The 277,831-nt window shown below is 50.2% G+C and overlaps 7 protein-coding genes across 13 annotated transcripts; 1 reads left to right on the forward strand and 6 right to left on the reverse strand.

Moving 5' to 3' along the window:
* The first annotated feature begins 5,020 nt into the window (after nt 1-5,020).
* On the forward strand, nt 5,021-24,213 carry LOC311515920 (uncharacterized protein). Of its 4 annotated transcripts, none has more exons than XM_084619429.1 (3): nt 5,021-5,218; nt 8,288-8,414; nt 11,186-24,213. In XM_084619429.1, the coding sequence occupies exons 1-3, from the start codon at nt 5,126-5,128 to the stop codon at nt 12,979-12,981; spliced, it is 2,016 nt and encodes a 671-aa protein (XP_084475555.1). In that variant the 5' UTR covers nt 5,021-5,125; the 3' UTR covers nt 12,982-24,213. The 4 variants fall into 4 exon arrangements, with proteins under 4 accessions (XP_084475555.1, XP_084475554.1, XP_084475556.1 ...); XM_084619428.1 differs by having other exon boundaries at nt 11,183-24,212; XM_084619430.1 differs by lacking the exon at nt 5,021-5,218 and adding an exon at nt 9,594-9,730 and having other exon boundaries at nt 8,293-8,414; nt 11,183-24,212.
* A 21,595-nt stretch (nt 24,214-45,808) lies between these two features.
* On the reverse strand, nt 45,809-67,084 carry LOC311516812 (uncharacterized protein; the record flags this gene model as incomplete). Its single annotated transcript, XM_084621146.1, has 5 exons — nt 45,809-48,102; nt 48,224-48,334; nt 54,601-54,727; nt 58,150-58,687; nt 67,065-67,084. The coding sequence occupies 5 exons, from the start codon at nt 67,082-67,084 to the stop codon at nt 46,721-46,723; spliced, it is 2,178 nt and encodes a 725-aa protein (XP_084477272.1). The 3' UTR covers nt 45,809-46,720.
* A 306-nt stretch (nt 67,085-67,390) lies between these two features.
* Nucleotides 67,391-75,631, reverse strand: LOC311515924 (uncharacterized protein). 3 transcript variants are annotated; one of them, XM_084619438.1, is made up of 4 exons: nt 75,449-75,631; nt 72,562-72,682; nt 71,739-71,852; nt 67,391-70,949 (listed from the first exon to the last, which is right to left on the reverse strand). In XM_084619438.1, the coding sequence occupies exons 1-4, from the start codon at nt 75,470-75,472 to the stop codon at nt 69,580-69,582; spliced, it is 1,629 nt and encodes a 542-aa protein (XP_084475564.1). In that variant the 5' UTR covers nt 75,473-75,631; the 3' UTR covers nt 67,391-69,579. The 3 variants fall into 3 exon arrangements, with proteins under 3 accessions (XP_084475564.1, XP_084475563.1, XP_084475565.1); XM_084619437.1 differs by having other exon boundaries at nt 67,393-70,952; XM_084619439.1 differs by lacking the exon at nt 75,449-75,631 and adding an exon at nt 72,847-73,108 and having other exon boundaries at nt 67,394-70,952.
* A 20,765-nt stretch (nt 75,632-96,396) lies between these two features.
* LOC311515916 (stonustoxin subunit alpha-like) lies at nt 96,397-123,036 on the reverse strand. Of its 2 annotated transcripts, XM_084619421.1 has the most exons (5): nt 122,898-123,036; nt 117,663-117,794; nt 108,557-110,611; nt 102,769-102,944; nt 96,397-97,557 (listed from the first exon to the last, which is right to left on the reverse strand). In XM_084619421.1, exons 2-5 carry the CDS (start codon nt 117,757-117,759, stop codon nt 97,528-97,530), a joined length of 2,358 nt encoding a protein of 785 aa, XP_084475547.1. In that variant the 5' UTR covers nt 117,760-117,794; nt 122,898-123,036; the 3' UTR covers nt 96,397-97,527. The 2 variants fall into 2 exon arrangements, with proteins under 2 accessions (XP_084475547.1, XP_084475546.1); XM_084619420.1 differs by lacking the exon at nt 96,397-97,557 and having other exon boundaries at nt 102,274-102,944.
* A 13,164-nt stretch (nt 123,037-136,200) lies between these two features.
* LOC311515918 (stonustoxin subunit alpha-like) lies at nt 136,201-155,924 on the reverse strand. Its single transcript, XM_084619425.1, has 4 exons — nt 155,824-155,924; nt 149,823-149,954; nt 139,251-141,305; nt 136,201-137,258 (listed from the first exon to the last, which is right to left on the reverse strand). The coding sequence occupies exons 2-4, from the start codon at nt 149,917-149,919 to the stop codon at nt 136,729-136,731; spliced, it is 2,682 nt and encodes an 893-aa protein (XP_084475551.1). The 5' UTR covers nt 149,920-149,954; nt 155,824-155,924; the 3' UTR covers nt 136,201-136,728.
* A 22,180-nt stretch (nt 155,925-178,104) lies between these two features.
* On the reverse strand, nt 178,105-188,521 carry LOC311516813 (uncharacterized protein; the record flags this gene model as incomplete). Its single annotated transcript, XM_084621147.1, has 2 exons — nt 188,450-188,521; nt 178,105-181,838 (listed from the first exon to the last, which is right to left on the reverse strand). The coding sequence occupies exons 1-2, from the start codon at nt 188,517-188,519 to the stop codon at nt 178,105-178,107; spliced, it is 3,804 nt and encodes a 1,267-aa protein (XP_084477273.1). The 5' UTR covers nt 188,520-188,521.
* Nucleotides 188,522-220,130: 31,609 nt separating this feature from the next.
* LOC311516942 (stonustoxin subunit alpha-like) lies at nt 220,131-270,265 on the reverse strand. Its single transcript, XM_084621386.1, has 4 exons — nt 270,169-270,265; nt 235,715-235,846; nt 222,863-224,917; nt 220,131-220,869 (listed from the first exon to the last, which is right to left on the reverse strand). The coding sequence occupies exons 2-4, from the start codon at nt 235,809-235,811 to the stop codon at nt 220,340-220,342; spliced, it is 2,682 nt and encodes an 893-aa protein (XP_084477512.1). The 5' UTR covers nt 235,812-235,846; nt 270,169-270,265; the 3' UTR covers nt 220,131-220,339.
* Nucleotides 270,266-277,831: the final 7,566 nt, after the last annotated feature.

The following is a 277,831-nucleotide window of genomic DNA, read 5'->3' on the forward strand; positions in this document are numbered from 1 at the left end:
CCGGGATCCCCCTCCCCGCCCCACGGGGTCTCCCCTCCCGGGCCGCCTCCCTGCCCGGCCCCCCCGGGATCTCCCTCCCCGCCCCACGGGGTCTCCCCCTCCCGGGCCCCCCCAGGATCCCCCTCCCCGCCCCACGGGGTCTCCCCCTCCCGGGCCCCCTCCCTGCCCGGCCCCCCCGGTCTCCCCCTCCCGGGCCCCCTCCCTGCCCGGCCCCCCCCGGGATCCCCCTCCCCGCCCCACGGGGTCTCCCCCTCCCGGGCCCCCTCCCTGCCCGGCCCCCCCCCGGGATCCCCCTCCCCGCCCCACGGGGTCTCCCCTCCCGGGCCCCCTCCCTGCCCGGCCCCCCCCCGGGATCCCCCTCCCCGCCCCACGGGGTCTCCCCCTCCCGGGCCCCCTCCCTACCCGGCCCCCCCCCCGGACCCTCCCTCGCCCCACAGAATCTCCCTGCCCGCCGTCCCTGCCCCATGGAATCTCCCCCCCGGGCCTCCTCCCTGCCAGGCCCCCCCTGCCCCCCCCGGGGTCTCCCCCTCTGGCCCCCTCCCTGCCCGTCCCCCCCGGTCCCCCCTCCCCGCCCCACGGGGTCTCCCCTCCTGGGACCCCTCCCTGCCCGTCCTCCCTCCCCGCCCCACAGGGTCTCCCCCTCCCGGGCCCCCTCCCTGCCCGGCCCCCCTGGGATCCCCCTCCCCGCCCCACAGGGTCTCCCCCCCCGGGCCCCCTCCCTGCCTGGCCCCCCCCCGGGATCCCCCTCCTCCCCCGGTCGCCCTCCCTCGCCCCACAGAATCTCCCTGCCTGGCCCCTCCCTGCCCCATGGAATCTCCCCCCGGGCCCCCTCCCTGCCAGGCCCCCCCTTACCCCCCCCGGGGTCTCCCCCTCTGGCCCCATCCCTGCCTGGCCCCCTGCCCTGCAGCCGGAGCACTCAGCAGCGCTGCCCAGGGGGGGCAGAGGCCCAGGGCCCCCTGGTTCCGGCCTGGGCACTGCGGGGGCGATTGCTGCTTGAGCTGCTCGCTCCCCTTTGGTCGTCCTGAGCTTCAGCTCCCCGTAAACCAGTGTAAATGGCGTCCAGCGGAGCTGGTCCTGATTCGCTCCAGATTCCGGCCTGGCTGCCCGGCTGGGTGGTGACAGGCTCCTACCAAGCTAGGGTTGTGCAGCTTTTGGGAAGGGCCCGGGGCTGAACCTCCCAGGCCAGCCCAGCCCCTCCAGGGACAGAGCCTAGCGCCGAAAGGCTCCTCTCTCCGCACTGGGGGAGTGGCAGGGAGATGGCACCGGACTCACCCCAGGGGCGGCCCCTTAAAGCCCCTGGCACCAGGGCAGGAATGAATTCTGGTCACTGCCTTTCAGCTCCCTGAAACGCCGGCAGCTCCTCCCTGCCCTACGTCTGCTCCAGAGGGGTTATGCGTAGCCACGCCGGAGAGCTTGGGGCTCACCCGGCACTGATAATGGAGATTCGGGGATGGGCATCGGTGTGTCAGAAGCTGGGTTCCCAAGGAAACCGGCACTGCCAAACCCCACTCAGAATCCGCCAGAGTCCTTCAAGTCCCAGGCTCAGAAACTGGGGGCCGGCCAGTGACCTGTCCTGTCATGGGCATGCTGTAAAGGAAGGGGAGCTGTTTCCCCAGACAAGCTGCTCCCTCCTGCCTGGCATGCCCCTCTGCAGGGTAGCAGTGCCCTCTCACTGGGCACAGCTTGCCTGTTCTTGGGCACCCCTGGAAGTGCCCATTTATCTGAAACAAGGAACCAGCATGCACAAGCTTTGGGGTCTGGTCCTGCTGGGACCCGGAGAGCCTTCCACAAGCGCGGAAGCGGCTGGCGCTGGTCCCCTCGCAGGACAGACTCCGCAGCCAGCCCTTCGGGTGTTATTAAAGGGCAGGAACCTGGGGGGGGTTTCACCTTCCTCTGCAGCATGGGGCACAGGTCAGTTGCTGGTTTAAACTAGTGTAAATGGTGGATTCTGTCATTTGAAGTCTTTAAATCATGATTTGAGGACGTCAGTAACTGGGCCAGAGGTGAGGGATCTGTTACAGGAGTGGGTGGGCGAAGTTCTGTGGCCTGCGATGTGCAGGAGGTCAGACTAGATGATCATGATGGTCCCTTCTGGCCTTAGAGTCTAGGGGGTGTTTTTCCATGGGAGAGGGATCATGGGAAATCCACCTAGTTGATCCTAGTGGATGATTCCTGCTCAGTGCTCCAGGGGAAAATGACTCCATCTCCGAGACCCCTGCCCGTGCGCCCTGGGTCTGCCTAGACCCCGAACTGGCAGCCAGTTTAAGCCAGGTCCATGGGCGGAGGAAAGCCTGTGGCTAAGGGCCTACGCCCCCTTTGATATCCCTACTTACTGGCATCCAACTAACTGTCACTTGTTCTCTTGAACCGTGGTCTGGGGAGAGATTTTCATAAGCAAGTCGTGATTCAGGGCACCTCAGTGTTTGGGTGCCCAACGGGAGACTCTGTAAAGGGGCCTGGTTTTCATGGGGAGTTGAGCACTCGGCACTTCTGAAAATCTGCACTGTGGTGAATTGGGCATGTTCCTCCAGCATTGGAGACTACCAGCGGTTTGCCCTGTGAGCAGGAAGCCATGCTCTGTATTGACCCTAAGCTGCCCTGGTTAGAGGAATGCCCACCTGGTTCCCTAGTGCTGGTTTGGACACTCTGACCGGCAGCTGATTACATACGATATACTGATCTCCATCTAAAAACACAGGCTTCATAAAAGCAACCACAGGTGTTGTGTCAGCTGGAAGAGGATTGGTTACTCAATGCACGGGTCTTAGAGCCATCCAAGGATAAGATTCCTCTGGTAAAGATGTGACGTGGGGCTGAAAATGCACCAGTGTGTGGAGGGCCGGCACTTGTGGCTGAAGTGGGGCATCAGTGGTGCACAGCCCCAGCAGTGAACTTTGCCTCTGGTGAATTCATTTGATGTTATGCACGGATCTGCCTAGACATGAAAGCTAAATTAAGGTTAAAGACCAAAATAGTCAGGAAACTAATTATATTGGTATTGCTAGGAGCCTATTACCAGATCCCCCAGGCACCAGTGGGTACACTTGAAAGAATATTACTTCCTAGGAAAGTCGCAAGCTGCCTTCCTCTTCCTTCTGAGGTGGTTATTTCCAAGAACAGCAGTGCTGGGAGCAGCTAATTAGTGTGTTAGGAGAAGGCTGGCAGATGGACCCAAGGCTTGCAACACTCCCTGAGGCTTGGAAGACTCGCTGAGCCCAATTTCTGTTGGCTGTGCAAGAGTTATGCAAGGCAAAGTAAGAATTCAGGTTCTCATAGCAACCTCCGCTCACCCACTTGGCATGGATATGTGCAGATTTGGATCGCTGGTTAGTCTGCTGAGTGCTTCCTTCATCTATGCTGCATGTGCACCCTGGGTGAGTGCTCCCCGCTGTGCAGAACTGACATGTTCCTTCTGCAACATGCCGACCAGCTCCTCGGCTGGTGGGGATGGGTATAAACATCACTGATGTCCAAGGGGCTAGTGCTGGCTTGTGCCAGCTGAGGAGCTGGACCTCACTGGGTTTTGGGGGAGCTCCAAACCATAGGTCTTGTCCACATCGGGCCTTTCTGCCCAAGCCGTCCCTCTCTGCCTCTGGTGCTGCTCTGCCAGCAGGAGTGCCAGTGTAGATCAGCCATTGGTGTTTTCACTGCCTTGCTCTCTAGACCTCCAGCTCTGCTCAGATCAGGACACGATGGTTAAAATGCCAGGGCCAGCTGTCGTCCTGTCTACACCAGCACCCCCATTGCTGCTATGGGTGGAGCTGAATCTGGGAGGCGAAGTTGGGAAACTTTTGGAAATAAACTTCAGTTAGACACTGCCCTGGATGGTAGCGATGGGAGTTCGATCCTCCGGCCCAGTGCAGGTTTATCCATCTTCCAGTCTTGGGTGACTCTAAAGCCACATTTTAACGTTATTTTGACCCAACGGTATTATAATGTGGTTTCTTCTTGGCTGTGTGGACAGAAAAAACAGCCCCCCCCCGAAACACCTCCCCCCACTTTAACCATATAAGGGGGCCGTAGTTTAACCCTCCTCCGTATCAAAGATAGAACATGTTTCCTCACATGGTTGTAACGTGTTTTCTTTTTCCCCTCATGACAATCCAGCTGCTATTTCTGTAGCTTAGACAGAGCCCAAGGTTTGTGCCTGATTTCAACACTCCCACTCTTGCCCCATCTTCCTAGTTTAAAGACACTCCTGTAACCTCTGGGTAACCCGCCCAAGCCCGTTTGCCCAGAAACAAGTGCCCAGGCTTCTTAGGGGTAACCAGCCCTCAGTGCCTGGGGGAGCCCGCCTGGCTCAGCTGAAGGCAATAGGAGCTTGGTCACCTCAAGCTTATTCTGTGTCCAGAGGTGTCCCAGTCCCTGGGGGGTGTAGGCCCCCGGGGCTCTTTGAGCTCCCTCGTGCTGGAGTGTTGAGCTTTCCGGTGGCTTTGTGCCTCAGGAGCCGTTTCAGTGAAGGACATTTATTTCTCTGCCCTGCCCACATAGCTGGCTTTAAAAACAAACACAGTCCTACCCGTTTTCATTCACCAGCATGATGATTGAGTTAAACCAAACTCTCAGTGCTTGTTCCGGAGCAGCAGAACCTCAGAGTTACGAACACCAGAGTTACGGACTGGCTGGTCAGCCACACACCGCATTTGGCACTGGAAGTACCTAATCAGGCAGCAGCAGAGACAAAAAAAAAAAAAAAAAAAAGCAAATACAGTACTGTATTAAACGTAAACTACAAAAATAAAACAGCATTTTTTCTCCATAGTGAAATATCAAAGCTGCATTAAGTCAGTGTTCAGTTGTAAACTTTTGAAAGAACAACCCTAATGTTTTGTTCAGCGTTACGAACAGCCTGCATTCCCGAGGGGTTCGTAACTCTGAGATTCTACTGTGCTGAATGGCTCCTAGCATGAGCACCCAGCAGGGGAAACGAAGGTGAATTCTCTCGTGTGTCAGCAAAATAATTGGTAAAGACCAATTGGTTTGTGTCGTTTGTAGGGACTGTTTCAAAGCCTCTGTCAGAAGTCCCTCACTAGAAACTGCCAAGGGCACCGAAGGGAGTCATGGAGCAAGAGAGAAGGTTCTGTTGTGGATCGGTGACTGGCTACGAGATGAGACTAGACAGTCGATGTTCAGCGTGGCCAAAGGGGCACAGAGCATGCCGCAGTCTTCTAACCTAGGGCTGGTTTTTAGTATATTCATTAATTACCTGGAAAATGGGGTGAGTAGCCAGGTGGCAAAAACCACAGCAGACAATCAGGGTTAGTCAAGATTAGAGGAGACTGTGAGGAACTAGCAGGGGTGCCATTTAGGGGGGCAAGGAGATGGCTCTAGCCCCCCGCCCCTTCCGTAGGGGAGGTCTACTCACCCTAGCCCCAGACGGAGCTCTTAACTGCAACAGCTTCAGTGTGATATGTGATGAATTTGGAAGCTGGGAGCAGCAGACTTTGGGGCAGGGAGTTTGTTTACAAATAGGCAGGGTGATTAAGATAACAAAAGGCTTGTCATTAAAGTAAATTAAGGATCCTTAGATGATCCTGAAACCACTGCCAGACAATTCTGTTAAAAGGTAGGAAACAAAGGGTAGAATAAATGGTCAATTTCCAGAATGGAGAGAGGTAAATAGTGGTGTCCCCCAGGAGTCTGTACTGGGCCCAATGCTATTTAACATATTCATAAATGATCTGGGAAAAGGGGTAAACAGTGAGGTGGCAAAATTTGCAGATGATACAAAATTACTAAAGGCAGTTAAGACCCAGGCAGACTGCGAAGAGCTGCAGAAGGATCTCTCAAAACTGGGTGACTGGGCAACAAAATGGCAGATGAAATTCACTGTTGATAAATGCAAAGTAATGCACATTGGAAAACATAATCCCAACTCTACATGCAAAATGATGGGGTCTAAATTAGCTGAACCCGTCAATAAAGCGATCTTGGAGTCATTATGGATAGTTCTCTGCAAACATCTGTTCAATGTGCAGTGGCAATTAAAAAAGCTTCCAAAATATTGGGAATCGTTAGGAAAGGGTTAGATAAGACAGAAAATATCATATTGCCTCTATATAAATCCATGGTACGCCAACATCTTGAATGCTGCATGCAGATTTGGTCACCCCATCTCAAAAAAGATACATTGGAATTGGAAAAGGTACAGAGAAGGGCAGCAGAAATGATTAAGGGTATGAGGAGAGATTAATAAGACTGGGACTTTTCAGCATGGAAAAGAGACAAAGGGGGAATATGATAGAGGTGTGGAGAAAGTAAAGAAGGAAGAAAAGGAGGACTTGTGGCACCTTAGAGACTAACCAATTTATTTGAGCATAAGCTTTTGTGAGTGAGCTGTAGCTCACGAAAGCTTATGCTCAAATAAATTGGTTAGTCTCTAAGGTGCCACAAGACCTCCTTTTCTTTTTGCGAATACAGACTAACTCGGCTGTTACTCTGAAACCTGTCATTAAAGAGGGAAGAGTTATTTACTCCTTCACATAACACAAGAACTAGGGGTCACCCAATGACATTAATAGGCAGCAGATTTAAAACAAACAAACAAAGTGTTTCTTCACAGTCAACACGTGGAACTCTTTGTTGGGGGATGTTGTGAAGGCCAAGACTATAACAGGGTTCCAGTAAGAACTAGATACGTTCCTGGAGGATAGGTCCAGCAATGGCTATTAGCCAGGGTGGGCAGACATCCATGCATGTCCTTTGCCTCTGTTTGCCAGAAGCTGGGAGTGGGCAACAGGCCAACTTGATGATTCCCTGTTCTGTTCATTCCCTCTGGGGCACCTGGCATTGGCCACTGTTGGAAGACAGGATACTGGGCTAGATGGACCTTTGATCTTACCCAGTATGGCCATTCTGATGTTCTTCTATAGAACCCAGATGTATCTGCTCCCTACTGTAACCCATTAGACCCCACTCCCCTCCCAGAGCTGGGATAGAACCCAGGAGTCCTGATGGGCGCGCGCACCCTCTCTCTCTCTCTCTCTCTCTCTCTCTCTCCAGAGTTAGTAAGAATATACATTACAATTTTAAACCAGTGTCCCTTAAGTGATTTGCCACAAGTTGATGTTAGAGTTGAGTGGGTCTAATATTTATTTATTTATTTATTTTTTATAAAGGAATTAGATACAGGGCTCCTGTCAGCTAATTGCTAAATTACCTGCCAAAAAACTAGAGTTTTCAAGTGCCTACATAGCCCCAGGAATCACGGGTTATTCCCCCTTCCCCCCCCACCAAAATCTGAAATGGTGCCCCTGGGAACAAGAGAGACCTAGCCAAGATGGGTGAATGGGCAACACCACAGCAGATGAAATTCACTGCTAACAAATGCAGAGCAAGGCAGTTTGGAAAGATCCATTTGAGCTATTTATTCACGTGTCTGGATTCTAGATCAATTGTCACCACTCAGACAAAGAACTGGGTGTTATTGCGGCAGAGCAATGGAAACCTCCGCTTCACGTACAGCACTGGCCCAGAAAAGTATGTGACGTGTTAGTGTGCCTGAAGATACAGTAAATATCACACTGACATCATGTGTCAGGGGTGTGCCCTGCCCTGAATATTGTGTTCAGTTCTGGTCAGCCTGTCCCATCAGTTCAATAGCACATACAGAGGGAGTTCAGGGACTGGTGCCAAATTAGAGGCCAGGAGGGACTTGTGAGTGAGGTGAGATTGAGACTGTTTAGTTTAGAGAGGAGATGAATGAGAGAGGACAGGATAGAGGTATAAGAACTGACTGGCATAGGGAGGGTAAATTTGCTGCTTCTGTTTATCCTCTTGCCCAGTGCAAGAGCAAGGGAACATTTAGTGACATTGAAAGGCAGCAGAAATTGAAAAACGTAAAATTAGAATGCGGAACTCATTGCCACATGGCAATATTGAGTCCAGGAGCTTTGCAGAATTCAGAAAAACATTAAGCACTCAGGGTTAATGCAAGCATCCAACATTACATTAGACAGGATAATTAAATATAATTGTGGAAACTATAAATTCTGCTTCAGGGCCTGAGCTGATAGCAATCACAAAGACTTTTCCCCTAGAAGCAGGTTATTCGCGTTCTGTGACATGGTTTCTTGTACTTCCGTTGAAGTAACTGGTACTGCTGCTGTTGGAGAGAGGGTACCCCTGCTCAGACCTAGTATGGCAACTCCTAAATTCCTGTGTCAGCAGTGAGTGGATTATTGCTGTGACTCGAAAATGCCCCATCCCTGGACAAGGGTCAGGGCTGTAAGGGGCAGGATGCTGCTGATGCAGAAGATGCTAACCAGGTGACAATTTGTGATTTCAGGCTCCGGTGACATTTGAGGATGTTGCAGTCTATTTCTCGCCGGAGGAGTGGAAGGAGTTAGCGGAATGGCAGAAAGAACTGTACTGGGATGTGATGAAGGAGAATTACGAGCTCGTCACCTCGCTAGGTAAAGAGACACGTTTGTGCTACTGGGGGCCGTGCAACACATGAAAAGCCACGTCACCAGACAGTTGCGTGGGATTCTCCCTGCGTGGAGCATGTGAGAATTGTATCTCTGACAATTCTCAGCTCTTGGGGGAATGAACAGACAGGGAAGCGCCTGCTAGCGAGGTCCTGCAGTCTCATTTTTAAGTAGTGTTCATTTCCTAGACAAAATACTGCGGGCTGCAGTTAAGCTGGTGCGTGCATGGATAACTTTAGGGGGATAAAACGCTGCAGGGTGTTGTAAACCAAACCAAGAGTTCTGAATCCAGGAAACTCAAAGTTAAATCTAAAGCAGCTAAGGTAAGAAACACACAGTGAAGGCTCAGAACACCGCAACTCTGCCCTCCAGTGAGGTCACACAATGGCTGCAGTGTTATGAGTAAAGGCACTTCAGTATTTGTTGTTCCAGAAGAGAAACTGGTTTTAAAAGACACATGAGATGTCGTTTCCCCCTCATGGTGTCACGCCACGTGACATGGTGACGGTCAGAACCAGAATCGCTCCATTTCCCTTCGGAAGAAAAGGTTATCGATATCTGAAAGCGGGTGGCAGAACTGGACGCTGAGGCCAGCTGATAGCAACAGTAACGATCAGGCTGTAACAGGGTAGGCGAGACCAGCCAGCCGGCACACTGACCAGAATGCTTCACTTCCCTGTGAGGATTTGCATCAGAGGGGCGTGGGAGTTTGGAGGGAAGGGTTCTGTGAGGTGGGGGGTGTTCGGGTGCTAAGGGCGAGGGAGTTTCCTGCCTAGGACACTGCGTAAAGGGAAGAGAATGGGAAATGGGAAGAGAGGGAGCTGGCAGACAGGTAATTACAGAGGAGCTGGAGTTAGGGTGCTGAGGGATAGAGGCAAACTTGGGTACGTAGGTGCTGCTTCTCTGAGTCAGTTGCTCCTGCTCACATGAAGACCGAGCTGGGCCATAGGCAGTGGCTGAGTTGGGCAGGACGTTGAATGCAAGGGAAGGAGGTTGGGAATTCCTGCCGGAAGGCAGTGTGGACAGCTGGAGAAGGGTACCAGGGTTCGAGATGGTGAGAGTTGTTGGAGAAGATGATTTCAGCAACGCTCGGGACCGCAGCCAGTTTGATATGGGTCACCACATTCCCTGAACCGCGCTGGCAGGACCCATTTTTCCCCACAGCCCGTGTGAACCTCACGCCCGCTACCCAGATGCCACGAGAGCGGCGCGGAGGGAGAGAGCTGCACGGGCAGCTCCGTGTGTGTAGGAGCCATAACTTCTCCTGGTACAAGGACAAGGGCATTCCATGAAATTGAAAGGTACCTTTGAAGAGCTGCAGTCAGTCCAGGTGTGCCTCCTTGAGGCTGTGGCTGGGAGTTAGCTTTTGCCCCATATGGCCCCCCCCTTGTCTGCTCCCGTTCTCTCTTTGCGACTCAAAGTGCTCCCTCTTCATGACTTGCCCCTGCAGCCTGGTTGCTGCACAATCCCCCAGCCTCCAGGGCGTTAGGAACAATCTTTTCCGATAGGCAGCATATTCTAATGGTCCTCGCCCCTGCCTCTGAAGCCAGTGTGATTAGTCATGGTCCGACAGGAGAGGGGACTGGATAGATGACGGTCTGATCCAGTCTGGTGACTCCTGTGTGCTTTAACATTTCCACGAGCCGGTTTCAGAGCTGGCGGAATTCAGCGGAAGCTGATAGAGCTTTATCCCTCAGCTTGTAACCTGCCTGCTGGGTGCAGGCATGCACAAGGGGAAGTGGAAGTAGAAGTAGCTGGGCAGTGAGGCAGTGTCAGGGAATGGGAGCTGATGTACAGTACAGGATGAGTGACTAGCTGGCAGGAGGATCGGTGATAAAGTTGCACCCACTTAAAGACTTTGGTCTCAGTAGAGGGTAGGTGAATTTTCTCCAGGACAGTACCAGCAGCATGGAAGCCCGGGATTCATTTTAAGGCCATGGGGCTTCCAATAAGTACATAAAGTGATTTCCTAGATAGTGAGCAGCTTTCAAACTGGACCCCAACGTGTTTTCCATCCTCCTCCAGCTGCTTCTATTAGCCCCTCTGTGTGGTCTCCCTGGCTGCCCTTCCAGAGTGTGAGAAACTCTGGGGTGAGGGGAATCAGCAGCTAGCTTTCCTTCTCGGGTCCCCTGCTGAGGGAGCCCAGCTGCAGTGAGGCCGATCCAGCCATGCTGCTGACAGTGGCTAGGCAGATGCTGAGTTAAGACTGTTGCTCATTGTATACCAATGTGCTCGCTTTATTGGTATCCCATCACCTCCCTCCCCATAGCCCCATTTGTTTGTCTCCCCCAGCTGTTGTGTCTTGATACAACCTAGAGCGGGAGCTGTCTGGGGCAGGGATGGTCTGACGTCTCTTCACTGCATGTCTCAGTGCCTGGCAAAATGGGACCCTGGTCCTTGACTGCATCCCTAGGTGCTGCTGCTATACAGACTGTAATGCTCCCAACGGTGATGCAAGAGCGTGAATGTCAACCTCAGTGCAGCCTGTTCAAAACCAGGGCACAAACCCCAGCCAGACTCCAGCTGTGTGTCTCTTAGTCCCCAGCTGAGACGTGGGCCCGAGCAGGGATCCGGCCTGTCCGCATCACACAAATAATACATAACAATAAGTCTGAGATTCCAACTGTGTTTCTCCCAGGGAGGTTTGACAGCCCCTGGGGGTTTGCAATTAATAGAAACTTTTGTTTAAACGAGAAACGTTTCTTTTGCTACCATCACATGGAATAACATCTGGTCTGTTGTTTTCTCTCTAGTAGATGATGAGATTGTGAATGAAAGTATGGAGGAGAAGAATCAGGAGGAAGATGCTGAAAACCTGCTTCCTGTGAAGACCTTTTCAGTGAAGCTTAAAGAGAAAGTTTCCCAAAGTTCAGTGAAGGTGAAAAACTGCCTGAGTCAGAGCAAACTCCAGACAACGCAAAGAAACTCAGTAGGAAACACGCAAGGGCTATCCACAAACAGCACGGCTCAGCAGAAAGCCCAGGTGACGGAGAGACCAGACGCCCTTCAGGAATGCAAACGAAGCTGTGTGGAGAAGACAGATCTCCTAATACGACAGAGGAACCACAAGAGGGAGAGGCCGTTTCCCTGCAGTGAGTGTGGGAAATGCTTCTCTCAGAAAGGGGACCTGAAGATCCACCTGAGAATCCACACAGGGGAGCGGCCATACGCATGCACCGAGTGTGGGAAAAGCTTCACCCAGAGGGGATACCTGAAGATCCACCTGAGACTCCACACAGGGGAGAAGCCCTTTCCATGCACTGAATGCGGAAAAAGGTTCCCGTCAAAGGGGGATCTCAAAATGCACCAGAGGAAGCACACGGGGGAGAGGCCCTTTCTGTGCAGTGAATGTGGGAAGAGCTTCACTCGCAAGGTGGACCTCAAAGTCCACCAGAGGAAACACACGGGAGAGAGGCCCTTTACTTGCACCGAGTGCGGGAAGAGTTTTACTTCCAAGGGCTATCTCAAGATACACCTGGGACAGCACAAGGGGAAGAGGCCGTTCACATGTCTGGAGTGTGGGAAAAGCTTCATTTCCAAGGGCTCCCTCAAGGCGCACCAGAGAATCCACACGGGTGAGACGCCCTTCACATGCACTGAGTGTGCGAAGAGCTTCACCACCAAGGGCTATCTCAAGATACACCAGAGGCTGCACACGGGGGAGACCCCGTATCCCTGTGCCGAGTGTGGGAAACGCTTCACCACCAAGGGCTATCTGAAGATACACCAGAAAATCCACACGGACGGGACCCCCTTCATCTGCAGTGATTGCGGGAAGAGCTTTGCCACCATGCGATATCTCAAGATGCACCAGAGAAGCCACACGGGGGAGACCACATTCACCTGCGCGGAGTGTGGGGAGAGCTTCGCCCAGAAGGGCTATCTCCGCATCCACCAGCGGATGCACACAGGGGAGGGCCTGTTCACCTGCTCTGACTGTGGGAAAAGCTTCACTGCCAAGTACCTGCGGATCCACCAGCGAATGCACACAGGGGAGAGGCCCTTCACTTGCACGGAATGTGGGAAAAGCTTCACTGCGGAGGGGTCTCTGAAAATCCACCTGAAGATCCACAGCAGGGTGCTGCTGAGTATATGCACCGACTGCGGGAAAAGCTTCTCCTCCATGCGCTATCTCAAGGTGCACCAGAAAACCCATTCCCAAGAGCCGGTGATACTACCCAGCGAAAGTGGGGACGGTTTCCCGCAGAAGATGCTTGCCACTGTCCCTCAGAAAGCCCACCGAGAAATGATCTCATTTACCTGCAAGGACTGTGGGAAAAGCTTCTGCCAGAAGTCTAATTTAATAACGCACCAGAAAGCCCACACGCAGGAGAGACAGGTTCTAACACACAGGCCCAGCGCCGGCCCTGCTGCCGCATCACTGACATCAGTGAAGTTGCACCCAGTGAATTTGGCTCAGGAAGTTTTAAGAGCAGGGAAAGATCATCTCGACCCAAATCCCTATCCCCTGGTCATGGATTTAAAGCCCAGCTTCCAGTTTGCTCTGCAGACCTGTCCACTTTCCCCAGGAGTAAATCTAGGTGTCTCTTGAGCTCATGTGGCATCCCGCTCCTGCTGATGACGTATTCCATGTGGTTATTGTTACCTTTTGCATGATGTAGCTCTGCCCAGGTTCCTCCATTTACTCCCAATTCCTAACCCTCCCCTGTTGCACCCTTCCAAGGAAGCTGGATGGTACCCGGTCCTGTAGTGCCCCAGGTGGGGACTCACAAGAGCCTTACATGCTACCACATCCTTTGGTTTTCCTTCTCTTCTATCCATGCAGCATAGCATCTGGTCTGGCTTTTTTGCTGCAGCTTCGCATTGAGTAGGTGGTTTCAATGATTTTATCACAATCAATCCCACTTGCGTGCTGGGTGACTAGGGATACAGAGCATAGATTCCCCTCCATTGCTTGCTCACTCACACACTAATTTAATTGAACTGCATTTCTGATCAGTCAGTGCAGTCACCTACACAATACAGATCCTTTACCACCCAGTGCCCAGATCCGTATGATCTTTTCTGACTCCGTTTAGCATCACATACAAACCCTGAGCTCTGGGGCTGCATTCATCCCACGTATAACTTCACTGGAGATACACCGGGGTGAATTGGGACTTTGCAGAAGCCTCCTTAGGATGGCAGAGGCCATAGAATCGACCCTGAGCCATTCCACTCATCATCCAGTCTGTTGCTCCCTGTTGACTCCTGTTCTGGGAGTGCCGCGTGTTTGAGAAAGTTCACTGAAAACCCAAGTTAACGTAACAGATGAGCAAACCGCAAAAGAGGCCAGGAATCATCGACGTGCTCAGTGCATGAAAAGTTCCCTCCGGAGGAGAAAGGGCAGAACTAGACAGCAAGCCCAGGCTGGAAAGAACAAATGTTGGTTCTGGTGGTGGTGGAAGAGCAGCGTGTGAGAAGATCCACCTTCGAGGCCAAGGGAGACATTGCACATGCAGCCGTCAGATGTATGGGGAGGGAGAAAAGCCAAAGTCACTGAAATGGCAGCATGGAGCCCATGACATTCATGCAATAAGTCCCTCTATATTCTACAGCAGAGAACTTGCAAGGGACCAAAGGCAGGTGGCAAACAGCAGAAGAGCTGCTGGCAAGAGGTCCAGGCTAACTCCCTGGAGAAGGTGGACGAGACTACAAGGATCATCATAATCATAGATGGAAAAGAGCTGCGAGATCATCTAAGTGATTATGTGACTGAGACCTGCCCCAGCCAGCTTCCTTCATTCCTGCATCTGTGTTTTAGGGGGCTCTGCTTCCCCCGGACATTGGGCTGGACGAGTTCCTGAGGGACACTGGGCAACAGCGGCTGAGGAGAAGGCATTCTGCCCCTTTCTCAGGTTTATTCCCACAGCAACCGATATTGTGCCAGGCTCCCCTGGAGTTTTGCAGTTACTAACTCTGGGCCTTATCCTTGTGGGACAGGTCAAACGATAGCATCTTGTAGGGCCCTGTACTGATACAGCCTCTGGGGATGGGGCTGGCTTTCACTCATCCCCACAGCCAGGCCTCTCCTGTGTCAGCTCCGCATGGCGTGTCCTGGGGCCAGAAGCAGCTTCCTTTTCTGTGAGGTGGTGTTCAGAGGGTCGGGTGTTCTGGCTGGTGCTCAGTGTCTCTGACTTGTCACACTTCCCGGTGAATAACTCCCAGAAGTTTTTAACACCAATGGTTGGCGCCTGTCCCGCAGGTTCCAGGGCTTGGAGATCTGGTTCTCCCAGCTCCTTCACTGCTGCACAGGAATTGTTCAGGATGTCCTTGATGTCTCCCAGTTGTCCTGCACGCACCTCGGGAGCTGCCTTTGTTCAGAGCGTCTGTGGATGTTTATGGCTCAAGGCAGCGCAGGTGCTCATGTGATGCTGATGGTGCTGCGGAGCGGGTAGGGCTGGGAGCTGGGGACTCCAGGGTTCTAACGGGCTCGGCTCTGGATTCCCTGTGTGACCTTGAGTCACTGCCCCTCTCTGTGCTCCGGTTTCCCTTCTGTAAAAGGCAAGTAGGGCTGGCTCTCCAGCCACAAAGTGGAGCTAGTTCCTCTTGATCACAGCCCTAAATGCTGAGCGTCGCTCTGAGAGGACGCAGAGATGATCTCGCTGGGGAAAATGAGTCACTCACGGTCCCCTGACCTTCTTGAGGATTCAAGGCATGACATGTACAAGCTCCAGGGACTGGAAGCCAGGACTTTCACCTCTGACACTGGCTCAGTATGTAACCATGGAGATGTCACATTACCCGCTCTATGCCTCAGTTTCCCTGTCTGGAACATGTAGGGTTGTGAGGATTAATGTTGATATTTGGCTTTGAGATGCACTGCTGAACGGCACTAGAGACAGGGCGAGTATTATCCTCACTAAGCAATTTCTGCGGGAGAGGTTTGCTCCACTGCTCTCAGTTCTTATGGGCACTTTCTACATGTGTTTTCCTAATATGCCAGTTACCAAAGGATCTGGGCACTAAAGCCACAAATTAATAAAAAATTAGGACCATCCTGCCTTCCCCTCAATGGAACTAGTCACAGAGCACAAGTGGTAATGCAACAGATGGCAGAATCAGTTCTTTGGAGTGGCTGGGTCTTGCTCTAAAGGAAATACTACGGCCAGTCTATCTTCCTCCTCGGTAGCTTGGGGAGTCGGACGCCCCAGGGGTGCATATGGGAACTGTGAACAGATTCACCTGACACGCTGCCTGGTTCCATACATTTGCACTGAGCTGTGTTGCATAAGAGATAAAGAGGTAGGAATAGCAGGCAGGGGGAGAAAGACACCATGGGTCATATTCTCAGCTGCAGTAAATCAGCATAGTGCTCCTGACTTCAGTGGCTGAATCCAGCCCCATGCTTCTGAACCCAGGAGTCTGCTGGTGCTGCCTAACATGGACATCCTGCTTCCCCTACCATCCCTGGCTTGGGTGTACAATCAAATGATTAAAGACACTGCCACTAATGTATGGTGGAAAGGCCAAGGCCAAATAAAACTATGCTACCCCATGGACTGCCATTAGGTTGTACAGATGTCACTGGCCAAAATTTGGTTGGCTCTGTGCACATAAATACCATTTATAAGGTAGAAAGGGCAATCCTCGACTCAGAAAACAAGTCTGGGAACCTGCTGTGTATTTCCATGCACGTTGGATGAGACTGGGAGCAGGGAGGACGGCATAGGACAAAAAGTGGGGGTTAATGGATTACAGATTGTTGTAATAAGCCCTAACTGAGTCCTCCTCCTCCTCAAAGGAAACCTGCATAACGCTTTCAAAAGACAAGCCTGGGAGCTTAAATCCCTAGACACTAAAGCTCGTGGGCTGAACAGAGACACGGGAGTCCTGGCTTATTACAGCAATCTGTAACCTACTAACCCCCTGCTTTTTGTCCTCTGACCACAGAGGTGCTAACGGGACACTCTACCTTGCATGGTCCCTTGCAGTATGCGCTAACTACTCATGCCAAACAATCCGTCCCACCTGGCCTTTAGCTGTGATGCTCCCAGAACAGTTCCCAGAGCTCTGGGCAGCTCTACACTTAAAACCCTGTCAGCGCAGCTGCGCCACTGTAGTGTGTAAGTGAAGCTGCTCCTGTGCCGATGGGAAAGAGCTCTCCCATTGGCATAGTTAACCCACCTCCCCGAGAGGTGGTAGCTGTGTCGGCAGGAGAAACTCTGCTGACATAGTGCTGTCTACATCGGGGGTGTGTGTGTGTGTGTTAGGTGTGGATTTTTCACACCCCAAGCGACGTGATTATACCGATTCAGGTCTGCAGTGTAGACCAGACCTCTGTGCGGCTTGAAAGCTTGTCTCTCACCAGGAGAAGCTGATCCAATACAAGGTATTACATCCCCACCTACGCTAGAGGGCGAAATTTGGGGGGGAGGGATAGCTCAGTGGTTTGAGCATTGGCCTGTTAAACCCAGGGTTGTGAGTTCAATCCTTGAGGGGGCCATTTGGGATCTGGGGCAAAAATTGGGGATTGGTCCTGCTTTGAGCAGGGGGCTGGACTAGATGACCTCCTGAGGTCCCTTCCAACCCTGATATTCTATGATTCTATGAAATTCATAGAGCACAAGGCCTATGTCCCATGTCAGCCTCTCTGCTGCCCTCTGCCTAGTAGGAGAATTTCACCTCGGGTGAGTGTTAGACCCAAAGGATGGATGATGCCAGGGGCTAGATAAATGTGGTTGAAAGGACTGGACGTAGGCATCAAAGAACAGCCTATGAGTGCTGTGAGGAGCCTCAGACATGCTACACCAATTAACCACCTGGCTATCGGGCAGTTAAGGCACCAGCGGAGAACAGCCAGATGCTATGGGGGCAGGGCAGGGCAGACAAGACAATTCCATCAGTGCAGAGCTGAGAAAGGAAGCTCAAGAGGACTGACATAGAATCATAGTGCTGGGTTTGAGAAATCCTTTGGTTAGGGAAGGAAATTAGTTGAATATTTGCTCCATTTACAAAGAGCCGTTACAGCAAATATAGAAAGTGGACATTAATATACTAATATGGAGAAAAGGCCATAAATTCAGGCAACTGAATGATGGGTTTTGAAGGACACGTTTTCAAGCCTCTTCAGCATAAATCTTAAAAAGAAGACAAGCCCCGGGAAAGCCCCAGGATGTAAGAACTTAAGATCCTACCTGGTTTCTCCATTTAAGTTGTTCTGTGAATCTGAAAGGTAAAGATTTGGTATCTAAATCTTTCCAGAGAGGTTCTGGAGATGCCTCAAGAAATGAGAAGTGGCTCAGAGAAAATGGCAGGACCAGAATCCAGAAGCCCATCTGGGTTACAGTAAATGGAACATGGGTTAAACAAGATGGTAAGAAGCAGCAGAAGAGGGTGAACTGCCAGAAGTCGGAGCAGACTCTGAGCATATGTGTGAGGAAAACGGGAACACTGAGCTCTATAGCTGCGATTCCTGATGCGTCACCTTTCTTTCTAGTCCTGGAGGAAACACAACATAAAGCCATTTGTTGCCTTAACGTAATGGGCTCAACCAGTCCTTGAAACTGAAACTAAAGTGGCCTCTTTGTGAGTTTGCTTGAGGGTGACTTCTGAGGTTCAGAAAGGGGTCATGATGCTTTCCAGTGTCTTCAGTGTTTGATGAGTGATTTCTGGTTTTTCTATTTTACCATTGCAGGGACTCCATGATAAGGGGCCAAACCCAGTCTCATTTACAACCATGTAAATTCCACAGGGAGGGTCAGGCCAATGTCCATTAGAGGCCAATCTAAGGGCTCCCACTGACTTTCACAGCATTGAATCAGGCCTGAACTCCACTGCAGTCAGGGAAGCTGCTCCATAATTCAGTTGCTGTGTGGAAGAGTGGAATCGGGCCCCAGGGTGGAACCTTGCCAAAGGGGATAGGAGAAATGTGTTTCTTTAACCTACTGAGAAGATGAGGTAGGGGCTGTAAACAGAAATGTTTGAATGTAAATACAACGAGGACACATTGCATGGGTTTCTGATTTTAATTATGTTTTTTTTTATCATGCGTTGTATTGTTGGTCTCTCTACAAAGAAACAGGGAGAGAGGCTGGATAAAGCCAGGGCCAAGGCGTGCCTCTGTTGGAATCAGTGGGACAGGGTTTCACTTTTCATTCTGATCCTTGGGATTTGTTTTCCAGGTGTGATCACAGGTTTTCCAAGTATGGGTCTAGTTATTTCGTCTGACCAAGTACGAGTTTGGGCTCCACGGTAGCACTGTGAGAATCAGAGAGAAAGGGGAAAGTCAGATATAGGGTCCTATTATCTTCATTGCTCAGCCCGGAAGGGGATTAGAAGAAGAAACCCCGCAAACAAGCTGATGTGATGGTGTCCACTTTCCATCTGAGCCAGAGGAATCCTTTCCCACGTGGTAGCTTGCTGCAGGGTTTAGAGCTGAATTGGGGAAAAAAGTCCTTTATTTCCACTATGGTTTTCTATAGTGCTAGAACTTTTTGCAAAGCGCATAAAAACTAGTTCTGTGCGGGCTATTAGAGTAGGAGAGTACAAACATGTATGCGTCTGCTGTGCTGTTGATTCTACAAAGCTACTATTCCCAGCGTTACGCAGAGCGTGAAATAGAATTTAACAAAGTTTCAGGTTTCTGGGGTAAAGTAGGCCTGAAATATTGGCACTTAATTGTCTTCCTAAACAAAATAATTCAGCTAGTTTTATAAGGAATGAACATATTCCTTACAAGAGAATTTGTATATTTAATACATTCTTTTTGCTGATTGCTTTGAAGAATGATCTCAGAAGAAAAGGTCTGCAAATCTTAGACTGCTACAATCTGTATGATTTAGATGAACATTTTAAATTTTTTCCTTTTGTCAATCAACGTCACCAATAAAGGCTTGTTTCTTTTAGAGACTATGTAGGTACAGGCTGGTAACTTTGTATAGCGTGCAAAACACTCAAACATTAAGAGAGATTATCCTAACAAAATCTAAAAGGGACACAGTATTATGGGATGTAAAATGGCATGATCTCCAACTGGATAACGCAGCACTGGGTGGCCATGGGAGTATGATGACTACAGCCTTAGACTGTACTACAGTCATATGGCACATTCAAAGACAGACAGACCTCAGGAAGATACAGCCATACTTGATGCTTGGAAGTTCTAGCAAGATATGGGACTGGGGCTGGAGCGGCTGTTGGCTCTGTCTTATATACCGAGTAATATTTCTGAGCCCGCTATGGTGCAGGTACTTTTCGTGTTTTAGGCTTCGTTACTCAGTGTGTACGAATAATGAAACACATGGTAAACATGCAAAAGAAAATAAGGGTTGTCTATATATATAAGGTAATCAGGGCATCCATGTCTCACATGTATTTGGCTATTCTGTATGCATAATTTATGCCTGTTGATTACTTTATTTAATCTTTGGCTCTTTTTTGCTTCTTTGCTCGTTTGTTCTTCTCTATATTTCTAAATAAAGAGGAAAGAAAAAGTTAAGGAGGAAAAGTCAAAATCTCTGTCAGGTGCCAGTGTAACAGATAAAATAGCCGTTCGTGCGGCATTTCACATAGTACCACACACGCCGATTAAAAACGAGCACTGTACAGTATCAGGGAAGCACACGTTAGATGGATTAAGAGCTGGCCAGTTAACAGATCTCAAAAAGTACTTGCCAATGAGGAATCTTTGAATGGGGATGTTTCTAAGGCCGTTCTGCAGGAACTGGTACTAGGGTTGCTGCTATTCAATATTTTCAGCAGTGATCGGGCAGTCAATATAAAATCACCACTCATAACATTTGCAGGTGACACCATGTGGTGGCACGGCAACTGATGATGAGAGGACAGCAATAGAGAATCACTGGGCAAGCTGGGCCCAGTCAAACAAAATGCGTTTTAAGATGGCCAAATATAAAGTGATAGATGTAGGAAAAAGAAATGCTGGCTTGCCCTCCAGACTGGGGGACTGGCTTCTGGGAAGCAGTGACTCTGGAAAGGGTCTAGGGCTGAGAGTGGACAGGTGATTGGCTATGAGCTTCCAGTGTGACGGAGGCAAAAGGGGCTAATGTGATCCTTGGATGTATAAACAGGAGGCGTGAGGAGGTGATTTGGCCTCTGTACACAGCCCTGGTGAGACTGAAACTGGAATCCTGTGGACAGTTCTGGTGTCCGTATTTTTTAAAAGATGTAGAACAATTGGAGAGGGTGCAGGAGACAGCCACAAACCTGATCTGAGTGCTGGAGAAAATGCCTTGCAGGGAGAGACTCCATGAGCTCCATCTATTTAGCTTACCAAAAAGATTGAGAGGTGACTTGATCTCCGTGTCTAAGGACCTTCACAAGGAGAAAATACCAAGTACTGACAGGCTCTTTAATCCAGCAGAGAAGGGCAGAGCAAGAACCAATGCCTGGAAGCTGAAGCCAGACAAATTCAAATTGGAAATAAGGCACAATGTTTTAAATAAGGGTGATTAACCATTGGAACCAACTCCCAAGGCCAGTGGTGGATTCTCCAGCTCTTCATGTTTTCTAGGGTTATCTAGGGTATCAAGACTGGAGGCATTTCTGGAAGTTTGCTTTAGTCAAACACAAGTTACTGGGCTCAATGTAGGGGTAACTGGGTGAAATTTAAGGGCCTGGGATATACAGGTGGTTGGTCTCAATGATTTTATAGTCCTGCCTGGCCTTAACTTGATTAATCTGTAAGTACAGCATCAGTTAATAAAGATTCTAGAGTTTAAACCAAAAGCCGAGATCTAGGATGAGGCAACGCTACACCTGAATGAAGCTTCCCTGAGTCCTTCAAACATTGCGTAGGCTGAGCCTCCCAAAGCTGGTACCTGATGTTTGAAAAGCACAAAGCAAGTGGAGGCAATTCAGGGTGGAAATGGGAAAAAATCCTTTCTCCTGCACTTTGTCTTGGCTATTTAGATTATGAAATCTTTGGGGATGAAACTGGGTTTTACTGGGCCATGTCTGCACTACAAACTGGTTTGTCCAAGTTACATCGGCCTACAGCCACCATTGTCTGCCTACGTGGCTGCTTGCATTGGCTCTGTGTGGACTCCCCAGGGGTCCTTGAGTAAGTGTCAAGTGCAGTGCACCACAGGTAGGTATCCCAGCATGCCACACGCCACCTTCCAGGATAATGGCTTTGGGGGAATGTTCACAGTGTTGTGGGATAGTAATGACTTGCCCAGAGAGCTCTGGGTGCTACAGATCAGGTTTCCAGCATGCAACTTCTCCATCCCATAACGACATCCATAGTCCATAATTTTTGCACCATTTAAAAAAAAATCCCACAAGCCTGTACAGCACTTTTCAGTGCCTGCCACCTCTTAGCGAAGCACAGAGCATGCAAAACTCTGCACTATTCTTATGAACATTGCAGCTCCAGGATGCACAATGCTCCTGTATTTGCAGACGCACAGGAAGGTCCGCAACAGGGGACGTGATGCCATCTTTAAGGACAGTTTCCTGAGTTTCCTGAGGTACTTTGCAAAAAAAACAATTCAGGGTTGCTGGTGGCATGCACAGAGCAGCTGCCCTTGGTGGAATGATGCTTCTGAGCCCTAACTGGAGGGATCACATCGTAATGCAGTTTTGGGATGAGCAGGGGCTGCAGAACTTTCGGATTCAAAAGGCCACGTTCCTGGCCGTGTGTGCCAAGTTCACCCCAGCCCTCCAGCGCAATGACACCAGCATGAGAACTGTACTGACAATGAAAAAGTGAATGGTGATCACACACGGGCAGCTTCCAATGCCGGAATGCTGGTCAGTGGGAAATCATTTTGGAGTTGGCAAATCCACAGTGGGAGCTGTTGTCATGCAAGTGTGCCGGGCCATCAATCATCTTCTGCTATGCAGGACAGTGACCCTCAGCAATGTGCAGGAAATAGTGGATGGATTTGCAGTAATTTGGTTCTTGAAACACGGTGGGGTGATAGATGACACACACGTCCCTATGTTGGCACCATCCCACCTTGCCACAGAGTACAGCAACAGAAAGGGCTAGTTTTCTATGGTTTATGCAAATATTGGTGGATCATCAGGAGACTTCACCAACATCACTGTAGCTGGCCAGGGGAAGTGTATGATGCTTGCATCTTTAAAAACACAGGGCTGTTCCGAAAGCTGCACACAGGGACATTCTCTCCTAGCCAGCAGATCACCATTAGCGATCGTGAAATGCCAGTAATGATTTCTGGAGACCCAGCCTGCCCTGCCTTATGGAGCTGTACACCAGCCACCTTGACAGCACCCAGGGAAGATTCAGCAACTGGCTCAGGAGGTGCATTGAATGTTGAATGTCTCCTTGGTAGAGTGAAGGGACGCTGCTGGAGTTTACTAACTTGATTAGATCTTAGTGAGAAAAACATCCCAATGGTTATAGCTGCCTGTTTTGTCCTGCATAAGATCATAGAATCCTAGAATATCAGGGTTGGAAGGGACCTCAGGAGGTCGACTAGTCCAACCCCCTGCTCAAAGCAGGACCAACGCCCAACTAAATCATCCCAGCCAGGGCTTTGTCAAGCCTGACCTTAAAAACTTCTAAGACAGGAGATTCCACCACCACCCTAGGTAATGAATTCCAGTGCTTCACCACCCTCCAAGTGAAAAAGTTTTTCCTAATATCCAACCTAAACCTCCCCCACTACAACTTGAGACCATTACTCCTCTTTCTGTCATCTGCTACCATTGAGAACAGTCTAGATCCATCCTCTTTGGAACCCCCTTTCAGGTAGTTGAAAGCAGCTATCAAATCCCCCCTCATTCTTCTCTTCTGCAGACTAAACAATCCCAGTTCCCTCAGCCTCTCCTCATAAGTCATGTGTTCCAGTCCCCTCATCATTTTTGTTGCCCTCCGCTGGACGCTTTCCAATTTTTTCACATCCTTCTTGTAGTGTGGGGCCCTGGACACAGCACTCCAGATGAGGCCTCACCAATGTCGAATAGAGGGGAATGATCACATCCCTCGATCTGCTGGCAATGCCCCTACTTATACATCCCAAAATGCCATTGGCCTTCTCAGCAAGATCTGTGAGGTAAAGGGAGAAAAGCTTCTGCCAGGGTTGGGGTGGAGTGGCTGGCCGCTGACTTTGAGTGTTAGGATATAGATATTCAGGCCTGTCTGTAAAGGCCTATACTCTAAGAATTTAGGTGTATTCCTATCACTTGGCTAGTTAGAGGTATAAAAGAAAGAATCAAAATCACTGTCTGCCAGTGTAAGGTCTTTCTCTTACTGTGACAGTCTGAGGCCCTGTTCTTAGGCTAAGGCCTTTGGCTAAGCAGCAGAGGCAGCCATAAGCTGGGAAGTGAACGGTCACATCCTCACATTCCAAACTAGTCACATTGAAATAAGGTGCTATTGGGCTGTTAGGAATTTAATCCTGTCCTTATAGTGCCTATCACCTTGTTAGCCGACAGCCAAGGATGTTTAGTGAGGTGCCAGCTATGCCCGTTTATACCATCCGTGACTTTAACCGCTAGGACGCACTGTCCCTTCGCGGCGGGCAGCCCGGGCTAGGCTGACGGATGCCCCAAGGTCCTAACCACCCGTGACTTTAACTGCTAGAGCTCAGAGCTCCTTCGCAGCGGGCAGTCAATACTGACTGACAGGTGCCCCAATGGCAGCACTAAGAGCCTCTCCACACCCGTGACTTTAACTGCTAGAGCTCAGAGCTCCTTTGCAGCGGGCAGCCAGGATTGACTGACAGGTGCCCCAAGAGTTTGCCCCGTGGAGGCGGCACAACTCAACGCTAGGCTCTTAGTACTCTCACCTAATGGCCAGGCTTTAGAGCCAAAACGGCTGAGGTTCTTTAATTGTGTTGGCTGCTTTACAGTAAACCAGAGAAAACAAGTCAGGCTTATGCATAAATGGTTACCAAAATTTATTAAGCTAGATTCTAATCATGTGGTTACAAAATTGCTAGTGCCTACTTATTTAAATGTAGAGATGTTACACACACAAACAAGTTACAAAACTGAAGCCACAATCCCAAAGAAAACAAAGTATAGAGCTCTATTTCAAAATATGTGTACACTAAAGATAGGAGATCAGGTGTGGGTGCTTCTTACCCTCCTTGCATCTCTCGATTCCAGCGGTGCCAAGCCAGGATCGGTCACTCAATTCCGCGGAAAGACGAATAAGGGACAAGGCGTAGGGACCCTCTTAGCTGCAGAAGCCTTGGGAGGCTGTCACTTATCTGACCAGCAGATAGATAGTGAAAAGCACTCAAAAATCATGGTGCTGTAGGTCCCCTACTTATACCTCTGTACTCCTTTATTCTCTTTCTCCTTTCTTATGCCAAATTGAGGCTGGTCTGTCGGGGTGACGCCAGCTTTCACAAGAGTAGTTTACACTTGCAAAGGAGAGAAACAATAAGTGTCGACTACTGGACATTTCTTTTATCAGGGTAAATATTTTCCCAACTAGGATGTTGGTGTGTGTGCATCACGCTATTTAGTTGGGGCTAAGAGCCATGTCTGTCACAGGGCCTCTGCCTGCTGTGAGCTTAATCCTTGTATCTGTTCCCAGAGGCACATTGTAGCAGCACACCTGTGCTTTCACAGCTTCAAAGGCTGTGCTGGAATATATGTTAAGTGCCCTGTTCCTGCTTCCTCCTGTGTTTCCAGCAATGCTGGTCTGAGGGGGGTGGCGGCTGTCTGGCTACACACCTCCAGAGAAAGGGAAGTGCCTAGAAGCTGTAAAAGGAAATTGAGGTTGATAGTTTTCTGTCTGGTAAGAACTCACTTATCAATAGACACAGCTGGGAAACTCTTATGTCTTTACAGATGTAGTTGTGAAATCCTCACTTCTGTATTGTTTTGTCATTATAGTTCCCACTTTGCTATTGTTTATTGGCATGGTCTCTGTCTGGTTCTGTGATTGCTTCTGTCTGCTGTATAATTAATTTTGCTGGGTGTAAACTAATTAAGGTGGTGGGATATAATTGGTTAGCTAATCCATGTTAGGATTGGTTAGTTAAATGTTAGTAGAATGATTGGTTAAGGTATAGCTAAGAATATTACTATATAAATTAGGGGCAAACAGGAAGTAAGTTGGGATTCGAAAATAAGGAAAAAAGGAACTTGTATTTAAGCTTGCTGGAAGTTCACCCCAATAAACATCGAATTGTTTGCACCTTCGGACTTCGGGTATTGTTGCTCTCTGTTCATGCGAGAAGGACCAGGAAAGTAAGTGGGTGAAGGAATAAGCCCCCTAACATCTTGGTGCCGTGACTCGTAATGCTGCTGTGTGGCCCGTGAGGAAGCCAAACGGTACCTGGCGTCTCACTGTGGATTACAGGGCACTAAATTCTCTGGCCAATTCACCAGCCTCAGTGGTGGCAGCATACCCTGAAATGTTGGCCCGTATTGGACCCCAATTCTGAATTTTCACTGTTTTGGACATAGCTAATGGGTTTTAGTCTCTGCCACTAGCTACCTCATGTCAGTATAAAACTGCATTCACATGGGAGGGCAGACAGTTCTGCTGGACAGTCCTACCCCAGGGATATAGGGACTCCCCTGCAATTTTTCACAGATACATGAGACAGGCTCTGGAGGGGGTGGATTCAGCAAGGTGCATACAATATGTAGACGACCTGTTGCTAATGTCAGGGACAGAGGAAGAAGACAGGGAACTAACCGAGCAGGTCCTGCAAGCTTTGGCAAGAGCAGGATTGAAGGTCAATGAGAAAAAGGCTCAGATGGGACAGACAAGAGTGAACTACTTAGGAGTGGAAGTGTCTCAGATGGGAAAGGAAATCGATAAGGGACGGGTGCAACTGATCCAGTCCCTGCCACTGCCTACGGATGTTAAAAGCTTGCAAAGTTTTCTGGGTCTAACTGGATTTTGCAGGGATTTTGTGGCCAATTATGCAGAAATAGCCCAGCCTCTATTTGACCTAACCCGAGCCTCAACTTGGGAGTGGTCAGAAGAGTGTACTGAGGCAGTGAGAGTGCTAAAGGAAAACCTGGCCAGTGCTGGCCTCCCCAGATGGGGAGAAATTCTTTTATCTGTATCCTTTGGTATCGGACACTACCATTGGTTGTGCATTAACACAGGAGTATGGAGCAAAGGACCGACCTGTGGCCTTTGCCTCTCGACTTTTGAGTGCTGTGGAATTGAAGTATGGGTGGTGTGAAAAGGTGCTGTTGTGCTCCTACTGGGGGGTAGGGAAATTTAAATACCTTACGGGAATGCAGAAAGTCATAGTCCGATCTCATGACCCCCTGTGGCTGTTAAACATGCACACTATCTTACAGGGACAAGTGAGTGGGTAGCGTATTGCTAAATGGTTGCTGGCTCTACAGGCAGAAAACATTAAAGCAGAGGTGTTAAAGGAACCCATAGTCTGGGTAGCTGGATTACATCTGGCTGGCACCCCACACCAATGTGAAGCCAGCCCAGGTAAAACCCAACATCAGGTGTTTCGGGCAGCTAATCCCAATCAGGTAAAGGAGGGGACACTAGTATGGTTTTTGGATGGAAGTTGTAGCTATCAAGGGGGACGGAAAACTGCAGGCTTAGCTGTTGTGGGAATCAGAGGCAATGAGACAGTCAGCACCATTGGTTTCTCACTAGAAGCAAAGTCAGCTCAGGAGGCAGAACTGGCAGCCTTGCTAACAGCTTTAAATGAAGTGGATCCCAAATTTGAGGCAGAATGTTGGGTGGTGGTAGATTCAGATTATGTATTTCGTGGTGCCACATTAATGCTGAGATGGTGGGCAGATAATCATTTCAGGGCGACAGACGGCTCCACAATCAAGCATGCTACCTGGTGGAAGCGAGTGGAGGAGCTGAGTCACTCTTTTACATGGATCAATGTGGTAAAGGTAAAGGCACACAAGAAAACAGGACCCCTAAGCAAAGGGAATAATCTGGCCGATGTAGAGGCCAAGCAGGCTGCAACAGAGGCACCCCCATGGCCCTGGGAGCCAGAAGAGAGTGTGTCTATCACAGTGTTAACAAGAAGCGGGGTGGATACAGATCGGGGAGGGCGAATTCGAGAGTTGCAGGAATCTGACCCAGGACTGGAAGGCATCATGAAACTTGGGGCCAGGCATGTGCCAAAGGTGGAACTAATGGAAGGGATTTGGTGCGTCTTAACAACTGAGGGACCGGTCATGTTGTGCCCTCAGGGAAGTCGGGCAGCTTTCTTAAGCTGGGTGCATGGGAGCTTGGCAGGGGGACACCCCGGGTTTGAGGAGGCCCTGGGAACTTTAAAAAGGTTGTGCTGGTGGCCAGGAATGGCAGCTGATTTAAAATCACATCTGGAACGTTGTTTGGACTGTGCCAGGCACAGCCCACCTCACAAGGTGCTAAGGGGAGAATTAATGAGACAAGCCCCAAGGGGACCATGGGAAAGAATACAAATTGATTACACAGGACCCCTACCACCAGATCACAGGAAAAACCGATTCATGTTGGTGGTAGTGGATGCTTTCAGCCGGTGGGTGGAAGCTTTCCCCACAAAGTATCAAACAGCCCGGGTAACTGCTGCAATACTGGTAAATGAGGTATTCACTCGCTGGGGGGTCCCAAAGGTGATTGACTCAGACCAAGGAGCTGCTTTTCGGTCAGATCTGTTAGGGGAGCTATCGGCCCTCACTGGAATCACACAGTTGTTCCACATTGCTTACCACCCCCAGGCTGCGGGGCAGGGGGAACGCATGAACCGCACCATTAAAAGTGAGCTAAGAAAGGGAGTGGAAGTCGGAGGAAAAAACTGGTCACAGTTACTGCCCTTTGTCTTAATGAGAATAAGGGCCCGAGAATCAAAGGGCACAGGATTTTCTCCATATGAAGCTCTCATGGGAAGGCCTATGGAACAGTGGGAAAATCTACTTACCCCAGTACCTGGGGAAGTCACTACACACGGCTTAACACAAGAATGGATTTTAACTTTAATTGACCATGTAAAACAAGTACAGCAGGCGGTGGCCTGGCGAGACGAGCAAGGAGCAGCAAGAGTCAGAGCGTGGTACGACCTGCCTGGGGAGCGTGATCTACCCAAGGTGGGAGATCTAGTGATGTACAAGATTCCAGGTCAACACCATCCATTCCCAGCTCCTAAATGGAAGGGCCCCTATCTTGTCCTTGACCAATTAGGGCCCAGTCTGCTATTACTGGGTACAGAGAATGGAGGACGGGAGTGGGTTCACTGCACGCAAATAAAAAGGTACAAACAGGGGATTGGGAAAGGGGACATGTAAATTTTGTTATGTGTGTATTACAGGTTAATTCAAAAAGGAGAAAAGGATGAAAATTCCCTGGCCCTGGATGGAACAATTACTAGTGCTAATCACGATTGTCACATTTACAAATTCTATTCAGATCCCACGATGTGAAGTGTCAAAAGGAGGAAACACATGGACGGCTACACATGCAACCTGTGGTAATAAAGCTAATGAAGACTATGAGAATCTCCCCATAGAAAGATGTACCACTAATACTCCAACAGGAATTTGGCAGTGTCGGTATATGGTTTATGGATTAGATGGGGGAATCCCAACCAGGTGGAGAATATCAAATTTATCAGGAAATATTGGATGGTACTCCCTGGGTGCTGCCATGATTAACGATAGTGAAAAACACAGTTACCCAGCTATGTGGTTTGTTACAGAGGGTCCAAAGAATATAACCCTCTGGTCTCCTGGAGCAAATGAACCCTCTTGGGAAAATAGGGCCCCACATTGAGGGTGTGATGTTACCATATGTAACCACAATGGTACTTCCATGGAAGATAATCCCCAAAGGTGTGATTGTTATGTACATATTACATGAGGCGTAAAATCCCCTTTGGGACGCTGGGTGTACGATGAGTTAACCATTTTACAGAATGTAACCCTACAGGTGATATGGATGCCAAGTTGGAAGAATCCAAATTTAAAGTGGCCACAGCCTGGAGCCAAGAATATTCCCCGACGAGCAAATGTCTGGGAGCCATTGTGGGAGCAGGTGCAGCCAGCACTTTTTAACATGTCCTTTCACTCTATTACATGGGTGGTACGCCCCAAGGAATGGTGGGTGGACCAAATCCATCCTAATTGTAGTATGTACATAAAAGGATTGAAACAACAATTCAATGCATGGGTGAGGGGACACACCTGGAATCGTCGTCGGAAAAGGGGATTGTGGGCAGCTGGGAACACTATGCTGGGTACATGGAATCTGGGGGACGAGTGGGTAACCAAACAATTAGTAAGCCAAAATGTGAAATTTCAACAACAAATTAATGAATTAATGGCACAGCAACTATCAGCAGTTGCCACAGGGTGGAGGACAGCAGTAGAGGTAAACTTGCAGTTAACTCATTGGGCAGGGGACCTGGTGACATGGGTAGAAGATGGCTTCAGAAGACTAACATGGGGAGAAGTGTGCATAGGTATTCAAAATGCTCAGTTAATAATGTTAATGGATATTATGAGAGATGCTTGGTCAGAACAATGGCCTTCAGTATTGAATCGGGAAGCTAGCCCATATTTATCCACAATTGCAAAAACATACCCATCTACCTGGAAAATAACATCCCCGACCTGTGGGGACAGTTCTTGTGTAATTGTTACTATGATACCATGGGAAGGAAATGCAAATAAGGTGGTTCCCTTGTCCCCTATGGGAGTAAGTAGGGAAGGGGGAGCACGTTGGGAGCCACTAGGGAATAGGTGGGGGGCATGGAATGGGGTAAATTGGACTGTCATCACATTAAGCAGTTGTATATCCAGAGGAGGAATATGGATGTGCCCCTCTCCTATGACTATGGAGGAGCAGGATCAATGGCCTATTGCAAAGGGGGGGCATTTAGGGGTAATGTATATGGGGTATGGTGTATTCTGTTGGGAATGTATGCAATCCTGCAATATAACACTAGGAGGCAAAATCCTTCCAGTGTATGACAAAATTATGAACTTCTATACTCTGCCACCTGGACTATGGTGCACCAATGGATCATTGGACTCAATCGTTGTAAACAATCGAACCAGCACCTACTACCCGATACCGTACCAAGTAGTTGAATTGGTTTGGACAATACCAAATTTCACTGTGGATATTCAATGGACACACAATATGGACAAAAGTACACAGAGATTACAAGAGCAACTTGCTGCAAGCGACAACAGTTGGACACACTTACAATACACACTACAGGATGGCGCTGACAAAATTTTAGCCTTATCAAAGGAGGAGAAGCAGTGTTTTTGGTGGTGGCCAGGATGTTGGACCATACTGCAGTGGTCAGGACTCTCGGTGTTGCTGTGGAGTATCATAGCAGCTGGTGTATTGTTAACTATATGTGTGTTACATTGCATATGGAAACGATCACGGGGGGCACAACCCCCTAGAGAACAGCCACTAATTATAACTTATAAGTAATGTAGTAAGCCCCCCCAAGTGTACTAGACAACCTGGACCCAACCTTCTCGGGCCCACTACACTGGGAAGTCTGGAACACTAATTGGAATAGGTGTGGTATGCCCGTACGAGAGAAGGTGCAGGGCACTATACCACACAAGGGGCAGTGGGACAGATGGAGCATCGACACCTTCCACCTCGATGCCTGGCCCTATCAGGAAATGTGTCACCATATGTCCTATGCTATTCCAGGGATACCTGGGCAGGAGGATCCCAAAAGAAAAAGAAAAAAAAAAGGGGTGGAGTGTTAGGATATAGATATTCAGGCCTGTCTGTAAAGGCCTATACTCTAAGAATTTAGGTGTATTCCTATCACTTGGCTAGTTAGAGGTATAAAAGAAAGAATCAAAATCACTGTCTGCCAGTGTAAGGGCCTTCTCTTACTGTGACAGTCTGAGGCCCTGTTCTTAGGCTAAGGCCTTTGGCTAAGCGACAGAGGCAGCCATAAGCTGGGAAGTGAACGGTCACCTCCTCACATCCCAAACTAGTCACATTGAAATCAGGTGCTATTGGGCTGTTAGGAATTTAATCCTGTCCTTATAGTGCCTATCACCTCCAGAGAAAGGGAAGTGCCTAGAAGCTGTAAAAGGAAATTGAGGTTGATAGTTTTCTGTCTGGTAAGAACTCACTTATCAATAGACACAGCTGGGAAACTCTTATGTCTTTACAGATGTAGTTGTGAAATCCTCACTTCTGTATTGTTTTGTCATTATAGTTCCCACTTTGCTATTGTTTATTGGCATGGTCTCTGTCTGGTTCTGTGATTGCTTCTGTCTGCTGTATAATTAATTTTGCTGGGTGTAAACTAATTAAGGTGGTGGGATATAATTGGTTAGCTAATCCATGTTAGGATTGGTTAGTTAAATGTTAGTAGAATGATTGGTTAAGGTATAGCTAAGAATATTACTATATAAATTAGGGGCAAACAGGAAGTAAGTTGGGATTCGAAAATAAGGAAAAAAGGAACTTGTATTTAAGCTTGCTGGAAGTTCACCCCAATAAACATCGAATTGTTTGCACCTTCGGACTTCGGGTATTGTTGCTCTCTGTTCATGCGAGAAGGACCAGGGAAGTAAGTGGGTGAAGGAATAAGCCCCCTAACATTGAACAGCCAGAGACAAGGGCCATTACATGAGCCCAAGGTGGAGTTAGGCAGTGGAGGCAGGTTTTGAAAGAGCACTTGAATGGTCAGCCCTGGGAGTGTGTGTTTGTTGGGCCTAGAGCTTTGCGCAGGGTTTGTGGTACATTTATAAATCTGTCTGGGTGTTTTCCTGAAGTATGAATGTTGTGGTGCTTGGTGTGTGTTGACAAGTACAGCTTGCTTTGGCCACCAGTCTGCCATATTTGCTGGGAACTAGAAGACCATTTGATTTGCCAAAAATAGAACTTTTAACAAGTGGGGGGGAACCAGTGCACTGTGCAGAAAGCCAATGGTCACAAAAACCCCACAGGCGACATTAAACAAATGTCACATAGCTTAACGGGGTGAAAATTTGAAAGTGGAAAGGAATGAACTTTTACATCTATTTGAGTACACAAAGGCAGCCCATTGTGGCTACTCATACACTAGCCGTGGTTCTCTCAGGTCAGTGTATGTCAAACTGGTATTCCTTGCTGTCCCCCAGTGTGGCGTGATGTGGAGTGGTTGCCACGTGGTGTGTTGGCAGGTGTAGGGAGCAGCGACCATGGAGTCCTCCAAGGACTGCAAAAGTGGGATTTTTGGACCTGTAGGTCAGCCAGGGTCTGCAGCATTTGAGTTAGCTGCCTGAGATGATCCATTGTCCTGGTGCATTTCCCACTCTGTGTCCTGCTGGGCCTTTCTCTTGGCCACTCCGTCCTTCTCCAGGCTGTTGGTCATATCAGCCCGCCAGTGCAGCTCGAGCTTGCAGGATCTCGCAGAACATGTTCTCCCTGGTTCTTTTCTTTCTCCTCACGAGGGTCAGATGTTCTGTGGGTGTGGCGAGGGCATCCTTTAAAGCTGCCCCACCAGAAGCTGCTGATAGAAACAGCCAGATGGACCTTGGATTTACAGTCGAAAGGGAAAGAAAAGCTTCAGAACTCCCTTCCCTTTTTCCCAGAAACACTCTTAATTAGAAATGCTCCACTTCAGCTCTAGAGCCCCTCGGCCCAGCATGGCTCTTCAGCCCCAGCCCTTGTGAGTACGGCCCATCAGGGCGAGGGGGGAAAGAGTTTCTGTTGCGTGAAGCTATAAGATGTTGGTCCCTATTCGATGGGTACGAGCTCAGGGCAATGTCACTGAGTACTGGCGCGATTTCCCACAGGCAATGGTGATTTTAGCTGATAACTCACCCTTGAGGGTCACAGAGCATAGCTGCTACTGGCCCCCCAAGCCGCCTGGGACCGTATGCTGCTCGTCTGGGTACTGCCGTCATCTCCCCGCCAGCTGGACTCATCGCAGAGTGGCACAGGAAAGTGTTCTACGCAGAGGAAGAAATACAGCAGCCAACCCTGGAAACCTCCGGGACAGGACTGCAGAGCATCTCCATGGACGTGTCATCAGTCTCCCTGAGGAGGATAAACGGGGCAGCCCTGGGCACATACCCAAAGTGTTCCACGTGGGCCCCCCCACCTGACTCAACAGGGGAATGAACGGCAGATGCCAACTCTCCCTCTGTTTGTGGTCACTCTGCCTCTGCCCCTACGAGGAAAACAACGAAACATTGAACGCTTTGTCTTGTGAACTTGGAGCTGGGCCGGGCGTCATCTTTAAATGTAACAGTGTAAAGAAAAGTGCATGCACACACTTACCCAAGTTCCCTTCCCCTCCATCGGGCTCGTCCGCGCTTGCATGGTGGGACAGGCTAAACCAGAGGTCCCCAAAGTGTGGGCCCCCCCCCCTCAGGTGGCACAGAGGAACGCGGTGGGGCCCAGACTAGCCCCCACGGGGGCAGGGAAGAAGCATCACCCAGCCCCTCCTCGCCCCCAGCTCTGCTCCAGTCTGGCCCCCAACTGTGTCCTTGGCTCCTGGCCCTGGGCCTGGCCCCATCCCCAGCCTTGGTACAGCTCTGCTCTCGGCCCCGTGCCAGCTCCAAGCCTCAACCACTGGCCGCAGCTCCATTCCTGGCCTGGGGCTGAGGCTGGGGGCAAGGCCAGGAGCTGAGCCGCACCTGGCTGCCAGCCTGCCTGCCAGCCCCCACCGCAGCCCGGCTGTGGCCCCACTCCCTGCCCCACTCTCACCCCCAGCTGTGTGGCCCTAGCCTCAGCCCCCTTACCCCTGTCCACACCCCTCACCCCTGGAGTCATAGAATCATAGAATATCAGGGTTGGAAGGGACCTCAGGAGGTCATCTAGTCCAACCCCCTGCTCAAAGCAGGACCAATCCCCAATTAAATCATCACCCTAGGTAACTCATTCCAGTGTTTCACCACCCTCCTAGTGAAAAAGTTTTTCCTAATATCCAACCTAAACCTCCCCCACTGCAACTTGAGACCATTACTCCTCGTTCTGTCATCTGCTACCACTGAGAAGAGTCTAGATCCATCCTCTTTGGAACCCCCTTTCAGGTAGTTGAAAGCAGCTATCAAATCCCCCCTCATTCTTCTCTTCCGCAGACTAAACATCCCCAGTTCCCTCAGCCTCTCCTCATAAGTCATGTGTTCCAGTCCCCTCATCATTTTTGTTGTCCTCCGCTGGACTCTTTCCAATTTTTCCGGCTCGGGGGGGCAAGGAGCACAGACAGGGGTAAGGGGGGGGCGTGACCCTCAAAAGTTTGGGGACTGCTGGGCTAAACCGTGGTGGAGTCTCCAACAGATCCAGGCTCATGGCATGGCTGCAGTCGCCTGCCACGTCTCCCCGTCCTCTTCGCTGGTGTTGATGGCATGGGGCCTCTGTCACAGGCTCCTCCAAGCTTCCCACAATGAGCTGGGGGGTGCCGATCAAAGGACGCCCTGCAGTTCACGGCAGAGGTGGCATGTCTGTGGCGCAGCACCGGAACTATTGGTGTGCTCCCTGGCCGTGTGGTGTCCCTGGTGCGGTTCCTGGGCGTGCACACAGCGCTGCAGCTGATCCTGGCTGTACCCCTTTGCTGCAGACCTGCTCGCAGGTGGCCACGTTTCTACGGCCGGTGCATCGCTGCATTTGCACAAGCTCCTCTCCCCACAGGCCCAGGAGTTCCAATGCTTCCTGTCTCCGGCAGGCAGGCGCACGGCTGGTGCCCCTCGGCGTGCAGGGGCCCGGCAGGGTCAGCTGGGCAGAGGCACACGGCGAAGGAGAGCTGCTAGGTGTGTCGCCACGGTGGGCAATCAGGAAAAAGCATTTCAAAAACCCGCAGAGGGTTTTTCAGGGGAGAGGCCTCACGCCTGGTCTCTGTGACCCCCTGGGCCGTGGCATTTAAAACGGTGACCAGAGCAGTCACTGTTGCAGGGAACGGGGCATTCGGGGACAGCTGCTGGAGGAGCATTGGGGCCAACACAAGTTGTGCAGTGTCTGCGTTCACGCTGTGTCAACCTCAGGCGGTTGCCCATGGCTCTAACACAGACACAGGTAACTAACCGCTTTCATGTTCTCTCCACAGGTATCGTTGCGGAGAGTGGACCAGATGATATGTCTGGGGCGAGAAAGCAGAAGGAGACTCCGCTGGTTGGAAGGCATGAGATGCGCTGTCCTGAGGTTGGGGGTTCCACGACCACCACCCCCAAGAGAAGGAGGCGGGTGGTGGTGGTCGGGGACTCTCTCCTCCAGGGGACTGAGTCATCTATCTGCCGCCCTGACCGGGAAAACCGAGAAGTCTGCTGCTTGCCAGGGGCTAAGATTCGTGATGTGACGGAGAGACTGCCGAGACTCATCAAGCCCTCGGATCGCTACCCCTTCCTGCTTCTCCACGAGGGCACCAATGATACTGCCAAGAATGACCTTGAGCGGATCACTGCGGACTATGTGGCTCTAGGAAGAAGAATAAAGGAGTTGGAGGCGCAAGTGGTGTTCTCGTCCATCCTCCCCGTGGAAGGAAAAGGCCTAGGTAGGGAGCGTCGAATCGTGGAAGTCAACGAATGGCTACGCAGATGGTGTCGGAGAGAAGGCTTTGGTTTCTTTGACCATGGGATGGTGTTCCATGAAGGAGGAGTGCTGGGCAGAGACGGGCTCCATCTTACGAAGAGAGGGAAGAGCATCTTTGCCAGCAGGCTGGCTAACCTAGTGAGGAGGGCTTTAAACTAGGTTCACCGGGGGAAGGAGACCAAAGCCCTGAGGTAAGTGGGAAAGCGGCATACCGGGAGGAAGCACAGGCAGGAATGTCTATGAGGGGAGGGCTCCTGCCTCATACTGGCAATGAGGGGCGATCAACAGGTTATCTCAAGTGCTTATATACAAATGCACAAAGCCTTGGAAACAAGCAGGGAGAACTGGAGGTCCTGGTGATGTCAAGGAACTATGACGTGATCGGAATAACAGAGACTTGGTGGGATAACTCATATGACTGGAGTACTGTCATGGATGGTTATAAACTGTTCAGGAAGGACAGGCAGGGCAGAAAAGGTGGGGGAGTAGCACTGTATGTAAGGGAGCAGTATGACTGCTCAGAGCTCCGGTACGAAACTGCAGAAAAACCTGAGTGTCTCTGGATTAAGTTTAGAAGTGTGTGCAACAAGAGTGATGTAGTGGTGGGAGTCTGCTATAGACCACTGGACCAGGGGGATGAGGTGGATGAGGCTTTCTTCCGGCAGCTCACAGAAGCTACTAGATCGCAGGCCCTGGTTCTCATGGGTGACTTTAATTTTCCTGATATCTGCTGGGAGAGCAATACAGCGGTGCATAGACAATCCAGGAAGTTTTTGGAAAGCGTAGGGGACAATTTCCTGGCGCAAGTGCTAGAGGAGCCAACTAGGGGGGGTGCTTTTCTTGACCTGCTGCTCACAAACCGGGTAGAATTAGTGGGGGAAGCAAAAGTGGATGGGAATCTGGGAGGCAGTGACCATGAGTTGGTTGAGTTCAGGATCCTGACGCAGGGAACAAAGGTAAGCAGCAGGATACGGACCCTGGACTTCAGGAAAGCAGACTTCGACTCCCTCAGGGAACGGATGGCCAGGATCCCCTGGGGGACTAACTTGAAGGGGAAAGGAGTCCAGGAGAGCTGGCTGTATTTCAAGGAATCCCTGTTGAGGTTACAGGGACAAACCATCCCGATGAGTCGAAAAAATAGTAAATATGGCAGGCGACCAGCTTGGCTTAATGGTGAAATCCTAGCGGATCTTAAACATAAAAAAGAAGCTTACAAGAAGTGGAAGGTTGGACATATGACCAGGGAAGAGTATAAAAATATTGCTCGGGCACGTAGGAATGTTATCAGGAGGGCCAAATCGCACCTGGAGCTGCAGCTAGCCAGAGATGTCAAGAGTAACAAGAAGGGTTTCTTCAGGTATGTTGGCAACAAGAAGAAAGCCAAGGAATGTGTGGGCCCCTTACTGAAGGAGGGAGGCAACCTAGTGACAGAGGATGTGGAAAAAGCTAATGTACTCAATGCTTTTTTTGCCTCTGTTTTCACTAACAAGGTCAGCTCCCAGACTGCTGCGCTGGGCATCACAAAATGCGGAAGAGATGGCCAGCCCTCTGTGGAGATAGAGGCGGTTAGGGACTATTTAGAAAAGCTGGACGTGCACAAGTCCATGGGGCCGGACGAGTTGCATCCGAGAGTGCTGAAGGAATTGGCGGCTGTGATTGCAGAGCCACTGGCCATTATCTTTGAAAACTCGTGGCGAACCGGGGAAGTCCCGGATGACTGGAAAAAGGCTAATGTAGTGCCAATCTTTAAAAAAGGGAAGAAGGAAGATCCTGGGAACTACAGGCCAGTCAGCCTCACCTCAGTCCCTGGAAAAATCATGGAGCAGGTCCTCAAAGAATCAATCCTGAAGCACTTGCATGAGAGGAAAGTGATCAGGAACAGCCAGCATGGATTCACCAAGGGAAGGTCATGCCTGACTAATCTAATCGCCTTTTATGATGAGATTACTGGTTCTGTGGATGAAGGGAAAGCAGTGGATGTATTGTTTCTTGACTTTAGCAAAGCTTTTGACACGGTCTCCCATAGTATTCTTGTCAGCAAGTTAAGGAAGTATGGGCTGGATGAATGCACTATAAGGTGGGTAGAAAGCTGGCTAAATTGTCGGGCTCAACGGGTAGTGATCAATGGCTCCATGTCTAGTTGGCAGCCGGTGTCAAGTGGAGTGCCCCAAGGGTCGGTCCTGGGGTCGGTTTTATTCAATATCTTCATAAATGATCTGGAGGATGGTGTGGATTGCACTCTCAGCAAATTTGCGGATGATACTAAACTGGGAGGAGTGGTAGATACGCTGGAGGGGAGGGATAGGATACAGAAGGACCTAGACCAATTGGAAGATTGGGCCAAAAGGAATCTGATGAGGTTCAATAAGGATAAGTGCAGGGTCCTGCACTTAGGACGGAAGAACCCAATGCACAGCTACAGACTAGGGACCGAATGGCTAGGCAGCAGTTCTGCAGAAAAGGACCTAGGGGTGACAGTGGACGAGAAGCTGGACATGAGTCAGCAGTGTGCCCTTGTTGCCAAGAAGGCCAATGGCATTTTGGGATGTATAAGTAGGGGCATAGCGAGCAGATCGAGGGACGTGATCGTTCCCCTCTATTCGACATTGGTGAGGCCTCATCTGGAGTACTGTGTCCAGTTTTGGGCCCCACACTTCAAGAAGGATGTGGATAAATTGGAGAGAGTCCAGCGAAGGGCAACAAAAATGATTAGGGGACTGGAACACATGAGTTATGAGGAGAGGCTGAGGGAGCTGGGATTGTTTAGCCTGCAGAAGAGAAGAATGAGGGGGGATTTGATAGCTGCTTTCAACTACCTGAAAGGGGGTTCCAAAGAGGATGGCTCTAGACTGTTCTCAATGGTAGCAGATGACAGAACGAGGAGTAATGGTCTCAAGTTGCAGTGGGGGAGGTTTAGATTGGATATTAGGAAAAACTTTTTCACTAAGAGGGTGGTGAAACACTGGAATGCGTTACCTAGGGAGGTGGTAGAATCTCCTTCCTTGGAGGTTTTTAAGGTCAGGCTTGACAAAGCCCTGGCTGGGATGATTTAACTGGGAATTGGTCCTGCTTTGAGCAGGGGGTTGGACTAGATGACCTTCTGGGGTCCCTTCCAACCCTGATATTCTATGATTCTACGCCATTGGGGGGGGGTTACTGTGTCTGGAACAGGGCACTTACCTCGGCTGGAGCACATGCACAGAGAGGTTGCCACAGGTTGCCGTGCGTCGCCCTAACTTTGTAGTGTCGACCAGAGGGCCTAGGGCTCTGGGGCGCAGCTGCTTCCCCTGTGCACCACAGAGAAGACAGGAGCAGATCAGCGAGGGGCGGGGGAGAAATAGACACACAACTTGTCTGACGGGGGAGCAGAGAAAGGCATCGCAGGACATGGGTATTTTTAACGGCTCCCTTACAGCGAGGCAGTGAAATCGAAAGGAAAGCCGTGCCTTTGTCTAGCAGACCCATAGCAGGTTCTAAGGGCGCGGTCTCCTCTCAGGGCCGTCTGACGCCCAGCACTGTGGCCCCGAGGGCTGCATTAGGACTGTATTTGCACTACTGTCGTGCGCCGGAGCCCTTGTCACGGACCAGGTGCCCCCACCCTGTACAGGTCTGGGCACTGCCTTTGGCAGCCCATCCAGCTAGTGCGTAGGGAGGCGCTGGGGGGCAGCCGGCTGGGCTCGTTGCCCTGGGAGCCGCATGGACAGGTCAGCCTGGGCCCAGCTTGTCTGAGAGCTGCCCCTTCCTGCGATGTCACTGCACGTCTCAAGATTTTCGGTGTTCTTTATTTTTAAAGGCGCGTCTCGGGGGCTCGTGATGGATGGCAGAAATGTATTTTCCCCTCACCCAAAGCATCCGTCTCCCAGTGATGTCAGTGGGGCCGAAGCCAGCCACGTAATTAGTTGTACTCAGGGTGCCACAGGCAGGCAGTGAGGAGATGGGACAGAGAAAGCCAGTGGGGGTATATGCGAGTATGGGGCACAGAAGGGGCAGGAGACAGATGAGGAAGTAGCAGGTGACGGTAGGAGGCAGGATACAGGAGACTGTCCGGGAGCAGGAAGAGGGGATGCAAGAGGTGCAGGAGACAGGGTGGGGTCATGGGCACACAGGATGAGGAGGGAGGCAGGTGAGTGACAGGGTAGGGGATGGCAGCTCCCGCACCCCAGCGGGTAGGCAAGAGTAAGTGACCCCCCCCCGCGGAGGCAGGTGGGCGGCTTGACTCTTTTGTGCGTATGTAGGCTGAGTTTTGATCGTGCAGGAGCCCACAGGCTCTGCGGGCGGGGGGCCTCCAGCAGGACGCGCCACCAATCGCGTTTTTCAGTCTGGTCCCTGCGGGCCAAGTCTGCGGTAGGAAAGGTTTGCCCGGCTGCAGCTGGACCATGCCACGGGCTGTGTGCACAAGGAAGTGTCATTGTCAGGTGTCATTCAGTGCGGTAACCTACTGTCGCGGACTGCTCGGGCCCTGTGTCAGCCTGATCCCACGCGAGCCGGGCCCCACAGCCCCTAGTCAGCGCTGGTAGCTGTGCGACTCACGCCCCCCGCAGGCCCACGCAGGTGGTGCGCCAACCACTGGAGCCACGTGGGCAGTGTCGCGGGGCGGGTGCCCTCCAGAAGGGCTCCCGGAAACAAGGGCGGCTTTGCTCCCAGTCCCCGTGGGGTCGCGTGAGAGCCGGGGGCTGGTCAGAGCACGGGTAAGGAGGTCACTCGTTCACAGTCACAGCGTTCAATAAGTCAGCAGTACCCACCCATACCGGAGCTGGCGATTTCCCACTGTCAGCCATGGGCTCGTTGCCCCATCCCTCCAAATCCCCAGGCCCCCCTCTCCTGGCCCCCCAGCTCACCCCGAGAATGAAACCTTTCTCATGCAGTGGGTCTTCCAGCCAGTCTAGGCCTGGGCTGGGCTGCAGCCCCTGTGAGCAGAGGGGTCCATCAGGCCTCGCCCTACATCAACCGCCCCAGCCCCTGACCCCGCGCATCCCACACAGGCCTGGATCAGCCCCTTCCTTACTCCCGCTGGATTTCAGAGGCTTCGCCTCCCCCTCCCCTCAACCTCAGACCACCCCCCCCTTCCCTGGCCCCTCAGCCCCAGTGCACACCCCCGTCCCCTTCCCTCAGACCCAGAGTGCCCCCCACTGCCCCCCAGCCACAGTGCGCTGCCCCCTCCCCAGCCCCCCTCACCCCCAGAGAGCCACCCCCACCCTCTTCCCTGAGCCTCAGAGCACCCCCCTTTTCCTCAGCCCCAGAGCAACACCCCCTGCACCCTCAGCCCGAGCCCCACCCTGCCCCCTCCTCAGCCCCTCCCCCCCAGAGTGCCACCCCCCACCCCTTCCTTCAGCCCCAGAGTGACACCCCTTCTCCTGTGCCCTCAACCCCAGAGAGCTACCCCCCCATCCCCTTCCCTCAGCCCCAGATCAACACCCCCGCCCCTGCCCCCTCAGCCCCAGAGCGACACCCCCCACCCTCTTCCCTCAGTCTCAGAGCACCCCCCCTTCCCTGGCCCCTCAGCCCCAGTGCACCCCCCCTTTCCTCAGCCCCCAGAGCGACACCCCCCACCCTCTTCCCTCAGTCTCAGAGCACCCCCCCCTTCCCTGGCCCCTCAGCCCCAGTGCACCCCCCCTTTCCTCAGCCCCCAGAGCGACACCCCCCACCCTCTTCCCTCAGTCTCAGAGCACCCCCCCCTTCCCTGGCCCCTCAGCCCCAGTGCACCCCCCCTTTCCTCAGCCCCAGAGCAACACCCCAGCCCCTGCCCCCTCAGCCCCAGAGCGCTGCCTCCTGCAGGTCGCTCCCCTCTAGTTCCACCCACAAAGAGATCTGATTGGCTAAGAGTGCAGGGACCCAGCTGTCCATCAAGCCATCCTCTACCCAGGTTCCAAGCTGCACCCCCAGGGATCAGGGCCCATTGCACCCCCCCATCCACTCCCCACCAATGCACCGCTGGGGGGGGCAGAGACACGTGAACTGGGGGGGGGCTGGGGAAATTAGCTTGCTGCTGACAAAGAGCCCCAATCTCCCTGCAGGCATGTGTGTGAGACCCCCCCCCTTGCGTCCCCCACCAGCAATGCTCACTGCATGACCCTCCCAACCGTGCGCCCCCCCCAACCAGTGCGGATCACCACACAATCCCCCCCACCGCCCCCTCATTGCACCCCCCACTGGCACTGCTCACGGCATGACCCCTCTCTGCCCCCCATTGTTCCCCCAACCAGCGATGCTCCCCGCACGACTCCCTCACCCGCCCCTCGTCCCCCCAGCCGCCCCACTCACTGCACTGCCTGTGTGGCCCCCCTGCCCAGCCCACAATAGCGCTCACGGTGCACCCGACCTTCACCACGTTGCTCTTTTAAACCCAACATGCTCTTTTAAACCCCGGAGCACGGCCTCCTCCCTGAGCCGGATGGTCCCTGGGCCACACAGCTGAACGGGCTCCAGGCCCATCAATGCCTGCCTCTGAGTTGCTTCTGCGAGCGCACTGGGAGGGCGTGAAGGTGGGGTCCCCCACCCTTCTTCCGGCCGAGCTCTCCGGCTAGCTCTGCGTCTCTGCCAGGGCTTGCTGCAGGAGTGAGGTGCACGGCGAGCTGTAATTAATGTTGTTTCTCTTCCCCTTCCAGCCCATTAATGGCCAATTTTTCTTGTTTAACTGGCGCTGACCTGGGCAATTTGAGAGTCGAATAAGGGGCTGATGCTAGTCAGTAAATACAGAGATCCCCCAATTCTGCCTTCACCATGCTAGGTGGGGGACCAAAGCAGCAGCGGCTTCCTCCTCCTCCCCGGAGCATGACCAGGACCGGCCTCAGTTTCCCTCTCCCAGTAAATTAATCAGGCCCTCCAGCTAAACTGAACCCTTTGGTGGGAAAGACAGCCCACCCCACCCACTCTGGCTCACCCCTTGCCATCACGGTCATGCCCCATCCCCCCGACTCATCGCGTACTTCCCCTCTCAGGGTCTTCTAGGTCAAACACCCCAGCCTCTAGCCCCCTTTCCAGGCTCTCCCCAGATACCCCTAGGCCTTTCCACGCTACAAACCAACCCCCAAGGAGAGTTCTCCCCTACTAGTTCACCGAACTGAGCACCAGGGCGCTCCTATATAAACTGCTCCCCTTCCCAGCACCCCTTGCTGCAAGGCCTACAGCTCCCATCAGCCCCGGGAACTGCAAGTCCCAGAATGGCTTGCTTTGGCATTGGCCCCGGAAGCAGGCCAGGCTGGGCCCCGAGGCTGCCATAAAGGGCCAGCATAGAATCATAGAATATCAGGGTTGGAAGGGACCCCAGAAGGTCATCTAGTCCAACCCCCTGCTCAAAGCAGGACCAATTCCCAGTTAAATCATGCCCTGTTGTGCCTCCCGCCAGGCGTCCCCAGCGCTGGGCCAGCAGGGCCACCGCAGGGCCACGGGACCGGCGAGAACACGCACAGCCCCAGAGCTCTCTGTACACAGGCCGTCTTTATTGAACGTTTGCAGCTGCAGCAGGGCGGGACGTCGGCTCTGCGGGGGGATTTCGTCGCAGGAAAGGGACACGGGCCCTCTGCACTAGCCCGCTGTCGCCCAGCCGTTACCCGTCATCCACTGGGAGCACGCAGCAGGCCGAAGCGGCCACATTTGCGACTGGCAAACAGGGATTCCCCTGTTCTGAGCCCGGAGCTGCCGCCGGCCCCTGGGCCTGGCACTGGTACCCCCCTCACCCCGCGAAGGAGACACGCGGTGATGTCCGCGCAGCGGCGTGAAGTCACCACGTGCGAGCTCCACGTGCCACGTACCGCTGAGGCGCCTCCCTGCCAGACGCATTTGGCAGCAAGACTCCCGCCCGCAGAGCCACTGGTTCCATCACCGCCTTGTCTGCCAGCGAGCTGCCCGGGTTACACGCCGCAGGCCACGGCCGCGACCGGGGGGTTACCTGCAGCCTCCAGCACCGGCGAACCACCGGCCAACACGGCACCCAGCAAGGCCCGGGGGAACTTTTTGTGAGCTCGGCGCCAAACATATTTTTGGGGCTTCAGGGATGAGGGGCCGGCCAGAGACAATGGGGCAGGGCATGGCGGGGGCGGTTCCCAGAGCAAGGGGCTGGCCGGGGGCAATGAGGCACTGGGCAGGGGAAGTTGTGTGGGGGGGTGGTCTCTCTCTCTCTCTCTCTCTCTGTGGGGCTGGGCTGGGGGGTCCCAGGAGCTGTGTGTGGGGAGGTGTCATTGGGAGCTCTGTGTATGGCGGGACAGGCTAGGGGTCCCGGGGGGCCAGTCCCTCTCTCTCTGTGGGGCTGGGGGCAGTGGGTCTCTGTGGGGCTGGGTTGTGGGGGGTCCCATAGGGGGCTGGGCCGGTGGAGGCGGGTGGGGAGGTCTCTCTCTCTCTCTCTCTCTCTGCAATGGAAGCAGCTGGGCCTGGTCCTGTATCCCGTCCAGCCTGTGGGTGGGACCCGCCATCGAGACACCAGGGCTGTGGTTATGGGCCCTTCTGAGTGTGTGTGTGTGGGGGGGCCCAGCGCCGTGGCGCCATGGTAAACCTGGTACTGCCTGACCCGTCTCACGATTCACACGCTGGGGAGCGCTCGGGTGTCTCTCAGGGCCGAGCCGAACGTCTGTCAGGAGGCTGTGCCGTTCTGCTCTGGCGCAGACCTCACCCCGGTGACGGGTAATTAATCGCTTCCAGGCAGGGCGAGCATGGAGGATCATCCGACATTGCAGCTAGCGCAGAATGCAGCCCCCCAGCTTGCAACTGGGGCCCAACGCATCAGTGTTCTGGGCCACTCACTGGCTACCAGCTGGCTTCTGGGGGTAATTCAATTCCTGCTCTCTCTTGCCTGGTGTTACGTGGGGCTCGTCCCTCTGGTGTCTGAGCACCATTAACCAGACCGGAATGGCCTGGGATCCTGCTCTCCCATAGGTCCCTCCTGTCCACCGACCTTGCTGCCGCACTTGCAGTTGGCTGGCATGCGTTCTTCCTCCGTCCCCAGGGCTGACCCCTCCACTGGAGACGGGTGGCGAGACAGGTGGCTGGTCTCTCTGCCCCGGGCACGGTTCCACCCCAGCGTCCAAGGGGAAGCGGAGCCTCCCAGAGCTGGTGCAACCCAACTGCAAAGGGCAGGACAGCAAGAGCAGGAAGATGGGCCTCCAGGGGCAGGGTCCAGACACCTGTCAAAGTTCCAAAGTGCCCCACGGTGCCCGAGGGAGCAGGCTGGGGGGGCAGCTTAGCCTCCAGTGAACCTCTCCCCCACAGGGATTTCTCCGGCACGCTGACTTCTAAGCCATAGCTTTACTACAGGGCTGTCAAACTATTAAAAAAAATTAATCATGATTGTCAGATTAAAAAAATAATTACAATTAATCGCAATTTTAATTGCACTATTGAACAATACTAGAATACCATTTATTTAAATATTTTTAGAGGTTTTCTACATTTTCAAATATATTGATTTCAATTATAATACAGACTACAAAGTGTACAGAACTCACTTTATATTATTATTTTTGATTTAAAATAATTGCACTGAAAAAAACAAAAGAAATAGAATTTTTCAGTTCACTGCACACAAGCACTGTAGTGCAGTCTCTTAATTGTGAAATGCAACCTACAAATGTAGAATTGTTTTTTTTACATAACTGCACTCAAAAATAAAACAATGTAAAACTTTAGAGCCTACATGTCCACTCAGTCCTACTTCTTGTTCAGCCAATCGCTCAGACAAACAAGTGTGTTTACATTTGCAGGAGATAATGCTGCCTGCTTCTTATTTACAGCGTCACCTGAAAGTGGGAACAGGCGTTCGCATGGCACTTTTGTAGCCGGCATTGCAAGGTATTTACATGCCAGAATGCTAAAAATTCGTATGCCCCTTCATGCTTTGACCACCATTTCAGAGGACATGCTTCCACAATAGAGTCTGCACGACAGTACTTGTATGAGGTGAATTGAAAAATACCATTTCTTTTGTTTCTTTTTCGCAGTGAGCGCTGTACACTTTGTATTCTGTGTTGTAACTGAAACCAATATATTTGAAAATACAGAAAAACATCCAAAATAGTTATAATAACTTTAAACTGGCATTCTATTATTAACAGTGCGATTAAAACGGCAGTTCATCGCGATTAATTTTTTTAATCAAATTAATTTGTTTTGAGTTAATCGCATGAGTTAACTGTGATTGAGCGACAGCCCTGCTTTAACAGTATCTTTTGACAGTCTATGGATACGTAGCGCGTACAAACCAAAGAGGGATGATTATTCACGACTGGCACCTGGGCATGACTAGGAAGAATGGGATGTAACAGAGAAAGGCAAGCCGTGGACTGAATCTCAGGAGTAATTTCCTGGCAGCGAGATGCATTGGCGGGGGGGTGTCAGCCAAGGGACGGGGTGGGAGCCCCACCGCTTGGAACTGGACTGGACAAGGGGCTGGAGATGTGCTGAAGGGAAACAATCCAATGCTAGCCCCTGGGAGAGGGACCGAATGACCTAACAGGGCTTGTCCATCTCTAGTTCTACCACGCGGTGACACCTCTGTCGGCGCATGTCCTACAACAGAGACTCCCACTTTCCGCAGCCCTCCATGTGTCTCTCACTGGGCAGCTGGCTGCTAATCTGCTGCATAAGTGCTAAATATTTTCCTTCTCGCTCTGCTGGGTCTCAGGCAGGGCAAGCGGAACGCCGGCCACCAGGACGCTCCTTGGCTGCCTGATGCAGGTTCACGCAGCCCTAAGCAAGTCTCCGCAGCCCCCTTTGAGGGCGAAGCGTCTCTCCCGCTGACGAGCGCTGACCGTTTCCAGGAAAACTCAGGGACAGCCTGGCTGTCTTTGGTTTCTGTCTCACACCGGTGCCGTGCTGCAGAGGGCGAGCGCTGGATTAACGACACCCATCGCACAGGACCGGGGATGGGGGCGGGGGGCGTTCAGACTGCGCTCGTGAGGGACGCTTTCCCTGCTCCCAGCAGTCAGATGGTTTCTTCTGGGCGATCCCGCGGGGCCGGCTCCGTGTATAATTGTGCAGAAGGTGGTTTGTCAGGCCCAGGACTTTCTCTGCCTGTTCGGCAGGGGGAACCCCCAGGTGCATGCGGCTGGAAGGTCGCTGTGTGTGCCGAGCAGCCAGCGGGCTGGCCTTGCGGGTGCACGAGGAGCTGTGGTTTCCCCAAGCAGCTCTCCCTGCGCTGAGCTCTCCGGAACGGCCCCGGCTGGGCGTGGTGGCTCGTCTGGTGCATGGCCATGCGCTGCATGTGATTGAAGCTCTTCCCGCACTCGGTGCATATCAGCGGGGCCTGCCCCGTGTGCACCCGCTGGTGGGTGAGCAGCACCTTCCTGAGGCGGAAGCGCTCCCCACACTCGGCACAGGCGAAGGGCCGTTCCCCGGTGTGCAGCCTGACGTGCAGCTTCAGGGTGATCTTGTCCTTGAAGCTCCTCCCGCAGTGGGAGCAGGCGAAGGGGCGCTCCCCGGTGTGGATGCGCTGGTGGCTGACGAGATGGTGCTTCTGTGTGAAGCGCTTGCCGCACTCGGCGCAGGTGAAGGGCTTCTCCCCGGTGTGGGTTCTCCGGTGGATCACCAGGTGGTGCTTGTGGCTGAAAATCTTCCCGCAAGCCTCACAGGAGAACGGCTTCTCCCCGGTGTGCACGATCTGGTGGATGCTCAGCGGCGTCTTGTCCTTGAAGCTCTTCCCGCACTGGGCGCAGGAGAAGGGCCGGTTGCCCGTGTGGCTACGCTGGTGGCTCAGCAGATGGTGCTTCTGGGTGAAGCGCTTGCCGCACTGGGTGCAGGGGAAGGGGCGCTCGCCCGTGTGGGTGCGGCGGTGCGTGATCAGGTGGTGCTTGTGGTTGAAGATCTTCCCACACTCACCGCAGGTGAAGGGCAGCTCCCCGGCGTGGACCCGCTGGTGGGTCAGGAAGACCTTCCTCAGCCGGAAGCTGCTGCCGCACTGGGCGCAGGAGAAGGGGCGCTCCCCGGTGTGGGTGCGCTGGTGGCTGACGAGGTGCTGCTTCTGTGTGAAGCGCTTCCCGCACTCAGCACAGGGAAAGGGCTTCTCGCCCGTATGGATCCGCTGGTGGATTATCAGAGCCGTCTTGTCCTTGAAGCTCTTCTCACAGTCCGGGCATGCATGAGGCCTCTCTAGCACCCTCCCGGTTCGTCTTCCCTGAGGGTCTCCGGCCTGGGTTCTTTGCTTCCGGCGGGACAAGCTTTCTCTCTTGCAGCTCTTTAGTCCCAAGAGCTGGAGACCTTTCTCCCCCATTATTCCGGACACGGTCCCTGGTGGTGCCGGTGCTTCGGGATCTTCCTGACCAAGACATCCCTCTTCCTGCTCCTCCTTTTTAACGGTGCTGCCAACACCTGCTGGAGAGAGGAGAGAGTCCAGACATCACTTCTTCCGCTGGAACAAAGGCAAACTCCTAACACTAAACAAGAGTCATGGGATGGGCTCTGTTCTTAGGGTGTTTCCTTCCTGACTCACCTGAGCAGGGGCTCTGGGGTCTCCTCTCTCTCCAGCCCTGGGGCTCCCCCACACATGGCTCCTCCCCACGCTCCATCTGACAGATGATCTCTGGTTTGGCACCCCGGCACCCTGTGCAGGAGGCAAAAACCACAGGTCAATGAGACGGGCTCAGAAGAACATAAGAACGGTCAGACCAAAGGTCCATCTCACCCAGTCTCCTGTCTTCCCATAGCGGCCAGTGCCAGGTGCCCCAGAGGGAACGAACAGGACAGGGCAGTTATTAAGTGATCCATCCCCTGTCGCCCATTCCCAGCTTCTGGCAGTCAGAGGCTTAGGGACACCCAGAGCAGTGGTCTCCAAACACTTTTGATCGTGCACCCCATCAGTAAAAATTTTTAGCAAGCACCCCCAATATATGTATATTTATTTATGTATAAATTATAGACATGTACTACTGTACTGATATAGTGTGTAAATGATAAAACATACACAAAACACAGAAATTAAAAAATGATGAGATAAAGATGAAATAAACAATATTTTTTAAATATTTTTTTATTTTATTTATTAACGGTATAAAAAAACTTTTTGCTGTCACTAAAACAAGTTTATTATTAATAATAATATTTTTAGTGAGAGCAATGTGATTGAATACGCTTTATTATTTTTGAAAATCTTGGTTTAACACTTTGTGATACAGCGGGCGCTCAGCATGGGGGCGCGGGGTCTGGGAGGGAGTTAGGGGGCGGGAGGGCGCTCAGGGTGGGGCGCGGGGTCTGGGAGGGAGTTAAGGGGCGGGAGGGCGCTCAGGGTGGGGCGCGGGGTCTGGGAGGGAGTTAAGGGGCGGGAGGGCGCTCAGGGTGGGGCGCGGGGTCTGGGAGGGAGTTAGGGTGCAGGAGGGCGCTCAGGGTGGGGCGCGGGGTCTGGGAGGGAGTTAGGGTGCGGGAGGGCGCTCAGGGTGGGGCGTGGGGTCTGGGAGGGGGTTAGGGTGCGGGAGGGCGCTCAGGGTGGGGCGTGGGGTCTGGGAGGGGGTTAGGGTGCGGGAGGGCGCTCAGGGTGGGGCGCGGGGTCTGGGAGGGAGTTAGGGTGCGGGAGGGCGCTCAGGGTGGGGCGCGGGGTCTGGGAGGGAGTTAGGGTGCGGGAGGGCGCTCAGGGTGGGGGCGCGGGGTCTGGGAGGGAGTTAGGGTGCGGGAGGGCGCTCAGGGTGGGGCGCGGGGTCTGGGAGGGAGTTAGGGTGCGGGAGGGCGCTCAAGGTGGGGCGCGGGGTCTGGGAGGGAGTTGGGGTGCGGGAGGGCGCTCAGGGTGGGGTGCGGGGTCTGGGAGGGAGTTGGGGTGCGGGAGGGCGCTCAGGGTGAGGCGCGGGGTCTGGGAGGGAGTTAGGGTGCGGGAGTGTGATGAAATGGGACTGTTCTTAATGTTTCCTCCGAATATTGTGGGGGTGCCTCAGTTTCCCCTAGGCAGTCCTTAAGTATCTAGGTGGTGGGGTAAGGGTGTATGATCATTGCAGAGCCCTAGAGAGCAGGTGTGTGCAGGGGTCTGGACGCAGAGAATGGCCGACACCCTGTTTCCTGGCAACTGATGGCCTGGGCCCTTCCCCCCTGCAAGGTGAGAGCTAAAGGGTTGGAGAACAAAGAAATCAGGTGACCTCCCGGCCTGGGAAAAGGGACAAAGCCCAGAGGAGGGGGGGCTGGAGGGAGTTTTCAGTTTGGGGCTGGCTGGGACATGGAGTGAAGTGCAGACGGGGTTGTCTGGCTCACTGCCCCCCAAAATGGACCCAGCTGAGGGGTCCTGTTCTCTGCACCTGCAAGCTCTGTTTTAGACCATGTTCCTGTCGTCTGATAAACCTTCTGTTTTACTGGCTGGCTGAATCATAGAATCATAGAATATCAGGGTTGGAAGGGACCCCAGAAGGTCATCTAGTCCAACCCCCTGCTCGAAGCAGGACCCATTCCCAGTTAAATCATCCCAGCCAGGGCTTTGTCAAGCCTGACCTTAAAAACCTCTAAGGAAGGAGATTCTACCACCTCCCTAGGTAACGCATTCCAGTGTTTCACCACCCTCTTAGTGAAAAAGTTTTTCCTAATATCCAATCTAAACCTCCCCCACTGCAACTTGAGACCATTACTCCTTGTTCTGCCATCTGCCACCACTGAGAACAGTCTAGATCCATCCTCTTTGGAACCCCCTTTCAGGTAGTTGAAAGCAGCTATCAAATCCTCCCTCATTCTTCTCTTCCGCAGGCTAAACAATCCCAGCTCCCTCAGCCTCTCCTCATAACTCATGTGTTCCAGTCCCCTAATCATTTTTGTTGCCCTTCGCTGGACTCTCTCCAATTTATCCACATCCTTCTTGAAGTGTGGGGCCCAAAACTGGACACAGTACTCCAGATGAGGCCTCAACAATGTCGAATAGAGGGGAACGATCACGTCCCTCGATCTGCTCGCTATGCCCCTACTTATACATCCCAAAATGCCATTGGCCTTCTTGGCAACAAGGGCACACTGCTGACTCATATCCAGCTTCTCGTCCACTGTCACCCCTAGGTCCTTTTCCGCAGAACTGCTGCCTAGCCATTCGGTCCCTAGTCTGTAGCTGTGCATTGGGTTCTTCCGTCCTAAGTGCAGGACCCTGCACTTATCCTTATTGAACCTCATCAGATTTCTTTTGGCCCAATCCTCCAATTTGTCTAGGTCTTTCTGTATCCTATCCCTCCCCTCCAGCGTATCTACCACTCCTCCCAGTTTAGTATCATCCGCAAATTTGCTGAGAGTGCAATCCACACCATCCTCCAGATCATTTATGAAGATATTGAACAAAACCGGCCCCAGGACCGACCCTTGGGGTACTCCACTTGATACCGGCTGCCAACTAGACATGGAGCCATTGATCACTACCCGTTGAGCCCGACAATCTAGCCAGCTTTCTACCCACCTTTTAGTGCATTCATCCAGCCCATACTTCCTTAACTTGCTGACAAGAATACTGTGGGAGACCGTCTCAAAAGCTTTGCTAAAGTCAAGAAACTGAGAGTCATGTCTGTCTGTGAAGTTGGGGAGCAGGACCCTCTGGCTTCCCCAGGACCCCGCCTGGGCGGACTCGCTGTGGGAAGCGCATGGAGAGGCAGAGGATGCTGAATGCTCCGAGGTCAGACCCGGGAAGGTGGAAGCTGGGTGAGCTGTGTGTCCTGCAGACAGGCTGCTCCCAGAAAGGCGACTGCCCCAGAGTCCTGCCTGGCTTCATGGGGAGCAGTTCCAGAGCATCGCCCAGGGACTCCGTGACAGAGAGGGCGCTCAGGGTGGGGGCGCGGGGTCTGGGAGGGAGTTGGGGTGCGGGAGGGCGCTCAGGGTGGGGCGCCGTGTCTGGGAGGGAGTTAGGGTGCGGGAGGGCGCTCGGGGGGGGTGCTGGAGGAGGCTCAGGGCTGGGGCAGGCAGGGGGTGCAGAGCACTTACCTGGGGCAGCTCCTGTTGGTGCAGGGGGTGTGCAGGTGGCTCTGTGCAGTGCAGCACCCCCCCATGGCCACGATTCTGGGAGCTCTCCCCCCCCCCCCCGGCAGGCAGGGCCACCTGGAACGCAGGGGCTTTAGGGGCTTCAGGGCCCTGGGCTAAGGGGGCCCCGGGGCCCTGGCCTGCAGCTCTCAAGCCCCTTTCGAATGCGGCCCTGCAAGCACGGGCCCGAGGACTCGGGAGGAACAGGGGAGCTGCGCAGCCAGCGGCCGGAGAGAAGCGGCGCTTTCCCCTTCAGAGTCCCGCTTCTCTCCGGCTGCTGGCTGCGCGGCTGCCCCTGCTCCCCACGGGCCGGAGGACTCAGGGCCGCCCCCTTTTTCTCTCCCGCTCCGGCGGTTCTCCTCCTGCTGCGCCCCCCAATCAATCGTCTTGCGCACCCCCTTTGGAGACCACTGACCTAGAGCCGGGGGTTGCGTCGCTCACTGTCTTGGCTAACAGCCACTGATGGACCTACCCTCCAGGAACTGATCTAGTTCTTTTTTTAACCCAGTTATACTTTTGGCCTTCACAACATCCCCTGGCAATGAGTTCCACAGGTTGACTGTGTGTTGTGTGAAGAAATACTGCCTTTTGTTTGTATTAAACCTGCTGCCTGTTTATTTCATTTGGTGGCCCCTAGTTCTTGTGTTATGAAAAGGAGTAAATAACACTTCCTTGTTCACTGTCTTCACACCATTCCTGATTTTACAGACCTCTATCATATCCCCCCTCAGTCGTCTCTTTTCCAAGCTGAAAAGTCCCAGTCTTATTAATCTCTCCTCATACGGAAGCCGTTCCATCCCCCTGATCATATAGGGTGAGTGGCTTTCCCCAGCTGCTTCTTAATTCCTGAAACCCTCTCTGGGTCCTGAAAGGCAGCGAGTCCGACAGTGACCTGGATTGTAAATGACACGGGAGGGCCATGCAGTGTTGTGGTAGCCGTGTCGGTCCCAGGATAGTAGAGAGACAAGGTAGGTGAGAATATCTTTTATTGGATCAACTTCTGCTGGTGACAGAGACCAGCGTTTGAGCTACACAGAGCCCTTCCTCGGGACTGGCAAACTTAGTAGGAGTAAGTTTGTCCAATAAAATATTACCTTACCCACCGTGTCTCCCTGGAGGGTGACACACTCCAGCAAAGCTCAGCATGCCAGCAACAGACAGGAGGGTTTTCATGGACTCTGGCTAAGCTGTCTGGGTTTGTTTTGGTGACTCCCCAATGACTGGCCCAGGTGACTACACAGACGGCACCCCTGCCAGCGACAGCCACACACTGATTTTAACCTAAGCTGGTTATTTGTAGTCACGAGGGGGATGTTTCAGAGTCGGGAGAGGCAGGGAACTGGCCAGCATTCCAAGTAGCTTTGAACTTACATTACTGAGGCCTGGTCTACACTAGAGAGCTGGGTTGACATAAGGCAGCTTACGCCCCCTAATTATGGAAGGGTCCACACCAGGGCTTCAATTCTCAGAGATTATCTCCCGGCTCCCCCCACCCTCATTAGGGGCTTCAGCTGCGTAGCAGGGGGTCTCAGGACTTTAGCCCTGCGGAAGAGCCACGGGGGTTTGGGGCTTTAGCCCCTTGGTGGGGGGGCACAAAGGAACTTTAGCCCCATGAGAGGAGGTGCCGGGGCTCGGGGCTTCAGCCCCACGGGGTGTGCTGTGACTTGGGGCTTTAGCCCTGTGGGGGGCAGGGGGCGCAGGGACTTTAGCCCCACGGCAGGTGCCAGGCTCAGGGCTTCAGCCCCATGGGAGGTGCTGGGGCTTCCGTGGGTCTGAAAATGTTTACTGGAGCTCTGCTTTGGTGGGCTCTGGCTGAGTTTAAGCCCCTGGTCTACACTAAAATTTTGCTCCGCGGTGTAACTGTCCCACTACGCCGACTTAATAACTCCACCTCCACGAGTGGCGTAGCGTCACGGTCGATGTAGTCAGGTCAAGTGCAGACACCGTGTTGTCACTGGTTTCAGGAGCCTTCCCATAATGCCCCACGCTGACAGCACAACTGACCCAAGCGCTCCTGGTGCGGACACGCCCCGCTGGCGCAAGGAGCCAAGTGTCGACACAAGCGCGGAGATTACTGCAGCGGCTGTACATCGGTGTGCGTTAGATTGACTTAATTTTATCGTGTAGACGTGGCCTGAGAAATATAAGAACCTCTCTTTATAATCAGTGTCAGAAACATCCCTCGAACGCTGCCCATTTGGGATGCCAAGAGGCACTTGGAGCATGACAATACCGTATCCCTCTCGCCAACGAAACCTGCCCTATCTCTGGGCCTGGCCCCACTCCCGTGCAGGCCTCCTCTCCACGAGGGTGGGGCAGCACTACTGGATTGCTGGCTGATGGAGATCGCACTGAACCCCGCCTCCTTCTTTCCTGCTGCACAATCACAATGTAAAGGGGCTAATGATGCAATGGGGATTTCTCCTAATTACTTTCTTGTACTTTACCCAGGTCTCTCAGGGGAAAAATATTCCCCACCCCTAAAACAACAAGGTGCTGGTACCCCTCACAGGGCAGAGTTAAGGCTGTGTGGGAAGTGTCCCCTGAACTCTGCATTTCCTGGTTTTGTGACGTTTGTGTTTCAATTGTGACACTGATGCTCTTGTAAGGGATACGTAGAGGGACCTCAGCTCCACAGGTCTGAGTTTGGGGGGATTGAATATATGAGTTTTGGGGCCTGAAACTCTCCTCTTTGGGGAGGGTGGGAGGAGCTCCCAATTCTCCTGGGCACCTGCAAATTAATTCCATAAGAACAATGCTCTTTGCATTTCTATTTGCAAAGGGTCTGTGAACTTTCAGGATAACAATCCTTTACCACTCTTGGGAGAGAGGGAATCCTTGAAAGTGCCAGGAACCAGCCTTACACAGACCACCCAGCTCTCGGTAACATGAGGAGAAGTGTCTCTTTACCCAAAGAGGCGATGAGCTTGTAATTCTCCTTCATCACATCTCGGTACAATTCCCGCTGCCATTCTGCTAACTCCGCCCACTCCTCTGGGGAGAAATAGACGGCGACGTCCTCAAATGCCACCGGTACCTGCAAAACAAGTGGCCCCATTCAGTACCTCCCACCACCGGCAGCCCTGACTGCCATCCAGACGGGGGATATTCCATGTGTCTGAGTCACAGCGCTAACCGAGGCTGTTTTACACGTGTGTCTGATCAGAAACAACGTCGGCTACGCACGGATCGACCGGGTTAGAAAACACAGCAGGTCAGAAGCAGGCTCACAAGTGCTGGAACTCCATGAGTTACAGAGGAGGACATTACATCAGCCATGCCACAAAGGGGGCTGATAAGGGTTCACAGCATGCCTTTTAGACATGGCCCATCTCCTCCTCTCTGTGTGCACGGTGCCCGGTGCATTGTGAGCACTGCCCTCTCGGAAATATTAACAATAGCAGCGGCTGCCTCCAAAATGCCCTTCATATATTAATGAATGGCCAGGTTCACCCCACTTGTGTCCTGTTTAACCTGGCTGGTCCAGGCCCCAGCCCAGCAAATAAACTGCCGGAGACCTTCCGGGCTGCTGAGGGCCCCAGACATGGGCTTTAGAGTGGTTCAATCAAGCGAGGGGAAAAGCCCACAAGGAAAGACGACTTCCAGCTCCCAGCAGTGTGGCCGTGGTTTGCATCCACTTTCCACAAGCGTCCATGACAAGGCAAGGCCCAGGGAATTCCACCCAAGGGCCTGCGCACCTCCCTTTCTTGTAACAGGAGGGCCCATTCCAGGTACCCCTGGGGCTGGGTGCTCTACGGAAACACCGCTCCATTAGCATTTCTGCTTAGTGTCAGGGCTTCGTCCACACGGTCCCCATCTCAGAACCGTTTGGTTAAGCTCACTGCCTCCTTGCTCCATATCTGCAGTTGAGCACAGCAAAGGGACCTGGCAGCTTTCAAATAATTCTTTTGATTCTGTGCAAAGGGAATTTGGTTCCATAAATGTTTCTGCATCAAGATCTCTGGCCCTTCCTGATCAGCTGCAGTATTTATTTTTTTAATACTTTGGACTTTTCCCGAAGATCGTCCCTCCAGCCTGGGTCTTTCGGAGCAAACATCCCTCTTTATTCATGATCAGCAGGATGCATTTGATGAAGTGAGCTGTAGCTCACGAAAGCTTATGCTCAAATAAATTTGTTAGTCTCTAAGGTGCCACAAGTCCTCCTTTTCTAGTAACAGGTGGAGCGCTCTTTATCTAGCGATCCCAAAGCACTCCATTTAGCAAGTAGCACGGTCCCTGTTTTGTGGATGGGGAAGCTGAAGCATGGTGGGAACTGACTCACCTGAATAAGGCCCATTAGCCTGGCAATAGCTTCCTCACTCCAGAGTTCACTGTGTCTCCTGGCTGGCTTTATCAGCCCGCAGAATCTCTGTGAGGCCTAGGGTCTGACTCTGCATTGCCCTGCCCCAGTGTAACCGTTTGCAAAGGGAGTGCACAATGGGCGTAAGATGGAACTGCTCCGACCGCGTGGCTTTACACGCCCACTTGGCCCAGGTGTAAATGACCACACAAGAGACAGCGGGACACAGACTCAGAGCCACAGTATCAACCTCATTCTAATTTATATGTGTACAAATCATCCTGCACGGCCACACAAATGAACAGAAATGAGGTTGTGTAGCACCTGGCCTCCTCTGCCAGTCCAGTCTTGGCCACCATGCCGGGCAGATTCTGCAGCCTGGGTTCAGACAAAACTTCCGCTGAAATCCAGGGGAGTTCTCACCAGTAAGGGCTGCAGGAGTGACCCGGCGATGCTGGTTAGGGCTTTGTCTAAGTTAGTTTGAAATGTGCCGAGCCTCAGGGCTTCCAGCACTTCCCTCATGGAGACGATTCTCCTGTTGGTGCATCTCATGGAGGCACACAGCTCCCAGTGGGGACTCTGGGTCTAAATCCCATAGGCAGCTTTGAAAATCTCAACCTAAAGGTCTAATTTCAGAAGTCCCTACCGATGCACTAGGGCTTATCACTGCCCTATGTTTGCGGGGTTCAAGGCAGTTTTCTGTCCACACGATGTGTGCTTCTAGATGAGTCATTGCAAATTAATTTTTCACCTAAGATTTCACACTCTCAACTAAAATGCAACTGGATTTATAACTACTTCATCCCCTATGGCTAGTCATTGGTTTTTAAAAAGCCATTGAGTTTCTTGGGCAGGATTTTTTCATAGATTCATCGTTTGGAAGGCCAGAAGGGACCAGTCTCATCATCTAGCCTGATCTCTTGCACAACATAGGCCAGAGAACTTCTCCCAGTGATTTCTGCATCAAGCCCATATCTTGTGGTTGAGCTAGGGCATATTTACTAGAAAGCCATCCAGTCTTGATTTAAAGACTTCAAGTGATGGCGAATTCATCACGTCCCTTGGTAAATTATTCCATTGGTTAATTGCCACATTGCTCAGAAATTGCATCTTATTTCTAGCCTGAATGTATCGACCGACCTTCAGCGTCCAGCCACTGGCTTTCCTTCTGCCTTTAGATCAAAGAGCCCTTTCTCGTCTGTAGAGAAGCCCCTGCGGCCTGTGAGTCCAGATTGTCTTGGTGCCGTCTGAACACTTCTTCCTGCGTCAGGCCCACACTCTGCACCACGTTTCCCTCCTCCGTCGTCCTTTCCACACACCCGACTTCGTGCATTAAAATCTTTCCTTCAGCCTCTGAATAATTTGCTGTTGCTTCTGTGGGACTCTCGGAGGGGGTCTCCCTGGCGCGGCGCCCAGCGCGACCCCACCCGATCCACGAAGGGGTGCACGGCCCCTTCCTCGGCTCCCAGACCGGAGGCCTCTGCAGATGCAGCTCCAAACAGCACTGGCCTTTCCTGCCAGGGCCCCCCTAGCCGTGGCACGTCCCTGTCCAATTTGCTGCCCAGGGCACCCCTCGGCCTCTGCTGGCGCGGAGGGGTCCCAGGCCGCCCCCTGCCCATGAAAGTTTGGGGTCTCAGGGGGGATCCCCTGCCGTTTCCTAGGCGCAGCCTTGTTAGCTGTATTTCCCCAGGGCCTGGCCTGTCTCTGTCCTCCCCGCAGCCGGCCCGGCGGGTCCGGGAACAGCAGGCTGCGGCTTCCCTGCCCTCTACCCCCTTCCCCGGGGCCGTAATACGAGGCTAAACCGAGGGAGCCCAACGCGGATCCCCCAGCGCCCCCCTGCCCCTCGGTCTCGGCTTCCCCTGGGCTTGCGGGGACACTGCCCCCCGCCCCCGGGGCCCCCACCCACAGCGGGCCGGCCCCGAGAGCCGAGCCCCAGCCGGGTTCAGCCACCCAGCGCCCCCCGGGCCGGGCCGGGCGGGGCACACACGGGCTGCGGTCCCTAAGGTGGCTACAGACCGCGGGCAGGGCTGTTGGCCCGGCCCGGCCCGGCCCGGCTCGGCCCCGGGCTCCCATTGTCACCGCGCTACCGCTGCGCGGCTGGCCCCGGGAGCGCAGCGCCCCGCTCCCTGCGCCCCGAGCCGGGCCAAGCCGGCGCCTACCTGCGCCCGGCCCCCGCGGGGCATCGTCCCCCGGGCTCGGCCGGCAGGCGCGTCGGGACCAAGCTGGGCGAGCGCCGGGCTCCAAGGGCGGCGCGCCCCCGGCTGGGAGCGGTCCGGGCGCAGGATGCGCTGCGCGGGACGCGCGGGGCAGCGGGGCCCGGGGCGCAGCCGGAGCTCGGGCGCGCAGGTCTCCGGCTCTCCCGGGGAGCCGCGCGGGGGGACCCGGGCAACCCCCTGCTGCGGGAGGGAGAAAAAACTACAGCTCCCGGCAGCCCGTAGCGCGGCGCCGCCTCCGCCCGCCTGGCCCCGGAGCTCGCCGGGCTCGGCCCGAGCAGGGCCCGGCACCCAGGCTGGCCGGGCGGCCGGCAGCGAGGGTCGCGCCCCGGGGCCCTCCGCAGCGCAAGCGCCCGCCTGGGGACGGGGCTGCTGCAGCGGGGAAAGGCGCCTCCGGCCCACCTCGTACCCGCCCGCGGCTCCCACACAGCCCCGAGGGGGACCTGCCCCGGGGGAGCGGGGCTTGTGCACGCGTCTCGCTTCTCTGGGAGGGAGCAGGAGGCCCGAGGCGTGTTTCTGCTGGCGGGACACTGCGCAGTCGGGCTGGCCGGCCCTGTGGTCCTGGGCGCGCCGCCGGGCGATGGCACCAAAACACCAAGGAAGCGAACGTGAGGAATGGAAAGAGGAAGGAGTTTTATTCAAACCGGTTAAAAGGCTATGATCTGGTTTTGGTAACAGCTGTTTAACTGAGCCCCTGAAACCCACTGTGGAGAAAAGCTCTTTGGCCCTTTCAGTGAAGAGCTGAGCAAGCTCTCAGGTAAGGGCTAAGGTCCAGTCACGTCTAACTCCACTAAGGAAGACCTCTAGTAAAGCCCAGACAGGAAAGAGTAGGTCATGCGGGTGGGGGAGTGGCACTGTATGTGAAAGAAATCATAGAGTCAAATATAGTAAACATCTTTAAATGAATCAGACTGAATCTGGATGGATAGAAATTCCAAGCTCTAGTAATAAGAATATAGCGGTAGGAATATACTTCCAATCACCTGACCAGGATGGTGTTAGTGACTGTGAAATGCTCAGGGAGATTAGAGAGGCTACAAAAACAGAAAACCCAACAATAATGGGGGATTTCAGCTGTCCCCATATGGACTGGACACATGTCACCTCAGGACGGGATGCAGAGACAAAATTTCTAGACACCATTAACGACAGCTTCTTAGAGCAGCTAGTCTTGGAATCCCCAAGGGGAGAGAGGCAATTCTTGATTTGGTCTTAAGTGGCAAACAGGATCTGGTCCCAGAGATGAATAGAGCTGAACTGCTCAGTAATAGTGACCATAATGTAGTTAAATTTAACATCCTAGTAGGAGGAAAATACCAAAGAAACTCACCACAGTATCATTCAACTTAAAAAAAGGGGAATGACATAAAAACGAGGAGGCTAGTTAAACGGTAATTAAAAGGAACTGTCACAAGAGTGAAATGCCTGCAAGCTGCATGGAAACTTTTTAAAAAAACACCATAATAGAGGCTCAAACTATATCTACACACCCCAAATAAAAAAAAGCAGTAAGAGGACCAAAATAAAAATAAAAAATGACACCATGGTGAAACACCAGAGTAAAAGAGGTGGTTAGAGACAAAAAGGCATTTTTTAAAAACTGGAAGTCAAATCCTAGTGAGGTAAATAAAAAGGAGCATAAACTCTGGCCAGGCAAGTATAATTAGTCAGGCCAAAAAAGAATTTAAAGAACAAGTAGCAAGACACAAAAATTAACAGCAATTTTTAAAAAGTATATCAGAAGCTAGAGGCCTGCAGTGGGGCTACTGGATAATCGAGGTGCTAAAGGAGCACTCAGGGAAGACAAGGCCATTGAGGAGAAGCTAAATGAATTCTTTCCATCTGTCTGCACAGCTGAGGATGTGAGGAGATTCCCACACCTGAGCCATTCTTTGCAGGTGATAAATCTGAGGAACTGTTGCAGATTAAGGTGTCAATAGAAGAGGTTTTGGAACAAATTGATAAATTTAAGCGTAATAAGTCACCAGGACCAGATGATATTCACCCAAGAGTTTCGAAGGAATTCACACTTGAAATTGTAGAACTGCTAACTATGGTATGTAACCTATCACTGAGATGACTGGAGGACAGCTAATGTGACACCAATTTTTAAAAAAGACTCCAGAAGCGATCCTGGCAATTACAGGCCAGTAAGCCTAACTTCAGTACCAGGCACATTGGTTGAAACAACAGTAAGGAACAGAATGATCAGACACATAGAAGAACATGATTTGTTGGGGAAGAACCAACACCGCTTTTGTAAAGGGAAATCATGCCTCACCAATCTATTGGAATTCTTTGAGGGGGTCAACGAACATGGGAACAAGGGTGATCCAGTGGATATAGTGTACGTGGACTTTCAGAAAGCCTTTGACAAGGTCCCTCACAAGAGGTTGTTAGGCAAAGTAAGCTATCATGGGATAAGAGGGAAGGTCCTTTCGTGGATCAGTAACTGAAAAAAAGACAGGAAACAAAGAGTAGGAATAATGGTCAATTTTCACAGTGGAGAGAGGTAAATAGCAGGGCCTCCCAAGGATTTGTACTTGGGTCTGTGCTGTTCAACATATTCATAAATGATCTGGAAAAAAGGGGCAAACAGTGAGGTGTCAAAGTTTGCAGACAATACAAAACTACTCAAGATAGTTAAGTCCCAGGCAGACTGCGAAGAGCTACAAAGGGATCTCATGAAACTGGGTGACTGGGCAACAAAATGGCAGATGAAATTCAATGCTGATAAATGCAAAGTAATGCACATTGGAAAACATAATCCCAACTCTACATATAAAATGATGGGGTCTAAATTAGCTGTTACCACCCAAGAAAGAGACCTTGGAGTCATTGTGGATCGTTCTCTGAAAACAGCCATTCAATGTGCAGTGGCAGTCAAAAAAGTGAACAGAACGTTGGGAACCATTAGGACAGGGATAGCTAATAAGACAGAAAATAGCATATTGCCTCTATATAAATCCATGGTATGGCCACATCTTGAATACTGCGTGTAGTTCTCGTCGCCCCATCTCAAAAAAGAGATATTAGAATTGGAAAAAGTGCAGAGAAGGGCAACAAAAATGATTAAGGGAATGGAACAGCTTCTGTATAAGGAGAGGTTAATAAGACTGGGGCTTTTCAGCTTGGAAAAGAGACGGCTAAGGGGGGATATGATAGAGGACTAGATGACCTCCTGAGGTCCCTTCCAACCCTGATATTCTATGACTATAAAATCATTAATGGAGTGGAGAAAGTGAATAAGGAAGTGTTATTTACTCCTTCTCATAACACAAGAACGAGGGGCCACCCAATGAAATTAATGGGGCAGCAGGTTTAAAACAAACAAAAGGAAATATTTTTTCACACAACGCACAGTCAACCTGTGGAACTCATTGCTAGAGGATGTTGTGAAGGCCAAAACCATAATGGGGTTAAAAAAAGAACTAGATAAGTTCCTGGAGGGTAGGTCCATCAATGGCTATTAGCCAGGATGGGCAGGGATGCAACCCCATGCTCTGGGTGTCCCTAAACCTCTGACTGCCAGAAGCTGGGACTGGACGACAGAGGATGGCTCACTCAATGATTGCCCTGTTCTGTTCATTCCCTTTGAAGCATTAGGCACTGGCCACTGTCAGAAGACAGGTTTCAGAGTAGCAGCCGTGTTAGTCTGTATTTGCAAAAAGAAAAGGAGTACTTGTGGCACCTTAGAGACTAACCAATTTATTTGAGCATAAGCTTTCGTGAGCTGTAGCTCACGAAAGCTTATGCTCAAATAAATTGGTTAGTCTCTAAGGTGCCACAAGTACTCCTTTTCTTTTTGTCAGAAGACAGGACACTGGACTAGATGGACCATTGGTCGGACCCAGTGTGGCCATTCTCATGGTGTGTAGCCATCTGGTGTCTCTTGTCTTACACCTAGATTGTCAGCTCTGTGGGGCAGGGACTGTCTTTATGGTCTGTGTTTGTACAGTGCCTAGCACACTGAGCTCCTGGCCCATGACTAGGGCTGCTAGGTGCTATTCTAACATAAATCGTATTATTCACAGAACAACAACTTTTAGACTGTTCCAGCTTCACCCAGCCCCATTCCACACAGGTGCCTCTTCCACCACTCTCAAATGCAAACACACATCAAAACAACCTTAACGCTGCTCCTCTCGTGACACAAGTTGAAAATCTCAGACAATCTTCTTCATCCATGACAAAGAATTTCAAATCACCAGTGACCATAAACCACCCGAATACTTTACTCTTGGCTGTCCAGGTATCTTGCCACCTGTAAATCCACACAGAAAGACCTACTTCAATCCATGCTACCCACAGATAGAATAGTGAAAGCAACCATGCACCACGGTTTGTTAACACACCACGGGCCCCCAACACACACCGCGGTTGCACGTACAAACCTCTCCCGCACACAATGAACATATAGACATTTCATGAAAGTATGAAAAATTAGTGTGGTTGCCTGAGATTTAGTTGGTGCATAGTACTGCCTCAGTTGCATGCATAATAGTAAGATGATGGTATTATTATATGGTTAGGCATCGTGAGGGCATCAGGGGCGGCCGGATCTCCTCTTCCCTTAGCCAGCCTTGCAGGACTGCACCCACCACACATGCTGCACTGTTGGGCGCTGCAGCACTATAAATGCAGCAGGGTCCTTCTTTGTAGAAGGCTCTGGAGACAGGATGCTGAGATCGTAATGGTCTCGTGGTTAAAGATACAAGACCAGGCTCAGGACATCTGGGTTCTCTTTCTGGCTCTGCCACGCTCTTGCTGGATGACCATGGGAAACTCACATCACCTCTCTGTGTCTCAGTTTCCCGCTTGTAAAACGGAGATAATACTGACCTTTCTCATAGCACTCAGAGGAGAGTGGTGACTTGTGAAGCTCTCGTTGTATTCACTTCTGTCAAGTGCCCCGAGATCCTGGGCTGGAGAAGCAGAGTTATTTCACTTCGAGCTGGAGCTGTGGAGATTGGATCCAGATTCACCTCTGAACTTCCCCAACTGTTGGGAGTCTGTGGCACAACGTGCGTTGGGGGGCCCCTGTAGAACTAGGGCTGAGCGACGTGACTGAATCGTGGAGCCATGTCAGAGTGGACTGAGGGCTAGATCGGGAGAGTGTTAGAACGGTTCTGTCTCCCCCACCAGTCGGGCCAGCGCTGTGTAGCTGGGGCTAGCAGGAGCAGTGGTAAAGGTTGGTTACTGTTAAAGCCAGAAGGGACCATTCAAGCAGCTAGTCCAGTGGTTTTCAACCTTTTTTCATTTGTGGCCCCCTAAAAAATTCCGAATGGAGGTGAGGGCCTCTTTGGAAATCTTAGACACTCTGTAGCCCCCTCAGGCGTCCACGAACCACAGGTTGAAAACCACCAATCTTAGTCTGACCTCATGCATCTCACAGGCCATTAAACACCATCCAGTTACCTCTGTATTGACCCGGTAACTTGTATTTTACTAAATGCAATGCAATAACTTGTATGTTATTCATCAGAGGGTGGCCATGTTAGTCTGGATCTGTAAAAGCGGCAGAGTCCTGTGGCACCTGATAGACTAACAGACGTCACATGCATCTGACGAAGTGGGTATTCACCCACGAAAGCTCATGCTCCAATACGTCTGTTAGTCTATCAGGTGCCACAGGACTCTTTGCCGCTTGTATGTTATTGTCTATCTCCCACAAGGCAGGCCGTCTGGATCTGGAGACATCAGGAACTAGAGAATCCACCACTGCCTTGACCCTTTGTTTCCAGGGTTAAGCCTCTCACTGTTGTAAATTCATGTCTCATTTCTCATTTGAATTTGTCTGGCTTCAGCTTCCAGCCATTAGTTCTTGTGATGATTCTCTCTGCAGGATTAAAGAGCCTGCTAGGTACCTGGTGTTTTCTCCCCAGAAAGGTACTTCCAGGCTGTAACCAAGTCCCTGCTCAGGCTCCCTTTCCATAAAGAGATGGAACTCTTTCAGTCTCTCACATTTTCTTCAGCTGAGTCGTTTTTGTGGCTCTTTTCTGCCCAACACCCTTTTTGAAATGTGGACACCAGCACTGGACACAGTATTCCAGCATCAGTCTCACCAGTGCTGTATACCAGGGTGAAATCCCCCCCCTGCCCCACTCACCACTCCTCCGTTTATACATCCAAGGGTCGCATTAGCCCTGTTTGCCACAGCAACACTCTGGGAGCTCGGGTACAGTCTCTTGTCCACTCTCACCCCTAGACCCTTTTCAGAGTCAGGATCCAGTTCCCCCATCTGTAGGTACGGTCCGCGTTCCTTGTTCCTAAATGTATAAGACCTTGCCTTTGGCTGTTGTAAAATGTGTTTGGTTTGAATGGGCGCACTTAAGCAAGTGATCCAGATTGCACTGTATGACTGCCCTGTTGTCCTCCTGCCAACCTCTGTTATCCACAAATTTTATCAACCGGGATTTTATATTTACTTGCAGATCACTGATGAAAGTGTTGAATAGTGTGGGGCCTCATACTGATCCCTGTGGAACCTCACTAGAAACACCCCCATTTGCTGCTGAATCCCCATTGATGGCTACTTTTTGAGATCTATCAGTTAGCTAGTTCTTAAACCAGTTAACATGTGCTCTGTTGACATTGTATAGTGCTATTTTTTAATAAGAGTGCCATGTGGTACTAAGTCAAATCTCCTACAAAAGTCTAACGTTTACATAGTAATTTGTAATCTCATCAAAGAATTCAATATCTTAGGTGCAAAGAAGAGAAACAAAATGATTAGGGGGATGGAATAGTCTCCATATGAGGACAGATTAATAAAACGGGGACTTTTCAGCTTGGAAAGGAGATGACGGGGGTTGGTGGGGGTATGATAGAAGTCTATAAAATCATGACTGGTGTGGAGAAAGTAGATAAGGAAGTGCTATTTACTCCTTCTCATAGCACAAGAACTAGGGGCCACCCAATGAAATGAACAGGCAGCAGGTTTAACACAAACAAAAGGAAGTATTTCTTCACACAACGCACAGTCAACCTGTGGAACTCCTTGCCAGAGGATGTTGTGAAGGCCAAAAGTATAGCTGTGTTCAAAAAAGAATTAGACAAGTTCATGGAGGATAGGTCCATCAATGGCTATTAGTCAAGATGGGCAGGAATGCCACCCCATGCTCTGGGTGTCACCAAACCTCTGACTGCCAGAAGCACGCACTGGCCACGGTCGGAAGACAGGAGACTGGGCTAGATGGACCTTTGGTGCGACCCAGTGTGGCTGTCCTTATGTACTCCGGTTGTTGGACAAGACCCATGTTCCATAAAACCGTGCTGTCTGGCATTAATTATATTCACATCCATTAATTCTTTAATCAACTCAATCCCTCCTCAGCTTTTCCATTATTTTTCCCAGGCTCAGCAGTGCAAGTAGGGCGGTCCGGTCCGCCGTACCAGCAAGGTATTTACAGCAGATATGGCGTTCCGGAACGAGGAGCAGCAGGACGTGGCAGGGCACTGGGCGGGCAGCTGTGCCACCCCCAGCCCTTCCCCGCAGGGCTCCTCCGTCTGACAGTGGCCGGCTGGAGGACAGGGCAGGGGCATTACAGCCGCCGGCGTTGCTGTCAGGAGTCTGCTGCTTTCCCCGCTGCAGTTCCTGGGCGGGCCCTGACCGCAGCGGGGCAGGGAGAACGTCAGGGCACTGGGTGGCCCCACGCTGCCGGCTCCTCCGGCACGGCTGCTGGGCCACCCCCCAGCCCTGTCCTCTGGCAGGGCCGGCTGCTGTTCAGACGGAAGAGGCCCTGCGGGGAAGGGCTGGGGGCGATACAGCCGCGCCGGAGGAGCTGCGGGCGTGGCCCTGCCCTGTGGCCCCGCCCCGTGGCCCTGCCCCGTGGCCCCACGTTCTGCTCCGTTCACCGCTGTGGTTCCGAAGGCGCAGCGGGAGGAGGACAGAGCCCCGCCCCCAGGTAAGGGGGGTGGATCATGGGGAGGGGACGGGGAGAGCGTGGGGTCCCCAGGCTGGGGGCAGGGCAGAGTCACGTGGGGGGTCACGTGACCCCCATGGCTACCTCCGTACCAGTAAGAAATGGATTCCACTCGCACCGCTGCCCAGGCTTGATCCCAGGCTAAACTGCAGTTACGACAAGAGCAATTTGCTTTATGGAAAAGTAACACTAGGGAAATATTTGATGTCACTGTAGCTGCAATCTAGAAGCTAGAAACAGAACAAATCAGCATCATGCAGCCAGCCAGCTCTTCACCGATTCCCACTGCTCCGCTGGCCCCTGGGACCCATGCAGCCGGCATAGGAGGGGTGCAATAGAAAGCTGCCTGATCGAACAGAGGTGCTCAGCATGTCTGGTTAATCACCTGGCTTTCCTTGGAGTGGTCTGTCTGATGGGGGTCAGAGACCTTTTTCTTTCTGAGGCCCCTGCAATATACTATAAAATCTCCACGGCCCACCTGGGCCACAACTGGTTTTCTCATATAAAAGCTAGGGCCGGCGTTACGGGGTAGCAAGCCGGGCCTTTGCCTGGGGCCCCACGCCACAGGTGCCCCCAGGAAGCTACATTGCTCAGGCTTCAGCTTCCGCCCCGGGTGCTCAGGGGCCTGGGCTTCGGCGTTCTGCCCTGGGCCCCAGCGAGTCTAATGCTGGCCCTGCTTGGAGGCCCCCTGAAATCTGCTCGAGGCCCCATAGGGGGCCCCAGACCCCTGGTTGAGGACCACTGATCTCGTTTATCTGTTCTGCAGAGCTCGGCCTGGGCACCACCTGCACTTTTCAGGACTGGCCTCCATGCCCATTGTACATTGACCTGGACTCCTGCAAAGCAGCCCTTCTCCCCTTTATTACCTCTCACCGGCTCCTGGTGCGGGACAGAGAACGGGATCTGCACTACCGCCAGCCACCTCCTGGCCCCTACCGCGTGCCCTCGGAGAGCATGGCTGGTGAGGTCCCAGCTGACACACTCACTTTAAGTTTATATTATTTTAATTGTTCTTTTGAAGGAAAAAGAAAGCGAAAGCAAAAGCAAGACCACCTACAGCCGTTACCGTGCTACACCGTTACGAACGGCCCACACAACACAGAGCATGCAGAACTGCGGCTAAGGTACATTCACTGAATCCCCACGGCAGCACTCACTGCCTGGCTCCTCACTCAGGCATCCGCTTTCAGAGAACAGAACTGCGTTCCCTGACTCGGCCCCCCGCCAACCTGGCTAAGCCCCTCCCGCCGGCACCCCACTCTGCACCGAGACTTTTTTGTTGACGTCTGTGTTTTTGACGGCTGGCCTTTTGATGGCCAGGCTAGTCTCCAGTGAGAATATGCCACATGACCTATTAAAGGGAAACCGTCAACATAATACATACATAAAACTCTGCTCTTAGTATTAACGCAGAAAAAATGAAACCATCTCCTTTGGCTCCTCATGAATGAGGCTGGTTTTTGTTCATGTTTTGCACTTCAGTCTTCTTGGGAAGTGGAGCTAGACAGCTAGCTTTGCTAGAAGCGTTCCCGTTTGTCGTCCATTTCACTTCCTGCCCTCACAGTGCCGCTGCGGTTTGGATTTCAGCCCTGCAGGGGAGGGATTGAACCCCGAAACCTGTTGTTTCATTTAAACTAAAAAGCAACACGGAAGTGGGTTTATTTGTTGGGTTTTACAAAACCTTCACCGAGGCTACATTTTGTACCTACATCTCCCTGAAGCAACCAGATGATTATCAAACCCACAAGGGCCCAGGCAAGAAGCCACCACAAATACTGAACATCAGAAATACCTGCAGCAGATGGACTGACGTTTCTAGGCCCGTGATACTCAGAACTTAGTGGTTCAGGAGCCAAATTAGCAATCAACTTGACCCAAAAGAGCCCCCGCAGCGTGACCGACAGGGGGAACGCTTGGTTTTATATATAATTATTCTCACAGCAAATAAGTTACTAACTTAGAGCAAGCTGACAACCGAATTGGTTAATAACGTAGTAAAAGTATTCTGATGGATTAATAATTCAATCACACCACGTGTTAATACCGTGGCCTGCAAAGAGCCGCAGGAGACACAGTAAAGAGCCGCTTGTGGCTCGCGAGCTGCAGTCTGAGGATCGCTGGTCGAAGTGATGGGTTCTGTGGGGAAAACCTGCCAATTAACTCTCTTGTAGAGAACAGTGGGGAGGCAGCGACGTCAGCTGTCAGCCCAGCCTCGGGTGGCACCTCCAGAAGTCACAGGGAGGTGGTGGTCACCCTAAGATCTCACCCCCACACCCAACGGGCCCACTCTGACTCCTACTGAAGTCAAATCAGTGGGACTGGATTATCCCTAAAGGGATCCAACTCTTGAAGAGCACAGAGAATCCACTGCTGTATGGTGATAGGAAACTGGCAGGAGAAATAGCTTTAAAGGACAGGAAATGGACACACCAGACACTTGGGTTCAGGGCACAAGAGAGATACGGATGGGTAGGAGCAGTGTGCCAGGTGGAAGGAGAAATGCAGGACTGCCAAGGAATGGCATGCACCTCACAGGGCATCTGCCATTTTTAGAAGCTTTTAATTTATTAATTAGAGAGAAAAACCTCCCCAGCTTTTGTGTGTGTATTAACATGGATTTTATTCAGCATGCTGCAACATTCCATAGGGACTTTAGTGTGACTAGGAATAGCATCTTAGTGCTAATACCTGCTAGTTTACAATGGTCTGTGATTTATATGGGAAGGATAAAATCAAAGCAGACACAGCAGACCATTGCTAATTACGTCACTAAACAAATGAAAAAAAGACAGCTTTGCCACAATTTTCTGCCAAGATCTGATCGAGTGGTGCAGTGAATTCTCATACGACTCAGACTTCCTCACTTTCACAAAGTACACCGCAGAGCACTTCCTAATAGACTATAGCATAAATAAACCTAAATGTCATGCCCGAATAAATGAACCATGTTCATTACAGGGCGGCGTCCTTGCTCTTTGATGATACGCTGAGCGTCTCATTTACAAGATTCATCAATTTTCACAGACACTTGTGCAAAGAAGCACGGTTCTACTGTAATTAGAAAGCTAACGTAGGTAATGGGGCACTTATTTATATTTTGGTTAAGATATTTTAGTGTATTTACTAGGCAGCCAAACAACCAATACATTTAGGAGGCCAATCCAGTTGCTTGTAGAAAATTCGTACTCTGGAGAGGAGACTGACACGTCAGTTGTTTTTAAGCAAGGTCCCACGGCAAGGATGGGCCTGGGGAGTTGAGTTTGTGTGTCATAAATGTCACTTTTGCACACCCAGGTTGGAAGGTAGCTTCTGGTGGCCTCTGAAGACATGCTGTCTCACAGGAGCAGTTCTGCCTAATTTAGTGCTCATGGCACTTCACTCCTGCATCTTGTCAGATCCCAACTCCCAGACAGAGCGTTTGCCATGTTCCACCCGCACAAATGGTTCTCTCTCACGTGTGGCTCCTCTGATGTCGCACAAGGTGTCTGCTCTGCACGAACCTCTTCCCACACTCATTGCACACAAAAGGTCTCTTTCCAGCCGGGGTTCCCTGGTGGGCTCTAAGAGGCGGCTTCTGGCTAACGTTTGCCCTGCACTGTGGGGTGCTGGCGAAGGGCTTTTGCTGGACCACGGGCTGTGGGCTCCGACTGGCGCCTGTCCTGGTGCTCTTCAGCAGCGCCTGCTCAGTGTGGGTTCTCTGGTGCGCCAGCATTATCCGCTCGTCCCGGAACCGTTTCTCGCACTCCGCACACTGATACGGCTTCTCCTCTGCCTGGACCTTCTGGCGGCAGAAACCCACCTCATCCTCCAGGCCTTCCCCCACTTCGCCACGTGGCCTCTTGCCCCTGTGGACCCTCTGGTGGCTTTTCAGGTGCTGCTTCTGGCTGCAGGTCTTCCCGCACTCGTTGCACTTGTAGGGCCGCTCGCCTGTGTGGATCCGCTCATGGATGATGAGGGTTTTCTTGTCCTTGAAGCTCTTCCCGCACTCGGTGCAGGCAAAAGGCCGCTCCCCCGTGTGGATGCGCTGGTGGCTGATCAGATGGTGCTTCTGGCTGAACCTGTGCCCGCACTGAGTGCAGGAGAAGGGCTTCTCCCCGGTGTGGGTGCGCTGGTGGCTCAAGAGATGGTGCTTCTGGCTGAAGTTCTTCCCGCAGTCCGAGCACTGGAACGGCTTCACTCCCCTGTGCACTTTCTGGTGGGACACGAGGATCTGCTTGAGCCGGAAGCTGCTCCCGCACTGCAGGCAGAGGAACGGCCTCTCCGCCGTGTGGGTGCGCTGGTGCTTTCGGAGGTCTCGGCTCTTGTTGAAGCTCTTCCCGCACTGAGCGCACGTGTGCGGCCTCTTGGGTGCCTGAGGGCTTCTCTGGTGCCTGAGGAGCTGCAGCTTCTCAGGAAGGCTCCTCCCTCTCTCGGGGGCAGCATCCTTCTTCCCCACGTGGGTTTTCTGATGTCTCTTCAGGTCCCCCTTGGATGGGAAGCCCTTCCCGCACTCAGGGCATTTAAAGGGCCGCTCCCCTGTGTGACTCCTTTCGTGGATGGTCAGGGCCGTGTTACTCTTGAAGCTTTTGTCGCACTCTGGACACGTCGGGGGAATCTTCTTTAGAGAGGCTTTTGGGGGAGGAGCCCTCGGGGGTTTGTCCTGAGCATTGGCCACACGGCTTCGCAGCTTCTGGTGGGATTTGCTTTGAGCCAGGCTGCTCTTCTTCTTCACACACCGCGGCGGGCTGCTCTCTTCCTCCAACTTTCCCGAGAATGCACTGGGAGGTTCTGGGGTCTCGGTGTCTTCCTCCTGCTCCTCCTTTTTAATCCTGATTCCATCATCTACTGGAAAGAAGACAGGGGGAAGAGTCCAGATGTTATTTCAGGTGCTGAGGATGGAAAAAAACTGCCCATTTAACAAGACCCCCCCCATTCCAGAGGGAATCCCAATGGGTTCCCAGAGAGACTCTGGAAATCCCCTCTCTTCCCACAAATTATAGTGACATTCCCATCATGTCCAAGTTTCTACCGCCCAAGAAATAGCCAGTGGAAGCCGGCTGCATTCACCTAAACGGGTCTGGCTCCCACGACCTGAAAGAGAACCCCCGCGGAGACACAGATTCTGCTGTCAGTTGTACCGGTGCAGCCCAGTGATTTCAACAGAGCTCTTCTGGCCTAAGAAAGCACATTTCGGCCATTCCGGCCAGCCTGCAGTCAAGATCATAAACTGGGGATTCCTGCCAGTCATGTTTCTATTTTATTCAGCCTAGGTTCTGACCCCAGCTTCCCCAGCGCAGAACGTGAGCTCACAGGAACGGGAACTCTGGAGTGGCAGTATAAGCCAGTAACTTTCTCGCACCTGGAGCGGTGGGGGATGGGGAGGGACTCAGGCTATGAGTTAATTAGTCCTGTTGGGAAGTCACAGCTGGCTCCAGCCATGGAGGAATTCTGGCGACACACTAACAGAGTTAGGATGCTCTTCCAACACACACAGGCTTCATCACAGCCCCTCATTGCCTTTAATGAATGTTACTCTCAGTCCAATGCCCTGTTCATTAGGCCACCCTTCGAATGTCCAACTCTTCTCTGTCTAGCTCCCCCATCCTTTGGGATTCTCCTGCTACTACTCACCTGCCCAGAAGCTTTGGGGGGTCCCCCACTCTCTGGGATGTGGAGGGTCTCCAACACATGGCTCTTCTTCTTGCTCAATTTTACATATGATCTCTGGTTTGACAGCAGGCCACCCTGTTCCAGGGACGGAGAACAACAAAGTCTCACATTTACATTAATGTCATTAGAATCTGGAAGAAGGCTCCTCCATCCTCATTGTCAAAGGTACTACCCATCCATCCACTCCAAATTCATGGCGCACAAACATTTCACACTCCTCTGTCCTTCGTGCTACCTCCAGCTATCTGGCCCACTTCTGACTCGTGTCTTCTGTCCTGCTGCCCCTACATACCTCTTCTGCTCCAGCTGTCAGTCTCTGGAGACACTTCTCAATCTTCTTTCTGCAGGAATCTGTCCTATACTGGCCTCCTTACCCGATCCACTGTCCCATGTTTTACCTGGTCCATGTTAGATTGTAACGTCAGGGACTGTGTCTCACTGAATGTCTGTAGAATGCACCATACGCTCATGGAAAGGAGGACTTGTGGCACCTTAGAGACTAACCCGGATGCATTCCTGTAGCTCATGAAAGCTCATGCTCAAATAAATGGGTTAGTCTCTAAGGTGCCCCAAGTCCTCCTTTTCTTTTGCGAGTACAGACTAACACGGCTGCTACTCTGAAACCTGTCATACACTCATGGTGTGCTAGGAATGTTTAATGATAGGGTAGTACATGGGCCAAATTTTCAAGCTTAGAAACCGGAAGTTAGATGCCTAACTCCATATTCAGACACCTAAATAAGAATGGCCCAGCTCCTGAGAGAATGGCGAAAGGGATCCTCACCCAGCGAGGTGACCAGCTCGTAGTTCTCCCTCATCACATCCCGGTACAGCTCCCTCTGCCATTCCGCTAACGCTGCCCACTCCTCTGGGGAGAAATAGACCGCGACGTCCTCGAACGCCACCTGCAACAACAAGCCGCCCAGCTCAACATCTTGGGCTGCACGGATAGCCAGAGCCCACACTGGGGACTGCAGTAGGATCCAGATATGGGCAAACCCCCTTGGTCCTAGGCCACACAGTGTGCTCCCCGCTCCCCACCAGGCCCATCTGCCAGTAATGGCATTACCTGAAAACTGACAGCAAGGAGGTGAGCTCCAAAGGGCTGCTGGGGAAAGGATAAAACAAAACTGCTTGCTGGTTATTTCAATAAATCTCTCTGCTTTGAATCTGCAGTAAGTCCAGCAAGACACAGGGGCAGTAACTAGTTCCTGATGCATGATGGGCCCTTCAGTCTTGGGGGTGGCTGGGGTGGGTTGAGAGACTTAAACACATCCAGTAATCCTGCAAATCAAGGGTTAAGACAAGAACGGTGAGGCCTCATCTGGAGTACTGTGTCCAGTTTTGGGTCCCACACTACAAGAAGGATGTGGAAAAAATGGAAAACGTCCAATGGAGGGCAACAAAAATGATGAGGGGACTGGAACACATGATTTATGAGGAGAGGCTGAGGGAACTGGGATTGTTTAGTCTGCGGAAGAGAAGAATGAGGGGGAATTTGATAGCTGCTTTCAACTACCTGAAAGGGGGTTCCAAAGAGGATGGATCTAGACTGTTCTCAGTGGTAGTGGATGACAGAACGAGGAGTAATGGTCTCAAGTTGCAGTGGGGGAGATTTAGGTTGGATATTAGGAAAAACTTTTTTACTAGGAGGGTGGTGAAACACTGGAATGCGTTACCTAGGGAGGTGATGGACTCTCCTTCCTTAGATATTTTTAAGGTCAGGCTTGACAAAGCCCTGGCTGGGATGATTTAGTTGGGGATTGGTCCTGCTTTGAGCAGGGGGTTGGACTAGATGACCTCCTGAGGTCCCTTCCAACTCTGATATTCTAAGATTCTATGAACGGGGAAAGTGAGAGAAAGGGTCAGACTGCACAGTAATGCCGCTCTAGATTGCTCCTCTGCATTGCGTACATCACCCGGCCAGGGTTCAACCCTCCTGTGTTGGAGGCTATGGGATGATCCAGGTTAAAGGGACAAGGGTGGGGGAAGGGGAATGATCCTGAATCACTGGAGACATGGGCTAACTGAGTGAAAGAGGAGAAACGCAAGGAGAGCTAGAAGCGGGGCGAAGGGATCATGCTGTGGCAAGGAGAGCTACGCACAGCGCTGCAAACCTCGCAGCCCCAGAGAGAGCGATAAGGGGGAGAGGTGCAGGAGCAAGCCCTGGTCACTGTATGGGACAGTATGTTTTAAACATGCCTTTTGTATTAAAAGTCTTGGTTCTTTTCAGGCCAGCATCTCAGTGGTTTTCTGACAGCACAGAGAACAATTCAAGAAGCGGCATGCAAAACCCAACATCAACTAGAACCGGATCGGACTCTCGATCTGGAACCTGAGCTGTCAGACACGCTCTGTGCTGGCCCTGCACTGTCTGGCCCAGGAATCAGCCACACTGCACAAGCAACCCTCGCTGGTAGTACTCATGGGTCCCAGGCCCTCGGTGCCTGAATTTACTGTGTCCTTCAAGGAGAGTGAGTCACATTTTAAAATGACTTCCCAAAAGCAGCCTGTCCTCACCAGGCTGCCGAACTGCCCCCGCCTTTCTCAGCTGTTATTTTTAGAGGCAATTTTAACTTTCGTGACCATAAGGGATTAGCAAGCAGCGCCAGGAATAATGGGGACGGGAGCGATGCAATTTATTCTATGTGGCGTGGCCCGACTGGTATGGCCTCTCCTGGCCAGAAACGTCTGACCATGTCTCCTGGAGGTGGTTTTATAATGAGGGCAAGCATCCGCCAGGTGCCAGCCTGGGACACCTCACTCAGTTCACTTGTGACCAGGTCAGAGACCAGGTTTCAGGAGCGGAAAATCCTGCACCTAAACCATCTTCCCTGTCTCCCAAGCAGCATCGCCGTGAATGCAGGCACCAGGGGAGAGCGGAGACAAGGGATAGGAATAAAGGGTGCTGGGGATGCTGCCGCACGCCCTGGCTGGAAGTGGCTTCCATCATATCCCGGGTTCACAGTTTCGTTCCGTGGCTCTCAGCGCCCCCAATATACACATTGTTCCAGCCCCCCGGCGCACGCTCTGCTGAGCCAGGCTGGCAAGGGCAAAGCAGGAATTACCGTGCCATCCTACAATGCCCTGCTCCCGGCGGGCGGAGCCGCCTTCAGTAGCCCTGTTACCCGGGGGCCTCTGCTAGGGAGCAAAGCGTATTGTTCAAGCCACCCTAAAACACCCAGACTGGAGGAAAGAGAGCCGCCATACACTGGGGCAGAGGAGAGACCCCCCCACCCCGAGCCTATCTGCTACGTAGAGAGCCCCCTTCCCTTGTCAATACGCAGGGAGGTGAGAGAGAAAGACCCCCCCATCCTGGGGCTATATATGGGGAGAGCCCCCAGTGACCCCCACGTCCCGCCGGGCCCCACTGCAGTCATTCTCCTGGCCTGTGTCTAGGCCCTGGCAAAGCAGACACCCCCACCCCGCCCCAGGGCTGTTTGCCCACTGCCCCCCCTGGGTCCCGCAGAGCAGAGACCCCTGGCCAACCTGGGGTCCCTGGGGCCAGCCTTGCTCCGTGGGGCTACAGGTCCTGTCTCTGCCCCGGCGGCGGCAGGGGGCGCTCCCTGTTTACCCCCCACCCCAGCATCCAGCCCAGGGTCCTGCTGTGGGGCTAGCCGTGGGGCCGGTTCCTCCAGCGAGCCGCGCCCCCCGGGGGGCCAGCGTCCTACCTGAGCAGAGCCCGCTGCGGCCATCCCCCTGGCCTCCGGCCCCTTGGCCCCGGGGCTGGCCGGGGGGCGGGACGCAGGGATCGGGGCCAGGCTGGAGCAGGGCGCCCGGCGGCCCGCGGGGCTGCGCTCCCCGCCCGGCGGACTGTAGCGCCCGGCCGGCCGGGCCGAGATGCTCCGCAGCCAGCCCGTCCCCCCGCCTCCCGGGGCATTGTGGGAGATGTAGTCCCGCCTGATTGACAGCTCCGGGCACGGCCGGGCCCTGCGCGGGGGCGCAGCGCAAAAGCCAGGGTGTCCGCGCCGCGCAAAAGCCAGGGTGTCCGCGCCGCGCGGAAGCCGCAGACACGAGCCGGGAGCTCTGTGCCCTGCAACCCAGGCCGGGCCCGCCAGACCCGCCTGGGTCCGTTTGGACGCTCGAGCACAGGCTTCGAAACACCGAGTCCCAAGCCCGGGTTACGATGCCGTGCAGACGTGCCCCCCGGGGGGTATGAGGGCGCGCCGTCTGTGCTGCAAAACACCCCCCGCGGCCGTGAATCTCAGAGCCCAGGTCATAGAATTATAGAATATCAGGGTTGGAAGGGACCCCAGAAGGTCATCTAGTCTAACCCCCTGCTCGAAGCAGGACCAATTCCCAGTTAAATCATCCCAGCCAGGGCTTTGTCAAGCCTGACCTTAAAAACCTCTAAGGAAGGAGATTCTACCACCTCCCTAGGTAACGCATTCCAGTGTTTCACCACCCTCTTAGTGAAAAAGTTTTTCCTAATATCCAACCTAAATCTCCACCACTGCAACTTGAGGCCATTACTCCTCGTTCTGTCATCTGCTACCATTGAGAACAGTCTAGAGCCATCCTCTTTGGAACCCCCTTTCAGGTAGTTGAAAGCAGCTATCAAATTCCCCCTCATTCTTCTCTTCCGTAGACTAAACATCCCCAGTTCCCTCAGCCTCTCTTCATAACTCATGTGTTCCAGTCCCCTAATCATTTTTGTTGACCTCCGCTAGACTCTTTCCAATTTTTCCACATCCTTCTTGTAGTGTGGGGCCCAAAACTGGACACAGTACTCCAGATGAGGCCTCACCAGTGTCGAATAGAGGGGAACGATCACATCCCTCGATCTGCTGGCAATGCCCCTACTTATACATCCCAAAATGCCATTGGCCTTCTTGGCAACAAGGGCACACTGTTGACTCATATCCAGCTTCTCGTCCACTGTCACCCCTAGGTCCTTTTCTGCACAACTGCTGCTGAGCCATTCGGTCCCTAGTCTGTAGCGGTGCATTGGGTTCTTCCGTGCTAAGTGCAGGACTCTGCACTTGTCCTTGTTGAACCTCATCAGATTTCTTTTTGTCGAATCCTCCAATTTGTCTAGGTCCCTCTGTATCCTATCCCTACCCTCCAGAGTATCTACCTCTCTTCCCAGTTTAGTGTCATCTGCAAACTTGCTGAGAGTGCAATCCACACCATCCTCCAGATCATTTATGAAGATATTGAATAAAACCGGCCCCAGGACCGACCCCTGGGGCACTCCACTTGATACCGGCTGACAACTAGACACGGAGCCATTGATCACTACCCGTTGAGCCCGACAATCTAGCCAGCTTTCTATCCACCTTATAGTCCATTCATCCAGCCCATACTTCTTTAACTTGCTGGCAAGAATACTGTGGGAGACCGTGTCAAAAGCTTTGCTAAAGTCAAGGAACAACACGTCCACTGCTTTCCCCTCATCCACAAAGTCAGTTATCTCGTCACAGAAGGCAATTAGATTAGTTAGGCATGACTTGCCCTTGGTGAATCCATGCTGACTGTTCCTGATCACTTTCCTCCCCTCTAAGTGCTTCGGAATTGATTCCTTCAGGACCTGCTCCATGATTTTTCCGGGGACTGAGGTGAGGCTGAATGGCCTGTCATTCCCCAGATCCTCCTCCTTCCCTTTTTTAAAGATGGGCACTACATTAGCCTTTTTCCAGTCATCCGGGACCTCCCCCCGATCGCCATGACACAGGGTGCACATGCAGGCTTGTGCTGGTGCAGTGAGCTAGCTGTGTAGACATCCCAGCTCAGGCTGGAGTCCCCCCCGCTCCTGCAGGCTTCAGAGCCCCAGCAGGAATGTCTACATGGCTCTTGGTAGTGCTGTAGGGCCAGGCCTGCCATGCTGACTCTGAAGAGCCAGGCTCTGAGACTTGCTTTTGCGGGTGTGTTTTGCCATGTAGACGCGCCTAGCCATTCCTGTGGCAGGGCATGGGCCTATGTGAGTAGGTGCTGGCTTTCAGACATTCGCAGCTTGATGTGCTGGGGCCCTGTGAGATCACTGAGAATGGCCCCAGGGACCTGGGCAAGGTGTCACCTCCCAGCTCCACCCCTCGCTGACTGCTGTGGTACATTTGCATGGATCCACTCTGCCAATTCTTGTGATTTTACCACCAGTCTAGCAATATTTGGTGCTTGTTCTGAAAGTCCCAGCTCCTGGAGTCCAGTGATTACATGAAAGCCTCAGCTTTCATTGTTTAACAAGTAAGTTTCTAGCCCCCCTGGCTGCAGAGAAAAGTCTGGAAGCGTGCCCCCTAAAGACAAATAAAAAGAACCAGATTTATTAGCTTGAATATCTCATGATTTTCAAGCCAATCTTTTGATTTTGGGTGCCCTGACTCATGATTTTTGAACATTTGGGTTTGGCAATACTATAGCTGAGCATTTATTCGCTGTATTCTCTCCACTCAGCACCCATCCATCTCACACACTCTCCTCCCGTGGACGTCTCCTGCTGAGGGCCAGTGACTCTCCAGTTATAGGTCTCTACAGTCTTCTCATGCCCAGGTCCTATGGGGAAGGTGACCTGCCCCCTCGGAAGCAGCCTTCTCTCTAGTTCGTTATCTGCCTTTGGTTCCTGTTTTGTCAGGTCTGTGGGGCAGAATGAAGTGGGATCCACTGTATTAATTCCTCAGGCCCCACCTCACAGGCCTGTGAAAATGAGCCAGATGGGAAGGGGAGCTGGTAACCATGCGAGGGGGGCAGGAGACTGGGTTTCTCTTGTTCACAGAATATCAGGGTTGGAAGGGACCTCAGGAGGTCATCTGGTCCAACGCCCTGCTCAAAGCAGGACCAATCCCCAATTTTTGCCCCAGATCCCAAATGGTCCCCTCAAGGATTGAACTTACAACCCTGGGTTTAGCAGGCGAATGCTCAAACCACTGAGCTATCCTTCCTCTTTAAACAAAGAATTTCTCCCCTCCTTCCCAACGGCCACGGTCTCCCATGACTTTGTGGGACTGAAGACATTTCTTGCCCTTAGCCAAGATGGCTGTCATGTCCCTACATCTGTCTGCAGGTGGCAGAGGCTGCCCCTAGCAAAGATCAGCCAGTGCCCAGTGACTTGGAGCGAAACCGCCCCTTAGGAAGGCTGGCTCTGGGTGTGGACTGGGGTGCTACACCCTATGGAGCTGTTCAGTCACTAGGTGGCGCTGTGCGTCAGAGACTATTGAAACGAACCTCAGCGGCCACAACATGAGAGGAGAAATCCGCCTGAATGGGCCAGCCAGGTGGCGTGGTGGCCGGGCATCAGCAAGGACATGCAGAATTTTCAGGTGACCATTGCAGAGCTGTGGGCTTATACACACGGCCACTTATGTATGTCGGTGTAACTTATGTCGCTCAGGGGGGTTGTAGCCAGTGGTGAGTTGGAGCCGGTTCACACCGGTTCTCTAGAACCGGTTGTTAAATTTAGAAGCCCTTTTAGAACCGGTTGTTCCGTGGGGGAGAACCGGTTCTAACAGGGCTTCTAAATTTAACCGGCCAAAGTGGCACCTTACACACCGACTCCACGGGTGCTCCAGCCCTGGAGCACCCACGGGGAAAATTTCGTGGGTGCAGAGCACCCACTGGCAGCTCCCTGCCCCACCCCTGGCCCCAGATCACCTCCGCCTCCGCCCCTGAATGCGCCGCGCCGCTCCGCTTCTCCGCCCCCTCAGGCTTCCTGCAAATCAGCTGTTCGCGCGGGAAGCCGGCGGGCTGAGAAGCAGGCGGAAGCTTCCTGCTCAGGCCCAGGGAGGCGGAGGAGAGCTCGGGCGGGGGTGGGGGGTGCATGAGGAAGGCCGCCCGTGCTGCAGCAGGTAACCCGGGGGAGGGGGGGGCGCAGGGGAACCGCTCCCCGCCCCAGCTCACCTCCGCCACCCTCGGCCTGAGCGGGAAGCCACCGCCTGCTTTTCAGTCCTCCCCGGCTTCCCGCCGAAGAGCTGATTCGCGGGAAGACGGGGCTGGGGCGCGGAGAAGCAGAGCGGGGCAGTGCGTTCAGGGGAGGAGGCGGAGCGGAGGTGAGCTGGGGCCGGGCGCGGGGTGGGGAGCTCCTGGTGGGTGCTCTGCACCCACCAATTTTCCCCATGGGTGCTCCAGCCCTGGAGCACCCAGGGAGTCAGCACCTAAGGTGCCACTTTTGATGTGATCAGTGTGATGTGCTCCCCCCCACAGCTACACTGCCCTGCCCCTAGGAGCCAGAGGGACCTACTGGATGCTTCCTGGGAGCTGCCCCAGGTAAGCACCCCTGGGACTCCCCACCTCGCCCCCCGGCAGGTGCCTCTGGCTCTTAGGGGTGACGTGGGCACCCACTACGGTGGCCCACAAGACCCTCCTGCCCGGTTCTGGGGGCAGACAGGGGAGGGGAGTGGATGGGGAAGGGGTTTTGGGGGGGGTGTCAAGGAACGCGGCGGGGTTGGATGGGGCAGGAGTCCCGGGGGCGGAGGTGGACAACGACCCCCTCGTGGGGTGAGAAGGGAACCTGTTGTTAAGATTTTGGCAGCTCATCACTGGTTGTAGCCCAGTGGGCTAGTTTGCCTTTATTATATTTACTGTTTTGCATTATATTCTGCTTTGCATTATATTCAGCAGTAATGCAGGAAACCTACAGGCCTGTATCCTGTAAATCATTACCTTCCACAAGTTAGCATAAGGCTTGAGACCTATGAACTTTGAATAGACAAACTTTGCACAGATAAACTGAAGCTGAAAATAAAGTTTATGGGGAAGTTCTGACCACAAATAAATAATTCAGTCACAGAAAGTGTCCTGGCAATGAACTGACATACATAAAAGGATATGAGATACATTTAAGGCTCGCCTGCTTGTTTGCCTATATATCTTTACTTATAAGTTTCTTATTTCCTTATGGGTTTGATTATTTGTTTTATTATAATAGGTTGATAGGTCTATATTAGAGTACATTTTGGCTGTAACACAAGGGACCTGCAGGCCACATCCTGTATGTTGAGCTAAGGCAAAGTTTGCAGACATGTGTTTGGGACCTTTCACCTAGATAGTGGTGATGAGCTAAAGCATAAGGTCCATGTATGGCTGCAACCTTTAACATAGAGGATGTGCTAAAGCAGGTTGGCATAGGGGCTTTCCTAAGTTCGTACTCTTTTAAACTTAACAGGTACCCCACAACTTGGAACTTGGAAAGAACCGAAATAACCAGTTAGGACAGAAATAACAAATGTGATACCTAACCATAAAAGGGCTGTGGTAACAAGTGGACATATGTAATAATAAGTTGAGATTATTGATATACTAACCTATACGAAAAAGACACTCCAACATTAGTAAGGTGAGGATCAATGATGTAATCAACAGTCCCAGTCTATGCTGTATTCTGATAGTTCAGAGATCAAAAGAACATCCTATCATTAAAATGAATTGTAAACACGGGATATCTCGGCATTCATCTCTCTTTGAAATGTTCTGTGACTGGTGGAGGAACAAGCAAATGGCCTTATGTTAATTCGTACAGCTGAGTACTGGTGATGGACCTCCTTCAGTCATCCTAATGACCTTTTGTTCCCTGAGGAAATCCCAACTTGTCAAAAGAGGACATGAAATTGTATAAAAGATCCTTGGGTCCTGATTCTGTCTTCTCAGATCTGCTTAGGCTTCATCAGGGGAAGTTTGAGTCTCAAGACTGAGGTCCCAGTTATGCTGGTACCCCCTGAATATGAGATTTGGACATTGGACTATGACGTATGAACTGAATTCTAAAGGAACTCTTTGCAACTACACCATCTCTGCTATGAATCTGCACTTCAATGAATTGAACTCCTGTCTGTCTGTTTATTGATCTTTTAACTATACTCTCTCTCTTTTGTTTTTAAACAAATTTTAGTTTAGTTAATAAGAATTGGCTGTGGCGTGTATTTGGGTAAGATCTGGAACATTCGTTAACCTGGGAGGTGATGTGTCCGATCCTTTGGGATTGGTAGAACCTGTTCTTTTCTATGATGAAATAAGATTTACAGAAATTTTCATCCTATTTGACGTGGGTACCTGGATAGGGGCCTGAGGCTGGATCACTTTAAGGGAACGGTGTTGTTTGGACTTCTGAGTAACCAGTGAGGTAATAAATTTCAACCGTTGGGAATGGGCCACATCCACCCTATTTGAATTGGCCTCGTTAGCATTGACTCCCCCACTTGTTAAGGCAACTCCCATCTTTTCATGTGCTGTGGAGAGACAGAATCAGAGCATTATCGGCACACATGGGTCAATGACAGAGCGAAAGGATCGGCTGGGCCAGACCTGAGCCTCAGAATCTTCCCCCCCTGCACTCACCTACTTAGGAACAATACTGTGTAACATATATGTATGCCAGTCAGTGCTGCTCTTTATACAGCTAACTATCGACACAGATTTCAGAGTAGCAGCCGTGTTAGTCTGTATTCGCAAAAAGAAAAGGAGGACTTGTGGCACCTTAGAGACTAACCAATTTATTTGAGCATAAGCTTTCATCATCCGATGAAGTGAGCTGTAGCTCACGAAAGCTTATGCCCAAATAAATCAGTTAGTCTCTAAGGTGCCACAAGGATTCCTCATTGTTTAAGGTAATAAAGAAGCTGTTTTGTGCTGGTTTTGTGAATCTAAGTTTTGGAATATCCACCAACTTTTGGGGGATTGTCTGCCCCATTCTTTGCAGTTCACCCTAATTGAGTGACCACAGCTGCCTCCCCACTAGGACTCCGGTCACAAGTGGAGCAGGGCCTGAGCTCCCAGCTGACACCTGAAGCCAGCAAACAGTCAATTGTTCAGTGCAGACTAGGGCTGGAAGCTGCCCCAATGGCTGTGGGACCAGATCTGGGATCCCTCAGTGTGTGTCTCTCACTCTTACCCATCCTTCCCTGGACCACTTCCAAAGGGGAGATTTTCCTCTCTCAACTGGATTATTCCTAGGTGGGTGCATCTATGACCTCCACGTATACACATCCCTGCCCAGCAGTGGTTTCAGTTCCTCTCTGTGTTGTTATTTCTGTATTGTTGTTCACACACTCGTACACATGGGTGGAGGCTCTGGGGTAGGGGAAGCTCCCCTTTTCTCTGGGTTCACTCCCAGGTGGATTCTCTGGTGTGGCAGGCCCAGTCTCCCCCACGTGTTCTCCCAGGCAGTGCAGGGACAGGGCCTCTCCCCCATGCATGTTCTCTGAGATCTGGGATTGCAGTTTCCCTGTACTCACCCCATGGCTTGGGCCCCTCCTGCTGTGGATTCCCTGAGAAGCTACAAGATTCTGCTTCCACGAGGCAGAAGTTGATTCAGAATAGATTAGAAAAGGGGGAAGTGAAACAGGGAGTAGGGAACTGGGAGATGTAGCTAAAGGATTCAATCCAGTACGATTAAGTAGCATCTGCAAAGCAGCCTGGACTCTGCACTGACTCTAGGGAGTCCCAGGCTGCCGGATGCTGCGTCCAATTCCCCCCAGTCCGGGGACAGGAAAGTCCCCCACTAAAGAGGGATAATGGGCAGTGGGAGAGAAAGCAAAAGGAGCTAATCCCCCTTGACCTGAATAGGCTGTGGGGAGGGGATGTTACTTCCTGCTGCTGCTCTGTAGTAGTTAGGATGATGATCGATTTGTAGTGCAGTTACTGACTGATCTATGCTGGCTAGATATACCTATCATATTAACAGTGTGTTATCCACACTATGTATACATTAGTATGCACAAAGCACGAATATTAAGCAGCTATGTAGCCTAGGTTGGCCTGTGAGATGGGTTACATAAAAAACACTTATGCTAAGTATCCCATAACCTCTTGCATTCACTGAAGTAAGCTCTGGCTGGAGCAAATAGGGAAGCTCGCAAGCTCAGGACAGGTGAGTGCTCTGCCATAGCAACAGAAAGGGAGTTACCCTCCCAGGCCTGTACTGGAATGGCCCAGAGGAAGAGGACACAACATAGGATTGCTCTACTCTGGCACAAACCTCAGAGGTGTCTTCACACCCTTTGGTACCTGAAATGCGTCTGGGCAGAACAAAGAGATAAGGGGGACACCACGGTACTGGAAAAACAAGGCAGAAAGCTGATGGGTTAAATTGAGTTTCAGATGACGCCAACAGGACCTTTTACTAGTAAGCAGGGAGGGTATAAAAAGATGGCTTTAGGGGTGGAACTTAGGGAGCACACCTTCTGTGTAAGGGGAGTGTGACAACGCTGCATAGGGCAGCTTCCCAGTGACTGGTATCGTACAGAACCTTTCCCCTGTGCCATATTGTTGTTGGCTTAGAGCAATAAACCTGACAGACATTGTTTATTTGGTCTCTTGAGAATATTCCATAACAAACCAAGCTGTGGTCAAGCAATTTCCTATACCATTTATCATCACCATTGAGCCAGGAGACCCCAGTCAGGTTTGGAGTCCTACCATGCTGGGCACTGTACGCAGACTGCCCTGAAGGTTTACGATTTTTGTTTTTAGTACTCCTCTCCAAAGTACCAGTCCCACTGCCCTGGAGGAAATGAAATACACCAGTTCGTCAAAAAGGAAACTGAAAAACAAATCCCATCCCATGCAACCCTGTGGACTTCCAACATGGGCTGTAAACTGGGTTTGAGCCCTCACCCGCCAGACCCCAGCACACACATCTGCCACTCCAGGGTCACTTATCTTTTATGCAGAGCACCCGCGAGAGAGGGACGTGACACTCCCTTTGCAGTAGGTTACCCCACTGCTGGAAAGGTAACCAGGCTTTGTGGGTTCTGTTCCTGGCTGTGGATGGGACGTGTGGGCTAGCAGTTAGAGCTGGGCTAGCCGCGTTACCTGGGGAAGGCAGTATACCTGAGTGGATAAGATTAAAGTCTGTCTCATAAGGAAGGTGGGTTCTCTTTCCAGGTCTCCCACACTTGACCTTGTGCAACCTCTGGGTGACAGAGGGACAGCCACCAAGGGAAAGGCAAGTCTTTGCAAGTCTTGGGCAGCATCCTGAGATTGACAGTCCCTGGGGCCAATGGGCAGGGGCCCGCGCTCCGGCCGGATTGACAGGACAGGCAGGCCAAGGCAGGAGTCAGGAGCCTGAGGGCCCGTCCTCCGGGTGAGATGGGGCTGCGTGCCAGCGGGTGAGGGGCACGGGCCGTAGCCCAGCCCGGGGACTGGCCCCCTCCCCGCAGAGCTGGCCCAGGCGACCCCGCGCCCCTCCATCCCCTGCGGCTGCCCAGCCCCCCTCCCCTGGCTGGGGGGGGGAGTCCTGGTTGTGGGGGGGGACAGTCATTAGCTGCCAGCAGAGTGGAGGGTGGGGGGCAGTGGGAAGTCCAGGACTGGCCTAGCAGGGGGAAGGGGCTGCAGGCTGGGACTGAGGGGTGTCAGAGAGCGGAGGGTGGGGGCAGTGGGAAGTCCAGGACTGGCCTGGCAGGGGGAAGGAGCTGCAGGCTGGGGCTGAGGGGTGTCAGAGAGCGGAGGGTGGGGGGCAGTGGGAAGTCCAGGACTGGCCTAGCAGGGGGAAGGGGCTGCAGGCTGGGGCTGAGGGGTGTCGCAGAGCGGAGGGTGGGGGGCAGAGGGAAGTCCAGGACTAGCCTAGCAGGGGGAAGGGGCAGCTGGCTGGGGCTGAGGGGTGTCGCAGAGCGGAGGGTGGGGGGCAGAGGGAAGTCCAGGACTGGCCTAGCAGGGGGAAGGGGCTGCAGGCTGTGGCTGAGGGGTGTCGCGGAGCGGAGGGTGGGGGGCAGTGGGAAGTCCAGGACTGGCCTGGCAGGGGGAAGGAGCTGCAGGCTGGGGCTGAGGGGTGTTGCAGAGTGGAGGGTGGGGGGCAGTGGGAAGTCCAGGACTGGCCTAGCAGGGGGAAGGGGCTGCAGGCTGGGGCTGAGGGGTGTCGCAGAGCAGAGGGTGGGGGGCAGAGGGAAGTCCAGGACTGGACTAGCAGGGGGAAGGGGCTGCAGGCTGGGGCTGAGGGGTGTTGCAGAGCGGAGGGTGGGGGGCAGTGGGAAGTCCAGGACTAGCCTAACAGGGGGAAGGGGCTGCAGGCTGTGGCTGAGGGGTGTCACAGAGCGGAGGGTGGGGGGCAGTGGGAAGTCCAGGACTGGACTAGCAGGGGGAAGAGGCTGGAGGCTGGGGCTGAGGGGTGTCGCAGAGCGGAGGGTGGGGGGCAGTGGGAAGTCCAGGACTGGCCTAGCAGGGGGAAGAGGCTGGAGGCTGGGGCTGAGGGGTGTCGGAGAGCGGAGGGTGGGGGGCAGTGGGAAGTCCAGGACTGGCCTAGCAGGGGGAAGAGGCTGGAGGCTGGGGCTGAGGGGTGTCGCAGAGCGGAGGGTGGGGGGCAGTGGGAAGTCCAGGACTGGCCTAGCAGGGGAAAGGGGCAGCTGGCTGGGGCTGAGGGGTGTCGGAGAGCGGAGGGTGGGGGCAGTGGGAAGTCCAGGACTGGCCTAGCAGGGGGAAGAGGCTGGAGGCTGGGGCTGAGGGGTGTCGCAGAGCGGAGGGTGGGGAGCAGTGGGAAGTCCAGGACTGGCCTAGCAGGGGGAAGGGGCTGCAGGCTGGGGCTGAGGGGTGTCGCAGAGCGGAGGGTGGGGGCAGTGGGAAGTCCAGGACTGGCCTAGCAGGGGGAAGGGGCTGCAGGCTGGGGCTGAGGGGTGTCGCAGAGCGGAGGGTGGGGGCAGTGGGAAGTCCAGGACTGGCCTAGCAGGGGGAAGGGGCTGCAGGCTGGGGCTGAGGGGTGTCGCAGAGTGGAGGGTGGGGGGCAGTGGGAAGTCCAGGACTGGCCTAGCAGGGGGAAGGGGCTGCAGGCTGGGGCTGAGGGGTGTCGCAGAGTGGAGGGTGGGGGGCAGTGGGAAGTCCAGGACTGGCCTAGCAGGGGGAAGGGGCTGCAGGCTGGGGCTGAGGGGTGTTGCAGAGCGGAGGGTGGGGGGCAGAGGGAAGTCCAGGACTGGCCTGGCAGGGGGAAGGAGCTGCAGGCTGTGGCTGAGGGGTGTCGCAGAGCGGAGGGTGGGGGGCAGAGGGAAGTCCAGGACTAGCCTAACAGGGGGAAGGGGCTGCAGGCTGGGGCTGAGGGGTGTCGCGGAGTGGAGGGTGGGGGGCACTGGGAAGTCCAGGACTGGCCTAGCAGGGGGAAGGGGCAGCTGGCTGGGGCTGCGGGGTGTTGCAGAGTGGAGGGTGGGGGGCAGTGGGAAGTCCAGGACTAGCCTAGCAGGGGGAAGCTGCAGGCTGGGGCTGAGGGGTGTCGCAGAGCGGAGGGTGGGGGGCAGTGGGAAGTCCAGGACTGGCCTAGCAGGGGGAAGGGGCTGCAGGCTGGGACTGAGGGGTGTCGGAGAGCGGAGGGTGGGGGGCAGTGGGAAGTCCAGGACTAGCCTAGCAGGGGGAAGCTGCAGGCTGGGGCTGAGGGGTGTCGCAGAGCGGAGGGTGGGGGGCAGAGGGAAGTCCAGGACTGGCCTGGCAGGGGGAAGGGGCTGCAGGCTGGGGCTGAGGGGTGTCGCAGAGTGGAGGGTGGGGGGCAGAGGGAAGTCCAGGACCGGCCTAGCAGGGGGAAGGAGCTGCAGGCTGGGGCTGAGGGGTGTCGCAGAGCGGAGGGTGGGGGGCAGTGGGAAGTCCAGGACTGGCCTAGCAGGGGGAAGGGGCTGCAGGCTGGGGCTGAGGGGTGTCGCGGAGCGGAGGGTGGGGGGCAGTGGGAAGTCCAGGACTAGCCTAGCAGGGGGAAGGGGCTGCAGGCTGGGGCTGAGGGGCGTCGCAGAGGGGAGGGTGGGGGGCAGTGGGAAGTCCAGGACTGGCCTAGCAGGGGGAAGGGGCTGCAGGCTGGGGCTGAGGGGCGTCGCAGAGGGGAGGGGTGGGGGGAATTTGCATCCTGCCTCTGCCCATCATTGTTGAGTCCAGTCACTGTTACACGTTCCTTGAGGATCGTGAGAATTAACATTCCTCCTACAGTAACTCCAGGGAAAGGCTCTGGCGCTGAGTCTCCTGGGGAGCCATGGCACGGAGATGCTGAGTGGACACAACATTTTCTAGATGTTAAAAATAGGAATTAAATGCTCCTAGACAGGTAAAACCCTTTGGTGTGCTGGGGCCACTGGGAACAGAATCAGACCAGTTCCTGCCCTGAAGCATTTACAGCTGCAATGAGCAAGTTCAGCAAGGGACAGGAAGCAAGTGGGGGAGAGGAGGAGGGTAATTGTGCTAAGCTGGCACAGTTATTTAGGCTCACAAAGGGCACAACCTGATGGTTCTGAATTATGAACAAGTATCAGCTATCGTTGATTGGCCAACACTGAGCTATAACTGACTGCTCCAAGGGTCGCTGGCTGACCTTCTGAGGGACTTGAGCGGGGAATGGAAGGAGGAGAGGGTACTGGCTTTATGGATCCAATCAAGGTGTGTGTTCCATGCATGGGGCAGGGTGGAAGAAGCCACAGGCTTGGCTGTGGGAGAAGCAGACAAACAGGGAGTTGAGGCAGGACCACTGGCTGGACTGTGGGTGTGACATGAGTGACACACAATGAAATATGGGGCTAGGATTCCACCAGTTGTGGATTTTTGTCTATCAATAAATCCTTGTTGTGACTTGGAAGCTTGCAGAGCATTTGCCTGTGCTGTGTTGCAGTCAAGTGTTTAGACTGAGAGAAATGGAAAACAATCGGGAGTTTCAGCCTTAACTCTGGGTTTTATTGATGCCCAGTACAGCTAACACCCCCAGTTTCTGGATGGTGTTCATCAGCATCCAGAAACTGCTGCAGGAAAAATATTTGTCCTGAGTCCATCTCACAGGCCAGACCATGATTCTCTGTCCCCTACACAGGGTGTCCTGGTGTCAAACTGGAGATCATCTGTCAGATGGAGTAAGGGGAAGAGCCATTTATGGGAGTTTCCCAGGGCTGGAGAGAAAGAAGACACTCTCAAAGCCCTTGATCAGGTGAGTCATGAGGGGAATAACCCTCACAACTTGGGGAGAGACAGAGGGATGGGTTGGAACCTCCAGGACATCCTTAGTTAGAGAGCTGCTAACTTTAGTGTAGATAGTTGTGGACAATCCTCAAAAAGTAGAAGATTCAGATAATAAACATTGAACACTCAGATGGTGCCTTCAGCCTGTAGCTTCACAAAATCTTTCACATGTTTCAAGGGGCTTATGTGGGATTTAAGAGGGCCTTGTACTAGCCCTCTACACAGGCGTGAATTTCATCCACTGACTACAGTCCAATCTTCCATTGCACTAAAGTGATCCATCTGGCCAGGAACGGTAACTAATGATAATGTGGAAACTGTTTGAGTAAAGAAGTGGCAGACAGTCCCCTTAGGTCAATAGAAGCAGAGGGACAATTCTAGACCAACAGGCTGAAAGAGTTCCAAAGCACAGCACTGTTGGGGTTCCCCTGAAACCTCTTCCACTCGGTTCCCCAAGAACACAGTTCAATGCCAGGCTTGTCACTCTGGTTCCTTTATTTGACAGACAGCAAAGCTGGGCTGGGTTGTTATTCAAGCATAGGGGATGGGTATAGGGAGTACCACACATCCCAAGTTACACACAAAACTTGTTCTTTCTATACATTTACACATCACATTGCATTTACTACACATTGCATGACACATCCTGTCGTGTAGTCCCAAATTCTGGCAGTTGGAGGCTTAGAGACACCCGAAGCAAGGGGTGGCATCCCTGACCATTTTGGCTGATAGTCATTGATGGACCTATCCTACGGAACATATATAATTGTTTTTTGCACCGAGTTACCTTTTTGGCTTTCACAACATCCCTAGTAATGAGTTCCACAAGTTGACTGTGAGTTGTGTGAAGAAGGACTTCCTTTCGTTTGTTTTAAACCTGCTGCCTGTTCATTTCATTGGGTGACCACTGGTTCTTGGGTTGTGTGGAGGGGTAAATAATTCCTTACTTACTTTCTCCACACCATTCACAATTTTATAGACCTCTATCTTATCCCCCACGTAGTCATCTCTTTTCAAAGCCAAACAGTCCCAGTCACTTTAATCTCTCCTCATCTGGAAGCTGTTCCTTATCCTTCATCATTTTTGGTGCCTTTCTCTGTACTTTTTATATTTTTTAAGAAGTGACAACCAGAACTGCACATAGGCTTCAAAGTGTGGGAGTCCCATGGATTTATATAATGGTATTATGAGTCTTACCTATCATTTTCCTGATGGTTCATAACACTTTGTTAGCGCTTTTTTTTTTTTTTTTTTACTACCGCTGCACATTTAGCAGTTCTCTTCAGAGAATTATCCACAATGACTCCAAGATCTCTTTCTTGAGTGGTAAAAGCTAATTTAGATTTAAGAGCCTTTGTTGAGAAACATTGTCAAAGGATTTCTGAAAGTCCAAGTATATTATATTGACTAGATCACCCTTGTCCACATGCTTGTGGACATTCTCAAAGAATTCTTATAGATTAGTGAGGCACAATTTCCCTTTACAAAAGCCATGTTGACTCTTCCCCCAACATATCATGTTGATCTACAGATCTGATAATTCTGTTCTTTAATACAGTTTTGACTAATTTGTCAGCTAGTGAAGTTAGGCTTAGCAGCCTGTAATTGCCAGGATCGCCTCTGGTGGCTTGCTAGCTTTTCTGTAGATTGACACTACTTTCAGTTATATTGTCCTATCCAATTGTCTAGCTTCCTCCTAATTCATTTTTAGTTTACCTTTTGATATCAAATTGAATTATACTTGCTATAATCTAGTTACTTCATTGAATTTATACTTGTTTATCTGATACGATGTATAAATTTAGCTGTTGAATGATGTTAATGCTTAGCCACTAGTTAATCTTAATTAGGGTAATCAACCTGTTGAAGCTCTTAAGTAATTAAATGAATACCAATGCAGTTAATGGTCTTAGTTTTTGAACTTTATATTCAGAGTTTTATATCACTAGTCTGTTCAAGATAATTAAACAACCTTGTTTCAATGTACTTTATATTTTAGAATTTCATGTTTAGTTAAGAGGTTGTTTTAAGAATTGCTACATTGCTCATTTTATTTCCCTTTTATCTGGTGTATCTCATATGCATAATCCTTGTTGATTTAATTGTTTGTTGGTTTCTCTTATAATTTTTAATTTCTTGAGAATCCTTGTTAAGATTGTATATGGTTACCGTATGAGTACAGTCTAATTAATAACCATAATCAGTAATTCCAGGGTTTTCCTGAACTAGTCATATGAGAAGCAATTAATTAATAATTCTATCTAACTGTGGTTTCTGCCAATTATCAGTTTTAGTAATTATGTGCTTCTTTTGCTAATTTTACTTTGCAAATTACCTGTCGTCCAGCTCCTTTCTACTCCCACATTGTACTACCTTCAGTGGACATGGAGAACAATTGATAACCATCCTCTTTAGAACAGCCCTTACCATATTTGAAAACTGTTATCAGGTCCCCCTTCAGTCTTCTTTTCTCAAGACTTAACAAGCCCAATTTTTTAAACCTTTCCTCACAGGTCAGGTTTTCTAACACTTTTATCATTTTTGTTAATGTGCTCCAGACTCTCTCCAATTTGTCCATATCTTTCTTGAAGTGTGGTGACCAAAACCGGACACAACAGTCCAACTGAGGCTTCACTAGTGCCAAGTAGAGCAGGACAATCATCTTTTTTGTCTTACCTATGACACTCCTGTTAATACACTCTAGAACAGTGATTTTGAAACTTTTTGAGCTGAGCCCCCCCCTTTGAGTTACAATTTTTGGTCACACCCCACCCCAGACAAAAATAGACACATGCAAAAGTATGCTTGATAGCCTACTCATAAACCTAAGAGAGACCTTAATAGAAGTTTAATTATATTACATACACCTGTAAGTTTCAAATACACAGAAACTTAATGTGAAGTGTGTGCCTATTTCTCGCGGACAGTTTATCAATTTGTGGGGAGATTTTTCAAACTGACACTCTGAGGTCGTCCTCCACTTCCTGTCTCGAATGGTACTTTGTCTTTAGCACAGCCAGTGCAGAGAATCCGATCTCACACAAATAAGATGAACAAAACTGTAAAAGAGCTTTGATCACATACTTCGACAAAACTGCATATTCTGAGCCAACTTTCAACCAAAAATTCCACAAAGACTGTTTTTTAAATTGAATTTCCAGTGTCCTATCACTTTGAAGTTCAGTCAGCTTCTCCTGAATGTCATTTGAGAGACGGGACAAGTTTGGACTATAAGGTGGATAGAAAGTTGGCTAGATTGTCGGGTTCAACGGATAGTGATCAATGGCTCCATGTCTAGTTGGCAGCCGGTATCAAGTGGAGTGCCCCAAAGGTTGGTCCTGGGGCCGGTTTTGTTCAATATCTTCGTAAATGATCTGGAGGATGGTGTGGATTGCACCCTCAGCAAGTTTGCAGATGACACTAAAGTGGGAGGAGAGGTAGATACGCTGGAGGGTAGGGATAGGATACAGAGGGCCCTAGACAAATTAGAGGATTGGGCTAAAAGAAATCTGATGAGGTTCAACAAGGACAAGTGCAGAGTCCTGCACTTAGGACGGAAGAATCCCATGCACCGCTACAGACTAGGGACCGAATGGCTCGGCAGCAGGGACTGGAACACATGACTTATGAGGAGAGGTTGAGGAAAGTGGGATTGTTTAGTCTGCGGAAGAGAAGAATGAGGGGGGATTTGATAGCTGCTTTCAACTACCTGAAAGGGGGTTCCAAAGAGGATGGATCTAGACTATTCTCAGTGGTACCAGATGACAGAACAAGGAGCAATGGTCTCAAGTTGCAGTGGGGGAGGTTTAGGTTGGATATTAGGAAAAACTTTTTCACTAGAAGGGTGGTGAAACACTGGAATGCGTTACCTAGGGAGGTGGTGGAATCTCCTTCCTTAGAAGTTTTTAAGGTCAGGCTTGACAAAGCGCCGGCTGGGATGATTTAGTTGGTGTTGGTCCTGCTTTGAGCAGGGGGTTGGACTAGATGCCCTCCTGAGGTCCCTTCCAACCCTGATATTCTATGATTCTATGATTCTAAGGTTACTGCCTTAGCTACAAAAGGTTGGATAATCCAGTAATTTAGGGGAGCATTTCCTTCAGAAAAATATTTATCCAAACTCACTCTGAGAGAAGTCAAGTGATTCTTGATTGGCTCCATAACAGTCAATAATTCAGATTCTCTTTCCTCAATAGTATCAGGGACTGATTAAACTAGTTTTGATCTTTGTTTTCCAGAGATCTAGCTCTCTCTCTTGAATGCCAGTATTTTGTTGTGCAGGTCAAAAATAGTACTTTCTGCTCCTTGCAATGAGACATTTAGAGAATTCAGTTTGTCAAAAATATCAGCAAGATAAGCCAAAAGTACAAGCCAGCGGGGCTCACACAGTGTGTCTACGTTGCTGAAATTCAAATCCAATAGAAAAAGTCAAACTTCATTTCTCAGTTCATAAACGTGTTGCAACACTTTCCCTCTGGATAGTCGCCTGACTTCTGTGTGAAACAACAAAGCATCTTGCTCCACTCCCATTTCTGTACTAGCATTGCAAAGAGATGTGCCTTTGTGGGCTGTGTCTTGATAAAGTTCACGATTTTAATAGCAGAACTGAGAATATCAGCAAGTTCCCGATCCATGTTTCGAGGTGCAAGGGCTTCACGCTGTGTCATACAATGAGTCCATGATATATGTGGAGCAATTTCAAACACTTTGGCTTTCAAGCCTGCCTTACCTCCACACATAGAAAGGAGCTCCATCCATGCAGATTCCAATGCAGGCTTCCCACTTCAACTTGTGAGAAGTTAGGAAGTTGTTTAAAATGTAAACAGTTCAGATCCAAAAAGAAAAGGAGGACTGGTGGCACCTTAGAGACTAACCAATTTATTTGAGCATAAGCTTTCGTGAGCTATGGCTCACTTCATTGATGCATCCAATGATGTAGCTGTCACCAGTCCCTTGGGAGTCACCCCTTTAGTGTGTCAGGTCCCAGGGACCTACAGTTCCACGTGGGCGGGCCTGTGGCCCCCCAGGGCCCTGAAATTGGGTCTCTGGGCTGAGCAATCCCTGTCTCTGTCTGTAGTGAGTCCAGCCCAGCCAGTGTCCTGCAGGAGGCTTGTCCTGCTCCCCTTCAGGGCGCAGTGCCCTCAGGGAGTATTTCCAGCGACACCAGGCAGCCTTTTCAAACATGGTAACAATTTATTGGTCACTGTCCCCATAGATTCTGGAGCCCTTAGGTTAGCAGAGAGACAGGGGTTAAGGTGGATTCAGACTGGCCAGCGCCAGGCCAGAACTCCCTTGAGCCATGCTGCCGTCGAAGCCATCTTGGCTCTCTCCCTGTCTCTGTCCCTGTGTCCTTAGTCCCACGTGTGCATGTGTCTCCCCAAAGGTCAGCTATGAACCCCTCTCCCCTTTGTTCTCCACCTGGGGCCTTGGCTCTGCTTCCCTGCAGAGAGGTGGGGAAAATCTCCTTCCTCTTGGCTGCTGGCCAGTGGGGTGACACACACCTCATGTTCCCTGCTCTGCCTCAAGAGCAGCTATTTAACCCGTTACACTGCATGCACAGCAATGCAAACCTCAGAGGGAAACTGAGGCACATATAGGAATCATAAAAATATTATCAAAATTCCCTCTTGGTCACACCCTCTCCCCTGTGTTCAGGATTCTCCTTCCTTTCCTGTCCAGAATGGCTGTTCAGTGGTGCTGTGGTGCTGTTACACAGCTTATTTGTTTTTTAAGGTGTCTCATGACCTTTGGCATCGGTTGTGCACACGTCTCCCCTCGCTCAGAATGTCTGTCTCCCATGATTCCCATGGGGCGCGAGCCACAGGCTGACTCAGTCAAGATGGTTCTTTAGAGCAGGTGCACGGGAGGCTGGCCCTAATAAAGATGGCCTCTCTCTCCCCGTGTTCCCAGTGAGACTGAAGCCAGGCTGCCCTCAGGGAAGTTGGCTGCCCCTGTGCTCCAAGTCTGGAAACTGGGCAGGAAATGGAGGGTACAGGGGCTGGGGGTGTGAGAGGGAGACAGCGGAGTGCAGGGGAATATGGGATAGGGATGTAAATATGGCAGCGGGGGCCAGGTGGGGGCAGGACACAGGGGCAGATGGAGAGGACCAGACAGGCAGTTCCCTAAGGGGTTAGGGGAGAGTAAAGGGCGTCCCCTGCACAGCAATCAGAGGAGGAGATATGTGGGCTGTTCCATTTTGTAATTATGACCTGAAACACTCACATGCAAATGGGGGCCCCTGTGATAAACCTGCCGGCTCCTTACTGGGCGCCGGTAACCAGCAGTACAACCTCCAGCCCGCCCGGGGCTCCGTAACCCACGGCAAAGGGAGGCCAGGTCTGCCAGAGGGCAGCAGGGACTGAGTGGATTATTCCAACAGCTCTTCTAACACTAGCCGCTGAAGATCCTCCACAAGGACGTGGGATCAGCAGGAGAGAGAGATGTAACGTCATTGCAGTTTGAACAGCGCTACAATAAATCCCACAAGGATTCACACTCTGAACCCCAAAACTATGAGATCCATATTGAATCTGCAATAATCAGAACTTCTATCAGTCACCTGGGTGGGCACCCGGAAAACTATCATGATGGAGGAAAAGAAAAAATCAAAAATACATGTCTAAGGCAACAACCAGAAACCACGAACAGAAGGAAAAAAGAAAACACTTATAGTTAAGGCCCTACTTGAATTGCGGGATGATTGTCAAATAATTGCGGCTGAGTTGTGGACAAGACATGGAAAATTGCGGAAAAATAATACTGGACCTTTATTAATTGCAGTAATGTGGGAAACACCTCTGAGCAACCCAGAGAGAAGATGTGAGCAATCATTTTAGCACAATGGTATGGGCTGGTCCTGAGGCAAGGTTCTGCCCTTTGTAGTCTTTTATTTTATTTAGAATAAATGTATGATGTGATCCTACATCACCATGGGTCTGGCTCTGGTTGCCACAGAGTCAAGCTGAACAGACGGACAGTCTCCTCTGCTACCTGCTTCAAATTTAGAGCCTCTCGGAGCACAGGAAGACCATGGAGAGTGACACACACACACACAAGTACCACGTCTAGTCTGTTTTACATGTTTTCTTAGGGTCACAAGCAAGATTATATTTACCCAAATGTGATCGGGGTCCTAGTGGGGAGCTAGCTGTGGTCACTCAATTAGGGTGAACAGCAAAGAATGGGGCAGCCAAACCCAAAAAGCTGGTGGATATTCTAATACTTAGATTTACCAAGACAGCATAAAACAGCTTCTTTCTTACAAAAAGAAAAGGAGGACTTGTGGCACCTTAGAGACTAACCAATTTATTTGAGCATAAGCTTTCGTGAGCTGCAGCTCACTTCATCGGATGCATAAAGTAGAAAGTACAGTGACGAAATTTTATATATACACACAGACCGTGAAAAAAACTTACATTGTAAGGAGAGTTATCACTTAAGATGACCTATTACCAGCAGGAGAGTGGGGTGAGGGGAGAGAAAATCTTTTGAAGTGTTTCAGAGTAACAGCCGTGTTAGTCTGTATTCGCAAAAAGAAAATGAGTACTTGTGGCACCTTAGAGACTAACCAATTTATTTGAGCATGAGCTTTCGTGAGCTACAGCTCACTTCACCGATGAAGTGAGCTGTAGCTCACGAAAGCTCATGCTCAAATAAATTGGTTAGTCTCTAAGGTGCCACAAGTACTCATTTTCTTTTGAAGTGATAATCAAGGTGGGCCATTTGCAACACATTTCCAGGAGTTAACAAGAACGTCTGAGGAACAGTGGGGGGGCGGGGAGGGGGAGGAAGGAAGGAATAAACAAGGGGAAATAGCTTCACTTAGTATAATGACTCAACCACTCCCAGGCTCTATTCAAGCCTAAGTTAATTGTATCCAATTTGCAAATTAATTCCAATTCAGCAGTCTCTCGTTGGAGTCTGTTTTCAAAGTTTTTTTTGTTGAAGGATCGTCACTTTGAGGTCACAAATCGAGTGACCAGAGAGATTGAAGTGTTCTCCGACTGGTTTTTGAATGTTATAATTCTTGACATCTGATTTGTGTCCATTTATTCTTTTATGTAGAGACTGTCCAGTTTGGCCAATGTAAATGGCAGAGGGGCATTGCTGGCACATGATGGCATATATCACATTGGTAGATGTGCAGGTGAACGAGCCTCTGATAATGTGGCTGATGTGATTAGGCCCTATGATGGTGTCCCCTGAATAGATATGTGGACACAGTTGGCAACGGGCTTTGTTGCAAGGATAGGTTCCTGGGTTAGTGGTTCTGTTGTGTGGTGTGTGGCTGCTGGTGAGTATTTGCTTCAGGTTGGGGGGCTGTCTATAGTCAAGGACTGCCCTGTCTCCCAAGATTTGTGAGAGTGATGGGTCGTCCTTCAGGATAGGTTGTAGATCCTTGATAATGCGTTGGAGAGGTTTTAGTTGGGGGCTGAAGGTGATGGCTAGTGTCGTTCTGTTATTTTTTTTGTTGGGCCTGACCTGTAGTAGGTGACTTCTGGGTACTCTTCTGGCTCTGTCAATCTGTTTCTTCACTTCAGCAGGTGGGTATTGTAGTTGTAAGAATGCTTGATAGAGATCTTGTAGGTGTTTGTCTCTGTCTGAGGGGTTGGTTGGCAAATTCGGTTGTATCTTAGAGCTTGGCTGTAGACGATGGATCGTGTGGTGTGGTCTGGGTGAAAGCTAGAGGCATGTAGGTAGGAATAGCGGTCAGTAGGTTTCTGGTATAGGGTGGTGTTTATGTGACCATCGCTTATTAGCACTGTAGTGTCCAGGAAGTGGATCTCTTGTGTGGACTGGTCCAGGCTGAGGTTGATGGTGGGATGGAAATTGTTGAAATCATGGTGGAATTCCTCAAGGGCTTCTTTTCCATGGGTCCAGATGATGAAGATGTCATCAATGTAGCGCAAGTAGAGTAGAGGCATTAGGGGACGAGAGCTGAGGAAGCGTTGTTCTAAGTCAGCCATAAAAATGTGAGTGGTTGAGTCATTATACTAAGTGAAGCTATTTCCCCTTGTTTATTCCTCCCCCCCCCAGCCCCCCACTGTTCCTCAGACTTGTTAACTCCTGGAAATGTGCTGGAAATGGCCCACCTTGATTATCACTTCAAAAGGTTTTCTTTCCCCCCACCCCACTCTCCTGCTGGTAATAGGTCATCTTAAGTGGTCACTCTCCTTACAATGTAAGTTTTTTTCACGGTCTGTGTGTATATATAAAATCTCGTCACTGTACTTTCCACTTTATGCATCTGATGAAGTGAGCTGTAGCTCACTTATTGCTTATGCTCAAATAAACTGGTTAGTCTCTAAGGTGCCACAAGTCCTCCTTTTCTTTTTGCGGATACAGACTAACACGGTTGCTACTCTGAAAACTTTCTAGCTATGCGACACACCAATCATATATAAATCCTACAAATACCCATGCCCAAGTTATAAATATAGTCATACTCACATCCTTAAAGATATTCTTAGAGTCTGATGGATTCCTCACCAATTGAACATCAGTAGAGGGATGGCTCCTGCTGGGAATTTTCCCTTGACTACTCCCAATTTTACTCAGTCTGGGAACCCTCATTTATATTGTAATTTTGACTACATCTGACACACTTCCTTATGCACGAAGGTGTCAACCCTCCTTTTTCCTTATCTGTATTTCCACACCCCATAAATATTGGGGGTACCCTATTTTTCACAGGTTGTCTGTAGTACCTCTTATTTTCATTAGCATCTATACACAGCATGTACTCTGCGGTCAGGACACGTGTTGTAAATGATGTTACAATAAGGTATCTTGTGATCTTGAACAGTACATTGCAGCTGATTTTCTGCCACATCACCTGTTGGCACATCTTTCCAGTAGTCTTGTGATCTTACTGGCATAGGGTCAATCTTTGGTCACTTAGCCCTGGTCTACACGAGGACTTTAGGTCGAATTTAGCAGCGTTAAATCAATGTAAACCTGCACCCGTCCACACGATGAAGCCCTTTATTTCGACTTAAAGGGCTCTTAAAATCGATTTCCTTACTCCACCCCTGACAAGTGGATTAGCGCTTAAATCGGCCTTGCCGGGTCAAATTTGGGGTACTGTGGACACAATTTGACGGTATTGGCCTCCGGGAGCTATCCCAGAGTGCTCCATTGTGACTGCTCTGGACAGCACTCTCAACTCAGATGCACAATTGTTTGCCTTTGCTCTGACGCAGGGAGGGGCGACTGACGACACGGCTTACAGGGTTGGCTTACAGGGAATTAAAATCAACAAAGGGGGTGGCTTTACATCAAGGAGTAATTTCAGGCAGGACTTCACGGAGGGTTCCAATAAGAAATGGTGCACCTAAGTTATTGTTCTTATTGGAACAAGGAGATTAGTCTGGCCTCTGATTGATATATGGCTAGATTTACCTCGCTGCACCTTCTCTGTGAGTGACTGCAGTGTGACCTAGAGGAATGAGTCCCCTAGATGGGGGGTGGGGGGGTGGTTTGCAAATGAGTACAAAACAAATCTGGTCTATTTCTTGTTTTGATACACTCCATCTATCTTTTACATCTTCTTGTCAGCAAGTTAAGGAAGTATGGGCTGGATGAATGCACTATAAGGTGGGTAGAAAGCTGGCTAAATTGTCGGGCTCAACGGGTAGTGATCAATGGCTCCATGTCTAGTTGGCAGCCGGTATCAAGTGGAGTGCCCCAAGGGTCGGTCCTGGGGCCGGTTTTATTCAATATCTTCATAAATGATCTGGAGGATGGTGTGGATTGCACTCTCAGCAAATTTGCGGATGATACTAAACTGGGAGGAGTGGTAGATACGCTGGAGGGGAGGGATAGGATACAGAAGGACCTAGACCAATTGGAAGATTGGGCCAAAAGGAATCTGATGAGGTTCAATAAGGATAAGTGCAGGGTCCTGCACTTAGGACGGAAGAACCCAATGCACCGCTACAGACTAGGGACCGAATGGCTAGGCAGCAGTTCTGCAGAAAAGGACCTAGGGGTGACAGTGGACGAGAAGCTGGATATGAGTCAGCAGTGTGCCCTTGTTGCCAAGAAGGCCAATGGCATTTTGGGATGTATAAGTAGGGGCATAGCGAGCAGATCGAGGGACGTGATCGTTCCCCTCTATTCGACATTGGTGAGGCCTCATCTGGAGTACTGTGTCCAGTTTTGGGCCCCACACTTCAAGAAGGATGTGGATAAATTGGAGAGAGTCCAGCGAAGGGCAACAAAAATGATTAGGGGACTGGAACACATGAGTTATGAGGAGAGGCTGAGGGAGCTGGGATTGTTTAGCCTGCAGAAGAGAAGAATGAGGGGGGATTTGATAGCTGCTTTCAACTACCTGAAAGGGGGTTCCAAAGAGGATGGCTCTAGACTGTTCTCAATGGTAGCAGATGACAGAACGAGGAGTAATGGTCTCAAGTTGCAGTGGGGGAGGTTTAGATTGGATATTAGGAAAAACTTTTTCACTAAGAGGGTGGTGAAACACTGGAATGCGTTACCTAGGGAGGTGGTAGAATCTCCTTCCTTAGAGGTTTTTAAGGTCAGGCTTGACAAAGCCCTGGCTGGGATGATTTAACTGGGAATTGGTCCTGCTTTGAGCAGGGGGTTGGACTAGATGACCTTCTGGGGTCCCTTCCAACCCTGATATTCTATGATTCTATGATCTTTGGCTGGCAGCAGACGGTGCAGAAGGACTGCATGCCATCCACATCTCATGACTGCTCGGCAGAAGATGGTACAATAGGACTGCTAGCCATCCTCATCTCTTGCCTGCCCAGCAGAAGATGATGCAATAGGACTGCTAGCAATCCGTATCGCCTGCCTGCTCACCATAAGATGGTTCAATAAGACTGACTGCAGGACTAAAGAGAATGACCTGATCAAGTCACTCCAAATTTAGTCCCTGCGCCCATGTCTGCCCAGGCGCTCCTGATCGACCTCACACAGGCCACCAGGAGCACCTCGGACATGACGATGACGGCTACCAGTCATACTGTACCGTCTGCTGCCACAAGGCAATGGGTTGCTGCTGCGTAGCAATGCAGTACCGCGTCTGCCAGCACCGAGGAGGCATATGGTGACAGTGCGCTGAGCGGGCTCCATGCTTGCCGTGGTATGGCGTCTGCACAGGTAACTCAGGAAAAAAGGCGCGAAACGATTGTCTGCCCTTGCTTTCACGGAGGGAGGGAGGGAACGGGGGCCTGACGATATGTACCCAGAACCACCCGCGACAATGTTTTAGCCCCATCAGGCATTGGGATCTCAACCCAGAATTCCAATGGGCAGCGGAGACTGCGGGAACTGTGGGATAGCTACCCACAGTGCAATGCTCCGGAAGTCGACTCTAGCCTCGGTACTGTGGAAGCGCTCCGCCGAGTTACTGCACTTAATGCACTTAGAGCATTTTCTGTGGGGACACACGCACTCGAATATATAAAATCGATTTCTAAAAAAACGACTTCTATAAATTCGACCTAATTTCGTAGTGTAGACATACCCTTACTCATGTCAAGCATTCTTAAACCTTTGGCCGAGTACGGCTAAGCTGAAATCTGACAGGCCTCAGCCTGCAGGCCTTGCATTTCAGCCATGCTGCACTTATATACCTAATGCTACTTATCACTCTTATACTTCTATAATCCTACCATTGAAATCTAGTTAGCATACCTTAATTAGAAGTAACTTAGTATCCGAGTTAATCATTACATCACAACCATAAATGGATAATAAAATGACCTAACTGACTAACTTGCCCCCTCAGACTGTGCAAAGGGCCCATGCTGCGAGTGGAGCAATTGTCCGTGTCTCAGCTAGAAGCCCCCTGATGAGGACGTGGAGACAGTGCAGTGAGCTGCCAGCCTTGTGCCCTGACAGGAAGAGGGGGTGGAGATGCCGGGCGAGAGCCCTGGTTTTACTTCGCCCCTTTCAGACAGTGAGCACCACGGGGGATTCTGGCCAAGACCGGCACAGGGCTCAAAGGGCGGAGCTCCTAGTGCCCATTCTGCAGCTGAGCTTCCAGTCGCAGTGGTTCTTGGCGCGGGGATCACACTGCCAATGGCATTCTAGCACTGCCTGCAGATCCCTCAGCTTTCCACCATCCGCGCCCATGCAAGCTCCAGCCAGAACCATCCCACAGACTCATTCTAAGGGATCCATTTCTGTCACATGTACCGGTGCATTGAGCAGGCTCCGGACAAGGATCCTGCCCTGGGACAGAGACTCTCAGGCCAGGTGGGCACTACAAACTCACATCGGTATAACTACATTGCTCAGGGGTGTGAACCCTCCTAGCGACGCAGTTAACCTAACCCCTGTGTAGACGGAAGAGCATCTCCTGCCAACGTAGCTACCGCCTCTCAGGCAGTGGAGTCACCATGCTGACGGGAGAATCTCTGCCATAGTAACATCTTCACGAAAGCGCTACACCTTTAGACATGTAGACAAGCCCCCACTGACTCCACAAGGAGAAGTACTAAACCCTCACTGCTGCAAACTCATTTCAAGATCTGTGTACTTTGCAAGGTAGCTGACCCTCCCGCGTCTAGCTATTCACAGTGTTATCCATCCTCTATCCCTCTCCAGTCCCCCCGCCAAAGTTCCCCTCTCCCATTCCCTCCTTCCCACTCCCTGGAGGTACTTTTTCTTTCCTCTCCCCACCCCTCTGCCCCCCACCTTTCTCTGACCCTGTTCACGGATATAATCCTACAGAACCATACAGCATGAGAACAAGCAGACTGGGCAGTCACTGCAGGACTGTGAGATGGGTCTAGCCTGCTCTGTATGGTACTGACAGGGCCCCGGGCTACCCTGAGTCTCAGGGATGGATGCTCAGCTGGAATCCTCCACCCCAGACCCAGAAGAAAGGGAAGATTTTCTCCCCATTGAAAGAAGCCTGTGGGAAAGTGAAGATCGGGGCCAGATCATCAGCATAATTAAATGCCACCAACCCCCCTTCATAGTCCAGAGAGACCCGGATCCTGCTGGGTTCTCTACTCAAGGACAGGCGGGTGACAGGCGAGGTTTGAGCCCGATAGTCTCTGGCATTGCCCCATTTCTGCACCACCCAGACCCCATTCTCGGGGGTAAAGCCAACCTCTTCCTTCCTCAGCACAGACTGTCTAGCTACCCCCACAGCCCAGTCTCCGGCTACTCCTCCCTTCACCTTCACCTGCCAGGAATGTTTCCCCGAGGTGAAGCCCTCAGAGCCCACCACACTCAGCAAATAACGAAATCTCTCCGGTTTGTAAGGCAACGTCTGGCTCTCATGTCCCCGGCTCACGGTTCTTCGATCATCAGACAGGACGAGCTCAGGATGTGCCGTGTCTGGATCCAGAGTCACATTCGCTGGGGAGAGACAGAATCAGAGCGTTATCGGCACACATGGGTCAATGACAGAGCGAAAGGATCGGCTGGGCCAGACCTGAGCCTCAGAATCTTCCCCCCTGCACTCACCCACTTCGGAACAATACTGTGTAACATATATGTATGCCAGTCGGTGCTGCTCTCTATACAGCTAACTATCGACACAGAGAGAGAGATAACATGGCAAAAATACTTCACTAACGCAGCGTTAAGATGCCTGGTGAGACCTTGCACCCCTCAAGAAAGTCAGTTCAGCAAAACTGAATCTTGTGAATGCCGGGACATAGCGAGTTCAGGTAAACACCTTCGCAACCTTAACTCTGCCCTCTGGAGCTGGCAATGGCCTCTGGGAATTATCTGCATGCACTGCAGCTGTAATCCCTGTGGTAGGTGCTGCTGTACTGAAGGGTGGAGGAATAAATTGAACCATCTTGGAAGATCTGTGATTGGGATAGGAGGTGATCTGGGTGACTGTGGCCCTCTGCGTGTGTGTGTGTGTCCCCCTCTCTCCCTGGCCCCTGTGTGGGTGATCAAAGGAAAGAGGTGCCTGTCTACCTTGGGAGAACCAGGATGCCTCGTTTCAGTGCTGCGCTGGGCAGGCTGGTGTCCCTCGTGAGGCACAGGGCTCCTCTTGCCATGGGGGGGCTGGGCGATGAGTGTGGAAGGTGAGTTTAATGCAGGGTCAGGGAAAGCAGGGTGTCAGTTGGCATCGTGTGCATTAGGGTGAGCTGACTGTAAAAGGAGTTGCAAGATTTAGCAGCTGTGGTGTTCTTTCTGTGGCGTGGGCTGAGATCGAGCGTAGGGCAGGCGTAGGGAGCTCCTGCTCAGTACAGTGCAAAGGCAGAGCCTGAGTATGTCATGGGTGTACTGAGGCATGGCTTGAGTGGGCAGAGTTAAGGTTGTGTGTTAAGGCATGTCCCTTAGCTCTGTATTTCCTGGTTTTCACAAGTTTGAGTTTTGCTGCACTTGACGTTCTGGAAGGCGCGAGTTATTGCCAGGCAGCCTCAGCTCTGGGCTAATGACGTTTCTGACATTTAATTTCTGAGTTTTTTTAACAAAAGGAGAAATGTTGCTAGTAGGAGAGAGCGGCCATTCTGGCCTTGTAAAGATCATATGCATGCCCTCCCCCCTACCCCATTTATCCACCTCCCCATAACGTCCTCTACCCTTGCTGAACCCCAAATGCTCTCCCCCATCCCCTGCTCCAATCTCGCCCCTCCAAGCAAACATTCATGTGTCCAATTTCCCCCCCACAAAATACTTTGAGGATATTCTGTGACCCAGGGGACTCTTGGTGCCAACTGGCAGAGGGTCCAGGGGTACACGAAGTTTACAGGGATCCCCTGGGACGGGTATTTACATTCTAGTTCACCAAAGAGTGTCACGTAAGTCTCTACAGAAAGCCTGTGTCACGCTGGTCATTGTAATCATTGCGGGATGTGTGTGCGGATAATGTGTAAGGAGAGGGGTGTGTATGTTGGCAATCGTGTCCTTGAAGTTAAAGGCAGATCACCCAGAGGTAGATGCCTGAAGGCAGTTCCACCAGACAGGAGGCAGGAGACACGTATCACCCTCGCTGACTATGGTGAACTGTCTCTCACAATGACAGTGTATTTGCATACGGAGTCAAATGCTAATGAAGAAATTGTGGGGACTTCAGGAGAAGACATTAACAGGAAGAGGTGAACAGCTGGGGTGGGGGAAGGGGGTGGAACCCTGTTTTCAGGTGAAGAACAAAGGACTGGTCTAATATATCTGTGGATACAGACGGATGCCCAGGCATCCTTCATCTGGGAAGACAAGCTGACAAAGGGCTTGGTCTTAGGAAAGGAAGGTCTCGGCCTTCGGGATTGAAACGTGCCGTGAGAAGGTCTTTGGGTGAGCAGGACCTTATTAGACAAGAGGCATCTTGTTAGTTAAGTTGAGGCTCTAGGATGTGTGTGAAGATTTTAGTTGCTATATAACCTTAGTCTCCGGTATTTCTGCTGGCTTCATTTCAGTCTGTGCTCCATGTTAAATACACGTATACATGATTTCTGTATAAACAAATCTAAGCGCCATGTGTTAAGTGGAACTGTGTTCTAAGGTCTAACTAATAGGCTGGTGTGTTCTGGGAACAGTGGGTCTGGTAATTCTGTGAGTGTCCTGATTATCAGGGGCTGGACACGCTGGGGGATGCTCGGAGGACTGGGGGGTTGGAGTGTGGCTATCGCTAACCCGTGTGAGGGACAGTGGAGCCCGCACAAGCTGAACGGGGAGTGCTTGTGTTGCCCTGCAGCTGGTGGTATCAGGGAGCTGACCCATGGCAGGCACAGACAAGACGACCCCATGCTAAGGGCAGGTGGCAGCGAGGTGCCTCACAATCCTGGGCACCCCCGGGAAGCGTTATACATTTCCCAAAATAATAATAATAAATATTTTTTTTTAAAACCAATGGGCAGATTTAGCAACATGCCTTTTGCCTTTGAGCTTTTTCCAGATTTCTGCCCTAGGTGGGCTTGACATTGGCTGGGTGGACTCAGGATCAAAGGCTTGCTTCTTATCCCCTTGAGTTCATCACAGTTTCAGGGTAACTGCTTCTGTATTCACCCTTCACAGTTCTTCCAGGCACCCTCTTAAAGGTTTTGGACTCCCAGCCATCACCTCTCATGGGCAGAGATCCACGTCTCACTCCCGCCTGACTTGGGCTTTTAAGGCTGCACAGCTCCCCGCCTCACCCCGGGATATCCCCAGCAAGCCAGACTGCCTAAACAGGCCAGGGCCTACGCTTTGCTTTCTCTCTGAAGACAACAAGCAGTGTATTGCCCACAGCTATATGTTTCCACACAGCTCCTTCTAAGCAACCACGTTTCTTCTTTTAGATAAAAGCATGACAGAGAATAAATATTAAAACAATAAAGCTCGAAAGCTGACCTGAGATTTCCCTGTCCCCCCAACTCCAATCTACAGCTCTAGAAGGTTTTAGTCCTTCAAACCCCACATCTGGATATTTCCCAGGGTTTGAAGTTTAGATCCAGAACCAGAGCAATGGCTGGGCAGATCAGCCATATCTTTATCCAACTCTGGCCTTTGATCTTCGCCTTCTGTAACAGGTAATCAACAGAAAAAACCCTCCCCTCAGAGTGTAACTTCAAAAGGCTGGATTTTTGCATTGACCAGAGGTAAGTAATTTGCATTAACCTCGCCCTAGGGACTCCCCAGGAAATCCGCTTAATATTTATTGTCCCAAAAGTCCATACTTGTCTGGCACATTTTCAATACAGCCTTTTGAACCGCCATGTCTTACATCCATCACATCTCCTCACTAGAGAGGTTATACACAATCCTGGCCCACAGCAGTACATACAGTTAGTACAATAAGATCTTTCAGTGATATTGCAGGAAATTGCCCTATCTACAGAGCCCAAGGTCAGCTCCCAGACTGCTGCGCTGGGCATCACAACATGGGGAATAGATGGCCAGCCCTCTGTGGAGAAAGAGGTGGTTAGAGACTATTTAGAAAAGCTGGACGTGCACAAGTCCATGGGGCCGGATGAGTTGCATCCGAGAGTGCTAAAGGAATTGGCGGCTGTGATTGCAGAGCCATTGGCCATTATCTTTGAAAACTCGTGGCGAACGGGGGACGTCCCAGATGACTGGAAAAAGGCTAATGTAGTGCCAATCTTTAAAAAAGGGAAGAAGGAGGATCCTGGGAACTACAGGCCAGTCAGCCTCACCTCAGTCCCCGGAAAAATCATGGAGCAGGTCCTCAAAGAATCAATCCTGAAGCACTTACATGAGAGGAAAGTGATCAGGAACAGTCCGCATGGATTCACCAAGGGAAGGTCATGCCTGACTAATCTAATCGCCTTCTATGATGAGATTACTGGTTCTGTGGATGAAGAGAAAGCAGTGGATGTATTGTTTCTTGACTTTAGCAAAACTTTTGACACGGTCTCCCACAGTATTCTTGTCAGCAAGTTAAAGAAGTATGGGCTGGATGAATGCACTGTAAGGTGGGTAGAAAGTTGGCTAGTTTGTCGGGCTCAACGGGTAGTGATCAATGGCTCCATGTCTAGTTGGCAGCCGGTGTCAAGTGGAGTGCCCCAGGGGTCGGTCCTGGGGCCGGTTTTGTTCAAGATCTTCATAAATGATCTGGAGGATGGTGTGGATTGCACTCTCAGCAAATTTGCGGATGATACTAAACTGGGAGGAGTGGTAGATACGCTGGAGGGCAGGGATAGGATACAGAGGGCCCTAGACAAATTGGAGGATTGGGCCAAAAGAAATCTGATGAGGTTCAACAAGGATAAGTGCAGGGTCCTGCACTTAGGACGGAAGAACCCAATGCACAGCTACAGACTAGGGACCGAATGGCTAGGCAGCAGTTCTGCGGAAAAGCACCTAGGGGTGACAGTGGACGAGAAGCTGGATATGAGTCAGCACTGTGCCCTTGTTGCCAAGAAGGCCAATGGCATTTTGGGATGTATAAGTAGGGGCATAGCGAGCAGATCGAGGGACGTGATCGTCCCCCTCTATTCGACATTGGTGAGGCCTCATCTGGAGTACTGTGTCCAGTTTTGGGCCCCACACTGCAAGAAGGATGTGGATAAATTGGAGAGAGTCCAGCGAAGGGCAACAAAAATGATTAGGGGTCTGGAACACATGAGTTATGAGGAGAGGCTGAGGGAACGGGGATTGTTTAGTCTTCAGAAGAGAAGAATGAGGGGGGATTTGATAGCTGCTTTCAACTACCTGAAAGGGGGTTCCAAAGAGGATGGTTCTAGACTATTCTCAGTGGTAGAAGAGGACAGGACAAGGAGTAATGGTCTCAAGTTGCAGTGGGGGAGGTTTAGGTTGGATATTAGGAAAAACTTTTTCACTAGGAGGGTGGTGAAACACTGGAATGCGTTACCTAGGGAGGTGGTAGAATCTCCTTCCTTAGAAGTTTTTAAGGTCAGGCTTGACAAAGCCCTGGCTGGGATGATTTAATTGGGGATTGGTCCTGCTTTGAGCAGGGGGTTGGACTAGATGACCTTCTGGGGTCCCTTCCAACCCTGATATTCTATAATTCTATGATTCTGTCCAGCTACAGTGGAAGCTCTCCACCTCCAGAGTCTCTTGGCTCCTCTGTCCACACATGCTCAGTATGATCCCCTTAGTTCATGAGCAGTACTACCTGTCCAATAATGCTCTGAATGTTGCTCCCTCAAATGATCTCAGATTTGGATCACTGACCCTAGCCAGTGCCCCCTGAGGCACATCAAATTTCAAGGCAATCCATGTAACCATGACAATTTTAGAGCACTTAGAAGAGTGAAGATTTTCACAGGAAGCTGGTTGGTACCTTAACTTGACCAGACCTGGCAGCCCAGTATCATTTGTACAGTCCCCAGCAGATCCCGGTGGTTGGGTTGGGCCCTGTATGCATTACTTCAGTTCAAATATTAAATTGCAAGAAATAGTTTTATTCTGAAGTCACGCCTACATTACACACTTGGGACATCTCAATTTTTCTTCCAAAGATAAATATAGTTTTACCTGAATGAACTACTCCAAAGTCCTGTGTTTGGGGTGGGAAGAAGTATAGAAATGCAAATATATTTAAATATTACCTTTCTTTAGGGTTGAGATGCAAGTCTCTTCGCTTGGGTCACTCACAGCCCCATCCTCACACACAGCCGAAACCCGGAATCTGTAGGGTGTCTCAGGACTCAGTCCATCAATGCTATAGAACTCGGTTCTCTTTTCTGTCCTTCGTTCCAGCCATTTGTCTTTCCCCTCCTGACTTGTATCTCCTGCCTCCTCTTTATATTCCACCTTATACTCCCTTATTCTGACTCCATCTCCAGTGACACTTGGACTCTCCCAGGTGAGGGCGATGGCAGATGAATCTACAATAACTGTTACGGGCTTCCCAGGCGGGCTGGTAAGAGGGAGAGTCTTCACAGGATTACTCACATCGCTGCTCTCGCTGAGCCCTGGTTTGCTCACTGCAGCGTATCGGAACTGGTACTCGGTGTTTGCATGTAGCCCTGTTACTGTGAATGTCTCTTGCGTGTTATTTACATTCACAGCCGTCCAGTTCTCCTGTCCTACAATTCTGTACTCTGCCCGATAGCCGGATATCTCAGCCCTTCCATAGGCTGCTGGGTTAAACTTGAGCTGCACACGGTCATGTTTGATTCCATCAATCAGGGGAGGAAGAGGCTTTGATGGAGGCTCAAAGTTGGTGCTGATCAGCTCTCCCTCCTCATACAGGTAAATGGAAGTGCCTGGATTGTCCTTGTCTGGAACAGAGGACACAATGAACCGAATCTTCCCGTTAGATTTGTTGACACTGACAAAATGTGAAAGGGACTTTGCAGATTTTCGAGCTTTTTTATATATTTCTTTTCCCTCAAACCACACTTTGGATTTTGGTTTCTCAGCGACAGAACTGGCTGCTGCAGGATCATGAGTTTCCTTTATATACTGGGTCTGAAGCCACTGTTTTAAATCTGATAAATATGGCTCCTCTTCATGCAGTGAGGTGAATGTAAAGGAGACGATAAAGTCAAGCTCAGGGTCGAGTACTATTTCATCTAGTTTACTCTGAGAGGACACCACTTTTACATTGCTTAGGATCTTAAGGTAGGAATTCACATAATTCATCTCTTTCTCCTTTGTACCCAGAAATTCACTGAGTCTCTGAGTATTGAACGGTGACTGGTTTTTACATGATAAAATATCCACCAGAGCCCCTTCCTCTTTTCCACCTCCACGGATTAACGGTAAGAGTCCTGCTAGCTGTTTCTGGAAAGTCTGTCTGTGTTGCTTACACAGATCTCTGAACTGCTGGATTTTCAGCTTGATTTCGGGGAAGCTTGTGGCAATCGGACTCTTCACCATGTCATTGCATTGCATGTTTACTTCTGCCAGTTCCTCCATAGCAGTCTGAGCATCAGAAATCAGTGTTAAGCTGATCTCACGCACCAGCTGAGCAGCTCTGGAATCCAGCTTGGTCAGCGGGTACAGCCAGACTCTCACTGGTACGGCCTTTTCCCCGCTGTCACCCAGCAGCTTGGGGAGGGTGGAGTATATTTGCATGGCATCTTGGAAATTAGTTGGATTTCTCTCAAGAGCAAAATCACCATGGAACTTGCAGTTAAATTTTGCAGCATTTAATTTTTCCTTTTCATCCATTTTGACAGCTCCTTCCCCTTCTATGGAAAACATGGGTATCTTTTTAATTGCAATCTGCAGCTTTCCCTCTATCTCACGTACATTCTCAGAAGAAGAAACTTCCCGATCAAACACGAAGAAAGCCTGAGCCCCGTACAGCACAGCCGTGACTACATGGGTGGCCGTGCCTTGGTCAAATACAGCAGGATAAGAGACATTCTCTGTTCCTAAATGGTTCATAGTTAGTTGCTCAAACTTTGTTGTGGCAGAGTACTGGAGAGTAACTCTGGCCTGTTGTTTGGATTTTTTGGTGTCATTTAAGTATTTGGCAGATCCACTTACTTCAACCAGCCCCCCCAGGAAACTGGCCTTCAGCGAGGCTGTGACATCGAGGGCACTGGCCTTGTCTTCAATGGTGTCGGATGCGATGATCTCAAATTCAGTCTTGGGTTGTGGTTTTGTGTTTACATCCTTGCGAAGCTGTTCCAGGCCCCACAGCGTGATCCCTGAAATAGTAGAGACAGACACATGGTAACGTAACTGATAGATGCACAGGACACAGAGTGTATCCATGTTTTAATTGTGTCTCGTTTCTGAGATTGAAAAATAACCAGTGACGGACATCACATAAACTGACCTGGTAACATACAAACGTGCCAAGTCAAGGCTGAACTCCACCCCTAACAACCTTCCCTTGCCCCCGGCTTCTTAGAGGACTTTGGAAGATGTGATCTTTTCTGATTTTTTTTTTTAATAAATCCCCCTTCAGAATGACTGAGTTCACTCCCCCCTCAGGAGTACACTGTCCCAGGTAGCAAGTGCTATAGTTATGATTGAAATGTCACTTCCATTAGAAACATCTGGTTTCTTTGATTTAAGAAGCTAGGAATTGCCATGGTTGACCTGATCCGTGATCCATCTAGCCCAGTATTCTGTCTCTGAGAGTAGCCAGCACCAGATCCTTCACAGGAAGAGGCAAGAAACCCTACTATATTGTTGGAAAATCTGCCCTCGTGGAGGTCTCATTGATCTCTAATAGTTGGAGATTGGCTTAAATCTTAAGTATAAGGTTTTATATCCCTTTCTAAACTTTCTTTTCATTGTTATAATCCCCGTATTCTTGTTACCCATATAAACTTCCAGTCCCTCTCAATGTCTAATCCTGGCCTCAGGACATGGAGGTGAGACGAAGGCAGCTGGGAGATGAAGGGAGTTAGCCGGCTGAGTTTGCCAGTGAAGGCAGGCAGGGAGGTAGGGTTTTTCTTTAACTTGAAGGCACTGCACAAGGAAGAACGTGCAATGCTGCACTGCCAACACCACTGCTCGCTCTTCATCTGCCTGCACCTGTGGGGCCCTGGCCAGACGGACATCCTGACTGGAGGCTTCTACCCAGATCCTCATCTTCACTTGCAGGGAATGCAGCCTGCATGTCCCTGCTGAAAACAGCCAGGAAGGGGGAACCAGCTGGTGTGAGAGGTGTCTGTTGGTGGAGTCCCTCAGGTAGCCAGTAAGAGAGCTGCGGGAGGAGGTGGCTCATCTGTGTAGCATCCAGGAGCGTGAGGACTTCATCACCAGGATGGACGTGGAGACATCCGGGATGGAGGACGCTAGCTGACTAGGGATGACGACAGAGGCACCAGAAGAGGAAGAAGACCCGGATGCTCTGCAGAAAGGAGACTGGCTGCTGGCCACCTTAGACAGCAGGCTGTGCTCCACTCCCCACCCCGGCCCGCCATCCATCGAGGTCACGAACTGGCACGCTGTACTGGCCACAGGAGGAGAGGAGCAGACTCCAGTGGCTGAGGAAGAGGAGTCACCTGCTCCCAAGACTGGGAGGCTCACGGCCACCACACCCACCAGGAGGGGACGTAGGGTGGTAGTGGTCAGAGCTCCCTGCAGAGAGGGATGGAAGCCTCCATCTGCTGAGCTGACCTGACGTCCCAGGAGGTGTGCTGCCTGCCTGGAGCCCTCACCCCAGGTGTTCTGGAAAGGTTGCCAAGGCTCGTCCAACCATCTGGCTGCTGCCGCACACTACGCATCTACGTGGGCACTAATGATACTGCCAGCCTGACCCTGCGCAGTGACTCCTGGGCTCTGGGAGTGAGGGTGAAGGAGTCACGGGCGCATGTTGTGTTCTTGTCCATCCTCCTGGTTGAGGTTAAGGGCCCGGGCAGGGACGCACACATCCTGGAGATGATGCATGGCTGTGCGGGTGGTGTCAAATGGTGGACTTTGGGTTCCTAAGTCACGGGAGGCTGTTTCAGGAAGGAAATCTGCTGGGAAGAGATGGAGTACACCTGACCAAGAAGCGGGGGAGCATCTTCGAGCACTGACTTGCCAACCTAGTGAGGAGGGCTTTAAATTAGGATCAAAGGGGCAGGTGACAAAAGATGACAGGTAAGTATCAAAAAAGTGACCTTCACAGAGGGCTAGATGTTGCTGGGGTGAGTGGGAGGTGGAATGGAAAATTTACATTCGGGTCATAGGAGCAACAAGCGGGATAACAGAGGGGGAATCTGCTAAATATCTTGTCTATACAAAAAGGCAAGTTGTATGGGGAATAGACAGGAAGAGCTGGAAGTCTTAGTACATAAGCTAATTTAGTATTTAATTGGCATCACTGAGATTTGGTTCGATAAATCTCATGACTAGAATATTGGTGCATAGCATGTTCAGGATGGAAAGGTAAGCAAAAAAGGGAGGCGGGGTTGTACTATACATCAAGAGTATAGACACTTATGCTGTGGTCCAGGAGGTAAGAGGCTGACCCAGTTAAAATTCTATGGGTACAGATAAAAGTGGTCAGGGGAAAACAGGGGTGATGTTATGGTAGGGGTCTTCTATAGACCATCAAATCTGGAGGAAGAGACGCATGAGGCATTTCTAGAGCAAATAACAGAAATATCCGTACCACAAGACCTGGTAGTAATAGGGGACTTCAACTACCCAGACATCTGTTGTAAAAGTAATCCCACAAAACACAAAGTGTCCAGTAAGTTCTTGGAATGTGTTAGGGACAACTTCTTGTTTGAGAAGATGGAGGAAGTAACAAGGGGGCAGCCATTTTAGACTTGATTCTGACTAAAAGGGAGGAAATTGGTTGCAAATCTGAAAGTAAAAGGCAATTTGGGTGACAGTGTTCATAAAATGATAGATTTTATTATTTTAAGGAAAGGGAAGAGTGAAAAGAGAGAATAAGACAATGGACTTCAAAGGAATAAACAGACTTCATTAGACTCAGAGAACTCTTCAGTAACGTTCCTGGGAAGAAAATCTAAGGAAAAAGAGGAGTTCAGGAGAGCTGACAGTTCGTAAAAGAGACGGTATTAAAGGCACAGCTGCAAACTATTCTGATTTGAAGGTAAGATAAGAAAAATAGCAGGAGGACAATATGGCTTCATCAGGAGCTCTTCAGTAACCTGAAAATCAAAAAGAAACCCTACAAAAAGTGGGAACATGGATGAATTGCTAAGGAGGAGTACAAAAGAATAGTATAAGCAGACAGGGACTAACTCAGAAAGGCTAAGGGACAACATGAGTTACACCTAGCAAGGGACATAAAAGGCCGTAAGAAGAGGGTTTGTAAAAATATATTAGGAGCAAAAGAAAGACGATGAAAAGTGTAGGTCCACTATTTAGTGTGGAAGGAAAGCTAATGACATCAAGAACACAGAAGTGTTTAATGCCTACTTTGTTTCAATCTTCTCTAAAACAGTAAATTGTGACCAGGTGCTTAATACAATTAGAATTAATAATAAGGGGGAAGGCACACAACACAGAATAGCAAATGAACAGCTTAAAGAATATTTAGATCATTAGATGTATTCAAGTCAGCAGGGCTTGACTAAATTCACCTTAAGGAACTAGCTGAAGCAGATCTTGGATCTGTTAGTGATTATCTTTGAGAACTCATGGAGGATGGGTACGGTCCCAGAGGACAGGAGAAAAGCAAATATGGTACCTATCTTTAAAAAGGGAAACAAAGAGGACCTGGGGAATTATAGAACAGTCAGCCTACCTTCAACCCTGGAAAGATACTGGAACAAGCTATTAAACAATCAGTTTGTAAGCACCTAGAAGATAACAGGGTAATAAGTAATAGCCAACATGGATTTGTCAGGAACCAATCATGCCAAACCAACCGAACTGCCTTCTTTGACAGGGTTGCTGGCCTAGTGTTTAGGGGGAGAAGCAGGAGACATGATAGATCTTGATTTTAATACGGATTTTGACACAGTCCCACGTGACATTCCCATAAGAAACTAGAGAAATGCGGTATCGATGAAATTGCTATAAGGTAGGTGGGTAACTCGATGAAAGGCTGTGCTCAGAGAGTAGTTATCAATGGTTTGCTGTCAAACTAGGAGGATGTAGGTAGTGGGGTCCTGCAGGAGTCTGTCCTGAGTCTGGTGCTAATCAGTATTTTGATCCATGACTTGGATAATGGGGTGGAGAGCACACTGATACAATTACCAGATGACACCAAGCTGCAAGCACTTTGCAGGACAGGATTAAAATTCAAAATGACCTTGTTGATTTCAGATCAATTCTCCAGTTTATAAAGATGAAATTCAACAAAGACAAATGCAAAGTACTACACTTAGGAGGGAAAAATCAAATGCACAAATACAAGACGGGGAATACTGGCTAGGCAGTAGTACTGCAAAAAGAGAACTGGGGTTATAGTGGATCACAAAGTGATAGGAGCCCACAATGGGATCCAGTTATGCAAAAGGCTAATGCCATTCTGGGGTGTGTTAACAGGAGTAAGACACGGGATGTAGTTGTCCCGCTCTTGACAAAGCCCTGGCTGGGATGATTTAACTGGGAATTGGTCCTGCTTTGAGCAGGGGGTTGGACTAGATGACCTTCTGGGGTCCCTTCCAACCCTGATATTCTATGATTCTATGATTCTATGATTCTTCTCGGCACTGGTGAGGCTTCTGCTGGAGTATTGTGTCCAGTTTTGGGTGTCACACTTCAGTAAAGATGTGGACAAATTGGAGAGTCCAGAGGAGAGCAACAAAAATGATAAATGGTTTAGAAAACATGACCTTTGAGGATAGGTTAAAAAAACAGGTATGTTTAGTCTTAAGAAAAGCAGACTGAGAGGGAACCTGATAACAGTCTTCAAATATGTTAAGGGCTGTTATAAAGATGACAGTGATCAATTGTTCTCCACATCTGCTGAAGGGAGGACAAAAAGTAATTGGCTTAATCTGCAGCAAGGGAGATTTAAGTTAGATAATAGGAAAACTTTCTAACTATGGGAGTAGTGAAGCTCTGGAACAGGCTTCCAAGGGAGGTTGTGGAATCCCCGTCACTGGAGGTTTTGAAGAACAAGTTAGACAAACACCTGTCAAAGGTGGTCAAGGTGCACTTATTCCTGCCTCAGCACAGGTAGCTGGACTAGATGACCTCTCAAAGATCCGTCCAGCCCTACATTTCTGTGATTCAGTGATATCTAGGGGCAGAGAGTTCGTCATGCTAATCACGTTGCTTTAAAATGTATGTCCTTTTGTTGTTTAAATTAGGTGTATTTTAATTTCATAGTGTCCCCTTGTTCTTGTACTATGAAAGAGTAAATAGCTCCTGCGTATTTACCTTCTCTAACCCATTCATTCTTCTGTATCCCTGTAGCAATTTCCCCTTATTCTTCTCTCCATATGAAATATTTTGTTTTGTCAATCTCTCTTCCTGTGAAATTCTCCCCAGGCCTCTAGTTATTCTCATCATCACTGTCCAAACCCCCCCGGTTTCTGTTATATCCTCTTTGTGATGGGATGGCCAGCACTGAACACACATTGCAGGGGAGGGTGGCCCATTGATTTATATGTAAGCAGGGTTTGAATGAGCTCTCCCCTGCCAGCTAGCTGGGGAGGGGGAAAGGCTTCAGGACAAGACTGTATTCACATGAACACACCCCCTCTGCCAAGGTATCCAGCAGACAGAGCTGTGTTGCCAAAGTGATCAGCTCTGGCTGGTGTTGGGTTAGAAATCACTTTGTATTGAATGAGCATAAGCTTTCGTGAGCTACAGCTCACTTCTATAGCTCACGAAAGCTCATGCTCATATAAATTGGTTAGTCTCTAAGGTGCCACAAGTCCTCCTTTTCTTTTTGCGAATACAGACTAACACGGCTGCTACTCTGAACTTGTATTGAATGCAGGGGTAATGAAATGTTGTTATCCTGATTGTAGGAGTAAAGGGCAGCAGATCTGTGCTTAGCCTGTCCTGTTTGAGGGGGTCACCCTCAACTGAACTGAATTGGCTAAGCAGGAGTTTCGGATGCCAGAGCCCTGTGAAAGTAAGAAGGGGTGGGGGGCAGGTGTCCCTGCTGGGAAGTGTGGGTTCTGCCTAAGAATCATAGGCATGGTTTAACTAGCCCCTTGCTACTGTTTAAAGATAGAGCTAATTAGCACTCTCGAAGTGAGCTGTTGCACCTCTGAAGTCTGGGTCCTCACTGACCAAGGACAGCCACTGTGAGTGGGGTGGGGTGGGGTGGGGGAGAAGGGACAGACCCGTTGAAGAAACTTTTGGTTGTAGAACTCAAGAACCTGAGGCAAAAGACCCTGCCCAGCGCACTCTGGGGTGGGGGGTTGCTCACGGTTTTAGGGTTATGAATCCTGCTTGCAGCGTGATCCCAACTTAATGTCCGGTGACTTCCCTCCTTTCATTCAAAGTTTCTTTTTTGCACTCAGGCTCTGTGCGTGGGAGGGGGGTAGGACAGCCTCTTCGAGGCGCCCAGGGGTGTGTGTAATTGTCCCGGGTTATTGGGTGGGAGCTTGTACCGGTTCTGTGTTGTACTGATTTAACTGGGGATTGGTCCTCCTTCGAGCAGGGGGTTGGACTAGATGACCTTCTGGGGTCCCTTCCAACCCTGATATTCTATGATTCTATGATTCTAAGGGAACCCCTGGATATTGAATCCGGCCCTGGTTGCTGTCAATGTCCCCTGGCAGAAGGGTTACCTGTATAATGCCATTGGAATAGCTCTGATGGCATTTTCCATCCCGTTCCTCAGGCACCCGAGCACCCTGTTCACGGCTTGGCCTGCCACTGGACACAGAGTGGGTGTTTTCACTGAGCTGTCCACAGCGATGCCAGGCCTTTTCCGGGAGCGGGGGACAGTTCATATGGGTCACAGTGATGTGTGTGAATAGCTGAAGTTTTTCCTTCTAATGGGTCCCCTCATGCCCTGAAGATCTGTGTGTAGAGAGGACCCTTCTCACCAGGACCTCACCTGTCCCATGTGGAAATGGGGGGATGAGCCAGCTCGGGGGCACTGTCCCCCTTTCCTAGGCCGACTGCCATGCGGGTGGGGCTGCAGAGATATCGCAGTGGCAGGGGAGTGGATGGAAAGTTTCTCCTTTCTCCTAGTGCAGCCAGTGCTGTAAGGAGGGTCAGCAGGACAGTACCCGGGCAGGTTTGGATGCCCTTTGTTTTTTCCCCAACTCAAATCCCAAACCCAAATGTTCCTAAAAGAAACAGGTGCCAAATGCTTCTTTTTTCTGAAACGCTAAGTTGGGCCCCGGGCTGCCCCCGGGTGACAATTACCTGGGATGAGGGAGTCCTTGCGGCAGTCGTACAGCATCCCCAGCTGGAAAGGGCGGCCCAGAGCCGGCATCGCAATGGTGTCATCTGATCCGGCCATTGTTACACACCCAGATGCTCTCTCCTCTGTCTGACCTGCAAGAAAGAACTGGGGTTACACTTAAGTTTCTGGGAAGCAGATTTAGAATCGAGTCACTGGCTTCAGTCTTCAAACCTTTTTCCGAACGTTGCCTTGGTTTTAAAAGAATGATGGATCTTCTAGTCTCCACAGGGGACAGGAGAGGAAGAAAGTCACTCAGAGATTTACCTCTCCCTTTTCTCGCCTCAGATTATGAATTCTAAATTTTACATTTCAAAGTAATTGTTCCTTTTAGGAAGAATGGGAAATAGTTATAATTTGATGCAATTTAGAGAGATGTAAGCCACAAAGCAAAACAACTGTTGTATTTTGCTGCTCTCATGTAAGATCCCAGACGTATTGAAAGAACGCTGTGACATGCCAGCAAGCTGGATGTCCTGATAGGGGGCTAAATTGCAGCCAGGGAGCCATAAATACCTGCTGCCCAATGGTTAAGAAGAGAGGCGACAGCTCTTACTTAACGCAAGCCAGAGTATGCCTATGAAGCAGGGGTGAGCAAACTATGGCCCGCAGGTCGAGCCGTTTTAAGCTGGCCCATGAGCTCCCGCTGGGGAGCAGGGTCTGGGGCTTGCTCCGCTCTGGCGCTCCAGCTGGGGTGCCGGGTTGGGGGCTGCTCGAGCTGGGGCGTCGGGGGCCGCACCACACGACTCTCAGAAGCGGCCGCGTGGCCCTGCTTCAATGGTCGGGGGCTGCTCCACACATATGAGCCAGAGAAGGGACACCCCCCTCCCGCACCCCAACCCCAATTTTGTGTGCATTCATGGCTCGCCATACAATTTGTATTCCCCGATGTGGCCCTCAGGCCAAAAAGTTTGCCCACCCCTACTTTAAAGTCTAAATAAAATCGTACACCTTGCAGGCCTTGCACCGTGGAATAGAGCAGGAACATCTGCCAATAGATATAGCATAAGGAAATCTCCCTCTCCGAGACCATTCCCAGAGGAGCGTTAAAGGGAACGGCTCCATTTCATGTCTCTTACCTATACTTACAGAACCGCAAGCCACCCACCAACTGTCTTCCTGTTACACGTTTACCCCAGAATCCATCACACCAGCCTCCTCTTGATATGTGCCCTACAGAGGGTTGTTTTAAAGTTTAATCTCAGCGAATGTATGAACTCAGGCCTTGTCCACATGGGGGTACGTTGGCACTGAGTTGACGCACACTAGTAGCTGCGCACTACATAAGCCATACTCCTAGCATGCGCACGGGACAGCTGTGCCCTCTTTCCAAAATGCCGTACCCCACAATTGTAGCTGAGAGATTTCAAACGATTTAGTTTCAGAGTAACAGCCGTGTTACTCTGTATTCGCAAAAAGAAAAGGAGTACTTGTGGCACCTTAGAGACTAACCAATTTATTTGAGCATGAGCTTTCGTGAGCTACAGCTCACTTCATCGGATGCATACCGTGGAAACTGCCAATTTCCACGGTATGCATCCGATGAAGTGAGCTGTAGCTCACGAAAGCTCATGCTCAAATAAATTGGTTAGTCTCTAAGGTGCCACAAGAACTCCTTTTCTTTTTGCAAATGATTTAGGAAATTATTTGCCTAGTATTAGGAATTGTCACTGATTTATACTTAGCAGTATGAAAATGTGATTGTTAGCTTATATATGAGTAAGTCTGTGAGTCTTTCATGGAGGTCCTGGAAGTCACAGAGTCCATGACTTTCCAGGACCTCCATGACTTCTGCAGCTGCAGCGGCTGGTGCAGCTGACCCTGGGGCTGCCCCAGCACCTGGGTGACCCCGGGGCCAGCCACTCTGGCCACTGCTTCGGCGGCCCCAGACAACTGATCCCGGGCCCTGCCACGGAGCAGCAGTCCAGGAGCAGCAGCGGTGGGGCCCCGGGTTCCCCCCCCGCCTGGAGGAGCAGCAGCGGCGGTGGGGCTACTGGCCGCCACCCCCCCAGGAGCAGCAGTGGCTGTCGGAGCACCCCCCCCAGCAGAGCCTCCCCTGGAGCACCCCTCCTCCCCCAGCACCTAAGATTTAGTGAGGGGCATTTTTAGTAAAGTCACGGACAGATCATTGGCCGTGACTTTTTTTTATTGCCCTTGACCAGTCTGTGGCCTTTACTAAAAATACCCATGACTAAATCATAGCCTTATATATGAGCATTCAGAGAAGTATAATTAGTTGGTATTATTAAGCTGTGGTTTGTTTCGGGAACAATAGAACATAGGACTGGAAGGAACCTCCTGGGTTGAGTCCAGTCCTCTGATACCGTAGGCAGCCCCGTCATATCGTCCCGTTCCTAAACTTACCAAACTCCTTCTTAAAACTAGTCCGTCTGCCCCCACTATTCCTATTGGACGTCTGTTCCACAGCCTCAACCTCACTTCCACTTCGTTTCGGGGGGCTGTTCATAGCGCTGATTTTGACAAATAAATCTCTGTTTTATTCTGGGTCCCGGTTCCCTCAGGGATGCTCCTCTGGTTGAGGTCTATCCTGACAGGTGTCATCAGCTGAGACTGATGAAGTTAAGCACCCCCCCTCCCCACCTATGTGCAAAAACCTGTTGGTATCACAGCAATTTTCAAGGCAGTTGAGTGTGCAGGGGGATTTTAGACTGCTACACAGGAGGAGAGTTTCAACCTTGACTGTCGTGGAGCTACTGCCCCACTAAAATCTAGGTTCAAATGCTGCCCCCTTTGCCATGTGTCACGGGGTCCAGACACCCCAAGGGCAGAACAGGGGGTCCGAACCCCTAAGAACAAGCAATGGATTCAAAGGATTGTGTACAATGCTATTGTGTATAATAATGTTGAGTGAGCTCTTTTCTGAAAGCCTGTGATGTTCTCTACTCACTGATCACTGTGCGAGATGGATCCAGACTGTGGTTAGGGATTTATGTATCGTGTATGTAGAGTCTGGAGCTGGTTCCTAAAGCTTCATCTCCCGCTCCCAGTAGGGTGGTGGCCAGCCAGGAAGGGAGGAGCTGCCTCCCCAGCCAGACAAGACTAACCCCCAGCACCTCGCATTGTACAACCCAGGAGAGACAAATGATGGGTCTCTAGTGTGCAAACGGTGTGGAGTGTGTCCCAAAGTGAACTGAGAACTGGGGGGCTGGTTTCAAGCCTTTGGGGTGAGGAACTAGAGGGGAAAAGGTCTGGCAGTGAAGAACTCGGGGTAGGCGGATTTGGGGATGCTTGGGACTGGAAGGGCTGGTGGGGTCACCCTGCAGGGATAACGAGGCTGCTGGAAGCCAGGGTGAGACCTTTCTGCCTGTGGGCTGGATGCTGGTGCCAGGGCTCCGAGCCAGAGCCACACAGGATTAAGGGACCCACGGTCACAGGCAGATGGTGACAGACCCCCTGACTGCTCTGGGGGATCCCCAGAATGTCACACCGCGATATCAGAATGTTTCACATCCAGGCTCGTGCTGTGTCTTGTCACTATTCCCTGTATAACATCAATACAGATTAACCCTCTCTTTGCCACCCTCTCAGCTGCAGCCCGTGGCCAGACTCATCCCACACTGGCACGGCGGCTGGTGCAGGGGGGTGGCTCGTATGCTCAGGGGTGCCTTAACTTGTGCCCTGCCTCAGTGCTTCCTCTGGGCCATTGCAGAGATGTAAGAATGCCCCTGCCATGTCTCCTCCAGCCCCTGGCGCACCCCAGAACACCCCGATACCCCTCTGTGCTGGGGTCTTGGAGAGGGGGCCTAGGGGCTCTCTGAGGTGGGGGTTGTCATAAATATAAAGGGAAGGGTAAACCCCTTTAAAATCCCTCCTGGCCAGAGGAAAAATCCTCTCACCTGTAAAGGGTTAAGAAGCTAAAGGTAACCTCGCTGGCACCTGACCAAAATGACCAATGAGGGACAAGATACTTTCAAAAGCTGGGAGGAGGGAGAGAAACAAAGGGTGTGTGTCTGTGGGTAGGCTGCTTTGGCCGGGGATAGACCAGGAATGGAGTCTTAGAACTTTTAGTAAGTAATCTAGCTAGGTATGTGTTAGACTATGATTTCTTTAAAGGGCTGAGAAAAGAACTGTGCTGAATAGAATAACTATTTCTGTCTGTGTATCTTTTTTGTAACTTAAGGTTTTGCCTAGAGGGATTCTCTATGTTTTGAATCTAATTACCCTGTAAGGTATCTATCATCCTGATTTTACAGAGGTGATTCCTTTACTTCTATTTCCTTCTATTTCTATTAAAAGTCTTCTTGTAAGAAAACTGAATGCTTTTTCATTGTTCTCAGATCCAAGGGTTTGGGTCTGTGGTCACCTAAGCAAATTGGTGAGGATTTTTACCAAACCTTTCTCAGGAAGTGGGGTGCAAGGGTTGGGAGGATTTTGGGGGGAAAGACGTGTCCAAACTATGTTTCCCAGTAAACCCAGTTAGAGTTTGGTGCTGGCAGTGGATATTCCAAGGACAAAGGATAAAATTAATTTGTACCTTGGGGAAGTTTTAACCTAAGCTGGTAAAAGTAAGCTTAGGAGGTTTTCATGCAGGTCCCCACATCTGTACCCTAGAGTTCAGAGTGGGGGAGGAAGCTTGACAGGGGTATTATCCAAGGGGCTGTATCAATATCTTCTACTGTATCAAAATCTCCAGCTTCCCTGCTTTCACCTCATTCCCCTCCTGTCTATCACAAATGCTGCTGCTAAAGTCACTCCCTCTCCAAGCGCATTCTGTCCTCCTCACTTCCCCTCACTGACTTCTGGCCTGTTACCACGTTCAATCCAAATTCTGTGGGCCTGAGCCCCATTGCCCTGCACCTTGTCACCTACGCCAGCGCAAAATGGATGTAAAGCGTTGCCCAGCAGGAACGAAAGTGCTTCACACCCCAAAGTACACTGGTGTAATTCACTTCACAAGGGGCCGGGTGACAGGAAATCAGAGTCACTGAGCAGAGTCCAGCCTGTTACATGCGTCATCTCCCTGTATCCTGCTTCCTTGGTTTCATCTCTCGCTCTCTCTCTCTGTGGCTCAGTCTTACTGCGTTCTCTTTTTATTATATAAGTCCCCAGGACGTGCAGGTGTCTGTTACCGAATCACCAACTGACCCTATGGCTGTAACCTTCCTCCTTCCGTGCCCTTCCTTTCAAGTCCTTCCTTCAAATGGAGCCAAGTTTCAAACTCACACACAACACGGTACCTTGGGGCTGCTAATTCAGCTCGGAGACCCAACGTGTATTCATCCTTCAGGGGCTGCTGGTCCCTGCGGCCTGTACGCCGTCCACCAGAGCTGTGCGGCTTTCACAGAAAAGTCAAACTTTCACATGGTTTCGGATTCTGTCTTACACAGTTAAACTGTTTCCGTTTCACTTTCTATTTGGGGTCACACCCAGGAGCTGTAGGAGGAGTTACTTGGTCAGTGAATTCCACTGATGGGAAAACACCTTGGAGCTGGTTTACCAGGGTTGTTTTCTCAGATCAGTTCTCAGAAAACGAGAACCCAAGAGACAACCTGGCAAGCGCAGCTCTGTTCATGGTTACTCAGGGGGCGAGTTGTAGGGGCCCCTGGTGCCCGGGCTCCAGTAAATTCAGGGCCCCAGGACCCGTCTCCACCAATGTTTGGGGCCGGGTCTCTCCCCTGGCTCTGCCTGCCGCCCCCACCCCCACGCATGCCCCCTCCCCCGAGCGTCCCCCAGCCCCTTGCACCCCCTCCCCCGAGCATCCCTGTGCCGCACACGCCCCTGTTGCCGGCACCCAGTGCCGAGAGGCTGAACAACAGCTTGAGTTGGTTCGTTACCCGGTGTGCTGCACCCAATAATCACAACGGGGTGGAGAAGCAGAAAAGTTTATTTGAAGCTTCAAAAAGGTACAGGGAGATTTGAATCTCAAATCCTGTACAACAGAGCAGGAAGTTACACAGGCTTTTATACATCCTTTTTTCCAGCATACTTATCCAATAGCAAGCTGCTCCAAGTATCCATATAGCCAGCCAATCCAGTTCCCAGCTAGTTCCCTGATTTTCTGTATCATTTGTTAAACTATACATAAAGCTGCTTTATTCAGCATTGTTCTTCCATATCTCCCCTGTGTGGCCTTGCTTAGTTTCAGGCAGTCTGACTCTGTTGCAGATTCTCAGCATAACTGCTGTGTGGGCCTCCAGGCGGGGGGGCCAAGGACACTTGGGCCTAGCACGCAGAGCTGCTGCGAGTGCCTCCAGGCGGGGGGGGGGGGGGGCCAGGACACCGGGGCCTAGTGCGAGGGGGCTTCATCGACACTCGTGGTCTTCCATCCCCTCGAGTTACCTAGTGGCCATGCCCCAGTGTTCCCAACACCCCTGCCCCCGAGCGTCCTCCTGCCCCGAGCATCCCCTGCCCCCAGACTCCCCGCAGCGGCGCTGTGTGACACCTCAGCACTTCAGGCCTCTCCAGGAGCCTCCAACCCCAAGGGTGCGAAGCCGGATTCTTCCCCCTGCCCGAGTGACTCTAGGACCCACCTTAGGTCCCTGGATCCTTCCTGCCCCTTGGGCGGATGGTAAATCTCCGGCCTTAGCGTGCGGGTCTCCTGGGACTGTTCCCCGCACACTCCAGGCACCCGCCTTTCCCCTTCCCTGGCCTCCGGGACTCACCCGCTTCACTTAACCCCCCGTCCTGACCCGATTGCTCGGGCTCGGGGCCAACGGCACCTGCCCTCACCCAGCTCCTCGGCTGAGGAAGGGGTGGCCCTAGGGGTGGGCTGCTCCCGGGAGCCTCCTGATGTCAGGGTGCCCCATCCCCCTGCCCGGGTTCCCTACCTCTGCTGAGCTGGGGATGGAGGGACAAGGGTTTGTGCGGGTGCTGCTGGGGCAGGAGTGGGATAGATCCCTGCGTGATTCCCCATTCTGTTCACTTCCTCTGGGGCACCTGGCCCTGGCCACTGTCGGCAGAGGGGAGACTGGGCTAGATGGTGTGATGAAGTGGGACTGTTCTTAATGTTTCCTCTGAATAGTGTGGGGGTGCCTCAGTTTCCCCTATGCAATTCTTAAGTATCTAGGTGGTGGGGTAAGGGTATATGATCATTGCAGAGCCCGAGAGGGCAGGTATGTGCAGGGGTCTGGACACAGAGAATGCCCGACACCCTGTTTCCTGGCAACTGATGGCCTGGGCCCTTCCCCCCTGCAAAGTGAGAGCAAAAGGGCTGGAGAACAAAGGAATCCGGTGCCCTCCTGGCCCGGGAAAGGGACAAAGCCCAGAGGAGGAGGGGCTGGAGGGAGTTTCAGTTTGGGGCTGGCTGGGGACATGGAGTGAAGGGCAGATGTGGTTGTCTGGCTCACTGCCCCCCAAAATGGACCCAGCTGAGGGGTCCCGTTCTCTGCACCTGCAAGCTCTGGTTTAGACCGTGTTCCTGTCATCTAATAAACCTCTGTTTTACTGGCTGGCTGAGAGTCCCGTCTGACTGCGGAGTTGCGGGGCAGGACCCTCTGGCTTCCCCAGGACTCCGCCTGGGCGGACTCGCTGGGGGAAGCGCACGGAGGGGCAGAGGAGGCTGAATGCTCCGAGGTCAGACCCAGGAAGGTGGAAGCCGGGTGAGCTGTGTGTCCTGCAGACAGGCTGCTCACAGGAAGGCGACTGCCCCAGAGTCCTGACTGGCTTCATGGGGAGCAGTTCCAGAGCATCGCCCAAGGACTCCGTGACAGATGGACCTTGGGTCTCACCCAGCAGGGCCGTTCCTATGAATAACATTTCAGTTGTTGCTCTTTTTCTTTCTCTTCCACTATGAGCTTATATTAGTTTGGTTAATGTCCAGATACTGAACAGACGATTCCAGTGAATTTGGAAATAGAAAGTAATTACATTGCACTTGTACTTTTCCTTCTAAATCATAGAATCATAGAATATCAGGGTTGGAAGGGACCTCAGGAGGTCATCTAGTCCAACCCCCTGCTCAAAAGCAGGACCCATACCCAACTAAATCATCCCAGCCAGGGCTTTGTCAAGCCTGACCTTAAAAACTTCTAAGGAAGGAGATTCCGCCACCTCCCTAGGCAACGCATTCCAGTGTTTCACCACCCTCCTAGTGAAAGAGTTTTTCCTAATATGGGAGTTCATGGGAGTTCATAGCTTTCATGGGAGAGTGCATCAGCCCCTTTGTTAGAAGCTCCTGAGATGTGTTGTATGTTGAAATCAAAATCTTGGAGAGCTAAACTCCACCAAATGAGTTTTTTGTTATTTTCCCGTGGCGGTATGAAGCCACTGTAGCGCAGCATGGTTGATTTGCAGGTGGAAACGCCGTCCCCAAACGTATGGGCGTAGCTTTTCCAGAGCGTAGATAATGGCGTAACAGTCCTTTTCACTGACTGACCAGTGGCTTCCCCTCTCAGACAGCTTCTTGCTGAGAAACACGACAGGATGGAACTTTTGATTCGGTCCGTCCTGCATTAAGACTGCTCCCACACCACGCTCGGACGCATCTGTGGTTACTAGGAACGGTTTGTCAAAGTCTGGGGCCCTTAGCACAGGGTCAGACATGAGTGTCGCTTTAAGCTAGTTAAAGGCCTTCTGACACTCTTCGGTCCACTGAACGGCATTTGGCTGTTTCTTTTTGGTTAGGTCTGTCAGTGGGGCGGCGATTTGGCTGTATTGCGGTACAAATCACCTGTAATATCCGGACAAACCTAAGAAGGATTGGACCTGTTTTTTTTTACTTTGGGACCGGCCACTTTTGAATAGCATCCACTTTGGCCTGTAGGGGGTTCATAGTTCCTTGACCCACCTGGTGTCCAAGGTAAGTTACTTTGTTTAGGCCTATTTGACACTTCTTAGCCTTAACAGTTAGTTCTGCCTCTCTTATGTGCTTGAAGACTTTTTGTAGATGTTTTAGGTGTTCTGCCCAGGAATCCAAAAATATGGCCACATCGTCAAGGTAGGCAACTGCATATTCTCCCAATCCCGCTAGAGACCATCTACAAGTCTTTGGAAGGTGGCAGGTGCATTCCGCAGCCCGAAAGGGAGTACATTAAATTCATACAGCCCGACATGTGTGGTGAAGGCTGACCTTCCCCCGGCAGATTCATCTAGCGGTACCTGCCAGTACCCCTTGGTTAAGTCCAAGGTAGAGATGAATCATAGAATCATAGAATATCAGGGTTGGAAGGGACCCCAGAAGGTCATCTAGTCCAACCCCCTGCTTGAAGCAGGACCAATTCCCAGTTAAATCATCCCAGCCAGGGCTTTGTCAAGCCTGACCTTAAAAACCTCTAAGGAAGGAGATTCTACCACCTCCCTAGGTAACGCATTCCAGTGTTTCACCACCCTCTTAGTGAAAAAGTTTTTCCTAATATCCAATCTAAACCTCCCCCACTGCAACTTGAGACCATTACTCCTCGTTCTGTCATCTGCTACCATTGAGAACAGTCTAGATCCATCCTCTTTGGAACCCCCTTTCAGGTAGTTGAAAGCAGCTATCAAATCCCCCCTCATTCTTCTCTTCTGCAGGCTAAACAATCCCAGCTCCCTCAGCCTCTCCTCATAAGTCATGTGTTCCAGTCCCCTAATAATTTTTGTTGCCCTTCGCTGGACTCTCTCCAATTTATCCACATCCTTCTTGAAGTGTGGGGCCCAAAACTGGACACAGTACTCCAGATGAGGCCTCACCAATGTCGAATAGAGGGGAACGATCACGTCCCTCGATCTGCTCGCTATGCCCCTACTTATACATCCCAAAATGCCATTGGCCTTCTTGGCAACACGGGCACACTGCTGACTCATATCCAGCTTCTCGTCCACTGTCACCCCTAGGTCCTTTTCCGCAGAACTGCTGCCTAGCCATTCGGTCCCTAGTCTGTAGCTGTGCATTGGGTTCTTCCGTCCTAAGTGCAGGACCCTGCACTTATCCTTATTGAACCTCATCAGATTTCTTTTGGCCCAATCCTCCAATTTGTCTAGGTCCTTCTGTATCCTATCCCTCCCCTCCAGCGTATCTACCACTCCTCCCAGTTTAGTATCATACTTTCTCCAATAGTTCATCTGTGCGTGGCATTGGATAGTTGTCTGGGCGAGTTACCGCATTTAGCTTATGGTAGTCCACGCAAAAACGTATCTCCCCATCTGGTTTGGGAACTAGAACCACTGGAGATGCCCATGCACTGCGGGAGGGGCGGATTACACCCATCTGTAACATATCCTGGATCTCCTGTTCTATGGCAGTTTTAGCTTGAGGAGACACCCGGTAAGGTTGGACTTTAATTGGGTGAGCTAACCTAGTGAGGAGTGCTTTAAACTAGGTTCACCAGGGGAAGGAGACCAAAGCCCTGAGGTAAGTGGGAAAGCGGGATACCGGGAGGAAGCACAGGCAGGAATGTCTGTGAGGGGAGGGCTCCTGCCTCATACTGGGAATGAGGGGCGATCAACAGGTTATCTCAAGTGCTTATATACGAATGCACAAAGCCTTGGAAACAAGCAGGGAGAACTGGAGGTCCTGGTGATGTCAAGGAACTATGACGTGATCGGAATAACAGAGACTTGGTGGGATAACTCACATGACTGGAGTACTGTCATGGATGGTTATAAACTGTTCAGGAAGGACAGGCAGGGCAGAAAAGGTGGGGGAGTAGCACTGTATGTAAGGAAGCAGTATGACTGCTCAGAGCTCCGGTACGAAACTGTAGAAAAACCTGAGTGTCTCTGGATTAAGTTTAGAAGTGTGTGCAACAAGAGTGATGTAGTGGTGGGAGTCTTCTATAGACCACCGGACCAGGGGGATGAGGTAGATGAGGCTTTCTTCCGGCAGCTCACGGAAGCTACTAGATCGCATGCCCTGATTCTCATGGGTGACTTTAATTTTCCTGATATCTGCTGGGAGAGCAATACAGCAGTGCATAGACAATCCAGGAAGTTTTTGGAAAGCGTAGGGGACAATTTCCTGGCGAAAGTGCGAGAGGAGCCAACTAGGGAGGGCGCTTTTCTTGACCTGCTGCTCACAAACCGGGTAGAATTAGTGGGGGAAGCAAAAGTGGATGGGAATCTGGGAGGCAGTGACCATGAGTTGGTTGAGTTCAGGATCCTGACGCAGGGAAGAAAGGTAAGCAGCAGGATACGGACCCTGGACTTCAGGAAAGCAGACTTCGACTCCCTCAGGGAACGGATGGCCAGGATCCCCTGGGGAATTAACATGAAGGGGAAAGGAGTCCAGGAGAGCTGGCTGTATTTCAAGGAATCCCTGTTGAGGTTACAGGGACAAACCATCCCGATGAGTCGAAAGAATAGTAAATATGGCAGGCGACCAGCTTGGCTTAATGGTGAAATCCTAGCGGATCTTAAACATAAAAAAGCAGCTTACAAGAAGTGGAAGGTTGGACATATGACCAGGGAAGAGTATAAAAATATTGCTCGGGCATGTAGGAATGATATCAGGAGGGCCAAATCGCACCTGGAGCTGCAGCTAGCCAGAGATGTCAAGAGTAACAAGAAGGGTTTCTTCAGGTATGTTGGCAACAAGAAGAAAGCCAAGGAAAGTGTGGGCCCCTTACTGAATGAGGGAGGCAACCTAGTGAGAGAGGATGTGGAAAAAGCTAATGTACTCAATGCTTTTTTTGCCTCTGTCTTCACGAACAAGGTCAGCTCCCAGACTGCTGCGCTGGGCATCACAACATGGGGAAGAGATGGCCAGCCCTCTGTGGAGATAGAGGTGGTTAGGGACTATTTAGAAAAGCTGGACGTGCACAAGTCCATGGGGCCGGATGAGTTGCATCCGAGAGTGCTGAAGGAATTGGCGGCTGTGATTGCAGAGCCATTGGCCATTATCTTTGAAAACTCGTGGCGAACCGGGGAAGTCCCGGATGACTGGAAAAAGGCTAATGTAGTGCCAATCTTTAAAAAAGGGAAGAAGGAGGATCCTGGGAACTACAGGCCAGTCAGCCTCACCTCAGTCCCTGGAAAAATCATGGAGCAGGTCCTCAAAGAATCAATCCTGAAGCACTTGCATGAGAGGAAAGTGATCAGGAACAGCCAGCATGGATTCACCAAGGGAAGGTCATGCCTGACTAATCTAATCGCCTTTTATGATGAGATTACTGGTTCTGTGGATGAAGGGAAAGCAGTGGATGTATTGTTTCTTGACTTGAGCAAAGCTTTTGACACGATCTCCCACAGTATTCTTGTCAGCAAGTTAAGGAAGTATGGGCTGGATGAATGCACTATAAGGTGGGTAGAAAGCTGGCTAGATTGTCGGGCTCAACGGGTAGTGATCAATGGCTCCATGTCTAGTTGGCAGCCGGTGTCAAGTGGAGTGCCCCAGGGGTCGGTCCTGGGGCCGGTTTTGTTCAATATCTTCATAAATGATCTGGAGGACGGTGTAGATTGCACTCTCAGCAAATTTGCGGATGATACTAAACTGGGAGGAGTGGTAGATACGCTGGAGGGGAGGGATAGGATACAGAAGGACCTAGACAAATTGGAGGATTGGGCCAAAAGAAATCTGATGAGGTTCAATAAGGATAAGTGCAGGGTCCTGCACTTAGGACGGAAGAACCCAATGCACAGCTACAGACTAGGGACCGAATGGCTAGGCAGCAGTTCTGCGGAAAAGGACCTAGGGGTGACAGTGGACGAGAAGCTGGATATGAGTCAGCAGTGTGCCCTTGTTGCCAAGAAGGCCAATGGCATTTTGGGATGTATAAGTAGGGGCATAGCCAGCAGACCGAGGGATGTGATCATCCCCCTCTATTCGACATTGGTGAGGCCTCATCTGGAGTACTGTGTCCAGTTTTGGGCCCCACACTTCAAGAAGGATGTGGATAAATTGGAGAGAGTCCAGCGGAGGGCAACAAAAATTATTAGGGGTCTGGAACACATGACTTATGAGGAGAGTCTGAGGGAACTGGGATTGTTTAGTCTGCAGAAGAGAAGAATGAGGGGGGATTTGATAGCTGCTTTCAACTACCTGAGAGGTGGTTCCAGAGAGGATGGTTCTAGACTATTCTCAGTGGTAGAAGAGGACAGGACAAGGAGTAATGGTCTCAAGTTGCAGTGGGGGAGGTTTAGGTTGGATATTAGGAAAAACTTTTTCACTAGGAGGGTGGTGAAACACTGGAATGCATTACCTAGGGAGGCGGTGGAACCTCCTTCCTTAGAAGTTTTTAAGGTCAGGCTTGACAAAACCCTGGCTGGGATGATTTAATTGGGGATTGGTCCTGCTTTGAGCAGAGGGTTGGACTAGATGACCTCCTGCGGTCCCTTCCAACCCTGATATTCTATGATTCTATGATTCTATAACCTGGTATCCAAACATCCTGCATCCATGCCCCCCCACCCCTCCGCCATCCACACAGGAAAGAGTAGATATCTATATTGGGTCATATTCACCAGTATGTTCCCGGCACGGTTCTGCCAATGCCCAGCAGCTGTGAACCTAGGTTACCGGGCAGGTTGAGCTCATGTTTTGGCTGTTTGTGGCATCACTAGAAGGGTGCAGAGCAGCCAGAGCACACTGCTAACACTGGGCCAGACTGTGTACAAACAACCACGTGTGAAACTATGAAAGAATAAGAGATTCTCGGACAATAACCGGAGAGTGACAGGGTGCTTGTTGCAGAGGGCCAGTGTCTCAACTGCAGAGCCTAACATACACTGTTAATGATACAACAGATCCTCGACTCTTTGTCCTGTGGGTGGAGAGCTGCTGACTTTGTATTTCTCCACTAAGGGGTGTGTAGCCAAGTGCAATCCCAGGGTGCTCCCCACATGGCCAGGGGTGGCCCCCCAGGCACCCTGCCTCAATTTCCCTCTGTGTCCCAAAATAATTCACGTACACCCAGAGTCTTTAAAACAATACCACTGAGCTCCCCTTTTCATTTCAGAGATTGCACAGCCCCTGCTCCCACCCCAACGTGGGGCACGTGTGTTCCCAGTCCAGGCCCCCCCAGCTTCTAGACTCTCCCCTCCGGCTCAGGTGTTTCACAGCTCTCCTTGCTGGGGCTGTGTGTTCTGCATTCAGTCCTGGCCTCCCCAGCCTTTGCTCACCCCTCACGTCGAGGATCTCAGCCCTCCCTGGGACTGTGGCTTTAAGTTCTTGCCTCCCCGGCCCATAACTCGCTCCTCAAGTATAGGGGTTGCCCAGTCCTCCTTGCCGAGGCTCTGTGCTGGGTGACTTCTCTCCCCCAGCAGCTGGCTCGGCAGCTCTCTCTGACTGCGCTTGGAGCTAAGCAGGCCATTGCTCTGGTTATAAACTGGCCAGTTCTGCTTTTCTGAGGTTTGTCCCCTGTGCGGTACAGAGACAAAGCCAGAGGTGGTTTTGTCTGGGACCAGACAGGGGATGCCATTGTGAAGATCACACCGCCCCACCCCTGCTGCCATGACCTTACCTGCACAGTGCGGGCGAGGTCACACCGGCTGGGGTGGGGCAGCGAGCTCTTCAAAATGGTGCCCCCATGCGGTGTGATGGTGAGTGCGAGGTCATGCCAGCGGGGGCGGGGTCACCCAGGCGGGGGTGGGCACACACCGTTCCCAGAACTACTGGAATGTCGGGTATTCCCAGAATGTGAGAGGCCCCCCCACTTGGAGCTTCCTTTTGAGTCACCCGCCCCAATCACCTGACCACTCCTTGACCCTTCCCAGTTGTGTCCAATTACCCCAAACACCTGCCTGGGGCAGCTGGGAGAGGGGGAGCTTTGCCCCACCCACTCTACAGGGTTCGTGGTCCCAGGCCTTTGCAGGAACTGTGCTCTGGGTTTTTCTGTACCTTGATCTCCCAGACACAGACTTTTCCCCAGGACCAGCGGCCTCTCTCCCAGGGGCTGCTTCCAGGCCTCCTTCCGCTTTTCCCTGGACACATGGAATGAGTAACTCCGTCCTCTAGCCTTAAAGGGCCAGACCCCCATTACAGGCTGCATTGCTGGAGAGTCTTTGTGGGGCAGGAGAAAGCTGATCCAGTGGTCAGTGCAAATTCCCTTCTCTGGCTTCAGCGTCCTCAATATTGGCTGTTTGTCAAAATCTGAACGTACCTCTAGTAACCCCACCCCCCACTATTAGCTACGGACTGTTTGACAGCCGCTAATAACCGATGCCGAGCAAAGCCTTGAGTTCAGACCAAGTATTAGGATATAGATATTCAGGCCTGTCTGCAAAGGCCTGTACTGTAAGCATTTAGGTGTCTTCTTATCACTTGGCTAGTTCTAGAGGTATAAAAGAAAGAATCAAAATCACTGTCGGCCGGTGCAAGGGCCTTCTCTCACTGTGACAGTCGGAGGCCCTGTGCTTAGGCTAAGGCCTTTGGCTAAGCAGCAGAGGCAGCCATAAGCTGGGAAGCGACCGGTCCCCTCCTCACATCCCAAACTAGTCCCATTGAAATCAGGTGCTATTGGGCTCTTAGGATACAATCCTGTCCTGATAGTGCCTATCGCCTCCAGAGAAAGGGAAGTGCCTAGAAGATGTAAAAGGAAACCTAGTTTGGTAGCCTCCTGTCTGGCAAGAACTCACCTATCAATAGCTGGGATGGGAAATCGTCACTTCTGTATTGTTTTGTCATTATAGTTCCCACTTTGCTATTGTTTGTCTGTATAATCTCTGTCTATTTCTGGGATTGTTTCTGTCTGCTGTGTAATTAATTTTGCTGGGTGTAAACTAATTAAGGTGTGGGATCTAATTGGTTAAATAATCATGTTACAATTGGTTAGTTAAATTTCAGGGAAATGATTGGTTAAGGTATAGCAAAGCAGAACTCAAGTTTTACTATATAGTCCGCAGTCAATCAGGAAGTGGGGGGGGGGGGGGGGGGAATGGGAATCATGTTTGGCTAAAGCGGGAAATGGGAACAGGGACACAGGTAAGGCTCTGTGGGGTCAGAGCTGGGAACGGGGACACTAAGGAAGGAAACTGGACTCATGCTTGCTGGAAATTCACCCCAATAAACATTGGATTGTTTGCACCTTTGGACTTCAGGGATTGCTGCTCTCCATTCATGCGAGAAGGACCAGGGAAGTGAGAGGGTGAAGGAATAAGCCTCCTAAAACCAAGGATTCTGGAACCTTTGTAGAAGTGGTGGGGGTGGGGGGCCCACCAGTGCCAGCCGGGGAGGCTGGGGGTCATGCCCCCCACTTTTTAGAAAGGGTGTAATTTGGGGGATAGGGGAGAATGTTGCCCCCCCCAAACTGCAAGCCTTGGGCAGGAGCAGAGCAGCACCTCCGCTGTGGAGTGCAGGCCCTACCGGTGCCACTTCGCACCTGCCCAAGGCTTGCAGTTTGGGGGGCAACATGGCCCCCCGGGTTCCGGCATGATTGGTTGAGACCCTTTTGGTTTCTATTTCTCTAGCTTTGTGAGGTGTCAGACAAAGTTGCTGCCATGCTGTGGGATACGTCACAAACCAGAAACCCCAGGGGCGTGTCTCTGCACTGAGCATTGTATGTGCAAAGGAGGAGATGGGGTGCTGCTTATGGATGACAGCCTGGCCTCATCTCATCTATCCATCTTACTTGCTTGAAAACTCCTGGCTGCAGTCCCAGGACTCTATGTCCTGCGAAAGGCAAGCTGTTTGCAGGTCTCTGATGTGGAAAGAGCGGAGAAAACGTGTGCTTTGTTTGGGGTGGGTTTCTGGCTCAGGTCTGGAGCCAGGACTTTTGGTTTCTTGATCAGGGGTCAGGGAAAACGATCTTTGCTCCTTTCTGCAGAGGGCGATGCTGTACGAGTGTCTGGCAGAAGCTCTGCCTGGGTGATGCTGTTCCCCTGTTCACACCACAGAACGTGTCGTATAGTCAGCAGAGCTGGAGTGAGCAGATGCAATTTTTATTTGGCGGTGTCCCTCCGTAGAGCAGATTGCCCCCCGCAGAGGTAGCTGCTGTCCCCTTGCCACGGGGCTGGCGGAGGAGGCGTCCCGAAGCTCCTTGTGTCAAAGCACCAGAGAGGTAATAGACAGAGGAGTCCTGCACTGTGGGTTCACCTCTCTTTTATATCACTGATCTGAGCTGAGGTGCTGAGGGGAGAAGGAGCTGGGAGCCCGTTCAGATCCAGAGTGGGGAGCTGTGAGGACCAAGAATGGTTTCTGGCCCCAGCAACAGATGAAGAAAATGGGCACGGGGAGTGGGCCAGATAATGGGGTTTCCCCAGCCTATGGGAATGCTGGGTTCAGGAGTGGTATCTCTTGAGCAGCGGGCAGATTGTGGCTGCCTGCAGCAGCAGAAGCCATGCACCATCCAAGATGATACAGTAATGTTGCAACCAGCTTTAGCTTGGAAAATGTGTTAGGCCTAAAAATTCCCAGATGTGGGCAAATTCAATGGGCTATTCAGTTGTATCAGAGGTTGCATGACAAGATCCTTTGCACTGGAAAAATCTCCAGTGCGGGAGAAGACAGCATGGAGTCCACTCCTGGCAGCACAGCATCCACACCCAGCAGGGAGAAGGACCTGTATCTGGAGCTACGTTTCAGAACAATATATTGCCAAGGTAGAGTGGACTATAAAGAGAAGTGGAGCAAACAACTAAGTGATCCTTCACCAGAGGAGACAAGGAAAACCAGCACCTTGGATTCTGTGAGCATCCTGACAAAAAGCTAGTCAGCCGTTGCTGGGAAAGGAATACTGGAGAGGAAAGTGCCTCGAACAATGTCTGTAGCTTGTTAAGTTAGGTCTTAGCTATTAGAAAGCGTATTATTACTTCTGTTTGTTCATCACCCTTCCTATCTTTACACCTTACACTTGATATCACTTAAATCTATGACTTTTGTTTACGAAACTTGTTTTACCTTTATTATAAACCAGGTCAGTGCTGTGATTAAAGTGAGTGTTTGTCAAACCCCAGTGAAATTAATGAGCTGCGTGTATTGACTCTTTAAAAGAGCAATGAACTTAATAACTTGTGTGTGTTCCGGGAGAGGACTGGACACTACAGAGAGACAGTTCAGAGGCCCGTCTAGTAAAGGGTGCCTACTATAGGAATAATGGACTGAGTGGATTATTCCGATAGCTCTTCTAACGCTAGCCGCTGAAGATCCTCCACAACGATGTGGGATCAGCAGGAGAGAGAGATGTAACGTCATTGTAGTTTGAACAGTGCTACAATAAATCCCACAAGGATTCACACTCTGAACCCCAAAACTATGAGATCCATATTGAATCTGCAATAATCAGAACTTCTATCAGTTACCTGGGTGGGCACCCTGAAAACTATCGTGATGGAGTCAACGAAAAAAGAAAACACTTATCGTTTAACGAATATTCAATGTAGTACAAAATACAACATATGCGGTGGTCTCTCGTGTCCTTCCAGGACATCAGGTTCAGCAAACCTCAGACCTCTGAAAACCAGTAAATACAGATAAATCCCATGCAACCATAACTCTGCCCCTTGGTGCTGGCAATAGCCATGGGAACGATCTGCCTGCTACTCCTGGTGAAGGAATTTGTTTGTTTTCTGAAATGTCAAATTTTGATTAGCTCTGGCATAAAGCAACACATTTCATTGTAAGATATACCTAACACACAATCTGACAATGGTCTGAAAGCATAAAGTAGGATTTTATTTCATAATTTCTGCTGCTAAAAGACTTTGCATTCCTTACTGCAAGAGAATGACATGTTTACAGTAGGATAGAAACACCTCTGAGCAACTCAGAGAGAAGATGTGAGTAATCATTTTAGCACAATGGTAGGGGCTGATCCTGGGGCAGGGTTCTGCCTTTGCCCCCTCAGACTGTGCAAAGGGCCCATGCTGCGAGTGGAGCAATTGTCCGTGGCTCAGCTGGAAGCCCCCTGATGAGGACCTGGAGACAGTGCAGTGAGCTGCCAGCCTTGTGCCCTGACAGGAAGAGGGGGTGGAGATGCCGGGCGAGAGCCCTGGTTTTACTTTGCCCCTTTCAAACAGTGAGCACCACGGGGGATTCTGGCCAAGACCGGCACAGGGCTCAAAGGGAGGAGCTCCTGGTGCCCATTCTGACCCTGTTCACGGATATAATCCTACAGAACCATACAGCATGAGAACAAGCAGACTGGGCAGTCACTGCAGGACCGTGAGATGGGTCTAGCCTGCTCTGTATGGTACTGACAGGGCCCCGGGCTACCCTGAGTCTCAGGGATGGATGCTCAGCTGGAATCCTCCACCCCAGACCCAGAAGAAAGGGAAGATTTTCTCCCCATTGAAAGAAGCCTGTGGGAAAGTGAAGATCGGGGCCAGATCATCAGCATAATTAAATGCCACCAACCCCCCTTCATAGTCCAGAGAGACCCGGATCCTGCTGGGTTCTCTACTCAAGGACAGGCGGGTGACAGGCGAGGTTTGAGCCCGATAGTCTCTGGCATTGCCCCATTTCTGCACCACCCAGACCCCATTCTCGGGGGTAAAGCCAACCTCTTCCTTCCTCAGCACAGACTGTCTAGCTACCCCCACAGCCCAGTCTCCGGCTACTCCTCCCTTCACCTTCACCTGCCAGGAATGTTTCCCCGAGGTGAAGCCCTCAGAGCCCAGCACACTCAGCAAATAATCAAATCTCTCCGGTTTGTAAGGCAACATCTGGCTCTCGGGGCCCCGGCTCATGGTTCTTCGATCATCAGACAGGACGAGCTCAGGATGTGCCGTGTCTGGATCCAGAGTCACATTCGCTGGGGAGAGACAGAATCAGAGCGTTATCGGCACACATGGGTCAATGACAGAGCGAAAGGATCGGCTGGGCCAGACCTGAGCCTCAGAATCTTCCCCCCTGCACTCACCCACTTCGGAACAATACTGTGTAACATATATGTATGCCAGTCGGTGCTGCTCTTTATACAGCTAACTATCGACACAGAGAGAGAGATAACATGGCAAAAATACTTCACTAACGCAGCGTTAAGATGCCTGGTGAGACCTTGCACCCCTCAAGAAAGTCAGTTCAGCAAAACTGAATCTTGTGAATGCTGGGAGATAGCGAGTTCAGGTAAACACCTTCGCAACCTTAACTCTGCCCTCTGGAGCTGGCAATGGCCTCTGGGAATTATCTGCATGCACTGCAGCTGTAATCCCTGTGGTAGGTGTTGCTGTACTGAAGGGTGGAGGAATAAATTGAACCATCTTGGAAGATCTGTGATTGGGATAGGAGGAGATCTGGGCGGCTGTGCCCTCTGCGTGTGTGTGTGTGTGTGTGTCCCCCTCTCTCCCCGGCCCCTGTGTGGGCTTTTAAGGCTGCACAGCTCCCTGCCTCACCCCGGGATATCCCCAGCAAGCCAGACTGTCTAAACAGGCCAGGGCCTGCGCTTTGCTTTCTCTCTGAAGACAACGAGCAGTGCATTGCCCACAGCTATATGTTTCCACACAGCTCCTTCTAAGCAACCACGTTTCTTCTTTTAGGTAAAAGCATGACAGAGAATAAATATTAAAACAATAAAACTCGAAAGCTGACCTGAGATTTCCCCGTCCCCCCAAATCCAATCTACAGCTCTAGAAGCTTTTAGTCCTTCAAACCCCACATCTGGGTATTCTCCGGGGTTAGAAGTTTAGATCCAGAACCAGAGCAATGGCTGGGCAGATCAGCCATATCTTTATCCAACTCTGGCCTTTGATCTTTGCCTTCTGTAACAGGTAATCAACAGAAAAAACCCTCCCCTCAGAGCTTAACTTCAAAAAGCTGGGTTTTTGCATTGACCAGAGGTAAGTAATTTGCATTAACCTCGCCCTAGGGACTCCCCAGGAAATCCACTTAATATTTATTGTCCCAAAAGTCCATACTTGTCTGGCACATTTTCAATACAGCCTTTTGAACCGCCACGTCTTACATCCATCACATCTCCTCACTAGAGAGGTTATACACAATCCTGGCCCACAGCAGTACATACAGTTAGTACAATAAGATCTTTCAGTGATATTGCAGGAAATTGCCCTATCTACAGAGCCCTATCCAGCTACAGTGGAAACTCTCCACCTCCAGAGTCTCTTGGCTCCTCTGTGCTCAGTATGATCCCCTTAGTTCATGAGCAGTACTATCTGTCCAATAATGTTCTGAATGTTGCTCCCCCCAGAGGCCTAGTGGGTGCCGTTCACTCTCTGTGTGTTATCCTCCAGTCAGTGAGACCCTTGTGGCAGGATCAGAGCCAGGGCTTGATCCCCAGGTCTGGGCAAAACCACGGTGGTAGAATATGTCAACCTTTAAAAACTATGGTTTTTTTAGGGAGTTGGGGGGGCGGGAGGGAGAGGAGATTGTATCCCAGGAACCCCTTGGTCAAATGATCTCAGATTTGGATCACTGACCCTAGCCAGTGCCCCCTGAGGCACATCAAATTTCAAGGCAATCCATGTAACCATGACAATTTTAGAGCACTTAGAAGAATGAAGCTTTTCACAGAAAGCTAGTTGGTACCTTAACTTGACCAGACCTGACAGCTCAGTATCATTTGTACAGTCCCCAGCAGATCCCGGTGGTTGGGTTGGGCCCTGTATGCATTACTCCAGTTCAGATATTAAATTGCAAGAAATAGTTTGATTCTGAAGTCACGCCTACATTATACACTTGGGACATCTCAATTTTTCTTCCAAAGATAAATATAGTTTTACCTGAATGAACTACTCCAGAGTCCTGTGTTTCGGGTGGGAAGAAATATGCAAATATATTTAAATGTTACCTTTCTTTAGGGTTGAGATGCAAGTCTCTTCGCTTGGGTCACTCACAGCCCCATCCGCACACACAGCCGAAACCCGGACTCTGTAGGGTGTCTCAGGACTCAGTCCATCAATGCTATAGAACTCGGTTCTCTTTTCTGTCCTTCGTTCCAGCCATTTGTCTTTCCCCTCCTGACTTGTATCTCCTGCCTCCTCTTTATATTGCACCTTATACTCCCTTATTCTGACTCCATCTCCAATGACACTTGGACTCTCCCAGGTGAGGGCGATGGCAGATGAATCTACAATAACTGTTACAGACTTCCCAGGCGGGCTGGTAGGAGGGAGAGTCTTCACAGGATTACTCACATCGCTGCTCTCGCTGAGCCCTGGTTTGCTCACTGCAGCGTATCGGAACTGGTACTCGGTGTTTGCACGTAGCCCTGTTACTGTGAATGTCTCTTGCGTGTTATTTACATTCACAGCCGTCCAGTTCTCCTGTCCTACAATTCTGTACTCTGCCCGATAGCCGGATATCTCAGCCCTTCCATAGGCTGCTGGGTTAAACTTGAGCTGCACACGGTCATGTTTGATTCCATCAATCAGGGGAGGAAGAGGCTTTGATGGAGGCTCAAAGTTGGTGCTGATCAGCTCTCCCTCCTCATACAGGTAAATGGAAGTGCCTGGATTGTCCTTGTCTGGAACAGAGGACACAATGAACCGAATCTTCCCGTTAGATTTGTTGACACTGACAAAACGTGAAAGGGACTTTGCAGATTTTCGAGCTTTTCTATTAATTTCTTGTTCCTCAAACCACATTTTGGATTTTGGTTTCTCAGCAACAGAACTGGCTGCTGCAGAATCATAAGTTTCCTTTATATACTGGGTCTGAAGCCACTGTTTTAAATCTGATAAATATGGCTCCTCTTCATGCAGTGAGGTGAATGTAAAGGAGACGATAAAGTCAAGCTCAGGGTCGAGTACTATTTCATCTAGTTCACTCTGAGAGGACACCACTTTTACATTGCTTAGGATCCTAAGGTAGGAATTCACATAATTCATCTCTTTTTCCTTTGTATCCAGAAATTCACTGAGGCTCTGAGTATTGAATGGTGACTGGTTTTTACATGATAAAATATCCACCAGGCCCCCTTCCTCTTTTCCACCTCCACGGATTAACGGTAAGAGTCCTGCTAGCTGTTTCTGGAAAGTCTGTCTGTGTTGCTTACACAGATCTCTGAACTGCTGGATTTTCAGCTTGATTTCGGGGAAGCTTGTGGCAATCGGACTCTTCACCATGTCATTGCATCGCATGTTTACTTCTGCCAGTTCCTCCAGAGCAGTCTGAGCATCAGAAATCAGTGAAAAGCTGATCTCACGCACCAGCCGAGCAGCTCTGGAATCCAGCTTGGTCAGCGGGTACAGCCAGACTCTCACTGGTACGGCCTTTTCCCCGCTGTCACCCAGCAGCTTGGGGAGGGTGGAGTATATTTGCATGGCATCTTGGAAATTAGTTGGATTTCTCTCAAGAGCAAAATCACCATGGAACCTGCAGTTAAATTTTGCAGCATTTAATTTTTCACTTTCATCCATTTTGACAGCTCCTTCCCCTTCTATGGAAAACATGGGTATCTTTTTAATTGCAATCTGGAGCTTTCCCTCTATCTCACGTACATTCTCAGAAGAAGAAACTTCCCGATCAAACACGAAGAAAGCCTGAGCCCCGTACAGCACAGCCGTGACCACATGGGTGGCGGTGCCTTGGTCAAATACAGCAGGATAAGAAACATTCTCTGGTCCTAAATGGTTCATAGTTAGTTGTTCAAAGTTTGTTGTGGCAGAGTACTGGAGAGTAATTCGGGCCTGTTGTTTGGATTTTTTGGTGTCATTTAAGTATTTGGCAGATCCACTTACTTCAACCAGCCCCCCCAGGAAACTGGCCTTCAGCGAGGCTGTGACATTGAGGGCATTGGCCTTCTCTTCAATGGTGTCGGATGCGATGATCTCAAATTCAGTCTTGGGTTGTGGTTTTGTGTTTACATCCTTGCGAAGCTGTTCCAGGCCCCACAGCGTGATCCCTGGAATAGTAGAGACAGACACATGGTAACGTAACTGATAGATGCACAGGACACAGAATCTATCCATCCTTTAATTGTGTCTCATTTCTGAGATTGAAAAATAACGAGTGAAGGACATCAAGTAAACTGACCTGGTAACATACAAATGTGCCAAGTCAAGGCTGAACTACACCCTAACAACCTTCCCTTGCCCCCGGCTTCTTACAGGACTTTGGAAGATGTGATCTTTTCTGTTTTTTTTCATATATCCCTCTCCAGAATGACTGAGTTCACTCCCCCCTCAGGAGTACACTGTCCCAGGAAGCAAGTGCTATATTTATGATTGAAATGTCACTTCTATTAGAAAAGGAGGACTTGTGGCACCTTAGAGACTAACCAATTTATTTGAGCATGAGCTTTCATGAGCTACAGGGATGCATCCGATGAAGTGAGCTGTAGCTCACGAAAGCTCATGCTCAAATAAATTGGTTAGTCTCTAAGGTGCCACAAGTCCTCCTTTTCTTTTTGCGGATACAGACTAACACGGCTGCTACTCTGACTTCTATTAGAAATGATCTGATCAATTGGATAATTGGTCTGAAATCAACAAGATGAAATTCAATAAAGACAAGTGCAAAGTACTACACTTAGGAAGGAAAAATCAAATGCACCGTTACAAAATGGGGAATAACTGGCTAGGCAGTAGTACTGCGGAAAAGGACCTGGGGATTATAGCGGATCACAAATTGAATATGAGACAACCATGGGATGCAGTTGTGCAAAAGGCTAATATAATTGTGGTGTGGGAGGTAGTTGTCCTGCTCTTCTCAGCACTGGAAAGGCCTGAGCTGGAGTATTGTGTCCAGTTTGGGGCGCCACACTGCAAGAAAAATCTGGACAAACTAGAAGGGTGAGGGAAGAGCAACAAAACTGATAAAGGGTTTAGAAAACCTGCCCTATAGAAGATAGATTAGAAACAGTGGGTATGTTTAGTCTTAAGAGAAGAAGACTGAGAGCAGAGCTGATAACGGTTTTCAAATCTGTTAAGGGCTGTTGACAGTGAGGACAGTGATCAGTTGTTCTCCATGTCCGCTGAAGGGAGGCCAAAAAGTAATTGGCTTTATCTGCAGCAAGGGAGGTTTAAGTTAGTTATTAGGAAAACTTTCTAATTGTAAGGATAATTAAGCACTGGAATAGACTTCCAAGGGAGGTTGTGGAATCCCCATCTGTGATAAATAAAGTGGGGGTAGCTCCCTTTGATGGACACCCAGCCAATCAGTTAGCTGTAAAATCCCTCTTGATAGCTGTTCTTTACTTGCTTTACCTGTAAAGGGTTAAAAGTCCCCCAGGTAAAGAAAAAAAAAGTGGGCACCTGACCAAAAGAGCCAATGGGAAGGCTAGAACTTTTTAAAATTGGAAAAGAAAGTTTGCCTTTGTCTGTTGTTCTCTGGGCTGGAGGGACAGAGCAGCCATGTTGTAAGCAGCTAAGCCAGGTATGATTATAAGCAGTGATGAGCTGCCAAAATCTTAACAACCTGTTCCCTGAGGGATGTGCCTCAGTATGTATTTTTTGTACCAACAGGGTTACCATAGGTCTGTATTTTCCTGGGAGGAATTCCTCCCGGATGGCGATTTAAGAACAAAAAGGCCTGACCTGTCTGGGAAAATAGGGATGTATGTTAACCCTGCCGAAAGTTCTTTTTTAAAAAGATGGGCCTGACCTAGCAATTACCTCCGTTTCACAGGTGTGGGTCCCCACCATGCCCTGGGCATGTGCTAGGGTGACCAGATGTCCCAATTTTATAGGGACAGTCCTGGTTTTGGGGTCTTTTTTTTATATAGGCTCCTATTACCCCCCAACCCCTGTCCTGATTTTTCACACTTGCTGTCTGGTCACCCTAGGGTGTGCACAAGTGTGGGTCCCAGCTGCTCCCTTCCCCACTCATTGAAGCAGGTGTGCAGGGTTACTGCCCTGGGAACTGCAGGGCACCAGTGGACATGGGGACAGCTGCAGACAGGGGCATGGGGCAGGGCTAGCTGGAGGCAGGGGGGCCAGGCTGGCTGCGGGCAGGGCAGGGGCAGGGGGCAGCAGAGCTGGCTGGAGACAGGAGGGTGCGGGGCTGGCTGTGGGCAGGGCAGGCGGTGCGGAGCTGGCTGGAGACAGGAGGGTGCAGGGTTGTCTGGAGGCAAGGGGGTGCGGGGCTGGCTGTGGGCAGGGCAGGCGGTGCGGAGCTGGCTGGAGACAGGAGGGTGCAGGGTTGGCTGGAGGCAAGGGGGTGTGGGGCTGGCTGGAGACAGGGACAGGCTGCGGGCAGGACAGGGGGTGCAGGTGGCAGGGCCTGGCTGCGGGCAGGGCAGGGGGTGTGAGGGTGGCTGGAGACAGGGGCTGGCTGCAGGCAGGGGGTACGGCAGGGCTGGCTGCAGAAAGGGGCTGGCTGCGGGCAGGGCAGGGGGTGTGAGGGTGGCTGGAGACAGGGGCTGGCTGCAGGCAGGGGAGCGGGTACGTGCGGCAGAGGTTGGCTGGATACAGGGCAGAGGGTGCGGCAGGGGCTGGCTGCAGGCAGGGCAGGGGATGTGGGGGTGGCTGGAGACGGGCTGGCTGTGGGCAGGGGGTGCGGCAGGGACTGGCTGGGGACAGGGGCTGGCTGCAGGCAGGGCAGGGGGTGCGTGCGGCAGAGGTTGGCTGGAAACAGGGCAGAGGGTGCGGCAGGGGCTGGCTGCGGGCAGGGCAAGGGGTGTGGGGGTGGCTGGAGACAGGGGCTGGCTGCAGGCAGGGGGTACGGCAGGGACTGACTGGAGGTAGGGGCTGGCTGCAGGCAGGGTAGGGGGGTGCAGGGACTGACTGGAGACAGGGGCTGGCTGCGGGCAGGGCAGAGGGTGCAGGGGTGGCTGGAGACGGGCTGGCTGCGGGCAGGGCAGGGGGTGCGTGCGGCGGGGCCGGCTGCGGGCAGGGTGGTGGGGGCTCACGGGGAGCAGCCCGAGCAGCAGGACGCAGCCCCGGCCGAGCAGAGGGAGTCCCAGGGATGGGGGGGCAGCCCACGTCGCTCCCGCAGCGCAGCGCCCCCAGTGGCCAGAGGAGGAATCACATCACTTCCCGGCCGGAGCCCAGCAAAGCCTCAGCGCCCCCTGCAGGGAAGCGGGTTAACAGCCGGTTCTAAAACAGGTTCAAAATTTAACACCCGGTTCGCGCGAACCGGCGCGAATTCAGCTCACCCCAGATTATAAGTCATCGGATCATTCCTAGAATGACTTATCTGAACTCCAATGTGTAAACAGATCAGAGTGTTTAGCCAGATGCGATTAGGTTGCATCCGAGAGTGCTGAAGGAATTGGCGGCTGTGATTGCAGAGCCATTGGCCATTATCTTTGAAAACTTGTGGCGAACCAGGGAAGTCCCGGATCACTGGAAAAAGGCTAATGTAGTGCCAATCTTTAAAAAAGGGAAGAAGGAGGATCCTGGGAACTACAGGCCAGTCAGCCTCACTTCAGTCCCCGGAAAAATCATGGAGCAGGTCCTCAAAGAATCAATCCTGAAGCACTTGCATGAGAGGAAAGTGATCAGGAACAGCCAGCATGGATTCACCAAGGGAAGGTCATGCCTGACTAATCTAATTGCCTTTTATGATGAGATTATTGGTTCTGTGGATGAAGGGAAAGCAGTGGATGTATTGTTTCTTGACTTTAGCAAAGCTTTTGACACGGTCTCCCACAGTATTCTTGTCAGCAAGTTAAGGAAGTATGGGCTGGATGAATGCACTACAAGGTGGGTAGAAAGCTGGCTAGATTGTCGGGCTCAACGGGTAGTGATCAATGGGTCCATGTCTAGTTGGCAGCCGGTATCAAGTGGAGTGCCCCAAGGGTCGGTCCTGGGGCCGGTTTTGTTCAATATCTTTATAAATGATCTGGAGGATGGTGTGGATTGCACTCTCAGCAAATTTGCGGATAATACTAAACTGGGAGGAGTGGTAGATACGCTGGAGGGGAGGGATAGGATACAGAGGGACCTAGACAAATTGGAGGATTGGGCCAAAAGAAATCTGATGAGGTTCAATAAGGATAAGTGCAGGGTCCTGCACTTAGGATGGAAGAATCCAATGCACCGCTACAGACTAGGGACCGAATGGCTAGGCAGCAGTTCTGCGGAAAAGGACCTAGGGGTGACAGTGGACGAGAAGCTGGATATGAGTCAGCAGTGTGCCCTTGTTGCCAAGAAGGCCAATGGCATTTTGGGATGTATAAGTAGGGGCATAGCGAGCAGATCGAGGGACGTGATCGTTCCCCTCTATTCGACATTGGTGAGGCCTCATCTGGAGTACTGTGTCCAGTTTTGGGCCCCACACTAGAAGAAGGATGTGGATAAATTGGAGAGAGTCCAGCGAAGGGCAACAAAAATGATTAGGGGTCTGGAACACATGACTTATGAGGAGAGGCTGAGGGAGCTGGGATTGTTTAGCCTGCAGAAGAGAAGAATGAGGGGGGATTTGATAGCTGCTTTCAACTACCTGAAAGGGGGTTCCAAAGAGGATGGCTCTAGACTGTTCTCAATGGTAGCAGATGACAGAACGAGGAGTAATGGTCTCAAGTTGCAGTGGGATTAGTTAGATTAGTGGGGGAGGTTTAGATTGGATATTAGGAAAAACTTTTTCACTAAGAGGGTGGTGAAACACTGGAATGCGTTACCTAGGGAGGTGGTAGAATCTCCTTCCTTAGAGGTTTTTAAGGTCAGGCTTGACAAAGCCCTGGCTGGGATGATTTAACTGGGAATTGGTCCTGCTTCGAGCAGGGGGTTGGACTAGATGACCTTCTGGGGTCCCTTCCAACCCTGATATTCTATGATTCTATGATAGGGTTATTTATTTTATTTCTTATTGGCTTGTGGACTCCTCTGTCATAACCCCAGATGCTTTTGTTTGCTTGTAACCTTTAAGCTAAACCCACAAGAAAGCTATTTTGGGTGCTTGATTTTTGGAATTGCTCTTTTAAAATCTATCAGAAGCCTAAATTCCAGATGCATTTTCTTTCTTTTTATTTTTAATAAAATTTCCTTTTTTAAGAACAGAATTGGAGTTTTGGTGTGCTAAGAGGTTTATGCATGTTGTTTGATTAGCTGGTAGCCACAGCTAATTTCCTTTTTCTTTCTCAGCTGTTCCCAGACTGTTTCTCAGCTGGGGTGAAAGGGCTTGAGGGCACCCCATAGGGAGGAATTCCCAAGTGTTCCTTCCTAGCTTGAAAGGGGTTGGGTGTTTTTTGCATTTGGTTGGTGGCAGCATTTACCAAGCCAAGGTCAGAGAGAAGCTGTAACCTTGGGAGTTTAAAACAAGCCTGGAGTGGCCAGTATTAATTTTTAAAATCCTTGCGTGCCCCACTCTGCACTCGGAGTGACAGAGTTGGGATTCAGCCTTGAGAAACTAAATGAATTCTTTGCATCGGTCTGCACTGTTGAGGATGTGAGGGAGATTCCCAAACCTCAGCCATTCTTTTTAGGTGACAGATCTGAAGAAAGAAAAGGAGGACTTGTGGCACCTTAGAGACTAACCAATTTATTTGAGCATGAGCTTTCGTGAGCTACAGAAGCTCACGCTCAAATAAATTGGTTAGTCTCTAAGGTGCCACAAGTCCTCCTTTTCTTTTTGCGAATACAGACTAACACGGCTGTTACTCTGAGATCTGAAGAACTGTCCCAAATTGAGGTGTCATTAGAGGAGGTTTTGGAACAAATTGATAAACTAAACAGTAATAAATCTCCAGGACCTGATGGTATTCACCCAAGAGTTCTGAAGGAACTCAAATGTGAAATTGCAGGACTACTAACTGTAGTCTGTAACCTATCATTTAAATCAGCTTCTGTACCAAATGACTGGAGGAGAGCTAATGTGATGCCAGTTTTTAAAAAGGGCTCCAGAGGTGACCCTGGTAACTACAGGCCAATAAATGTCACTTCAGTACTGGGCAAATTGGTTGAAACTATCGTAAAGAACAAAATTGTCAGACGCATAGATGAACATAATTTGTTGGGAAATAGCTAACATGGTTTTTGTAAAGAGAAATCATGCCTCACCAATCTACTAGAATTCTCTGAGGGGGTCAACAAGCATGTGGACAGGGGGATCGAGTGGATATAGTGTACTTAGATTTTCAGAAAGCCTTTGACAAGGTCCCTCACCAAAGGCTCTTAAGCAAAATAAGCAGTTATGGGATAAGAGGGAAGGTTTTCCCATGGATTGGTAACTGGTTAAAAGATAGGAAACAAAGGGTAGGAATAAATGGTCAGTTTTCCGAATGGAGAGAGGTAAATAGTGGTGTCCCCCAGGGATATGTACTGGGCCCAGTCCTATTTAACATATTCATAAACAATCTGAAAAAAGGGGTAAACAGTGTGGTGGCAAAATTTGCAGATGATACAAAACTACTCAAGATAGTTAAGTCCCAGGCAGACTGCGAAGAGCTACAAAAGGATCTCTCAAAACAGGGTGACTGGGCAACAAAATGGCAGATGAAATTTAAAGTTGATAAATGCAAAATAATGCACATTGGAAAACATAATCCCAACTCTACGTATGAAATGAAGGGGTCTAAATTAGCTGTTACCACTCAAGAAAGAGATCTTGGAGTCAGTATGGATAGTTCTCTGAAAACATCCACTTAATGTGCAGCGGCAGTCAAAAAAGCTAACAGAATGCTGGGAAGAATTAAGAAAGGGATAGATAATAAGACAGAAAATATCCTATTGCCTCTATATAAATCTATGGTTCGCCCACACCTTGAATACTGCGTGCAGATGTGGTCACCCTATCTCAAAAAGATATATTGGAATTGGAAAAGGTTCAGAAAAGGGCAACAAAAATGATTAGGGGTATAAAATGGCTTCTGTATAAGAGAGATTAATAAGACTGGGACTTTTCAGCTTGGAAAAGAGGCAACTAAGGGGGAATATGACAGAAGTCTATAAAATCATGAGAGGTATAGATAAAGTAAATAAAGAAGTGTTATTTACTCCTTCTCATAATACAAGAACAAGGGGTCATCAAATGAAATTAATAGGTAGCAGGTTTAAAACAAACACAAGAAAGAATTTTTTCACGCAATGCATTGTCAACCTCTGGAACTCCTTGCCAGAGGGTGTTGTGAAGGCCAATCCTATGATGGGGTTCAAAAGGGAGCTAGATAGATTCATGGAAGATAGGTCCATCAGTGACTATTAGCCAGGATGTGCAGAAAATAGTGTCCCTAGCCTCTGTTTGCCAGAAGTTGCGATTGGGTGACAGGGGATGGATCACTTGATGATAACCTGTCTGTTCATTCCCTTTGGGGGACCTGCCGTTGGCCACTGTCAGAGGACAGGATACTGGGCTTGATGGACCTTTGGTCTGACCCAGTAGGGCCGGTCTTATGTTCTTGATACCATCATTGTAGGTTTTAAAGAACAGGTTAGACAAATACCTCTCAGAGATGGCCCTGGTGCACTTATTCCTGCCTCAATGCAGGTAGCTGGACTAGGTGTCCCCTTAAGGGCCCTTCCAGCCCTAAATTTCTATGATTCAGTGATGTCTGGTGGGGTGAGTTCCTCATGCTAATTATGTTGCTTTAAAATGTATTTCCTTTATCGAGTTTAAACTAGTTGTATTTTAATTTTGAGTGTCCCCTTGTTATTTTTCTATGAGAGAGTAAATAGGTACTTCTTCTTTACCTTCTCTAGCCCTTTCCTATTTACCTTCTCTAGCCCTTTCCTATTTACCTTCTCTAGCCCTTTCATTCTTCTGTATCCCTGTTTCACCTCCAGCTTATTCTTGTCTCTATATGAAATATTTTGTTTTGTCTTTTCCTGTGAAATTCTCCCCAGGTTTCTAGTAATTTTTATCATCATTGTCCGAACTGCCTCGATTTCTGTGATACCCTCTTTGTGATGGGACGGCCAGCACGGAGCACACATTCCAGGGGAGTGTGACCCGTTGATTTATATAATGCCATTGGAATAGGTCTGGTGGCATTTTCCATGCTGTTCCTCGGGCACCCGAGCACCCTGTTCACGGCTTGGCCTGCCACTGGACACAGAGTGGGTGTTTTCACTGAGCTGTCCACAGCGATGCCAGGCCTTTTCCGGGGTGGGGACAGTTCATATGGGTCACAGTGATGTGTGTGAATAGCTGAAGTGTTTCCTTCTAATGGGTCCCCTCATGCCCCGAAGATCTGTGTGTAGAGAGGACCCTTCTCACCGGGACCTCACCCCTCCCATGTGGAAATGGGGGGATGAGCCAGCTCGGGGGCACTGTCCCCCTTTCCTAGGCCGACTGCCATGCGGGTGGGGCTGCAGAGATATCGCAGTGGCAGGGGAGTGGATGGAAAGTTTCTCCTTTCTCCTAGTGCAGCCAGTGCTGTAAGGAGGGTCAGCAGGACAGTACCCGGGCAGGTTTGGATGCCCTTTGTTTTTTCCCCAACTCAAATCCCAAACCCAAATGTTCCTAAAAGAAACAGGTGCCAAATGCTTCTTTTTCCTGAAACGCTAAGTTGGGCCCCGGGCTCCCCCCGGGTGACAATTACCTGGGATGAGGGAGTCACTGCGGCAGTCGTACAGCATCCCCAGCTGGAAAGGGCGGCCCAGAGCCGGCATCGCAATGGTGTCATCTGATCCGGCCATTGTTCCACACCCAGATGCTCTCTCCTCTGTCTGACCTGCAAGAAAGAACTGGGGTTACACTTAAGTTTCTGGGGAGCAGATTTAGAATCGAGTCACTGGCTTCAGTCTTCAGAGCTTTTTCCGAACATTGCCTTGGTTTTAAAAGAATGATGGATCTTCTAGTCTCCACAGGGGACAGGAGAGGAAGAAAGTCACTCAGAGATTTACCTCTCCCTTTTCTTGCCTCAGATTATGAATTCTAAATTTTATATTTCAAAGGAATTGTTCCTATTAGGAAGAATGGGAAATAGTTATAATTTGATGCAATTTAGAGAGATGTAAGCCACAAAGCAAAACAACTGTTGTATTTTGCTGCTCTCATGTAAGATCCCAGACGTATTGAAAGAACGCTGTGACATGCCAGCAAGCTGGATGTCCTGATAGGGGGCTAAATTGCAGCCAGGGAGCCATAAATACCTGCTGCCCAATGGTTAAGAAGAGAGGCAACAGCCCTTACTTAACGCAAGCCAGAGCATGCCTCTGAAGCAGGGGTGGGCAAACTATGGCCCGCGGGTCGAGCCGTTGTAAGCTGGCCCATGAGCTCCTGCTGGGGAGCAGGGTCTGGGGCTTGCTCTGCTCTGGCGCTCCAGCCGGGGTGCCGGGTTGGGGGCTGCTTGAGCTCCCGGAAGCAGCCACATGGCCCCGCTCCGACAGTCGGGGGCCGCTCCACGCATATGAGCCAGAGAAGGGACACCCCCCTCCCGCACCCCAACCCCAATTTTGTGTGCATTCATGGCTCGCCATACAATTTGTATTCCCCGATGTGGCCCTCAGGCCAAAAAGTTTGCCCACCCCTACTTTAAAGTCTAAATAAAATCGTACACCTTTCAGGCCTTGCACCTTGGAATAGAGCAGGAACATCTGCCAATAGATATAGCATAAGGAAATCTCCCTCTCCGAGACCATTCCCAGAGGAGAGTTAAAGGGAACGGCTCCATTTCATGTCTCTTACCTACACTTACAGAACCGCAAGCCACCCACCAACTGTCTTCCTGTTACACGTTTACCCCAGAATCCATCACACCAGCCTCCTCTTGATATGTGCCCTACAGAGGGTTGTTTTAAAGTTTAATCTCAGCGAATGTATGAACTCAGGCCTTGTCCACATGGGGGTACGTTGGCACTGAGTTGACGCACACTAGTAGCTGCGCACTACGTAAGCCATACTCCTAGCATGCGCACGGGACAGCTGTGCCCTCTTTCCAAAATGCCGTACCCCACAATTGTAGCTGAGAGATTTCAAATGATTTAGGAAATTATTTGTCTAGTATTAGGAATTGTCAACTGATATTTATTGAGCAGGATGAAAATGTGATTGTTAGCTTATATATGAGTAAGTCTGTGAGTCTTTCATGGAGGTCCTGGAAGTCACAGAGTCCATGACTTTCCAGGACCTCCATGACTTCTGCAGCTGCAGCGGCTGGTGTAGCTGACCCTAGGGCTGCCCCAGCACCTGGGTGACCCCGGGGCCAGCCACTCTGGCCACTGCTTCGGCGGCCCCAGACAACTGATCCCGGGCCCTGCCACGGAGCAGCAGTCCAGGAGCAGCAGCGGTGGGGCCCCGAGTTCCCCCCCCCGCCTGGAGGAGCAGCAGCGGTGGTGGGGCTACTGGCCGCCACCCCCCCAGGAGCAGCAGTGACTGTCGGAGCACCCCCCCCAGCAGCAGCCTCCCCTGGAGCACCCCTCCTCCCCCAGCACCTAAGATTTAGTGAGGGGCATTTTTAGTAAAGTCACGGACAGATCACAGGCTGTGACTTTTTTTTATTGCCCTTGACTGGTCCGTGGCCTTTACCATGATGAAATCATAGCCTTATATATGAGCATTCAGGGAAGTATAATTAGTTGGTATTATTAAGCTGTGGTTTGATTCGGGAACAATAAGACATAGGGCTGGAAGGAACCTCCTGGGTTGAGTCCAGTCCTCTGATACCGTAGGCAGCCCCGTCATATCGTCCCGTTCCTAAACTTACCAAGCTCCTTCTTAAAACTAGTCCGTCTGCCCCCACTATTCCTATTGGACGTCTGTTCCACAGCCTCAACCTCACTTCCACTTCGTTTCGGGGGCCGTTCATAGCGCTGATTTTGACAAATAAATCTCTGTTTTAGTTTGCGTCCTGGTTCCCTCAGGGATGCTCCTCTGGTTGAGGTCTATCCTGACAGGTGTCATCAGCTGAGACTGATGAAGTTAAGCACCCCCCCCTCCCCACCTATGTGCAAAAAATTGTTGGTATCACAGCAATTTTCAAGGCAGTTGAGTGTGCAGGGGGATTTTAGACTGCTACACAGGAGGAGAGTTTCAACCTTAACTGTCGTGGAGCTACTGCCCCACTAAAATCTAGGTTCAAATGCTGCCCCCTTTGCCATGTGTCACGGGGTCCAGACACCCCAAGGGCAGAACAGGGGGTCTGAACCCCTAAGAACAGGCAATGGACTCAAAGGATTGTGTACAATGCTATTGTGTATAATTATGTTGAGTGAGCTCTTTTCTGAAAGCCTGTGATGTTCTCAACTTACTGATCACTGTGCGAGATGGATCCAGGCTGTGCTTAGGGATTTATGTATCGTGTATGTAGAGTCTGGAGCTGGTTCCTAAAGCTTCATCTCCCGCTCCCAGTAGGGTGGTGGCCAGCCAGGCAGGGAGGAGCTGCCTCCCCAGCCAGACAAGACTAACCCCCAGCACCTCGCATTGTACAACCCAGGAGAGACAAATGATGGGTCTCTAGTGTGCAAACGGTGTGGAGTGTGTCCCAAAGTGAACTGAGAACTGGGGGGCTGGTTTCAAGCCTTTGGGGTGAGGAACTAGAGGGGAAAAGGTCTGGCAGTGAAGAACTCGGGGTAGGCGGATTTGGGGATGCTTGGGACTGGAAGGGCTGGTGGGGTCACCCTGCAGGGATAACGAGGCTGCTGGAAGCCAGGGTGAGACCTTTCTGCCTGTGGGCTGGATGCTGGTGCCAGGGCTCCGAGCCAGAGCCACACAGGATTAAGGGACCCACGGTCACAGGCAGATGGTGACAGACCCCCTGACTGCTCTGGGGGATCCCCAGAATGTCACACCGCGATATCAGAATGTTTCACATCCAGGCTCGTGCTGTGTCTTGTCACTATTCCCTGTATAACATCAATACAGATTAACCCTCTCTTTGCCACCCTCTCAGCTGCAGCCCGTGGCCAGACTCATCCCACACTGGCACGGCGGCTGGTGCAGGGGGGTGGCTCGTATGCTCAGGGGTGCCTTAACTTGTGCCCTGCCTCAGTGCTTCCTCTGGGCCATTGCAGAGATGTAAGAATGCCCCTGCCATGTCTCCTCCAGCCCCTGGCGCACCCCAGAACACCCTGATACCCCTCTGTGCTGGGGTCTTGGAGAGGGGGCCTAGGGGCTCTCTGAGGTGGGGGTTGTCATAAATAAAAAGGGAAGGGTAAACCCCTTTAAAATCCCTCCTGGCCAGAGGAAAAATCCTCTCACCTGTAAAGGGTTAAGAAGCTAAAGGTAACCTCGCTGGCACCTGACCAAAATGACCAATGAGGGACAAGATACTTTCAAAAGCTGGGAGGAGGGAGAGAAACAAAGGGTCTGGGTCTGTGGGTAGGCTGCTTTGGCCGGGGATAGACCAGGAATGGAGTCTTAGAACTTTTAGTAAGTAATCTAGCTAGGTACGTGTTAGATTATGATTTCTTTAAAGGGCTGAGAAAAGAACTGTGCTGAATAGAATAACTATTTCTGTCTGTGTATCTTTTTTGTAACTTAAGGTTTTGCCTAGAGGGATTCTCTATGTTTTGAATCTAATTACCCTGTAAGGTATCTATCATCCTGATTTTACAGAGGTGATTCCTTTACTTCTATTTCCTTCTATTTCTATTAAAAGTCTTCTTGTAAGAAAACTGAATGCTTTTTCATTGTTCTCAGATCCAAGGGTTTGGGTCTGTGGTCACCTAAGCAAATTGGTGAGGATTTTTACCAAACCTTTCCCAGGAAGTGGGGTGCAAGGGTTGGGAGGATTTTGGGGGGAAAGACGTGTCCAAACTACGTTTCCCAGTAAACCCAGTTAGAGTTTGGTGCTAGCAGTGGATATTCCAAGGACAAAGGATAAAATTAATTTGTACCTTGGGGAAGTTTTAACCTAAGCTGGTAAAAGTAAGCTTAGGAGGTTTTCATGCAGGTCCCCACATCTGTACCCTATAGTTCAGAGTGGGGGAGGAAGCTTGACAGGGGTATTATCCAAGGGGCTGTATCAATATCTTCTACTGTATCAAAATCTCCAGCTTCCCTGCTTTCACCTCATTCCCCTCCTGTCTATCACAAATGCTGCTGCTAAAGTCACTCCCTCTCCAAGCGCATTCTGTCCTCCTCACTTCCCCTCACTGACTTCTGGCCTGTTACCACGTTCAATCCAAATTCTGTGGGCCTGAGCCCCATTGCCCTGCACCTTGTCACCTACGCCAGTGCAAAGTGGATGGAAAGCGTTGCCCAGCAGGAACGAAAGTGCTTCACACCCCAAAGTACACTGGTGTAATTCACTTCACAAGGGGCCGGGTGACAGGAAATCAGAGTCACTGAGCAGAGTCCAGCCTGTTACATGCGTCATCTCCCTGTATCCTGCTTCCTTGGTTTCATCTCTCGCTCTCTCTCTGGCTCTGGCTCTCTGCGTCCTCTCACTGCCCAGTCCTACGTTTCAGCCTCTCCCCAGACAGCTCCTCTGGATCTCACCCCCAGACCATGGACAAATCCTGCTGCTCCTGCCTCCACAATGTCTGTAAGAGCCAACCTTTCCTCTCCAGCCTGACCGCTAAACCTCTTGTCCTCCTGGATCATCTCCAACGTGAATTACTGCAACCTCCCCGTCTCTGGCCTCCCGGATACCCACATCACAGCTCCCCAGTGCAAGATGCTGCTGCGAAAATCATCTTCCCAGCCTGTCATTCTGACCAGACGACTCCCTCTTTCGATCTCCCCACTGGCTCTTCCCTACTTCACTGCACGTGGTTCAAACTTCTTGTCCTCACCTCCACAGCCCTGCATAATGCCAGCCCTCTCTGCACCCCTGACTTCGTCCCTCATCACGTCACCTGCCATCCCCTCTGCAGCACCAGGAATGCCAGGCTCGGTGCCCATTCATCTGCTTCTGCCAAACCAGCTCCATGCCTGCTCCCGTGATACCCTCCACTCTGGGAATGCCCTGTCCAGCGAGCTCACCGAGTCCTCACCCAGTCCCCACGTTTCCCTCCAGGATTCCCACCAGGAGCCAGTGAACAACATTGATTATTATTATTTAATTAAAAAAAAAAATAAAACTAAGCTGCTTGTGGCAGGGACTCTGTGTGTGTGCGTACATACACAGATGTCTTATGTGTTTGTGCAGCACCTAAAACAGTGAGGCCTCGATTCTGATAAAAGATAAATAATAAAAAGTTCAGAGTAAGTCCCCAGGATGTGCAGGTGTCTGTGTGGCTGTAACCTTCCCCCTCCCTCCCCACAGTTGGGTACCCGTATTCCTCACGTCATTCTCAGCTCAGCCTGGATCTATCTGAGGTGGGACCATGTTGTTTTATTTCTAGCCCAAGATTTTCAAAAGTGGCTAGTGACTGTGGGTGCCTCAGTTTTCAGGTGCCCAACTGGAGACCCTTCAAGGGGCCTGATTTCCAGGGGTGGGTGCTCAGCACATTCTGAGAGTCAGGCGCCTCTGAGCTGTGTCAAGCCGGGCCCCCGACTCCACGAGTCACTTTTGACAACCTTGGCCATAGTGTGAAGTGCCCAGAACACTGGGGCTGTAAAAACGCCCACTGCTCTTAACAAACCACGGATGAGAATTTTCAATGCTTTCACAACTGTTACAAGCCCCTCTTTCAAACTCACACACAACACGGTACCTTGCTGCTGTTAATTCAGCTCGGAGACCCGACGTGTATTCTTCCTTCACGGGCTGCTGGTCCCTGCGGCCTGCACGCCGTCCACCGGAGCTGTGGGGCTTTCACAGAAAAGTGGAACTTTTACATGGTTTCCTCTATTTATAATCCAGTTTCGGATTCTATCTTACACAATTAAACTGTTTTCCATTGCACTTTCTATATGGGGTCAAGCCCAGGGCCTTTAGGAATTGCTTGGTCAGTGAACTCCATTTACAGGAAAACAGCTTGGAGCTTTGCATGGTGACAGGTTTCAGAGTGGTAACCGTGTTAGTCTCTATCAGCAAAAACAACGAGGAGTCCTTGTGGCACCTTCGAGACTAACAAATTTATTTAGGCATAAGCTTTTTAGCTCACGAAAGCTTATGCCCAAATAAATTTGGTAGTCTCTAAGGTGCCACAAGGACTCCTCGTTGTTTTAGCTTGGAGCTGGTTTACCAGAGTTGTCTTCTCAGATCAGTTCTCAGAAAACAAGAACCCAGGAGACAACCTGGCAAGCGCAGCTCTGTTCATGGTTACTCAGGGTGGCGAGTTGTAGGGGCCCCTGGTGCCTGAGCTCCAGCAAATTCAGGGCCCGGGAGTCCGGCTCCACCAATGTTTGGGACCACGCCTCTTCCCTGGCTCGGCCTGCAGCCCCTGCACCCCCTCCCCAGAGCATCCCCCAGCCCTGTCTACTGCCCCAGTGCCTCCCCCACCCCCACCTGCCGTCCCTGTGCACCCCTGTGCCCCACCTGCACCCCAACCCCCTGTCCCAGCCCAGAGCCAGCACCCAGCACCCAAACTCCCTCCCAGAGTCTGCACCCCAAACCCCCTCCTGCACCCAAACTCCCTCCCAGAGCCTGCACCCCACACCCGCTCCTGCACCCCAACCCCCTGCCCCAGCCCAGAGCCTGCAACCAGCACCCAAGCTCCCTCCCAGAGCTTTAAGCTGGTTTGGGGGGCGGGACTTGGATCCATTCTGGGCACCACCAAAAATTATACAAACCGGCCGCTCCTATGGGCCCTCTGAGTACCCAGCTTCACCTATCCCTCAAGGTGACCCTCTGGGCATTGCCTTGTCAGAGCCTGACTCTTACGTCTGCTGTACATGGTGGAGAGGTGTGCTCGGTACACAGTGACATGAGAGTGTCTGAGGTTATGGAGACCCACAGTGATGTTGCATTTGAAGCTTATTCTCTTCTTCATGGGCCACCTTGCCTCCTTTGTTCTCTTTTTGGGTGTATGAGACAAGTACAGGGGCTGGGCCTGTTGAATGGACACCCATCTGTCAGCTTCTCGCAGTCACCTCCAAGTCAGCTACCGAATGCATGATACAACCTCCCGGAGCTCATCTGCAAAGACCCGAGCTTGTCAACATTTAAGGACTTTTAAAAACTCCATTCCTGCTGTGCTACTTACAGTGAATTGAGGGGATTGCATGTAAGTCGCCCACTGTTGTTCCTCTTCTCCCGGCCTCACTCTGCTTGTCTGTCCTTAGACTGGGAGCACCTTGGAACAAGGACCATCCGCGTCACAGCACATCCTACCTCTGATCCAGTGCTTCTATTAGGAGATCTTGAAGCGCCCTACCAAGGAGAGGAGTATCCCTGAGGCCTGGAGGGGTGAGGTGGCTTGCCCAGGGTCATCCACCAGCAAACCGGGGAACGGAATCTAGGCCTCCTGAGTCCCAGTCTAGTGCTTTACCCACTAGGCCATGTTGCCTCCCACTAATTCTTGAGTGATTGGAGGCACCCAGCCCCGCAATGGGTGCCACTGTCAATGAGTTGTAATGAAACTTATCCCTATATAATTAACTTCAACCTCCTCACTGAAAGAATCCTACCAAACCCTGTAACTAAACGTTAGAAAGGGGAATTGGGGGTGGGGGGTGAGGAGAAGTGAGGAAGTTGGTTAAAAAAGCTTCATTGCTTAATAAACGGCCTTTATGCTGAGCCTGAGGATTTGAACGTCGATATCAAACAGCAGGGAAATTAAAACCCTTAGACTCCCCGCAGCGGCGCTGTGTGAGGCCTCAGTACTTCAGGCCTCTCCAGGAGCCTCCAACCCCAAGGGTGCGAAGCCGGATTCTTCCCCCTGCCCGAGTGGGACCCACCATAGGTCCCTGGATCCTTCCTGCCCCTTGGGCGGATGGTAAATCTCCGGCCTTAGCGTGCGGGTCTCCTGGGACTGTTCCCCGCACACCCCAGGCACCCGCCTTTCCCCTTCCCTGGCCTCCGGGCCTCACCCGCTTCACTTAACCCCCCGTCCTGACCCGATTGCTCGGGCTCGGGGCCAAAGGCACCTGCCCTCACCCAGCTCCTCGGGCTGAGGCAGGGTTGGCCCTAGGGGTCGGCGGGCTGGGCGACCACCCGGGGCGCACCTTGCTGAGTGGGGGTTTCCGGAGCAGGGGTGTCCTGTCCCTCCCTCCACCCACTTGGCAGCCGTCTGCAACCCGCTGCCCCTGCCCTTTCCTTGCCCCCTCTCCCCCTGGAGCCCCCCCGGCCAAGCTGCTCCCGGGAGCCTCCTGATGTCAGGGTGCCCCATCCCCCTGCCCGGGTTCCCTGCCTCCGCTGAAGGGTTTGTGCGGCTGCCTCTGGGGCAGGAGTGGGAGCTGCTGGCGGCTAGTGAGACTAGTGAGTGCTCTGCTTAAAGAGACAGTGCACGGCCTCTAATGCACACTCCCCCCAGCACACACACAGACACACACACTCACTCCTGTGGCAACATGCAGCCCCCGTATGACAACACCAAGTCTGCCTTGAACCGCAGGCCTAGTGCCAGGCACCACAAGACCAGGGTGACCGATTTCATAGGGACAGTCCCAATATTCGGGGCTTTTTCTCATATAGGCTCCTATTACCCCCCACCCCTGTCCCGATTTTTCATATTTGCTGTCTGGTCACCTTACACAAGCCACAGTCGCAGCAGTAAGGAAGGCAACACACCAGACACCAGGCCACCCTGACTTCTGCGCTGCCGCGGGCGGTGACATTGCCCTCGGAGCGGGGCACCCGGCCAGCACCCTCCGGGATCCGGCCGCCCAGCCAGTGCTTCATTTGTGCCAGGGCTGAGCTCTGGCGCATCTTTCAATGCAAATTTAGCAATGGGAGGAGGCAGTGGGGCCCGGAGGTGATAGGGGTGAGAAGCCTGGGGGGCCAGGGCTGTTGTGGGGGTTGCCAAAATACAAGTTCTCCCAGGGTGCCATTTTCCCTAAGGCCAGCCCTGGGCTCAGGATGTCACCTGGTTAATTTACATAATTTAATTTTCCTAGGGCTCAGGGCATCATCTTTTGAGGATCTGCAGGGCCTTTCCCCAGTGAAAGAGCCTTATACAGTAATATCCTGAGCCTCTATTAACAATCACCAAAACCAGACAGCACACGCTAAGCCTACAGTGCTCCCCACTCCCAAGAAGACAGAATCTTCCTGCTGGCCAGTCGGGATCAGGTCATCTGGGGGACTCCAGCTTCCGCACGGTGTGGTTGGCAGGGTTTTGAGGTCTGGCAGCTCTGATCTCGGGGCTGGGTCCTGGAGTTGGTTCCCAAAGAACTTCCTTTTGGACCCCAGTTTATATAGTTAAAACTTAGCTCTACAGTAACCAGTCATTTTAAACTAATGCATTACAAAACTGTATTTTTCACCCAACCTAGCCCACTATGAAACAATTTTTTAGCCAATCAGACCCCACCACCTGAGTTGATTTAAATTTTGACACAAACAGATGAAAGACCAGACAGTGATAACGATAGGGAAGCAAATGGAAGCACAGACAAAAGTAATCGATGGTATCTTTTCAACCGAAAGTGCTGGTAAGCGGTGTTGCCAGACAGAGGGTTACCTTGCGAAGTTCCCTTTGCACATCTTAAGATTTGTCTGTGTGGTCGCTGTTGGTGCGATTAGGGCAGAAATGTGTCTTAACAACCCGATATCATATTGTTTTGGTGCAGTTTAGATGGGACGTGACTCCCTGCTTCTTAGCTCACGGCTGCTGCTTCTTCCTGCAGAAAGACGTTGGCCTACAGAACTGCACTGGATACTCCAGGTGCTATTTCTCCACTGAGTGGTCAGGTGAATAGGAGCCGGAGGCAAAGCCTGTTGAAGTCAGCGAGAAGATTTCAGTGGACTCAGCTGGGCTTTGAATCAGGCCCTGAACGAATATCCAGCTCTATGACCTTTAGGGCATTACAAATTCTTATGCTTTAAAGGAGTCAAAGACCAATTTGTTGCAAAAAGAAATTAACACAGTTTTTCAGCAAAAGACTGGAATGAAGACGTAAAGTCAAGGAAATAGTCATGTAGGTCATTAACCTCGCCACAGTAATTGAACACTCCCTTCCACGCATAATCCTATCCCGTCTATTGAAGTATAATTGGAATCCCACAGACAGATGACAGAATCGAACAGGTGCCCGCCCACAGTCTACCCACAACTCTTGGCTGGTCAGTGTGTGCACGGTCTCTCACCGGGGGGCTCTGTAGGAGTTCTCCCGCTCAGTCAGAGTGGGGAATTAAACACGCATCTCCCACATCCCAGGGAGTGCTCGAACCACTGGGCTCAAAGGCAAAAAAAGGCACGGCACCACCTCCCCCTCCTGTTTTGTGTGGGCAAGGCTGGAAGAGACATCGCTGTTCGTCACCAGGCTCGCTGCCCCCGGTGAATCCCCTTAATAACCAGGGACAGGAGGGAAGCGAGCAGCCTTCCAGCAATGGACTCTACCCAGCCGCGGAGTGAGACTTCTGACCTCCTAGGGCTGAGCAAGAGGTGGCTCCAGCAGCAGCATCCAGCCTCTTCCAACAAACAGACCAAACACGCAGGGTCCACGGGACAAGAAAGAGACAATTATGGATCAGCAGCGGAGTGATGCTCTGCCCCATGCTTGGAAATGATCTTGCCAGGAGGTCTCGCCTGCACACGGAGCAGCAGGGGGGATGGGACAGAACCTCGTAGGACGCTGGCAATCCTTGGTGATGGCACACGATGACCCATCACCCCCAGGGGACTCCTAGCCTCTCGGTGTGACTGGAACCACTGGAGGGCAGCCCCAGACACAACAGTGCTGCAGCACCACCCAGAGATCTGCTGACCAGTACAGACACTGCCAACAAACCAGCATGGGACCAGCCTGGAAACCCCTTTCTGTGAGGTGTCCTACCAGGGTGAATTCTAGGGATGGGGGAAGAGGGGAGGAAACCCATCCCCAACACAGCACCAGTTCCCCTGGAGCCCCAGGGAGGTCTGCATGGAGCCTCTGACACTGTTTCCACCTCCCTTTGACTGGGATGACAGGCTGCAGATTTATGAACAAGATGTTCTTGGCCCGTCCCTAGCCTAGCCTGCTCGAAGGCTGCTCAGCAGCCACTGTTCAGTGCATTCCCAGTCACTGCACAGGCCCCGCATCCCTGAAATGTCTCCCCTACTTTCTGCCTTCCTCAGAGTCTGTCAACCGAAAGAGAAGTCTCTCCCCCCTTCTCCCCCGATGGTCAGCGCGCAGTCCACAGGCCAGTGGCGGTTAATGAGTCTGCAGCAGCCTCTGTGCTCGAGGAGCTAGTCCATGAGCTGTCGTAGGACAGGTTCATGTTTTCAATCCTGGTATTGATTAATTGATTGATATTTAACACTGACATTCGTTGGAGAGGGTGCAGCAAAAAGCCACCAAAAGGACCCGAGGGCTGGAGAAAATGGCTTTCAGGGAGAGATGTAAAGAATGCAATCTGTTTAGTTTATCAGAAAGGAGATTGAGAGGTGACTTGATTATAGTGTGTAAATTCCTTCCTAGAGAGCAAATACCGGTAGTAAAGAGCTCTTTAATCTAATGGAGAAAGTCCCAGCAAGAACCAATGGCTGGAAGCTGAAGCCAGACAAATTCAAATGAGAAATTTAACAGTGAGGGTGATTAGCCATTGCAACAAACTCCTAGGGAGTGAATTCTCCATCTCCTGATGTCTTCACATCCAGACTGGAGCCTTTCTGGAAAACGCTTCAGCCAAAGCAAGTTATTGGGCTCAGCACAGGGGTAACTGGCCTGTGCCATGCAGAAGGTCAGACTAGATGATCTAATGCTCTTACCGAGGCAAGAGGCTGGCCTAGCGCATGTGCGGAGCCTTCAGGATCCACATTGGCCACTGGGCTCACCGTGGGAAATCCACCCCAAATTAACGCAGGTTGAGCCTGCACTAGGTTTCGCCTGGGGACCCCTCTGCAGTGAGAAACACCCCTTGCAAGGGGCGTTGCCAGCCAGGGGAAGCCTTGTCAGTGCAACTCCAGTGGATTCGGCGTGTATCTTAGAGAGAGATCTCCCTCTTCCCTGCTTTTCCTTCTCCCTCCACCGGTCTTGCTTCTGGGCTGATGCTGTCTCCTGCTCCGTCACATGCTGTCTTTACAGGGACTCAGAGTAACAGCCGTGTTAGTCTGTATTCGCAAAAAGAAAAGGAGGACTTGTGGCACCTTAGAGACTAACCAATTTATTAGAGCATAAGCTTTCGTGAGCTACAGCTCACTTCTTCAGATGCATATCGTGGAAACTGCAGCAGGCTTTATATATACACAGAGAATATGAAACAATACCTATTCCCACCCCACTGTCCTGCTGGTAATAGCTTATCTAAAGTGATTTCCAGCACAAATCCAGGTTTTTTCACCCTCCACCCCCCCACACAAATTCACTCTCCTGCTGGTGATAGCCCATCCAAAGTGATAACTCTTTACACAATGTGCATGACAATTAAGCTGGGCTATTTCCTGCATAAATCCAGGTTCTCACATCCCCCCCACCCCCATACACACACAAACTCACTCTCCTGCTGGTAATAGCTCATCCAAACTGACCACTCTTCAAGTTAAAATCCAAGTTAAACCAGAACATCTGGGGGGGGGGGGGGTAGGAAAAAACAAGAGGAAACAGGCTACCTTGCAAAATGACTTAGCCACTCCAAGTCTCTATTTAAGCCTAAATTAATAGTATCCAATTTGCAAATGAATTCCAATTCAGCAGTTTCTCGCTGGAGTCTGGATTTGAAGTTTTTTTGTTTTAAGATAGCGACCTTCATGTCTGTGATCGCGTGACCAGAGAGATTGAAGTGTTCTCCGACTGGTTTATGAATGTTATAATTCTTGACATCTGATTTGTGTCCATTTATTCTTTTACGTAGAGACTGTCCAGTTTGACCAATGTACATGGCAGAGGGGCATTGCTGGCACATGATGGCATATATCACATTGGTGGATGTGCAGGTGAACGAGCCTCTGATAGTGTGGCTGATGTTATTAGGCCCTGTGATGGTGTCCCCTGAATAGATATGTGGGCACAGTTGGCAACGGGCTTTGTTGCAAGGATAAGTTCCTGGGTTAGTGGTTCTGTTGTGTGGTATGTGGTTGTTGGTGAGTATTTGCTTCAGGTTGCGGGGCTGTCTGTAGGCAAGGACTGGCCTGTCTCCCAAGATTTGTGAGAGTGTTGGGTCATCCTTTAGGATAGGTTGTAGATCCTTAATAATGCGTTGGAGGGGTTTTAGTTGGGGGCTGAAGGTGACGGCTAGTGGCGTTCTGTTATTTTCTTTGTTAGGCCTGTCCTGTAGTAGGTAACTTCTGGGAACTCTTCTGGCTCTATCAATCTGTTTCTTTACTTCTGCAGGTGGGTATTGTAGTTGTAAGAAAGCTTGACAGAGATCTTGTAGGTGTTTGTCTCTGTCTATCCCCGATAATGTCACGGCTAACCTGGTGGCTGAACTTTGTGACTTTGTCCTTACCCATAACTACTTCACATTTGGGGACAATGTATACCTTCAGATCAGCGGCACTGCTATGGGTACCCGCATGGCCCCACAGTATGCCAACATTTTTATGGCTGATTTAGAACAACGCTTCCTCAGCTCTCGTCCCCTAAAGCCCCTACTCTACTTGCGCTATATTGATGACATCTTCATCATCTGGACCCATGGAAAAGAAGCCCTTGAGGAATTCCACCATGATTTCAACAATTTCCATCCCACCACCAACCTCAGCCTGGTCCAGTCCACACAAGAGATCCACTTCCTGGACACTACAGTGCTAATAAACAATGGTCACATAAACACCACCCTATACCGGAAACCTACTGACCGCTATTCCTACCTGCATGCCTCCAGCTTTCACCCTGACCACACCACACGATCCATCGTCTACAGCCAAGCTCTGCGATACAACCGCATTTGCTCCAACCCCTCAGACAGAGACAAACACCTACAAGATCTCTGTCAAGCTTTCTTACAACTACAATACCCACCTGCAGAAGTAAAGAAACAGATTGATAGAGCCAGAAGAGTTCCCAGAAGTTACCTACTACAGGACAGGCCTAACAAAGAAAATAACAGAACGCCACTAGCCGTCACCTTCAGCCCCCAACTAAAACCCCTCCAACGCATTATTAAGGATCTACAACCTATCCTAAAGGATGACCCAACACTCTCACAAATCTTGGGAGACAGGCCAGTCCTTGCCTACAGACAGCCCCGCAACCTGAAGCAAATACTCACCAACAACCACATACCACACAACAGAACCACTAACCCAGGAACTTATCCTTGCAACAAAGCCCGTTGCCAACTGTGCCCACATATCTATTCAGGGGACACCATCACAGGGCCTAATAACATCAGCCACACTATCAGAGGCTCGTTCACCTGCACATCCACCAATGTGATATATGCCATCATGTGCCAGCAATGCCCCTCTGCCATGTACATTGGTCAAACTGGACAGTCTCTACGTAAAAGAATAAATGGACACAAATCAGATGTCAAGAATTATAATATTCATAAACCAGTCGGAGAACACTTCAATCTCTCTGGTCACGCGATCACAGACATGAAGGTCGCTATCTTAAAACAAAAAAACTTCAAATCCAGACTCCAGCGAGAAACTGCTGAATTGGAATTCATTTGCAAATTGGATACTATTAATTTAGGCTTAAATAGAGACTTGGAGTGGCTAAGTCATTTTGCAAGGTAGCCTGTTTCCTCTTGTTTTTTCCTACCCCCCCCCCCCCCAGATGTTCTGGTTTAACTTGGATTTTAACTTGAAGAGTGGTCAGTTTGGATGAGCTATTACCAGCAGGAGAGTGAGTTTGTGTGTGTATGGGGGTGGGGGGGATGTGAGAACCTGGATTTATGCAGGAAATAGCCCAGCTTAATTGTCATGCACATTGTGTAAAGAGTTATCACTTTGGATGGGCTATCACCAGCAGGAGAGTGAATTTGTGTGGGGGGGTGGAGGGTGAAAAAACCTGGATTTGTGCTGGAAATCACTTTAGATAAGCTATTACCAGCAGGACAGTGGGGTGGGAGGAGGTATTGTTTCATATTCTCTGTGTATATATAAAGCCTGCTGCAGTTTCCACGATATGCATCTGAAGAAGTGAGCTGTAGCTCACGAAAGCTTATGCTCTAATAAATTGGTTAGTCTCTAAGGTGCCACAAGTCCTCCTTTTCTTTTTACAGGGACTGACGCTCACAGACCTCCTGTCTGAGCGGGGCCCAAACCAGGACCTCTGTAGTCCCCTCCCTTATGAGTGCTGTGCTGCGAGAAGGCAGCTGGGAGGGGCAGCGCCATCATGTGCCTGAAATTGGAACATTCACAAGCCGCCTTTTAAAATATTTTTAATTTTTAAAGCCACAGGAGCATAAAACAGGGCCGGAGGTTGCGAGCATTACTCTGTGTATTGATGTCATGGTTCTATGCTGCTGCCCATCCCCGCTGTATCTGAGCACCTTCCACACACGATCAATAGCAAAGTCCCTGGTGGGTTTCATGGCGTCTCCGACATTTCTCCCTTTTTGGGATAAAACCTCTGGGCGGGGGTGTTAGATTTTATTAATTTCCTTTTCTGGCTGGGGGCTGGGGGCAGCATGCGGGGCCAGTGCTGTGAGTGCTGGTCTTACAGTGCAAGGGGCTTTCTGAAGGAGAAGATTTTACAGCGTTAGCTGAAGCTGGTCAGACTCGGGATTCTCCGGGGCTCCTCTCTGAGCGTGTGCCACAGCCGGGTCCCCGCCGCTGAGACGCTTTATCCCCAGCGCTCACAGGCCTTGCCATCTGCCTTGTCCCCGGGGAGCGCAGCTCTCATGGGGGAGCCTTGATTAGGCTCAAAACCTTAGACTGCTCTTGGGAGCTCACCGGGCACCGGTGGAGGGACTTGCGTGTGAGCCTTCTACGCTCCTGGGGGCCGAGAGCAGAGCTGGTGGGCGCCACATCCTGCCCAGCTGGAGCAGGAGCCCAGCAAGCCAGCCTGCAGGGCGCGGCAGCAGGGTCACTGTAGCCGCCCCACACCGGAGAGGAAGGGAGGGAAAAAAGTTTCCTAGTGAGCTAGAGAGGAAAGACGGCATTGTGAGAGACTGAGGATAACCTCTGTCTTCACGAACAAGGTCAGCTCCCAGACTGCTGCGCTGGGCATCACAGCATGGGGAAGAGATGGCCAGCCCTCTGTGGAGAAAGAGGTGGTTAGGGACTATTTAGAAAAGCTGGACGTGCACAAGTCCATGGGGGGGGATGCGTTGCATCCGAGAGTGCTGAAGGAATTGGCGGCTGTGATTGCAGAGCCATTGGCCATTATCTTTGAAAACTCGTGGCGAACGGGGGACGTCCCGGATGACTGGAAAAAGGCTAATGTAGTGCCCATCTTTAAAAAAGGGAAGAAGGATGATCCTGGGAACTACAGGCCAGTCTGCCTCACCTCAGTCTCCGGAAAAATCATGGAGCAGGTCCTCAAGGAATCAATTCTGAAGCACTTAAAGGAGAGGAAAGTGATCAGGAACAGTCAGCATGGATTCACCAAGGGCAAGTCATGCCTGACTAATCTAATTGCCTTCTATGACGAGATAACTGGTTCTGTGGATGAAGGGAAAGCAGTGGACGTGTTATTCCTTGACTTTAGCAAAGCTTTTGACGCGGTCTCCCACAGTATTCTTGCCAGCAAGTTAAAGAAGTATGGGCTGGAGGAATGGACTATAAGGTGGATAGAAAGCTGGCTAGATTGTCGGGCTCAATGGGTAGTGATCAATGGCTCCATGTCTAGTTGGCAGCCGGTATCAAGTGGAGTGCCCCAAGGGTCAGTCCTGGGGCCGGTTTTGTTCCATATCTTCATAAATGATCTGCCCAATCAAATAAGTTTGAGAACCACTGTTCTAGGCTACACAACCTCTCAGCACAGTGACCCTATTGTCACAATAAGAATGGTCAGAGGGGAAGATTTTTGCATAAGAATTATAAATACCATCAGTGGGCCCTGTCCTGACCCCAAGGGGAATTTTCCCATTTGACACCAGAAAGCCCAGGATTGGAGCCCAATAACCAATGGCATAAGAGTAATTTTACATACAAATACATTTGCAGAATATACACCACACACACCGATTAATTTGCTTTCTATCGCTAGCAAGGTCATGCAGAAGACGTCAGTGAAGAATTCTGTCCAAACAGCCCAAAAGGAAGTTACAAATAAATGAGTCAATAGGCAACAAAATAACCATATTAGTAAAGAACCAGCCACTCCCTTTATAAATCTGGCAGGTCCAGACCCACAGCTCCTGCCTGGTTTATCGTCATCCAACCTCTCTTCAGACTCTGAGTCACAGATGAGATTCTAGCAGCCAAAACTCCTTTAGCGGTGGCAGCATCTGCAAAGAGGAGTTTCACCCCTTGCTAACTCGTCCTCAGTTTAGCTGGGTGAATAACTTTGAAGGCATTTGTGGGGTACCCTGAGCTGGGACCAGAGGAAATTCCTTTCACAAGGGAGATGGGAACAAGCTGCTTCCTAGCAAATTATTTCAGAGAGTTTAACTATTGGACCCCGGCTCTCAGCACCCGCTAGAAAAGAAGGGTCCTGAAAATATGATTTAGTGAGGGCTGAAATTCACCCTGTGCAGAGGAGCCTGTGACGGGGCAGCAGCCCCTCACTGGCTGGCAAAGGGTTAATAGCAGCCCTTGGAGTGGCTGTGCAGAACCCAGCCAACCAGAGGAAGGCTTAGAAGCAGCCAATCAGGGCCAGGCTGGGTCCTATAAGAAGGGCTGCAGGGCAGCGAGGAGCTCAGTCTCTCCTGGAGCTTGAGGGAGAGGGCCTGGCTGCCCGTAGAGAGAAGTGCGTGCGACAGAGCCGTGCTGGGCAGGGTCGGGGGAGCAAGTGGAGCTCCAGCCCGGCTGGCTCCCAGACCGCGTCCTTGACACAGGGGCCGAGTAGGTGCTGGGGCTATGGAGAAGTGGCCCAGGGAAAGCAGGTAGCGGCAGAGGGGAAGGAGAGGCCATGAGCAGCTGCCAGCGAGAGGGTCCGTGGGTTGGGGCCCAGAGTAGTGGGCAGGCCTGGGCGCCCGCTTTGGCCCCACTGGCCGCTGAGGGAAGTGGCCAGCCAAAGGACTGCAGTTTGCCCCTGAGCAAGGGGCTGGACTAGGCGCTCTAGTCCATTGCGGCGAGAAGCTGGGCAAAGGACTGCGGGCTCCCTGGAAGCGGGGAGACAACGGAGTTGGGGCACAGCCGGAGGGCCGTGCCCTGAAGAGGACGCCACAGTTCGGGAGTCCCAGACAGCGGAGACGGTGGAGAAGCAGTGACGGGAGTGAGACACTACAAGAGGAGGGTGCCCTGCTGGACAGAGCGAATTCCCATAGCAACCGGTAGGAGGCACCGTGGGTGGTGAGCACAACCCGATACAGAGCCAGACCAGGCCTAGACACCACTTCAGCCCTATAGAAATCCCCCTTGTTCTCCTTTCCCCCATGGGGGATTTTGGTCTCCTGGACCAACGCACCAATCATTCCACCCTGACTCCGGCCAGTCCCTTTGGCTGCCATTTTCCCCCAGTCACTCACTTGGCCCAAACCAACGCCCTTCACGCGGTGTCTGTAAATCACAAGTTGATGTGAAATGGCTGGATCGTGAAATGTTCGCATAGCGCCTGCCCCCCGGGCTCCTTTAACAACAGAGGGATTTGGGTTTGGGGGTGGGGGAAGAGTGGACCCAACAGGGGACTCTGTCTCCACATCCCATCCCCTCCTACTCGCTGTGGTTCTCGGTCAGTTCTTCATCCGGAACCTGGCAGACCAACCCCACGGACGCTCCGTTTTCTCAAGCACTCCAGCCCCGAGCCCCTCTCGGCCACGGTGGGAAAAGCACAGCACAGGCTGGAGCAGGGAGAGCCAGGGTGTCTTCGTTCCCGCCCCCAGAAGGTGCCTGGGGCAGGGAGCAGCAGAAGGCAGTGCCCGGATTGCTTGTTCGGACAGTTAGCGGGTGGAGGGAAAGCGCGAGATAAGACGCACTTGGTTGTGAGTAAAGCACTTGACAGAGCATCTCATCAAAACGTACTGTCCCGGCTGACCCAGCGTCAGCAGAGACCATCCCACGGACTGAACGCTGGCTGCAGACGTGTTAGCCAAGAGTAATAACAACAGGCCACGGGACGGAGCTGGGAGCAGGTGCTCAGCGGGTGCCACGGCTGTGTTACTGGGAGCTCCTGATTTATGCCATTTCTTCACGAATCACCTAGCAGAGGCAGTAAGAGCATGTTATTAGGGAAGCAGCATCTGCCCTGCAGAGAGTCAGTGGGAAGGAAAGAATCCAGGAAGCAGGAAACACTGATCGGGACCTGGGGGAAGACAGTGGACAGCAGCAGATTAGACAGGAGCTTCCAGTCCATCCTGGCACCTGAAAAGGCCAATACACAGAGGCTTTGTGTAACGGAGCAAAGGGGTGACAGCCCCCATCTCTCTGCCTTGGGATAACCCCACTGGAGACGGCATGCTGTTCAGGGCTCCTCAGGAGAGCTGGAAAAATACCGATGGCCCGTTCAGAGAACAGCCACAATGTGATCTGGGGGCACAAGGGATTGACTGGTGAGGAATGAGCAAAAGAGACAAGTAGGTCCAGCTTCACTGAGCAGTGACCTGACGGGACCCGATAACAATCCGTGGGAAACACGGGGGGGCGGGCACGGGAGAGAGAATTTTACAGTAATTCAAGGTGGGGATGACTGGACGAAATCAAGGATTAAAGCTGAATGTCAGAAAAAAACTTCCTAAGGGGGAGACGTTTCAGGCTGTGGAACCACCCCCCCAGAGAGGTGACACCCCAGAGTTTGGGACACGTACAGTTAGACGGACCAAGCACGGGAGGGAACAGGCGTGCAGTGCCAGGGAGAAGTACTAGAGTTTATTAGAAGACTTATTAGTTCTTTTCCAAATCTAACAACTAGGATTCTAGGCTATCCACACGGAGAACGACAAATTTTAACGTTAAAATGACCCTTTGCCTAACTACAAACTAGCAACTAAACCCAAGTCCCTTTCACACAAGATGAGAAGTAGTCAGTGTCTATTAGACTGTGCACGGACCTCACAAGGGAGCGAGGGGCGACCCATCGCTGGAGAGGGTTAACAGGCTGGACATATTCCTAGAAAATACAGAGTAGAGCCCGACCCTGCATTGGCTAGGAATGGGCAAAATGACCAATCGGTCTTTTCCAGCTCTAACCAGTCTCTGTCACTGGAGGGTTTTAAGAGCAGGTTGGACAAACACCTGCCAGGGATGGTCTAGATAATACTTAGTCCTGCTGGGAGTGCAGGGGACGGGACTAGACGACCTCCTGAGGTCCCTCCCAGCCCTAGGACTCTGTGAATCTCTGTCAGACCTCTAGGTGGTCTCAGTGAGATGGTCACTTCTCAGGTCAGGGATCAGGCCGTACGCAGTTGTGAAGCCCGGCGCACACTCCTGGTGGGTAAATAGTCAGTAAGAGAACAGAGAGGAAAGAGCACTACAGTAATTATTGCTCCAGGGCATTGCACCTGGAGTCCTCAAGTCCACACTCGACTGAGGTTTTCTTTCATTTCCCAGACTGTCACCGGCCCGGCTGGAACAGGCGCTGTCCGTCAGGTCTGTCCAGTAGCTCCACTGAGGAGCTGCTGGCATAAGCCATAACTACAGCGCAGTAGCAAAGTCTCGCCCGCCCCCCAGTACCCACTGGGCCTGACCTAACAACACCACACAGCACAGCACCCCCCGCCCTGAGAAACCACTGGTCTTCGCCAGAACTATCCCAATGAGCACGACGCTCCCGTGTTTGCTCCACACAGGAACGGGCAGGAGAGTCCTGCTAGCACCCTCCGCTCCTTTCAGTAGTAAGATGAAGACCCCACATCGGTCAACCCGGGCCATGTCATTCCCAACGCCCTCCAAGCGCTGCTCCATAAGCCAGATCCCTTCCCAGAAATCTCCCGTCCCTCCTGCCAGACGTTCTCTAGCACCTCTGGGGGTTACGTCCAACCCAGCAAATGGGATTAGTACTACAGTGTTGGCATCCTTCAGGGCAAGACTCGGGCCCTTGTTTTCATTGGAATTCGAGCTGCGTTGTGCAGGGAATGTGCAGTTGTGTTTTCCTTAGGGATGCACGGTTGGTTCGTCAGCGCAGGCCTTCAGCCTGGGAGCTCCTTGTGCCAGGGAGCCTGTTATTTCATCAGCACCACGGCATGTCCAAATCCTAAATTACAGCATTGCTCCTCCTCTGCTCCTGCTCAGGGGACGTAGCATGTCTCTAACTCCCTCCTTATGTACACTGCGTTAAGGCTTCCAGAGGCATTTGGCTTGGGGCACAGACAGCAGAAGCGGGTGCATCTGGAGGAAGGGGTTGAACGACTCCCCGTCTCCGTAGCAGGACAAGAGTCTCTCCTCCGTGTGGACGGCCTGGTGCACCGTCAGCTCCTTCTTGTGGCTGAAGATCTTCCCGCACTCGGTGCAGGGGTAGACCCGCTCCACCGTGTGGGTGAGGTGGTGGGTCCGCAGGTTGCCCTTGTACTTGAAGCTCTTGCCACACTCCACGCAGGTGAAGGGCCGCTCCCCCGTGTGGATCCGCTTGTGCTTCATCAGCGTGGTCTTCAGGTTGAAGGTCTTGCCGCACTCGGCGCAGACGAAGGGGCGCTCCCCGGTGTGGATGCGCTGGTGGGTGATAAGGGTGCCCTTGCGGTTGAAGCTCTTGCCGCACTCGGTGCAGGTGAAGGGCTTCTCCCCGGTGTGGATGCGCTGGTGCTTGATCAGCTCCCCGTTGTGGCTGAAGCACTTGCCGCAGTCGGCGCAGGCGAAGGGCCGCTCCCCAGTGTGGATGCGCTGGTGCCGGGTCAGATCCCCGTTGCGGCTGAAGCTCTTGCCGCACTCGGAGCAGCCAAAGGGCCGGTCCCCGATGTGGATCTTCTGGTGCAGGATGAAGGTCTTCTTGGCGCAGAAGCCCTTGCCGCACTCGGCGCAGACGAAGGGGCGCTCCCCGCGGTGGATCTTCTGGTGGGTGATGAAGTTGGCCTTGCGGTTGAAGCACTTGCCGCACTCGGTGCAGGAGAAGGGCTTCTCCCCGGTGTGGATGCGCTGGTGCAGGATGAAGGTCTGCTTGGAGCAGAAGCTCTTCCCACACACGTTGCATTCGAAGGGCTTCTCGCCCGTGTGGATGCGCTGGTGCCGCATCAGGTCGCCCTTCTGGCTGAAGCTCTTGCCGCACTCGGTGCAGGTGAAGGGCTTCTCGCCCGTGTGCACCCGCAGGTGAGTGATGAGGTTTCCCCGGTGCTGGAAGCTCTTTCCGCACTCGGTGCACGTGAACGGCCGCTCGGCAGCGTGGGCTCGCGGGCGTTTCACCGGCTCGGTGCTGGCGGCCACAGCCCCCCTGCGGTCAGAGGCCGAAAGGGATTTCTGGCTGGGGTTGCTTGTCGGGGCCGTTGGCACCTTTCCCTTGGGCTCAGGGGTTGTCTGCGGCCCCTCCACAGTCACTGTGGGTCTCTGGAGCGCTGTGATGTTTCCCTGGGCGTGTTTCACTTTCCAGTGATTAATGCTGGGTTCTGTCCTGAGCAAGCCTGGGGAAGCAGCCTCTAAGCCTCTCATCAGCAAAGCCCTGTTCGATTTCACATCCTCTGGCTCTTCCCCAGCCTTTTCAAACACGGTAAGAATTTATTGGTCACTGTCCCCACCCATTCTGGAATTCTTAGGTAGCAGAGAGACAGGGGTTAAGATGGATTCAGACTGGCCAGAGCTCTCCTGAGTCATGCTGCCGTCGAAGCCATCTTGGCTCTTTCCCTGTCTCTGCCCCTGTGTCCCTAGTCCCACGTATGCATGTATCTCCCCAAAGGTCAGCTATGAACCCATCTCCCCTTTGTTCTCCATCTGGGGCTGTCAAGGTTCCTTCCCCACTCTGAGCTCTAGGGTACAGATGTGGGGACCTACATGAAAACCTCCTAAGCTTACTTTTACCAGCTTAGGTTAAAACTTCCCCCAGGTAAAAACTATTTTACCCTTTGCCCTTGGACTTCCACTGCCACCAAATGTTTATCCGGGTTTATTTTATTAGGAAAGCGTTGTTTGGAAATGTCTTTCCCCCTAAAATCCTCCCAACCCTTGCACCCCACTTCCTGGGGCAGGTTTGGTAAAAATCCTCACCAATTTGCAAAGGTGACCACAGACCCAAACCCTTGGATCTTAAGAACAATGAAAAAAGCATTCAGTTCTTGAAAAGAAGAATTTTAATAGAAGAAACAGTAAAAAAGAATCACCTCTGTAAAATCAGGATGGTGAATACCTTACAGGGTAATTAGTTTCAAAACATAGAGAATCCCTCTAGGCAAAACCTTGAGTTACAAAAAGACACACAGACAGCAATATCCATTCCATTCAGCACAGCTTATTTTCTCAGCCATTTAAAGAAATCATAACCTAACGCATATCTAGCTAGATTACTTACTAAGTTCTAAGACTCCATTCCTGTTCTGTCCCTGGCAAAAGCATCACACAGACAAAGAGAGCTTTGTTTTCTCCCTCCCGCTTTTGAAAGTAGCTTTTGAAAGTATCTTGTCTCCTCATTGGTCATTGTGGTCAGGTGCCAGCGAGGTTATCCTAGCTTCTTAAGCCTCTACAGATGAAAGGGTTTATCCTCTGGCCAGAAGGGATTTTAAAGGTGTTTACCCTTCCCTTTATATTTATGACAGGGGCCTTGGCTCTGCTTCCTTGCAGAGAGGTGGGGAAAACCTCCTTCCTCTTGGCTGCTCGCCATTGGGGTGACACACACACCTCATGTCCCCTGCTCTGCCTCAAGCGCAGCTATTTAACACTTTACACTCCATGCACAGCAATGCAAAGCTCAGAGGTAAACTGAGGCACACAAAGGAATCATAAAAAATATTACCAAAATTCCCACTTTGTCACACCCCTCTCCCCTGCAATTTCACTTGGTTTCAGGATTCTCCTTCCAACATGGCTGCTCAGTGTTGCTATGCGGCTGTTGAACAGTTTATTTGATTTTTAAGGCTCTCGTGGTCGTTGGCATCAACCTTGCACAGGTCTCGCCTTGCTCAGAATGTCTGTCTCCCATGATTCCCACGGGGCGCGAGCCACAGGCTGACTCAGTCAAGATGGTTCTTTACAGCAGGTGCCCGGGAGGCTGGCCCGAATAAAGATGGCCTCTCTCTGCCCGTGTTCCCAGTGGGACTGAAGCCAGGCTGCCCTCAGGGCCCTGTGCTCCATGTCTGGAAACTGGGCAGGAAATGGGGAGTTTGGTGGGAGATGGGGGCAAGAGGGAGACAGCAGAGTGCAGGGGAATATGGGATAGGGATGTAAATATGGCGGTGGGGGGCAGGTGGGGCCAGGAGATGGGGGCAGATGGAGAGGAACAGAAAGGCAGTTCCCTAAGCTCAGGGGAGGATAAAGCGATCCCCTGTTCCATTTTGTATTTATGGCCTGAAATGCTCACAAACAAATGGGGGCAGAGCGGCTTCCCCGAAAGGCCCCTGTTAGAAACCTGCCGGCTCCTTACTGGGCGCCGGTAACCAGCAGCACAACCTCCAGCCCGCCCGGGGCTCCGTAACCCACGGCAAAGGGAGGCCAGGTCTGCCGGAGGGCAGCAGGGCCCTGGCTCGGGGGGGCCAGAGGCTGTGTGAGATCAGGAGCTGCAGGCCAGAGGCAGCTGTCTGGGAACCGGCTGTGGAGCCAGGCTGGGCGGCTTAGGAGCGGGGAGGGAAGGATTGCTAGCTGGAAACAGCCTGTTGCAGGCAGGGGTGCAGTGATTGCCAGGGCAGGGGGCTGCTTAGGAGGGGCCTGCAAACAGGAGTGTGTGGGGACAGGCCTGAGCCAGATGCACCAAGGGACTGAGCTGTGCCTGAGGAATCTGCAGGCCAGTGCACGATGCCTTCTCCAGAAGGTGGTACAGGAAACGATATTCCCTCACCCACTGTGTCTCTCTGAGGCTCAAACATGTGACACTGATCTTTAGGTAGTGACCTGAGGGGAGAGGCAGCTGTAGCTAGCTGGGACAGAGGCTTGGCACAATGTGGGATTCATTCCTTTATCAGCCCTGACGGTTCTGTCACCTCAGAAGAAATCATTTCTGATGTTAAGAAATCATGGTAATCAACACGGTAATAATCAAAAAACTCCAGAACGGGGGAAGGGTTGATTGAGGTCTGGGGTCATCCTTCCTGGTGGTTTGGTGTTAGAATGAGGTCTGGAAAAGACAGACACAAATGCCTGATCCAGATCAAATCCGTTTTTATTAAACTATAAAACTACCGCTACATGATTTAATAAAAACTTGGAATACAGGAACACACAGGGAATGGACTAGAACATACTGAGTGTGGATACACCCGTCATCGAATAAAGCTTGTCTAATTACACGGGTTATTAAATGCAGATTGTTACAAACACACACACTGGTTCTTGATTATAGGCTATACTGGAATAACAAGGTAATAGAGGGAAGGTAGAATTTGCTCGTAAGACACACCAGCTCCTCCAGCGCAGTTCTGAACAGAACCAGGTAAATCAGTCCCGGCAGGGACGGGTCTTATCACCCAGCACAGCTAATGAGCACGAGCAAATAAGCAGGTGTGAGTGAAATATCCTCAGCGTGAACGGTGATTTCAGCTGCCAGCGTGACTGGGCACTTTCCATCTGCCACAAAGTCTCTGATACAGCTGTAGCAGCTGGATGCTTCTAAACCCCTCTCAGGGCCGACCCGAGCTTCGTTATAGTTAAAACATTAGTAAATAGTCTTACTAGCCTTCCAGCCACTTCTGTTCCCCTCCCAGCTGCTGCTCCTCATCCTAGTGGTCTCTTAGGCTATGTGTACACTGCAATTCGACACCTGCAGCTGGCCCGTGCCAGCTGAGTTGGGGCTGTTTAATTGTGCTGTAGATGTTTGGGCTCAGGCAGGAGCCCAGGCTCTAGGACCCTGCAAGGTGGGAGGGTCCTAGAGCCCAGGAGCCCTAATGTCTACACTGCGGTTAAACAGCCCCTTAGTCTAAGCCCTATGAGCCTGAATTATCTGGCACGGGCCAGCTGCAGGTGTCTAATTACAGTGTAGACAGACTCAAATTTCAGTGTAGACATCCTCTTAGAGCCCCTTTTATCTAGTCTTGCACCCCACAGCAGAGGTGAGGAGCTAACACCTGGTCTGCGAGCAGGGTGGATTTCCAGGGCTGTCATCTCTTTCCTTCTCTTCAAGGGGTCGCTGCTGAGCTTTGTTGCCAGGGCTGCTGCCGTTTGCTATCACATCCTGAATTCTGTAGCTCCTGTTTCTCAGTGTAACACTCTCACTGTGGGGACTTTCCAGCAGCTGAGCTCCCCAGCCTGGCTAATTCAGAGCTAGACAGTTAGAGCTAGACAGTTACCCGCTTGTAGGGCAAAATTCTCCTTCTGCAAAGGTCTTGAGCCAAAGCACTAACTGGAGTGAGGGCAGGGCATGGTGCCAAACAGAAGGCACGAGTTCTGTCCATTTCTCTGCCCCGGACCAGTGAAAATGTGCAGATTAAATAACTATACACATCACCACCAGGGAGCGATTTCCCAAGTTAGCTGTGTCCAAACCTTGTGTGCAGGCAGCCAGGAGGGACTCGGCCCTACAAGGACAATGCTCAGATATGGGGGGGAAAGGGGGTGTTTTGTTCTATAGCCCCAGTAGTGCACGAGGTGCTGTAAAGTTTATGAAAACTTGTTTATAGGGTTAATCCTATATTCTGTTGTCTCTCCCCAAATTCCATTGACGGCCGTAGCAATCTGAGGGTGGGGGGCAAGCACTCTCCCCGTGACAAAATAAAGCCATCCCCAACGAGGGGCGGCAGCTTTTTCGCTGGGAGTGCAGCTCCCGCTGCCGAGGTGCTGTCCACACCTGTGCTTTTCATCAGTAAAACTTTTGTTGTTCGGGGGGGTATTTTTTTTCATACCCATCAGCAACAAAAGTTTTAATGATGAAAGTGCCAGTGTAGACATGGCCTAAGACTTCCATTCTGACCATACCCCTGATTCCCTTTCGCCGTAGAGAGCCTCACAGAGTGGGAAACTCTTGCCCGACAGCCTCTTAGGTGGTATTAAAGACGGGCTTAACTGTACCTTTTGGGGAAAAAGAGATAAAGTTTGTTCGGATGCTCTGAAGCAGCTGCTGTGCTTGCTGAAGTCCAATTCTATTTCTTTTAAGACAAAACAGGACAAACACACGCACAAGGGGAGAGACAAGAACACAGAAGAGAGAAAATGCAGCTGCTCTTGGAGGTGCTGACTGTCCCTTGCTGCTGATGGAACAGCTCCCACCCACGCCCTGATTAACCATTCTGAGACCTGGCAAATCTGTCCCAGCTTCGGCCTCTTTAAGGCTTTGCTTAACATATACACTGGGTCGCATTCTCCCCTTGCAATAGTTTTGCTTAGGGGTAAAACTAAATTGACTTCAGCTGAGTCACTCCAGTTTACATGAGTGGGAGAGAAGACTTGGGGTGAGCGTAACATTTCTTTTGGCTGCGATTACTTATTTCTTGTTGTCTTGTTTTCAGCTCACAAACCACCGGCACGGAGAGACAAAAGAAAAGCGTTGTCAGCAGCAGCATTTGGGAGGAAACGTCTCGCTGTGGCCCTTACACGGGTGCAGCTTCGGTTTGAGCAGGAACACAGAGAGCGCTCGTACAGACGGAACAAGGGTTTCTAACCCTGACCTGAGACACTTCCTTGTGAACATCTGACACCGAAGCAATTTCCTCTGAAGGAGTCCAGCTGCATTTTTTGTTGTTTTTAGAAAAATGGTTTCCCCCCCCAGATTCCAGGGGCCAGATTCTGCTGTCAGTTACACTGGTGTAAACTGATGTCAGTGCAATAAAAGTGGGGTAAGTCAGAGGAGAATCAGGTTCTTGAATCTTAAAAGTAAATGTTATAAAACAACGAGAGACACCAATCGTGAATCACAGCTCAGCTACATGCTTTGTTTAAACGGCGCTTTCATTTTCATGGATAAGTTGCAGTCAGGTTTTATCTAAACCAGCTTTTAACCATATCCACTTTTTCTTTCACAAATTTTTTGAATGTAGACTGTTTTTCTTCAAGCTTCTTGTACATATTCTTCTCTCCTGGCAGCAGGGCCTCCTTATTGGCAATCTTTCTTATGATCTCAGCTACTTCCCTAACCTCTCTCAGTGATTTTATTCTTTCTTGGTACCCAGGCTTTAGTTCCTGTTGTTCCGACATGATCAGCAGGTCAATGTATTCCGGAGTGGACAGCGGGTTGGGTTTCAGAGCAATTGCTTGCAAACGCTGGAGGCTGTGAGATGATTTATCAATAAGCTTCATTAATATCTCTTCCACTGCAGCGTATTCCTGAGACAGCTTCTCAACCACACTCTTTGTCGATAACACCTCACCAGATGCCTTCTCATACTTTTCTTTCAGTTGTGCATAGGTCTGTTTCTCTTTTACTAGTTTATATTCCCACCTGTACTTTTGATTGAAATGAACGTTCCAGACACATTTACCAGGGCAAACTGTGCAACGTCCTGTATTCCCGTCTATAGCCGCACAGTTGTGCTTACCAGCATCGTTAGGGATTCCACAGGGGTAGTGACAGGTATAGTGACACTGCTGGCAGTTTGTTATATACTGACCTGTACCAGAGATGTCCTCCTGCACTGGCACTGTTTTCTCTACCTCATACTCAAAGTCTTTATTGGCCTCCATATCCCCCTGATGCTGTTCCAGAGCTTCCTGTGTCTTTCTCAGTTCTTCTAGCTTCACCAGACCAGCTTTGATTTGCGGCTGCAGCCCTTCCACGGCCGTCTCCAGCTCCTTCCGCTCTCTGAGGACTTCCTGCGTTAATGTTAAACTTCTGGTTTCTATTTTAACTAAGGATTCAAAAAATGTCTTCATGCTCATGGCTCCCATTTTCCAGAACATTTCATCAAAATTAAAACTGCCCTCGTCAGCTCCAGCATGACAGGCAAAGAGCGCGGAGTTATTGAATTTGAAGTGAATAGGGTTGCCCTTAGCATCTCTAGCACAAGGGACGTCAGCTGTTTTAATAGCCTCTAGAACAGGGGGCGTCTGTCCATCGGCGAAGGTGATCAGGATTTGTATATTGTCTTTTATATCCTTCCCAAAAATGGAGAGCACGGAGTCAAACACGTATTTCTGGGCATGTGTCAAACGAGCTAGTGAGGCCTGAACTACGACGCAGACGGCGTCTATGTGATCAGTGGCTCCTTGGGTGGAGAAAAACTCTCGGATCTGCCTTGTTATCTCTTTGTCTTGCTCGATCCCTCTGGTGTCGCCAAATCCCGGCGTGTCTATTATAGTCAGGGAGTAGGGGACTTTGAAACCATTTTTGTGATTAACTTCATAGGCTGTCACTTCAGATGTCTGGCTCTCAGCTTGGCTTCTGTTTGTAGTCTCATGGATTAGTTTGAACCTGAATTCATCTTTCCATTGCACACCCAGGACATAGTTGATCATCCCATTGATGAGTGTAGTTTTTCCTGACCCAGTTGCTCCCAGCACCATAATGACTTTGTTAGGGATCTGTAGGTTCTCTTTTCCCAGTCGAAACTTTGGATGTGTTGCGTTAGAATCAAACTCCGCCTTCTCTATTGGAAGTGCATAAACTGAGGGCTGCCCTTTTTCTATCAGAGCGCTCTTCTCGAAGAAATCTTGTGCTAGTGTCCTTAATTCTAATCCCGATGTGGAAATTGATCCCTCCTCACCTGGGTGACTCACAGTCCCGTCTGCACACACAGCTGACACCCGGAATCTGTAGGACGTCTGAGGCCTCAATCCATCAATGGTACAGAACTCTGCTCTCTTTCCTGTTCTTCGTTCCAGCCATTTGTCTTTCCCCTCATGTCTTTCACCTTCAGCTTGCTCTTTGTATTCCACCTTATACTCCCTTATACTGACTCCATCTCCAATGATGCTTGGACTCTCCCAGGTGAGGTCTATGGCTGATGATACTACAGTAGCTTTTTCTGGTTTTCCAGGAGGGCTGGTAGGAAGCATCTTCACAGGATCACTCACATCACTGCTCTCACTGAACCCTGGTTTGCTCACTGCAGCATATTGGAACTGGTATGTGGTGTTTGGACGGAGCCCCGTTACTGTGAAGGTCTCTTGTTTATCATTTGTATCCACAGCCATCCAGTTCTCCTGCCCTATAATTCTGTACTCCACCCGATAGCAGGATATCTCCTTTCTCCCAAAGGCTGCTGGTTTAAACGTGAGCTGCACATGGTCATGTCTGACTCCATCTGTCACAAGAGAAAGAGGTTTCGATGGAAGTTCATAGTTAGTGTTGACCAGGTCTCCATTTTCATAGAGGTAAATTGAAGCTCCAGGATTGTCCTCATCTGGGACCGAGGCCACAATGAATCGAGTTTTCCCATTAGATTTATTGACCCGGGCAAAGTGTGAAATGGATTTCGCAGATTTTCGGGCTTTTTGGTTTCTCTCTTTGTCCTCAAACCACAGTTTGGATTTCTCACTGACAGAACTGGCTGATGCAGGATCTTGGGTATTCTTCATAAACTGGGTCTGAAGCCAAAGTTTTAAATCGGATAAATATGGCTCCTCTTCATGTAATGAAGTGAACATAAAGGCGACGACAAAGTTATTGCTGGGGTCAAGTACTATTTCATCCAGTTTATTCCGGGAGGACACCACGTCCACATCCTTTAGTACAGAAAGATAGGAATTGATGAAATTCATTTCTCGTTCCTTTTTATCCAGAAATTCATTGAGTTGCTGGGTGTTGAACGGGGATTGGTTTTTGTAGGTTAAAATGTCCACCAGGTCCCCTTCCTCTTTTCCACCTCCACGGATGGAGGGTAGGATTCTTGCTAGCTGTTTCTGGAAAGTCTGTCTGTGTTGCATACTCAGATCTTTGAATTGCTGGATTTTCCTCTTGATTTCGGAGAACGTTGTGGCGATCGGATTCTTCACTGCATCATTGCATCGCATGTCTAATTCTGTCAGCTGCTCCAGGACGGTTTGAATATCAAAGATCAGTGTTAAGCTGATCTCATGAACCAGCTGAGCAGCTTTGGAATCCAGCTTGGTCAGCGGGTACAGCCAGACTCTCACTGGGACGGCCTTCTCCCCCTGGGCACCCAGCAGCTTGGGGAGGGTGGAATAAACTTTCATGGCATCTTGGTAAGTAACTGGATTGTTTTCAAGAGAAAAATCACCATAAAACTTACAACTAAATTTTTCAGCTTGTGCTTTTTCCCTGTCATCCATTCGGAGAGCTCCTTCCCCCTCTATGGAAACCAGGGGTATCTTTTTAATTGCAATCTGGAGGTTTCCCTGTATGTCTTGTATGTTCTCAGATGAGGAAACTTCCCGATCAAAGACAAAGAAAGCCTGTGCCCCATACAGCACAGCCGTGACCACATGGGTGGCCGTGCCTTGGTCAAACACATCAGGGTAAGAAACATTCTGGCGACCAATATGACTCATAGTCAGCTGCTTGAACTGTGTTGTAGTTGAGTACTGGAGAGAAACACGGGCTTGATGTTTTGATGTCTTGGTATCACTTAAATATTCTGCGGATCCACCCACTTTCACCAGGCCAAGCAGGAAACTGGCCTTCAGCGATGCTGTGACATTGAGGGCAGAGGCCTTGTCTTCAGTGGTGTCAGATGCAATAATCTGAAAATCAGTCTTGGATTGTGGTTTTGCATCTACATCATTTCGAAGTGTCTCCAGGTCCCATAAAGTGATGCCTAGAATAGTACAGACAGACACATGGTCAATGGCAGAGAGGGTGAGAAACCTTTCTGTTCTGTAACTGCCAGACATTTTCTAAAAATAAGAGCTGAATGTTCCTGAACAAAGTGTCTGATCTGATAACATGCTTCACTCACTGTGTCTGTGTGTGAGAATAAAAATAGATTAACATACTGTGACAAAGTTCCTGCTCTACCTTGGTGGGTCTTGCGCTTACTGGTGGATTTGCTCGCCTTGGAGCTTCACGGCAGACCTCAGCTTGGCCGTTTTTCTGAACCCACAGTCCAGGTCGACTCCTCCTGTGTCTGACCAGGAGTTGGGAGGTTTGGGGGGAACCCGGGCCCGCCCTCTACTCCGGGTTCCAGCCCAGGGCCCTGTGGGATGCAGCTGTCTAGAGTGCCTCCTGGAACAGCTGTGTGACAGCTAAACTCCCTGGGCTACTTCCCCATGGCCTCCCAACACCTTCTTTATCCTCACCACAGGACCTTCCTCCTGGTGTCTGATGACACTTGTACTCCTCAGTCCTCCAACAGTCCACGTTCTCACTCTCAGCTCCTAGTGCCTCTTGCTCCCAGCTCCTCACACGCACCCCACAAACTGAAGTGAGCTCCCTTTTAAAACCCATGTGCCCCGATTAGCCTGCCTTAATTGATTCTAGCAGCTTCTTGATTGGCTGCAGGTGTTCTAATCAGCCTGTCTTAATTGTCTCCAGAAGGTTCCTGATTGTTCTGGAACCTTCCCTGTTGCCTTACCCAGGGAAAAGGGACCTACTTAGCCTGGGGCTAATATATCTGCCTTCTATTACTCTCCCATAGCCATCTGGCCCGACCCTGTCACAATACATTTAAAAGGTTTCAGAGTAGCAGCCGTGTTAGTCTGTATCCGCAAAAAGAACAGGAGGCCTTGTGGCACCTTAGCGACTAACCAGTTTATTTGAGCATGAGCATCCGATGAAGTGAGCTGTAGCTCACGAAAGCTCATGCTCAAATAAATGTGTTAGTCTCTAAGGTGCCACAAGGCCTCCTGTTCTTCTTTATATAAAGTTTAACATAAACCCACAGACTGTAACTCTGCAAAGCTACGATTACAATGACATTTTTACGTTAGCCTGCTGCGCCTGTGGCGGTTTCAGCAGCTGATCATGAGAGTGTTACGTGTATATGCACTTACCATCCACGTGGATCCCAAAGCACCTGAAAGATTGTACTACCTCCTTCTGCAGTACAATATCTATACACCTAAATTACAAAACCATTTTACATTAAGAAAATGAAGGTTGCAAAGCCAAGCAGTCAAAAGTTAGAAAATGCCATAATTAAGGTTTCCATGCAGCCTTCATTCAGCCGCCTTGTGTTTATGCATTCTGACCCGTCTTTAATTACATGATCAAATAGTGTCTATTCCACAGAACTCCTCGTTCACTGCACAGTTGGAATGGTTCTCTCTGGAATGGTTCTGATTTAATATTTCTTTTTATACTTCTCATTCAATGTGCGGCCCCAGGCCTTATGTACTGTGTACCATTCAAACCCTGCACTAAATACGGAATTGTTCATTTCCTCCTGGGTGCCCATCACCGTAAGATCTAAGTCCTTCAACAACATTAAGACACCTCTCTTCACAACACGCTTGTGAGGCAGAGAGATGTTAATATCCCTATTTTACAGATGAGGAACTGAGGCAAAGAGAGTAAGGACTAAATTGTTGAAAACATCCACTAATTTGGGTGCCCAATTTGAGAAGCCCAGGGCCTGATTTTTTCCAGAGCCTTTAGCAGGTTTATAGAACTTGACATGTTTGAGAGCTGCCCCTGGAGTCGATGGGAGTTGCCGTGAGCACTCAGCACTTCTGCAGATCTGACCAGCTACTAGAGGGGAAAGAGAGACACGTCTTCCAGTGGGATTTGCAGCAATTTGCTGTGCAGGGGCAGTGGAGTCTTCCCCCCAAAAGTAGGGGGGCAGGGATCCCTGCCCCTTCCACCTGAGGACCCACTGCCAGCCAAGCCGGAAGCCGGAGCAGGCCGGGAGCTGCAGACCCTCCACCTGCCTGGAGTGTGGGGGCCAAGAGCAGCCCCCAGCCTGTGTCCGCAACCCATGTGGCCCCCCACCCAGGGCAGGTGGTGGGTTCGTGGCTTCTCACAGCTGCCCACGTGGCTCTTACACTGACTTGGCTCTGGCTGGGGGATGGGGCCTCGGAGCCGCAGCCCGGCCATGGTGAGAGCCAAGCGTCCGGGCAGCTGTGAGGAGCCACGTATGTCCAGTGATCAAACACGAAGCGGGAGAGAGCCAAGCCAGTGCACCATTCTGGCATTGTCCTTCCTCCGTATTGACTGTGCTTTCCCCACAGGCGCGTCCTGAACAAGTTCCTATACATCATTGTCGCACGGTAGCACGCCCTGGTGGGAAGCAATCTGCCATAACACTCCCCCCCCACCAAGGCTGACCCCTGCTACCCTGGTCCCAGTCTTGTGCCCTGTCTGCAGTCTGTCCCTGGGACAGTGTCCCTCCCGCAGCTCCTGGTTCCTTTCCTTTCCCCTTCTGGGTCATGTCTCAACCCTGGTCTACACGAGGACTTTAGGTCTAATTTAGCAGCGTTAAATCGATGTAAACCTGCACCCGTCCACACGATGAAGCCCTTTATTTCGACTTAAAGGGCTCTTAAAATCGATTTCCTTACTCCACCCCTGACAAGTGGATTAGAGCTTAAATCGGCCTTGCCGGGTCGAATTTGGGGTACTGTGGACACAATTCGACGGTATTGGCCTCCGGGAGCTACCCCAGAGTGCTCCATTGTGACTGCTCTGGACAGCACTCTCAACTCAGATGCACGATTGTTTGCCGTTGCTCTGATGCAGGGAGGGGCGACTGACGACACGGCTTACAGGGTTGGCTTCAGGGAGCTAAAATCAACAAAGGGGGTGGCTTTACATCAAGGAGTATTTCAGGCAGGACTTCACGGAGGGTTCCAACAAGAAATGGTGCACCTAAGTTATCGTTCTTATTGGAACAAGGAGGTTAGCCTGGCCTCTGATTGATACATGGCTAGATTTACCTCGCTGCACCTTCTCTGTGAGTGACTGCAGTGTGACCTAGAGGAATGAGTCCCCTAGATGGGGGGCAGAGGGGGCTTTGCAAATGAGTACAAAACAAGTCTGGTCTATTTCTTGTTTTGATACACTCCATCTATCTTTTACATCTTTGGCTGGCAGCAGACGGTGCAGAAGGACTGCATGCCATCCACATCTCATGGCTGCTCGGCAGAAGATGGTACAATAGGACTGCTAGCCATCCTCATCTCCTGCCTGCCCGGCAGAAGATGGTACAGTACGACTGCTAGCAATCCGTATCACCTGCCTGCTCACCATAAGATGGTTCAATAGGACTGACTGCAGGACTAAAGAGAATGACCTGATCAAGTCACTCCAGATTTAGTCCCTGCACCCATGTCACTCCAGATTTAGTCCCTGCGCCCACAGGAGACCAGGAGCACCTCGGACATGACGATGACGGCTACCAGTCCAATTGCACCGTCTGCTGCCACAAGGCAATGGGTTGCTGCTGCGTAGCAATGCAGTACAGCGTCTGCCAGCACCCAGGAGTCATAGGGTGACGGTTACCTGAGCGGGCTCCATGCTTGCCGTGGTATGGCGTCTGCACAGGTAACTCAGGAAAAAAGGCGCGAAACGATTGTCTGTCCTTGCTTTCACGGAGGGAGGGAGGGAACGGGGGCCTGACGATATGTACCCAGAACCACCCGCGACAATGTTTTAGCCCCATCAGGCATTGGGATCTCAACCCAGAATTCCAATGGGCAGCGGAGACTGCGGGAACTGTGGGATAGCTATCCACAGTGCAACGCTCCAGCAGTCGACTCTAGCCTCGGTCCTGTGGAAGCGCTCCGCCGAGTTACTGCACTTAATGCACTTAGAGCATTTTCTGTGGGGACACACACACTCGAATATATAAAACCGATTTCTAAAAAAACGACTTTTATAAATTCGACCTAATTTCGTAGTGTAGACATACCCTCAGTCTCCACCTGGATCAATCTGTCTCTGGCTGGCCTGCCCCGCTTGGCTTCTGGCTCATTCTGTCATCTCCCCGCTCCATTCTCATTACTGTTCTGATGCTGATTTTCAGTGGGACCTTGGACAAACCACGTAACCTCTCAAAGTCGCTTGGCCCGGCTGTGACGCTGACATTTACACTTTCACAGGGCTGTTTGAGACCTGTCTTAATAATGTTTCTATACTGCAAAGTATTTTTTAAATGACACAGGCTCCGGCTTCCTCCGGGCCCCGGGGCTGCTCAACCCTCTCGCACCGCCCCAGCTCTGCCCCCTCCACCTCTTCTCCCAAGGCCTCACCTGTGCCCCGCCTCTTCCTGACCCTGCTCTGCCCCCTCCCACCCAGTTCTGTCCCCTCCCCCAAGCGTGCCCAATCCTCACTCCTCTCCCTCCCCCCCCAGCACCTCCAGCATGCTGCGGAACAGCTGACTGCAGCAGGCGGGAGCTGCCGGGAGGGAGGGAGATGAGTTGATTGGTGGAGCCGCCAGTGGACGGGAGGTTCTGGCGGGAAGGGGGGAGCTGGCTGTCAGTGGGTGCTCCAGCCCTGGGCAAATGATATAGTAGGGGTAGGACAGAACGCGGGGGTCCTGGCTACCAGGCCCACCCTTAGTTCACCCAGACCCGCTTGCCGCACAAGGCTGTTACTGACTTGCTAAGGCATGGAGCTGTGCTGTACGCACCTGTGGCCTCTGCTGAGTTTCCAGTGGCTTCATCGACCACATTAAAGCCCAAATCCAAGGCCTGAAAGTTAGAAGGACCAATGCAGTTCCACTGCACAGGGACCACAGCCCACAGGGACAAGTTTCCGTGGGAGGTGGCCAGTGTTTTCTCTAGCTGAACTGTTGGTGGTGAGGGTGAGGGTGAGGGGGTAAGAAAGCAGGCCTGTCATGGAACGTTAGCTTCACCCTGACTATGCTACGGGGCCATGTTCCGCTCTTGCTCACCCCAGCGTGTACTGAAGTCACTGGAATTATTCCTGATTGAAACCAATGAACCAGAAAACAGAGTTTGACACGACTGTCTCTCCACAGCACTTCACGGGACCGTAGCCAGAAAGCCAGAAACGACACAAGGAGCAGAAATTAATTCTTGGTAAAGGGGAAACCTCCTTTTGCATGGACTTTACATCGCTGCTCTGTTAGTGCAAATACCTTGCAAGTTCAGCAACAGGCGGGTTATGGATTTCAGCAGGGACATGCTGTGTGCGCACGAAGAGAAGAGTTTGCTCTCTTGCCCTGCTGGTTCTCTACACTGGCTGAAACTCAGTAATTAGGGAACGGTCCTAAGTGTCAAGTTCAACTCTTGGGTCCACGTGGAGTGGGAGCCGCCCAGGGACTGGGACTGCAGTTCCACGTGGGAGCGGGGATGCTGGATGTTTTTTGTTCAGCCGCACTAGTGACTCCTGTTGTGGCAAAGGGAGCTCTGCTAAAGGCTCGGCCTGCGAGGAACTGGGGAGGAGGCCGGCACGTGGCCATGCATAGGGCAGAGCCAGCGCCCCTGCTGGAGGTCCCGTAGGGTGCACCGTCGGGTGGGAGAGCTCCTCAGGGGACGGGGGCACTGGAGAACAGTCAGGGAGAAAGTGGCTGCCTGGCATCCGAGTCAAACACAAGCTGACTTTAGTCAAACACAAGTTCCTGGGCTCAATACCGGGTAACAGGGTGAAATTTAAGGGCCTGTGATATTCAGGGGTTCAGACTAGCTGATCTGATGGTCCCTTCCGGCCTTAATATCCATGAATCTGTGAGAAGAGTCAGACTCTTGTTCCCTTCAACTGAGCCACCAAGATACTTGTGATCTCCCCAAATTAGCCTCCTTGTGCACAGAGCAGCTGTTGGGTGGCTGGAACTGGGGTGGCCTCAAGATAGACAGGGGGTGACCAGTTAAGAGTCCGTCCCAAGACAGGCTATAACTGGGTTCAAAAAAGCATTTAAAAAGTTCATGGAGGACAGGTCCATCAATGGCTATTAGGCAAGATGGTCAGGGATCCAACCCTATTCTCTGGGTGTCCCTACACCTCTGACTGCCAAAAGCTGGGACTGGACAACAGGGGATGGATCACTCAATGATTGCCCTGTTCTGTTCATTCTCTCTGGGGCACCTGGCATCAGCCTTTGTTGGAAGACACGATACTGGTCTAGGTGGACCTTTGGTCTGACCCAGTGTGACTGTTCTTATGAGGGTGAGGGGATATTTAGAGTCTCTTGGTTGGTGGGTGGGTATGTGAGCGGGCAGTTACCCTGAGAAAAGATCAGGAGAAAATAAACCTTCCCAAGAGGGCAGTGGGTAGTTTCATTTAATCAGGCACACAAGATGTTTTAGTTCTACATGATCTAGAACAAATGGCAGCAGGTCACCAGCCCAAGGCACGTACCTCCAGTTACTTCAGACCCTGACCCTGGGGGAATGTGCTGGGCCTTTTCCATAATACCCATAAGCAGGGCCACTCAAAGCACACTTGGCTCATTCTCAGGTATGAAGGGGTTCGGACGGTGACCCTTTCCTCCTTTCACTCCTGAGTTCAGGGCTACAGCTGGGGAATTACCTGGGATAAGGGCATCTTTGCGGCAGTCGTACAGCATCCCCAGCTGGAAAGGGCGGCCCAGAGCCGGCATCTCAATGGTCTCAGCTGACATGGCCATGGTTTAACGTCCAAACCCTTTCCTCTGTGTCTCACCTGCAAGAAATAACTCGCGTTACACTGAAATCCTCCAGGGCGCAGAGTCAAACGCTTCTCCTTGGCTGCGGACTTCACACCTCTCCGACCAGGTGAGTTTGGTTCATCACACTGGAAGTGTGAGTTTGTGAGCATGGTTCTGTGTCACTTCCTGACACACACTCAGGTGCATCATACTGAGGCCCCTGAAACTGATTCCCAACAGTAACTAGTCCTTGTAGAAACCTGGCAAAAGGGCTAGTTTTGCTCTTCTGTGCATCATTTTGATGCTACTGACATGACTGGGGGACTTCAGTGATCTCACTGTCTAGTGTAAACACAGAGCACTGGGCAACAGTGAAGGGAAATGTGAATGTGGAAAGCTCGTTGGTGAGATCAGCTAGGGCAGGATTGCTGGAAGAAGTGGGTTTAAAGGAGAAAGTTGAAGGGGGAGAGAAGGAGATGGTTGGACAGCATAAGGCAGACTGGGGTAGGAGACCATGGCCTGATTCTCCACTGCTTTACAGCTATCATTGACGCCCCTACAAAGTGAGTATGAAACGCTTCCACTCTGATCTAGTAGCATTTTAAACCCACTAGGTGTCAAAAATGACGCAGGCACCAGGCAGGGGAGACTCAGGATCTAAGCCGTTAGGAACGAAGGAAGCGGTAAGAAGAGGGGACTAGGAGACAGTGTGAGGAGAGATGTAGGCAGGGAAGAGAACAAGCAGGGCCTGGAGGGTGAGGACAAGGGACTTGATTCACTGCAGCTCTGCACGCTATGGAGACACCAGAGCGAAGTGAGCTGAGAGTGGGTGTGAAATGCTGCCGGTCAGAATGGTCGTGTTTCACACCCACCTTGCACTGGTATAAGTGACTACACAGGGTGCAGGACAAGAGTGATTTGGACCCTGAGCTTTTAAATCACTAGTGACGATTTGTCATATTGTTAATACATTTAATTCTGTGCCTGTGCATTTCGCACAATGAATCCTGTAGTCCTGCCCTCACTACAGAGAATGATCACCGTATCCAGTAGGTGAATAGCACGGGGGAAGCTGGGATGGTTTTGTTATTTGGCCAGGAAACGGAATTTCCATCCTATAAAAAACTTTGAGTTTTTGAAAAATGTTTCATCCTCAGTCAGGACCGAAAGCCAAAAACTGGAAATTTTTACTGGGACTAAAAGTCTGATACATTTTATTTTGGAAATACCTAAATGTTCCAGCTACCCGGGCTGCTGTTTTGGTGTCCCTGAAACACAATGTATTCCCTAGATACCCGCAGCAGCCCGGCAGGAGGAGGAAGAACGTTCCCCTGAACTGACACGTTCCCGTGGAAGATGCTGATCCTTGCAATCAGCATTTTCTATTGGAAAACCATTCAACTGGAAGTTTTGATCAGTTGTGGTTACTACGTTTTTAAACTAGTGTAGAAAAGGAGACGTGTTTTCAACACTGTGTCAGCTGGTCCTGCTCCTAGCTATTTCTAGAGCTGGCCAGGAACCTTCTGTCTGAATGTTTTGTTCTTGGACAGTGTGACAGGGTTGGTCCGCTCACGGCTCTTCTGAGGAATGAGCTCTGCCACCTGGGCTGACGCCCCTTCCTGCGGCTACTCAGGCCGTTGTTCCCCTCAGTGACAGCATGGCCTCCCTGGCACCGGGAGCAGCAGCCCTTTCCTCGTCCAGGCTTAGCCCTCCGGCCAAGTCACATTAAAATTCCAGGGTATTCCAAATCCTTTAAGGAAAACTGTCCCTGGCAGTCTGCTCCCCACTGCTTGGTCTGCGCCACTCCCTCAGTGGCTGGTGGGGTAACCTGGACTTGCCCTCTGCACCAGATTCCTGTCCAGAGACCCTCAAAGTCAGCAGCTCTGGGCTTCTTCTTTCCCACCCCTCGCTGCTCCTTCCCTGGACGGCTTCCTTGTGTCACGGTACAGCTTCCTGCTCTTCTCTCTTGTATCAGCGCGTGCAACCTCTGGCCTCCTCCTTCTCTCCCAGCCGGCCAACTTCCTCCCTTTATAGATCCCGCTCAGCTCCTCTCCCAGCTGGACTTCACCTGCAGTTAGGCCTTAGCACTCCCAAGGTTTTCTCCAGGCACAACCTAAGTTTAATTGGCCTAATTTACTCCTTTCAGGCCTTGTGTGGGGTGGACACCCCACCCCAGATAGAAAATGTGGTTTCTGCAAAACTGAAACTTCCTGTGAGAAAAACTGATTTTGCTGAATTTTTATTATTTTTCCATCAGGAAAATGAAACAAAAATATTTATTTTTTGGCTTTGCTCGTCCTGAATTGAAACATTTCAGGCTGTGGGACCCAAACAAAACATTTTGTTTTGCGTCAATTTGACATTAGTCTGGGTCCACCTGAGCTACTCCAGTGCCTCAGGGAAGTTGTTGTTTTGGTGCTTCCTGCCCCCAGTAACCCTATGGGCTCAACTCCCTGGCTGGACTACATCTCCCATGATACACTGTGATCTCCCCTCTGGCTGAATAGCCACGGTGCACCAAGGGAGATGTAGTTTGCTGGGAAGCCCGGCCGTAGGGGAGAATGGGGACACGAGACACCACAGTAATGAGGGCGGTCGCCGTTCAGTGTTGAGCTGAGCTGAAACAAAATGTTACAATTTGGTCCAACAAACCTAAAAGGAACGTTTTGAGCTGGGAATGTTCTAAGTCAAAATCTTTTGGAACTTTAGATTCTGTGAAAATTTTTGATATTTTGACTTTGTCCTGATTCAGGATGAAAACTGAAATCAAAATATCGGACTTTCCCTCTGTTGCTCTGGCAGGGTCTGGTGCTGCTTCGAGTGGGTGAATCCTGGTCTGTGGGGAGCTGGCTTCTGATGGCGAGCTTGGAGAGGTTGGGGGGGTTGTTAGAAGGCCAGAAGAGGGGGCTGAGGAAAGACTTCTGTCAGGATGTGGGTGAAACCAGACAATCTCTACCCTCTCGAATGAACTCACACAGGAAAATGATAATAGAGAAAAAACAACATCACCTGTGGGAGGACACTTTTCACAAAATGATCCCTCTGTATCTGACTTCTCTGCCCTCATCCTCAAAGGAAACCTGCACAACACCTTCACAAGACAAGCCCGGGAGCTTAAATTCATAACTTTGCCAGGCTGGCGAGTTATATGGGCCCATGGTGCCCCTGCTCCAGGAACATTTAGGGCCCGGGGGCCCAGCTCTATCAATGTTCAGGGCCAGGCCTCTCTCCCAGCCACTTGTGCCTTCCCCAGAGTGTCTCCGGCCCCCCCCCCCGCCACCCCTGAGCAATTTAAAAGGGCCCAGGGGCCACCGGCAGCAGGGCAGGGCTAAGGTGGCTTCCTGCCGCCTACTCTGCAACGCTCCTGGAAGTGGCTGGCACGTCGCTGCGGCCCCTGGGTGTGTGCGTGTGTCTCTGCGTGCTGCCCCTGCCCCGAGAGCCAAGCTGCTGCCGGAGGGGTATGTGGGTCACTTCTGGGAGCCAGCACTGGCCAAGCCCTGGCCCCCCTCCTGCACTCTAACCCCCTGCCCCATCCCAGACCCCAAACCCCTTTCTGTACCCAATCTTCCTCCCAGACCCCGAACCCCCTCCTGCACCCAAACTCCTTCCCAGAGCCTTAGGCAGGTGTGTGTGTGTGGGTGTGTGGGTGTGGGTGTGTGTGGAACTTGGACCCGTTCTGGGCACAACCAAAAATTATCCAAATCCGCTAGTGAACTTTGCTAGAAAGTAGAAATCATGGACTGAACAAAGACACTGGATTTATGGCTTATTACAACAATCTGTAACCCAGACAAGACAGAGAAACCCAAAACAAGCCAACAAGCAACCCTCAGAAACTATAAGCCAACTCTGCTTATAACAAGCCAATATTGGCTTGATCAGACGCACTAACAGCTTGGACAGCAAAGTGCAACATTTGCGCACAGTTACCCTTCGTGTGTCATTTAAAACAAGAAACCGAGAATGTTCCTTTCAAACACAGTTTTACTGCTCCCCTTTGTATGTTAAGAGACTGGCTTTATTGGCTTAGGTGAAAGAGACTCTACGGAAGAGATTACTTCCGAGGTATCAGAGTTTTGCTGACGAGCCTTTAATTTCTTCTACCAAACCCCCTTGCTCTGAATCTAAAGGGAAAGTTGCTACTGCTTTGGAAAGTGGTATTCTGGAGCCTGTGTCCTCTGGAGCAGGGCAGCCCCGTGCGCCTCTTGCAGGGACAATCCGCACATCAGCTGGTCGGGGGTGTGGGCGAGAGGGGATTCAAGGGGAATTGGGTGTGTTAAGGCAGGGGAAGGGGAAGGGGAAGGGGAAGGGAGATGCAGGGGGCAGGATGAGATGGAGGAGTGGGGACAATGAGTGCCCTGCCAGGGGGATGGGGCAATACAGGGGAATCGAGGAGCAGGGGGAGAATTGTGGAGCTCTGGTGGGAGGAGGGATGGGGGAGCATGAGCAGAGAGGGAGGAGGGACATGGTGAATTGGGCTCAGAGGGCAGGGCCTGGGGTGGAGTGTGGGCGAGACCATGGGTGGAAGAGGCGGGAGGGAGAGCTAGCCTGCCCAAGGAGAAGCGACGGGCAACTATTGGGAGGGACACGAAGGCGGGCACCAGCTAAATGGGGGGCAGGGCATGTGACCCGCGTGGCCTGCATGTTAAGGACAGCTACACTATTCAGTTGGTGTCACGGAGTCCCTGGTCGATGCTCTGGAACTGCTCCCCATGAAGCCAGTCAGGACTCTGGGGAAGTCTCCTCTCTGGGAGCAGCCTGTCTGCAGGACACACAGCTCACCCGGCTCCCACCTTCCTGGGTCTGACCTCGGAGCCTTCAGCCTCCTCTGCCCCTCCGTGTGCTTCCCACAGCGAGTCCACCCAGGCGGGGTCCTGGGGAAGCCAGAGGGTCCTGCCCCCCAACTCCGCAGTCAGACGGGACTCTCAGCCAGCCAGTAAAACAGAAGGTTTATTAGACGACAGGAACATGGTCTAACACAGAGCTTGCAGGTGCAGAGAACAGGACCCCTCAGCTGGGTCCATTTTGGGGGGCAGTGAGCCAGACAACCACATCTGCCCTTCACTCCATGTCCCAGCCAGACCCAACCTGAAACTCCCTCCAGCCCCTCCTCCTCTGGGCTTTGTCCCTTTCCCCGGGCCAGGAGGTCACCTGATTCCTTTGTTCTCCAACCCTTTAGCTCTCACCTTGCAGCGGGGAAGGGCCCAGGCCAACAGTTGCCAGGAAACAGGGTGTCGGGCATTCTCTATGTCCACACTCCTGCACACACATGCCCTCTAGGGCTCTGCAATGATCATACACCCTTACCCCACCACCTAGATACTTAAGAACTGCCTAGGGGAAAGTAAGGCACCCCCACACTATTCAGAGGAAACATTAAGAACAGTCCCACTTCGTCACAGTTGGGTCTTCTCCATTGATGACTGGAGATAAGTTTTAGGTCTTCTGAAGCTGGAGAGTGAGTTCGGGATGATCCAGACACAGTGAGAAGGATTCTTATGCAAATGATTCCAAGATCTCTTTCTTGATGGGTACAAAAAAACTTCAAAAACAGACTCCAACATGAAGCTGCAGAACTGGAATTAATTTGCAAACTAGATACCATCAGATTAGGCCTGAATTGAGACTGGGAGTGGTTGGGTCATTACAAAACCTAAATTTAACTTCCCCATGTCACGGAGTCCCCGGGCAATGCTCTGGAACTGCTCCCTACGAAGCCAGTCGGGACTCTGGGGAAGTCTCCTTTCTGCGAGCAGCCTGTCTGCAGGACACACAGCTCACCCAGCTTCCACCTTCCTGGGTCTGACCTCGGAGCATTCAGCATCCTCTGCCCCTCCGTGCGCTTCCAACAGCGAGTCTGCCCAGGCGGGGTCCTGGGGAAGCCAGAGGGTCCTGCCCCCCAACTCCGCATCAGACGGGACTCTCAGCCAGCCAGTAAAACAGAAGGTTTATTAGACGACAGGAACATGGTCTAACACAGAGCTTGTAGGTGCAGAGAACAGGACCCCTCAGCCGGGCCCATTCTGGGGGGCAGTGAGCCAGACAACCCCGTCTGTACTTCACTCCATGTCTCCAGCCAGCCCCAAACTGAAACTCTCTCCAGCCCCCCCTCCTCTGGGCTTTGTCCCTTTCCCGGGCCAGTAGGTCACCTGATTCCTTTGTTCTCCAACCCTTCAGCTCTCACCTTGCAGGGAGGAAGGGCCAGGCCATTAGTGGCCAGGAAACAGGGTGTTGGCCATTCTCTGTGTCCAGACCCCTGCACACACATGCCCTCTAGGGCTCTGCAACGATCGTACACCCTTACCCCACCACCTAGATACCCAAGAACTGCCTAGGGGAAACTGAGGCACCCCCACACTACCCAGAGGAAACATCAAGAACAGTCCCACTTCTTCACACCCCAATACTTATTTCTCCCTACTGTTACTCACACCTTCTTGTCAACTGTCTATAATGGGCCACTCTCATACCACTTCAGAAGTTATTTTTCCTCCCTTGCTGTCCTGCTGTTAATTGATTTATCTTGTTAGACTGACCTCACACTTGGTAAAGCAACCCCCATCCTTTCATGTATTTATATCTGCTCCTGTTTTTTTTACTTCATACATCTGATGAAGTGGGTTTTAGCCCACGAAAGCTTATGCCCAAATAAATTTGTTAGTCTCTAAGGTGCCACAAAGACTCCTCGTTTTATTTTGCTGATACAGACTAGCATGGCTACCACTGAATTTAGGCACCATCATTTTGTATGGATAGTTGGGATTATATTTTTCCACGTGCATTACTTTGCATTTAACATTGAATTTCATCTGCCATTTTGTTGCCAAGTCCTGCACGTTTTGAGAGATCCTTTTGTAGCTCTTCGCAGTCTGCTTTGGACTTAACTATCCTGAGTAATTTTGTATCGTCTGCACATTTTGCCACCTCACTGATTACCTCTTTTTCCAGATCTTTTATGAATATGTTGAACAAGCAGTTGTCCCAGTGCAGACCCCCTAAGGGACACCAACATTTACCTTTCTCCATTGTGAAAACTGGCCGTTTATTCCTCCCCTTTGTTTCCTATCTTTTAACTGGAGTGCCTGGCAATGCTTTCAGGATCATCTAAGGATCCTTAATTTAATTTAATGACAAGCCTTCTGTTATCTTAATCACCCTGCTTCCCGCTGTGTCTAAACAAACTCCCAGGGTGGGAGTGGTTAGCAGCACAGATACTCATCTCATTCCATCCACACTCACCCCTGGGTGCTATGCTGGGCCCTTGCCCTCCCCCTGTGACCTGGGGAGGGGCCCATGGGTCTCCTCTGGGAAGCATGTGTTCTATTATTGACTTCTAGCAATAAACCTTGCTGATATTATCTGGTATGTGTGATTAAGCAACTGACTACCCAATTTATCAATACCTGCACCTCCCACTGGGCTTCGTATTGCCTACACAGCACTGCCCATCAGACTGTCCCTGGGGAGGTGGCAAGGGTGCACATGTAAGGTGCCGAACTTCCTCAAAAGAAGACACACCGCTCACACTGCCAAAGGGAAACCCCTTGGCCCCAGCACACAAAGGCCCGGTGCGCACAGCAGGAAACTCTCACAAGGACCAGTTTTGAACTCATGGCCCTTTGAGTCAAAAAGCAGCACTTGTTCCCCGAGCCAGCTGATTATTAATAGGGCTGCTCAAGGAGGTTCTCTGAGGAATGGATAGCTTGCAGCAGTGCCAACTCTCTGAAAGCAGAGGGGCCAAAGCTTCATAGGGCAATAATATTTTAAACAGGGGCAGCACCAGCCTCTTCCCGATGGTGAGGGGACTGAGGTGGGCTAGACAGAAAATTGCAGGGGCTGTGCCCCCCCCTCGCCTCAAGGCCCCACCCCTCTCCTCTACATGGCCCTGTCCCCTGCTCCTCCTCAGGTAAGTGCCGGCCCTGCCTCCTCCTCTCCCTTCCCCCAAGGCCCCACGCTCTGGCCAGGTTGGAGGCCGGAAGCCGGAGCTGGGCAGTGTAGGGCATTTGCTGCTCACAGCCAGTAAGAGCCTTCTGGGGGGACCTGGCTCTGGGGCCAACAGAGGCCTTGGGGAGCTGTGACTGCAGGGCACAGGGTGCAGGAGCCCAGCCCAGAGCAGGTCAATCCAGGCCACCGTGGGGAGCCCTGGCCCCTCTCCCTGCCCTGGGTGGCCTGCCTGGTGGGCTGGGACATGGGCTGTTGTTGGGCTCCCTGACCCCCCTGCCCCAGCTTACTTCTTTGCTGCTGCTAGAACTGAGCACTCAGCCAGCAGCCACCGCGCTCTCCACTCCGCCTTCAGAGCTGGGTGGCTGGAGAGCAGCAGCTGCTGTGGGGTGGCTACGGGGGTTGCTATAGGTCCTGCAAGCCGCCCCTAGCGCTGCCTCTGATTTTAAATATTTCTAACCTGGTCCTTTGTACAATTCAGTAGCTGAGCTCAGGGGCAATCCAGTGATATAAACCATTAGGAAGGTAAGAGCCTTATTTTTCTGTAGCATTACCTCTAAAAAGATACAAGCATCTGACATTTTTATTAGCAGCTCATTTTGAGAAGGGAGAAAACTGTATCTTGTGAGTCCCTTGATCAAACCACCCCAACTTTGTATCACTAACACTCCCGCATTTCCAGTTGTGGCACACCCATTCCGAGGACAATTTCCCTCTCCACATGGGTTTTACAGCAATTTGAATATTAAATTCAGCTAATTACTATGTGGCTATATCTGAGGAAGCCCTTTTTCAAACCACCCCAAATTAGAATAATAGAATCATAGAATATCAGGGTTGGAAGGGACCTCAGGAGGTCATCTAGTCCAACCCCCTGCTCAAAGCAGGACCCATCCCCAATTAAATCATCCCAGCCAGGGCTTTGTCAAGCCTGACCTTAAAAACTTCTAAGGAAGGAGATTCCACCACCTCCCTAGGTAACGCATTCCAGTGTTTCACCACCCTCCGAGTGAAAAAGTTTTTCCTAATATCCAACCTAAACCTCCCCCACTGCAACTTGAGACCATTACTCCTTGTCCTGTCCTCTTCTACCACTGAGAATAGTCTAGAACCATCTTCTCTGGAACCACCTCTCAGGTAGTTGAAAGCAGCTATCAAATCCCCCCTCATTCTTCTCTTCTGAAGACTAAACAATCCCATTTCCCTCAGACTCTCCTCATAAGTCATGTGTTCCAGTCCCCTAATCATTTTTGTTCCCCTTCGCTGGACTCTCTCCAATTTATCCACATCCTTCTTCTAGTGTGGGGCCCAAAACTGGACACAGTACTCCAGATGAGGCCTCACCAATGTCGAATAGAGGGGGACGATCACGTCCCTCGATCTGCTGGCAATGCCCCTACTTATACATCCCAAAATGCCATTGGCCTTCTTGGCAACAAGGGCACACTGCTGACTCATATCCAGCTTCTCGTCCACTGTCACCCCTAGGTCCTTTTCCGCAGAACTGCTGCCTAGCCATTCGGTCCCTAGTCTGTAGCTGTGCATTGGGTTCTTCCGTCCTAAGTGCAGGACCCTGCACTTATCCTTGTTGAACCTCATCAGATTTCTTTTGGCCCAATCCTCCAATTTGTCTAGGTCCCTCTGTATCCTATCCCTGCCCTCCAGCGTATCTACCACTCCTCCCAGTTTAGTATCATCCGCAAATTTGCTGAGAGTGCAATCCACACCATCCTCCAGATCATTTATGAAGATCTTGAACAAAAGCGGCCCCAGGACCGACCCCTGGGGCACTCCACTTGACACCGGCTGCCAACTAGACATGGAGCCATTGATCACTACCCATTGAGCCCGACAATCTAGCCAACTTTCTACCCACCTTACAGTGCATTCATCCAGCCCATACTTCTTTAACTTGCTGACAAGAATACTGTGGGAGACCGTGTCAAAAGCTTTGCTCAAGTCAAGAAACAATACATCCACTGCTTTCCCTTCATCCACAGAACCAGTAATCTCATCATAGAAGGCAATTAGATTAGTCAGGCATGACCTTCCCTTGGTGAATCCATGCTGACTGTTCCTGATCACTTTCCTCTCATGTAAGTGCTTCAGGATTGATTCTTTGAAGACCTGCTCCATGATTTTTCCGGGGACTGAGGTGAGGCTGACTGGCCTGTAGTTCCCAGGATCCTCCTTCTTCCCTTTTTTAAAGATTGGCACTACATTAGCCTTTTCCCAGTCATCTGGGACTTCCCCCGTTCGCCACGAGTTTTCAAAGATAATGGCCAATGGCTCTGCAATCACAGCCTCCAATTCCTTTAGCACTCTCGGATGCAACTCGTCCGGCCCCATGGATTTGTGCACGTCCAGCTTTTCTAAATAGTCCCTAACCACCTCTTTCTCCACAGAGGGCTGGCCATCTCTTCCCCATGTTGTGATGCCCAGCGCAGCAGTCTGGAAGCTGACCTTGTTCGTGAAGACAGAGGCAAAAAAAGCATTGAGTACATTAGCTTTTTCCACATCCTCTGTCACTAGGTTGCCTCCCTCATTCATTAAGGGGCCCACACTTTCCTTGGCTTTCTTCTTGTTGCCAACATACCTGAAGAAACCCTTCTTGTTACTCTTGACATCTCTTGCTAGCTGCAGCTCCAGGTGCGATTTGGCCCTCCTGATTTCATTCCTACATGCCTGAGCAATATTTTTATACTCTTCCCTGGTCATATGTCCAACCTTCCACTTCTTGTAAGCTTCTTTTTTATGTTTAAGATCCACTAGGATTTCACCGTTAAGCCAAGCTGATCGCCTACCATATTTACTATTCTTTCGACACATCGGGATGGTTTGTCCCTGTAACCTCAACAGGGATACCTTGAAATACAGCCAGCTCTCCTGGACTCCTTTCCCCTTCATGTTAGTCCCCCAGGGGATCCTGGCCATCCGTTCCCTGAGGGAGTCGAAGTCTGCTTTCCTGAAGTCCAGGGTCCGAATCCTGCTGCTTACCTTTCTTCCCTGTGTCAGGATCCTGAACTCGACCAACTCATGGTCACTGCCTCCCAGATTCTCATCCACTTTTGCTTCCCCTACTAATTCTTCCCGGTTTGTGAGCAGCAGGTCAAGAAAAGCTCCCCCCCTAGTTGGCTCCTCTAGCACTTGCACCAGGAAATTGTCCCCTACGCTTTCCAAAAACTTCCTGGATTGTCTATGCTCCGCTGTATTGCTCTCTCAGCAGATATCAGGAAAAGGTATCTTTTCTGCGGAAAAGGACCTAGGGGTGACAGTGGACGAGAAGCTGGATATGAGTCAGCAGTGTGCCCTTGTTGCCAAGAAGGCCAATGGCATTTTGGGATGTATAAGTAGGGGCATAGCGAGCAGATCGAGGGACGTGATCGTTCCCCTCTATTCGACATTGGTGAGGCCTCATCTGGAGTACTGTGTCCAGTTTTGGGCCCCACACTTCAAGAAGGATGTGGATAAATTGGAGAGAGTCCAGCAAAGGGCAACAAAAATGATTAGGGGACTGGAACACATGACTTATGAGGAGAGGCTGAGGGAGCTGGGATTGTTTAGCCTGCAGAAGAGAAGAATGAGGGGGGATTTGATAGCTGCTTTCAACTACCTGAAAGGGGGTTCCAAAGAGGATGGCTCTAGACTGTTCTCAATGGTAGCAGATGACAGAACGAGGAGTAATGGTCTCAAGTTGCAGTGGGGGAGGTTTAGATTGGATATTAGGAAAAACTTTTTCACTAAGAGGGTGGTGAAACACTGGAATGCGTTACCTAGGGAGGTGGTAGAATCTCCTTCCTTAGAGGTTTTTAAGGTCAGGCTTGACAAAGCCCTGGCTGGGATTATTTAACTGGGAATTGGTCCTGCTTTGAGCAGGGGGTTGGACTAGATGACCTTCTGGGGTCCCTTCCAACCCTGATATTCTATGATTCTATGATTCTATGAAAATTAAAGTCACCGATGAGAACCAGGGCATGCGATCTAGTAGCTTCTGCAAGCTGCCGGAAGAAAGCCTCGTCCACCTCATCCCCCTGGTCCGGTGGTCTATAGCAGACTCCCACCACGACATCACCCTTGTTGCACACACTTCTAAACTTAATCCAGAGACACTCAGGTTTTTCTGCAGTTTCGTACCGGAGCTCTGAGCAGTCATACTGCTTCCTTACATACAGTGCTACTCCCCCACCTTTTCTGCCCTGCCTGTCCTTCCTGAACAGTTTATACCCATCCATGACAGTACTCCAGTCATGTGAGTTATCCCACCAAGTCTCTGTTATTCCAATCACGTCAAAATTCCTTGACATCACCAGGACCTCTGGTTCTCTCTGCTTGTTTCCAAGGCTTCACACCACTGAGTCTGCCCCTGGCCCTGATGAGCCGCTGTGGTTTTCAAACCAATCTGAGCGTGCTCATGGATTTTAGGGCATTCTGAAATATCCGTTCTTAATGAAAAAGATCTGCCCCCGGGGCAAAAGTTTGAAAAGCAGCTGCCCTGCAGCCATCACCCGGAGCCGACAGAACAGCAAGAACCGGCATGCCCTGAAGCGTGCGGAGAGCCAGACTGCAGCGTATAATTGGTGGGTAGGGCCCACAGTTCGATGTCTGTAGCACGTTCCCCTGAAGTGCTCTACAAGGGATGGGCTCAGCGCGCTTTTCACTCAGCTGCGCCTGCCACAGCTCACTCTCTCGCTCATCAGCCAGGCTTGAGCCACCTTGGAGAGCTGGCTTTCAGAATCCTGCCTCCCCAGAGGGGAAGTGGGCGCCAGGTGTTATCTGAGTTGAAACCTGACTGCAGGATATTAGTTTGGGGTGCATTAGAGCAATAGTCTGAGCCCCAGTTCTGTGCACAAAAGAGTTCTAAGAACTGTAAAAAAAAATTGGTATCGCAGCAATTTTCCAGGCAATTGAGTGTGCAGGGGGATTTTAGAGCACTTAGAAAAATCTGCTATTAACCAGTACGAGTCTCAACCTTAACTACCATGCAGCTACTGCCCCACTGAAATCTAGGTTCATATGCTGCCCCCACTCAGGGTCCAGACACCCCAAGGGCAGAACAGGGGGTCTGAACCCCAAAGAATAAGCAATGGAATTAACTAATTAACTGTACAATGCTATTGTGTATAATAATGTTGAGTGAGCTCTTTTCTGAAAGCCTGTGATGTTCTCTATTTACTGATCACTGTGCGAGATGGATCCAGGCTGTGCTTAGGGATTTATGTATCGTGTATGTAGAGTCTGGAGCTGGTTCCTAAAGCTTCACCTCCCACTCCCAGCAGGGTGGTGGCCAGCCAGGCAGGGAGGAGCTGCCTCCCCAGCCAGACAAGACTAACCCCCAGCACCTCGCATTGTACAACCCAGGAGAGACAAATGATGGGTCTCTAGTGTGCAAACGGTGTGGAGTGTGTCCCAAAGTGAACTGAGAACTGGGGGGCTGGCTTCAGGCCTTTGGGGTGAGGAACCAGAGTGGAAAAGTCCCCAGGTCTGGTAGTGAAGAACTCGGGGTAGGCGGATTTGGGGATGCTTGGGACTGGAAGGGCTGGTGGGGTCACCCTGCAGGGATAACGAGGCTGCTGGAAGCCAGGGTGAGACCTTTCTGCCTGTGGGCTGGATGCTGGTGCCAGAGCTCCGAGCCAGAGCCACACAGGATTAAGGGACCCACGGTCACAGGCAGATGGTGACAGACCCCCTGACTGCTCTGGGGGATCCCCAGAATGTCACACCGCGATATCAGATGCTTCACATCCCGGCGCGCACTGTGTCTTGTCACTGTTCCCTATATAACATCAATACAGATTAACCCTCTCTTTGCCACCCTCTCAGCTGCAGCCCGTGGCCAGACTCATCCCAGCAGTGGCACGGCTAAACCTCTTGTCCTCCTGGATCATCTTCAATGTGAATTACTGCAACCTCCCCCTCTCTGGCCTCCCGGATACCCACATCACAGCTCCCCAGTGCAAGACGCTGCTGCGAAAATCATCTTCCCAGCCTGTCATTCTGACCAGACGACTCCCTCTTTCGATCTCCCCACTGGCTCTTCCCTACTTCACTGCACGTGGTTCAAACTTCTTGTCCTCACCTCATACCCAGTCTGCACCCCTTAGTCCCTTATCACGTCACAGGATCATAGAATCATAGAATATCAGAGTTGGAAGGGACCGCAGGAGGTCATCTAGTCCAACCCTCTGCTCAAAGCAGGACCAATCCCCGACTAAATCATCCCAGCCAGGGCTTTGTCAAGCCTGACCTTAAAAACTTCTAGGGAAGGAGATTCCACCACCTCCCTAGGTAACGCATTCCAGTGCACCTGCCATCCCCTCTGCAGCACCGGTAATGTCAGTCTCAGTGCCCATTCATCTGCTTCTGCCAAACCAGCTTTGTGCTTGGTGGTGCCTTCCACTCTGGGAATGCCCTGTCCATCCAGTTCACCGAGTCCTCACCCTCTTCTCACGTTTCCTTCCATGATTCCCACAAGAAGTCAGTGAACAACATTACTGATTATGATTTAAGTAAAAAAAAACAAGACTAAGCTGTGTCTGTGTGTGTGTTTGTGTGTGTGCACACAGGGACGTCCAATGTGGCTGTGTAGCACCTAACACAGTGAGGCCTCAATCACGATCAAAGATAAAAAATAAAAAGTTCAGATTAAGTTCCCAAGACGTGCAGGTGTCTGTTACTGCGTCACCAACTGGGCTCTATGGCTGTAACCTTCCTCCTTCTGTTCCCCATTCCTCCCTACTGGTGGGTACCCGTATTCCTCACGTCATTCTCAGCTCAGCCTGGATCTATCTGAGGTGGGACCATGTCGTTCTATTTCTAGCCCAAGATTTTCAAAAGTGGCTAGTGACTGTGGGTGCCTCAGTTTTCAGGTGCCCAACTGGAGACCCTTCAAGGGGCCTGATTTCCAGGGGTGGGTGCTCAGCACATTCTGAGAGTCAGGCGCCTTTGAGCTGTGTCAAGCTGGGCCCCCAAACCCACTTTTGACAATCTTGGCCATAGTGTGAGGTGCCCAGAACGTTGGGGCTGTAAAAACACCCACTGCTGTTGACAAACCACTGATGAGAATTTTCAATGCTTTCACAACTGTTACAAGCCCCTCTTTCAAATGTTGTACCCAAGTTTCAAACTCACACACAACACGGTACCTTGGGGCTGCTAATTCCGCTCAGAGATCCAACGTGTATTCTTCCTTCAGAGTCTGGTCATCCCTGCAGGCTGCACGCCGTCCACCGGAGCTGTGGGGCTTTCACAGAAAAGTGGAACTTTTATATGGTTTCATCTGTTTATAATCCAGTTTCGGATTCTATCTTACACAGTTAAACTGTTTTCCATTGCACTTTCTATATGAGTCCACATCTGTGGACTTTAGAATTTGCTTGGTTGTTTTCTCAGATCAGTTCTCAGAAAAAGAGAACCCAGGAGACAATCTGGCAAGCACAGCTCTGTTCATGGTTACTCCCTGCCTGTGTGTGTGGGGTGACCTGAAGTATTAGGGGCTCTCTGGTACCCAGCTTCACCTGTCCCTCAAGTGACCCTCTGGGAGGAATGTTGAGCTCAGGGCATTGCCTTGTCAGAGCCTGACTCTTATGTCTGCTGTATGTGGTGGAGAGGTGTGCTTAGTACTCAGTGATGTGAGAGTATCTGAGGCTATAAAGACCCACAGCAATCTTGCATTTGAAGCTTATTCTCTTCTTCATGGGCCACATTCCCTCCTTTGTTCTCTTTTCGTGTGTATGAGACAAGTACAGTGGCTGGGCCTGTTGAGTGGGCACGTGAGATACAGGGATAGGGCCAGGAAAGTGGTGTCATGACTCTGACACTGCACCCTATATTCTTCACTGTGATATTATTATGATAGGATTATAGCATAATTATGATGCATTTTGTACAAGATAAGTCATGTGAGGTATCATTAGAAAAGTTATGATTTGCTGAATATGACTATCCTATTTGTATGCATGTATCATTTTTGTATCTGAAGTTATGAATATTGACTGTGTATCTGTATTTCAAATGTAGGTACACCTAGGTAACACCCACTAGATAAGATGCTTTCAGTCTAGATAGCTGGTGGGGAAGGGCCTCTTCAGGGTAATGGCCATTAGGAAAGAGAATAGGATTTAGGAGAAGCTGATCTCCTACCTGGTGAGCCTTCCTGAGAACACTCCAGACACCCTGTAAGTAATGGCTGCTATGACCCTACAAGGACATGTGACCAGGCCACGTGATGCTGGACTCCATCTTGGGATGTCAGTATTTTTCCAAAGACCAGTCTGGGAACCAAGCTTTGAAACAAAGGGTTCCTGCCGTATACTAAAGCTATATAAGGCAGGGAGTGATATTATCGATTCTTCTTCACTCCCCACACAAGAGACTCCTGGAAAGACCCGAGGAACAAAGACTGAACCGGGGGATGTTCTGAACCCAGGCTAAAGGAATTTCTAGCCTGTGTATGAAACACCTGGGACTCCAAGCTGTAAAGCAAGTGCAGTTTGCCCCTTAAGAATCTGCTGCCTGCTTGTATCATCTCTAGAGTGAGAATCTGCAAATTCATATCCAATCTATTTAGCATATTAAACTTAGTTTGCGTTTTTTGTTTATTTGCTTGGTAATCTGCTTTGATCTGTTTGCTATCCCTTATTATCACTTAAAATCTATCTTTTGTAGTTAATAAACTTATTTTTGTTTTAATCTAAACCAGTGAGCTTTGACTGGAGTGCTTGGGGAGAATCTCTGCTTAGTTACCACAAGTGTGCATTGTTCTCTTCACATTGAGGGAGAGGCGGACTGGGTACTAAACCTGTGTGGTGGCCAGATTTGACCAGGGCAGGCCGGTACTGCTCTGGGGTCGTAGGCTGGGAAGCTGGTGGTTAGAGAGCCTGTGTGTAACTGCAGCTGGGTGTGTCCCTACCTGTGCGAATGCTGGTGAAAGTGCAGGCTGGAGGGCTTTGCAGCTTGTCACAGCAGCACAGTGTGAGAGGGAGCCCAGGCTGGTAGATCAGGGGGCTCAGTGATGATCCATAACCAATATTATCAACACTGTTATACAATTGCAACAAATCTTATACAAAGTATATCATGTAAGGTGTCAATGGAAAAGTTACAATCTGTCAACTGTGATTATCCTGGTCAAATCCATGTATCATCATTGTATCTGAAGTTATGGATATTGGCTATGTATTTGTACCTCAAATATGTTTGTTCTTGGGGTGACACCCATAAGGTAGTTTTACAGCCACTCTTGCCAGCCCCGTGTTGATGAACCATTTAAGTGTTGATAAGCCATGCAGAAGAATCAACTCTTCAGATAGCCTTTATTGAAGATACCTCAGGCAGCAAGGAGCCAATGGCTACCTCTGTGATTCAGCAAAACATATAAGGACAATGTGATGTGGACATGTGACCTCAGACTCCATCTTTGTCAGTAACTTTCCACGCACAGGGGCCATGGGCTTTGTTTGGGACAGTACATTTCCATGCACATGGCAAAGGATATAAAAGAACCTGAGACATCTCCACTTTGCCTCTTCCCTGCTCCACTTCTCTGGACTGTGGATTTACATCTAAAAGGAGTACTTTGAACAATGGACTGAGGACCTTCCAATCTTTTGGAAGTTCCCAGAAAGACATTTTCCAACCAGCAGTTTATTCCATCACTGCTACAAACCTGATATAAGGACTTTGCAACCATTTCATAGAATCATAGAATCATAGAATAACACAGTTGGAAGGGACCTCTGGAGGCCATCTAGTCAAACCCCCTTCCCAGAGCAGGACCAATCCCAAGTAAATAATCCCAGCCAGGGCTTTGTCAAGCCTGACATTAAAAACTTCTAAGGAAGGGGATTCCACCACCTCCCTAGGTAACGCATTCCAGTGTTTCACTAACCTCCTAGTGAAAAAGTTTTTCCTAATATCCAACCTAAATCTCCTCCACTGCAACTTGAGACCATTACTCCTTGTCCTGTCATCTGCTATCACTGAGAATAGTCTAGATCCATCCTCTTTGGATCCACCTTTCAGGTAGTTAAAAGCAGCTATCAAATCGCCCCTCATTCTTCTCTTCTGCAGACTAAACAATCCCAGTTCCCTCAGCCTCTCCTCATAAGTCATTTGTTCCAGACCCCAATCATTTTTGTTCCCCTTCGCTGGACTCTCTCCAATTTCTCCACATCCTTCTTGTAGTGTGGGGCCCAAAACTGGACACAGTACTCCAGATGAGGCCTCACCAGTGTCGAATAGAGGGGAACAATCACGTCCCTCGATCTGCTGGCAATGCCCCTACTTATACACCCCAAAATGCCATTGGCCTTCTTGGCAACAAGGGCACATTGTTGACTCATATCCAGCTTCTCGTCCACTGTCACCCATAGGTCCTTCTCTGCAGAACTGCTGCCGAGCCATTCGGTCCCTAGTCTGTAGCCGTGCATTGGATTCTTCCGTCCTAACTGCAGGACTCTGCACTTGTCCTTGTTGAACCTCATCAGATTTCTTTTGGCCCAATCCTCCAATTTGTCTAGGTCCCTCTGTATCCTATCCCTACCCTCCAGCGTATCTACCACTCCTCCCAGTTTAGTGTCATCCGCAAACTTGCTGAGGGTGCAATCCACACCATCCTCCAGATCGTTAATGAAGATATTGAACAAAATCGGCCCCAGGACCAACCCGTGGGGCACTCCGCTAGATACCGGCTGCCAACTAGACATGGAGCCATTGATCACTCCCCGTTGAGCCCGACAATCTAGCCAACTTTCTATCCACCTTATCGTCCATTCATCCAGCCCATACTTCTTTAACTTGCTGACAAGAATACTGTGGGAGACCGTGTCAAAAGCTTTGCTCAAGTCAAGAAACAATACATCCACTGCTTTCCCTTCATCCACAGAGCCAGTTATCTCATCATAGAAGATTAGATTAGTCCGGCATGACTTTCCCTTGGTGAATCCATGCTGACTGTTCCTGATCACTTTCCTCTCGTCTAAGTGCTTCAGAATTGATTCCTTGAGGACCTGCTCCATGATTTTTCCGGGGACTGAGGTGAGGCTGACTGGCCTGTAGTTCCCAGGATCCTCCTTCTTCCCTTTTTTAAAGATTGGCACTACATTAGCCTTTTTCCAGTCTTCCGGGACTTCCCCCGATCGCCACGAGTTTTCAAAGATAATGGCCATTGGCTCTGCAATCACATCCGCCAATTCCTTTAGCACTCTCAGATGCAGCGCATCCGGCCCCATGGACTAGTGCTTGTCCAGCTTTTCTAAATAGTCCCGAACCACTTCTTTCTCCACAGAGGGCTGGCCACCTCCTCCCCATGCTGTGCTGCCCAGTACAGTAGTCTGAGAGCTGACCTTGATCGTGAAGACAGAGGCAAAAAAAAGCATTTGAGTACATTAGTTTTTTCCACATCCTCTGTCACTAGGTTGCCTCCCTCATTCAGTAAGGGGCCCACACTTTCCTTGGCTTTCTTCTTATTGCCAACATACCTGAAGAAACCTTTCTTGTTACTCTTAACATCCCTCGCTAGCTGCAACTCCAGGTGTGATTTAGCTTTCCTGATTTCATTCTTACATGCCTGAAAAATATTTATATACTCATCTCTGGTCATTTGTCCAATCTTCCACTTCTTGTAAGCCTCTTTTTTGTGTTTAAGATCAGCAAGGATTTCACTGTGAAGCCAAGCTGGTCGCCTGCCATATTTACTATTCTTTCTACACATCGGGATGGTTTGTCCCTGTAACCTCAAGAAGGATTCTTTAAAATACAGCCAGCTCTCCTGGACTCCTTTCCCCCTCATGTTATTCTCCCAGGGGATCTTGCCCATCAGTTCCCTGAGGGAGTCGAAGTCTGCTTTTCTGAAGTCCAGGGTCCGTATTCTGCTGCTTTCCTTTCTTCCTTGTGTCAGGATCCTGAACTCGACCATCTCATGGTCACTGCCTCCCAGGTTCCCATCCACTTTTGCATTTGTACGTATATGACTTTTAACTATTTGGAACTCCATTGTTTTCTTTTATTAATAAATTCTTAGTTAGTTTACTAACAATTGGCTGGCAGTGTGGTATTTGGGTAAGAACTGAAAGATATATTAATCTCGGGATAAGTGTCTGATCCTTTGGGATTAGTAGAACCTTATGTATGATGAACTAGGTTTTCAGTAAACTCTCACTGTAGAAGACCAATTTGTCTGGATGGGAATCAAGGGCTGGAATGCCTAAGGGGGACTGCGTTTGGCTTCCTGTTAACCAGTGTGGTACTGCAGAAGCTCTTTTGTTACCGGTCTGGAGAATCTAATTGTAATAAACCACCAGTTTTGGGGGGGCGTCTGCCCTATTTCTTGCAGTCTGCCTGGAGGTGGCATTGTCAGTGGTGATCCATTCTAGGCACCTGGTCACAACTTGTCTGAACTTTGCACTATAAGGTGGGTAGAAAGCTGGCTAGATTGTCGGGCTCAACGGGTAGTGATCAATGGCTCCATGTCTAGTTGGCAGCCAGTATCAAGTGGAGTGCCCCAAGGGTCGGTCCTGGGGCCGGTTTTGTTCAATATCTTCATAAATGATCTGGAGGATGGTGTGGATTGCACTCTCAGCAAATTTGCAGATGATACTAAACTGGGAGGAGTGGTAGATACGCTTGAGGGGAGGGATAGGATACAGAAGGACCTAGACAAATTGGAGGATTGGGCCAAAAGAAATCTGATGAGGTTCAATAAGGATAAGTGCAGGGTCCTGCACTTAGGATGGAAGAACCCAATGCACAGCTACAGACTAGGGACCGAATGGCTAGGCAGCAGTTCTGTGGAAAAGGACCTAGGGGTGACAGTGGACGAGAAGCTGGATATGAGCCAGCAGTGTGCCCTTGTTGCCAAGAAGGCCAATGGCATTTTGGGATGTATAAGTAGGGGCTTGGCGAGCAGATCGAGGGACGTGATCGTTCCCCTGTATTCGACATTGGTGAGGCCTCATCTGGAGTACTGTGTCCAGTTTTGGGCCCCACACTTCAAGAAGGATGTGGATAAATTGGAGAGAGTCCAGCGAAGGGCAACAAAAATGATTAGGGGTCTGGGACACATGAGTTATGAGGAGAGGCTGAGGGAGCTGGGATTGTTTAGCCTGCAGAAGAGAAGAATGAGGGGGGATTTGATAGCTGCTTTCAGCTACCTGAAAGGGGGTTCCAGAGAGGATGGCTCTAGACTGTTCTCAATGGTAGCAGATGACAGAATGAGGAGTAATGGTCTCAAGTTGCAGTGGGGGAGGTTTAGATTGGATATTAGGAAAAACTTTTTCACTAAGAGGGTGGTGAAACACTGGAATGCGTTACCTAGGGAGGTGGTAGAATCTCCTTCCTTAGAGGTTTTTAAGGTCAGGCTTGACAAAGCCCTGGCTGGGATGATTTAACTGGGAATTGGTCCTGCTTCGAGCAGGGGGTTGGACTAGATGACCTTCTGGGGTTCCTTCCAACCCCGATATTCTATGATTCTATGATTTTATTTTAAGAAATTAACTTCTGGCATGTTCCAAGACCATTCACACTCCCTATGGACAGACTGGATAATTTCTATAACTGTACATATATAAAATCCAGATGGAGGGAGGTGGGATTTTTGTCACCTGTGCTTTGTTGTCAATTCTCTTTTCTTAATCTCCACCCAATCTAAGTCTGAAGAACCTCAAGCCAGGGTGTTCCTTAGAATTTAACAAAGTATCATAGTCTGTTCTAGAGACACTGTCTCTGCTGGAGAGAAGAGGAAACTTCATCTGACATCTGGACTTTGTCTCTGATCCACTTTTCTAGCCAGATCTCAGATAGGCCAAGAACTGCCTGCTGGAGGAAAGAGCCATAATTCTAACCTGAATCTGACAATAATCAACACTTGCTCACTTACCACTGCATCAGGCAAGGAGCACCTTTCTCACCCACCCACCGTTCCCTTTTTCTATCTTCTCTCTGTTCCTTTAGGCTTGAAGCGTCTCTTGTGGGGGCACCCTATTGAAGGGTGCGTGTGCGGGAATTATTTCCCTGGCTCAGATAGAACCATCTCCTCTCTTACTAAATCCTCTCTCCCACATCTGACTTGTCACTAGGGCTTATAAAATGCTTGTAAAGAGCCCCTGCAAGCGTGCGGCGCCTCACCCCTGCAGCGCCTCCTGCTGGTCATTGGGAATTAGCTCTTTTCCAGCATGGACCACTCTCTGCAGACCAGTGATCCGCCACAGCTCTGGCCCCCGTGTCCCTCACCGACCCCGGTGCCCCTTTCTCTGGGGTGCTGCCCCCTGGCAGTACTCCCACACTCTGCCTCTGGGTCTCCCCTTCCTGGGGAACCCCCAACCCACTATCCCCACCTTGCCTCAGTCTGGGCTACTGCCAGTCATCACCAAGCCCCCGCGCCCTGGGGCAGACTGCCGTGTAAAGGCCACTCATCATAAGCAAGGGGGTTCGGACCTGTTGCCTTCCTCTGCCTCCTAGTACCTCTATGGGCCTTGGACCAGACCCTACAGCCTGGGGAGTTGCCAGCCTAGAGCACCCCCGCTCAACCTGCTCCTTCCCCAGCACGGCACCACCCTCAGTACCCTGTCTGTCTGGCAGGCAGGCAGGCAGGCCCTACTCTCTCCCAGCCTTTTTATACAGGCCAGCTGGGGCCTGATTGAGACGTGGCCCAGCTGCGGCTGCTTCCCCAATCAGCCCTCCCCAGCCACAGCCCTCTCCAGGGCTATTTTAGGAGTGGGGTAGCCACCCTGCTATAGCCCCCCCCCCCCACCTTTTTGGCCTTTTGGAATGACTCGTTTGCTCCAGCTAACAGGTATTTTCAAGCCCCTTCCTGGGGGAAGGTGTCCCCTGCTCCCCCTTTCACAGAGCTGCATGTGAACACTGTGCTGTGCTAGCAACATAATCAGCGTGTTTTTTAGGAACAAGCGATAACCGTCTCCAACAAAGTGCAGCTTAACAGAATTCTTGTCTAGAGTGCAGCCTGTGACTTTGGTTGCAGTGGGGAGAGAGGATTATTGTTTAAATATGAAAACAAACAAATAGATTCCCCAGCCGCTCACTCCTCTTCTCTTTTGCTTTATCTGCATTCAGAGCCGGCTCCAGGATTTTTGCAGCCCCAAGCAAAAAACCAAACCAAACCAAACCTCCTGGAAGGCTGCCCCTGGACATGTGCTGCCCCAATCATGTGCTTGGTTTGCTGGTGCCTAGAGCCGGTCCTGTCTGCATTCAAGAGTTTAGGCTTTGCGACTGCTGTCACACACCCAGCAAGTCACAGCTTCCCCCATGTCCTCACAGGGCCGTGCTACCCCCGCTGCAGAGGTGTTCACACTGGCAGAAATCAGGGCCTGCAGGAAAGCTAGTCTCCTGGCAACCTAAGGAGCACAGCTGGGCTGTAGTAGGCTGCCTGATGGGCTACCCCACCTGGTTGGCTGGAAGAGGCAGCAGACTGGCTCTTCAGCCCAGCAGCAGTGTGGGAGCGGTTCCTGCTCGTTCCCAGACTTATCCTGCCTTACTTCACTGGGGGCAGCCTAGTCCTGACCCTAGGCCCTGGTATCTGACTGACCAGTAGCCATGACCACCCAGAAGTGACCCGTACGGGGGGCATGTGGGCTCAAGTGCCCCTCCAGCTTACTGCTCAGCCTGTCGAGGGAGAGGGAGAGGGAGAGGGAGAGGGGCTCTCTCCTTCTCCGGCCGTGCCTGGCCCCAGCATGCTCTGCCCCTGTCCCTAGCAGCCAGCCAGGGCAGGGAGCAGAAGGGGTGGGACCAGCCACTTCTCATGCCCAGGGTGACCAGACAGCAAGTGAGAAAAATCAGGATGGGGGTGGGGGGTGATAGGAGCCTATATAAGAGAGAGCCCCAAATATTGGCACTGTCCCTGTAAAATCGGGACATCTGGTCACCCTGCTCACGCAGGACGCTCCATGTCGCTGCTCTGTGCAGCGCGGCAGCTGCCTGAGAGAGCCCGGCGGGAGAGGCTGCGACGGCAGCCCCCCCAACCGGGTCTGGCTGCCTGGGACAGGGGCTGAGCGAGCTGGGCTCCCCCCGGGCATGCTCAGCCCATCCCTGGCAGCCACGCCTGGGCAGGGAGTGGGCCGCCGCAGCAGCCTCTCCCGCCGGGCTCTCTCGGCAGCTGCCGCGCTGCACAGAGCAGCGACATGGAGCGTCCGGCTTCAGCCGAACGAGAAGCGGCTCCGCCCCACTCTCAGCCAGGGATGGGGGCTGAACATGCCCTCCGCCCACCTTGCTCCTGGGCTGATGCTGTCTCCTGCTCCGTCACATGCTGTCTTTACAGGGACTGACACTCGCAGGGCGCGGCAGCAGGGTCACTGTAGCCGCCCCACACCGGAGAGGAAGGGAGGGAAAAAAGTTTCCTAGTGAGCTAGAGAGGAAAGACGGCATTGTGAGAGACTGACGATAACCTCTGTCTTCACGAACAAGGTCAGCTCCCAGACTGCTGCGCTGGGCAGCACAGCATGGGGAGTAGGTGGCCAGCCCTCTGTGGAGACAGAGGTGGTTAGGGACTATTTAGAAAAGCTGGACATGCACAAGTCCATGGGGCCGGACGAGTTGCATCCGAGAGTGCTAAAGGAATTGGCGGCTGTGATTGCAGAGCCATTGGCCATTATCTTTGAAAACTCGTGGCGAACGGGGGAAGTCCCAGATGACTGGAAAAAGGCTAATGTAGTGCCCATCTTTAAAAAAGGGAAGAAGGAGGATCCTGGGAACTACAGGCCAGTCAGCCTCACCTCAGTCCCCGGAAAAATCATGGAGCAGGTCCTCAAGGACTCAATCCTGAAGCACTTAGAGGAGAGGAAAGTGATCAGGAACAGTCAGCATGGATTCACCAAGGGAAGGTCATGCCTGATTAATCTAATCGCCTTCTATGATGAGATTACTGGTTCTGTGGATGAAGGAAAAGCAGTGGATGTATTGTTTCTTGACTTGAGCAAAGCTTTTGACACAGTCTCCCACAGTATTCTTGTCAGCAAGTTAAGGAAGTATGGGCTGGATGAATGCACTATAAGGTGGGTAGAAAGCTGGCTAGATTGTCGGGCTCAACGGGTAGTGATCAATGGCTCCATGTCTAGTTGGCAGCCGGTATCAAGTGGAGTACCCCAAGGGTCGGTCCTGGGGCCGCTTTTGTTCAATATCTTCATAAATGATCTGGAGGATGGTGTGGATTGCACTCTCAGCAAATTTGCAGATGATACTAAACTGGGAGGAGTGGTAGATATGCTGGAGGGGAGGGATAGGATACAGAGGGACCTAGACAAATTGGAGGATTGGGCCAAAAGAAATCTGATGAGGTTCAATAAGGGTAAGTGCAGGGTCCTGCACTTAGGACAGAAGAACCCAATGCACACCTACAGACTAGGGACCGAATGGCTCGGCAGCAGTTCTGCGGAAAAGGACCTAGGGGTGACAGTGGACGAGAAGCTGGATATGAGCCAGCAGTGTGCCCTTGTTGCCAAGAAGGCCAATGGCATTTTGGGATGTATAAGTAGGGGCATAGCCAGCAGACCGAGGGATGTGATCATCCCCCTCTATTCGACATTGGTGAGGCCTCATCTGGAGTACTGTGTCCAGTTTTGGGCCCCACACTACAAGAAGGATGTGGATAAATTGGAGAGAGTCCAGCGGAGGGCAACAAAAATGATTAGGGGTCTGGAACACATGACTTATGAGGAGAGTCTGAGGGAACTGGGATTGTTTAGTCTGTGGAAGAGAAGAATGAGGGGGGATTTGATAGCTGCTTTCAACTACCTGAGAGGTGGTTCCAGAGAGGATGGTTCTCGACTATTCTCAGTGGTAGAAGAGGACAGGACAAGGAGTAATGGTCTCAAGTTGCAGTGGGGGAGGTTTAGATTGGATATTAGGAAAAACTTTTTCACTAAGAGGGTGGTGAAACACTGGAATGCGTTACCTAGGGAGGCGGTGGAACCTCCTTCCTTAGAGGTTTTTAAGGTCAGGCTTGACAAAGCCCTGGCTGGGATGATTTAATTGGGGATTGGTCCTGCTCTGAGCAGGGGGTTGGACTAGATGACCTCCTGTGGTCCCTTCCAACCCTGATAGTCTATGATTCTATGATTCTATAACCTGGTATCCAAACATCCTGCATCCATGCCCCCCCATCCCTCCGCCATCCACACAGAAAAGAGTAGATATCTATATTGGGTCATATTCACCAGTATGTTCCCGGCACGGTTCTGCCAATGCCCAGCAGCTGTGAACCTAGGTTACCGGGCAGGTTGAGCTCATGTTTTGGCTGTTTGTGGCATCACTAGAAGGGTGCAGAGCAGCCAGAGCACACTGCTAACACTGGGCCAGACTGTGTACAAACAACCACGTGTGAAACTATGAAAAATAAGAGATTCTCGGACAATAACCGGAGAGTGACAGGGTGCTTGTTGCAGAGGGCCAGTGTCTCAACTGCAGAGCCTAACATACACTGTTAATGATACAACAGATCCTCGACTCTTTGTCCTGTGGGTGGAGAGCTGCTGACTTTGTATTTCTCCACTAAGGGGTGTGTAGCCAAGTGCAATCCCAGGGTGCTCCCCACATGGCCAGGGGTGGCCCCCCAGGCACCCTGCCTCAATTTCCCTCTGTGTCCCAAAATAATTCACGTACACCCAGAGTCTTTAAAACAATACCACTGAGCTCCCCTTTTCATTTCAGAGATTGCACAGCCCCTGCTCCCACCCCAACGTGGGGCACGTGTGTTCCCAGTCCAGGCCCCCCCAGCTTCTAGACTCTCCCCTCCGGCTCAGGTGTTTCACAGCTCTCCTTGCTGGGGCTGTGTGTTCTGCATTCAGTCCTGGCCTCCCCAGCCTTTGCTCACCCCTCACGTCGAGGATCTCAGCCCTCCCTGGGACTGTGGCTTTAAGTTCTTGCCTCCCCGGCCCATAACTCGCTCCTCAAGTATAGGGGTTGCCCAGTCCTCCTTGCCGAGGCTCTGTGCTGGGTGACTTCTCTCCCCCAGCAGCTGGCTCGGCAGCTCTCTCTGACTGCGCTTGGAGCTAAGCAGGCCATTGCTCTGGTTATAAACTGGCCAGTTCTGCTTTTCTGAGGTTTGTCCCCTGTGCGGTACAGAGACAAAGCCAGAGGTGGTTTTGTCTGGGACCAGACAGGGGATGCCATTGTGAAGATCACACCGCCCCACCCCTGCTGCCATGACCTTACCTGCACAGTGCGGGCGAGGTCACACCGGCTGGGGTGGGGCAGCGAGCTCTTCAAAATGGTGCCCCCATGCGGTGTGATGGTGAGTGCGAGGTCATGCCAGCGGGGGCGGGGTCACCCAGGCGGGGGTGGGCACACACCGTTCCCAGAACTACTGGAATGTCGGGTATTCCCAGAATGTGAGAGGCCCCCCCACTTGGAGCTTCCTTTTGAGTCACCCGCCCCAATCACCTGACCACTCCTTGACCCTTCCCAGTTGTGTCCAATTACCCCAAACACCTGCCTGGGGCAGCTGGGAGAGGGGGAGCTTTGCCCCACCCACTCTACAGGGTTCGTGGTCCCAGGCCTTTGCAGGAACTGTGCTCTGGGTTTTTCTGTACCTTGATCTCCCAGACACAGACTTTTCCCCAGGACCAGCGGCCTCTCTCCCAGGGGCTGCTTCCAGGCCTCCTTCCGCTTTTCCCTGGACACATGGAATGAGTAACTCCGTCCTCTAGCCTTAAAGGGCCAGACCCCCATTACAGGCTGCATTGCTGGAGAGTCTTTGTGGGGCAGGAGAAAGCTGATCCAGTGGTCAGTGCAAATTCCCTTCTCTGGCTTCAGCGTCCTCAATATTGGCTGTTTGTCAAAATCTGAACGTACCTCTAGTAACCCCACCCCCCACTATTAGCTACGGACTGTTTGACAGCCGCTAATAACCGATGCCGAGCAAAGCCTTGAGTTCAGACCAAGTATTAGGATCTAGATATTCAGGCCTGTCTGCAAAGGCCTGTACTGTAAGCATTTAGGTGTCTTCTTATCACTTGGCTAGTTCTAGAGGTATAAAAGAAAGAATCAAAATCACTGTCGGCCGGTGCAAGGGCCTTCTCTCACTGTGACAGTCGGAGGCCCTGTGCTTAGGCTAAGGCCTCTGGCTAAGCAGCAGAGGCAGCCATAAGCTGGGAAGCGACCGGTCCCCTCCTCACATCCCAAACTAGTCCCATTGAAATCAGGTGCTATTGGGCTCTTAGGATACAATCCTGTCCTGATAGTGCCTATCGCCTCCAGAGAAAGGGAAGTGCCTAGAAGATGTAAAAGGAAACCTAGTTTGGTAGCCTCCTGTCTGGCAAGAACTCACCTATCAATAGCTGGGATGGGAAATCGTCACTTCTGTATTGTTTTGTCATTATAGTTCCCACTTTGCTATTGTTTGTCTGTATAATCTCTGTCTATTTCTGGGATTGTTTCTGTCTGCTGTGTAATTAATTTTGCTGGGTGTAAACTAATTAAGGTGTGGGATCTAATTGGTTAAATAATCATGTTACAATTGGTTAGTTAAATTTCAGGGAAATGATTGGTTAAGGTATAGCAAAGCAGAACTCAAGTTTTACTATATAGTCCGCAGTCAATCAGGAAGTGGGGGGGGGGGGGGGAATGGGAATCATGTTTGGCTAAAGCGGGAAATGGGAACAGGGACACAGGTAAGGCTCTGTGGGGTCAGAGCTGGGAACGGGGACACTAAGGAAGGAAACTGGACTCATGCTTGCTGGAAATTCACCCCAATAAACATTGGATTGTTTGCACCTTTGGACTTCAGGGATTGCTGCTCTCCATTCATGCGAGAAGGACCAGGGAAGTGAGAGGGTGAAGGAATAAGCCTCCTAAAACCAAGGATTCTGGAACCTTTGTAGAAGTGGTGGGGGTGGGGGGCCCACCAGTGCCAGCCGGGGAGGCTGGGGGTCATGCCCCCCACTTTTTAGAAAGGGTGTAATTTGGGGGATAGGGGAGAATGTTGCCCCCCCCAAACTGCAAGCCTTGGGCAGGAGCAGAGCAGCACCTCCGCTGTGGAGTGCAGGCCCTACCGGTGCCACTTCGCACCTGCCCAAGGCTTGCAGTTTGGGGGGCAACATGGCCCCCCGGGTTCCGGCATGATTGGTTGAGACCCTTTTGGTTTCTATTTCTCTAGCTTTGTGAGGTGTCAGACAAAGTTGCTGCCATGCTGTGGGATACGTCACAAACCTGAAACCCCAGGGGCGTGTCTCTGCACTGAGCATTGTATGTGCAAAGGAGGAGATGGGGTGCTGCTTATGGATGACAGCCTGGCCTCATCTCATCTATCCATCTTACTTGCTTGAAAACTCCTGGCTGCAGTCCCAGGACTCTATGTCCTGCGAAAGGCAAGCTGTTTGCAGGTCTCTGATGTGGAAAGAGCGGAGAAAACGTGTGCTTTGTTTGGGGTGGGTTTCTGGCTCAGGTCTGGAGCCAGGACTTTTGGTTTCTTGATCAGGGGTCAGGGAAAACGATCTTTGCTCCTTTCTGCAGAGGGCGATGCTGTACGAGTGTCTGGCAGAAGCTCTGCCTGGGTGATGCTGTTCCCCTGTTCACACCACAGAACGTGTCGTATAGTCAGCAGAGCTGGAGTGAGCAGATGCAATTTTTATTTGGCGGTGTCCCTCCGTAGAGCAGATTGCCCCCCGCAGAGGTAGCTGCTGTCCCCTTGCCACGGGGCTGGCGGAGGAGGCGTCCCGAAGCTCCTTGTGTCAAAGCACCAGAGAGGTAATAGACAGAGGAGTCCTGCACTGTGGGTTCACCTCTCTTTTATATCACTGATCTGAGCTGAGGTGCTGAGGGGAGAAGGAGCTGGGAGCCCGTTCAGATCCAGAGTGGGGAGCTGTGAGGACCAAGAATGGTTTCTGGCCCCAGCAACAGATGAAGAAAATGGGCACGGGGAGTGGGCCAGATAATGGGGTTTCCCCAGCCTATGGGAATGCTGGGTTCAGGAGTGGTATCTCTTGAGCAGCGGGCAGATTGTGGCTGCCTGCAGCAGCAGAAGCCATGCACCATCCAAGATGATACAGTAATGTTGCAACCAGCTTTAGCTTGGAAAATGTGTTAGGCCTAAAAATTCCCAGATGTGGGCAAATTCAATGGGCTATTCAGTTGTATCAGAGGTTGCATGACAAGATCCTTTGCACTGGAAAAATCTCCAGTGCGGGAGAAGACAGTATGGAGTCCACTCCTGGCAGCACAGCATCCACACCCAGCAGGGAGAAGGACCTGTATCTGGAGCTACGTTTCAGAACAATATATTGCCAAGGTAGAGTGGACTATAAAGAGAAGTGGAGCAAACAACTAAGTGATCCTTCACCAGAGGAGACAAGGAAAACCAGCACCTTGGATTCTGTGAGCATCCTGACAAAAAGCTAGTCAGCCGTTGCTGGGAAAGGAATACTGGAGAGGAAAGTGCCTCGAACAATGTCTGTAGCTTGTTAAGTTAGGTCTTAGCTATTAGAAAGCGTATTATTACTTCTGTTTGTTCATCACCCTTCCTATCTTTACACCTTACACTTGATATCACTTAAATCTATGACTTTTGTTTTACTAAACTTGTTTTACCTTTATTATAAACCAGGTCAGTGCTGTGATTAAAGTGAGTGTTTGTCAAACCCCAGTGAAATTAATGAGCTGCGTGTATTGACTCTTTAAAAGAGCAATGAACTTAATAACTTGTGTGTGTTCCGGGAGAGGACTGGACACTACAGAGAGACAGTTCAGAGGCCCGTCTAGTAAAGGGTGCCTACTATAGGAATAATGGACTGAGTGGATTATTCCGATAGCTCTTCTAACACTAGCCGCTGAAGATCCTCCACAAGGATGTGGGATCAGCAGGAGAGAGAGATGTAACGTCATTGTAGTTTGAACAGCGCTACAATAAATCCCACAAGGATTCACACTCTGAACCCCAAAACTATGAGATCCATATTGAATCTGCAATAATCAGAACTTCTATCAGTTACCTGGGTGGGCACCCTGAAAACTATCGTGATGGAGTCAACGAAAAAAGAAAACACTTATCGTTTAACGAATATTCAATGTAGTACAAAATACAACATATGCGGTGGTCTCTCGTGTCCTTCCAGGACATCAGGTTCAGCAAACCTCAGACCTCTGAAAACCAGGAAATACAGATAAATCCCATGCAACCATAACTCTGCCCCTTGGTGCTGGCAATAGCCATGGGAACGATCTGCCTGCTACTCCTGGTGAAGGAATTTGTTTGTTTTCTGAAATGTCAAATTTTGATTAGCTCTGGCATAAAGCAACACATTTCATTGTAAGATATACCTAACACACAATCTGACAATGGTCTGAAAGCATAAAGTAGGATTTTATTTCATAATTTCTGCTGCTAAAAGACTTTGCATTCCTTACTGCAAGAGAATGACATGTTTACAGTAGGATAGAAACACCTCTGAGCAACTCAGAGAGAAGATGTGAGTAATCATTTTAGCACAATGGTAGGGGCTGATCCTGGGGCAGGGTTCTGCCTTTGCCCCCTCAGACTGTGCAAAGGGCCCATGCTGCGAGTGGAGCAGTTGTCCGTGTCTCAGCTGGAAGCCCCCTGATGAGGACCTGGAGACAGTGCAGTGAGCTGCCAGCCTTGTGCCCTGACAGGAAGAGGGGGTGGAGATGCCGGGCGAGAGCCCTGGTTTTACTTTGCCCCTTTCAGACAGTGAGCACCACGGGGGATTCTGGCCAAGACCGGCACAGGGCTCAAAGGGAGGAGCTCCTGGTGCCCATTCTGACCCTGCTCACGGATATAATCCTACAGAACCATACAGCATGAGAACAAGCAGACTGGGCAGTCACTGCAGGACCGTGAGATGGGTCTAGCCTGCTCTGTATGGTACTGACAGGGCCCCGGGCTACCCTGAGTCTCAGGGATGGATGCTCAGCTGGAATCCTCCACCCCAGACCCAGAAGAAAGGGAAGATTTTCTCCCCATTGAAAGAAGCCTGTGGGAAAGTGAAGATCGGGGCCAGATCATCAGCATAATTAAATGCCACCAACCCCCCTTCATAGTCCAGAGAGACCCGGATCCTGCTGGGTTCTCTACTCAAGGACAGGCGGGTGACAGGGGAGGTTTGAGCCCGATAGTCTCTGGCATTGCCCCATTTCTGCACCACCCAGACCCCATTCTCGGGGGTAAAGCCAACCTCTTCCTTCCTCAGCACAGACTGTCTAGCTACCCCCACAGCCCAGTCTCCGGCTACTCCTCCCTCCACCTTCACCTGCCAGGAATGTTTCCCCGAGGTGAAGCCCTCAGAGCCCAGCACACTCAGCAAATAATCAAATCTCTCCGGTTTGTAAGGCAACATCTGGCTCTCGGGGCCCCGGCTCATGGTTCTTCGATCATCAGACAGGACGAGCTCAGGATGTGCCGTGTCTGGATCCAGAGTCACATTCGCTGGGGAGAGACAGAATCAGAGCGTTATCGGCACACATGGGTCAATGACAGAGCGAAAGGATCGGCTGGGCCAGACCTGAGCCTCAGAATCTTCCCCCCTGCACTCACCCACTTCGGAACAATACTGTGTAACATATATGTATGCCAGTCGGTGCTGCTCTTTATACAGCTAACTATCGACACAGAGAGAGAGATAACATGGCAAAAATACTTCACTAACGCAGCATTAAGATGCCTGGTGAGACCTTGCACCCCTCAAGAAAGTCAGTTCAGCAAAACTGAATCTTGTGAATGCCAGGAGATAGCGAGTTTAGGTAAACACCTTCGCAACCTTAACTCTGCCCTCTGGAGCTGGCAATGGCCTCTGGGAATTATCTCCATGCACTGCAGCTGTAATCCCTGTGGTAGGTGTTGCTGTACTGAAGGGTGGAGGAATAAATTGAACCATCTTGGAAGATCTGTGATTGGGATAGGAGGTGATCTGGGCGACTGTGGCCCTCTGCGCGCGTGTGTGTGTGTGTGTCCCCCTCTCTCCCCGGCCCCTGTATGGGCTTTTAAGGCTGCACAGCTCCCCGCCTCACCCTGGGATATCCCCAGCAAGCCAGACTGTCTAAACAGGCCAGGGCCTGCGCTTTGCTTTCTCTCTGAAGACAACGAGCAGTGCATTGCCCACAGCTATATGTTTCCACACAGCTCCTTCTAAGCAACCACGTTTCTTCTTTTAGGTAAAAGCATGACAGAGAATAAATATTAAAACAATAAAGCTCGAAAGCTGACCTGAGATTTCCCCGTCCCCCCAAATCCAATCTACAGCTCTAGAAGCTTTTAGTCCTTCAAACCCCACATCTGGGTATTCTCCGGGGTTAGAAGTTTAGATCCAGAACCAGAGCAATGGCTGGGCAGATCAGCCATATCTTTATCCAACTCTGGCCTTTGATCTTCGCCTTCTGTAACAGGTAATCAACAGAAAAAACCCTCCCCTCAGAGCTTAACTTCAAAAAGCTGGGTTTTTGCATTGACCAGAGGTAAGTAATTTGCATTAACCTCGCCCTAGGGACTCCCCAGAAAATCCACTTAATATTTATTGTCCCAAAAGTCCATACTTGTCTGGCACATTTTCAATACAGCCTTTTGAACCGCCACGTCTTACATCCATCACATCTCCTCACTAGAGAGGTTATACACAATCCTGGCCCACAGCAGTACATACAGTTAGTACAATAAGATCTTTCAGTGATATTGCAGGAAATTGCCCTATCTACAGAGCCCTATCCAGCTACAGTGGAAACTCTCCACCTCCAGAGTCTCTTGGCTCCTCTGTGCTCAGTATGATCCCCTTAGTTCATGAGCAGTACTATCTGTCCAATAATGTTCTGAATGTTGCTCCCCCCAGAGGCCTAGTGGGTGCCGTTCACTCTCTGCGTGTTATCCTCCAGTCAGTGAGACCCTTGTGGCAGGATCAGAGCCAGGGCTTGATCCCCAGGTCTGGGCAAAACCACGGTGGTAGAATATGTCAACCTTTAAAAACTATGGTTTTTTTAGGGAGTTGGGGGGGCGGGAGGGAGAGGAGATTGTATCCCAGGAACCCCTTGGTCAAATGATCTCAGATTTGGATCACTGACCCTAGCCAGTGCCCCCTGAGGCATATCAAATTTCAAGGCAATCCATGTAACCATGACAACTTTAGAGCACTTAGAAGAATGAAGCTTTTCACAGAAAGCTAGTTGGTACCTTAACTTGACCAGACCTGGCAGCTCAGTATCATTTGTACAGTCCCCAGCAGATCCCGGTGGTTGGGTTGGGCCCTGTATGCATTACTCCAGTTCAGATATTAAATTGCAAGAAATAGTTTGATTCTGAAGTCACGCCTACATTATACACTTGGGACATCTCAATTTTTCTTCCAAAGATAAATATAGTTTTACCTGAATGAACTACTCCAGAGTCCTGTGTTTGGGGTGGGAAGAAATATGCAAATATATTTAAATGTTACCTTTCTTTAGGGTTGAGATGCAAGTCTCTTCGCTTGGGTCACTCACAGCCCCATCCGCACACACAGCCGAAACCCGGACTCTGTAGGGTGTCTCAGGACTCAGTCCATCAATGCTATAGAACTCGGTTCTCTTTTCTGTCCTTCGTTCCAGCCATTTGTCTTTCCCCTCCTGACTTGTATCTCCTGCCTCTACTTTATATTCCACCTTATACTGCCTTATTCTGACTCCATCTCCAATGACACTTGGACTCTCCCAGGTGAGGGCGATGGCAGATGAATCTACAATAACTGTTACGGGCTTCCCAGGCGGGCTGGTAGGAGGGAGAGTCTTCACAGGATTACTCACATCGCTGCTCTCGCTGAGCCCTGGTTTGCTCACTGCAGCGTATCGGAACTGGTACTCGGTGTTTGCACGTAGCCCTGTTACTGTGAATGTCTCTTGCGTGTTATTTACATTCACAGCCGTCCAGTTCTCCTGTCCTACAATTCTGTACTCTGCCCGATAGCCGGATATCTCAGCCCTTCCATAGGCTGCTGGGTTAAACTTGAGCTGCACACGGTCATGTTTGATTCCATCAATCAGGGGAGGAAGAGGCTTTGATGGAGCCTCAAAGTTGGTGCTGATCAGCTCTCCCTCCTCATACAGGTAAATGGAAGTGCCTGGATTGTCCTTGTCTGGAACAGAGGACACAATGAACCGAATCTTCCCGTTAGATTTGTTGACATTGACAAAACGTGAAAGGGACTTTGCAGATTTTCGAGCTTTTCTATTAATTTCTTGTTCCTCAAACCACATTTTGGATTTTGGTTTCTCAGCAACAGAACTGGCTGCTGCAGGATCATGAGTTTCCTTTATATACTGGGTCTGAAGCCACTGTTTTAAAACTGATAAATATGGCTCCTCTTCATGCAGTGAGGTGAATGTAAAAGAGACAATGAAGTCAAGCTCAGGGTTGAGTACTATTTCATCTAGTTCATTCTGAGAGGACACCACTTTTACATTGCTTAGGATCCTAAGGTAGGAATTCACATAATTCATCTCTTTCTCCTTTGTATCCAGAAATTCACTGAGGCTCTGGGTATTGAACGGTGACTGGTTTTTACATGACAAAATATCCACCAGGCCCCCTTCCTCTTTTCCACCTCCACGGATTAATGGTAAGAGTCCTGCTAGCTGTTTCTGGAAAGTCTGTCTGTGTTGCTTACACAGATCTCTGAATTGCTGTATTTTCAGCTTGATTTCGGGGAAGCTTGTGGCGATCGGATTCTTCACCATGTCATTGCATTGCATGTTTACTTCTGCCAGTTCCTCCAGAGCAGTCTGAGCATCAGAAATCAGTGTTAAGCTGATCTCACGCACCAGCCGAGCAGCTCTGGAATCCAGCTTGGTCAGCGGGTACAGCCAGACTCTCACTGGTACGGCCTTCTCCCCCTGGGCACCCAGCAGCTTGGGGAGGGTGGAATATGTTTGCATGGCATCTTGGAAATTAGTTGGATTTCTCTCAAGAGCAAAATCACCATGGAACCTGCAGTTAAATTTTGCAGCATTTAATTTTTCACTTTCATCCATTTTGACAGCTCCTTCCCCTTCTATGGAAAACATGGGTATCTTTTTAATTGCAATCTGGAGCTTTCCCTCTATCTCACGTACATTCTCAGAAGAAGAAACTTCCCGATCAAACACGAAGAAAGCCTGTGCCCCGTACAGCACAGCCGTGACCACATGGGTGGCGGTGCCTTGGTCAAATACAGCAGGATAAGAAACATTCTCTGGTCCTAAATGGTTCATAGTTAGTTGCTCAAAGTTTGTTGTGGCAGAGTACTGGAGAGTAATTCGGGCCTGTTGTTTGGATTTTTTGGTGTCATTTAAGTATTTGGCAGATCCACTTACTTCAACCAGCCCCCCCAGGAAACTGGCCTTCAGCGAGGCTGTGACATTGAGGGCATTGGCCTTCTCTTCAATGGTGTCGGATGCGATGATCTCAAATTCAGTCTTGGGTTGTGGTTTTGTGTTTACATCCTTGCGAAGCTGTTCCAGGCCCCACAGTGTGATCCCTGGAATAGTAGAGACAGACACATGGTAACGTAACTGATAGATGCACAGGACACAGAGTGTATCCATCCTTTAATTGTGTCTCATTTCTGAGATTGAAAAATAACGAGTGAAGGACATCAAGTAAACTGACCTGGTAACATACAAACGTGCCAAGTCAAGGCTGAACTACACGACTAACATACTTCCCTTGCCCCCCGCTTCTTACAGGACTTTGGAAGATGTGATCTTTTCTGTTTTTTTTCATATATCCCTCTCCAGAATGACTGAGTTCACTCCCCCCTCAGGAGTACACTGTCCCAGGAAGCAAGTGCTATATTTATGATTGAAATGTCACTTCTATTAGAAAAGGAGGACTTGTGGCACCTTAGAGACTAACCAATTTATTTGAGCATAAGCTTTCATGAGCTACAGGGATGCATCCGATGAAGTGAGCTGTAGCTCACGAAAGCTCATGCTCAAATAAATTGGTTAGTCTCTAAGGTGCCACAAGTCCTCCTTTTCTTTTTGCGGATACAGACTAACACGGCTGCTACTCTGACTTCTATTAGAAATGATCTGATCAATTGGATAATTGGTCTGAAATCAACAAGATAAAATTCAATAAAGACAAGTGCAAAGTACTACACTTAGGAAGGAAAAATCAAATGCACCGTTACAAAATGGGGAATAACTGGCTAGGCAGTAGTACTGCGGAAAAGGACCTGGGGATTATAGCGGATCACAAATTGAATATGAGACAACCATGGGATGCAGTTGTGCAAAAGGCTAATATAATTCTGGGGTGGGAGGTAGTTGTCCTGCTCTTCTCAGCACTGGAAAGGCCTGAGCTGGAGTATTGTGTCCAGTTTGGGGCGCCACACTGCAAGAAAAATCTGGACAAACTAGAAGGGTGAGGGGAGAGCAACAAAACTGATAAAGGGTTTAGAAAACCTGCCCTATAGAAGATAGATTAGAAACAGTGGGTATGTTTAGTCTTAAGAGAAGAAGACTGAGAGCAGAGCTGATAACGGTTTTCAAATCTGTTAAGGGCTGTTGACAGTGAGGACAGTGATCAATTGTTCTCCATGTCCGCTGAAGGGAGGCCAAAAAGTAATTGGCTTTATCTGCAGCAAGGGAGGTTTAAGTTAGATATTAGGAAAACTTTCTAATTGTAAGGATAATTAAGCACTGGAATAGACTTCCAAGGGAGGTTGTGGAATCCCCATCTGTGATAAATAAAGTGGGGGTAGCTCCCTTTGATGGACACCCAGCCAATCAGTTAGCTGTAAAATCCCTCTTGATAGCTGTTCTTTACTTGCTTTACCTGTAAAGGGTTAAAAGTCCCCCAGGTAAAGAAAAAAAAAGTGGGCACCTGACCAAAAGAGCCAATGGGAAGGCTAGAACTTTTTAAAATTGGGAAAGTTTGCCTTTGTCTGTTGTTCTCTGGGCTGGAGGGACAGAGCAGCCATGTTGTAAGCAGCTAAGCCAGGTATGATTATAAGCAGTGATGAGCTGCCAAAATCTTAACAACCTGTTCCCTGAGGGATGTGCCTCAGTATGTATTTTTTGTACCAACAGGGTTACCATAGGTGTGTATTTTCCTGGGAGGAATTTTTAAATTTTAAAAATTCCTCCCGGATGGCGATTTAAGAACAAAAAGGCCTGACCTGTCTGGGAAAATAGGGATGTATGTTAACCCTGCCGAAAGTTCTTTTTTTAAAAAGATGGGCCTGACCTAGAAATTACCTCCGTTTCACAGGTGTGGGTCCCCGCCATGCCCTGGGCATGTGCTAGGGTGACCAGATGTCCCAATTTTATAGGGACAGTCCTGGTTTTGGGGTCTTTTTTTTATATAGGCTCCTATTACCCCCCAACCCCTGTCCTGATTTTTCACACTTGCTGTCTGGTCACCCTAGGGTGTGCACAAGTGTGGGTCCCAGCTGCTCCCTTCCCCACTTATTGAAGCAGGTGTGCAGGGTTACTGCCCTGGGAACTGCAGGGCACCAGTGGACACGGGGACAGCTGCAGACAGGGGCATGGGGCAGGGCTAGCTGGAGGCAGGGGGGTCAGGCTGGCTGCGGGCAGGGCAGGGGCAGCAGAGCTGGCTGGAGACAGGAGGGTGCAGGGTTGTCTGGAGGCAAGGGGGTGCGGGGCTGGCTGTGGGCAGGGCAGATGGTGCGGAGCTGGCTGGAGACAGGAGGGTGCAGGGTTGGCTGGAGGCAAGGGGGTGTGGGGCTGGCTGGAGACAGGGACAGGCTGCGGGCAGGACAGGGGGTGCAGGTAGCAGGGCCTGGCTGCGGGCAGGGCAGGGGGTGTGGGGGTGGCTGGAGACAGGGGCTGGCTGCAGGCAGGGCAGGGGGTGCGTGCGGCAGGGGTTGGCTGGATACAGGGCAGAGGGTGCGGCAGGGGCTGGCTGCAGGCAGGGCAGGGGGTGTGGGGGTGGCTGGAGACGGGCTGGCTGTGGGCAGAGGGTACGGCAGAGCTGGCTGGAGACAGGGGCTGGCTGCAGGCAGGGCAGGGGGTGCGTGCGGCAGAGGTTGGCTGGATACAGGGCAGAGGGTGCGGCAGGGGCTGGCTGTGGGCAGGGGGTGCGGCAGGGACTGGCTGGGGACAGGGGCTGGCTGCGGGCAGGGAAGGGGGTGTGGGGGTGGCTGGAGGCAGGGCGGGGCTGGCTGCAGAAAGGGCAGGGGGTGCAGGGGTGGCTGGAGACGGGCTGGCTGTGAGCAGGGCAGGGGCTGGCTGCAGGCAGGGGGTGGCTGCAGGCAGGCACAGGCTGTGGGCAGGGCAGGGGGTGCAGGTGGCAGGGGCTGGCTGCGGGCAGGGCAAGGGGTGTGGGGGTGGCTGGAGACGGGCTGGCTGCAGGCAGGGGGTACGGCAGGGACTGACTGGAGGTAGGGGCTGGCTGCAGGCAGGATAGGGGGGTGCAGGGACTGACTGGAGACAGGGGCTGGCTGCGGGCAGGGCAGAGGGTGCAGGGGTGGCTGGAGACGGGCTGGCTGCGGGCAGGGCAGGGGGTGCGTGCGGCAGAGGTTGGCTGGAAACAGGGCAGAGGGTGCGGCAGGGGCTGGCTGCGGGCAGGGCAAGGGGTGTGGGGGTGGCTGGAGACAGGGGCTGGCTGCAGGCAGGGGGTACGGCAGGGACTGACTGGAGGTAGGGGCTGGCTGCAGGCAGGGTAGGGGGGTGCAGGGACTGACTGGAGACAGGGGCTGGCTGCGGGCAGGGCAGAGGGTGCAGGGGTGGCTGGAGACGGGCTGGCTGCGGGCAGAGGGTGCAGGGGGTGCGTGCGGCGGGGCTGGCTGCGGGCAGGGTGGTGGGGGCTCACGGGGAGCAGCCCGAGCAGCAGGACGCAGCCCCGGCCGAGCAGAGCAGCCGGGGACCCCCCAGGCAGCAGCGGGAGCCCCAGGGCCGGGGGGGCAGCCCACGTCGCTCCCGCAGCGCAGCGCCCCCGGTGGCCAGAGGAGGAATCACATCACTTCCCGGCCGGAGCCCAGCAAAGCCTCAGCGCCCCCTGCAGGGAAGTGGGTTAACAGCCGGTTCTAAAACTGGTTCAAAATTTAACACCCAGTTCGCGCGAACCGGCGCGAATTCAGCTCACCCCAGATTATAAATCATCGGATCATGCCTAGAACGACTTATCTGAACTCCAATGTGTAAACAGATCAGAGTGTTTAGCCAGATGCGATTAGGGTTATTTACTTTATTTCTTATTGGCTTGTGGACTCCTCTGTCATAACCCCAGATGCTTTTGTTTGCTTGTAACCTTTAAGCTAAACCCACAAGAAAGCTATTTTGGGTGCTTGATTTTTGGAATTGCTCTTTTAAAATCTAGCAGAAGCCTAAATTCCAGATGAATTTTCTTTTTTTTTATTTTTAATAAAATTTCCTTTTTTAAGAACAGAATTGGAGTTTTGGTGTGCTAAGAGGTTTATGCATGTTGTTTGATTAGCTGGTAGCCACAGCTAATTTCCTTTGTTTTCTTTCTCAGCTGTTCCCAGACTGTTTCTCAGCTGGGGTGAAAGGGCTTGAGGGCACCCCATAGGGAGGAATTCCCAAGTGTTCCTTCCTAGGTTGAAAGGGGTTGGGTGTTTTTTGCATTTGGTTGGTGGCAGCATTTACCAAGCCAAGGTCAGAGAGAAGCTGTAACCTTGGGAGTTTAAAACAAGCCTGGAGTGGCCAGTATTAATTTTTAAAATCCTTGCGTGCCCCACTCCGCACTCGGAGTGACAGAGTTGGGATTCAGCCTTGAGAAACTAAATGAATTCTTTGCATCGGTCTGCACTGTTGAGGATGTGAGGGAGATTCCCAAACCTCAGCCATTCTTTTTAGGTGACAGATCTGAAGAACTGTCCCAAATTGAGGTGTCATTAGAGGAGGTTTTGGAACAAATTGATAAACTAAACAGTAATAAATCTCCAGGACCTGATGGTATTCACCCAAGAGTTCTGAAGGAACTCAAATGTGAAATTGCAGGACTACTAACTGTAGTCTGTAACCTATCATTTAAATCAGCTTCTGTACCAAATGACTGGAGGAGAGCTAATGTGATGCCAGTTTTTAAAAAGGGCTCCAGAGGTGACCCTGGTAACTACAGGCCAATAAATGTCACTTCAGTACTGGGCAAATTGGGTGAAACTATCGTAAAGAACAAAATTGTCAGACGCATAGATGAACATAATTTGTTGGGAAATAGCTAACATGGTTTTTGTAAAGAGAAATCATGCCTCACCAATCTACTAGAATTCTCTGAGGGGGTCAACAAGCATGTGGACAGGGGGATCCAGTGGATATAGTGTACTTAGATTTTCAGAAAGCCTTTGACAAGGTCCCTTACCAAAGGCTCTTAAGCAAAATAAGCAGTTATGGGATAAGAGGGAAGGTTCTCTCATGGACTGGTAACTGGTTAAAAGATAGGAAACAAAGGGTAGGAATAAATGGTCAGTTTTCCAAATGGAGAGAGGTAAATAGTGGTGTCCCCCAGGGATCTGTACTGGGCCCAGTCCTATTTAACATATTCATAAACAATCTGAAAAAAGGGGTAAACAGTGTGGTGGCAAAATTTGCAGATGATACAAAACTACTCAAGATAGTTAAGTCCCAGGCAGACTGCGAAGAGCTACAAAAGGATCTCTCAAAACTGGGTGACTGGGCAACAAAATGGCAGATGAAATTTCATGTTGATAAATGCAAAATAATGCACATTGGAAAACATAATCCCAACTGTTCAGGAAGGACAGGCAGGGCAGAAAAGGTGGGGAGTAGCACTGTATGTAAGGGAGCAGTATGACTGCTCAGAGCTCCGGTACGAAACTGCAGAAAAACCTGAGTGTCTCTGGATTAAGTTTAGAAGTGTGTGCAACAAGAGTGATGTAGTGGTGGGAGTCTGCTATAGACCACCGGACCAGGGGGATGAGGTAGATGAGGCTTTCTTCCGGCAGCTCACGGAAGCTACTAGATCGCATGCCCTGATTCTCATGGGTGACTTTAATTTTCCTGATATCTGCTGGGAGAGCAATACAGCGGTGCATAGACAATCCAGGAAGTTTTTGGAAAGCGTAGGGGACAATTTCCTGGCGCAAGTGCTAGAGGAGCCAACTAGGGGAGGCGCTTTTCTTGACCTGCTGCTCACAAACCAGGTAGAATTAGTGGGGGAAGCAAAAGTGGATGGGAATCTGGGAGGCAGTGACCATGAGTTGGTTGAGTTCAGGATCCTGACGCAGGGAAGAAAGGTAAGCAGCAGGATACGGACCCTGGACTTCAGGAAAGCAGACTTCGACTCCCTCAGGGAACGGATGGCCAGGATCCCCTGGGGGACTTACTTGAAGGGGAAAGGAGTCCAGGAGAGCTGGCTGTATTTCAAGGAATCCCTGTTGAGGTTACAGGGACAAACCATCCCAATGAGTCGAAAGAATAGTAAATATGGCAGGCGACCAGCTTGGCTTAATGGTGAAATCCTAGCGGATCTTAAACATAAAAAAGAAGCTTACAAGAAGTGGAAGGTTGGACATATGACCAGGGAAGAGTATAAAAATATTGCTCGGGCATGTAGGAATGAAATCAGGAGGGCCAAATCGCACCTGGAGCTGCAGCTAGCCAGAGATGTCAAGAGTAACAAGAAGGGTTTCTTCAGGTATGTTGGCAACAAGAAGAAAGCCAAGGAAAGTGTGGGCCCCTTACTGAATAAGGGAGGCAACCTAGTGAGAGAGGATGTGGAAAAAGCTAATGTACTCAATACTTTTTTTGCCTCTGTCTTCACGAACAAGGTCAGCTCCCAGACTGCTGCGCTGGGCATCACAAAATGGGGAAGAGATGGCCAGCCCTCTGTGGAGATAGAGGTGGCTAGGGACTATTTAGAAAAGCTGGACGTGCACAAGTCCATGGGGCCGGACGAGTTGCATCCGAGAGTGCTGAAGGAATTGGCGGCTGTGATTGCAGAGCCATTGGCCATTATCTTTGAAAACTCGTGGCGAACCGGGGAAGTCCCAGATGACTGGAAAAAGGCTAATGTAGTGCCAATCTTTAAAAAAGGGAAGAAGGAGGATCCTGGGAACTACAGGCCAGTCAGCCTCACCTCAGTCCCTGGAAAAATCATGGAGCTGGTCCTCAAAGAATCAATCCTGAAGCACTTGCATGAGAGGAAAGTGATCAGGAACAGCCAGCATGGATCCACCAAGGGAAGGTCATGCCTGACTAATCTAATCGCCTTTTATGATGAGATTACTGGTTCTGTGGATGAAGGGAAAGCAGTGGATGTATTGTTTCTTGACTTTAGCAAAGCTTTTGACACGGTCTCCCACAGTATTCTTGTCAGCAAGTTAAGGAAGTATGGGCTGGATGAATGCACTATAAGGTGGGCAGAAAGCTGGCTAGATTGTCGGGCTCAACGGGTAGTGATCAATGGGTCCATGTCTAGTTGGCAGCCGGTATCAAGTGGAGTGCCCCAGGGGTCGGTCCTGGGGCCGGTTTTGTTCAATATCTTCATAAATGATCTGGAGGATGGTGTGAATTGCACTCTCAGCAAATTTGCGGATGATACTAAACTGGGAGGAGTGGTAGATACGCTGGAGGGGAGGGATAGGATACAGAGGGACCTAGACAAATTGGAGGATTGGGCCAAAAGAAATCTGATGAGGTTCAATAAGGATAAGTGCAGGGTCCTGCACTTAGGATGGAAGAACCCAATGCACAGCTACAGACTAGGGACCGAATGGCTAGGCAGCAGTTCTGCGGAAAAGGACCTAGGGGTGACAGTGGACGAGAAGCTGGATATGAGTCAGCAGTGTGCCCTTGTTGCCAAGAAGGCCAATGGCATTTTGGGATGTATAAGTAGGGGCATAGCGAGCAGATCGAGGGACGTGATCGTTCCCCTCTATTCGACATTGGTGAGGCCTCATCTGGAGTACTGTGTCCAGTTTTGGGCCCCACACTACAAGAAGGATGTGGATAAATTGGAGAGAGTCCAGCGAAGGGCATCAAAAATGATTAGGGGTCTGGAACGCATGACTTATGAGGAGAGGCTGAGGGAGCTGGGATTGTTTAGCCTGCAGAAGAGAAGAATGAGGGGGGATTTGATAGCTGCTTTCAACTACCTGAAAGGGGGTTCCAAAGAGGATGGCTCTAGACTGTTTTCAATGGTAGCAGATGACAGAACGAGGAGTAATGGTCTCAAGTTGCAGTGGGGGAGGTTTAGATTGGATATTGGGAAAAACTTTTTCACTAAGAGGGTGGTGAAACACTGGAATGCGTTACCAAGGGAGGTGGTAGAATCTCCTTCCTTAGAGGTTTTTAAGGTCAGGCTTGACAAAGCCCTGGCTGGGATGATTTAACTGGGAATTGGTCCTGCTTCGAGCAGGGGGTTGGACTAGATGACCTTCTGGGGTCCCTTCCAACCCTGATATTCTATGATTCTATGATTCTCTATGTATGAAATTAAGGGGTCTAAATTAGCTGTTACCACTCAAGAAAGAGATCTCGGAGTCAGTATGGATGTTGGATCATATTAAAGAAGTTCTGTATTAAAATCACAAATGAGTTTGATTCCCCAGAGTTTCAATTCCAGGGTATTACTAATTAAGAGGTCTCTTGGTTTTTGGTGCTGTTTCTCTCCCTCTCTGTGTGAAACCTGCAAGCTGCTAACTGTGTTAGTACATTCTAAGACAGAGTCTGTTCTCAAAGCAGTTCACAGAGAGAGAGACTCAAAGCAATACTCTAACAACAGAAACAGCACCCAGAGACTCCCCGCCCTTTTGTTGTATTAACCATTGTGATTAAAATAGAGATAGAGGATGTATGTGGATGGATGCTTGGTGTGGATAATAACTGAATGATCAGGGAGGTGCCAGCCTAAGAATCCAGTGTCCATCGGCTGAAGAAGGCGTCAAGTGGAAATAACCAGAGGACCCCCCGGAGGGCAGACTGGAATCCACCCAACAGCCTCAAGGATGGGAGAACCAAAGAACAAGATAACATCTTGGAGCCGTCAGGAATGTGCTATCTGCTGATTGATTCAGCAACAGCATGATGAAGCAATTCCCATAGACTGGCATAGGAAGAAATTCCTATAAAAATAGACTCTAAAAAGTGAGAATTTTGGGGTCTGATTCTGAAAACCAACTTCCAGGAGCATCAGATGAGCATCTGACAAGGCCCTGCTCCCTCCTCATGTCCAGGCCACCTGGCCAGTGACTTGGCATGAGCAACTCTAAGGCTGGTAACTATGATAACAACCTTGCAGAACCTGTGGGTGTGGGTGTGGGTGTGTGTTTGTATGAATGAATGTGAGAATAAATATGAGATTGAATGGAATGTTATAGCTATAACTAACTGCTTACTATGATTCTTTCTGTATTCACAATAAATGTGGTATTTTGCCTTTTTCCCTTTAATAAGATCCTGCTGGTTTTTATTTTATTGGTACAACATGGATAGTTCTCTGAAAACATCCACTTAATGTGCAGCGGCAGTCAAAAAAGCTAACAGAATGCTGGGAAGAATTAAGAAAGGGATAGATAATAAGCCACAAAATATCCTATTGCCTCTATATAAATCTATGGTTCGCCCACACCTTGAATACTGCGTGCAGATGTGGTCACCCTATCTCAAAAAGATATATTGGAATTGGAAAAGGTTCAGAAAAGGGCAACAAAAATGATTAGGGGTATAGAATGGCTTCTGTATGAGAGAGATTAATAAGACTGGGACTTTTCAGCTTGGAAAAGAGGCAACTAAGGGGGAATATGACAGAGGTCTAAAAAATCATGAGTGGTATAGATAAAGTAAATAAAGAAGTGTTATTTACTCCTTCTCATAATACAAGAACAAGGGGTCATCAAATGAAATTAATAGGTAGCAGGTTTAAAACAAACACAAGAAAGTATTTTTTCACGCAGCGCATTGTCAACCTCTGGAACTCCTTGCCAGAGGGTGTTGTGAAGGCCAATCCTATGATGGGGTTCAAAAGGGAGCTAGATAGATTCATGGAAGATAGGTCCATCAGTGACTATTAGCCAGGATGTGCAGAAAATGGTGTCCCTAGCCTCTGTTTGCCAGAAGTTGCGATTGGGTGACAGAGGATGGATCACTTGATGATAACCTGTCTGTTCATTCCCTTTGGGGGACCTGCCATTGGCCACTGTCAGAGGACAGGATACTGGGCTTGATGGACCTTTGGTCTGACCCAGTAGGGCCGGTCTTATGTTCTTGATACCATCATTGTAGGTTTTAAAGAACAGGTTAGACGAATACCTCTCAGAGATGGCCCTGGTGCACTTATTCCTGCCTCAATGCAGGTAGCTGGACTAGGTGTCCCCTTAAGGGCCCTTCCAGCCCTAAATTTCTATGATTCAGTGATGTCTGGTGGGGTGAGTTCCTCATGCTAATTATGTTGCTTTAAAATGTATTTCCTTTATCGAGTTTAAACTAGTTGTATTTTAATTTTGAGTGTCCCCTTGTTATCTTTCTATGAGAGAGTAAATAGGTACTTCCTATTTACCTTCTCTAGCCCTTTCCTATTTACCTTCTCTAGCCCATTCATTCTTCTGTATCCCTGTTTCACCTCCAGCTTATTCTTGTCTCTATATGAAATATTTTGTTTTGTCTTTTCCTGTGAAATTCTCCCCAGGTTTCTAGTCATTTTTATCATCATTGTCCAAACTGCCTCGATTTCTGTGATACCCTCTTTGTGATGGGACGGCCAGCACGGAGCACACATTCCAGGGGAGCGTGGCCCGTTGATTTATATAATGCCATTGGAATAGGTCTGGTGGCATTTTCCATGCTGTTCCTCGGGCACCCGAGCACCCTGTTCACGGCTTGGCCTGCCACTGGACACAGAGTGGGTGTTTTCACTGAGCTGTCCACAGCGATGCCAGGCCTTTTCCGGGAGCGGGGGACAGTTCATATGGGTCACAGTGATGCGTGTGAATAGCTGAAGTGTTTCCTTCTAATGGGTCCCCTCATGCCCCGAAGATCTGTGTGTAGAGAGGACCCTTCTCACCAGGACCTCACCTGTCCCATGTGGAAATGGGGGGATGAGCCAGCTCGGGGGCACTGTCCCCCTTTCCTAGGCCGACTGCCATGCGGGTGGGGCTGCAGAGATATCGCAGTGGCAGGGGAGTGGATGGAAAGTTTCTCCTTTCTCCTAGTGCAGCCAGTGCTGTAAGGAGGGTCAGCAGGACAGTACCCGGGCAGGTTTGGATGCCCTTTGTTTTTTCCCCAACTCAAATCCCAAACCCAAATGTTCCTAAAAGAAACAGGTGCCAAATGCTTCTTTTTTCTGAAACGCTAAGTTGGGCCCCGGGCTCCCCCCGGGTGACAATTACCTGGGATGAGGGAGTCACTGCGGCAGTCGTACAGCATCCCCAGCTGGAAAGGGCGGCCCAGAGCCGGCATCGCAATGGTGTCATCTGATCCGGCCATTGTTCCACACCCAGATGCTCTCTCCTCTGTCTGACCTGCAAGAAAGAACTGGGGTTACACTTAAGTTTCTGGGGAGCAGATTTAGAATCGAGTCACTGGCTTCAGTCTTCAGAGCTTTTTCTGAACATTGCCCTGGAAAGGAAATTTCTGAGAGTGAGCCGGTATCATCTCAGTAACACTTGCACAGGTGCAACATATTTGGGCCTCAGCACCTGCTTCTGGATGTTGGGGTCAACTCATGAATATGCAATTTGTAATAAGACGTTAACATGAAATGTTGGGTTAGAAATTGAATAGTAAAACTGAACCAAAGGCCTTGAGTTTTCAACCTGGCCGAAGTAACCTCTCTCTGAACTTTCTCCTAGCCAGAAAACCGAGTCCTGTGCCTACAAAACCGTGCCTTGAGTCTGTCTGTTATTCGGTCTTTTGGAAAAGACAGAGCTGTGAAAGAAAGACGGATCTTCTAGTCTCCACAGGGGACAGGAGAGGAAGAAAGTCACTCACAGATTTACCTCTCCCTTTTCTCGCCTCAGATTATGAATTCTCAGTTTTACATTTCAAAAGAATTGTTCCTTTTAGCAAGAATGGGAAATAATTATAATTTGATGCAATTTATGTCCTGATAGGGGGCTAAGCTGCAGCCCAGAAAGCCATAAATTCCTGCTGCCCAATGGCTAAGACAACACTGGCAACAGCTCTTACTGAACACAAGCCAGAGCTTCCCTCTAAATAAAACCATACACCTTGCAGGCAGTGATGAGCTGCCAAAATCTTAACAACGGGTTCCCTCCTCACCCCACGAGGGGGTTGTTGCCCACCCCCGCCTCCCGGGACTCCTGCCCCGTCCAACCCCCCCACACGTTCCTTGACGCCCCGCCCCCCAGGACCCCTGCCCCATCCATCCCCCTCCCTCGTTCCCTGACTGCCCCTAGAACCGGGCAGGAGGGTCTTGTGGGCCACCGTAGTGGGTGCCCACCCCGCCCCTAAGAGCCAGAGGCACCTGCCGGGGGGTGAGGTGGGGAGTCCCGGCGGTGCTTACCTGGGGCAGCTCCCAGGAAGCATCCAGCAGGTCCCTCTGGCTCCTAGGGGTGGGGGAGCATAGCTGGGGGGGAGCAGGGGGAGCGGCCGCTCCCCCCACTGATCACATCAAAAGTGGTGCCTTAGGCACCGACTCCCTGGGTGCTCCAGGGCTGGAGCACCCACGGGGAGAATTTGGTGGGTGCAGAGCACCCACCAGGAGCTCCCCACCCCACGCCCGGCCCCAGCTCACCTCCGTTCCGCCTCCTCCCCCGAACCCACCGCCCCGCTCTGCTTCTTCGCACCCCAGCCCTGGCTTCCCGTGAATCAGCTCTTCGGCGGGAAGCTGGGGAGGGCTGAGAAGCAGGCGGTGGCTTCCCGCTCAGGCCGAGGGTGGCGGAGGTGAGCTGGGGCGGGGAGCGGTTCCCCTGCACCCCCCCCACCCCGGGTTACCTGCTGCGGTGTGGGTGGCCCTCCTTGCACCCCCCTGGCTTCCCACGCGAACGGCTGATTCCCGGGTAGCCTGGGGGAGGGGGGGCGGACAAGCAGAGCAGGGCGGCGTGTTCAGGGGCGGAGGCAGAGCGGAGGTGAGCTGGGGTTGGGGGGGGGGGCGGGGAGCTGCCGGTGGGTGCTCTGCACCCACCAAATTTTCCCTGTGGATGCTCCAGGGCTGGAGCACCCATGGAGTCGGCGCCTAAGGTGCCACTCTTGGCCGGTTAAATTTAGAAGCCCTGTTAGAACTGGTTCTCCCCCGCGGAACAACCGGTTCTAAAAGGGCTTCTAAATTTAACAACTGGTTCTAGTGAACCGGTGTGAACTGGCTCCAACTCACCACTGCTTGCAGGCCTTGCACCGTGGAATAGAGCAGGAACATCTGCCAATAGATATAGCATAAGGAAATCTCCCTCTCCGAGACCATTCCCAGAGGAGAGTTAAAGGGAACGGCTCCATTTCATGTCTCTTACCTACACTTACAGAACCGCAAGCCACCCACCAACTGTCTTCCTGTTACACGTTTACCCCAGAATCCATCACACCAGCCTCCTCTTGATATGTGCCCTACAGAGGGTTGTTTTAAAGTTTAATCTCAGCGAATGTATGAACTCAGGCCTTGTCCTCCAGGTTATCTGATTTTTCCTGTATGATATTTTTATCTTCCTCTGTAGCAATGAGGCATTCCAAATTGTATCATCCACACATTTCATTAGCAAACTCCTTCTTTTTGGGCCAGGGTCATTAATGAGAGTTCTAAATAAACATTTTCCCAGTATTCAGAGTAACAGCCGTGTTAGTCTGTATTCGCAAAAAGAAAAGGAGTACTTGTGGCACCTTAGAGACTAACCAATTTATTTGAGCATGAGCTTTCGTGAGCTACAGCTCACTTCATCGGATGCATACCGTGGAAACTGCAGCAGACTTTATATACACACAGAGAATATGAAACAATACCTCCTCCCACCCCACTGTCCTGCTGGTAATAGCTTATTCCCAGTACTGATCCTTGAGGAACTCTGCTAGTAACCTGCCTCCAGCCCAACAGTTCCCCTTTCAGCACAACCTGCTGTTGACTCCACTTTAGCCAGATGATATTTTTCCCCTCAACAAACCCATAGGCAAGCTCTGGGCTCTGAAGGGAGGCCAGAAGTTCCATGGGGAGAGAACTATAATGATTTCCTATGTAATTAACCACTTGGACCAAATTCCTGAGTTCTGTAATGCCAGGCTCTAGTACTGGTGGAATCCTTTCGAGGCAAAAAGAAGTCTAACTTAACTTCCATGGGAATATTGCCAAATATTCTGTTCCAAATAACTGAAAGACAAACTGTGAATAAGGCCAAGGAACCAGAAAACTTACTGCTGTAAGTATCTTAGAAATCTAAAATCCTTTCCATGCTAGCAAACAAGAACAGGTTCTTAGAACTGCGAGATATCGGTTTTGCAGTAGCACCTAAAATGCTGTTAGAATCCTAGAATATCCGGGTTGGAAGGGCCCTCAGGAGGTCATCTAGTCCAACCCCCTGCTCAAAGCAGGACCAACGCCCAACTAAATCATCCCAGGCAGGGCTTTGTCAAGCCTGACCTTACAAACCTCTAAGGAAGGAGATTCCACCCCCTCCCTAGGGAACCCATTCCAGTGCGTCACTTCTGTAACTAGCACTGTATTTCTGCACCAATACTGTTGTATGCTTATGCTTTAAGGCTGATTTAACCATTCCTCAAGCCTACTAGTTAAAGTTAGTTGTTATCCAAATGCTTATAATTTCACCTTTTTATGTGCTATCTGCTTTAAACTGCGCCTTGTGTTATTTTACCTGCAGGGGACAGAAGGGTGTTAGAGCATTACTAGACTTCTGCCTTTCATTCTGCCTTTCAAATGAACTCAGGTTTAAACTGCATTAAAGGCCTACTTTCTGTACCTCCATTTCCCTCACACCTTCTTTGCCACTGCTCTTGCCTGTGTGTGTGTGTGTGTGTGTGTGTGAGTGAACGAGTGACAGGTAATCTCCATTTCACCTTCCTGTTCACAACCTGCTGCTCATGCTGTGAGTGACGAGAGAGACAAGAATAACCTCTCATAATTTTCACATCACTTCAACATTAGATTACCTGTGTATGTGTTCCAGTCTTGAAACGCCTCTTTCTAGATTTATCCTGATTACCCCTGTTCCACACTAGCAGAACTAACTCCAAAGAGACAGAGTGAAATTTTACCAATCAAATGCTGTTTGCCTTCTATTTCAAGAGGAACCTCAGGCTCTGACTGAAATTTATTTGTCTAACCCAAGCTCTGAGAGCGAGTTGCATCTCTAATGTGTATTAAACATTAGCATTGAGTTTATGGTGGTCACAATTTGAAAATGTGTTATCTTGAGTCTCGCAATCAGTTTTGAAAGCATTCCAAATGAGTTACCACTTGGCCTTAAAGCTTGGTTGGTTTAATGGAGCCAAGATTGGTTTGCCTTCCTGTTTTATGGACTTCCTCTGCTCAGTTTAAAGATTTTAGTATAACTCAACTATATATATAACTGTATTCGCAAAATGAAAAGGAGGACTTGTGGCACCTTAGAGACTAACCAATTTATTTGAGCATAAACTTTCGTGAGCTACAGCTCACTTCATCGGATGCATTTCTGTGTTGTTCTGTCAGTGTAGTCCCCATTTCCCTATTGTTTGTCCGTATAATCTCTGTCTGGTTTTGGGATTGTTCCTGTCTGCTGTATAATTAATTTTGCTGGGTGTAAACTAATTAAGGTGGTGGGATCTAATTGGTTACATAATCATGTTACAATATGTTAGGATTGGTTAGTTACATTTCAGTAAAATGATTGGTTAAGGTATAGCTAAGCGGAACTCAAGTTTTACTGTATAGTCTGCAGTCAGTCAGGAAGTGAGGGGGCGGAAATGGGAACAGGGAATGGGGGTGGGGAAATTGGAATCATGTTTGGCTAAAGCGGGAAATGGGAACAGGGACACAGGTAAGGCTCTGTGTTGCCAGAGCTGGGAAGGGGGACACTGAGGAAGGAAACTGGAATCATGCTTGCTGGAAGTTCACCCTAATAAACATCGAATTGTTTGCACCTTTGGACTTCGGGGATTGCTGCTCTCTGTTCATACGAGAAGGACCAGGGAAGTGAGTGGGTGAAGGAATAAGCCTCCTAACGGGCGCCCCCAATTGGGGTGCCCCAGAAAAATGGGTGTCCCTACCTGCTCTGCCCTACCCCCTCCATCACCGCCCATTGCTGCAGCCAGGGAGCAGGGTCAGGATGGGGGGAATCGCAAGCCCCTGCACCCTGACCGAGGTCCCTGTTGGGAGTGCCGGGCAGGCGGAGCGGGGTAAGCTCCCACGCCCTCACCCAGCTCCCTAACAGAAGCAGCGGGCAGGCAGAATGGGACAAGCCCCCATGCCCTGACCCCATTCCCTGGCTGGAGGGCCAGGCAGGCGGGCAGAGCTGGGAAAGCCCCCGACCATGCGGTGCAGCTGGAGTGCCAGGTGGGCAGGCAGAGTGGGGCAAGCTGGGGCCGGAGCAGAGCTGGGGATGGGGCTGGATGCTAAGCGGGTGGGCTGTGGCCCACCCGTGGCTACGTTCCTGCTTTGTGTGTTTTGGGGTGCTGGGTATAGGGGGTGTGGTGGGGGGGGCTGGTAGTGGGGGAGGTCGATGTGTGTCAGGTCACTGGGCGGGGGGCTCTGTGTGGGGCGCTGTGCAGTTGTGGTAGTGGGGCTCTGCAGGGGAGCTGGGCAGTGGGGGAGCTGTGGGGGGCACTGGGCACAGGGGTCTGTGGGTGGAAGGTGCTGGGCAGGGGGTGGTGTGCAGGGTGCTGGGCAGTTGTGGTGGGGAATCTGTGAGGGATCTCTGTGATGGGTTCCCCGGGGTGCAATCTGGAACTGGGGTGTCGCTATGTCCTCTGTCCCACCAGTCTGGGCTCCCTCGCGCTGTGTGATGCTGTGACAAGCTACAACCCTCTGGCAGGTCCTGCACTTATAGGACATTCACAGGCAGGGACACACCCCACTGAGTTACATGAATGCTTTGGCCAGCCACTCATGAACCAACAATAGAGAGACTCCAGCCAATTCCCCCCAGGTCCCCAGCCTTGCATCCCAGAGCTGTACCATCTTGCCCTGGGCAGAAGCCTGAGCAGTGTAAGTTTATTACCCAATCTGCCACTCTGAGCAGATTTCCCAAGCACTCAACCAAAACACACTGGTTTAGGTAAAGTATAAACCAGATTTATTACCTACAGAAAGATTGTAAGTGATTATAAGTAATAAGCATCCAGATCATTGGTTACCTAAGCCCTGGTCTACACTAGGAATTTAGGTCGAATTTAGCAGCATTAAATTGATGTAAACCCGCACCCGTCCACATGATGAAGCCCTTTTTTTTGACATAAAGGGCTCTTAAAATCTATTTCCTTCAATCAGGGTTAGGGTTAGGGATTTCCTTCAAATTTGCAATCTGAGTTCTATAAACAAGACAGGATTTCAATCGAGCAGTTTCTCACCTTGATAAATGGAACAAACAGGTTACAGATCTTCAGTACACAGGTTGGAATCCTCCTTTCTAGCCTGGGATCCCCGTCCAAAGCCTTTATCCACCAGACGTCCTTCCAGGTGTTGAGCTGTGGGGGAGTGAGGCTAAGTCACAATGTCACTTCTCCTCTTTTATAGCTTCTTCCAGCTTGCTGGATATGTCTATGCTGGTGACGTGGCTCAAGCAGTCGCCATTGGCTACATGCTCCCTCTGAGAAGTCTTCACTGTACACCAATTCTGTGCCAGTCCTTGTGGGTGTGGATTCCCTTTAATGAGCCATGAGCGTGTCTGACTTCCTTCTTGTTGCACCTGAGAGGCTGGTTGTAGGTGTGTCTAACTGCACAACACATTTCAGTAACATACACACACAGCGAAACTTCATAACTTCCCGTACAATGATAGCACATACCGTCCAACGGGATACTAATGTTCAACATATCAAGACGTTTAGCATGATACCTCACAAGGCATGCTTTGCACAAAACAGATCCTAATTAGATGACAGTGGGGAATATGGGGGTTCCACGGTGCTGCTTTCAGGCAGAGACTGCCACAGTCTCTGGGTGGAGGGGTGCTGGGCATAGCAGGGCTGGGGGGCACTGGGCAGGGTTCTCAGTGGGGGTGGCGCCGTGCCCTGGGCCTGTGGGCGGGGGGTGCTGGGCAGGGGTGGTGCTGTGCGGAGCCCTGTGCAGTTGTGGTGGGGGGATCTGTGGGGGTCTCTGGGTGGAGGGCTGCTGGGCATGGGAGCAGGGGTGCTGGATGGGGGTGTGGGGAAGGTGGCACAGGCCCACCCCCGGGGGGAAAGAGTGCGCTGTCAGTGCAGGGCCGGACGTGCCAGTATGCACCTGGCGGCTGCCAGTCTGTAAACGCTGCCCTTGCACTGGGCTGGGCATCGTGTGCCGGCGATGCCCTTCCGCCGTGTACAGTGGTCACACCGGACAGTCTCTACGCAAAAGACTAAATGGACACAAATCTGACATCAGGAATCATAACATTCAAAAACCAGTGGGAGAACACTTCCATCTCTTTGGTCACTCGATTACAGACCTAAAAGTGACAATTCTTCAATAAAAAAACTTCAAAAACGGACTCCAGCGAGAGACTGCTGAATTGGAATTAATTTGCAAACTGGATACAATTAACTTAGGCTTGAATAAAGACTGGGAGTGGATGGGTCATTACACAAAGTAAAACTATTCCCCCCTCCCCCCACACTGTTCCTCACACATTCTTGTCAACTGTTGGAAATGGCCCACCTTGATTATCACTACAAAAGGTTTCCTTCCCCCCCACTCTCCTGCTGGTAATAGCTCATCTTAAGTGATCACTCTTGTTACAGTGTGTATGCAAAAAGAAAAGGAGGACTTGTGGCACCTTAGAGACTAACCAATTTATTTGAGCATAAGCTTTTGTGAGCTACAGCTCACTTCATTGGCTCCTGTATTTTCCACTGAATGCATCCAATGAAGTGAGCTGTAGCTCATGAAAGCTTATGCTCAAATAAATTGCTTAGTCTCTAAGGTGCCACAAGTCCTCCTTTTCTTTTTCCCAAATTATATGTGCTCCCAATCCCATTGCAGCTCAGGTGGTAACCAATCAACACAAAGCACCACTCAATTCCAGATAATCCCTCAAGATGCAGTAACACAATACAAAGAACCGAATAATTATGTGGCCTGCAGTTACAACAAAGTTGTATCAGGTACTAGAATACTCCCACGCAACTATTTGTCCCAGACAGTCAATCACTGATCTGAGTTTATGTGATGGGGTCTTTATCCTATCAAGGTGGTGGTGGGAGGGGGAGGGGGACTTGTAGCCTATAGGTGTAGGTATTTGCTAGGTAAGGTCTAGGGATAAGTTAAGGCACTAATGCAATGAGCCTACCAGCCTCAAGGGCTGGAAGACAATAGTTTAGCTAAGCTAATCAAGGCATAGGGCCCCAAAAGCCTTAGCATAAGCAACTAACCAGTAAGTGACCCTATATCATAAGTTATCATAAGGTAGCAATGGCCCAAGATAGCCCAAGACAGAACGCTGTAATCGCCAAGTCTGACTAAACTGCTGCCAGGTTACCACAAGATGCCAGCTGAAATCAGCGTTATATATTTTAGGTTAGGAACACCAGCAGATGTCCAACCACAAGAATGTCACAGTAACTAATTGACATAAATAAGCTTGAGGTAAAAGGCCTAATAAGCTATGGGAGAAGGGCATCCCGACATCAGTAGGGTGCGGAAATACAGCTAAGGAAAAGGGGCTGCAACCCCTACAGACTATGCACTAAGCATAGCAAGCATCAGCATAACCCTTTACAAAAGTTGTCTCCTGGCCTGCATGCCTTGGGAGGTGCCAACCACTGGTGGTGATGACGATGGTGAGGATACTGACTAACACTCTCTCTGCCTCCTTTGCTGGGCGGGAGGGTTTGAATTTTTATTGATTGTTCCAGTAAAACTATTGCAGAGTCCAAAGGTTTTTCTGAAGTGTGCACATCAGGGTTCCGAAATCAATAGTAATGCCAACAGCTCTGGACCTGGTTGTGGGACTAGACCCAGTCAAAGCACAGAGTGTTAAATGAGAATTCTTTAGTAATTAATATAATTAAAACACAATCAGTAGATCAGGCACCCAAACGGGGACCCCAAGGCATGCAAGGGGAGATCCCCTTCCTGTGGCCAAAAGCCCAGGATGGATTCAGCTCCCCTTAGAAAAATCGGAGATAAAAACAATTTGGACTTCTCAGTTGGAGACCAGATACAGTGATAACCCTGCAGCTTTTTGGAATATGAGAATTCCTCTTTTGCTTTGCTTTTGTTCCTCTTTTTTGTTTCTCGCCTGTTTACTATATTCCTTCTGATTTGATCTTGCTGGACCAACTCTGTGATTAATTCTTGTGGGGCAATAGTAATCTATTATTGACGGGTTGTTTTGCTATTTGTAATTCCACAAGAAGGAAATTAGCCTTGGTTAAGATATACACGCGTTAAAGGGAGATTTGTGATTTGAATTATGATTTATAGGTATTAATTGTAGTAACGGTACCCTCTTTAGGTCCAGTTTGGAGAGGGAAAGACTGCCGTTCCCCTCCTCTGCAGGGGGGACCAAAAGTCAATTCTTTTGGAGACTATAAGGAATTGTATGAAGCACATAAAACCAGGTAATAGGTAAGGGGTTACCAGCCCGGCAGGTAGTTTGACAGGATCTATTTCACAGGAACCCTGGTTGATTTGCATGAATTACATCACCCTTCTCTAATCCATCACATAGTGTGCCAAAGTCTAAAAGGCAATGAGTTGCTAGCTGTCAAGACAAGGAACAGACGTCTTTCCTAGGAAAGATCATAAAGATTCAATAAATAAAGAACTAGAGACGGGTGATGTAATTCATGCAAATCAACCTGGGTTCATGGGAAACAGATCCTGTCAAACTAATTTGATATCTTTTTTTTTGAGATTACAAGTTTGGTTGATAAAGGTAATAGCACTGATGCAATATACTTAGACTTCTGTGAAGTGTTTTACTTGGTACCGTACACCAGCTTGATTAAAAAACTAGACTGATATAAAATGAACATGACACACTAAATAGATTAAAAAATGGCTAATTGATAAATTTCACAATGAAAGTGTAAGTGGGGAATTGTCATCAAGCAGGCCTCTTACAGTGGGATCCCGCACAGGTCGTTCTTGGCCCTACATTATTTAACTTCTTTATTAATGCCCCAGAAGAAAACCTGGAAGAGAAATGGATCTGGCCAAGTTCCCAGCAGACCATGCCAGGGTGAGTTTGAATATGGCTCTAGCGTTTTTTGTGTTCAAGTATATTAAGGGGCATGAAGCAGGTTTCATACAAATAGAACAAAGCTGAGCTATTTTTGATCATCCTAACCCATGGGCCTTGATGTTAAATGTAGAAGTGGTAAAGAAAAAGGCCACCCAGGAACGGAGAGACCAGATGCATTCCTTAACTGAGACACATCTGGCCCTCACCCATGAAAGATGGGACTTAGAGAGAAAATTGGAAAAAAGTAAGCTGGAGATGAGGCTTCTAGTGTGGAGCAGCCAAAGCTACACCCCAACTCACCTAGCTCTAAGGACAAGTCCAAGTTCAGCTGAAGCAGTGTGTTGTGCGTCCTGGGGCTCAAGTCCATGGTAACACAAAGTAATGGTCAAATGAATAATTATCAAAGGTCCAAAAGAAGGAACCTCAGTTTATCAGAAGATAATGGGAGTTTAGTTACCCATTGGTCCTAGAGGCCTTGTAACTATGTAGTTTATAACCCATAATAGGAGATATCCTGGAACCTACTAGGCCAGTGATCACTCCTGGGTCATCTTTGGTGAGGTCTCATCTGAAGTACTGTGTCCAGTTTTGGACCCCCACACTACAAGAAGGATGTGGAAAAATTGGAAAACGTCCAGCGGAGGACAACAAAAATTATTAGGGGACTGGAACACATGAGTTATGAGGAGAGGCTGAGGGAGCTGGGATTGTTTAGTTTGCGGAAGAGAAGAATGAGGGGGGATTTGATAGCTGCTTTCAACTACCTGAAAGGAGGTTCCAAAGAGGATGGATCTAGACTCTTCTCAGTGGTAGCAGATGACAGAACAAGGAGTAATGGTCTCAAGTTGCAGTGTGTGAGGTTTAGATTGGATATTAGGAAAAACTTTTTCACTAGGGGGGTGGTGAAACACTGGAATGGGTTACCTAGGGAGGTGGTGGAATTTCCTTCCTTAGAAGTTTTTGTCAGGCTTGACAAAGCCCTGGCTGGGATGATTTAGTTGGGGATTGGTCCTGCTTTGAGCAGGGGGATGGACTAGATGACCTCCTGAGGTCCCTCCCAACCCTGATATTCTATGATTCTATCTTACCTACCTGTCATGGAGGCAGAAGGATTTATGTAAAATACATGTATGAGATAAGCTACCTTTTGAAAGGATTCCACTAAAAATCTCTACCTTTAATTTGTAATTCCTGTATAATCTTCAGCAACAAAAAGATGGCAGAAACCAGTCAACAGTTAAAGCTTTTTGGCCAAGAGCCAACATGTTACTGTGCACAAAAATGGAAGTGTTTTGTAAAGGGAAATCATGCCTCATCAAGAACTACAAAAGGATCTCTCAAAACTGGGTGACTGGGCAACAAAATGACAGATGAAATTCAATGTTGATAAATGCAAAGTAATGCACATTGGAAAACATAATCCCAACTCTACATGTAAAATGATGGGGTCTAAATTAGCTGTTACCACTCAAGAAAGAGACCTTGGAGTCATTGTGGATAGTTCCCTGAAATCATCCACTCAATGCGCAGTGGCAGCCAAACAAGTGAACACAACGTTGGGAATCATTAAGAAAGGGACAGATAATGAGACAGAAAATATCATCTTGCCTCTATATAAATCCATGGTACGCCCACATCTTGAATACTGCATGCAGATGAGGTCACCGTATGTCAAAAAAGATATATTGGAATTGGAAAAGGTTCAGAAAAGGGCAACAAAAATTATTAGGGGTATGGAACAGCTTCCGTATGAGGAGAGGTTAATAAGACTGGGACTTTTCAGTGTGGAGAAGAGATGACTGAGGGGGGATATGACAGAGGTCCTGTCAAGGTTCCTTCCCCACTCTGAACTCTAGGGTACAGATGTGGGGACCTGCATGAAAACCTCCTAAGCTTACTTTCACCAGCTTAGGTTAAAACTTCCCCAAGGTACAAATTAATTTTATCCTTTACCCCTGGATCCACTGCCACCACCAAACTTTAACTGGATTTACTGGGAAACGTAGTTTGGACACGTCTTTCCCCCCAAAATCCTCCCAACCCTTGCACCCCACTTCCTGGGGAAGGTTTGGTAAAACTCCTCACCAATTTGCATAGGTGACCACAGACCCAAACCCTTGGATCTGAGAACAATGAAAAAACATTCAGTTTTCTTACAAGAAGACTTTTAATAGAAGTAAAGGAATCACCTCTGTAAAATCAGGATGGTAGATACCTTACAGGGTAATTAGATTCAAAACATAGAGAATCCCTCTAGGCAAAACCTTAAGTTACAAAAAAGACACACAGACAGGAATAGTCATTCTATTCAGCACAGTTCTTTTCTCAGCCATTTAAAGAAATCATAATCTAACACATACCTAGCTAGATTACTTACTAAAGTTCTAAGGCTCCATTCCTGTTCTATCCCCGGCTAAAGCAGTATAAAGACAGACACAGACCCTTTGTTTCTCTCCCTCCTCCCAGCTTTTGAAAGTATCTTGTCTCCTCATTCGTCATTTTGGTCAGGTGCCAGCGAGGTTACCTTTAGCTTCTTAACTCTTTACATGTGAGAGGATATTTCCTCTGGCCAGGAGGGATTTTAAAGGGGTTTACCCTTCCCTTTATATTTATGACAGGTCCATAAAATCATGACTGGTGTGGAGAAAGTAAATAAGGAAGTGTTATTTACTCCATCTCATAACACAAGAACTAGGGGTGACCAAATGAAATTAATAGGTAGCAGATTTAAAACAAAGAAAAGGAAGTATTTCTTCACACAACACACAGTCAACCTGTGGAACTCCTTGCTAGAGGATGTTGTGACGGCCAAGACTATAACAGGGTTCAAAAAAGAACTAGATAAGTTCATGGAGGATAGGTCCATCAATGGCTATTAGCCAGGATGGGCAGGGATGCTGTCCCTAGCCTCTGTTTGCCAGAAGCTGGGAATGGGTGCCAGGGGATGGATCACTTGGTGATTCCCTGTTCTGTTCACTCCCTCATTCCCTGGCATTGGCCATTGTCAGAAGACAGGATATTGGGCAAGATGGACCTTTGGTCTGATCTAGTATGGCCGTTCTTATTTTCTTATGTTCTTCTCTGGCCTGTGTCTGTGAAAGAAGGGAACAGACCAAATTAAATTTAAATTTAAATTTGGCTTAAATGAAATTAAAACTGAGGTCCCATAAACCCACGTTAAAGTGATAAGGTTGAGAATTTTTTTGACGAGGCATGTCTGATATAAATGTAAAAGGTAAAGCAAACCTGCCCCTCTAACCTGTAATATATGGTGGGGGGAAGGAGTAGAGAAAGGAGAAAAGATAAAACCTTTAGGTAAACTTAAAGTATTATATATTTATATTGTTCTGTTGCTTGCATGTCTTCACTGGATCCCCTTTGAGGACCATAGGAACTGTGACGGGATTATTTGGAACTGGAACGCCAATGTGGAATCGGGTGGATGTTGAAAAACTTAGAAGACACGTTAGTTGTGTGTTAAGGAGAAGGCCAACAAAGTCTCTACAGGCCTCTGTTTTCTTTCCTGCCCTTCGTTCCAGCCATTTGTCTTTCCTTTCATGACTTGGATCTCCTGCCTCCTCTTTATATTCCACCTAGGGCTGTCAAGCGATTTAAAAAATTAACCACAGTTAATCGCACTGTTAATAATAGAATACCATTTATTTAAATATTTTAGATGTTTTCTACATTTTCAAATATATTGATTTCAATTGCAGCACAGAATGCAAAGTGTATAGTGCTCTCTTTATATTTATTTTTAGTACAAGTATTTGCACTGAAAAAAACAAAAGAAATAGTATATTTTAATTCACCTAATACAAGTACTGTCGTGGAATCTCTTTATCACGAAAGTTGAATTTACAACTGTAGAATTATGTAAAAAAAAACTGCATTCAAAGATAAAAGAATATTTAGAATGTCAAGGTTCCTTCCCCACTCTGAACTCTAGGGTACAGATGTGGGGACCTGCATGAAAAACCCCCTAAGCTTATTCTTACCAGTTTGGTTAAAAACTTCCCCAAGGTACAAACTTTGCCTTGTCCTTGAACCGTATGCTGCCACCACCAAGCATCTTAAACAAAGACCAGGGAAAGAGCCCACTTGGAGACGCCTTCCCCCAAAATATCCCCCCAAGCCTTACACCCCCTTTCCTGGGGAAGGCTTGATAAGAATCCTCACCAATTTGTACAGGTGAACACAGACCCAAACCCTTGGATCTTAAGAACAATGAAAAAGCAATCAGGTTCTTAAAAGAAGAATGTTAATTAAAGAAAAGGTAAAAGAATCACCTCTGTAAAATCAGGATGGTAAATACCTTACAGGGTAATCCGATTCCAAACATAGAGAATCCCTCTTGGCAACACCTTAAGTTACCAAAAGACACACGGACAGGAATATCCATTCCTGGTCTGTGTTCACCTGTACCAATTGGTGAGGATTCTTATCAAGCCTTCCCCAGGAAAGGGGGTGTAGGGTTTGGGGGGATATTTTGGGGCAAAGACATCTCCAAGTGGGCTATTTCCCTGGTCTTTGTTTAAGATGCTTGGTGGTGGCAACATACGGTTCAAGGACAAAGCAAAGTTTGTACCTTGGGGAAGTTTTTAACCTAAGTTGGTAAGAATAAGCTTAGGGGGTCTTTCATGCAGGTCCCCACATCTGTACCCTAGAGTTCAGAGTGGGGAAGGAACCTTGACAGAAGTCTTGGTCGAGGGTCTAGATGATCTCTCATCCATTCCAGTGCATATGCTAATCATCCAGCTCTGTGGAGACCATTTGCTCCCTTTCTACATCAACCGGGCAGCTATTACCACAGATAAATGGGCCCTAGAAGTAATTCAATTGAGCTACACCTTCGCTTTCCTGTCTATACCCTCTATCCACTCCACGTCCCCATCCCTCTTCAGGGACCCCCTCACAAACACTTGTTATGCCAAGAGGTAGTTCATCTCCTCCAATTGGGGGCAGTGGAATCTGTCTCTGTACAACATGGGGGAAGGGTTTTTACTCCCACTATTTTTTAACACAAAAGAAAAGCAGGGGGTGTCAACCAACAACTAAACAAGTTTGCGAGGAAGCAAAGATTCAGGATGGTCACTTTAACAATAATAGCGGTGCTGGAGGAGGAAGACTGGTTTCAGCCCTCGACCCGCAAGATGTTTATTTTCACTTTATGATACATCCTGCCCACAGGTGGTTTCTGAAATTTACTTTGGTCACAGATCACTATCAGTACAAGGTACCACCTTTTGGCCTGTCAGCAGCACCCCATGTTCTCTCCAGGATCCTCACCGGTCAATGGCACACCTGAGAAAGCAAGGCATCATAATTTTTCCTTACCTGGACACCTGTCTCCTGAAGGCGCACACCCAGTCTGAAGCTGTGCGCTCCGTGCAAATGGCGAAACACAGTTTCCAAAACCTCGGCCTACAAATAAACACAAAGAAATCGACAATAGAACTGACTCAACAATTGGGAATCATCGGCGCGTACCACAGCTCCAACTCACCCAGTCCTTAAACCAAACTATTCTCTTATCAGAGTTTTTCGTTTCCCTTCAGTCGCTTATACGGATAGCAGGTATGTAACTGCTGACACCTTCTGCTGTGTGGTGTCAGCAGCAACAAGGCCAAGCACAATATTTAGGAGTCACTCTTAACATTGCAGAACAGAACCTGCTCGACCCCCAACCCACTAATTTGGGAAAACTCTGGATGCCTTTAGGAGAGAATACTTCCCCACTCGCAGCCGCTGCACCTGTGTATAACAAAAGAAAAATTTTATTACAAGGGAGGGGGAACCAGCATTAATATGAATTCAAGAGCATGAAAACATAATTAAAGACCGCCTGAGAGTGCGTCAGGCAGTATCCGTTGACTCAGATTCCCACCTTGCAGTGTGACAGTCTAACAGATAAATGTCCCGATAGTCATTACGGTAGAACAAAGGAACACTCAATGTAATACAAAGCTACAGATTAAAATGATAAAAAATACTTTCTGCATACTACTCATAATTAATCTGTGGATCTCACTGTCCCAAGTTCAGGCACGCTGACGGGGGGCGGAGGGTCAAAGGGGCCAATTGCCCAGGGGCCCACGTGATTTAAAAGGGCCCGGGGTCCCCCAGCCACCGCCGCTGGCAGCACAGCAGGCTTAGGCAGGCTTCCTGCCCTCCCTCGCTCTGCACTGCTCCCAGAAGCGGCAGACCCTGTCCCTGCGGCCCCGGGGGAGGGGGGAAGAGGTCTCCACATGCTTCCCCCACCCCCAGCACTGACTCCACAGCTCCCATTGGCCAGGAACTGCAGCCAATGCGAACTGCGGGGGTGGTGCCTGTGGGCAGTGGCGTGCAGAGACCCTCTGGCTCCCCCACCTAGGAGGCGCTGCCTGTGGGGTGTGCCAGTCACTTTCAGGAGCCGCCCGAGGTAAGTGCCACCCACCTCATCCCCTCCTTCAACCCAACCCCCTGCCCCAGCCAGGAACCAGCACCTTGCACCCAAACTCCCACCCAGATCCTGCACCCGCACCCACTTCCTGCACCCCAACCCCCTGCCCCAGCCTAGTGAAAGTGAGTGAGGGTGGGGGAGAGTGAGTGATAGAGAGGGGATAGAGTGAGCAGGGGGTGGGGCCTCGGAGAAGAGGAGGGACAGGGGCATGGCCTCAGGGAAGGGGCAGGGCAAGGTCTTTGGGTTTGCATGATTAGAAAGTTGGCAACCCTACCGGGCGGGAATGTCAAAGTCATGTCTGTGCCAGAAGAGCACACCCAGCAGTGCAGCCGGCAGCTCGCCGGGCACCAACCAGCGCAGGTGCAGCGCTGCTCATATGTCAGCCGGACCGCGTCTTCCTGATCCCAAAGGACCTGCCACACAACACAGCTCAATATACAAATTAGATCTTACCAAAAATCACGCTGTTGCCAATATCCTTTAGTATCTAAAATCTAAAGGTTTATTCATAAAAAGAAAGAAACATAGATGAGAGTTAAAATTGGTTAGAGAAATCAAACATATACAACAATTGCAAAGTTCTTGGTTCAGGCTTGTAGCAGTGGTGGAATAAACTGCTCGCTCAAATCCGTACTCTGGATTACATGCCAGCTTGGCTGGGTCATTCAGTCCTTTGTTCAGAGCTTCAGTTTATAGCAAAGTTCCTCCAGAGGTCAGAAGCAGGATTGAAGACATAACGGAGGGATTTCCAGGGCCTTTTATATCCTCTGCCCTGTGGAAGGACACCCCTTTGTTCTGTGGAAAACTACAGCAGCAAGATGGAGCCTGGAGTCACATGGGCAAGACACATGTCCTTGCCTGACTCAGTTCTTTACAGGCAGACACCATTATTCACTTGCTACTTTGAACGTTCCCAGGAAGGCTCATCGGATGTGGTTTAGCATGTCCCAAGGTTCACTGTCAGTTAAATATTTCTTGATGAGCCACTTAATTTGAATAGCCCCTTCTCAATAAGCTGGCCAAATGCTTCACTGGTACTACTCAGAATCAAACGCATTGAAATACAAGTACATAGCCAATACTCACAACTTCAAATACAAAAATGAAACATGCATAAAAATAGCACAATCATAACGAGCAAATTACAACCTTTTTATAGACACCTTACTTGACAATCTTGCAACTGTACAATAGTGGTGGCTGCAATGATCTATATGGTGATATTTTAATCAGATAACGTCACACAGCATCACTGGTTTTCTGTTAAATTTGATCTTTCGACAAAGATTTTATGTACAGCTGCGAACGGAAAATATCTTCTGTCAGCAAGTGCAGCTCTGTGATACAGCTCCAACCCAAACCACCCAGATTAACCACTGACTAAAACCTAGCAAATTAATACACAAACAACATTCTCAGGAAACAATTAAGGTGGCCACTGCTTAACATACCTGACTCAAATATGTAAAAGCAAAGAAATGAAAAGTTAAGCCATTTTCCTTGATAACCGCTGCTCCCACACCCACAGAGAAACACAGGCCTGCTGATGGGGCAAGCAACAGGGGCAATTGCCCAGGGGCCTGGGTGGTATAAAAGGCCTGCGGACTCCTGGCCACCACTGTTGCCGCCGGCAGTGCAGCCAGGCTAAAGCAGGCTTCCTGCCTGCCCTTGCTGTACTCCACTCCCGGAAGCAGCCGGTGGCAGGACATGTCCCTGCAGCCCCGGGGTGGGGGGGGCCTCTGTGCACTGCCCCCACCCTGAGTACTGACTCTGCAGCTCCCATTGGCCGGTGCCTATAGGCAGTGTGCGTGGAGACCCCCTGTCCCCGCTGCCTAGGAACTGCTGTGAGAGGGGTGTGCCAGTCACTTTCAGGAGCCACCTGAGTTAAGCACTGAGCCCCTGACCCCCTCCGGCACACCTACCCCCTGCCACAGCCCAGAGCCAGCACCAAACCTGCCTCCCAGAGCCTGCCCCCTGCCCCCTCTCCTGCACCCAAAGCCCCTGCCCCAGCCTCATGAAAGTGAGTGTGGGGGGGTGAGCAATGGAGGGAGGGAGAATTGAGTGAGTGTGTGGGGGGGGCTTGGAAAAGGGGCAAGAAAGGGGCCTATCCTCAGGGAAGGGGCGGGGAAAGGGTCTTTGAGTTTGTGCGATTAGACAGTTGGCAACACTACCAGGTGGGCATGTGGAAGCCCCGGCCGTATCAGAAGAGAGCAGAACGGCAGCCAGCAGCTCGCTGGGCACTGCCTAGCACAGGTGCGGCACTGCCCAAATGTCAGGAGGACTGCATCCATGCGGGCGCCTCTTGTGAGTATATGGCAGCCCATAGACTGTTCTGCTGCAGGGCCCGGAGTTGCTGTTGGCAGGTCCTGGAGAAACATCTCCCTCCACTTTACCATATGTCACAGATTACAAACCATAACCTTAGTTCTGACTCACTAGAAATCCCAGCCTTCCATCTCCTTTAAAAAACTACCCACTGCAGACAACTACAGCAAACATCCCTGACTCAGAGTGTTGGCCGGGCGCAGTTTGGCAAAGGTTTGTGCAGATGAAAGGGGCGAGGAGAACAGAGTTACGGCTGTGGTGTGTGCTCAGGGATCCACAGTGGTTGGTGGAGCAGTAAAGTCTGCGCCTTTGGTGGAAGAGTCGAGGGTATGTCCATTTCGGTGTCGTGAATTTTAATTTCCTTGATTTTTGTGTTTTCTGTCAGGTGAGTTCTGTGTGTGGAGAACATGACTCTGTGTCCACATCCCCTCACAAGCCAAGGACTGTCTGAATCCCGCCCATGTCCACCTCCATGCCTGGGTGATCTATATCCCTCCCAATATCCTACGCGCTTACCAGGGTCTCTCTGTCTCCCCCACACCACACGTCATCCCACCTATAGCAGGACCCTTCTGTATCCTCCAGCCATGTCTCTCTCCACCAAAGCCAGAGATATAGGGCAGCTGAGGAGTTGTTAGGGAACAGGTAACCTTTGGTCTCATACTGAGCTGGAGCACTGGCCCAAGGACAGGACCCATTCCACAGCAGATTTCTTACCTTTGGACTAGATGAATAGTAAATAATTTCATGAGCGTATCTAAATAATTGTATCTCAATAAATCAGGAGTTTGAACTCCAAATCACAGAGTTCCTGGAAGGGAGTGGAGAGACATTGCCCTGCTGGCAGCTGCAAACAGCAGGCAATGTACAGAATTACTGGCTTTGAAAGACATTATTGTGTCTTTTATCTTTAGTTTTATTTTCAGGTTTACCTCTGTACACTTCCTCACTAGGAGTCTCACAGGTGTTGCTCACATCCTTCTCTTTTAGATAAGCTGCGGAAAAGGTGCTTAATGATTGACTTGATTTCTATTTCACAGCCATATTCCCAGAAGAGTTTATTGATTTATCCGCAGTTTTGCAGAAAAGGACCTAGGGGTGACAGTGGACGAGAAGCTGGATATGAGTCAACAGTGTGCCCTTGTTGCCAAAAAGGCCAATGGCCTTTTTGGGATGTATAAGTAGGGGCATAGCCAGCAGATTGAGGGACGTGATCGTTCCCCTCTATTCAACTTTGGTGAGGCCTCATCTGGAGTACTGTGTCCAGATTTGGGCCCCACACTACAAGAAGGATGTGGAAAAATTGGAAAGAGTCCAGCGGAGGGCAACAAAAATGATTAGGGGACTGGAACACATGAGTTATGAGGAGAGGCTGAGGGAACTGGGATTGTTTAGTCTGCGGAAGAGAAGAATGAGGGGGGATTTGATAGCTGCTTTCAACTACCTGAAAGGGGGTTCCAAAGAGGATGGATCTAGACTCTTCTCAGTGGTAGCTGATGACAGAACAAGGAGTAATGGTCTCAAGTTGCAGTGTGTGAGGTTTAGATTGGATATTAGGAAAAACTTTTTCACTAGGAGGGTGGTGAAACACTGGAATGCGTTACCTAGGGAGGTGGTGGAATCTCCTTCCTTAGATATTTTTAAGGTCAGGCTTGACAAAGCCCTGGCTGGGATGATTTAGTTGGCGATTGGTCCTACTTTCAGCAGGGGGTTAGACTAGATGACCTCCTGAGGTCCCTTTGAACTCTGATATTCTATGATTCTATGATTTACCAGTAACATTGTCGGTGAGATTGTGAGTGTTGGTGATGGAACTGACACTGTGTCTAGTGAACCCCCCCTTGTAGGTGGTTGTCTGGCCCTGTCCACCCTCTTGTGTCTGTGGTGATCTGCCCTGGTCTGCCCTTTCTTGTTTCTCTTCCAGGCCCTGTTGCAGAGACTCTGTACACTTGTTTATCCAATCGTCCTCCTTATAGGGGCTGACTTTTTCAGACAATAACTCAGAAGTAAAACCTCAGAGTCCTGAAAATCTGTCCCAAGTCATGGCTCTTACTCCAGAGAGTGGTGAGCCAAAGGGTTCCTTTATCAAGTCCTTTTCTTTCTTTCTTTCGTTCTTTCTTTCTTTCTTTTTACAGGCTGTAGCCCATAGACCTAGCTTTCAGGTATTTTATGTAGCAGCAACACAAGTAACCTACAGACCTACATCATGTAAGATATTTAGCTTGAGCAGATATATAAGGCTTTGGGTAGCTGAAGTGAGCTACCCAACAGTGACCCTGAGTTACCGGGGAATTGGGAATATTATGTTTAGGGGAGTTTTGTATAAAATTGTAATAGGCAACTCCAGGAATATGTACTTATACCAGCTTTTGGATAGTTTAGGATAGGAACATCCAAAGATGCATAATCACAATCTTCCATTGGACACAAATTGACATAGATGATCATAAGTTGAGACCATTAATATACTGTCCTGTAGGATAAGGACATCCCAACATCATGAGTTTGAGGAAGTCAGTTATGCACAAAGGAGGCTGCACATGTATGTGAATACTCATGGCAGTCGCAAGGCTCTATAATAGGCCAAACCTCCATGGATGGAAGCTTTGAGAAGTTGACCACTGGACTCACTTGGCATGCCAGAAGCCGGGTAGGACTTTGGTTGCCAGGGGACAGTCAAGTGCAATGTGGATGAGGCTGATGGGGAATTTAATCCCCTGTTTTCAGGCCCACCATCACACTTCCTTCCTCTCCAAAAAAGCATGTGTCCTCGCTTCCAGCGCTAGTTCATATGGAAGTTTTGGGGCCAGCAGGGAGCTCTGTATTTTCGCTGTGGCCTCAGGTATCCCCTTAGCTCTGGTCAGTTATGGGTTCATCTCCCCTCCTCAGGGTTGGTTGTGTGGTGTGGTGACCCCGCCTCATCATAAGACTTTATTCCCTTTGCTAAGGCCACATCTGTATTTTGAAATGCTGTTGGCAAGGGCTGGAACTGGTGTGACACTTAACGGGAGAAGCTCCTGCCCTCATGTGAATTTGGGCCCTCTGATTGGCTTCACCCTCCACTTGTCCACCTCCTGGTATACAGTAACCAATCAGAGCTGCAACAGGCAGAGCTCACTCCCATTTCCCTTCCCTTAGAAACCCAAAGCCGTTCTCACTGTAGGGGCTGGGGAATCAGAGACCCTAGCAGTTCAGGGAGGCTCCTGCTTTTCCCCTCTGGTGAGCATCAGCACAGGACGTTGCATCTGCTTCTTCTTCCTCCACCCCAGAGCAGCACCCAGCCGGGGAAACATCCATATTCCCTGCTGCAGAAGTGGACAGGGGCACCATTTCAGATTTTGGTGGGGAGGGGCAACTTTAAGCATAATTCCAGGGGCTATTTAGGCACCTGAAAACTAGATTTTTGGCAGATAGTGTTGCAATTAGCTGAAAGGAGCACTATCTAATTCCTATATAGAATAAAGAACATTAAAAAAATATTAAACCCACTCAGCTCTACTACTAATATATTCTAACATGTTCTGACATCTTGTGGCCAGTCACTTAAGGGACACTGGTTAGGTTTAAAATTGTAATGCATATTCTTACTTTGTTACTAACTCTGTGGAGGTGAGGCCTCATCTGGAGTACTGTGTCCAGTTTTGGGCCCCACACTACAAGAAGGATGTGGAAAAATTGGAGAGAGTCCCGTGAAGGGCAACAAAAATGATTAGGGGGCTGGGGCACATGGCTTATGAGGAGAGGCTGAGGGAACTGGGATTGTTTAGTCTGCAGAAGAGAAGAGTGAGGGGGATTTGATAGCTGCTTTCAACTACCTGAAAGGGGGTTCCAAAGAGGATGGATCTAGACTCTTCTCAGTGGTAGCAGATGAGAGGACATGGAGTAATGGTCTCAAGTTGCAGTGGGGGAGGGTTAGGTTGGATATTAGGAAAAACTTTTTCACTAGAAGGGTGGTGAAACACTGGAATGCGTTACCTAGGGAAGTGGTGGAATCTCCTTCCTTAGAAGTTTTTAAGGTCAAGCTTGACAAAGCCCTGGCTGGGATGATTTAATTGGGGATCAGTCCTGCTTTGAGCAGGGGGTTGGACTAGATGACCTCCTGAGGTCCCTTCCAACCCTGATATTCTATGATTCTATGATCTATGAGAGACAGACCACGTGAGGACTCCTGGGTTCTATCTCAGCTCGTAGTGGGGAATGGGGTTGTGATAAATGAAGTGTGTGTGTGTGTGTGTGGGTAGCTACCTTTGATGGACACCCAGCCAGCTACAGGTAAAGCAACCAGAGAACAGCTACCAAGAGGGATTTTACAGCTAACTGGCTGTCTGTATGTCCATCAAAGGGAGCTCCCCCCCCCATCCACACACACACACTTCATTTATCATGGGGGTCTAGTGGGTTACAGTGGGGGACAGACACAGCTGGGTTTTGTATAAGAACATCTGACTGGCCATATGGGGTCAGACCAATGGTCAATCTAGCCAAGTACCCTGTCTCCAACAGTAGCCAATATCAGGTACTTCAGAGGGAATGGACAAAATAGGCAATCTTCAAGTGATTCATCCCCTGGCACCCACTCCCAGCTTCTGACAAACAGAGATTAGGGATACCCAGAGCATGGGGTTGCATTCCTGCCCATCCTGGCTAATAGCCATTGATGGACCTACCCTCCATGAACTTATCTAGTTCTTCTTTTAACCCTGTTATAGTTCTGGCCTTCACAACATCCCCTGGCAAAGAGGACCACAGGCTGCATGTGAAGAAATACTTTCTTTAGTTTGTTTTAAATCAGCTGCCTATTAATTTCATTGGGTGACCCCTAGTTCTTGTGTTCTGTAAAGGAGTAAATAACACTTCCTTATTCAGTTTTTTCCACACCATCCATGATTGTATAGACCTCCATCATATCCTATTTAGTCATCTCGTTTTGAAGCGGAAAAGTCCTAGTTTTTTTAATCTCTCCTCAAATGGAAGTTGTTCCATAACCATAATAATTTCTGTTGCCCATCTCTTTTTGAAATCCAATATATATACATATATTTGATGGGGCGACCATGTCTGCATGCAGTATTCAGAATGTGGGTGTCCCAGGGTTTATATAGAGGCACTATGATATTTTCTGTCTTATTATCCTTCTTTTTCCTAATGATTCCCAAAACTCCGACAGTTTTTTTTTACTGCTACTGGTAATTGAGCAGATGTTTTCAGAGAACTACCCACAATGACTGCAAGGTCTCTTTCTTGACAGGTAACAGCTAATTTAGACCCCATTATTTTGTATGTAGAGTTGGGATTATATTTTGCTGTGTACATTACTTTGCATTTATCAATATTGAATTTCATCTTGTTGCCCATTTTGTTGCCCACTCACCCAATTTTGTGAGATCCCTTTGTAGCTCTTTGTAGTCAGATTTGGACTTAACTATCTTGAGTAATTCTGTATCATCTGCAAATTTTGCCACCTCACTATTTACTCCATTTTCCAGATCATTTATGAATATGTTGAATATGACTGGGCCCAGTACAGACCTCTGGGGGACACCACTATTTACCTCTCTCCATTCTGAAAATTGACCATTTATTCCTCCCTTTGTTTCCTATCTTTTAACTGGAGGAATGCTTGGCAATACCTTCAGGATCATCTAATGATCCTTTATTAATTCAATGACAAACTTTTGTTATCGTAATCACCCTGCCACAGTTTATAAATAAACTCCCTGCCCCAGGAGCTGAAGCTGGGAGGAGCACAGAACTCATCACACATCACACTCAAGCTGTGTTGCAGTTAGGAGCTCCATCTGTGGCTAGGCCATGGGCTGTGAGCATACCTTCAGTAGGAAACTCAGGGTGGGAGAGCCCCCCAGTACCTTCCCAAATTGGCATCCCTGGAAGTAGGCTTCTCGGAGTAATCTCTGATGTGAATGTTCCACTGCTCAACACCCATCATCCCTCTCTGCCATGTACCTCAGCCCAAGCTGATGGTTGGAATGTGTGAGAAAGTGGGGTGGGTTAGGGTTCGTATGTGCAACATTGTGTTAAAATGAAGTAAATGTTTCCCAAGGAAATGTTTTTCTGTTAGCACGTGTAAAGATCCATGTATCAGAGGTGAGTGTGCCACAGAGAGGAGATTTGAGATAGAATCATAGAATCATAGAATATCAGGGCTGGAAGGGACCCCAGAAGGTCATCTAGTCCAACCCCCTGCTCGAAGCAGGACCAATTCCCAGTTAAATCATCCCAGCCAGGGCTTTGTCAAGCCTGACCTTAAAAACCTCTAAGGAAGGAGATTCTACCACCTCCCTAGGTAACGCATTCCAGTGTTTCACCACCCTCTTAGTGAAAAAGTTTTTCCTAATATCCAATCTAAACCTCCCCCACTGCAACTTGAGACCATTACTCCTCATTCTGTCATCTGCTACCATTGAGAACAGTCTAGAGCCATCCTTCTTGGAACCCCCTTTCAGGTAGTTGAAAGCAGCTATCAAATCCCCCCTCATTCTTCTCTTCTGCAGACTAAACAATCCCAGTTCCCTCAGCCTCTCCTCATAAGTCATGTGTTCCAGTCCCCTAATCATTTTTGTTGCCCTTCGCTGGACTCTCTCCAATTTATCCACATCCTTCTTGTAGTGTGGGGCCCAAAACTGGACACAGTACTCCAGATGAGGCCTCACCAATGTCGAATAGAGGGGAACGATCACGTCCCTCGATCTGCTCGCTATGCCCCTACTTATACATCCCAAAATGCCATTGGCCTTCTTGGCAACAAGGGCACACTGCTGACTCATATCCAGCTTCTCGTCCACTGTCACCCCTAGGTCCTTTTCCGCAGAACTGCTGCCTAGCCATTCGGTCCCTAGTCTGTAGCTGTGCATTGGGTTCTTCCATCCTAAGTGCAGGACCCTGCACTTATCCTTATTGAACCTCATCAGATTCCTTTTGGCCCAATCTTCCAATTGGTCTAGGTCCTTCTGTATCCTATCCCTCCCCTCCAGCGTATCTACCACTCCTCCCAGTTTAGTAGATACTAGAAAAGTGTACATGTACTTCCCCACAGGTTCTTGTGTGGGAGTTTGTTTTGTTTTTAGAACTAAATATTTGACATTGGGTGCAGTCAAGTCCATTAGGTAAAGGAGAAAAAAAGATGGGTTTATTTTTATTAGTATTATTATGTATGACACAAGGATATGTCATTACAGGTAGAGAATTTTAGAAGTATCTAGAGAGGGAGAAACGTTACCAGAGGGCTTGTCTACACACTAACTTGCACTGAAATAACTAAATCTGTTTTCATGTACCCCTTTTGTTATTTCAGAGCAAGTCTATGTGGACACTTATTTCCATTTAGTTTGACAGTATTTAAATAGGCACTTTTATTCTGAAATAGCAGAGCCCACACAGCGTTGGATTGAAATAAGAAAAGATTTTAATTAAACCCAATTTAATTACTTCTGAGCAAGACAGTGTGTGTCAGGACAGCACTTAATTGCATATGATAAAAATAAATCTCTTCTTTCAGTGCAGCCTTAATAGAAGTTGTTTGATTTAATTACACATCAGGTTCAGGATCATCTCACAGTCAACCTGTTTTATCGAGGAAGTTTCTTGTAAATCAAGAAACCTCTCCTGGGAAGAGCACCTGTACAATATAAGACAAATGAATCATTTACCAAGTTTTCTCAAGAAGAAGGCAGTAGCTAAAGCAGATAAGATTCCTACATTAGAAAAAAGAGCAGGAGTACTTGTGGCACCTTAGAGACTAACCAATTTATTGGAGCATAAGCTTTCATGGGCTAAAACCCACTTCATCAGATGCATGCAGTGGAAAATATAGTAGGAAGATATAGATATACACAGAGAACATGAAACAATGGGTGTTACCATACAGACTGTAACGAAGGTGAGCTATTACCAGCAGGAGAGAAAAAAAAAGTGATAATCAAGATGGGCCATTTCCCATGAAACCCATTGTTTCATGTTCTCTGTGTGTATATATATATATCTTCCTACTGTACTTTCCACTGCATGCATCCGATGAAGTGGGTTTTAGCTCACAAAAGCTCATGCTCACATAAATTTGTTAGTCTCTAAGGTGCCACAAGTACTCCTGTTCTTTTTGTGGATACAGACTAACACGGCTGCTACTCTGAAAAGTACATTAGAAAGGTTAACACGAAAGTAAAACTAAACATAACAAAATAAATGAGTCATCTCAAGATAACAAACTTTATAATCTGCTATGTGCCCTTAGCAGAGACAATCTCTCCAACACCCTCTAAAAACTCCCTCAGTTATCATTCAAACTTACTGCTAGTTTAGCTTCTTTAGATTTGATCAGTAACCTTGTGCTTATTGAATGTTTGCCTTTCTCCAAATATAAATGCTGGATAAGAGATTTCCCACCCTTAGGCACATGGTACATGCGCATAATTGAGGTTGCAATTATGGCCAGGAGAAAGGTTCAGGAAAAAAAATCTGTTTGAATTGACTTGATGAAATATATAGTACTTGAAAGAGAAGGAAAAACAGTCAAAGAATTTGACATGTAAAGTACTAAATAAGGCTGTCATCTTAACAAAATCCCTTCTTCTCTTTCCCTTTGCAGAGAGTTTTAGAATGAACACCGCCTCTGCTCCAATTTGGAAGTCTTTTAGATGGTATCAAAGATGGTAATTGTTCTTTGGGGGAACAGAGAAGAATTTGGAGATGTGCTGGAGCCGTTGTTATTGTTGCTGGCGTTAAGTCCAATGTGGTTTCATCTTGGGAGGGGTGGTGATGTCATCTGAGCCCCTACCTCTGGCCCAATCTGGTTAGGACATCTCTCAGGCTTAGGATAAAGAAGTTCCAGGGTTCCAAAGGACAATGGGCATGGCAGCCATGATGGCGAAGTTCACTCCAGTAGCCAATCTTTCTCCCCAAAGTTTCGTTAGTTAAGGATCCACAAAGGGAGCGGTGTGTGGACTAGCCCATCCCCTCATTACTAATTTTTTAACTAGTAGGCCTAGTTTCCAGCACTCCAGTTTTGGTTCATTGATTTCTGGCCCCTCACTCTTCTTGTTTACCTGGCATGATCTTAGCACAATCTTTTGTTTGGACTACTTCAGTTTGTCTCTCTTTCCTTCTTTTTCCCATCAACATTTGTGAATTTACACTCACTTCTTACAGTTGAACTCACAATAAGGGTAAATTTGTAGGCACAGTGATCACAAGAGACACCTATTGAGTCCCGTTAGTGTTGTTGTAGTAAAGGAAATTGTAGTAATACTGTTGTACAAATTAATGGTACACTCTACCATTGAAATCTAGATTGTTGTATGCAGTGTAGTTGTGGCCCAAGTCACTCCCAGGATATGAGAGATACCTTGTCTCTTGAAATTTGGAGTTAGTTATGGTGACTTTATCTCACAAAGGATATAGTAGAGATAGGAAAGGAGCCTAAAAAGGCAACAAAAAAGTTTAAGGTCACGGAGATTACTTCCTATGAGGAGATAATAAAAAGATTAAGATTACATAGTTTAAAAAGCAGATGAATAATAGATGACATATTAGATCTGTATAAAAAAATCAACAGTTTAGAAAAGGTAAATTAGACTCTTCAGTTTACATTTGTCATATGGTAGAACAATGAAATACAAAATAATACATTCAAATGCTTTATAAAACACACAATTAATCTATGGATCTCACTATCCCAAAATATTATTGAGGCCAACTGGTTAGCGAGATGAAACCAAGGAAGTGATATCAAGGGTAGGAAAGGCATACACAGTATTTACCAAACTCAACAATGTATGGAAATCAAAGACATACAACACCAGACCAAACTGAGAATATTTAGTACAAACGTAATCAAACTGCTAATATATGGCTGTGAGAGCAGGAGATCTACTAATATGTCAGAAGAAAACTAGATGCCTTCTAAAATAAGCACCTACAAAAGATTCTGGGCATTGGCTGGAAAGAGGCCATTACTAATGAAGAGATCTGAGAAATCACCAACCAGCAGCTGGTTTCCGCAAGAATTAGAAAGAAGCACTGGATATATCTGGTGCATATACTCCAGATGCCAAACCACAAACTCCCACATGAAGCTGTCAAGTGGAAACCAACTGGTGTGAGAAAACAAGGCCGCCAAGAAAAGAAGAACCCTTAGCAGGGAGGGCAGAACAGTTGATTTCAAATCCCTAGAACTGATGGAAGCAGCAGGCAATGACAGAAAGGACGGGAAGAGACTAGTTTCAGCCCTGAGCAGCAGCACTGGCATGAGAATTATGTAATAATAACTTAATAAAAGCAACAGCCTCTGGCTTTGTCACAAATGTACAATGGGGGATTCTTAATATTTTTCCATGGCCAAAAACCAGTATGGTCTTTCCTTTCCTTGCCAGGATCTTCCAACTCTCTTGTTCCAAGGGTAACATCCACACCTCTTGGAGAGAAACCCTCAACCAATGAATCATAGAATCATAGCATATTAGGGTTGGAAGAGACCTCAGGAGGTCACCTACTACAATCCCCTGTTCAAAGCAGGACCAATCCCCAACTAAATCATCCCAGCCAGGGCTTTGTCAAGCTGGGCTTTAAAAACCTCTAAGGATGGAGATTCCACCACCTCCCTCGGTAATCCATGTAACAATGCTGGTTCTGGTGGGACCCAACGGAGAGTGCCAATTCAGGACAAATTGCTTAAAGCAGGGCAGTTACGGCCCAAGGCTGGGGGTTTTCCACCTCTAAGGCAAACCAAACCAGCCAGACAGAGAGGACTTTGGTTTTACCCCCCTGGCTAACCACAAGTCACACAGGCAAGTCCCTTAGACACCCCAGTTGCCCAGTATCTCCACCAGTGCCCCTCGTTATGGGGACAAATGGTTATGAAAACCAATAACCTTTTTTCTTTTACTGGGGTTTCTCAGTCCCAAAGGACCAAGCCCCAGACCCAGGTCAATATACAAATCAGATCTTACCCACAAATCACGCTGTTGCCAATCCTTTAGAATCTAACATCTAAAGGTTTATTCTTAAAAGGAAAAAGATAGAGATGAGAGCTAGCAGTGGTGAAATGGAATCAATGACATACAGTGATGGCAAAGTTCTTGGTTCAGGCTTGTAGCAGAGATAGAATAAACTGCAGGTTTAAATCAAGTCTCTGGAGAACATCCCCAGCTGGGATGGGTCATTCAGTCCTTTGTGTAGAGCTTCCGTTTGTAGCAAAGTCCCTCCAGAGGTAAGAAGGAGGATTGAAGACCAGATGGAGGAGCCGCAGCAGCTGTTTATAGTCTCTTGCCATGTGGTCTCTGCTTTCTTTGTCCCAAAGACAAGCTGTCCATCCCATGGCTTGGAAACACCTCAGAGTTCTGTCCCTAGGCAGGTCCCTGCCTGCCTGGCTGAGTCCCAAGACGTGTCTGCCTTCTCTCAGTGGGTCAGTTGTGTAGCTGATGGTCCTTAATGGGTCATCCAGCAGGCTGGGCAGAGCTGACACCAACTTGTCTGGGGTGTCACCCAGAAGCACAGCACACGTTTGAACTACAGACAGTACAGAGCCAATATTCATAACTTCAACTACAAAAATGATACATGCAAACAGATCACATAATCAGAACCAGCCAACCATCACCTTGTCTGAGACACCTCATTTGACCCCCTTTATACAAGATTTGGTGCCACTACAGGACTTTGGTCGCAACAATGATCTATACGGTCCCAGTTCATGTCAATAACATCACAACCCATTCCTGTGCTTCACCACCGTCCTAATGAAATACTTTTTCCTAATATCCAACTTAGATCTCCCCCAGTGCAACTTGAGACCATTACTCCTCGTTCTGTCATCTGCTACCACTGAGAACAGTCTAGATCCATCCTCTTTGGAACCCCCTTTCAGATAGTTGAAAGCAGCTATCAAATCCCCCCTCATTCTTCTCTTCCGCAGACTAAACAATCCCAGCTCCCTCAGCCTCTCCTCATAACTCATGTGTTCCAGTCCGCTAATCATTTTTGTTGCCCTCTGCTGGACGTTTTCCAATTTTTCCACATCCTTCTTGGGGTGTGGGGCCCAAAACTGGATACAGTACTCCAGATGAGGCCTCACCAGGGTTGAATAGAGGGGAACGATCACGTCCCTCGATCTGCTGGCAATACCCCTACTTATACATCCCAAAATGCCGTTAGCCTTCTTGGCAACAAGGGCACACTGCTGACTCATATCCAGCTTCTCGTCCACTGTAACCCCTGGGTCCTTTTCTGCAGAACTGCTGCTGAGCCATGCGGTCCCTAGTCTGTAGCGATGCATGGGATTCTTCCGTCCTAAGTGCAGGACTCTGCACTTGTCCTTGTTGAACTTCACCAGATTTCTTTTGGCCCAATCCTCTAATTTGTCTCGGTCCCTCTGTGTCCTATTCCTACCCTCCAGCATATCTACCACTCCTCCCAGTTTAGTGTCATCTGCAAACTTGTTGAGGGTGCAATCCACACCATCCTCCAGATCATTTATGAAGATATTGAACAAAACCGGCCCCAGGACCGACCTTTGGGGTACTCTGCTTGATACTGGCTGCCAACATGACATGGAGCCATTGATCACTACACATTGAGCCCTACGATCTAGCCAGCTTTCTATCCACCTTATAGGCCATTCCTCCAGCCCATACTTCTTTAACTTGCTGACAAGAATACTGTGGGAGACCGTATCAAAAGCTTTGCTAAAGTCAAGGAACAACATGTCCACCGCTTTCCCCTCATCCACAGAGCCAGTTATCTCGTCATAGAAGGCAATTAGATTAGTCAGGCATGACTTGCCCTTGGTGAATCCATGCTGACTGTTCCTGATCACTTTCCTCTCCTCTAAGTGCTTCAGAATTGATTCCCTGAGGACCTGCTCCATGATTTTTCCAGGGACTGAGGTGAGGCTGACTGGCCTGTAGTTCCCAGGATCCTCCTCCTTCCCTTTTTTAAAGATGGGCACTAGTTGGTAAAAGCAGGGGTTTTACCCCTGCTGCTGTTATGGTCTGTCATGGCTGGTTGCCCCATGTTTCACTCTGCCTCTTTGCAACTGGGAAGATGTAGAGGGGGCTTATTTTTTGGGGGGGGACACCATCCCCCATCCCATTAACTCTTCCACCAACTGTAAGTTCCTGTGGGTGTGGGTCACCCTTATGAAGATGTAGCTCTTCTTCCACCCTGTGTGGTCTGCGCATCCACACTCATGGCTCATCCACCTTCACCGTCATGGGGGCACTTGGCCTTTGTCCACTGGCTCTGTTGTTGCCCTTCACTCATTAACTTGAGCAGGTTTTGCTGACCAGGTCAATCAGGCTAGAGGCTCATGTGGGCAGGGAGTACCACTTCATGAAGTAGAGCAGCTCACAGCTGCCCTACACACACTCAAGCTTGGGCTTACTTGTAGCCTGATCTATAGATTATGTATTAATTATATTGATTACTTAAGAATCCACAGTTATCACTGTGATGTTGCATTCCATATGCTTTATGAAAATATACTTATGAATATGACATATCTGGAATATGCTTTATGCTAAATACCCCTTATAAGGTATCGTTAGAAATCTTATAATCTACTGAATGTGTTCATCCTATTTGTATGCACGTATTATTTCTATGTCTGAAGTTAGAAATATGAGGTATGAACTTGTATCACTTATATAATTATGCAAAGCAAGAGTCATTAAGGATACTTCAGAAACTTGATGACTCTTAAGCAAGAAACCAAAAGCTGTAAATGGCTTTGTTTACCTGCAAGCCTTCCTGTGTAGGTGTGGGCCAGCCCAGGGAAAATGGAGACTGGAGTCTTACAAAAAGAAAAGGAGTGCTTGTGGCACCTTAGAGACTAACCAATTTATTTGAGCATGAGCTTTTGTGAGCTACAGCTCACTTCATCACGAAAGCTCATGCTCAAATAAATTGGTTAGTCTCTAAGGTGCCACAAGTACTCCTTTTCTTTTGGCGAATACAGACTAACACGGCTGTTACTCTGGAGTCTTACAGAGACATGTGACCATGTCACCTGATACTGGAATCCATCTTAAACCTTGTACTTTTCCATCAGAGGCTGGGGAGGGGGTCAAACTGGGACAAAGGACTCCCGCCTTTGGCCAAATCTATATAAAGGGGTGGAGAAGGACAAAAGACACCCCAAGGGCAGAACAGGGGGTCTGAACCCCTAAGAACCGGCAATGGATTCAAAGGATTGTGTACAATGCTATTGTGTATAATCATGTTGAGTGAGCTCTTTTCTGAAAGCCTGTGATGTTCTCTACTTACTGATCACTGTGCGAGATGGATCCAGGCTGTGCTTAGGGATTTATGTATCGTGTATGTAGAGTCTGGAGCTGGTTCCTAAAGCTTCATCTCCCGCTCCCAGTAGGGTGGTGGCCAGCCAGGAAGGGAGGAGCTGCCTCCCCAGCCAGACAAGACTAACCCCCAGCACCTCGCATTGTACAACCCAGGAGAGACAAATGATGGGTCTCTAGTGTGCAAACAATGTGGAGTGTGTCCCAAAGTGAACTGAGAACTGGGGGGCTGGCTTCAGGCCTTTGGGGTGAGGAACCAGAGTGGAAAAGTCCCCAGGTCTGGTAGTGAAGAACTCGGGGTAGGCGGATTTGGGGATGCTTGGGACTGGAAGGGCTGGTGGGGTCACCCTGCAGGGATAACGAGGCTGCTGGAAGCCAGGGTGAGACCTTTCTGCCTGTGGGCTAGATGCTGGTGCCAGGGCTCCGAGCCAGAGCCACACAGGATTAAGGGACCCACGGTCACAGGGCAGGTGGTGACAGACCCCCTGACTGCTCTGGGGGACCCCCAGAATGTCACACCACGATATCAGAATGCTTCACATCCAGGCTCGCGCTGTGTCTTGTCACTATTCCCTGTATAACATCAATACAGATTAACCCTCTCTTTGCCACCCTCTCAGCTGCAGCCCGTGGCCAGATTCATCCCCACACTGGCACTGTGGCTGGTGCAGGGGGGTGGCTCGTACGCTCAGGGGTGCCTTAACTTGTGCCCTGCCTCAGTGCTTCCTCTGGGCCATTGCAGAGATGTAAGAATGCCCCTGCCATGTCTCCTCCAGCCCCTGGCGCACCCCAGAACACCCCGATACCCCTCTGTGCTGGGGTCTTGGAGAGGGGGCCTAGGGGCTCTCTGAGGTGGGGGTATTATCCAAGGGGCTGTATCAATATCTTCTACTGTATCAAAATCTCCAGCTTCCCTGCTTTAACTTCATTCCCCTCCTGTCTATCACAAATGCTGCTGCTAAAGTCACTCCCTCTCCAAGCGCATTCTCTCCTCCTCACTTCCCCTCACTGACTTCTGGCCTGTTACCACGTTCAATCCATATTCTGTGGGCTTGAGCCCCATTGCCCTGCACCTTGTCACCTACGCCAGCGCAAAATGGATGTAAAGCGTTGCCCAGCAGGAACGAAAGTGCTTCACACCCCAAAGTACACTGGTGTAATTCACTTCACAAGGGGCCGGGTGACAGGAAATCAGAGTCACTGAGCAGAGTCCAGCCTGTTACATGCGTCATCTCCCTGTATCCTGCTTCCTTGGTTTCATCTCTCGCTCGCTCTCTGTGGCTCAGTCTTACTGCGTTCTCTTTTTATTATATAAGTCCCCAGGACGTGCAGGTGTCTGTTACCGAATCACCAACTGACCCTATGGCTGTAACCTTCCTCCTTCCGTGCCCTTCCTTTCAAGTCCTTCCTTCAAATGGAGCCAAGTTTCAAACTCACACACAACACGGTACCTTGGGGCTGCTAATTCAGCTCGGAGACCCAACGTGTATTCATCCTTCAGGGGCTGCTGGTCCCTGCGGCCTGTACGCCGTCCACTGGAGCTGTGCGGCTTTCACAGAAAAGTCAAACTTTCACATGGTTTCGGATTAAACTGTTTCCGTTTCACTTTCTATTTGGGGTCACACCCAGGAGCTGTAGGAGGAGTTACTTGGTCAGTGAATTCCATTGACGGGAAAACACCTTGGAGCTGGTTTACCAGGGTTGTTTTCTCAGATTAGTTCTCAGCAAATGAGAACCCAGGAGACAACCTGGCAAGTGCAGCTCTGTTCATGGTTACTCAGGGGGCGACTTGCATGGGGGGGCAGAGGAGGCTGAATGCTCCGAGGTCAGACCCAGGAAGGTGGAAGCTGTGTGAGCTGTGTGTCCTGAAGACAGGCTGCTCACAGGAAGGCGACTTCCACAGAGTCCTGCCTGGCTTCATGGGGAGCAGTTCCAGAGCATCGCCCGGGGACTCCGTGACAGATGGACCTTGGGTCTGACCCAGCAGGGCCGTTCCTATGAATAACATTTCAGTTGTTGCCCTTTTTCTTTCTCTTCCACTATGAGCTTATATTAGTTTGGTTAATGTCCAGGTACTGAACAGACGATTCCAGTGAATTCGGAAATTGAAAGTACTTGCATTGCCCTTGTACTTTTCCTTACAAATACACAAGTAGGATTTCCACAGGACACTTGTCCTTCTAAGGGCACCTGGCACTTACACCTCAGTCCTGCGGACACAGCAGAGAATACAACGGACTCAGTTCAAGATCATTTCAACTGGCACGGACCAGGGATGAGGCTGCATTTGGAGCCCAGGAAGTGATGGTAGGCGTATAGTGGGTTCTTGATTAAAGTTACTGTAATTCACAAAGAAACAGCCCTTCACCGTTTGATGTTTCTCCCCTCGAGCTCCCATTCCGTCTCCAGCATGTGTAATCCCTGCTCACTTGGGGGAAATCATCACTGGGACCCAGACTAGGTCAATCTATCATTGAAGCAGGTGTTACTTAAGGAGCACATAAGCCTTGTATGAGTCCTTTGTGAAGGTGGGAATTTTACCCTGCGTTGAATTAGATACAACTTATCTTTATTTAAGGGAGAAAATATTCAGCATGAAATCTAAAGAGTCTATTAAATCTCAGACTTGAACATAGCTGGTCTGCAAGCAGAACCTTTCCTGGGTGCTTCTGGCACATACAGAATGTAACCATTGATCCAGTAAAGACATTAGCATCCAGGCCCAAAGGATGCAACGGGATATAGATAATACAGTGCCCCGGGTTCTGGTTACTGACATTAGAATAGACCATAGCTGTAAAAGTAATGTATAGAGTACCAGAAAACCCTGCCCACACAACCTGGCTGGGTGTGACATCATAACAGCTCAGACATTGCACCTTCACTATGCACTATGAAAACAAACACCCACATGGACTGTGTTATGTCCACTTCTGGATCCACCAGTGTGTTTCTGTCTAACGCAATCCCCTGGGGGCAGGGCCTGTGCAGTTATCTCTGTTTTCTGTAGCAGCCGGCTCTTAACAAATAGCACTAATTACAACTTAGCACAAACAATGAACAGCTCCCAAGTGCATTCATCCACCTCTTCATACCCTACGGGTGCCTTTGAGGTCAATTCCTCAAGTGTCACAGAGCCACAGAAGTAAGGGGACAACGGAGAGGAAGAGACCTGTCAGGCCCCATCTAGTCCACATCCCAAGGGGCCACGCAGGATCGAGCGCGGTTTGTATGTCTCACCCATCCCCGTGGTAGCTGAGCACCTGCCCTGAACAGTAAATGCAAACACTGCTTTTCCCCAGCCCGGCCAGTAGCAACAAACAGAAACTTCTTGTTTTACAAATATAGAAAACATGAGGGTGCGGCTGCGATTGAGGGGCCTCGTCTTGGCCCTCAGAAGCTGGGGCTGGAGCTCCTGGGAGATTAGCTCTCGCCCCACAGCCTGCCGGAGGCCTGCTGGGGAAGGAGACTGTCAAGGTTCCTTCCCCACTTTGAACTCTAGGGTACAGATGTGGGGACCTGCATGAAAGACCCCCTAAGCTTATTCTTACCAGCTTAGGTTAAAAACTTTCCCAAGGTACAAACTTTGCCTTGTCCTTGAACCGTATGCTGTCACCACCAAGCGTTTTAAACAAAGAACAGGGAAAGAGACCACTTGGAGACGCCTTCCCACAAAATATCACCCCAAGCTCTACACCCCCTTTCCTGGGGAAGGCTTGATAAGAATCCTCACCAATTTGTACAGGTGAACACAGACCCAAAGCCTTGGATTTTAAGAACAATAAAAAATTAATTAGGTTCTTAAAAGAAGAATTTTAATTAAAGAAAAAGTAAAAGAATCCCCTCTGTAAAATCAGGATGGTAAATACCTTACAGGGTAATCAGATTTAAAACATAGAGAATCTCTCTAGGCAAAACCTTAAGTTACAAAAAGACACAAAAACAGGAATATACATTCCCTCCAGCACAGCTTATTTTAGCAGCCATTAAACAAAAGGAAATCTAACGCATTTTTAGCTAGCTTACTTACTAACTTAAGGATTTATGAGGCTGAATTCCTGATCTATTCCCGGCAAAAGCATCAGACAGACAGACGAACACTTCGTTCCCCCCCCTCCATATTTGAAAGTATCTTGTCTCCTCATTCGTCATTTTGGTCAGGTACCAGAGAGGTTATCTTAGCTTCTTAACCCTTTTCAGGTGAAAGGGTTTTGCCTCTGGCCAGGAAGGATTTTATAGCACTGTATACAGAAAGGTGGTCACCCTTCCCTTTATATTTATGACAAGCCCCCCAAATTACAGATAGGGTGAAACACTGGCTGTGATTTCTTCCTGGAGCTCTAGAAGAAAACAGAGTTAATAAGACACATGCACCTCTAAATAGACTACCAACTTTATAAAGACTAACAATATTTTCCACATCTCAAGGACGATTGTAACCAGTTGATTTTGGGAAACTTTCACGGGAGAGTGCATCAGCCCCTTTGTTAGAAGCTCCTGAGATGTGTTGTATGTCGAAACCAAAATCTTGGAGAGCTAAACTCCATCGAATAAGTTTTTTGTTATTTTCCCGTGGCGGTATGAAGCCACTGTAGCGCAGCATGGTGGGTTTGCAGGTGGAAACGCCGTCCCCAAACGTATGGGCTTAGCTTTTCCAGAGTGTAGACAATGGCGTAACATTCCTTTTCACTGATTGACCAGTGGCTTCCCCTCTCAGACAGCTTCTTGCTGAGAAACATGACAGGATGGAACTTTTGATTCGGTCCTTCCTTCATTAAGACTGCTCCCACACCACGCTCGGACGCATCTGTGATTACTAGGAACGGTTTGTCAAAGTCTGGGGCCCTTACCACAGGGTCAGACACGAGTGTCGCTTTAAGCTGGTTAAAGGCTTTCTGACACTCTTCAATCCACTGAACAGCATTTGGCTGTTTCTTTTTGGTTAGGTCTGTCAGTGGGGCGGCGATTTGGCTGTATTCTGGTACAAATCACCTGTAATATCCGGCCAAACCTAAGAAGGATTGGACCTGGTTTTTTTTACTTTGGGACAGGCCACTTTTGGATAGCATCCACTTTGGCCTGTAGGGGATTCATAGTTCCTTGACCCACCTGGTGTCCAAGGTAAGTTACTTTGTTTAGGCCTATTTGACACTTCTTAGCCTAACAGTTAGTTCTGCCTCCCTTATGAGCTTGAAGACTTTTTGTAGATGTTTTAGGTGTTCTGCCCAGGAATCTGAAAATATGGCCACATCGTCAAGGTAGGCGACTGCATATTCTCCTAATCCCGCTAGAGACCATCTACGAGTCTTTGGAAGGTGGCGGGTGCATTCCGCAGCCCGAAAGGGAATACATTAAATTCATACAGCCCGACATGTGTGGTGAAGGCTGACCTTCCCTTGGCGGATTCATATAGCGGTACCTGCCAGTACCCCTTGGTTAAGTCCAAGGTAGAGATGAACTGGGCCCATCCCATTTTCTCCAATAGTTCATCTGTGCGGGGCATTGGATAGTTGTCTGGGCGAGTTACCGCATTTAGCTTACGGTAGTCCACGCAAAAACGTATTTCCCCATCTGGTTTGGGAACTAGAACCACGGGAGATGCCCATGCACTGCGGGAGGGGCGGATTACACCCATCTGTAGCATATCCTGGATCTCCCGTTCTATAGCAGTTTTAGCTTGAGGAGACACCCGGTAAGGTTGGACTTTAATTGGGTGAGCATTACCTGTGTCAATGGAGTGGTATGCCTGTTCAGTCAGTCTTGGGGTGGCTGAGAACGTCGGCGCGTAGCTAGTGCACAGCTCCTGGATCTGCTGTCGCTGCATACGCCCACGGGTCATGGAGAGGTTCACCTCTGCCACACCACCACCACATTTCCCTTCGTAGTAGACACCTTCAGGCCACTCAGCGTCGTCTCCTCCCTGGGCTGTAAACTGACAAACCTTTAATTCTCTGGAATAAAAGGGCTGTAGAGAATTAATATGGTAAACCTTCGGCTTTTGGTTGGAAGTGGGGAATGCTATGAGATAATTAACAGCTCCCAAGCGCTCCTGGACCGTGAATGGCCCTTCCCACGACGCTTCCATTTTATGGGCCTGGAGCGCCTTTAAGACCATGACCTGGTCTTCTGCTTTGAAGGAACGCTCTCTGGCATGTTTATCGTACCAGGCTTTTTGCTCTTTTTGAGCATCTTTTAGGTTTTCTTTAGCAAGGGCTAAAGAGGTTCGGAGGGTGGTTTGTAGGTTGGTTACAAAGTCCAGAATGTTAGTTCCTGGAGAAGATGTAAACCCCTCCCATTGCTGCTTCACCAACTGTAGTGGCCCCTTAACCTCACGGCCATATACAAGTTCAAATGGGGAAAACCCTAAACTGGGTTGTGGTACAGGTCTGTAGGCAAAGAGCAACTGCTGCAACACTAGGTCCCAATCATTGGAGTGCTCATTTACGAATTTACGTATCATGGCCCCCAAAGTTTTATTAAACTTCTCCACCAGGCCATTTGTTTGATGGTGGTAAGGGGTGGCAACCAAGTGATTTACCCCTGAGCTTCCTAAAGGCTTTTCATAGTTCCTGCCAGGAAATTAGTTCCTGCATCTGTGAGGATGTCAGAGGGTCAACCTACCCTGGCAAAAATGTCTGCTAGTGCCTGGCACACACTTTTAGCCCTGGTGTTGCTTAGAGCTACTGATTCCGGCCATCGGGTGGCAAAATCCATGAAAGTCAGTATGTACTGCTTTCCTCTGGGTGTCTTTTTCGGAAAAGGACCCAGAATATCCACAGCTACTCGCTGAAATGGAACCTCAATGATGGGGAGTGGCTGGAGAGGGTCTTTGACCTGACCCAAACCCTTGGATCTTACGAACAATAAAAAAAAATTAGGTTCTTAAAAAAAAATTAATTATAAAAAAGGTAAAAGAATCACCTCTGTAAAATTAGGATGGTAAATACCTTACAGGGTAATCAGATTTAAACATAAAAAATCCCTCTAGGCAAAACCTTAAGTTGGCCAGTGCAGTGTTTGGAGAATCCACTCCGTGGCTACGCTTTCGAGTACGGCGTATCGCAGCCGGGCCACGCTAGTCACTCCTGGTTCTGGTTTTGACTAGCGAGGGCAGGTAGCTACAAAGGGCGAAGCTGCAGGCTGTGGTGGTGAGTGCAGGGTTACATCAGTGGCCTGTGGAAACGTGTTTTAAGACTATCTACAGCATCTGCGTGATTCAATCTAGAAGCTCCCAATCCGTTAGCATACAAGAGCCACCCAGCCCCAGTTCAGGGCCTGGCCGTCCCAGCAGTCAGCTGACAGGTTGGCCCAGGGCCAGGGGTTTCGATGTTGAAATGCGCTCAGAGCAATCCTGATTTCCTTGATCTGGTCCTGCTCTGATAAATGACTTACTGTGTCGGCCGCTGCGATTAACAAAATCCCTTTACAAACTCCAGCTAATACCAGTTGCAGCAATCGGCCTGTCAGCCCCAGCATCCTCCCATTCTACACAAGCCACTTCCTGCCCCTATCGAACTCGACGGCCCAGAATCAGGCTGGCCCAGCAGGAAGTCTCACTTCATCTGCACCGTCAATGGTGCGGCACCATTTCTGGCGGCCTGCGACCATCTAGCCAAACGCCAGGGACTGCTCCCTTCTCTGCGTGTTGTGATTTCTCTCCACAAGCCCTTCTGGGCGCAGACCTAGCCTTGCCCTGCCCAGTGCTGGGTCCGCTTATGGCACTGTGGAAATCACGGGGGAGAGTATATTGGCATGTGCAGGGCTGGCGGATTCTTCCTAGGAGATGCCCCCCGGAGCCCCAGGCAGCCAGAGCAGGGAGTTCGACTGGTAGGTGGAAGACAGACCCTGTTAGCGTTTGTGGCTGGGGTAACGTCTCTCCTACAGCTTCCAACTCCCAGGAACTGGTCAGCCAGGTAAAGATGGCTGGGCCCTTGGCCTGGCATTGCACTCCGGGGGCTGGAGGCCTGAAATGCAGCTGCATTGGGGATGTCCCTTGAAATGAAACGCTCCAGGAAGGCCCCCCGGTGACGCTTTGAGGAAGCTCTCGCCAGCTCTCTCCCCCAACACGCTGCAGCAGGAATCGAAGTGGTTTGCAGAGTGGAAGGGCTGGAGAGCTGCTGAGCCACGATCCTGCCATCCCTGCACGCTGGGGGACCCTGGGCCTGCCCCCACGAGCGCGGCGGGGTAGGGAGGCGATGGCAGTGAATTGCAGCCGCCGGTGGAGGATGCTGGGCCCGGGCAGGTCCTGGAACCGTTGCACCTGAAGAAGGCTGTGCGGCTCGAAAGCTGGTCTCTCGCCACTAAAAGCTGTTCCCTCCCCACCCCCGTCTCTGATGCACTGAGACCAGCACTGCACACACCTGAGTACAACAGCCCAGGGCTGCGCTGCCTGGCGGGAGGCCTCTGAGAGGAATGTGCCAAACATCAGGAATTTGGGGGGTGGTTTTTTTATTTGTGTTACGGTAGCAGGTACAGACCCCAGCTGAAGGCAGGGCCCCCTGGGGCTAGGTGCTGCATAACTACACAGTCAGTGACAGCCCCTGCTCCAAAGGGCTTAGGGTCTAAATAGACAAAGGATGGAGGGGAAACTGAGGCACAGAGTGGGGGGAGGAGGGGTGACTCAGTAGGCCAGTGGCAGAACCCCGACTAGACCTGGGGTCTCCTGATTCCCCCTCCACTGCCTTCCCTACTGGTTCACGCTGCAGAATGCTGGGTGGCTTGAGGCTCAGGGCCAGAACCCTGGCTAAAGATGCAGGGTCATTCGCACGGATTCGTGCCGGCGGGTGACTCGTGTTAGCTCCAACCAGCCTATGCAGGGAGAGGGACCATGCTGCAGGGCAGCCCTATCCACAGCCAGGCTCAGGCCAGGGCCCCTGCTGGGCGACTCTGCTGAGCTCCTGGCCGAGCCAAGCTCCAGGGAGGAGGGAGTTTGGACATTCGATCCAGGTTGCCGCGGGGGGGGGGGGGGTAGGATACGAACTCAGCCCCTTTGCAAGGCCGTATTCACTGCCCCAGCCACCCGCACTCATTCCCCGCTCACACTGGCTGGGGGACAGGCCGGTGGGGTATCCCCTCCCTGCAAGCTATTGCCCCCACCACGCATGCTCTGCTTCC

This window comes from Lepidochelys olivacea (genome assembly GCF_965140295.1).
Source record: "Lepidochelys olivacea isolate rLepOli2 genome assembly, chromosome: 2".
Taxonomy (NCBI): Eukaryota; Metazoa; Chordata; order Testudines; family Cheloniidae; genus Lepidochelys; species Lepidochelys olivacea.

Excerpts from the sequence above, each read along its gene's own strand:
- LOC311515920 (XM_084619428.1), top strand. The coding sequence starts at position 5,126 with ATGTTCAGCGTGGCCAAAGGGGCACAGAGCATGCCGCAGTCTTCTAAC. Across the intron at positions 5,219-8,287 it reads TTAATTACCTGGAAAATGGG|GCTCCGGTGACATTTGAGGA; the intron begins GTGAGTAGCCAG and ends TTGTGATTTCAG. Across the intron at positions 8,415-11,182 it reads CGAGCTCGTCACCTCGCTAG|TAGATGATGAGATTGTGAAT; the intron begins GTAAAGAGACAC and ends TTTTCTCTCTAG.
- LOC311515924 (XM_084619437.1), bottom strand. The coding sequence starts at position 75,472 with ATGGCCGCAGCGGGCTCTGCTCAG. Across the intron at positions 72,683-75,448 it reads CCGCAGCGGGCTCTGCTCAG|GTGGCGTTCGAGGACGTCGC; the intron begins GTAGGACGCTGG and ends TTGTTGTTGCAG. Across the intron at positions 71,853-72,561 it reads CGAGCTGGTCACCTCGCTGG|GGTGGCCTGCTGTCAAACCA; the intron begins GTGAGGATCCCT and ends TCCCTGGAACAG.
- LOC311515916 (XM_084619420.1), bottom strand. The coding sequence starts at position 117,759 with ATGGCCGGATCAGATGACACCATTGCGATGCCGGCTCTGGGCCGCCCT. Across the intron at positions 110,612-117,662 it reads CAAGGACTCCCTCATCCCAG|GGATCACGCTGTGGGGCCTG; the intron begins GTAATTGTCACC and ends CTACTATTTCAG. Across the intron at positions 102,945-108,556 it reads CATCTCAACCCTAAAGAAAG|CGAATGTGACTCTGGATCCA; the intron begins GTAATATTTAAA and ends GTCTCTCCCCAG.
- LOC311515918 (XM_084619425.1), bottom strand. The coding sequence starts at position 149,919 with ATGGCCGGATCAGATGACACCATTGCGATGCCGGCTCTGGGCCGCCCT. Across the intron at positions 141,306-149,822 it reads CAGTGACTCCCTCATCCCAG|GGATCACGCTGTGGGGCCTG; the intron begins GTAATTGTCACC and ends CTACTATTCCAG. Across the intron at positions 137,259-139,250 it reads CATCTCAACCCTAAAGAAAG|CGAATGTGACTCTGGATCCA; the intron begins GTAACATTTAAA and ends GTCTCTCCCCAG.
- LOC311516942 (XM_084621386.1), bottom strand. The coding sequence starts at position 235,811 with ATGGCCGGATCAGATGACACCATTGCGATGCCGGCTCTGGGCCGCCCT. Across the intron at positions 224,918-235,714 it reads CAGTGACTCCCTCATCCCAG|GGATCACACTGTGGGGCCTG; the intron begins GTAATTGTCACC and ends CTACTATTCCAG. Across the intron at positions 220,870-222,862 it reads CATCTCAACCCTAAAGAAAG|CGAATGTGACTCTGGATCCA; the intron begins GTAACATTTAAA and ends GTCTCTCCCCAG.